Consider the following 231420-nt stretch of genomic DNA (forward strand, 5'->3'; position numbering starts at 1 on the left):
GTGCCCCTGCGTGCCAGAGGAGGGTGCCTTACTACGGAGGTCTTTTTCTCCCCTTAAGTTTGTGAATAGCATCTTCCATTTTCAGAACTGTGGCTCATTGGTAGAGCTCAGAGGTTGTGAGCTTAAAAGGAGCGGAGTTACAATTTCTTGCCATACTCTTTATTTGTAACTATTTACAAATAAGCATTACAAATTTAAGTACAGTAAAACCTGGGATTGCAAGTAATTTCGTATGCAAGTGTTTTGCAAGACAAGCAAAACATTTTATTAAATTTTAACTTGATATACAAGCAAGCTCTTGCAATACAAGTACATACAGTATACACCCTTCACATCATCACAACTGAGCCGATGGTTCTTCTCTCTCTGATGCTGCAGGAGTGTAGTGACTGTTCTAAATGAGCGAGGTCTTGCAATACAACTCGTATTTTGTATTAAAGTTTTTGGGTTGTGAAACGAATCGTCTTGAGTTTCCATTAGTTCATATGGGGAAATTCACTTTGATATACAAGTGTTTTAGATGACAATTATGTTTTTGGAAAGAATATGCTCATAAACCAAAGTTTTACTGTACTCTCCAAGAACATACCTCTGCTTCTTCCCTGTCAGACCTGGCTAGCAGCTAATTTGACCCCAAAAAGCTGAGCTGGGACCAGAGGTTTGGTCCTAATCAGATGGAAGCCAAGTTCTGCCATCACTTGGAAACCCTAGTCCTTCCCCGCCCTCCGAGTACGATTGACCTGATGGAACTAAAGGAGCCTTCTAGGGGATGGGTAGAAGAAAATGGCCACTTAGCTTGATTTCTCCTCCTAAACTCAGCAATAGAGAGTTTTTGTTTTTCTAGGTTTTTTGTGGGGGTTTTTTTAGACTGTGATGACTCTCAAGCCCTTTTTTCTCTCCAGTGCTGGACTTGATATTTGAATTAATTATTTTTGCAGCAAACCTTTCTTTCTATGGTACTCTCTGGAGTGTAAGCATTCTGACGTTAAGGGTTCCCCACTACAGCAACCTTCATTTCTCTAAACTTCCCCGTTCATTGTCGTGTCTTATATTTGTGATGTACCAATTTGGTCGTCCACATTCTGGGTTGGACACCCTTTCTAAAAGGCTGCTCTCAGGAGCGGATTAATCATTGAGACAATAGGGCATTGCCCAAGGGCCCATAGAAATAGGGGGTCCACTCTCTCCTAGCTTTCATCTAGTTTAATCATTTTTGATAGGTAGTTAGGGGCCCAGGTCACTGTCAGTACACCCCCCTAGCCGCTCTATGCTTTCTTTCACGTGGGTATATCTGTCTATTTGAAACAGAAGGAAAACTACATCTAAACATCTCCCCTCCCTCTTCCGGTGAACCAAATTTTAAAAAAAACTCAAGAAGCAGAATGCCTTTTTAACAAGTTTATTGGATTCTGCCAAAATGACTACCTTTACACAGTCACACTTCTTCCTACATACATGTATTAATTTGGAATTAACACACTTCATCCACTATACCACCTATGTTTATCAGATAAATGCAAATTTATACCTGAAATACCAGCTTTCACACTTCTGCTTTCCTTAAGAAGCTTTACCTTCCCCCCTCTCCCCGATCTGTGTAAAGGTTACTTGGCAAAAGCACATGCATATGACATTAAATGGAGACCAATCACCACTAAAGGTAATGCACATAAAACAGAATACAGTACTCATTTCAAATAAATACCCACAAAGATGAAGTAACTTGTAATGTAATAATATATTTTATGATTCAATACTGAAACAGAAGATGACAATATAAAAGACCCACACATCGACAGGAAGCATTATGTGGGTTTAAGTTTTTTCCAGCAAACAGAAATCTTCGTTTTCCCTGCAAAAAATTAATCGTAAATTTACACTTTCTTTTTTAAACAAAATAAGGGTATCCGGGTTTTTTGAAATACCAATTGAATTTTTCCTCCCAGCCTCAACAAACAACACCTTAATAATATGGTGTGGTGACTTTTTGTTGATGCGCTTGTCAGTTTCTGTTTCCTGAAGTTAACAAAGGTTAGATACAACATGCGAGAAAAAAGAAGCAATTTCTTGTCTTTCACATTTGCAAATAATACTATGGTTAAACTGTGTCCACCACCATATGAAGCTAAGAGAACAGCAACATTCCCCATATATCTCCCGCATTTCAACCACAGATGTGTTCATACAGCTTGCTTTTTGTTCAATGAAGATCCAAAGACGTTCCTTTTGGTTCCCAAACTGTATTTGCATTTTTATTTTCTATACCCCTGAATTTGCAAGGATCTGCAGCTTCAAGCATCACTGACCAACAGAATTCTTTACAATTTTAGTATTATATATCTATATATTAAGATTTTTAAAAATGTGCAAAAAGGAGGTGGGCCCCTCTTTGTACTTTATTGCTCCACTTGGGCTCTGTCACTCTTTTTAAACGCCATTTCAAAATCTTTTTGTGTTTGTTCGCCCTCTTCCCTCCCCCTCCCCCCCCCCCCCTACTTGTTCATGCAAACTCAGTCCTCCTAAGAACCTCTGTTAACTTATTAAAGGCACTACTGGTAACAGGTAATAACAGTTAAAAAAAAATAAAAAAAATCAAATAGAGCCACTGGAATTGGACACTAGTGGTTGACATTAGGGTTTTCCTTCCTAAATGTGCCATAAATTTGGCACAACAGACAAAGAAATAACAAAACAATTCCAATTTGGAATTTAAGAGTTCAGTTGCAGAAAATTCTGTTAATCAGCAATGCTTTGCAAGTCTCCTAAAATCCAGACCACTCTGGAATTTCTAGGTAATACTACTTAGTCAATTAATTTTCAAGTGCCTGTTACTATTTTAACCAGAGCAACATCAAGTTTTCTTCTTGTTACATTGAACTATTCCTAAGAATAATAATACAATATGCAAAAAAAAACCCCAGAATTTGAATACCCTGGATTTCTTACCGAACATGGCAGTTAAAAAAATCAGTAATTTAAAACATAAAGCTTAATATTTTAAACGTAACAAAAGCTGCTGATTCACAGCACACGGACATAATGTATTTCAGCAGAGCCCATGGTTTGAGTTGAAACTCTTGTTTCAAAGCAAAGGCGAACAAAAAAAACAAAAAAATATCTCTGCGCTACATGCTGAGATCAATCAAGTACAAACCAAAAGACAATCAAAAACAAAACAAAACTCAACAACAAACACTGTTAAACAAATCTCTGCATTTATATGACAATTTCTAGGTAAGGTATTAGCAGGCTAACAGAGTATCAAAATTTCAAAGTGCACAGGTTTTAACCATCAAATAAGAGAGAGAGAGAGAGAGAAAAAAAGATGAATATCTGAACTGAAAATGCACCAGAAATATCCCCTTTTCTTCCCCCATCTGCACATTGTTGAGTAGATCAAAGCAAGAACTTGGAGTGTAACACGAGTCGCTGGATTCCTCAGCACTTGTAAAGATTTCTTCTTGCAGCAGCACTGCCTGGTAAAAGCCATTCTCTCTTATGCTTCTTGTATAACCCGAGGGAAAGAGGGAAAATTCAGAGAGGCAGCTTTATTTCCGTGAAAAACAGAACCACAGTTGCTGAAACGGCAAGCAGCTTGTTGGGGACCAAGCCCCAGGACCGGAGGGGGGCTAGATAAATGGTTTCCATTTTCTCATGCGCCCTCATCTGGAAATGGATGGGAAGGGATGGGGAGGTTAAGAGCAGCGAGCTGCCACCTGATGGGCAACAGGGGAAGTCCTTCTCCATGTACTACTCTATAGCTGGAAAACGGAAACGAAAAAAGGAAATTAGATAAACCTGCTAATTTTTTTTTTCCAAAAACAAAAACGAAAATCCCACTCATCGCCTTCCCCACCCCCACAATTCTAACACAGTGCATTTCAATACCTTGAAAGCACATTAGTCAGCCAGAAAAGAATATATATTAAAAATAAAAAAATAAAAAAAAAACCCTCAGGCAACTGTTAGTTTCCCAAAGTAAAGAAAAGCAGAGGTGGCCTGTGCAGGTGGCAGGCGCTTTCCAAGCAGTTGGTAGGTGGAAGAGGCAGGCTGTCAATGCTTTTGCACGCAGATTACCAGGAAGTAACAGGTTTCCAAGAAGCAGACATCTTACGAGTGCCGAATAAAGCTCCAGCTGGCGAAGTAGACTAGCAAATGCACCAGAGAGAAGTATTTCTCAGTGAAGCTTGTCCCGAGACATGCAAGCCAGAAGTTCATGCGGGTCAGAGCAGGGAGGAGGGAGCAGCAGCCTGCTTGTGGAGGTAGCTGATGGCTTACATTATTTTCCCATGCTGTAGTCCAAGCACTGACGACAGAATGAAACATGGCTATTAAATAGGACGGAGAAGTTATCATGGAAATGGGGAAAATGTTACAAAGCCCACATTGCCTGCAAATACAAGCATAATCTAAAAGGTCTACCATAATGAATTTAACTTTTTTAATTGCAGTGTCCATCCTTCCCCCAATCTATTAGGGCTTACAACCAAGATAAGCCAGACTGAATGTGAAAGATAGAAAAGCGAGGAACCTTAAGTGGTTTTTTGGATGCCTTCATTTTAAGAGCTTCTACACAAATAACAATAGAAGAACCATTGCTATCTTTATGCTATTATGGAAGAAGCATCATAGGTCTTATCTGTCCAAATCATTATGATTTTAATGGTAATTGTTGCTCTAGAACACTGAAAGCATTCTGTATGTTTTATCTTTTATTATTATTATGAAGGGGGGGGTTGCTATTACAAGATTTCATCATTTTTGCCTCTAGATGGAGAGAAGCTCTTGAAATGTAGCAAGTATTAAAAGAAATAAACTTATAGTTGGGTATTCAAAATCACAAATCTGTGTTGGGCAGGGAGGGTGCAATTTTCAAATAGCCTATGTAGTTACAAAGCATTTGGATTCTCGGACCTAGGTCATTTTTTTTTAAGAGGAGTAGCTCTTTGAAATTAGCTAGAGGAAGGTGTGTACACATTTTCATCTGCTATTTCTGCAGGCAACTTATGGTGTAAAATGCAGCATGCACCTTTGAAAATGCCAAGAAGGCATGGTCTTTTTCTTCCCTTCCCCCCCTCCTACCTAGATACCCTGCTCCCCAGCCACACAAACATCCCTCTTGAACCCAGCTAAAAGGCAGCAAGTTGAGGAAGCCTGCACATACCTTAGCTGGCCATAAGAGGGCACTTTTCAGGCAGGCCAATTCACCCAAAGTAAGTGGCTTTGAAAATTGGCCTGGACGTGCCTGTTTTTCTTCAAGAAGCTTATTAATCAACCACAAGCAAAACATGATAGGCTTAAAAAAAAAGATCGCACAGCGAAGAGAAGAATGATGTGGGTTTTGTTTTTTTTTTTTACGTCCAATCTGTTTCATGGCAATCTTAAAGCTCAAATTCAGCAAGCTGGCTTCAGAAACCAGGATGGCCAGAAGATGGAGCTATGCATCCCGGCAGTACCTTATGGCACTTACTCTACACATAGAAAATCACTTCAAAGAAGTACAAAATTAACAGGGCTTTACATTAAAATAAAGTTTCAATGGTAGGCACTTGCTTTGACAAAGGTACCTACCTCATTGTGCTCTGAACTGATTAATCGCAATTTGTAATGCAACATTTTTAATCACATATTCTTAGCTCAACACTTCTATAGGCACCAATTAGGAAGTACACTTTTTTGTTTGTTTGTTTTTAAAGTTGCTCAACATGCTAAATGCTGAGAGAACAGCTTAAAAATCCAATAAATGGCCAAAAGATGGGGATTAACCCACTAGCTGCTCAGCATCTGAAATGATTAGCCATTCAAGCTGAATGCAGAGTTTTCCGTGCCTCTAATGTACAGCCCTGTAACGGTGTGCCTGCATATGCAACACAATATTCCTTTTTTGCTACGTGATTTGCAGATGGGGGGGGGGGGGGGGTCGATTCTCAACTCTTGAGCAACACTCCTTCGTTAATACTGAGAGCTGAGAACCGCATTGTGCTCAGGACAATACTGGAATCCGTGAATGTGAATGCTTTGTGGATACTTGACATTACCCACTCATTTTTGGAACATTCCGTTTCTGAAAAACATCATGATCTACTCTTCCCTAACCCATGCAGGGGTATGTTTGTTTTTTTTTAAGTGAAATTAATTATCGGCTTGATCCTAATATTGTCAAATTTTACATCAAAATGGTGATAGGATTGCATATATATTTTTTCTTTTTTTTACATGACATGTGCAAGTTTTTGTTTATCTGATGAACCATCTTCCTTGACCCTGAAGCCAAGATGAAAGAGGACCGTCAAGAACTCCTCCTTGTTTTATACTGCAGAGAAGCGTCTTGGGCTTTGGTGAGTGATGCCATGACAAAATCTTTCTGCCCCTGGCCCGAGCAGAGAGCGAGGAAGTTGACTCTTAGTTTTGAAAAATCTTTCCCACGCCCATGTTCCAGGCCTAATTTCAAGTGCGGCAGATCACCATTTCACCAAATCACCTCAAGTAAGGAGGTGACGCCTACCTCTGCTTCTGTATTTGACTTGAAGTGAGCTGCAATCCCGGAGGGAAGGGATTACAGTTGTGCTGTACAAACCACACTTAGCAACACTAGATGTAATACATTGGGGGTCAAAACATCCCCTCTAGAGTTATATATGTGTGACATTTACCCCTTAACAGCAAACCCACATGCGCTAACTGTGGAAGTAGCAAGCTCCCTTCCATTATCAACTAATTAGTCACCCAATACATATGAACTAGTTACTGTTAAAACCCTTTCTAATACATTTTGTATTATCTGGTTTAACATACCAGCACAACCCGACTCATTGTGACTTTTACAGACAGCGAAGCTTTTGGGCCACCTGTCACAGCAGAATAACTAGATAGAAGACGGCTTCCTATGGAGATTCTCTAGTCACAACAGATTTTGTATTTCTCACTGCAGAAGACCTGGTTGTTGAGAACTGTGTCCTCTGATCTGTCTGCACAGGAACGCGCATGACTTACACTGGGATTACTGGTCTTGGCTTTGGAGGTGGATTTTGTGCGCACCCGTTTCGTCTGCTCGTGGTCCAGCTCCAAGTGCTCCAGGCGCTGGGTCAGCGCCAGTTTCTGTTGGATGGCCATGCGGAGCAAAGAGTTCAGGGTCTTCTTTTCGTCTTCGGCCGCCGCCAGCTGTCTCTGCATTTCATCCAGCTGTGTGACGTACTCATCACATCTGCAATTTAATTAAAAAAAAAAAAAAAAAATCAGATTTCCCTAAAGATATTATTTCAAAGAAGGGATTTCATAAGAAATTGCTGTTTGCCAATATAGCAACTCAAAGTAAGATGCTTTCTCATACAATGAGGCAAAACAATGTTATCCAGAATTTGTTCCCTCAGACCTCTGGCTCTGAAAAGGCAGCAGGGAAGGACAGAGCCTTTTATAAACTGGACCATTCCTTCCTACTTAAGTCTTAAGTGTTCCTGATCTGAAACAGATTTTTGCTATGTCTACCTTATGCATAAAAAGAAGGTCTACTAATTAAGCTGTGTACTTGGCCAGAAGAGGAACTGGGGTGATGTCAAAAAGGCAAGACCCAAGATGCTCTTGTTCATTAGCATATTCATGAGTCATGCCAAACAAAGGCAGCATGGGTCGGATGAATGAACCATTTTTCCTAGAGCATGTCAATGGCGATATCCTTGGCAACACTTTAGTGTGTGCAGCTTGGAACATTATGAATTTTAGCCCTTATGCTAAATGCAACTATACTTGTCTAAATTAAGTTTTACAATCAGCATGTACCCCCCCCCCCCCCCACCACACACACACACAGTAAATGAAAGCTGCTGACAAAGATCCTGGGAATGTCTGGGGCCAAAGAAATGCTGACATTTTAGTACTCTGTTCTGTGGAATTAAAATCCCCAAACATCTGCCCATATGAGCCTCCACATCCCACCGGTTGCTTTTCTTTGGATGAAAACTATCAGGAAATTAGGTGCTGCAGGCAGAGAGATACGTACACGCCTGCTTACTCTGCAGAATAAAGATAAACTGATTTTTTATTATTGCTTATGCACCATAAATTTCAGCTCATCCCTTCAAATTTATTTGGCAAACACCATTTTTTATTCCAGTTAAGAGAGCAAGGTAAGCAATTTTAAGAAGCTAAATGAGCATCGACTTAAAAAAACACAGCAGTAAGAACATCCAAGAAAAGTTGTATACAACTAATATCCCATTAAGCAAAGTTTTGTTCTGCCTAGTATTAACTAATTAATCAAATGTATTTTTTTAAAAAAATACTAATATATTATGGGGCCCAGCTGATTGCCTTTCATAGCAGCAGCAGGATTTCTTCAGGGCGAACATTGCTAGGTGGCAGTATCTATCCCACTGTCACTCGGCGGTATGGAAGACCTGGGTTAGCTCTCAGCTCAACCATGGCTGTGACATCCCATCCATTACACAGCAGTGACACCTACTGGCCACTTTAAGCATGCATATACTGAGATGCTATGAATGTTAGGCTCTATGGAAGGGAAAGTGGAATGGGTAAAGGGCCCATTTAATGATTTAGTCTCAGTCCAGTTCTGATTGAGCTAGAAGCACAAAGGGGGAAAAAAACTGCTCCAGCAAAAATTAAGTTCCTCAAGAAAAACTAGAAACTATATCTCCTTCCTTAGTTGCTTCCTACCTGAAGACTTAAAAATCAATAGTCTCTCAGAGAAGTGAAGATCTCATTATTCCAGTTACAAAGGCTGGAAACCTGCTTTGTTTCATCACAGTACATCTCCACCAGGAGATAAGGAAAAGGAAGCAGATAAATAACATGGGGAGACCTTCTCTTCATTCTGCATCAATGTGCTAACAGGTAATAGAAGTCACACAGAAGAATACAGGCATCTTATAGCAGTGGTCTCAAACTCAAACCCTTTGCAGAGCCACATTTTGGATTTGTAGGTACTTGAAGGGCCTCAGAAAAAAATAGTTAATGTCTTATTAAGGAAATGACAATTTTGCATGAGGTAAAACTCTTTATAGTTTATAAATCTTTCCTTTTGGCTAAGTCTTAATAATAATATTGTCATTTATAGCTAAAGAGACATATGATCAAGAAACTTGTTTTATTCTATTTTTGTGATTATGATAAACATACTGAGGGCCTCAAAATAGTGCCTGGCGGGCCGCGACTTTGAGACCACTGCCTTATAGGATGAGTTTAAAGACAGAATGTCAATAAGGCCTCAGCATGGAAGAGAAAAATTGTCCATGAACCAAGCAGCAGACTCTGTCTCCATCATCTTGTCAGGCTGGGCAGTTGCTGAAGTGGCAATCTCTGATCTCTGTATTTCCTCTGAATATCTACTTATTGTATTTCGCTGAATGTCCAGCACTCTTGATTGTAAACCGCCTAGAAGTCGCAAGATTGTGGCGGTATAGAAGAATAAAGTTATTATTATTATATTATTATTATTATTATTACAAAGCAAATGGATCTGTTCCAACAGATAACAACAGAAATCTGGATTGTTAAACTCTCAAAAGGAAAGTAACAAATGCGAGACAAGCCCACAAAGTTAACTGCAGCTGGGCAGAACCTAAACAGCAGAAGGCGGAGCTTTTCTGCTCGTGCGCTGGAAGTAAAGGCTCAGAAAGCTACTCAGCAGAGTGAGAGACTGAATTAATTCTGACTGGTAACAATAAATTAATTATCAATGCAAATGAAAAGTAATTACAGCTTTCACCACGGGGCATCCATAGACATTATCACGGGGCTGTGATGAATCCAGTGCGTGGTTTCTCCCTTCATTAGAAGAGGAAGTGTGTTTAGGAAAGAATGTGCCTGGGGTAGTCCCACAGGTTATAGGGCTAGATTCACGAACCTGCCCGATCAGGATTGACCTGTGCCCGATCCGGGCAGGCCCGATGGATTTTTGAAACTCTAATATGCAGATGGAGACGTTTGGAAGAAAACCCCCATCTGCCAGCACGGATCGCTGGTGTGCGATCCCGATGCATGCACAGACCATTTGTAGATGGTCTGCGCATGCGTCTAGACCCGTCCGAGCCGCAACTTTTTTTTTTTTTTTTAAACTTTTCAGCCCTGCGAGCACGTGGTTTTAACCCGCTTTAAACCCAAGGGTTAAAACCACGGGCTCACAGTGCGGGGAAGGGCAGGAGAGATTCGGGGTGGCAAGCAGGAGAAAACCGGGGACAAGCAGAGTAGTAATTCGGGGCAAGCATGCAGGAGAGATCTGGGGAAGAGCATCAGGGCGGCAAGCAGGAGAGGGTGTGCACAGAGCAGGGCTTCTATGGAGCTGGAGAGTCGGAAAGACGTTTTCGACTGGTCCCCCGCAGTCGCTTCTTGGGTTGATCGGCCAGCCCAGTCGGTTTTATAAATCTGTCTACTTTGCATGCATTTCTCCTCATTTGCATGCACGGATTCGAAGTGGATCGCAGGAGAGGTTAGTGAATCGGGCCAGAGGGAAATCTGGTCGCAAAGGGGTTGCAAACCGATCGGTACACGATCGGCTTGCTTTGTGAATCTAGCCCACAGTGCTGTGGAGCAGTAGACTTTGTGAACCATCAGCAAGGAAGCCTGTTGCACTGCAGCATATGGAGACATACAGTACATAGCCCCATTTTACATAGGACATCAAGAAGAAAGTCACATGTCCAGGTCAGGATGTTCAGAATTTCCTGAACAAGAACACAGAGCCTTTTGTAAAATACATATGTATAAGGATGCCAGAAAATATGTGTACACATGTATTTGTCAGCATGTCCAATGGTGACAGCCATTTCATTAAAAACAAACCAAACATACATTCAAAATACGTCAGCACTCAGAGATTTATACCTGTAAGCACTGAAAACTATACATTAAGTGCCGATTTGTACATGTGCATGTTACTGGATGTACAATGTGCAAAGGGGTTTAGTGCAAAAGTTAACTCATATGGTACACATGAGCACACATAGTAATGAGGACATTAGGTGTTCTGTTGCAGTGCAGTTGGAACCTAAGCACAGTACCGGGTAGAGCTTTGGATTCTTGCCCAGAAATAGCTAAGAAGAAAAAATTAAAAAAATTTAAATTGAATCAGGCTGGGCAGACTGGATGGACCATTCGGGTCTTTATCTGCCGTCATCTACTATGTCAGGCAGAACTGACATTTCAGCCATCATGCTTTAGCTTTCTTCAGGATATGCTGTGAGGTATACTATACAGCAGGGTTGTCCGCATTGGCCGAAAAAAAATTTTCTGGGGCCGCACAAACGCTGTGCAGCAAGACAGAAGAGGGAGCTGGCAAGACGGTAAATATCCGGGGGCAGCAGAGGAAAACACTGCATTGCCCTCGACCGGGGCCGCACAAAATACTTCACGGGGCCACATGCGGCCCTTGGGCCGCAGGTTGGACACCCTTGCTATACAGTGTGTCCTCAAACCCAGTTGGTGGGGGTTTGAAGTGAATGAGGCAGGAAAGTCCATTGGTGATTGATTTGAATTTTGGTGGGAAAATGTATTGATCTCTTTTTTTCCATAGAATGGGAAATTCTCTGGTGAGAGGATGTTATGACTATAACAATTGTCTGCAATTTTAAAAAGACATAGGGTCCCATTTTACAAAGCTATAGTAGTGATTCTCCTGCAGCAAATGCACCAAAGCCCATTCAATTTCTACGGGCTTCGGTGCATTTGCCATGGGAAAATAGCTACCACGGCTTTGTAAAAGGGACCCATAAAAAGAGATAACAGCTCTGTGCACCTAGCAAAAGAAAATAAAATGGCAGCATGTATTTGCAAATGAAGCAGAATTTTCTGTGCATAATTATTAGTTTTGCATGCAAGACATTTTTTGCGAGGTTAATATTTAAGTGTAGGACAACATTCAGATTCATGCATAGATGTATACTGGCTCTTTTCATTTTCTTTGGACCTGCAGAGTGAAGCTTTTACCGCAAAACTTTGTGTCAAGCTTTCCCTAACACGCAAGTTCTGCATTTTTCGAATTTGCATCACATTAGCTTTCTGTGTTGCTGTATAATATTTTCTCAGTCACACAGTCCGTGGCAAAAGGGCAGAGTCGCCCAGCATTCCCGTCCCCACCCGGCGGTAGGAGGATTCTCAAATACATTCTGTCACCACCCCCCCCTCTTCTAGTTGTCACCAGCAGCAAGCAGGGTCTCCTACCCACTGCTCATGCCGGATCTGATGTCACTTCCTTGTCCCACCAACAGGAAGCGATGTCAGAGGGAGGGCCGAGGCTGGTACGAGCAGTGGATAGGAGACTGGTAGTTTTCCCTCAACTGTATCCATGACATCTTGTTTATCTGTCTTGCCTGTTTAGATTGCAAGCTCTTTCGAGCAGGGACTGTTTCTTACTCTTTGTGACTCTGTGCAGTGCTGCGTGCATCTGGTAGTGCTATAGAATTAATTAAGAGCAGGAGTAGTAGTATATGTGCACCAAATTTCAGCATAAAATTTTGGGTACCATATATAGAATCTAGGGGATATTGCATTAAAACAGGAGTCATCTTCTGAGCATTTAATTTTATGGACAAATACGCCGGGGTGATTTTAACTGTTGTTCCGTTGAGGGCCGCAATCCAGTCGGGTTTTCAGGATTTCCCCAATGAATATGCATGAGATCTATGTGCATGCACTGCTTTCAATGCCGAAAAACCGACTGGATTGCGGCCCTCGAGGAGGGACTTTGAGATCCCTGAGTTATGGAAAAGTAGCCTGATGGTTGGTGCAGTGACCCGAGAACCGGGGGGAACTGCGCTAGAGTCCCACCTCTGTTCCTTGTGACTCTGGGCAAAGCCACTTTACCGTCTATTGCCCCAAAACCTGTATGGAATATGCAAACTGCTTTGATTATAACCACAGAAAAGCGGTATATCAAATCTCATCCCCGTTCCTTTAAATGACACCATAAGATGTATTTTCTTAAATACCAGCAACTGTCCTTTCAAAAACACGGTTATTATATTAGCATGCCAGGATACTCTTTACCCAGAGCTGGTTCCTGGCATTATCGCAAGGATGCGCTGAGACTGGAGTCGGTGCAAAGAATGGCCACCCGGATGGTCTCGGGACTCAAGGTTCTACCATACGAAAAACGGCTTGACAAATTGCAGCTATACTCGCTCGAGGAGCGCAGAGAGAGGGGGGACATGATTGAGACGTTCAAGTATCTTACGGGCCGCATCGAGGCGGAGGAAGATATCTTATTTTTCAAGGGTCCCACGACAACAAGAGGGCATCCGTTGAAAATCAGGGGCGGGAAACTACGAGGTGACACCAGGAAATTCTTTTTCACTGAAAGAGTGGTTGATCGCTGGAATAGTCTTCCACTACAGGTGATTGAGGCCAGCAGCGTGCCTGATTTTAAGGCCAAATGGGATCGGCACATGGGATCTATTCACAGGGCAAAGGTAGGGGAGGGACATTAGGGTGGGCAGAATAGATGGGCCGTGGGCCCTTATCTGCCGTCTATTTCTATGTTTCTATGTTACTTAGTAGAACGAAACATAATTTAAAGGGCTTGAAAGTTACCAATTGCAGGAGTGCTGAGCTGCACATAGTCTAGTTTTAAATAATCCAGTTTTAGAGTTTCCCCTTCTCTGTAAATCAATGTTTACTGTATAGTATTTCTATGCAAAACTCCTCCCATCCAAGAGTTGAATTAGCATCACCATCACCCTAATTAAGAGATACTATCAGTGTAACTGAAGTGTATTCGCATGTCAGCCTGTGATTGTTTAAATGGAAATACTGGAAAATGAACCGGCTTCACTAAAAATTAACTAAAGCTGATATCATATCATGGCAATTCAACATTCAGGGTCTTGTTTTAAGATTTCCATTTACTGTAGAACGTGATGTTACCCTTATTACAGAGGACATTAAACATGAACGTGTTTTTATACGGCTCTACAAAGTCTGAATCTTGCTTTTCATTCTAGGAAATAAATTAAAGAGGTAATTACTGTGGACTTCTTGCAAAAATGCGACTGCGCTCCGCTTACAGCCCTGTAATTGAAGACATCTCTACAGTTTGGTAAAATGGATTTTTTTTAATGGAGTCTGCTAATAATGCAATGAGTACTACGGTGTATTCTTCCCTTCTGTCACTACCGGTACTTTCCACCAGAAACATTCTCAGCAAGTGCAACGCAGCTCAACGCACATAATCATGTCATGGAGGTCAGCTGCCTTTTCCGCTATACCTAGAAAGTCCTTGCCGGACACCCTAGACCAGTGGTCCCCAACCCTGTCCTGGAGGACCACTAGGCCTATCGGGTTTTCAGGTTCACCCTAATAAATATGCATGGAGCAGATTTGCATGCCTGTCACTTCCATTATATGCAAATCTCTCTCATGCATATTCATTAGGGCTAGCCTGAAAACCCGATTGGCCTGGTGGTCCTCCAGGACAGGGTTGGGGACCACTGCCCTAGACCACGGGATGATGTCACACGGCACCTGTGCATTTGTGGATTGCCTCCTGACCGACGCGATCGAGAGGAGGCCTTTCAAAACCCTGACAAAGGCAGGACAAGTCCCGGAAAATCTGGACGTCTGGTAACCCCTAGGAATCCTCCCCCAAACCCTCCTCCATGTGCAAAGTGATTTTTTTAAACATACACACTTCACGGGATGTGTTTAGGGCCCAGTGTAGCTTAAACTTCTCTTTAAAAAAAAAAAAAATTGTTATTCAGCTTTGTTTAGCCAGCTGTTTTCCTTTCTAAGCAGGGAGTGTAAAAGAGGAAGACAAGGTGTGGCCACAATTTATTTTCGGGGCCAGCCCTGTCAATGAGTAGATCAGGTATCTACCTAAGCAGACAGCACTCCTTCCACCTCTTTCTGGGCCTGAAGCTTTAAAAAGTGAGTGCATTGTAGACCCCGTATGCACGGGCCCACGCTCAGGCACTGCTTTTTCTTACCCCCTCCCTCCAAGGTAGACTTCCTAGGAGCGAGGGAGGAATACACAATGCTCCTCAATTTTCTCTAAGCTTTGGCCCAGCCCAAAAAAGGTACAGCAGCACTGGCAGCAACCCAGGAGTAGGGGGAAAAAAGGGAGCATGAGATACTGGCCACCTGGTAGGAGAGAAAATAGAGGGGGAAGGAAATAAAGATCAACTCCATTAAAATTCAGCACAACCATGAAGCTCTTAGGAGTTACCCTCGATGACAAACTTTCCTTTGATAAACAGATCAGCTCAGTTGTTAGCAAATGCTTCTTCACGGGTCGGTTAAAAGCATTGCTCTGATATGTTGTAATATCTTGTTTTGCTATATGTTCACATACTTGTTTATTGCACTGTTAATATTTCAAAATCAATAAAGTTTAATAAAAAAAAAAAAAGCAAATGCTTCTTCAAGCTGAAAATGATCCGCTCCCTACAAACCCTCTTACACACAAATTCTCTCACAAGTCTCATTCATTCGTTGGTAATCTCTCAGTTGGATTACTGTAAAGCGCTTTACCAAGGTACATTACACAAAAGGAAATAAGAAGGCTCCAAATCGTGCAAAATACTGCAATTAAAAGCCATCAACAAAGCGAAGAAATATGACCACGTAACACCCCTCTTAAAAAACACACATTGGCCTCCAGTAGCACATAGGATCACTTTCAAAACTCTATTCCTTACATTTAAGGTCCACGCTGTTCAACTGCCCGCATTCATCGACGGGCATTAAAAACCCTATACTACCTCTAGGACGCTCTGATCGACCCAGCAATCTCTTCTGACAATCCCCTCTATGCCCCAAATAGTGTACGACACCACCCGAAACCCCATCACTGTGGAATTCCTTTTCCAACCAATTTAAGGCAAGAACGCTGTATCTCAAAATTTATAAGCGGGCCTCAAAACTTTCCTGTTTTCCAAGATGCGTTTAATATGTACCAACGCATTTCTTGCATCTGCGGTCCATTCTCGCCAGGCTTTTCGCAACCTCCCCTTTTATCTTTTCCTCCTAGTATCCTTCCCACCCTTTTGTTTTGTTCTTTCCCCCATCCTTGAAATTATATGATGTATCCGTTTTCGGTCATTCCTTTTTGTTTCTATTGCCTGTCCTCCTTTTTATGTTTTATTATGGTTTATATGTTATGCCTGAAACATTAAAAAAACAAAAGAAGGAGAAACTGGAGAAAAATATACAAATAAATCAAATGTTGTACCTCCAGTTATAACTTTGTGCTGGTGGCAAAAATGCTCAATGGCTTAACCCCTTATCAACAGTGGACTTAATTTAAAAAATATATATATATATAGCTAAACACAATTTGTATCCAGCCATTCGCTGGCTTTTCAACCATTTTAATGTAACATGTCAAAATTATATTGTAAAAACTCTGGTATGGTTTATGGTTTACCATACCGACTTTCTTTGTAAACTACTTTGACTTGCTGATCACCAAAAGACACAGGAAAGAGAAAGTGGGCACTCCACTTTTAGGACAGATGAAGAAACACACAAGAAATGCAAAGGCCATAGAGAAGCAGAAACAAGAGCAGAATCAGGGTAGAAAAAGCTTGTGCAAACGAATGGGTTTAGGAGCAGTTCTAAACGTCTTAGTAAGAAAGGAAGGTGGTATGCATTCTGTAGAGATGAAATAAAAGAGAATTGCACCGTGTCACGTGGAATCCAACCTTGCACATGATCATAAGTCAAACAGAGTAAACCAAGAGGTATACAGGGGCAAGCAGAGAAGGTGGAACAGATATTTTCATAAGGTTCCACTTTATCTCGTTCTCATTTAACCCTAATAAAGCTGCAACCATTTTGTTCCCCCACCACGCCTGCCTCATGTTTCAGCGTGCATGGACAGGGAAAGACAAAGGGAGAAGAGGACAGTGAGCCAAGCTTCGTCTATGCTGGCTTAGTACAAAAAAAAAAAAAATGTGAAAATGGCTGAGGTTACAGCAAAGCTCAGGCAACTGCTTGAAAGCATAATTGCAGTTTACAAATTGAATGGCCCAGGAATGTTGTTTTTTCCGTGATTGTATTTAATGTGCCACAGAAGAGTTCTTTGCTTGTTAAGCCTAACACCTGTGCTCACACGGCTGGGCCCAAAATATCGCCCTGTGGCACCCGGTCTCCCCTTCTGTGTTCTTGCAATCCTCGTTCCAAAAGTCCATCCTTGAACGCATTATTTTTAAATATGCACGCTGTCTTGTTTAAGTATGGGAAAGGGGTTTCCTTTATTTTTTAAAAAAGGAGCTTTTTAATCATTCTGTGCCTTCAGAAACCTTTACTGAATAAGGTTCACAAACAAAGTGTTAAGGGGGGTGGGGGAGAGGGGAGTCTGTGAGTTCTTCAGTGCAGTTTTTGCTTCTAGAAATACCAGAGCATGAGATTGGATAAGCACTCTGACCTTAAAAGTCAACATTAATATAACAAGGCAAATAAGTCACTGGAGAGACACGATCATTAAACAAACCTTCCATCTCTTTAATGGAGAGAGAAAGACTGTACAATATTCACAGAGGAAGATTTTCACTATGCGTAATCTACAGTCACATTTGTGGCAAAATATGACATTGATGGAGGGGCAGAAAATAAGATTTCTCAAAAGAGAGCTGACCTGGTCCTTCAGGGAAGCCGATAAGAAAATCTTTGGTTCTTAGAATTCTGATAAAATGCAACGCCTCCAGTTTGACCTTCGCCTCCTCTAGGATTCATCACCTTCCAAGCTACCAAATATAGCTGGAAAAGTTCTGGGGGCCTTCCACAAGAGTAAGGAACGCCCCCCCACTGGCCGCATGGATCGCTACTGAGCGATCCCGACGCACGCGCAGACCATCTCTTTGCCTGTCAATGGTCTATGCATGCTCTCTCCACGCAAGGAAGACACTTTTGCGGGCAGGGAGGGAGGGAGGCAGGCAGGGAGAGGGGGGGCAGTCAGTCAGAACACGTGAGCCTTAACCCTCCTCAACTCTCCTACTCTCTGCCGCCTTCCCTGCAGTGCGAGCCCGTGGGCTTAAAGCAGGGCTGCACTGCAGCGTGTTCTGGGGCAGGGAGCAGGGCTGGAAGATCGGGGCCAAGTGCTGGGCGGCAATGGAGCAGGAGAGTCGCTAGGGACGTGTGCAACTGGTCCTCGGCAGTCGCTTCTTCTGTTGATCGGCGAGCGCAGTCGGTGTCCCAGATTTGTTTAGTGAATAGCGTCCCTGCCTATTTTGCATGCCGTTTCCCCTCATTTGCATGCACGGATCGGAGGAGAGGTTAGTGAATCGGTTCGGAGGGAAAACGGGTCACAAAGGGATCGCAAACCGATCAGTATACGATTGGTTTGCTTAGTTCTTTACCCAAAATAATTTTTTTAAAAGTGTGCTGGTTTGCTGGTGTATGCTGCCCTTCTCTGTTAGAAATACTATCTATAGTATGGGTATATATTCAGGTGTTTTTATTTTTTTTGTATGTGGAAATTTTTGCTTCAATGATGTTGTTGAATTTGTTATAGCCCAACACTATAATATTTAATAAAGACCTCTGCAAATTTAAAACAAAACAAAACGGATTACAAGGGGTTGCATTGCATGCAAGGACTTACACTCTTTACTCATCCTGAACTAGAAGTACTAAAAAGTTTGCTTACTGCTCAGATTCAGCTATGATCTAAAGCTAAAATCTCTTAAATTCCCCTATCATGTGTGTGTGTGTGTTCTTTTTAGCATGTGCATGCCTGTCCAGTGTAGCACACGTTCATGCTCCTTTGTGACTAGGCCCAATGTCTAATATGATTTCCTATAGTCATTAAGAACATAAGAAGTTGCCTCCGCTGGGTCAGACCAGGGGGTCCATCGCGCCCATCAGTCCGCTCCCGCGGCGGCCCATCAGGTCCATGTGATCCTTTGTCTAAAACCTTTCAATCCCCGTTTTTCTTCTATCTATACCCTTCCATAATCCTATCTCTACCTCTATCTATATCCCTCAATCCCCTTATCCTTCAGGAACTTGTCCAAACCCTCTTTGAATCCCCTTAATGTACTCTGACCTATCACATCCTCCGGAAGCGCATTCCATTCATTGCTTGAGCCAGAAATGTTGGATCTATGCAAGATTCATTAAATATTTATCTTCTTATGAGTCACTGACTCACGTGTACAATCCAATAGGGGAAATTAAAAAATAATTGCCAAAATAATTGGTTGCCATTTCTCCTTCCAATATTCCTTGTCTGGAAACATTAATGCTGTAGATAATTTAGCATCACTGATTGACTTCAGGGAAACCAAGCTGTTTACATTTCTACTCATGTGTACAAAGCCACATCCCTGCACTCAGGTACCAGGAAATCCTTATCTTTTAAAAGTAATCCCATCTTAATTCTTTATCATTTCTCTAGACTGCTTATTTAGAATTCAATAATGATTAAAAAAAAGAAACATAAGTAATTATCTTGCCACTGATGAGGTTAAGGGAGCAATTCTCATTCATTTGTAAAATAGTTTTATTCCACAGTGAGTAGGAACTGAAAATGAGGTTTACAGATTATGAAGAAGGGCTGAAGCTATAAGTGAATGGGTATTCCCTGGTGGCCTCTAGATGCCTGTGTAGAGATGGGTTTTCTAACCCACAATCTATGGTGATTTGGTTGGGTCTAGACCTACTTTGGACGCTGTTCATTAATTGCATCTCATTGGCTGACAGGACTGATGCCAGAGGCCATCTTCAGGGGAGGAGAAGAGGGAGCAAAATCAAAATGGCTGCCCTAGAGCAGGGGTCTCCAAAGTCCCTCCTTGAGGGCCGAATCCAGTCGGGTTTTCAGGATTTCCCCAATGCATATGCATTGAAAGCAGTGCATGCACATAGATCTCATGCATATTCATTGGGGAAATCCTGAAAACCCGACTGGATTCGGCCCTTAAGGAGGGACTTTGGAGACCCCTGCCCTAGAGACTGCACTGCTGAAGTAGCCCCACTTCTCCCTGGTGTCAGACATTAGTTCCAGGTTAGAAGTTGGTGTGGCCACACAGCAGCAGAAACAAATGCGTAAACCCCCTTCCTATCCTGCTGAAAATGAATCTATGGCCCAAACTTTTGCCCGATTTCCTTTAAGAGAAAATCCATACAGGAGGCTAGGACAGAGTCAACATACGACTGCAATGTGCACTACTGGCTCACAAACCCCCACAATGAAATTTAGGCATCAGCTAAGATACTGTAGCAGCAGAAATGGAGCTACAGCTGTTCGGGGAAAGAAAGCAAGATGAGGCTGCTGAACGAAGGAAGGCAATAAAGAGGGGAAGATGCTACTGAACGAGAAAGGGAGAATGCAGCTGGGCATGTGGTTTGAGACCTCTATGAATGTCACTGACAAGCTACCCTTATAGAACAAATTTCTGATGAATTAGAGAAATGTTTTTCTTGAATTTTTCTTTTTACTTTCATTTTATTTTTTAGTTCATTACAGTTTATTATTCTGACACCTAGTCCTTCCAATTGGGGATTTCAAGCACCAAGTTAAGTATAGAGGTATCTAAAGCCAAATGTATATAAAAACGGCTAGGTGTTAAGTATAAAGACTATGCTTTGAACACAGAGACTATTACTCTAAAACAGTGGTTCCCAACCCTGTCCTGGAGGACCACCAGGCCAGTCGGGTTTTCAGGATAACCCTAATGAATATGCATGAGAGAGATCTGCATATAATGGCGGTGCCAGGCATGCAAATCTGCTCCATGCATATTCATTAGGGCGATCCTGCAAACCCGACTGGCCTGGTGGTCCTCCAGGACAGGGTTGGGAACCACTGCTCTAAAAAACGTTAAAATAAAAAGTAAAATTTAGTTAGAGTATGGTCAGTGTAGGGAGAACAAAAGAACCAATGATAGCTCACAAAGGGCAGTTCTGACAAAGACTAGCTCTTAAAATTACATTGCATTACATTACGTTACAGATTTCTATTCCGCCATTACCTTTCGGTTCAAAGCGGATTACAAAAAGAGTTATGGAAGAAGGGTTACAACGTTAGATCAGAGAAGGTTTCCAAGAGAGGGAAAAGTAGGATCTGGGGTTAGGGAGGGGATGGTAAGAGGGGGGTTAAGCTTTATCATGGTATTAAGTTTTATTAAGGGATTTCTTGAAGAGTATAGTTTTTATTTCCTTTCTGAACATCTTGTAGTCTGGGGTTGTTGTCAATAGGTTGGAGACTTGGTTGTCTATCTTCGCTGCCTGAGTGGCCAGTAGCCAACATGCTGTGAGCCCTTGAGGTCTTTGAATCCCCAATCCATGGTCTATAAACGTTTTCCAACACAAGAGGATGGGACAGACAAAGCCAAGAGGGTGCTGCTGCTGCTGCTCAAGAGTTGGGGGAGAAAGGAGCTATCAGTTCATTAAGAAACCCCTGTACTGAGACCACTGCCATAGTTAAGTTCAGGTGAAGGGCAGAAATCAGAATACCTGCCCTGAATGCAAGATCAATATGGTTCTGCCACTCTCCCTCTACCCAACTGTCTTTGGAGGGGGAAGATGGAAGAGGTGCCCCAAATAATATACTCCAAATCCTGAACTTCTCTACTGATGTTATCCTGTCACCCCATAGCTTACAGGTTTACCTTTCTTACTCCGTGTCAGAGCAGCATCTCTGCCATCCCTTGTATACTCCCCTGCTGCTGCTCTACTCTCTTCATGGGTTACTTCTCATCTAAAACCTTTTCTAAACAATCTCATCTAAAAAAAAATTTAAGTTGTATGCCTAGCATTCACTCTTAAAGCCATCACTGGCACCATCTTTGGCGTCACCCTCTCCCCCACCCCAACAGATCTAAAAAAAAAAAAAAAAAAATAGGTTCATCGTTCTAGAACTCACAATGGGAAACGCTCAAGTATGCCGTAATATTTCTTTGGCTCATTTACTGTTGATATTTATTTTTTGCTTCCTTGACGTGCAGAGTGAGATGTTAAAATATTTTAAGCATGGCTTCTCTATCCATAGTTTGTAAGCAAATGAAAAGGAGATGTAGTTTACCTTGTAGCAAACATGGCTCTGAGCGAAGAAAAGGTAGCAGCATCTTCCTTCAAGGCCTTCAGTTCGTTGCGCAGCTTCATCATGGTCTCCGTGACCATCGCCTTCTCGTTCTCATACTTGCTCTTCAAGTTGGCTAGAGCTACCTCTGCAGTCTGTTACTCAACAGGAGAACATTGATAGGAGTTAAGTGATGCACATCTAAATATAAGGCTTTTTTGTTTTTTTTTTAGTAATACATAGACAAATGGAATGACTGGCAAATGGAATGACTGCTTGACCACCCTCATCTCTCTCGCCCCAACTTATCTATCCTTCAGGAAATCTCTCAAATCACACCTCTTTGATATATTCCTCTAACTACCGCCCTCCCAACCAAACTACTAATCTCAACCTCGCCTCCCTCCCTACCCTTCCTCCCCCTCTTCCCCGGCTATTGTTCCTTTCCCCTTTCTGCACCCTGGATCAATTTGTAATGGCCACTGGTTTATACCATACACTTGATAACTACGGTAACTCTCTGTACCTTCATTGCATAAATACAGTTCTTATCTCCTGTAAACTGCTCTGAACTGTTTTGTGGTATTGCGGTATACAAAAATAAAGTTATTATTATTAACTCAACAGTTTCTTCCTAATACTCTCTGGAATCTTCATTCTCGGCATACTCTAAACGTCTACCTTTTCAGATTTTATAACCAGATGTAATTGTTAGAGATGCATTTTACATTTGGACAGGTAGCCTAAGCTAGACAAAAGGTTTCCTATAGTTATCTGCCTTGAATGTGGAACATTGGCTGGCTGGGTCTGTGTGTAACATAAGCATAGTTTGAGAATCTCATTGGATCAGACTTAAAAGCACAGCCATTCTAAACGACGATGATAACCATAAGGCATCTTTGTTTTGCAATGCAACTGAAAGCATTCATTATATACGCCTTCCTAAATGGCCCGAATTCTACAAAGGACAGAACACTTGTTGCCTAGTTATTTCAGCCTCTAGATCAGTGTCTCTCAAACTGTGTGCCACGGCACAGTGGTGTGCCCCAAAGAGAATCCGGGTGTGCCACGAGAGATTCCAGAATTTTACTTTATTTTTAAAAATTCCCTTCATAAGTATGCAAGAGTCTGTCAATGGTATAAGCATCATTCTTTGACGTGATTGGTCCTTGAAAACTAACGGCAAGTCATTTTAGTTTTATTTTTTTTTTATGCAGTAGTTATTCTAACTTGAGCAACAAAGCAATCAAGTCTTTGTTACCGTTTTGAATCTTATCTTTTTGAACTTGGATTTTCAACTCCGACAGAAATTAAATCGAAACCCCCCCCCCAAAAAAAACAACTGCAGATGGTGGATGATGAAATGTGTGCTTGCTTGTCAACTATCGAGCCACGTTTTGAGTTAATTTGCACTCATAAGCAAGCACATCCATCACATTGATTAGCAATTTTATTCTATCTACTTTAGTTTCACCATTGTTACAATTATCCGTACATAGCTTAAAGAACTTTAAATAAATAACTCTCACATTTAATTTTTTTGTTATTTCTTATTTGTTTTGTTGGAATTTCACCAAACAGAACAATATCTGGACAAAAATAACATTAAGGTTATTTCTGTTTGTACAGTGGTCCAAAACATCAAGAAGAGGATATGTGTTTCCACCCATGGGCAGTGTTAGAGTACCTGCTGTGAATACCAATAGATAGTTCATGATTCCAAGCCAAGGAGGCAAGGAAATTTTGACTTTTGTGGCACTTACAATAAAGGCACAATGAAAAGGCTAAATCTAAAATTCACTCTTGGCTCCTTTTACGAAGCCACGTTAGCGGCTTTATCGCACACAACTTTTTAGCGTGCGCTATTACGGGTGTCAAACCGCTAACGCGGCTTCGTAAAAGGAGGCATGTTGGTGTACCTTGTAGGTCTGCCACTACTTTGAACATAAATTGGAACCTTAGCTCACCTGTTTGTTGGCCTTCAAGACAGTCCTTAGGGTTGCTATTTGCTCTCTCTTGGTGCTGAGCAAAGACTTCAGCTTCAGGATTTCTTCCATGAAAGCCTCCTTGTCCTTGTCCACTGCTGGCCCAAACTCTTGACTAGCCACTTGCTGCCTAGACAACTCAGTCGTTCTATCAACAGCAGCCTGCAGGTGCTTGATTTGATCCCGGATGATAGCAATCAGATTGTATATATTCATGGGCTCCTTTCGAAGATCAGACACTGGCGATGGAAGGGATGACATTGGATATCCACCAACACTATCACCGTTTCCATTCTCTGTGGCCAAAAGCCCTTTAGAAAGCAAAATCGGTGACCTTCGACCTTTTCCCTCTGGGCTATTGCGTCCTCCTTTGCCTTCCTTGTAGTAGTCAAGCATTACTCTGTTAGGTGTTTCATTATTGCAGATGCACACATGGTTGTATAAGTTGGCCAGTTCCTCACTGAATGTAACTAATTCATCTTGGGCCACACTAAGGCTACCCTGCGTTTCTCCAGCCACATCACTTACTTTTCTTAATTCTTTCTCCAGCCTGGCTAATTGGTCCTGATCTTGCCAGCTAGATTTCTCCAACAAGCTGATTTTCTCCGTCAGTGCCTGGGTTTCACTTTCGTATCTACTCTTCTCTTCTTCGTACCTAGACTCACATTCCTCATACTTTGCCTTTAAGCCCTTAAGCTCTTCTTTCAGATCGCCGATTTCTGCCACTGCCACTTTGTATTTGCATTCCAGGATCTCTGGGCCATTGATATCCACCTCGTAATAATCACCATCCTCGTGGCTGTCACGGTCTTTCTCGTTGTCCAGGGCTGACTGACGCTCCTTGCTGGCCTGGAGTTTCTTCATGGCATTAAGATTTTCGGTGAGGCGGTTTACTTTTTCGTGCTGTTCAGATAGTGCGCCTTTGGTGTTATCCAGCTGTTTTTGGGACTCCTGGAGTGTAGACAACAAACCAACCTTTTCCCGTTCCACCTGAAAAGCACATATCCATCTTTAAACACCATTACTTTGCCACAATTACAACCTCCCCCCCCCCCACATTATAGGCTAGGGTGATCTTGAGTAGCCTGCCTACTTGCAAGGTATCCATTTACTTTGTAACTAATTTTCAAGGAGAAATTAGGTAATTTCTCTCTGACCAGTTTATGCCTTAAGTTACATGTATTTAATTTACCATATAGCACTCACTTTTATAATTATTCCACCAGATGTGCACCAGAATCAGTACAAATCTCCAACTCCTCACATCCAATGTATGCTACCCAGCCCCTCGGAGATACCCTAGGCTTTATGCACTACCTCCTTCACTGGAGCCAATATCAAATTTTCTATTAAACTTTAATTTTTTTCTCATTTAACACCCCCCTCTGGCTTACTTTATACTAGAGGGTACTTAGCTTTTAATTGTGGTCTTCCTTTCAGGGAAATAGACTCTCCTATAGTTAAGTAACATGTATACATAGAGATGATTATTTGCAGTTGAATATTGACCTGTACATTTGAAAATATTAATGAGCAAGCACCATTTTACTTCCATGACCTAAACAAGGGCTAGTGGGTACTTCAAGACCTAGAGACTGGACCTGTAAAACAAGTGGAGTCCACTTCTCAAATCACAAGTAAGTGATTTCAAAATAAAATCTTCATGCCTTGTCTGCCAGTTATACCCTTCACTCTCTCCAACCTCTTTTTCCCAAACCATTCACATCACTTTAAATCTGTGCTGCACCTGGTTGGGGGTGGGGGGGTCAAACCCTAATTTTATCCAGCTGTTTAGATAGCTGAGTAAAATCTTTCAAGGAAACAACCACCACTTTTATGGTTTCCAAGGCATAAGTGAAACCGTAAAAGTAGAGCAAGTCCAGAGGTTCCATTTTTGGAAGGGAACAGTTCCACAGAGTCTGAATGTGGTATCTTCTGTGAAATAAGTTCTCCTTCCAAACAGAGCTTGTCTTCATGTATACGCTTTGCAGAAACATCCTCCTTACAAACTTCTCGGAAATACCACATAGTACAGGGAAAAGTTTCAATTCAACAAAATAAAACAAGCACTGTACCTGCATGAGCTGCTGCTTCAGCTTCTGGATTTCCGATATATTTAGCTCACTTAGAAGATCGGAGACCAAGCTTGGTGCGGGGCTGGACGTGTCGTTTTTCTTGGGCGTGGACATCTTGTTGTCGCCGTTCATTTTGTTGAGGCAGTTCTGCTCAAAACCATTCATAATGTCATCGTTGTTGGGCTCTGTGGTTTCATCGCTGAATTTCAGGCCATCCAGGGAGAAGTTCAGGTGGTTGGTGTACATGGAGTCATTGATGTTCATGTAGTGCGAAAGCTCTTTCCGCAGGCTATTCTTCTGCTCTCGTTCTGTCTTCAACGTTTCCAGGGCCTCCTCCAGCTGACGCTCTGAGATCTCTTTTAGCCGAATGGCATCTTCCAGCTGGCTGTTGAGGAATTCTGCTTCTTCCTCAAGCCTTTTGATTTCATGTTTGAGGCCTTCAAATTCCACCTGGGGAAATGATCAAAAGCAGATCTGTAAATAAAACTGGCCTACTGTCTTATAAGATATCAGCCCGCCCCTGCACAACATTCTGCTGCTGTCTTTGAGCCCCGAGACTGGCTCGTCAGATAGGAATATGATATTTACAGCCTAGTACTTGCAGGATGAGAAAAGCTTAGTGCTAGGATCAGTGCTGATCCTTTGTAAAATTTTTAGGAATTTGAACACTGGCACTGAATACACATGATTGCTTGAACTCGTTGTCATTTTCAAAACTTTGGCGGGGGATGGCTAAAATGAAGTGTGCTTGTTCTCCAAAAATGACAGTACACTTCTCCTTCCATATTCGCTGTGTTGGGGATTAACAGAACCGCAAATACAGAAAAACTGTGAATAACTTTTTCATATGTTATTTGCTATTTTCTTCTTTTTTTTCAGTTCAAAGATTTTATTGATTTTAATATACAGCAAGAACAGGAAATGTTAACAAGGAAATATAAGCTGCACAAGATAAGGAATCACAGAATGTTGACGAGCAATATGATTCTATTTAAAACCATCATGAATATTGTGAAACCGCAAATAACACAGTGGGAGACCTGGCCTGTCCCTGAAGGAGAGGCAAAACACGGTGAAGAAAGTGATGGGAATCGGCGATTTTTCTCTGTAAACACTTAGAATCAGCAATTTGTCTATGCAAGCTGATGTCATTTGGGGGAGGAGCAGCCAGCAAGCTAAAAACTGTGAATAATCGAAACCGTGATTGCTGAAACCGCGAATACAGAGGGATTTAAGGGTAAGTTAGATGTACATCTCCTTATGAGTGGCATGAAGTGACATGGGTAGGGGTAGGCTAGATGCACTTCTCTTTACGAGAAGCTTGGAGCGATATGGGGACCAAAACTATGCCAGGGTACACCTGGCAGGGCCTCCGCATATGCGGATCGCCGGACTTGATGGACCTAGGGTCTGTTCCGGAGATGGCGCTTCTTATGTTCTTATGTTATCTACCACACTATGCTATACTAGTTATAGTATGGTCTGTACTCAGACGTCAGTAGTGATATTTTAATGGTTTATGGAACACAAAACATCACCAAAACTTAAAGAGGAGGGCAGCGTTATTGGAAAAGGAAAGAACTAGACAGAAGGGAGGAATAATTGGTGTTAGCACTGTAGCTTGATGTTGGAGTTTTAAAAGCTATAAACATGATTAGTAGCCTTCTGCAGCTGTTCTGCAAAAGAAAAGCCACTCTTGTAGCTTCTCTCTGATAATTAGTCGCTGCAAACGATCTGCACTAGCCCTGCCCAAGTGCTCTGTACCTGCTATTTGGGCAGAGGGACAAAACAGTAAGCAGACATTTGAAAACTAAATGTGTGTGCAGATGTGCTCCCCTAACTTCAGTGCGCCCTTGGGAACGCCTCTATTTAATTTGGCTAAACATATGCTTGTTATGGAGGCTCAGATGGATTTCAACTGTACAGAGGAAGGAAATTTTCTGGATGACTATCTAAGACCCAAGTAAGAGGGGCATAGTTATCAAGTTGCACGCCACAAGCCATGTTACAGCTGGGGTTATTTTACTGTTTGGGAACATCAGGCTGTCAAGATCAGTTCAAGACCCCCAGGTTGCACATTAAAGAAACCGTCACCCTTCATAGCAGTGGGCAGAGCAACCACCCCCCCCCCACCTCCCCAACAACATTTTGAGATCTAATCATCAAAGCTATGAGATCCATAAACTAAAATATTCAGAAGTAACCAAACTCCACACGAACAATGGGTTTCCTGTTACACAAGCACAATGTTGATTTCCGTAGGCGTCCTGGAAAACTGTTCCTTTGGAAGATGTGCTCAGCACTCACCTGGTTTTGCTTGAGAACGGACACTTGCTTCTGGAGGCAGATGTTCTCCTCCTCGAGCTCGGTATAGTCTTGCAGCAAACGGGCTTCTCTGAACTTGTACTCTTTGATGTCATCACGCAGACGGGATCGCTGTACCTCAACATTCTGATTGAGCTGCATTGAAAAGTAAAAAAAAAAATAAATCACAGTACGTTAATTTCTTCCACATTAATGATACACACACACAAAAAAAGAAAGATATTTTGCAGATATATTTTTCAGGGCTCACAGTAAAAACAAGGAAGAGTGAAAAACATTTAACCAATGATGTAATGAGTAAGCTGCTGTAAACTTAAGTCCTAGTTTATTTTGTTTTTATTGTATTTTATTATTTATATTTCTACGAGATGTGGTACACTACTATGAGTATCCTTGTGGCAATTACTGTCTAGGTTCAAGTCAAAAAAAGGAGTGATTTACTAACATATGTCAATTTTGACACTTGAAAATGACCACAACCCTACTGAAAGTATCCTCAATCTGGGAGATGGTGGGTCCATGCTCTACCTTACCATCAAGTTTTAAACTCAGCAAATTTTGAAAAAATTATTGTTACATAAGAACATAAGCATCGCCTCTGCCGAATCAGACCATAGGTCCATCGTGCCCAGCAGTCCACTCCCGCGGCGGCCCCCCAGGTCAGTGACCTGTAAGTGATCCTTTACTTAAGACATTTTGTCCTGTATAGCACCCCTCTAACTATACCCTTCAATCCCCTTTTCCTTCAGGAACTTATCCAACCCCTTTTTGAAACCCAAAATCGTACTCTGCTCTACCACCTCCTCTGGAAGCGCATTCCAGGTGTCCACCACCCTCTGAGTGAAGAAGAACTTCCTAGCATTTGGTCGGAATCTGTCTCCCTTCAATTTTCTTGAGTGCTCTCTTGTTCTTGTTTCCCCCACCAGTCTTAAGAATCTGTCCCTCTCTACCTTCTCTATATCCTTTATGATCTTGTAAGTTTCTATCATGTCCCCTCTAAGTCTCCGTTTTTCCAGGGAAAAGAGCCCCAGTTTCTCCAGCCTCTCAGCATATGGAACGTTTTCCATGCCCTTTATCATCTTTGTTGCTGTTCTCTGGACTCTCTCGAGTGTCGTCATATCCTTCTTAAGGTACGGCGACCAGTATTGAACGCTGTATTCCAGATGCTCTGGTAGTGATCCCTTTTTTGATAATGCCCAACATTCTGTTCGCCTTCTTGGAGGCCGCTGTGCATTGTGCCCCCGGCTTCATTGTTTGGTCCACCAAAACCCCCAGGTCCCTTTCTAGGTGTTGATAGATGGATTAAACGAGCTCCTAATTAATGTCCTTGTGTTTGCCTTGTCCTAAATTAGTCCTTCTGTTTGTTTTGAGCTTAGAATTAAGCACATATTTTAATTTTGATAGCTAACGCACAATGTTTTAATTCAAATGGGAAGAGCACAAGTGGGGAGTGGGACAGAAAATGTCAACCTTGAGACAAACAATCCTTTATTTCTATAAACTCAAAATCAATTACATGTAGAAACACATGAATAAAAAGTCCTATAGGTGTAACATCCTTGTTGTAAAAGGATCCAGTTGATGACCTGACACGATCCGTGTTTCGGCCTCCAACTGGAGGCCTGCCTCAGGGGTGTGTCAATTGGTCCACTAGTTGTCACTCCAGTGCTGGACTGGGAGACTTTTGAGTACCCTGGTTCTTGAGCTTTGGGCTTCTTTACAAGTCATACATACGTTGACAAGCTTTTTCAAGTTCTTATTTCCAGCATTGATGATGAATGGATGACCTTTTCCGAAATGCAAGATAAATGTCAAGTACCATAAAATCAATTTTTTAAATGGATGCAACTCCAACATTAAGATCCTTTCTCAAAATCTCACAGCTCACTAGTAAGACACCAGGGGCTCCTTTTTCTAAGATGCGCTAACTTTTAGCGCATGCAGGATATTACCGCACGCTACACGGCTAGAACTAATGCCAGATTAATGCTGGCATTAGCGTCTAGCGTGCACGGCAATGTAGCACCCTAACGCAGCTTTGTAAAAATAGCCCAAGTTCATCACAATACATTAATAACATTTCTTTCAAGAAAGGGGCTGTATCAGCCTGGTACAAAGTGTTACGGGACAGCACTTTCTAAATTTGAATTATCCATATTAGTTCATAGCATTACCCAATATAGACAGTTTTAAAGTCTTTGAAACATTTTTCGTTTAGTAATTATTACATATAGAATGATTGCTAAGGTCACAGATTATAATTCGTTTAAATTGTGATACTAAGGAAAACTATTTCCCTGTTTTTCAGACTTATTGGTCAGTTTTATATGGAATGATATGTTATAGTTAAATCTTAAATTTGTGGGCTATAATATAAATTAATGGTTAGCGACTAAGAACATAAGCAATGCCTCTGCTGGGTCAGACCTGGGGGTCCATCGTGCCCAGCAGCCCGCTCACGCGGCGGCCCAACAGGTCCACGACCTGTGCAGTAATCCTCTATCTATACCCTTCTATCCCCTTTTCCATCAGGAAATTGTCCAATCCTTTTTTAAACCCCAGTACCATACTCTGCCCTATTACGTCCTCTGGAAGCACATTCCAGGTGTCCACCACACGATGGGTAAAAAAGAACTTCCTAGTATTTGTTTTGAATCTGTCCCCTTTCAACTTTTCCGAATGCCCTCTTGTTCTCTTATTTTTTGAAAGTTTGAAGAATCTGTCCCTCTCCACTTTCTCTATGCCCTTCATGATCTTGTAGGTCTCAATCATATCCCTTCTAAGTCTCCTCTTCTCCAGGGAAAAGAGTCCCAGTTTCTCCAATCTTTCTCTATCTCTCTCTCTCTATTTCTGTCTCTCTCCCTTTCTTTTTCTTTCTTTCTATCTATCTCTTTCTCTCTGTCTCCCTTTCTCTCTCTCTTTCTGTCCCTCTCTACTCTCTCTATGCCCTTCATGATCTTGTAGGTCTCAATCATATACCTTCTAAGTCTCCTCTTCTCCAGGGAAAAGAGTCCCAGTTTCTCCAATCTTTCTCTATCTCTCTCTCTCTATTTCTGTCTCTCTCCCTTTCTTTTTCTTTCTTTCTATCTATCTCTTTCTCTCTCTGTTTCCCTTTCTCTCTCTCTTTCTGTCCCTCTCTACTCTCTCTATGCCCTTCATGATCTTGTAGGTCTCAATCATATACCTTCTAAGTCTCCTCTTCTCCAGGGAAAAGAGTCCCAGTTTCTCCAATCTTTCTCTATCTCTCTCTCTCTATTTCTGTCTCTCTCCCTTTCTTTTTCTTTCTTTCTATCTATCTCTTTCTCTCTCTGTTTCCCTTTCTCTCTCTCTTTCTGTCCCTCTCTACTCTCTCTATGCCCTTCATGATCTTGTAGGTCTCAATCATATCCCTTCTAAGTCTCCTCTTCTCCAGGGAAAAGAGCCCAAGTTTCTCTAATCTCTCAGTGTATGAAAGGTTTTCCATCCCTTTTATCAGATGTGTCGCTCTCCTCTGAACCCTCTCGAGTAACGCCATATCCTTCTTAAAGTACGGCGACCAATATTGGATGCTCTTTTGAATGCATCTTGTTATGTCTGAAATTCAAATATTTATTTTATTAGTTAGTCTGTAAGTGATATATAAATACTAAGTGGTTTATATTCAGTTACTCAAGCATTTTTCCCTATCTGTCCCAGTAGGCTCTCACTCTGTCTAACATACTTGGGGCAATAGTTACCTCTACCTGAATAACTGGATAGAGACAATATTAACAGGACAACCATCCTGATAAAATTAAGACAGTAAAAGGGCCCAGGAATTATTTTTCTTTAACATCGTTCTCATTTTCAAAGCATATGGATATCTCAAAATGTCCATATGGACATCCGTGTGCTTGAAACATCCAAATCCCCATTTTGCAAAGGCAGAAAAGGGACGTCCAACACTGCAACATGTCCTCATAGCAAGGGGGAACGGTGTGTTGTTTTGTGTGGGACTAGGGAGGGCCTAAAATCAGGACATGCAATAGTGATTATTGAAGAGGAAGAAACAGACCTGTTTCAGTCATGTTTAGGTATAAAAAGGTGCTCTGATTCTTCAAGGGGTAAATGAACATGTTGATAAAGGTGAGCTGGTCGATATTGTCGTATTTGGATTTTTAAAAGACATTTGGACAAAGTACCTCATGAAAGATTTCTGAGTAAATTTGAAAAATCATGGGATAAGAGGTAGTGTCCTATTATGAAATAACAACTGGTTGAAAGATAGAAAACAGAGAGTAGGTTTAAATGGTCAATATTCTCAGTGAAGAAGGGTAAATAGTAGGGTTCCTCAGGGGTCTGATCTGGGACCGCTGCTTTTTAACAAATATCAGTGATCTAGAGATGAGAATAACAAATAGGATAATTATGTTTCTAGTGCAATGTGTCTAGTAGTCCTGAACACTAGGGTTATGCATCTGAACCCACAAGTTGCTTTAAGAATATCATCACTTACACTGGTCAACAAAAAAAAAAAAAAAAAAGTTTCTTTGTTACTGAGAACATAAGAAGTAATAATAATAATAATAATAACAGTTTATATACCGCAATACCGTTAAGTTGATAGGGGACAGATTCAAAACAAATACTAGGAAGTTCTTTTTTACCCAACGTGTGGTGGACACCTGGAATGCGCTTCCAGAGGACGTGATTGGGCAGAGTACGGTACTGGGGTTCAAGAAAGGATTGGACAATTTCCTGTTGGAAAAGGGGATAGAGGGGTATAGATAGAAGATTACTGCACAGGTCCTGGACCTGCTGGGCCACCGCGTGAGCGGACTGCTGGGCACGATGGACCTCGGGTCTGACTCAGCAGAGGCATTTCTTATGTTCTTATTCCAGGTGCGGGCGCACCATCACCCGATACAACGGCAGGATAACTTCTTTCGTTCTGGTAGTAATACCCTTCTTGATTATATCTAGCATTCTATTCGCTCTTTTAGCGGCCGCTGCACACTGTGTCGTCGGCTTCGTTGTCATGTCCACCATTACCCCCAAGTCCCTTTCTTGGGTACTCTCATTCAATAACACCCCTCCCATCTAATATATTAGATCTTGTAAACCGTCTTGATTAGTTTCTGGTATAGGCAGGTAGCAAATATGTAATATAATATTTTTGTTTTCATATAAGCCTTTAATTTCCCCAACTTTGGTGGTTATGATCTTTGTTCTTATATTTCATAAATACCAATAAACATTTTGAACTAAAAAAAAAAAAAAAGCTCTCTATAACAAGCAAAGTTAGAATTTTCTGAAAAACTTCAACATTTCTCTGGACCCTTTTTCAAGGGAAGACAGTAAACACTTCCGAAGCTGAAAATCTGTTCTTTGCTTCCTTAAGATGTAAAAATCAATAATCTGTACCTCGCCAAGAGCTGCAGATGAAGTGAAAAAGCAGGTTTGTGACTATACCAGATACTCAGTTTTGCCACAGAACCATCAAGTACAGATAACGCAGAGAGGATAAATGCCGTGTTTGTTGATGCAAAGTTCATGGGCGCTTGAACAGTGACTGAAGCAACTTGCACAGGCCATGGGAAACATACTTGCAGAGATTTGTGCCTGCTTTTTCTGTGATTACTTTATTGAGAACCCACCCCCCCCAAAAAAAAACAAACAAAAAAAAAAACCCAACAACTTATGCCTGTTGTAGCAATTCCTGCTAACCTCGTCCCTAAAAACTCCTACCTGCAAAAATTACTGAATATGGCTATCTAAACAATTATCAAATATTTTTATAGCACTACCTGAAGCATGGCATATATGAGAGATAGCCCCTCTCTGTCCTTGAGGAACTTACAGTCTAATTAAGACACAAACCAACCAAGACCATGTCAACGCCAATGGACAGAAGTGCCACAGAAGACTGCAGACACCTTACAGGACTAGTTTAACGACAGAACATCAATATGACTTCAGCATGGGATAGAGAAATTGCCCGTGTACCAGGCAGCAGACTCTCCATCATCTCGTCAGGCTGGGCGGTTGCTGAAAGGGCAATTATAAAAATGACACGGTACAAAGCAAACAGATCTGTTTCAGCAGATGACACCAGGAATCTGGATTGTTAAAACTCTCAAAAGGAAAGTTAACATATGTGAGACTCAAGCCCATAAAGTTACCTGCAGCTGGGCAGAGCTTAAGACAGCATAACTCAGAGCTTTTCTCCTCTTGTAAAGGCTCAGAGAGCTACCCAGCACAGCGAGAGGCTGAATTAATTCTGACTGGTAACAATAAATTAATTATCAATGCAAATGAAAAAGTAATTACAGCTTTCACTGCGGAGCCTCTATAAATGTAGTCATGGGGCTTTGATGAATCCAGCACATTACTTCTCTTCATTGGGAATGGAAATACATATCGGGAAAAATTTGCCTGGAGTGGTACCACAGGTTGGGGAGGGAGGAGGGGAGAAATAAATTTACGCTCACCCACTATAGCAGGGGTAGGGAACTCCGTATTCCAGTCGGGTTTTCAGGATTTCCCCAATGAATATGCATGCATGCATGCAAATAGATCTCATGTATGCATGCAAATAGATCTCATGCATATTCATTGGGGAAATCCTGAAAACCCGACTGGAATACGGCTCTCGAGGACCGGAGTTCCCTACCCCTGCACTATAGCATACAAAGACATAATACAACTTATATGACCTAAGGGCCACCGCGGGAGCGGACTGCTGGGCACGACAGACCATTGGTCTGACTCAGCAGCGGCAATTTTTATGCTCTTATTTCCAGGAGATGGTGAATCATCACTTCGGCATTACCTCTTGTATAATCCAGTTTTAGAAAGGGACATAATTCAGGAGCTATGCTGTTGGCAGTGATCAATGGGGTCAAGTCTAGGACAGAGCAAGTGTGTTAAACATGCGGCCCATAGGGAAGTTCTGTGTTATAGTATCTAATGGGCTTGCTACGTTTAATATCTTGTTTATTACATAATACAAATTTGGCTCCTAAATAATTGTAATGGGGAGAATAGGGAGGACAAATATTTTAATGAAGCCCATTGGAGAACACAAGTCTGCCATAGTTGCCCATTCTTAATCATGAGTTTGACAAACCTGCCTTAGAGTTATGGGCCTAGATCAGTGGTCTCCAGTTCATGGCCCCTGAAAGTCCTCCACTGCGACTCTCAAATAGGCTGAAATGCTCTTCAAACCTGTACGTGTGTTGATTTAAATTAGAGAATGACACGGTGACAAAATTCATCACCGTTCCCGTCCCCGCGGATAACCGCAGGAAACCATCTTCATGTCATTCTTTAAGGAGAGAGGGAAGAATCAGAGTATGAATGGCCACAACCACTGACCCGCAAGCTTTGCTCTGAAGAATGCTGGTGTAGAAGGACTGAGGTCGAGATAGACACTAAAGAATGACAGTCTCTGGTCTCCAGAGCAGATATTGTGATGTCATAATGCCTCATTCCACCAGTGCCTAAGAGCCAATCATATCAGTGATGTCACAATGGCTTCATTATCCTTGGCTCACATAATAAAGTGAGCTTTTTAAAAAAAAAAATATCCTTGGCGTGTTGTAGAATCAATATTCAAACAATATCTCCACCTGATAGTACAGTTTTCTATCAGCTGTCTTGCATCCCTTCACTTTTTTAACTGTTTTTTGGGACCCTCAGCGCCACCACTCAGAGCTCAATTCGATTTCATTGCTCTAAGCTTTATGTGCCAGCTCCTCATCGGTTCCCTTAATTTAATTATAATCTCATACGATTAAATATTTGCTTTTGTTATATTCTATTCCTTAAAAATTTATAAAAAATTTATAAAGAAACAGTTAAAAAAGTGAAGGGATGCAAGACAGCTGATAGAAAACTGTACTATCAGGTGGAGATATTGTTTGAAAATTAGAGCTCCCTGGAAGTATATAAGTTGTGCATTGGTGGATTTGTAGAATCAATATTGGCATTAATTTTTAATGTTTAATACTCAGTCTGAAAAAGCAGGTCAAAGCGATTTATATGATCGTTAGTATATGCAAGCTTGAAATCTTTTGGCAACATAGTAAATGTAATGTAATGTAATTTATTTCTTATATACCGCTAAATCCGTTAAGTTCTAAGCGGTTTACAGAGAAAAATACATTAAAGGATACAATAAAATAAGATAAATAAAAAAAAATAAATGGACAGCAGATAAAGATCTGAATGGTCCATCCAGTCTGTCCAATAGTCACACTCATATATTCATGGCTAAATTGTCTTTTCTTTAATATTTCTGGGCAATAGACCATAGAATTCTGCCCGGTACTATCTTCAGGTTCCCATTGCTGGAGTTGCCACTGAAGCCCACTCCAGCCTATCCTAACCACCCTGTCACTGGCGCTTCCATCAAAACCTTCTCCAACTCATTACATTACATTAGAGATTTCTATTCCGCCATTGCCTTGCTGTTCAAGGCGGATTACAAAAGAATTACATTACAAAAAACGTATTACACGAAGAAGATATCTGGTCATTTCTAGAAGATATAAAGAGTGGATTAGGTTGCTTTGGGGAATTGGGAAGGTACTGGGAAGTGGTATTGGGAGTCGGAAGGAGCTAGCGGTACTAAGGGCTCATAGACAACGGCGCGAAAGAAAAAGGCGCGCCCGGACAATTGAGCGCAGCGCGGAGGCGCGCGCCGCTCAAAATTACAGTTTTTAGGGGCTCCGACGGGGGGTTTTGTTGGGGAACCCCCCCACTTTACTTAATAGACATTGCGCCGGCGTTATGGGGGGTTGTAACCCTCCACATTTTACTGTAAACTTAACTTTTTCCCTAAAAACAGGGAAAAAGTGAAGTTTTCAGTAAAAGGTGGGGGGTTACAACCCCCCAAACCCCCCACAACGCCCTCACAATGCGGCGCGATGTCTATTAAGTAAAGTGGGGGGTTCCCCCCAACGCCCCCCCATCGGAGCCCTAAAAACAGTAATTTTGAGTGGTGCGCGCCTCCGCGCTGCGCTCAATTGTCTGGGCGCGCCTTTGTCCAGGCGCGCTTTTGACCCGACACCGGTATTAAGTCGTTTGCAGGAATTTCTTGAAAAGTAGGGTCTTTATTTCTTTTCTGAATGTTTTGTAGTCTGGGGTCATAATCAGTAGATTGGAGATCATTCTAAACCAAATCACCATATACGGGACACAGACCGTGCAGGATTGCCCAGTGCCGGCCTTAGCTTGTTTTATACCATTCATTTTTTAATTAGAGATCCTCTGTGTTCATCCCACGCTTTTCTGAATTCTGTCACTGTTTTCATCTCCACCACCACCTCCCTCAAGAGGGCATTCAAGGCATCCACCACCCTCTCCGTGAAAAATAATTTCCTACAATGACTCTTAAGTCTGCCATCCTGCAACCTCAATTCATGCCCTCTAGTTCTACCATTTTCCTTTCTCCTTAGAGCTTTCTCATATTCACATATTTACATGGAAAAGGTTGGAGAACACTGGCCTAGATGGTGCTCTCTTGGCTTGATTTAGATCATTTTAAATGATAAGATGCAACAAATAACATTATAGAGATTAACGTTCAGGTTTTCATCCCCTCTTATGTGGGCAGGGATCCATGCTGTATCCAATTATTTTTTCATATATCAGTATCCTTTAATAGATTTGATTGAAAGTTTTAGGACTCAAAGTTTTGTCTTTGCAGATGCTATTCAGCTAAGCATTGCTTTTAGGGGAGATCAAGTTTTGGCCATCTTGAATTTGAATAATTGTTTGGATAAGCTGAGGGATTGGTCTTATTCATGCTCAAATTAAATTTGAACAAAACAGAAGGCAGACTCCTACAATTATTAAGGGAGTGAAGCTGGAGCAGAGAGAGATAATCAGATCAGTGGGAATCTTAATTGACTCCTTTTTATCTTTTGAACCTCAAATAGCTGAAGTAATGAGGGCTCCCTTTATGCATCTGTGACTGATCAGACAGGCTCAGGTCTATTAGAATAATAATAATAAAAAATCTTTAGCATTTATTTAGCATACTTTAGTTACAAATTAGCTTGATTAATGTAACTCTATATTTCTGGCTTACACACACACAAAAAAAAAATCTTTGGACCGGTTACAAGTTTTCTAAAACCCTGCTGCGAGATTGTTGGCTCTACACCATTCTGGAGACCATATAATGCCAGACTAAAATTGCATAGGGACCCTGTGGATCGCAGATGGAAATGTTAAAATTGTGGCCTATCATTTTTAATTCATTTTATGATCTGGGTCCTGAATATGGAGTGTGCCTGCAGTCACATATTTACCTTCTAGTATTTCGAGATCTTCCCAACAAGCATTACTGGTTATTCAGAAAAGAGTTTGTGTTGGTGGGTCCTCCTCTGCTGCTACCCCACTAGCGGTTGGCGAACACCAGGGTTCTGTCTTGGACCACTTCTCTCTCTACACCTCTTCCTTCAGTGCCCTGATCTCCTCCCATGGCTTCCAGTATCACCTATATGCTGATGACTTCCAGATCTACCTTTCTACACCCGGTATATCATCTAAAGCCCAAGAAAAAGTCTCTTCCCGTTTGGCTGATTTTGCTGCCTGGATGTCCTGCAATCATCTGAAACTAAACATGTCCAAGACTGAGCTGCTTCTCTTTCTTTCTAAACCCCTCTCTGCTCCTCCTCCTCCTCCATCTTGGTAAATAATACTGCCATTGTTCAAGCCTCCTCTGCTCGCAACCTTGGAGTCGTCAGAGTCTAACCTCTCATTTTGTACGCATGTTCAACAAACTGCTAAGGCCTGTCGCTTCTATCTCTACATCACCAAAATTCACCCCTTCCTCTTTGAGCACACCATCCGGACTCTTGTCTACACTCTTGCAACCTCACGCTTAGATTACTGCAATCTACTTCTAACTGGTCTCCAGCAATGCCGCCTCTCCCCCCCTGCAATCTGTGCAAAACTCTGCTCATCTTCTACCAACCTCACTACTCTCCTTTTATTTTATTGTAACCCGTTCTGGGCTCCTGGGGAGGACGGGCTATAAAAATGAACAAATAAATAAATCACGTCACTGGCTCCCTATCCACCATTGCATACAGTTCAAGCTCCTATTGCTGACCTACAAGTGTGTTCATTCTGCTGCCCTCAGTATCTCTCCTCTCTCCTTATACACGTCCCAGAGAACTCCGTTCCTCAGATAAGCCGCTCTTAGCTGTACCCTTCTCTTCCAATGCCAAATCCAGACTTCGTTCCTTTCATCTAGTTGCCCCCTATGCCTGGAATAAATTACCCAAGTTCGTCCACCAAACCCCTTCCCTTGTTTAAAAGCAGACTAAAAAAACCCACCTTTCTGATATATCCTTCAATACATAGCCCTATTTCCTCTACCCTCCAATCCAGCCAGCAGATTAACCATTCTCCTTAACTGTATCCATGACATCCTGTTTGTCTGTCTTGTCTATTTAGATTGTAAGCGCTTTCGAGCAGGGACTGTCTTCTTTGTGAGTCTGTACAGCGCTATTTACATCTTGTAGTGCTATAGAAATAATTCATAGTAGTAGTGTGAAGAGTTTCAGTCTTTGGGAAGCAGAGCTGAGATTGTGATGTCATAATGCCTCATTCCACCAATAAGAGCCTTCCTCATCAGTGATGTCACAATGGCTTGATTGTCCTAGTATACTCCACTCTGCTCTGCAACCCAGCCAGCAGATTAACTATTCCTCTTAACTGTATCCATGAGAACTTGTTTGTCTGTCTTGTCTATTTACATTGTAAGCTCTTTCAAGCAGGGACTGTCTTCTTTGTGACTCTGTACAGCGCTGCATACGTCTGGTAGCGCTACAGAAATAATTAATAGTAGTAGTTCATGATATTTGCTCCAGTATAATGGAACAAAAAGACATAAGAAGTTGCCGCTGCTGGGTCAGACCAGTGGTCCATCGTGCCCAGCATTCCGCTCCCACGGCAGCCCCCAGGTCCTGTGCCCTGAGACCAGCCCTACTTGCATACGTTCCAGTTCAGCAGGAACTTGTCTAACTTTGTCTTGAATCCCTGGAGGGTGTTTTCCCCTATAACAGCCTCCGGAAGAGCGTTCCAGTTTTCCACCACTCTTTGGGTGAAGAAAAATTTCCTTACGTTCGTACGGAATCTATCCCCTTTTAATTTTAGGGAGTGCCCTCTCGTTCTCCCTATCTTGGAGAGGGTGAACAACCTGTTTTTATCTACTAAGTCTATTCCCTTCAGTATCTTGAACGTTTCGATCATGTCCCCTTCTCAGTCTCTTTTCAAGGGAGAAGTGGCCCAGTTTCTCCAATCTCTCACTGTACGGCAACTCCTCCAGCCCCTTAACCATTTTAGTTGCACTTCTCTGGACCTTTTCGAGTAGTACCGTGTCCTTCTTCATGTACGGTGACCAGTGCTGGACGCAGTATTCCAGGTGAGGACATACAGCGGCATGATAACCTTCTCCTATCTGTTTGTGATCCCCTTCTTAATCATTCCTAGCATTCTGTTCGCCCTTTTCACCGCCACCGCACATTGTGTGGACAGCTTCATCGATTTGTCGACCAGTACTCCCAGATCTCTTTCATGGGGGGGTCTCTCCAAGTACCGCCTTGGACATCCTGTATTCATGTACAGTGGTGCCTCGCATAACGAACGCCTCGCACAACGAACGCTGCACACAACGAACTTCATGTCTTGATTCACACAACGAACTTCGTTTCACACAACGAACTTCACACAACGAACTTCGTTTCACACAACGAACTTCGTTTCACACAACGAACTTCACACAACGAACTTCGTTTCACACAACGAACTTCGTTTCACACAACGAACTTCACACAACGAACTTCGTTTCACACAACGAACTTCGTTTCACACAACGAAGTCGCCCGAGCTGCCGATGTATTGCATCCTTCCGCGCAGGCACTGCAGGCAGTCGTTAGTCACTGAGCTTAACTGCCCTCTCTCACTGTATACAGTCGTCCTTTTAAGATAAACTCAATATTTTTTATATATCATGGCTTCTAAAAAAAGCAGGAAGGTGATTTCTGTTGAAATGAAACGGGAAATAATTAGAAGGAGTGAATGTGGGGTAAAACAGTGTGACCTCGTCAAAGAGTTTGGCCTCAGCAAGACCACCATTTTCACCATTTTGACAAATTTATCTTTTTTTATGTCATCTTAGCATATTTTATGCTGCAGAACGAATTATTTTTTTTAACATGTATTGTTATGGGAAAACGCGTTTCACATAACGAACTTTTCGCATAACAAACTTGCTCCTGGAACGAATTAAGTTCGTTGTGTGAGGCACCACTGTATAAGATTTTTGTTACCGACATGCATCACCTTACACTGAACCACGTTGAACCTCATCTGCCATGTCATGGCCCATTTCTCGAGCATGTTTATGTCACGTTGCAGATGTTGGCAATCCTCCCACGTCTTCACTACTCTGAATAACTTCGTATCGTCCGCAAATTTAATCACTTCACTCGTCGTACCAATGTCCAGGTCGTTTATAAATATGTTTTAGAGCACGGGCCCAAGCACCGAACCCTGCGGCACTCCACTGGTGACGCCTTTCCACTCCGAGTATTGTCCATTTACTCCCATTCTCTGTTTCCTATCCACCAGCCAATTTTTAATCCACATGAGTATTTCACCTGTGGAGGTCTCGTTGGAATCTAGTTACTTTTTATTTAGAAAGAAAATCAAAACATTGGTTTTTGCTGAATGTTTTCAGCAATTTCAGATAACCTTACAAGCAAGATTTTGTAAAACAGAAAGGAAGGTATTCAAGCCAGAGCTTGTTAATTCAGGGGGTCCTTTTAATAATAATAATAATAACAGTTTATATACCGCAGGACCGTGAAGTTCTAAACGGTTTACAATGATAAGAAATGTCACAGAATAAACAAAGTACAGACTTAGCGATTGGTGGTTCTTGTGGTCGTTTGTTAAGACTAAGATTGAATAGGTTGGTTTCCTAAGTATTTCAGGAATAGATGTGTTTTTTACTAAGGTGTAGAAACAAATTTATCATGTGCCGAACGCTAAGAAGTCCATTTTATTCCTATGGCCTTCTCAGTGGCGTAGTAAGGGGGGACGCTTTGCCCCAGGTGCCATCTTGGTGGGAGGGGGGGGGGCATTGGCACCCATCCTCCTTTCCACCCCAGCTCCTTCACTCCTACCCCCCCCCACTACCGCATATGCACACGCCCTTTCCTCATACCTCTTTAAACGTTTGCGTGAGCAGCAAACCCCAACCTGCTGTTGCGGCTGCATCGGCTCTTCCTCTGATGTTTATGGATAGAGAATGACACGGTGACAAAATTCATCACCGTTCCCGTCCCCGCGGATAACCACGGGAAATAATCCCATGTCATTTTCTAGTGTCTATTTCAACCACAGTCCTTCTACACCAGCATTCTTCAAAGCAAAGCTTGCGGGTCAGTGGTTGTGGCCATTCCTACTCTGATTCTTATGTGTGCCAAGGATAATGAAGCCATTGTGACATCACTGATGTGATTGGCTCTTAGGCACTGGTGGAATGAGGCATTATGACATCACAATATCTGCTCTGGATACCAGAGACTGTCATTCTATAGTGTCTGTTTCAACCTCAGTCCTTCTACACCAGCATTCTTCAAAGCAAAGCTTGAGAGTCAGTGGTTGTGGCCATTCATACTCTGATTCTTATGGGAGCCAAGTATAATGAAGCCATTGTGACATCACTGATGTGATTGGCTCTTAGGCACTGGTGGAATGAGGCATTATGACATCACAATATCTGCTCTGGAGACCAGAGACTGTCATTCTTTAGTGTCTATCTCAACCTCAGTCCTTCTACACCAGCATTCTTCAAAGCAAAGCTTGCGGGTCAGTGGTTGTGGCCATTCATACTCTGATTCTTCCCTCTCTCCTTAAAAAATGACATGAAGATGGTTTCCCGTGGTTATCCACGGAGATGGGAACGGTGATGAATTTTGTCGCCATGTCATTCTCTATTTGTGGAACCCGCGATATCGGAGGAAGCGCCGATGCTGGCGTGAGCAGCAGGTTGTGGTTGCAGCTTGTGCCGCAAATGTTAAAGAGATACGAGGGAAAGAAAGGAGCACGCAGAGGGGATGGGGGTGGAGAAGAGGGTGGGGGAGGGACACCACCGTCCCGGGCGCCTCTCACCCTCATTACGGCACCGGGCCTTCTTAGCATTTATCATGAGCTAAATCCGTTAGTGCACCTTAGCAAAAGGATCCATTAGTGTAATAATAATAAAATTTACATACCGCAAGGCCGTAAAGTTCTACACGGTTTATAGTAGTTTTAAAAAAAACAACAACAATAAAAGAAGTTGAATAGAACTAAAAAAGTTAAAAGCCAATAATTAGAGACACTAAAATGATCAAAATAGTGCAAAATAAAATTTTTATGAATTAGCTACCTAAATACTTCGAAAAGAGAGATGTTTTTAGATGTCTCCTAAATTCCCCATAAGTGTCAGTAAGCAAAAGCAGTTGTTCTAAATCCTTACCCCGTAGCGCTGCTTGATATGAAAAAAAAGATTTTGATGATGTTTTTAAAGTTTACATCCTCTAACAGGCGGAAAAACATAATTCGGATGCGAGTTTCTCTTATGTCTGCTGGTTGCAAAAGAGAAAAGCTCAATTGGGGGTAAAGAAGCATTTCCATCAGCCTTTTGTGGTATATCTGGAGCTCCCTATTCCAAACGGGACAAATATTGTTCCTGTAAACTTAGTTTTCAAGTAAGCTGGCCATATTTCCCCTCTCTAGGGTCAGTCTATGCTCCCCACTGACAGGATGGGCTGTGAAGTAGAGAATGACACGGTGACAAAATTCATCACCGTTCCCGTCCCCGCGGATAACCGCGAGAGACCATCTTCATGTCATTCTTTAAGGAGAGAGGGAAGAATCAGAGTATGAATGGCCACAACCACTGACCCGCAAGCTTTGCTTTGAAGAATGCCGGTGTAGAAGGACTGAGGTTGAAACAGACACTACAGAATGACAGTCTCTGGTATCCAGAGCAGATATTGTGATGTCATAATGCCTCATCCCACCAGTGCCTAAGAGCCAATCACATCAGTGATGTCACAATGGCTTCATTATCTTTGGCTCCCATAAGAATCAGAGTATGAATGGCCACAACCACTGACCCACAAGCTTTGCTTTGAAGAATGCTGAAGAAGGACTGAGGCTGAAATAGACACTAAAAAAATGACATGGGATTATTTCCTGCGGTTATCCGCGGGGATGGGAACGGTGATGAATTTTGTCACCGTGTCATTCTCTACTGTGAAGAGACAGGAAGTCTCCGAGCTATAAATAGCTTTCATATGAAAGATGTTTCTCTTTTTCAAGATTATGCCAGATCCTGGCAAGGTCCCAAGGAGAAAAATAGATCTTACGCTGCTTACCCTAGGAATAAGCAGTGGATTTCCCCCAAGCCAGTCAATGGTAGCACTGGAAGCCCTGATGCCTTGTTAACACCACAAACATGATCAGGAGTGCTCCACAGAGCTGAGCGCGATTACAGCGCCAGTATCTGCAACTCAAAGCGCTTCTCCCTTATGTTAAAAGTTTTTCACAGCACTCTACAGCAGACTGGACTCCAGATTCCTTCAGCTGGTGGGGCTTGGCGATTTCCGCCAAATACGTTAACAGTATGCCCGGCTGCTGCGTGGACCCGATTCAAAAATGAAAGGGCTCAAACTTACCCAGGGGCCACATGTTGCTATGCCCCGATTCCTCCCTCTCCCCCCCCCCCACACACACACACTTTAGTCCCTGCTGCTTTGCATGTTGAATACTATGCCAAGCTAGGATCCTTAACCCTTTCAGGACCATAAGGATCGTAGGCCAATTTTTGTGGTTTTGACGACATTTTTATGGTAAAAAGGGCTTGCAGATGCCAAAAAATTGATTTTTTTTGTGAAATATCATTATTTTTATTTAAAAAAATCACACTTCTGGCTTATGGACAGTGTGGCAAGTGAATCTTCTCGTCAATCTAGCAACGACGCTAATGAATGAATGTCGGAACCAGTTTGTTTACATAAAGGCAGTATCCTATGGAATCCGTACATATCAAATTTAGAACTGTAGACTATCCCAATCAAAATTTATAGGATTTTAAAGTTATGGGACAAATATGTCCCTTGGTCCTGAAAGGGTTAAGCAGAACATCATACGGATATAAACAGATTCTATGCCCCTTCCCCCTAAACACACATACAATGTTCCAAACCTGGCCCTTCATTTTCTCCCACTTCCTGTTTGGAAACAAAACAGCTGACAAAACAATGTTATCCGAGGTTCACTGGATCAAAGCATTTTCTTTTAAAAAAAATAATCTGTAAAAGGCATTCGTCGTACCGTGCACTAGACATATAGCATGAGAAACATGGATGCTCGCAAAAGCATTTTTTTTTATGTGGGAGGATAATCAGAGCACAAAGGAGATGCAATTTTTGAGAGAGACTTTTAGTGTAACCACCCCTCCCCCTTCCCCTTGAGGAAAACCCAACCTTCAACTTCCCCACTCAGGGAGAGGCTAGGGCAAGATGGCTGCTTAAGGTGCTTCCCAGACACCGTCAGAACTTTTTTCCTTTAACTCTCGATGGTAAAAAGGAAATCAAAGATATAGGGTTTCCTGGAGAACCATGTCTAGGATATAGTTATAGCACAATTGGGGAGTGGGATAGAACATGTTAGCCTTGAGACAAACAATCCTTTATTTCTATAAACTCAAAATCAATTACATGTAGAAACACATGAATAGAAACATGAACAAAAAGTCCTAGTGGACCAATTGACACACCCCTGAGGCAGGCCTCCAGCTGGAGGCCGAAACACGGACCGTGTCAGGTCATCAACTGAATCCTTTTACAACAAGGACGTTACAGCTATAGGACTTTTTATTCATGTGTTTCTCCATGTAATTGATTTTGAGTTTATAGAAATAAAGGATTGCTTGTCTCAAGGTTGATATGTTCTACCCCACTCCCCACTTGTGCTCTTTCTGGTGGTGTTTGTGTTCCCTTTTTTTTTGTTTTACATAGGATATAGTTATACTAGACTATAATCTGTTCAGGAAAGACAGAATAGGAAGAAAAGGAGGGAGAGTGGCTTTATATTAGAGAATGACACGGTGACAAAATTCATCACCGTTCCCGTCCCCGCGGATAACAGCGGGAAATAATCCCATGTCATTTTCTAGTGTCTATTTCAACCTCAGTCCTTCTACACCTGCATTCTTCAAAGCAAAGCTTGCGGGTCAGTGGTTGTGCCCAATTATACTCTGATTCTTCCTTTTCTCCTTAAAGAATGACATGAAGATGGTTTTCCGCGGTTATCCACGGGGATGGGAACGGTGATGAATTTTGTCACCGTGTCATTCTCTACTTTATATGTTAAAGATCATATTAAAGCCGCACAATTAGAAGATCTGTAGGTTAAGGAAGAGGCATTGTGGGTCAATCTGGAAAGAGGGGATGGAAAAAAGTATTTACATTGTATGATATACAGGCCTCCTTCACAGACAAAAGTGGACTGAGATTTAATAGTAGACATTCAAAATATAGCTGTAATTTAGGGGTATTTAGTGATTCACTTACCTGAGGGCTTATACTCACCTGGGGGCTTCTCTTAATGTCATTACATCAACCTTTATTTCTGTCTCTCTGAGTCTGACATGCAGGAGCTGGCTGAGCACTCGTCCACCACCTGCCTTGGCAAACTTCTCCATCAATGATAAGCACCACTGCCTGTTATTTTATACTTAATGAGGGACACGGTGGAAATCATGAAAGCGTGACTTGTAAATGAGAGAGCAGCGTGTAGCCCCTTGAGAAAGGCAACGCAGCAGCCTACCTGGAGAACATTTTAGGGACGCCCAGATTATAAAAGGCCCATGGGTTTAATTTGCACATTGGCAGAACGATCGCTTCAATTTGCTTTTCAAAGGGCCTTGAAGCCCAATTAAGAAATCAAAAGCTTCTGGCTGCCTTAAAACAATTCTTATAGAGCTCCCACACACAGAAAATTAGTACCACAAAATGTGTTAAAAAGAGGTCTAGTCACTTATTTCACCATAAGGACCAAAACAGCAATAAGCTGGGATCACACTGATGTCTGTCAGCGTTGATAGAATGGATATCAACCCTGAGGACAGAAGTAGCTTCAAAGGCTTAAGGCACCCAGATACTTTTCTGTCTGATGATCCAGTTTTGTGTTTCGGCCTGATTCTCTCTCCTTTTTTGTCACGACTGTTTTTCACTGAATTCTCCTGTGGCTTTTATGGCCTTTGTCAGAAATGCATTAATGCGCCGACTCTGCCGCTCTCTGTCCTTCACCGTAAGGAGAGGTGACAGCACAGTTCCTGCCATCCTGCCTCAGACTATCACCTCTCCATTAAGTGCAGAAATAGGGGCTGACATTTCAAGATTGAGTGTACTCAGTTCACTCAGATTAGCCCCTTCCCTGGGCACCATTAAGAAGTTTGCTTATTTCTGGGACTGCTCAGCTGCCCCAACCGACTGATGTGTGCACATGCATTTGGTCACCATTTCTCCTACTAGAGAGACGGCCTTTGTCATAATGGAATGATTACGACAGAAAACAGCTCAACTGAGAAACAAGATGGCGTCTTAGTAGACGGACGCTCGGTTTGTAGCTCCTGCCTGACTTTGTCATAATGGAATAATTACGACAGAAAACAGCTCAACTGAGAAACAAGATGGCGTCTTAGTAGACGGACGCTCGGTTTGTAGCTCCTGCCTGACTTTGTCATAATGGAATGATTACGATAGAAAACAGCTCAACTGAGAAACAAGATGGCGTCTTAGTAGACGGACGCTCGGTTTGTAGCTCCAGCCTGACTTTGTCATAATGGAATGATTACGATAGAAAACAGCTCAACTGAGAAACAAGATGGCGTCTTAGTAGACGGACGCTCGGTTTGTAGCTCCAGCCTGACTTTGTCATAATGGAATGATTACGATAGAAAACAGCTCAACTGAGAAACAAGATGGCGTCTTAGTAGACGGACGCTCGGTTTGTAGCTCCTGCCTGACTTTGTCATAATGGAATGATTACGATAGAAAACAGCTCAACTGAGAAACAAGATGGCGTCTTAGTAGACGGACGCTCGGTTTGTAGCTCCAGCCTGACTTTGTCATAATGGAATGATTACGATAGAAAACAGCTCAACTGAGAAACAAGATGGCGTCTTAGTAGACGGACGCTCGGTTTGTAGCTCCTGCCTGACTTTGTCATAATGGAATGATTACGATAGAAAACAGCTCAACTGAGAAACAAGATGGCGTCTTAGTAGACGGACGCTCGGTTTGTAGCTCCTGCCTGACTTTGTCATAATGGAATGATTACGATAGAAAACAGCTCAACTGAGAAACAAGATGGCATCTTAGTAGACGGACGCTCGGTTTGTAGCTCCTGCCTGACTTTGTCATAATGGAATGATTACGATAGAAAACAGCTCAACTGAGAAACAAGATGGCGTCTTAGTAGACGGACGCTCGGTTTGTAGCTCCTGCCTGACTTTGTCATAATGGAATGATTACGATAGAAAACAGCTCAACTGAGAAACAAGATGGCATCTTAGTAGACGGACGCTCGGTTTGTAGCTCCTGCCTGACTTTGTCATAATGGAATGATTACGATAGAAAACAGCTCAACTGAAAAACAAGATGCAGAAGATATTTTTGTTCACTCTATGAACAGTCAAGCTATGGAGTTCGTTGACAGAGGAAATTATCAAAGACATCTCATACTGGGTTTAAAAGGAATTTGGAAAATTATTTACCAGGTAGAGCTCGAAAGGCTACCCCTCATCACTGGGAGTGAGCTGCAAGGGATGCATCTGCATTTGGGGGGGATCTATCAGGAACTTTCTAGTAATTCATATTGGCTACTTTCAGAAACAGGATACTGGGCTTGATGGAGCTTCTAGTCAGAGCCAACATGGTAAATCATGATCTTCAAAGGATCACTTTGTAAGTTCTCTCCCCTCCAATGTTGCTCTAGTCCAGGGATCTCAAAGTTCCTCCTTGAGGGCCGCAATCCAGTCGGGTTTTCAGGATTTCCCCAATGAATATGCATTGAAAGCAGTGCATGCACATAGATCTCATGCATATTCACTGGAGAAATCTTGAAAACCCGACTGGATTGTGGCCCAGTCAAGGAGGGACTCTGAGACCCCTGCTCTAGTCCTTACTGGGTGCTATCATGAAAGCGGTTGGCCTACCTCAGCAACTGGTAAAGGGTGGCTCCTGGATACATGGCACCTAGCTCTGACCCCTAATTCATTTACCCAAGTTTTTTTTTTAATGAAAAGATGCACGGTGCTATACCAGTGGGCTGCAAAACTAGGGGGGAAGCAGTTCGAATTTAGGTATGTTTGTGCTGAACAGGTTGAGACATTGTTTTATATTAGACTTCTCCAAGTTCAGTCCTTGAGGGCTGCAAACAGGTCAGGTTTTCAGAACATCCCATTTCATATAATACACACGAGACAGATTTCCATACAATAGATGTATGCAAATCAAGACTAAACTTGGATAAATTCATTCTGTGCATAACATACTTGCCTGCTCAGTACAAAGTCACAAAAGGGCTGGGCTCCAGAGGATGAGAAAATGGGTGGGGGAGAGAGAAAAAAACCAACAACTTCTATAAAGGCAGGAAACTCTCTGGAGTTTCTTCACTTATGTCATGCGTAGTAATTGAAAATTACATAGAACATACAGTATGGAAACAAATGCATGCTAACTAAACCACATAAAAGCTTCCTTAACCTGTCACATGTCAACCTTTAAGTATCAAGAAGGCATAAACCAATGTACCAGGATATCTTCATTAACAAGTCTGGGCAGGATAATCACAACTCCTGGATATTAGAAAGAATCATTCTAAACCAGGGGTGTCAAAGTCCCTCCTCGAGAGCCGCCATCCAGTGGGGTTTTCAGGATTTCCACAATGAATATGCATGAGATCTATTTGCATGCACTGCTTTCACTGTACGCCAATAGATCTCATGCATATTCATTGGGGAAATCCTGAAATCCCGACTGGATTGCGGCCCTCAAGGAGGGACTTTGACACCCATGCTCTAGAGGGAGGCACAGATACCTGATTCACTTCTACCTGTTCCACTCCACTCTGTAATTTATAGACCTCTATCATATCTCTCTAGAGCCGCCTCTTCTCCAAACTGAAGATTCTCACAGGGAAGCCATCTCCTTGATCATTTTTGTCGCCCTTCTCTGGTACCTTTTCTAATTCTGCGATATTTTGTTTGAGATGCCATGACCAGAATTGCACATAGTATTCGAGGTGTGATCGCACCACGGATTGATACAAAGATATTGGCGCAGTGGTTAAAGCTACAGCCTCAGCACCCTAGGGTTGTGGGTTCAAATCCATGCTGCTCCTTGTGACCCTGGGCAAGTCACTTAATCCCCCCATTGCCCCAGGTACATTAGATAGATTGTGAGTCCACCGGAACAGACAGGGAAACATGCTTGAGTACCTGAATAAATTCATGTAAACCGTCTGAGCTCCTCTGGGAGAATGGTATAGAAACTTGAATAAATAAAATGAAAATAAATATTTGTTCTCCATTCCTTTCTTTTTATTTACCCTCCTACTGTTTTTCCCTTAAATTGTTATCTTTTATTTTTGAAATTGTAGTTCTTGCCTATATCCTCTTATTTCCACCTGTTATGGTTTTATGTCGCCCTCTGTCTTTTTACATTTGTATTTTAACTATTGTTTTCTTTTATGAAACTTGAAACTTGATAACACTCTCTTTGCCTTCTTAGACACTGCTGCACACACACTGAGCTGAGAGTTTCAACGTATCATCAATGATGACACCTAGATCCTTTTCCTGGGCAGTGACTCCTCACTTGTAAAGTACCCATGCCTAAGAAACTCCTTAACCCCCCCTACTTGTCCTGTCTGTTTGATGAAGTTACAGGGAAATACTTTTAAAGCCAATAGGAGGAAAAAATAAATTTCACTCAGAGAATAGTTAAGCTCTGGAACGCATTGACAGAGGTTGTGGCAAGAGCGGATAGCATAGCTGGTTTTAAGAAAGGTTTGAACATGTTCCTGGAGGAAACGTCCATAGTGTGTTATTGACAAAGACAGGGGGGGAAGCCACTGCTCTGCCCTGGATTGATAGTATGGAATGTTGCTACTCTTTGGGGTTCCAGAATCTTGTTACTCTTAGGGATTCTGGAATGTTGCTACTCTTTGGGGGTTCCAGAATCTTGTTACTCTTAGGGATTCTGGAATGTTGCTACTCTTTGGGGGTTCCAGAATCTTGTTACTCTTAGGGATTCTGGAATGTTGCTACTCTTTGGGGTTCCAGAATCTTGTTACTCTTAGGGATTCTGGAATGTTGCTACTCTTTGGGGTTCCAGAATCTTGTTACTCTTAGGGATTCTGGAATGTTGCTACTCTTTGGGGTTCCAGAATCTTGTTACTCTTAGGGATTCTGGAATGTTGCTACTCTTTGGGGTTCCAGAATCTTGTTACTCTTAGGGATTCTGGAATGTTGCTACTCTTTGGGGTTCCAGAATCTTGTTACTCTTAGGGATTCTGGAATGTTGCTACTCTTTGGGGTTCCAGAATCTTGTTACTCTTAGGGATTCTGGAATGTTGCTACTCTTTGGGGTTCCAGAATCTTGTTACTCTTAGGGATTCTGGAATGTTGCTACTCTTTGGGGTTCCAGAATCTTGTTACTCTTAGGGATTCTGGAATGTTGCTACTCTTTGGGGTACCAGAATCTTGTTACTCTTAGGGATTCTGGAATGTTGCTACTCTTTGGGGTTCCAGAATCTTGTTACTCTTAGGGATTCTGGAATGTTGCTACTCTTTGGGGTTCCAGAATCTTGTTACTCTTAGGGATTCTGGAATGTTGCTACTCCTTGGGTTTTGACCAGGTACTAGTGACCTGGATTGGCCACTGTGAGAACGGGCTACTGGGCTTGATGGACCATTGGTCTGTCTAACCCAGTAAGGCCATTCTTATGTTCTCATGAGTGGCCTAGTTTCAGCACTCTGAGGTTGTGGGTTCGAACCCAGCACTGTTTCTTGTGTCCCCGGGCAAGTCACTTAATCCTCCATTGCCCCAGATACCTTACATAGACTGGGAGCCTGCCAGGCAGATAGGGAAAAATGCTTGAGTACTAGAATGTCATAAATACTTAGACTACCTCCATTGGTGTCAGGTCAAAAGCGCGCCGGGACAAAGGCGCGCGCAGACAATTGAGCGCAGCGCGGGGGGCGTGCGTTGTACAAAATTACTGTTTTTAGGGCTCCGACGGGGGGGGGCGTGGGGGGAACCCACCCCCCACTTTACTTAATAGACATCGCGCCGCGTTGTGGGGGGTTGTAACCCCCCACATTTTACTGAAAACTTCACTTTTTCCCTGTTTTTAGGGAAAAAGTTAAGTTTACAGTAAAATGTGGACGGTTAGAACCCCCCAAACCCCCCATAACGCCGGCACGATCTCTATTAAGTAAACTGGGGGGGCTCCCCAACAAAACCCCCCCGTCGGATCCCCTAATAACTGTAATTTTCTTTGGCGTGCGCCTCCGTCTTGCGCTCAGTTGTCGGCGCGCGCCTTTGTCTTTCGCGGGGTTGTCTATGAACCACCTCCATTGATAGGTGGTATATAAATCATTAAGAAACTTGGACCATCTTTTGAATGTTGTAAGATAAATGATAAGCAGTAGTAGTATAATGTAATACAGAAAAACCAGATAACACCCCACCCCAGTCAACCATCTCAGTCAGCCATCTAAGAGTGTAAAATAACTATAGGCCACAATTTCCAAACACGTTTAAAGCCAAACTAAAATCATTAGGAAAAAGGAGACAAAAAGAACATCTTGAGCTCTTTTTCTAAGCAGTTTACAAAAAATAAAAATAAAAAAACATAGCAGTTGCAAATGCTCCCACTGTTTACTGCTCCTATATGTGTAATGACCATATTTGGAACATCTGCCCAGATTAGCGATCAGAAAAAAAAAAAATTAATCTTGGCATTCTGTATCTAAATATATGCAAAGGAATCTATCTGATTTCCATTATAAGTTGCTTTATTTAAATTAAAAAAAAAAAAAAAACCAACCAAAAACAACAAACTTAAAATCCACTAATCAAAAAGGAATGTGATTTGTAGTCTTTCTAAATAAGCTGCAGATGCAAGCACTTGTTTGCTTCAAAAAATGCAAATTATCCAAAGAAAACAGAATAGAGAAAAACATCCATGGAAAACTCAGCTGATTAGGAATAAAAAGGGGGGGAGGGGGGAGAAAAAAAAAAGGACATCTGCTATCCTTAAGTATGATGTGCTGAGACAGCACTTGGCGGCACGACGACACCATAGCACTGCCATCATGCTGGAAATTTCCAAGATGAACAAAAACCAGGCCTTTACCAAGGCCCCTTTATCTAGGCTTCATTTTCAATGGTCTAAGTAAAAATGGGAATCTGCTGGTGTCGTGCTGCGACTCCCGATGATTTTTGTCAGCGAGATGGAAAACAAAAGATTTCAACTCAAAGCACACCAAGGATAAGGCGCCGTTTGAGAGCTCAAGCTTGTGTCTGGAGTGTTTACAGACGGGAAGCGTGAAAAGCTCCCGGAACAGTCTACAAATAGCAATAGTGGAAGTGCACTGCCAAATGTGGGCAACCAAGGGCTCAGAAACAACTTGCCATATAGTCAAAAGTTTCACTGCACTGCTCTGGGCCCACTGAAATTCCATAGCCTAAACCAGGGGTAGGCAATTCCGGTCCTCGAGAGCCGGAGCCAGGTCAGGTTTTCAGGATATCCACAATAGATATGCATGAGACAGATTTGCATCTCAAGGAGGCAGTGCATGCAGATCCATCTCATACATATTCATGGTGGAGATCCTGAAAACCTGACCTGGCTCCGGCTCTCGGGGACCGGAATTACCTACCCCTGGCCTAAACCTGTGATTTTCAGGGAACAAGAAATTGTTGTCAGAAAAAGGACTACCTGATCCATTCACCTAGTCATTAAGGAGTCATTTTATGAATGTCATTATGCAGATTATTTACTAAACTTCATACTGAATTTGTTGTTATATCTTAATGGCTCTAAGGGCCACCGTATGCAGTGTTCAAGAATTCTTAACAAATTTGTTCTGTTTTACAGGGATAATCACTTTGGGCCTTCCAGAGGATATACACAACATACTGGAAGCCGACAGGTTATACACAGGAAATGAAGACGGGAAACAGACAGGTCAGTCTACAAGAGGTAGGCAGGCAGACTGATAGGCTTAAAAACGATAAATCCCCGGGACCAGAAGGCATCCATTTGAGGGTAATCAAGGAACTGAAAGGGGCTATAGCTGAACTGCTCCGACTAATAGCCAATCTGTCAATCAAATCAGGAAGGATTCTGGAAGACTGGAAAGGTTCAAGGGGAGATCCCGGAAACTACAAACTGGTAAGTCTGACCTGGGTACCGGGAAAGATGGTAAAGGCGCTGATAAAGGACCGCATCATTGATCACCTTGACGGACACAATCTGATGAGGACCAGCCAGCACGGCTTCAGCAAAGGAAGATCTTGCTCGACAAACTTACTGCACTTCTTCGAGGGAGTAAACAGGCAGATAGACAAGGGTGACCCGGTCGACATTGTATATCTGGATTTTCAGAAAGCGTTCGACAAGGTCCCACATGAACGACTACTTCGAAAAATTGCGAGCCATGGAATCGAAGGTGGATTGCATGGATTAAAAACTGGCTGATATTCAATGCCGGGTTTGCAGAGCTGGCTAACACATAGCCAGTTAAGTGCAATATTCAGTGCTTAGGAGGGGGGGGGCTGAAAAGTTCTCAGCCCAACCAAGACCAGTATGACAAGGCTATGGTTCGATCAATGATCTGAAACAATGACAAAACAGAATTTCATTTCTGCAAATTGGCACTTAACAAAAGATAGCACTCTTTTCAGCTCCAGTGGCAAAATAACGCTCAGAATTTAGGAAGTTGGTTGGCTGGGCTGAGAACTTTTCAACACCCCTTCGTAACCAGCTTAGACTGCTGCAAAAAAAAAAAAAAAATCAGTGACGTATATAGTCCTATTTATGCGGTTAACCTGGCGATATAAGTTCTGAATATCAGCACTAGGACTGGGCATGCGATGATGCTACTAAGTAGTAGTTTTAAAACAAACCGGGGAAAAAAAAATACTTCTTCACTCAGCATGTAATTCAACTCTGGAATTCATTGCCGGCGAATATGGCAGTTAGCGCAGCAGGGTTTAAAAAAAGGTTTCGCCGATTTCCTAAAAAGAAAAGTCCATAAGCCATTATTAAGATGGACTTGGGAAAATCCACTGCTTACTCCTAGGATAAGCAGGATAAAATCTTTTTTCACTCCTTGAGATCTTGCCAGGCACCTGTGGCCTGGCTTGGCCACTGTTGAAAACAGGTTACTGGGCTTGAAGGACCTACAGTCTCTTGTCCTAGTATGGAAATCCTTATGTTCTTAGCATTTAACTAGCTAAGTGTGATTCTGCTCCCAGTTTTGAGCTAAGCGCCGCTGAAAATGACCAGTTATCCCCCAAACAGGCAATTTAACTGGCCAGAAGCCATTTCTGGCTGATTAATTTGCACTGAATATTGATCTCTGTTTCTAGAGCATTGCCATGAAGAACTGGGTAATTTCTAATGCAGTGAGATGGATTTATATAAATCGGAGACCTATTGTATGCTAATCCATTTCATGCATATTCATAGTGATAATCTTGAAAACCTGACTAAGCAGAAGAGAGACGAGCAGCATATATTATCAGAAAATATCTTTCAAAGGCAATATATCCTCCTTGCGTAAATTATCTGGCGGAGTTCTCCAGTCTTCCATCCTCTTCCCTGTACTTATCTTGTATATCACACCTTTGAACAGTATAATCAGAAAACAGATTTGGAGCTTGGTCCCCCAGGAGTGAGGCCCTACTGTAATTAGTCTAAGAAAGGTTTCTGATTGACTCCTAGGAGAATTCTGTGCAACTGCAGAGTGCAGAATTTGCATAAAAGTTTAATTTTTCCCCCCCCCCCCCCCCCCCCCCAGAATTTTTCAGTAGAAAATAATATCCAGATCAATCCAAGCTTCTTCAGCAACATGCAGGAGAGAGGAAACAGGCCACACCTGTCAGTTGTGTGGACAGGTGAGCTGAGGCAGGTCGGGAGTATTTATCAGGCAAGCGGGAGGCAGCAAATTGGCCACAACTATATGGCCATTGGTTCAAAAAGAAAAAGCTCTCTGGGTGAGAGGGAGGCTGTAAATGAAACCGAGGAGGCAGATGGCACTTGCACTAGGGGCCGCTGAAAAGTTCTCAGCCCAACCAACAAAGCTGGGGAAGTCTCCATCGAGGGCAATACACCTAGTCTAAGAACATATGAATTGGCGCTGCTGGGTCAGACCAGTGGTCCATCGTGCCCAGCCGTCCGCTCACGCGGCAGCCCTCTGGTCAAAGGCCAGCACCCTAACTGAGACTAGCCCTACCTGCGTACGTTCTGGTTCAGCAGGAACTTGTCTAACCTTGTCTTGAATCCCTGGAGGGTTTTTTTCCCCTATAACAGACTCCAGAAGAGCGTTTCAGTTTTGTACCACTCTCTGGGAGAAGAAGAACTTCCTTACTTTTGTACGGAATCTATCCCCTTTCAACTTTGGAGAGTGCCCTCTCGTGCTCCCTACCTTGGAGAGGGTGAACAACATGTCTTTATCTGCTAAATCTATTCCCTTCAGTATTTTGAATGTTTTGATCATGTCTCCTCTTTTCAAAGGAGAAGAGGCCCAGTTTCTCCAATCTCTCACTGTACGGCAACTCCTCCAGCCCCTTAACCATTTTAGTCGCTCTTCTCTGGACCCTTTCGAGTAGTACTATGTCCTTCTTCATATATGGCTACCAGTGCTGGATGCAGTACTCCAGGTGAGGGCACACCATGGCCCGGTACAGCAGCATGATAACTCCGATCTGTTCGTGATCCCCTTCTTAATTATTCCTAGCATTCTGTTCCCCTTTTCAGCACCACCACGCATTGCGCGGATGGTTTCATTGACTTGTGATTTTCACTTTTTTTTTTTTAGGGGGCGGGGTTCCGTCAGAAAAATAGGGAACAAAAAATAGTGGAAAATCACTGGGCTAAGTGTATAGCCCTCGATGGAGATTACTCCATTTTTGTTGGTTGGGCTGAGAACTTTCCAGCGGCCCCTTATAGGAATCAGGCCTTATGAAAGTGGGAGAGAGAGTGAGTGCTAGGGACAAGACCTTAGGGAATTTGGGGAAGGGAGGGGAGTAGACCATAAGGAATCTGATTTGGATTCGATCCTCCTCCTAGAACACCTCCCCTCCCCCCCCAGGTTCTAGGAGGATGAGGCAAGACACCAGTGTACATTAGGACTGGAGCTAATGAGTGCAGGGAATTGGAGAGCAGGAATCAAGAAGCAGCATAAAAGAGATCAAGAGTAAGTTTAAGTATGGACAAGGTTGGGCCAGAAAGATGTCAAACCCTAGGGAAAAGAGCACCAGAAATAAGGAGTCATGTCTGGAGTGGGGGAGGAGAGAGAAAATTCAAAGCAGATCAGGCCCCAGGAAAGAGAAAGTATGGGGAGTCAGTGTGGAGAGGTTCAGAGCCTATGTTCCCTCTAAGCTGAGCACGTGAGCAATTGCTCACACATTCTAGGAGTGTCAATCACAGATTTGACCTGGTTGCTCTCAAAAATACTGGCAAATCTGGCAAATTGTTGATTTTTAGAACTTATTGCTCCTTAGAGGGATTTTGCATGCCTCTAGCCAATCCTTAGAGGGATTTTGCATGCCTCCAGCCAATCCTTAGAGGGATAAGTAATCCTTAGAGGGATTTTGCATGCCTCCAGCCAATCCTTAGAGGGATTTTGCATGCCTCCAGCCAATCCTTAGAGGGATAAGTAATCCTTAGAGGGATTTTGCATGCCTCCAGCCAATCCTTAGAGGGATAAGTAATCCTTAGAGGGATTTTGCATGCCTCCAGCCAATCCTTAGAGGGATAAGTAATCCTTAGAGGGATTTTGCATGCCTCCAGCCAATCCTTAGAGGGATTTTGCATGCCTCCAGCCAATCCTTAGAGGGATTTTGCATGCCTCCAGCCAATCCTTAGAGGGATTTTGCATGCCTCCAGCCAATCCTTAGAGGGATAAGTAATCCTTAGAGGGATTTTGCATGCCTCCAGCCAATCCTTAGAGGGATAAGTAATCCTTAGAGGGATTTTGCATGCCTCCAGCCAATCCTTAGAGGGATTTTGCATGCCTCCAGCCAATCCTTAGAGGGATTTTGCATGCCTCCAGCCAATCCTTAGAGGGATTTTGCATGCCTCCAGCCAATCCTTAGAGGGATAAGTAATCCTTAGAGGGATTTTGCATGCCTCCAGCCAATCCTTAGAGGGATAAGTAATCCTTAGAGGGATTTTGCATGCCTCCAGCCAATCCTTAGAGGGATAAGTAATCCTTAGAGGGATTTTGCATGCCTCCAGCCAATCCTTAGAGGGATTTTGCATGCCTCCAGCCAATCCTTAGAGGGATAAGTAATCCTTAGAGGGATTTTGCATGCCTCCAGCCAATCCTTAGAGGGATAAGTAATCCTTAGAGGGATTTTGCATGCCTCCAGCCAATCCTTAGAGGGATAAGTAATCCTTAGAGGGATTTTGCATGCCTCCAGCCAATCCTTAGAGGGATTTTGCATGCCTCCAGCCAATCCTTAGAGGGATAAGTAAAGTGGAAAGGAAGGCCCATCAATCTGTCCCAGTATGGCAACTCATGCTCTTATGAATCACTGGTCTGACAAAGCCCAAGGAATTTAAGGTCATTTTCTGTTCCTGTCAAACACACCTTAGGCCATTTTAGAGCAAGAGGACTCGGCAATTTATTAATTTGTCTTATGGTGCTGCCACAAACAAATGTGGTGATATTACAGACTATTATAAATTTAGCCGTCCGATTGCTGTGAAACCATCACCCTTGGGACCATACACATTGGCTGATGCCTCTCAAATTCAGATTTTGCCATTGGGTTCCAGTGGTTTGCCGGGTAAAAGCCATTTATATTCCAAAGTGCCTGCAGTGGTAGAAGTTTAAGGTCTTACCCTTGGCGGAATTCTGTGCTACCGCGAAATGCAGAATTCCCTAGGGACACAATTACCCAAGGTCTGCGCAGAATTTGGTTATCAGTCCGCTCTCCCTCTCCGAATCGCTACCGGCAACTATTTCGGGCAGCCCACATGGACTCTGCAGGCTTCCTTCTACCACGGCCCCACCCTCAATGATGTCACATCCTGTGGTACAGGGAAGCCCGCGGAGCCAAGGGCAGGCTACCCTTGACTGGAATTATCGTCGCTGAGGCAGTGGGCAATGGGGAGCGAGAGAGACGTGTTAATCTTTTAGATTTGTAGTTGTTTTTTTGTTTTTTTTTTCTGTTCAATGTTCGTATTTATTTTATTCACATTTATATTCCGCTTTTCGCGTTTAAATCTTTATTGATTTTCAAACTTTGATAGTGCAATCCCATTGGTAAATCATAAATTCCGCTTTTCGCCAAAGCGGCTCACCATTCAAGACACATAATCTTTGCTATCGGCTTTTCAATGAAGCCTCTAACGGAAGGAAATGCATAACTAGGGCAACTGGGGTAGACCAACGGGAGCACTGCCCCATGGCCCCAGGCACTATACATCTGTGAGCACCAATCCGCGGTGCTTGGAACAGGAAGCAGCGGAGCCCCAGATACCTAAGACCCTGTTTCCAGTGCTGATAAATATAAACGTTCTCTTTAATGGGGGCCAAGTCTCAAATCATGCAGCCGTAATCTTAACTAGAAAATGACAGATAACGAGCAATCGCCTCTTTGTTCTTCTCCGTTACTTTGAATAGATAAGAATACAAAATTCCATACATAAAAAGCTTACATTGGCCCCCTCATCCGCCCTATCTAGCCTCTAAACCTCTGTTCCTACACCTGTCAAAATACATCTATATATCTTTTCTTTGTTTAACTTAACTTTCAAAATGTATTGCAACATAGCATACAAAATGAAATTGCGAAACAAAGAAAACAAAAGACATAAATTGCCTCCGGTCCACATTAGGGGGAGCGTGCGGCGCAGTGGTTAAACCTACAGCCTCAGCACCCTGGGGTTGTGGGTACAAACCCACGCTGCTCCTCGTGACCCTGGGCAAGTCACTTAATCCCCCCCCCATTGCCCCAGGTACGTTAGATAGATTGTGAGCCCACCGGGACAGAGAGGGAAAAATGCTCAAGGACCTAAATAAAATTCATGTAAACCGTTCTGAGCTCCCCTGGGAGAACGGTATAGAAAATTGAATTAATAGTGTAAAAGGTTTCAGCCTCTGATAACCAGAGCTGGTATTGTGACATCATAATGCCTCATTCCACCAATGCCTAAGAGCCAACCCCCTCAGTGATGTCACAATGGCTTGATTGCCTTGTACTTGGCTCATTTTTGCAACATGTTGATTTCTAGAATGGCGCAGTGGTTAACGCTACAGACTCAGCACTCTGAGGTTGTGGGTTCAAACCCACGCTGCTCCTTGTGACCCTGGGCAAGTCACTTAATCCCCCCATTGTCCCAGGTACGTTAGATAGATTGTGAGCCCACCGGGACAGAGAGGGAAAAATGCTCAAGGACCTAAATAAAATTCATGTAAACCGTTCTGAGCTCCCCTGGGAGAAGGGTATTGAAAATTGAATAAATAAATAGTGTGAGAAGTTTCAGCCTCTGACAACCAGAGCTGGTATTGTGACATCACAATGCCTCAGTCCACCAATGCCTAAGAGCCAACCTCATCAGTGATGTCACAATGGCTTCACTGTCCTATACTTGGCTCACTTCTACTACATTTTGATTTCTACAGTGGCGAAGTGGTTAAAGCTACAGACTCAGCACCCTGAGGTTGTGGGTTCAAACCCACGCTGCTCCTTGTGACCCTGGGCAAGTCACTTAATCCCCCCATTGCCCCAGGTACGTTAGATAGATTGTGAGCCCACCCAGACAGAGAGGGAAAACTGCTTGAGGACCTGAATAAAATTCATGTAAACGGTTCTAAGCTCCCCTGGGAGAATGGTATAGAAAACTGAATTAAAAAAAAACCAAAACCTCCCAAAAAAAAACCAAACACTTTAAACGTTAATAACTGAAGATACAAATAACAGGGTCTAAATCAGGGGTGTCCAACCTGCGGCCCCATGAAGTATTTTGTGCGGCCCCGGTCGAAGGCGATGCAGTGTTTTCCTCTGCTGCCCCCTGGTGTTTACCGTCTTGCGCATTTGTGCGGACCCAGGAACATTTTTTTTCGGCCAATGCGGCCCAGGGACGCCAAAAGGTTGGACACCCCCTGGTCTAAATGCAGATGCTTTATCATTAGAAGCCAACATTAACTATACCAATACACGAATTTCAGCTAACACCATCTTTACAGTTCTACATTTGGTGCAACAAACTCATCAACCAGAACGTTCTTCAAATGACTCGGACCTAAGGTGGTGGAAAACTGGAACGCTCTTCCAGAGTCTGTCGTAGGGGAGAGCACCCTCCAGGGATTCAAGACAGGGTTGGACAGGATCCCGCTGAACAAGAAGTGCGCTGGTAGGGCTAGTCTCAGTTAGGGTACTGGTCTTTGACCTGGAGGCTGCCGCGTGAGCGGACGGCTGGGCAAGATAGACCACTGGTCTATTCTTGTGTTCTTATGTACCTGTACCATTTCTTCCCACATAGGACCAGGCATTTTTTTAGGGCGTATGGCTAACCTTTATACTCTTTATTCAGAGCAAAGGTCTTAAGAGCTGATGGAAGCGACATTCCCGTTTCCCTCTCGTTACTCCCCATCCCTCCACCCCATCTGGAATACTGTGCACAATTCTGGAGGCCACATTACCACAAAGATGTGCGGAGAGTTGAGTCGGTTCAGAGAATGGCCACCCGGATGGTCTCAGGACTCACGGATCTCCCGTACAGGGAACGGCTGGATAAGTTGCATCTATATTCACTCGAGGAACGCAGAGAGAGGGGGGGGGGGGACATGATCGAGACGTTCAAATATGTCACGGGCCGTATCAAGGTGGAGGAAGATATCTTTTTTCTTAACCCTTTCAGGACCAAGGGACATATTTGTCCCATAACTTTAAAATCCTATCAATTTTGATTGGGATAGTCTACAGTTCTAAATTTGATATGTACGGATTCCATAGGATACTGCCTTTATGTAAACGAACTGGTTCCGACATTCATTCATTAGCGTCGTTGCCAGATTGACGAGAAGATTCACTTGCCACACTGTCCATAAGCCAGAAGTGTGATTTAAAAAAAAAAAAAAATGATATTTCACAAAAAAAATCAATTTTTTGGCATCTGCAAGCCCTTTTTACCATAAAAATGTCGTCAAAACCACAAAAATTGGCCTACGATCCTTATGGTCCTGAGGTCCCATGGCAACAAGAGGGCATCCGTTGAAACTCAGGGGTGGGAAATTTCATGGTGACACCAGAAAATATTTCTTCACCGAAAGAGTGGTTGATCGCTGGAATAGTCTTCCACTGGAGGTAATTCAGGCCGGCAGCGTGTCAGATTTTAAGAAAAAATGGGATTGGCACGTGGGATCTCTTCAAGGAGGGAGTTAGGGGGTGGGACATTGGTATGGGCAGACTAGATGGGCCTTGGCCCTTTTCTGCCGTCAGTTTCTATGTTATTTATCGTTGTAATTAAAACTTCCCCTATCCCCTAAAACCTCTCGTTCCTAATCGGTCTTAATTCGTCATAGTTTTAGGTTTACCCTCTTTTTTATTTTATCTCACCTCAATCAAAAATTTTTATTAGACCTTTCTAATTTTTTAACATTGTAAACCGCCCAGAAACTTGCGATGGTCGGTATATCAAGCCATGAATAAACTTGAAACCTGGAAAATAACGATTCTCGTGCAGTGCCACTGCCACTACGGTTTGCGTTCTTGAGAAAGGCTGTTCTTTGCAAACAAGCAGTCGGGGGGGGCAAAAAAAGTTGCCTTTTTGCTAATACGTTCTGGAAATTAAATTGACAATTCCCCCCATCAAGAGAATGAGCCGCTACTGTTAATCATGTGAAAATAAGGATGGCAAGTGGGACCCTGCAGTCACTGGGAAAATATATTTGAAAGAATAGCCTGGGGTTCCTCAAGCATTTTTCTTTGCACATAACAGTACAGAAGAGATGATTGATAGGGCAGAACAAAGCACCTTCCTTGCGAGGCAACCTCGGAAAGTAGATGCCGTCTGAAGCGGTGGGGGAAGGGAGGGGGGTTCCACCAGACTTAACCTTTGTGCTTTTACTGCCTCTTCTGATTAATTCAATAAGGGCAGAGTTGGTATTTAAATATTTAATATAAAACCGAATTCAGTGCATACAGTCGCACGCTGTCTTAATGTCAATAACCCAAGATACCGACTGTTATTTACACAAGGCAATGCTTGCAGGAAAGCTCTCTCTCTCTCTCTCTCATTACAGTGCATCTTATTTTATAATACTATTATCTCTTCATATTCACTCTCGCCTTATTCCCTTCATTAAAACACTAATTCCTGAAGTTTCCGATACTGTATTTCCTATTATATGTCAGGGTTTTAGAGCATCTCTGCTAAATTGAATGGTTGGTTTGGAAAAACTATGCTAGGAGCTTCCTCCTATCTTGATTTTAGAAAATTATCGAAGACCCCATTACTTGATAAATTTGTATCCTAATTGTATTCTGTCGTTTTTTAAAAAAATTTTATGCATTTCTTATGTTTTATTATCCGATGTATTTCCATTTTAAATTGTATTCTTCGCTGTATGATCAGTTTTTATCTGCTGTGAACTGCCTAGAACCATTTCTGATTAGGCGGTATATAAAAAAAAAAAAAAAAATACAATTATTATTATTATCATCATGCAAATAAAAATGGCACCGAATACTGGCTGGGCGTTGGTGTTATTTCTCGTAGGTCCTTTGGCTTTGCGTCGTGCACGGGGAGAAAAGAAGAATCTCTTTGCTTCTTCTGTGTCTAGTTAGTGTGGCAGTTCTGCTAAAAGGTGCAAAACCTGCTCGAGGTAAGATGAAAGCAACGAGGAACGGTAATAGAACGTCTCGCTCTCCCCCGACAGCATCCCCAGAATGCTGGATTGGCTGAGAAAGCTAATTGCTGCCATTAAGTATATCAGTAACTGGTAGCCACCCTACCAACCTGTCTCAACAGGCGCAAGTAAAGCACTCGATTCATCTCCTCATTCCTAGGCACGCCGGGTTACTGCAGTTCATTTTGCTAATTATAAAACCTGGAGGCTGTTACGGAATCCAAACCCAGCACTTTCAAAAAGGTCTTCATCTAGACAAGGCTTCTGTTGGTTTCCAAAAGGATGTGCTGATTACATAGCAGTAGTATATTAAGCTGCACCTCTCCCCCGTTTATCGCTCTGGGTGTTTTAATGCCCTTCGTTGCATTCTCAAATTTGGAAGTTTCTATTTCTCAATGACGAGAAAAAACCAAAAACAAAACAATTTTCCTTTTCCAGCTGACTTCTGAAACCCTTTAGGAGGAACTGGATGAGTCAAGGTGATTACCAATGCATATTAAAAAAAAAAAAAAAAAAAAAAATGGAGCATGCACTTATCATATTTATTTATTTTAAAAATAGGTATACCGCCTAAGCTCTAAGCGGTTTTCAAGTAGCAAACAGTCATTAAATTTAAAATGACATCCAGCAAAGAGAGTGTAGAGAAGTGGTTTAATTGTATTTACATTTGGGTTTGTTTTTTGTTTTTTTTTGTTTTGGTTGTGTACTAATATGAAATAAATATAGCATGCATTAAAATGGAAAAAAACAAAAAACAACTGTTAATCCAGAATACAGCTGCCAGAACTAGAAAACAAGATTTAAAGAATAAGAACTTAAATGCCATAAAGAATCAGACCAAAGGTCCATCAAGCCCAGGGCCCTGTTTCCATTAGTGGACAATCCAGGTCAAAAGTAGTCAGCAGCATCCCAAAAAGCAGATCCCATGGGTGGCTCAGACTATATAAACCTTAATCGGGGTGACCTTCTGTCCTCCTACCAGTAGGTGTCAATGTGTTCTACCTGGTTAGTTTGGCCACTACTATACATTCTATGATTATTGCTTTCTCTTGGTAGCCATCTTGTTCTTGGCTGAATATATACATATACCACAAATATACATATACTAAGTTTGTCGGGCTTCCTTGTCAGAGTTTTGTCTTGAGTCGAGTGTTTACATATGCTATTTTACTCCTTGCTAAGATTGAGGGAGTGTGTGATGCAGTGGTTAGAGCTACAGCCTCAGCACTCTGACATTGTGAGATCAAATCCTGCACTGCTCCTTGTGACCCTGGGCAAATCACTTAATCCCCATTTGCTCAGGTACATTAGACAGAGTGGGAGCCCACCGGGACAGTTAGGGAAAAATGCTTGAGTACCTAAATAATTTGTAATCCGCATGGAATTGTAGGATATGCGGAATATAAATTATTTAAAAAAAAAAATAATAATAATAATAATCTAAGGATTTCTTAATTGCACTTCACCAGGATAGGTTCAAAGCAATATATTTATTTTATTTATTCAATTTTTTATACCGTTCTCCCAGGAGAACGGTTTACATGAGTTTATTCAGGTACTCAAGCATTTTTCGCTGTCTGTCCCGGGCGGGCTCACAATCTATCTAATGTACCTGGGGGGATTAAGTGACTTGCCCAAGGTCACAAGAAGCAGTGTGGGTTTGAACCCACAACTCCAGGATGCTGAGGCTGTAGCTTTAACCACTGCGCCACACTCATCATGGGGAAAAGTTACATCACACAGGAGAAGGTAGAACTGTCATAAAAGGGAGAGAGTTACAAAAAAACCAACAACAAAAAACCCCCATTGTAAAGGAGGGTTACATTGTTGCGAGAGGGGATGAAGTCACAATGCATTAAAGAGAAGGCCTATGTAACAACCTAGGGAAAAGTTACATCAAACAGAAGAAAGGGAGGGCGAACTCCTACAATAGGGAGAAGTATCTTACTCTTGAGGGAGGATACATTGTTGCAAGAGCGGGTTAGATTATCAGGAGAGACTGCAAAGGCATCAAGTTAAATGAATTCGTCAAATAAGTAAGTTTTCAGTCTTTTCCTGAAGGCAAGATAGTTCTGTTCAGTCCTCATCCTGATTTTTTTTTGTCTGTGGCATTTTCCTCGGTCCTGAGCCAAGTTCCCTGCCGCCAATCAACTTTGCTCCGGTATTGGGATGTTTTGGTCAACGTGCTCCGTTTCTGTCTTTTTGTCACCAGCACCCCACCGCAGGCTCTGACTTTGTGCAGCTAACGCCACTAGACCGGGACTCAAGCCAAATGGAAGGGAGCTACTACAGGCAAAAGCCCATGCTTCTACCATCCTTGGCCCAAATGTGCTTAGTATGCATAGTAGATGACGGCAGATAAAGACCCGGTCCATCTAGTCTGCCCAACCTGATTCAATCTAAAAATTTTATTGGGGGGGGGGGGGGGTTTCTTTCTCCTTAGCTATTTCTGGGCAAGAATCTAAAGCTCTGCCCGATACTGTTCTTAAGTTCCAACTACTGAAGTCTCCATCAAAGCTCACTCCAGTCTATCTACACCCTCCCAGCCATTGAAGCCCTCCTCAGCCCATCCTTCCCCAAATGGCCACATGCAGACACAGAGCGTGCAAGTCTGCCCAGTACTGGCCTTAGATCTTCAATATTTACTCTTATTTTCTGATTCTAGATCCTCTGTGTTCATCCCACGCTTTTTTGAACTCCGTCACCGTTTTCCTCTCCACCACCTCTCTCGGGAGCGCATTCCAGGCATCCACCACCCTCTCCGTAAAGAAGAATTTCCTTACATTGCTCTTGAGCTTCCCACCCCTCAACCTCAAATTATATCCTCTGGAAAAGATTTTGCTCTACGTTAATACCTTTCAAGTATTTGAACGTCTGAATCATATCTCCCCTGTCCCTCCTTTCCTCTAAGGTATACAAATTCAGGGCAACCAGTCTCTCCACATATGTTTTTTGGTGCAAACGTCCTATCATTTTTGTCGCACTCCTCTGGACTGCTTCAAGCCTTTTTCTGTCCTTTGCCAGATACGGTCTCCAAAACTGAACACATTACTCCGAGCGGGGCTTCACCAATGACCTGTACAGGGGCATCAACACATTCCTTCTTGTACTGGTTACGCCTCTCTTTAAACAGCCCAGCATCCTTCTGGCAGCAGCCACCGCCTTGTCGTACTGTTTTTTCGTCTTTAGATATTTGGACACTATCACCCCAAGAACCCTCTCCCCATCCGTGCATATCAGCCTCTCCCCTCCCAGCATATATGGCTCCTTCTGATTTTTAATCCCCAAATGCATTACTCCGAATTTCTTTGCATTGAATTTTAGTTGCCAGATTTTAGACCATTCCTCTAACTTTTGCAGATCCTTTTTCATGTTTTCCACTCCCTCCTCGGTGTCTACTCTGTTACAAATCTTGGTATCATCTGCAAAAAGGCAAACTTTTCCTTCTAAGCCTTCAGCAATGTCACTCACAAACATATTGAACAGGATCGGCCCCAGCACCGAACCCTGAGGGACTCCAATACTCACCTTTCCTTCTCCGAGCGACTTCCATTAACCACAACTCTCTGGCGTCTGTCCGTCAACCAGTTTCTAATCCAGTTCTCCACTTTGGGTCCTAACTTCAGCCCTTCAAGTTTGTTCCAAGAGCCTCCTATGAGGAGCCGCATCAAAGGCTTTGCTGAAATCTAAGAAAATTACATCTAGCACATGTCCACGATCCAGTTCTCCGGTCACCCAATCCAAAAATTCAATCAGGTTCATTTGGAATGATTTACCTTTAGTAAAGCCTTACCTTCTCACTGTCTTTGGCTCCCTTCTACTCATGAAATCTATCTTAGGTCCATTTCTGCTTACTTATGCCCAGGAATAAGAACTGGCTTCCCAAGTCTACCTGGTTATTAATGGTTTATAGACCTTTCCTCCAGGTAAGAACATAAGACTAGCCTTACTGGATCAGATCAATGGTCCATCGAGCCCAGTAGCCAATCCATTCTCATGGTGGCCAATCCCTAGTACCTGGCCAAAACCCAAAGAGTAGCAGCATTCCATTATCTCAGAGTGAGCAAGATTCCGGAACCCCAAATAGTAGCAACGTTCCATGCAGAATCCCCAAATAGCAGCAAGATTCTAGAATCCCAAGTAGTAACATTCCATGCTACTGCTCCAGGGCAAGCATGTGTCTTTCTCAATAACAGACTATGGACTTTTCCTCCAGGAACTTGTCCAAACTTTTCTTAAAACCAGATACGCCAACCGCTCTTACCACATCCTCTGGCAACGTGTTCCAGAGCTCAGCTATCCTTCTATTGGTTTTAAAAGTATTTCCCTGTAACTTCACGTGTCCCCTTAAAACCTAACCATGTTAATTCTTAGCGTATCTCCTTGGAACAAAAACCCAGAGTTTAATTTAAATGAAAAAACGTAAAAACTTTCTCCTCTTATTAGAACCTTTCAAATTCTCATCTTAACAACCCTGGTAGTTTTCCTTTAAATGCAAACTACTTCTTTAAAGATGGAGTTGGCCCAGATGTTTTCATTTTAATGCTGGATTTTATACAGAAAAAAAAAACTGTGACTAAGCCAATACAGAGCAGAGAAAGAAAGACAGAAGAAACAGAAAAAAAACAACACCCACCCACCCATTATGTTCCACACATCTCAGTATTTGAAACCATGTCAACAGCTGGCCTTAATTTAGATCTTAGGAGAGCAAGGCAAATAAACAAAAATTCTAAAATACAAAGGAGAGGGGGGGAGGAAGAAGAGCAAAATATGTTCTCATGTTTTTCCTATATTTCCCATGCAAGCTTACATTCAGTTAATATGTTGGGCTTTGTCAGCTCTCCAAGAGGATACACTACACCAGTGCATGACTGCCAACTGCAGAAGTGTTTCTACTTTTCCACAGAGAGGAAACACTGATATAACCTCTTGGTTTTCCCCTTTCGAAGCCCTTTCTGGCTATGATAGCAGCTCTCAGTCAAAGATAACAGCATGCAAATACAAACAGGATGCAAAATTAGCACCAAACAGCTTTTAAATAGGATGCCGTGAAAAGGATGCCCGTGGTCATCATTCCTTGGCTACTGGCCAACCAGATAAAGCTGTGCAAGGCTGGAAGACTGAGTATCACAAATGAGTGTTTCTGGCTATTATGTTGCCTACCATTATGTTTCAAGTGCACTGAAACCGGTTTTTAAATTACAAAAAGACAGAATCTAGTGTTTAGTAGAGAGCTGGGAGTTTTAATTGGTCTTTATATTTTAAAACTGCATTATGCTCCCTGAACGCAAGGCAAATCTTTTGGTTCAAACTCTTCATTCCATAGCTCCATGAATACTGGGCTCTTTTCTAAAAGAGAAAGACATGGGGGAAGCCACTGCTTGCCCTGGATCAGCAGCATGGCACGCTACTCTTTGGGGTTCTGGAATCTTTTGTTACTCTTTGGGATTCCAGGATCTTACTCTTGAGATAACAGAATGTTGCTACTCTTTGGGGTTCCGGAATCTTTTGTTACTCTTTGGGATTCCAGGATCTTACTCTTGAGATAACAGAATGTTGCTACTCTTTGGGGTTCCGGAATCTTTTGTTACTCTTTGGGATTCCAGGATCTTACTCTTGAGATAACGGAATGTTGCTACTCTTTGGGGTCCAGAATCTTTTGTTACACTTTGGGATTCCAGGATCTTACTCTTGAGATAACGGAATGTTGCTACTCTTTGGGTTCCAGAATCTTTTGTTACTCTTTGGAATTCCAGGATCTTACTCTTGAGATAACGGAATGTTGCTACTCTTTGGGTTCCAGAATCTTTTGTTACTCTTTGGGATTCAGGATCTTACTCTTGAGATAACGGAATGTTGCTACTCTTTGGGTTCCAGAATCTTTTGTTACTCTTTGGGATTCCAGGATCTTACTCTTGAGATAATGGAATGCTGCTACTCTTTGGAGTTCCAGAATCTTTTGTTACTCTTTGGGATTCCAGGATCTTACTCTTGAGATAATGGAATGCTGCTACTCTTTGGGATTCCAGAATCTTACTCTTGAGATAATGGAATGCTGCTACTCTTTGGGATTCCAGAATCTTACTCTTGAGATAATGGAATGCTGCTACTCTTTGGAGTTCCAGAATCTTTTGTTACTCTTTGGGATTCCAGGATCTTACTCTTGAGATAATGGAATGCTGCTACTCTTTGGGATTCCAGAATCTTACTCTTGAGATAATGGAATGCTGCTACTCTTTGGGATTCCAGAATCTTACTCTTGAGATAATGGAATGTTGCTACTCCTTGGGTTTTGGCCAGGTACTAGGGATCTGGGTTGGCCACTGTGAGAACGGGCTACTGGGCTTGATGGACCATTGGTCTGACCCAGAAAAGCTATTCTTATGTTTTTAAATAAAGCAGCAACTAGCAGGGATGAAATACTCTGCAAAATAGCACTTGGTTCAAAGGCAAGGAGGTAACATTCCAAACAAAGATCAGACTTGCCCATGCACTCATTTTCTCAGTGGTCAGTTATGGATGCGAAAGCTGGAAACATGACAGAAAAAAAGATTGACTCATTTCAGCTTTGGTGCTATGGAGTAGGATTTTATGCGTGCTGTGGATCACCAGAAGGACTAACAAACCAATTCTGGAAGAAATCAAACCAGCATGTCCACTCGAAGCCCAAATGACGAAGTTATGACTTGTCTTGTTTTGGTCACATCATCAGAAGAGAGAGATCACTGGAGGAGGACATCATGTTTGGGAAGATCGAAGGAACGAGGCGAAGTGGGTGACCTGCAATCAGATGGCTGGACATGTTGAAAACCAGGGCTGTGGAGTCGGTAGATAAATGTTCCGACTCAGACTCCTCAGTTTTTTGTACTTCTGACTCCGACTCCGGTAAACAAACGACCCCGCGCGTAAAAAGATGTTGTGCGTATGGTGGGAGAGCTTGGTTGGATGAATTTTTCGAGTCTACACCAGGTGATTTCTACCAACGAGGTATTGAAAACCTTGTTGAACGTTGGAAATAAGTTGTAAACAACAACAAGGGAGAATACATTTACAAGTATTGGTGCTCCGAATTGTGCGTTGCGTGCCATATAGTGAAGCACGTGTTCGTTTTGCGGTTACGTGAGGCACTGCATGCATTGGTCTTTATTCTTACAGTAGAGAAGTCATTAATTATAACTTTTTGTGAATTGGGACATTTTAAACTTGCTTTTTTTTAATTCCAATCTAAATTTAGTCGGAGTATTGTTTGGCAACTCCGACTCCAGGTACCCGAAATATCCTCCGACTCCGACTCCTTGACTCCGACTCCACAGCTCTGTTGAAAACAACCATGGGGATGACGCTGGGAAACCTTTCCGGACTAGCACAAAACCGATTTCTTTTTAGATCCGCAATTCATCAAATTCCTAGCACTCGAACACGAGTCGATGGCACCTAACAAGAACTGCATATACACTAATAAAAACACTGAGGTCCAGATTCTGTAATTGGTGCCTAAAAAAAAAAAAAAGATACATACCCATTGCGTGTCAATCACACTTAGGCGCCCATCGCAGAATTGTGCTTAGTAGCGCCTAGCTTAAAACTTAGGCGCCTATAATGTAGGCCAAGGTTATAAAGGCCTACATTATAGGCGCCTAAATCCTTTAGAGAATTGCACCTAGCGGCATCTAAGTCTTTCTCCGCCCCTAAACATGTCTACTCTGTTAGGTGCCGCTAGGCGTCGTGCAATAGGCGTCATGCAATAGGCGTCATGCAATAGGCGCTTATCTTTTGTAGAATCACTCCTAAGAAGAGAGGCGTCTATCCCCCCCATTAAACTTCATTTTTTTCAAATTATGAGCTTATTAAAAGCTCATTACTGAAACCAATTTGCTAATTAAGTTGGGCACCTAACTTTAGGTGCCTATTTATTCAGGTTCCTAACTTTAAGCACCTCTTATAGAATTTCCCCCTCTGGGTCAGATTGTATAAAGGGCGCCTAACTCGGTGGACACAGCCTGGTTGCCCTGGGTAGGCCTGCTCTTGCCTGGTAGGCCTGGCTAGTACCTGGATGGGGGGACCACTGGGGAATACCAGGTGCTGTAGGCCGCGGGGCCCCCATGTTGGGCAGCAGCAACACGGCGGAGCCACACACTGCCCAGGAGAAGGCAATGGCTCCACGGGGAGGATCACTGTGCGTCAGTCAAGGGTCAGCGGTTGACTCATAAGAACTGCCGCTGTTGGGTCTTATGTTACCAAATAAATAAATAATCTCAGGCACCGATATATATTAAGCCAGGGTTTTCTTGGCCTATCGACTTAGGTGCCTACCAACTAATTAATTCGGTGGGGAGGGGGGGGTATTTAATGGTGCATTCAATTATCAGCACCAATTAAGAAAAATTAAATTAGGCATCCCGATCTAGACATTCTTTCCAGAATCTTTAGACTTTACAAAGTATTCCTTTTGCAGCCAGCTCTAAAGTGTCAAAAACATACAAGATTGTGCTCTATTGCCCAAATCTTAAACCCCAATGGGATGAACTCTTTGTTCACAGAATCAGACGTTTCAGTAATACCACCGTTTTAAAATTTTTCTTCCCAGGATTCAAGTACTTAAAGAATTTTAAAGGGGAAAACAAAATACTAAAGCAAAATGCAATGGTGAGAGGCAGATTTAAGATAGTTAATGCATCACCATCTGCCGGGGGGGGGAGGGGGGGAGAGGGAACAAACTACTTCATTCAATGGGTTGAAAATCACAAAAAAAAAATTTCAGAGGCAACCTTACCATAGTTTTAAAACAAAAAAAAAAAAAAAATATTCTAACAGCACCATCATAAAGGATAAATGCCAAACTTCTCACTGTGTTTGCCACTTAACATACTAATATATTTGTGCACCTTGTTAAACAGTAATTGGTGAAGAAGTGGCCTAGTGATTAGAGCTGCTGTCTCAGCGCCCTGAGGTTGCAAGTTTGATCCCAGTACTGTTTCCTTGTGACTCTGGACAAGTCACTTCATCCTCCATTGAACCAGATAACAGATAGTGAAAAATACTTAAGAGTACCTGATTACATTCAATGTATTGTAAAACCACTTTGGGCAAATCTCTTCATGAAAAGGCAGTTAATTAATTAATTAAAATAATTAAGAGTAACGGAGGACAAATGGAGGCATAGGTACTTCAGGGTATCAGTCACATGATTTAATCATATGATGCATACTTACCTTTTCTGTTTGCTGGTTCAATCTAGTACAGTGGTCTTCATTAATTTTTAAGCTGGGGCCACTTTGGGTTCCAATGAGCTGAAGGAGAGCCGCCAAATATCTTCCTATGCAGAGCTACAAGACTTCTGATAAGGGTGTGTCAATGACATCCATCCCCACCCGCCCATCTTCAAACTTCAATGGTTGGCATTCCCAAGCTTGCCAGCATTTCCAAATGTATTCTCTTTAGGTCTATTGAGAAACGCCTTGTCCTTCATGCATTTGGCTCTCTCCCCCATCCACGTTCCCCTTTCTGCCCTGAGCCTGGGTTGAGAGGCAGAGCAGCAGAAAGAAAACCAGAGAAGACAATGTGGGCCACCCCAGAGGTCTCCGGGGCCGCCACTGGCCCCCTAGCCTTGCACTGAAGAACACTTATCTAGCATTACCCGCTGAGTGCAAGCACTAAAGCCGCATTATTAGGTGAAAATTAGAGAACGACACGGGGACAAATTTTTCCCCCACCCCCGCGGGAACTCATTTTCCTGTCGAGTTCTTTTCCTGTCCCTGCCCCATCCCTACAAGCTCCGTCCTCATCTGCACAAGCCTCAAACACTTTAAAATCATAAGTGTCCGAGGCTCGCGCGGTTAAGGCAGAGCTTGCGGGAATGGGGCAGGGACAGCGACAGCAACGCAACTCGCGGGGACGGGGACGGGGAAATTGAGTTCCTGCGGGGACGGGGAGTAATTTTTCCCCGTTGTCAATCTCTAGTGAAAACACGTTGCCATTTAGCTCTCTAGAGCAACAAAAGTCCGGGAGCGCAAGAACTTCCTGCTTGAGCCGTTGTCTGTCCCTTACCTCTTTCAGTTCCTGTGCCACAGAATTCAGGCGTTCGTTCTCAGACAAAGTGTTGGTAAGGACGTTCCGTGACTGTTTCACCTCGGTCTGCAGTTCCAGCACCTTCTTCATGTAGTATTCTTCCTTGGTGGCAGACTCTTGAATCAGGGTCTCCTCTCGGCTCTCCCCATCAGCTGCAACTTTCTTGTGGTTGGTATGAGCTTGTCCGAAAGCCTAAACATCAGAAATAGATACTTGCATTAAAAAAAAAAAAAAAAAAAAAGCTGGAATCACTACAAGCAGTAGCTATAAATAGAAAGCTTCAATTCCTTCACCCTTCAGAGCAACCTGGCCAATAACAACAACCTGTTGGTGTCAGGTCAAAAGTGCGCCGGGACAAAGGCGCGCCCAGGCAATTGAGCGCAGCGCGGAGGCGCACGCCGCTCAAACTTACTGTTTTTAGGGCTCCGACAGGGGGGGTGGGGGGAATCCCCCCACTTTACTTAATAGACATCGCGCCACGTTGTGGGGGCGTTGTGGGGGGTTGTAACCCCCCACATTTTACTGAAAACTTAACTTTTTCCCTGTTTTTAGGGGAAAAGTTCAGTTTACAGTAAAATGTGGGGGCTTACAACCCCCCATAACGCCGGCGCGATGTCTATTAAGTAAAGTGGGGGGGTTCCCCAACAAAACCCCCCGTCGGAGCCCCTAAAAACGGTAAGTTTGAGCGGCTCGCGCCTCCGCGCTGCGCTCAATTGTCTGGGCACGCCTTTGTCTTTCGCGCCATTGTCCATGAACCTAACCTGTTATACTGTATTTTGCCTCTCTCAAGCACATTTGTTAGGAAATGACCAGGTGGAATAAAATCCAGACATGGCAAATTGAACAGAATTGCAAAAATTCATGTTCACCAGAAATCTGTCAGGATGTAATAAATTAATTACACATTCTGGTGGACAAGTGTTTGTAACACATCTAAATATGAAAGAATGAATGCGGAATGCTTGGATTTTAGTAATGCATTTAATAAAATATGGAGCCCGTTGACTGCATTTGTTAATATGCAATAATAGTAATGTATTTTTCTTTCTTAGATTTCCTTACACATCCAGAGTGGGGGGGGGGAGGGGAGGGAAGGATATTTTGAGGAGTTAATTGAGTATAATGCTATATAAATAATATGATTTAATGTATTCATAATTGAGAGGGGGTGGGGGAAATGGTTGTTTTTTCTATTCTATTTGTGTATTGTGGTTCATTTTATGTAATCTTCTAACGCTATATTATTTGTAATACACTGTTAAAGTTTGGAAAACAATAAAGAATTTATTTAAAAAAAAAAAAAAGGATGTAATAAATTCAGGATTTTCTAACGTAGGAAAGATCCCAGTGTTCTCCCCAGAAATTTTTGCCTTCAAGGTAGCATAAAGGGGTAGATGGGTGGGGATAGGGGGGGTACTGCGCAGTATTAGAAAATATTTTGGTAAGTTAGCTAGGTGGTCAGTAAAATCTACTGGATGGCACGCTCGTTCAAAAGGTCTTGGGGAGAACGCTGGATACCCGGGAGGGAAAAAAAGGACAGAAAGTTACACTAACGCCCTCGTCTACTAAGGTGCGCTAGCTGATTTAGTGCGTTAAACGCTAACGTGTCCATTAGCGCGTGCTAAATCGGCTAGCGCCTTAATAAAAGGACCCGGCAGTGGTCTGTGCTGGAGATATGCGCAGAGCAAAAAAATTATGGGTTTTTTTTTTTTTTTCCTTTGCCTTTCCTCCCAATCTTAAAACCTTTTTATGGCTCTTTTCAAACATTTGTTTAAAAAAAATTTTTTTTTAGCATGAATTGAAAAGCTTTAAGGAATGTTATCAACCTAACATGCTCTAATTTGCAAGTTAGCACGCATTAAAGAACCAAATGTGTGCTAAAGAATATACATTCCTAATATGTGCAATAAATGGTCTTAGTATTTAAAAAAACAAAAAACAAAAATCCCACATGATTTTACAAGACAGCATTCTAATGTGAATGAAAAAAGGACATCTTCATTCAGTACTCATACTCAATGTACTATTTTATATTAATATATCAGAATCTTAAGATGGCTTTGCTAGTACAGTAGACCCCCGTGAATTTGCGGTTCGCGAATCGCAGTATTTTCTGACTGCCTCTTCTGGTCAGAAAAGAGAGAATGATTGAGTCCATGAATCAACCTTCTGCACAGCCAATTCCTCCTCCTCTCTTCCCCCTCCCCCCCCCCCCCCCGGTCAGCCAATCAGCCTTCTACACAGCCGATTCCTCCTCTTCTCCCCGTCAGCCTTCTGCACAGCCAAACCGCCTGCCAGACTAACTATTGTTTTATAAGCACCCGCCATCACCCCTGCAGCCCTCTCCCGCTTCTGATCCGCTCCTAAACTGCCTTTGCGGTTTTTCAAACTTCGCAAGTGCTCCTGGAATGGAACCCCTGCGAATTTTGGGGGAGTACTGTACTGCTATTAATTCTTTCTAGAGCACTACCAGATGTACATAGCACTGTACAGAGTCACGAAGTACACAGTTCTTGCTCGAAGGAGCTTGCAATCTAAACAGACAAGACAGACAAAGAGGATGCATTGGATATAGTTAAGGGGAAAGGTTAATCTGATGGCTAGGTTTGTGGGCAGTGGGGAGTAGGGTATGCCTTGAACATAAGAACATAAGAAATGCCTGCACTGGATCAGACCTTGGGTCCATCTAGTCCAGTGATCCACACACGCGGAGGCCCAGCCAGGCCTACCCTGGCGAATGCCTTAGTTATTCGTATCCCTCAATGTGGCTTTCAAGAAGATGTGCATCCAACTTGCCCTTAAATCCTTGAATGGTGGTTTCCTCCACAACCTCTTCCGGGAGAGCGTTCCAGGCGTTCACCACTCGCTGTGTGAAGCAGAACTTTCTGACATTTGTCCTGGCCCTGTCCCCCCCACAGCTTCAGTCCATGACCTCTTGTCCGAGTCACCTTTGACAATGTGAATAAAGTTGTTTCCTGCTCTATTTTGTCGAATCCTTTCAGTATTTTAAAAGTGTCTATCAGATCCCCTCGCAGTCTCCTCTTCTCGAGGGTGAATAATCCTAGTTTTCTGAGGCGATCCTTGTAGCTCAAGTTCTCCATACCTTTTACAAGCTTCGTCGCTCGCCTCTGCACCCTCTCCAGTAATATTATATCCTTTATTAGGTAGGGAGACCAATGTTGGACACAGTATTCCAAGTGTGGTCTTACCATCGCTCTGTAAAGCGGCATTATGACATCCTCAGATCTACTCGTGATACCCTTCTTGATCATACCCAACATCCTGTTTGCTTTTTTTTTGCCGCCGCTGCGCATTGAGCCAACGGCTTCAGGGTCCTGTCTATCAATACCCCCAGGTCCTTTCCTTATTGAAGGCTATATCAAAAAAAGCCGGGGTTTTAGTCTGCTTTTAAACAAGGTAAGGGAAGCAGCACGGCGGACAAACTCAGATAGTTTATTCCAGATATAAAGGGCAGCTAGATGAAAGGAATGAAGTCTGGAATTGGCAGTGGAGGAGAAAAGGGTACAGCTAAGAGCAGCTTATCTGTACCCTCCTTCTCCTGCTAAGGCTGCAGAAATTTTAGGGCTGTGGAGTCGGAGACAATTTTGGGTACTGGAGTCAGAGGTACCAGAAACTGAGGAGTCAGAGTCGAAGGATTTATCTACCAACTCCATAGCCCTGCCAAGGCTGTGGAGTCATAGACGGAGACAATTTTGGGTACCTAGAGTTGGAGTCATGGATACTAGAAACTGAGGAGTCGTTAGGATTTATCTACCGACTCCACAGTCCTGTGCAGAATTAACTAGCCTTAGGAAGGATTAATTTTTGCAGCCTTGGAAAGCTACATTAAACTGACCTTCCAGGAACTAAAAAGCAAACATACTTATAGTTGAATATAGACTGAGATTTTTGGGTCAAGAAAATAGCCCAAAAATTGGGGTCTCAGTTTATATTTGGGTCAGTGCTGAGCTGCACTCCTCCTGAACCTGTTGCAGGCCTCTGCCGGGCCTGCCGTGAGACCTGGTGGTCCAGTGGTGGCCGGGACAGGAGAGAGGTGGGAGGGAGGTAAAAATTCTTAGAATCAGCTGGAACAGGAAGTGGGAGGGATCCCTCCTAACTTGGCCACTGCTGGATCACCAGGTCTCATGGCAGGCCCGGTGGAGGCCTGTAAGTCATCGGGAGGGAGGGGGGACAGGATACAGAACCTCGCAATGAGGGAGTGGGGCTGGGGGCAAAGCCTGATAGAGCAGCAAGGGAGGGGGAATAGGGTACAGAGTCTGGCCCAACAGGGCAAGGCAAGGCACTGCACTTGAATATTAACCCAAATACACACACACATGGTTTACATTTTTGTCAACCTTTTTGGGGAGGGGGAAGTTACCTCGGTTTATATTCAGCTCAGTTTATATTCGAGCAACAGAAAAAGGCAAGTTGAAACTATGAGCAATCTATAGGCAGCTACTGTTTTATCATTTGATTTGTTTTAGTTTAATGACTAGCAAAATGGCCGGAAGTATTTCTAGGAAAAGAAGTTGCCACTGCTGTGTTTTGTGAAGTAAAGAAGGGGATGGTTAGTGGCTAATGCCATGTTAAAAGCTGTGTCAAGGTCAAACAAGTGCACTGCCAGGTCTCCTCTATCCACTCGGTGTCTGGTGCAGATTTGTTTCAAGAAAGCACAAGGGCCAGGCAAAGGCCATCGTTCCATCTCTACCTTCTGGAAACTCATTTATCTCCCACCGTAGCCCCGATTAGTTTTCATTATTTCTGTCTATTAGACAAGAAACAACCAACAATACTGCAATTACTTGCTACGGTATGACTGACACCTAGGATTGAACATGCCTGTCCCTGTCTGGCTTTAAAGGCAGCCACTTACTGCTCTTATCCGATCGCACTCAATTTCAGATAAGCAAAATCAGACTAACTGAAGACAAATGCCCACAGAGAAAGCCCCGACTATATTCACTAAGCCCACCCCAGGGAAATTAAAAAAGCATCACATTTCAGACAGAAAGGAAAGCACCATCTGTGCAACCAACTCTCCATCGAAGGAGTTTCAACTGAACAAATCAGATTAAATTCCTAACAATACTCAACATCTTCCAAAAAACCCGTAAACTTGACCTCAAGCTTTCATCATTTTGAATGTTTTCAAATCTAAAACGCAGTATTAAAATATAGAGCAGACAACCTGGGAAGATAAGCTTAACCTATGATAAGCACATGGTTAATTCATTCCACAGCCTACATAGAATAAGGGGAATAGGAAGACTTCAACAGGTCAATCAAAACACCAGAATACTGATATTAGGGGAACATATGGGTAGAAGCGGCTTCTAATGAGATTAAGGGCCGATCACCAGGCAATCACTGGTTTTCAATAGTATTTCTAATCTAATCTAATACACAACTTAATAATCGCCCTATATCAAAGAGGTTCAAGGCGATTTACATCCAAAGCAGCCGTAAAATCTAAAGAATAGAAAAGCAACAAGTCATATAAAAAAAGTTTTCAAATTTTTACAAAACCTTAAGTAATTGATATCAGTCCTAATGTAAACAGGTAGGTACACAGGTAGATTATTCCAAATTGTAATAGCAGCGTAAGCAAAAGAAGAGTTTATGCTGTAGTCCTCTAATCTGTGGAAAATGTAGTAACAAAGTACCAGACAATTTGGTGAAAGAATAATGCATGGGAGAAATAAGCAAAATCAGATTATCTAAAGAGTCGGTCTATAATATACGATAAACTATGCAAGCTGATTTAAACTTAATACACCTCTCAACTGATAACCAATGAAGATTCTTATACATTAATGCAACACTATCATATCTTTTTTAGACCAAAAATTAATAACCACAGTATTCTGGAGCAACTGCGATTTTTTGATCAGTTCAAATATAAAGAATTACAGTAATCAAGTTGAGGTAACAGAAACGTTCGAACCAACAGTGCAAAATGGACCTTGGGGTGATAGTGTCCGAAGATCTAAAGGCGAAAAAACAGTGTGACAAGGCAGTGGCGGCTGCCAGAAGGATGCTGGGCTGTATAAAGAGAGGCGTAGTCAGTAGAAGGAAGAAGGTGTTGATGCCCCTGTACAGGTCATTGGTGAGGCCCCACTTGGAGTATTGTGTTCAGTTTTGGAGACCGTATCTGGCGAAAGACGTAAGAAGACTTGAGGCGGTCCAGAGGAGGGCGACAAAAATGATAGGAGGCTTGCGCCAGAAGACGTATGAGGAGAGACTGGAAGCCCTGAATATGTATACCCTAGAGGAAAGAAGAGACAGGGAAGATATGATTCAGACGTTCAAATACTTGAAGGGTATTAACGTAGAACAAAATCTTTTCCAGAGAAAGGAAAATGGTAAAACCAGAGGACATAATTTGAGGTTGAGGGGTGGTAGATTCAGGGGCAATGTTAGGAAATTCTACTTTACGGAGAGGGTAGTGGATGCCTGGAATGCGCTCTCGAGAGAGGTGGTGGAGAGTAAAACTGTGACTGAGTTCAAAGAAGCGTGGGATGAACACAGAAGATTTAGAATCAGAAAATAATATTAAATATTGAACTAGGCCAGTTACTGGGCAGACTTGCACGGTCTGTGTCTGTGTATGGCCGTTTGGTGGAGGATGGGCAGGGGAGGGCTTCAATGGCTGGGAGGGTGTAGATGGGCTGGAGTAAGTCTTAACAGAGATTTCGGCAGGTGGAACCCAAGCATAGTACCGGGTAAAGCTTTGGATTCTTGCCCAGAAATAGCTAAGAAGAAAAATTACAAAAAATAAAAACTAAAAAAAGCATGACTTCACTAGCCTAACCCCCCTCTTTTACTAAGGTGCACTAATCAAATTAGCACGCGCTAAACACTAACTCTCCCCCCCTCCCTCTTACCTTTGTGGCACGTTACAATGTAATTTGTGCAGGCCGCCGGAGCATGCGAGCTTGGTCCCCATCCCGTCCCCACAAACCATCTGATCCCATCTGCACAAACCATCTCGCTTCTGTGTTCCTATTTTCCCCATTTCTAATATCTCCCCTCTGTATCTGGCATTGCCTCCTCTGTGTCCATATAACATCCCCATATATCTCCTCTTTATGTCTGTCCCTATGCCCCCATGCACATAATTTCCCTCTATTTCTGTTACCTTCCTGTGTCCAGATTTCCCCTCTCTTCCTCTTCCACACCAATGTGTTTCTTCTCTCCAACCCCATCTAGCTTCTTTCCCTCTTTCTGCTCCCCTTGCTTCCAGCATCTGCTTGTCCTCCCCTTTCTTTCCTATTGTGGGTTTAATATTTATCTCCTTCTTCATCTCTTTGGCCCAGCATCTCTTTCCCTTTCATTCCCTCCTTCCTAGTGTGAGGAAACACACACAATCATGGATCGTGCGGTCCAGCAGCCCCCTCCCACCCGCCACATCCCGCCATCTTCCTCCCTCCACCTCACCTTAGGTGCTGAATTTAATTCTTCTTCTCCCAGCAGCACGCTTTCAATAAGTCACGCGCACAGCTGCTTGAATTGTTGAATCTTCTCCTCTGATGCAACCAGAAACAGGAAGTTGCATCAGAGGAGAAGATTCAACAACTCAAGCGGCCGCGTGCGACTTATTGAAAGCATGCCGCTCGAAGAATAATTAAATTTGGCACCTAAGGTAAGGTGGAGGGAGGGAGATGGCAGGACGCGGTGATCGGGTGAGGATGCTGGACTGCGTGATCCGTGCTTACTTCACTGCAGAGACAAGACCATTCACCGCTCCACAGGACGGTGAATGGCCTTGCCCTGTCCCCGCAGCGACCACTATTTTTCTGTCTCCGTTTCGACAGATTACCCGCAGGTAACAACCATCGTGTCATTCTCTAGCTGGTACCCATGTAACTATCCCATGCCATTCCACTCAGGATTCTGTAGATCAAAATCATATTTCCCCACTTCAGCCTTTAAGCTTTTCCACAAGAAAGGCATTTCATCACCTTGATCATTTTTGTCTCCCTTCCTTTTACCTTAAGTTGTTTGGAAAGTTAAAACAACTATTCCCTATGTAGTCATCCTACCCTGTTTATGATTAAAAAAAAAAACTATGCCATCTCAATTGTCTTTCTCCATGCTAAAGAGCCCTAACCTGCTCCCCTTTCATCATTAGAGAGGTATTCTATCCTCTTTATCATTTTTGTTACTCTCCTCTGAGTGGAAGAATGGCCTAATGGTTAGAGCAGCAGGCTGAAAACCAGGGGGAGCCAAGTTCAAATCCCACCGCAGCTGCTCCTTATGACTTTGGGCAAGTCGCTTAACTGGTCACTAATTTAGAATTAAGCCTTCTTGAGACAGCAAAGTACCTAGTGATCCCGAACAAAACTCACTTTGAGCTACTACTGAAAAAGGCACAAACAGCTGCAAATCTTTCCCTTTCCCCCTTTTCTAGCATCCTTTTTGAGATAGAGTGACATGAATTGCACACAACAGTTGGGGTGCAGAACATAAGTGCACAGTGGACACAGTCTTTCTTCTGTCAAGTCTTGCAAGCCCCAGATGGCCATGCCAAACCAAACAATTTAAATGATGATAACAGACAATGACAAACGAGAAGTTTTATTCTAATTAAATTGCCATTAAATGGAAAATCTAATTAGCATCTGTGGCTCCAGGGAATTTTTGCTTTGAACTGTGCACAGAAAATTTGCATATACTGGACCAATAATCAAGATGCGTCAAAATAAGGGGCAGTAACATGCATTTCTAGTTTTGCTGCAGCAGGAAAATATAATGAAATACCAAAATCTGCAATACGGTAGACACTCTAGTGTACACTTATGAAGGGAGATTTTAAAAAGTATAATTTTGGTGACTTGATACCTTTCTTCAGTTTTACTGCTTGCATGTTATTGGTCTTGTATTGACATGTGTTCTTGATACTTTTGTAATATTACTGACTCCTGTTTTACTTTGTCACGGTTTGATTGAAATGAATAAAGATGATTTAAAATAATAATAATAATAAAGTAAAATTCTGGAATCTCTTCGGGGCACAAAACTGCTGGCAGTGTGTTTCTCCGAGTGATCGCTCATGCTCTGTGCCAGCCATGCAAATTACCCCATTAATATTCAAATCCCATGCAAACTAGCCCACCAATCGATGCCTAAAAATCCCCAAAATAGCCAACTGGTGCAGACATGTCAGTAGACAGGTCTGCCTGGGTTTTAAATTTTTTTTTCTTTTTAATGACAGATTGTGCGTGTGTTACACACACACACACACACAATCTGCCCCATTAAAAAAAGGTCTTCCCCCTGCACTAATGGCCCTCCCCAATGTGTCCCTCACCAACCAGCACCACAAACAGGCACCATGACACCCCTCACTCACAGCAGCAAAAATGGCAGGAAGAGGAGCCTAAGGCCCTGATTAGCTTGACCAATTGTCCTGACCAATCAGGGCTTTAGGCTCCTCCTTCAGTGACCTGGATACAGAGGGCGGTGCCTAAGGCTGATTGGCTTAGAGGCCTTTGAACCCCTCCCCATGCATCACATGATGCACCAGGGAGGGAAAGGCCCACCATTTTTGAGTGACGGGCCTGAAGCAGGAGCTTGGAACGGGTTTCCTGCTTACAACTTTTCAAAGATATGTGGGGGGAGGTTTGGGGAGTGGTGGTGGTCGTCAAGTGGCAGGAGGAAGTGGGCATTCCTCATGCCATTTTTTTTTTGTTCTGGGAGGGGGGGTTCAGTAGCTCTGGGATGCCTGGTGCAGGGGGGCATGGTGCATGGCAGAAGGGAGTGGGCATCCCTCTTGCTCATTTTGGGGAAGGGGGGATTAGTTCATGGAGGGCCACATTAAATTTCATCTGCCACTTGGATGCCCAGTCTTCCAATTTCCTAAGGCCTGCTTGAAATTTTTCACAATCTGCATGCATTTTAACAACTTTGAACAGTTTAGTGTCATCTGCAAATTTAATCACCTCACTCGTCATTCCAATTTCCAGATCATTTATAAGTAAGTTAAGTAGCACCGGTCCCAGACAAGATCCCTGTGGCACTCCACTGTTTACTCTCCTCCACTGAGAAAAATGACCATTTAACCCTACCCTCTGTTTTCTATCTGATAACCAATTCCTAATCCACAGCTGAACTTTGCCACCTATCACATGACTCTAATTTTCTCAGGAGCCTCTCAAACTTTCCTGCCTGTTGCTAATTTATCCCTTAAGGGAAGATTCACCTTGCCTCCATGGAAAAGGCTACAGTTTGGACAAGGCCTCAGCAGACTACTGAGACATTAGTCAGGATTAGCCTTGCTTCCTTATTCAGGAGAAGCATGTTTTGCAAGCTCTCAACTGCTCTTGGAATTCCTAAAAGCTTGCACATTTAGATAAAAAACTCATATGCAAGCCACTTTTTTTATTCCAGAAGTCACATTACATTTCTTAGTTAATATTTATTGCCGTTCCCATGCAAACAGCCCTGATGGTTACCAGGACACTTGAAAATAGCATTTCAACACAAGCTGGACAGAGGTTTGTCTTCAACTACTCAGCTGTGGGTGGCTGTTGCTATTTTAATGAGTTTTGGCATATTTTGTTTGAAGTATCCTTTTCATACAAAGAAAAGGCAATAGCTTTTCTCAGAATTATAATGTCTTAGAATTGTTTGCCCTTTTGTGGAAGATATCAAAATATGCAACAGGGTAGACAATTTAGAAGGTGTAGAGAGCAAGAGGAAGTATCTAATGAAGCTTGAGGAATGGTCTAGAGTAGTGGTTCTCAAACCTGTCCTGGGGTACCACCAACCAGTTGAGTTTTTATAATATCCCTAATAAATATGAATGAGAGAGATCTGCATATACTGGAGGTGGCAGGCATGCTAGAGTACAGTATTAGTTCAGCCTCTAGTTTCATGTACTTGTACAATGCTCCTTCCAGGGGTGATCCCTTTCAACTATCAACCTCTTCCCCTTCTCCAGTCCCCTTCCACAAACCCCCTCCAATCAAGTTTCAAGTTTAATAATAATTTGATTAATCGCTTAATCTAAATTCTAAGCGATGTACATACTGATAAAATTACAATATAAGGGGGGTAATACAGTAAATAAGACTAACAAGACTATTGACAAATTTAACAAGACTAGGAACATAGGGAAGAGATGGGAAAAAGTTACAATTTGTGTAGAAATTGAAGAAACAAGTAAGGTAAACACGTAAGGAAAGGGGAGAAAAAAAAATAAAAATAAAAATATTAAAATTATTTCAATAAAAATGTAAAAAGAAAAATAAATTAGTTCAAAGACTAAAAGGTTCTTTACACTAAGATCCTTCACGGTCTGAAGATTCTTGAATAAACTTGACAGGTGAAGAAGACCCAAAGTGGTGAACTGGATTAGAAACTGGTTAATGGACAAGATGCCACAGGGTGGTGGTTAATGGAATTCACACTCAGAAGAAGGAAAGGTGAGTAGTGGCCTCAAGGATCAGTGCTGGGGCTGATTCTTTTCAATATATTTGTGAGTGACATTGCAGAGGGTTAGAAAGTAAGGTTTGCCTTTTTGCAGACGATGATACCAAGATTTGTAACAGAGTGGACACCCCAGAGGGAGTGGAAAACATGAAAAAGGATCTGCAAAAGTTACAAGACTGGTCTAATATTTGACAACTGAAATTCAATGCAAAGAAGTGCAGAGTGACGCACTTGGGGAGTAGAAATCCAAGGGTATGTGCTAGGAGGTTGAGAGGCTGATATGCACGGATAGGGAGAGGGATCTTGGGGTGATAAGTGTCTGAAGATCTGAAGGAGATGAAACAGTGTGACAAGGTGGTGCCTGAAGCCAGAAGGATGCTAGCCTGTATAGAGAGAGGCTGAAGGAACAAGTCATTGATGAGGCCCCACTTAGAGTATTGTGTTCAGTTTTGGAGGCCATATGTAGTTAAGGATGTAAAAAGATGAGAAGATGACAAAAATGGAATGAAGCTTGTACCAAAAGATGTACAAGAAGAGACTGGAAGACATGAATATGTCTACTCTAGAATCACTGAGCTCTGGAACAACCTTACCTCCCCCTCTTAAGAATCTGAGCTCCCTCCAACTCTTCCGTAAACATCTGAAAACCTGGTTATTCTCAAAAATGTAACTCTTCCTCCCTCTCTGTTTATTCTAGTCCTCTAAATTTCCTCTTCATCTTTCCCTCCTCTGGAGTTCCTTTTTACCCTAATTCTTGTTAACCGTGTCGAGCTCTGCGAATGTAGAGATGATGCGGTATACAAACCTAAGGTTTAGTTTAGTTTAGTTTAGTTTAGGAGAGGAGGGACAGGGGAGAGATGATACAGACATTTAAATACTTGAAAGGTATTAATATAGAAACAAATCTTTTCCAGAGAAGGGAAAAGGGTAAAACTAGAGGGCATGAATTCAAGTTGCGGGGCTTTTAGACTTAGGATTAATGTTAGGAAATTCTTTTTTCACGGAGAGGGTGGTTGATGCCTGGAATGCCCTCCCAAGGGAGGTGGTGGAGATGAATATGGTGATGAAACTCAAAGAAAGTGTGGGATGAACACAGAGGATCTCTAATTAGAAAATGAATGGTATATAAAATGAAGAACTAAGGCCCAGATTCACTAACCTGCCCGATCGGGCCCAGGTCCGACGAATTCAGGAAAGAAGATGGTCTGCACATGGTCTGTAGATGGTCTGCACATGCCCATTCGAGACGCGACCTTTTTTTTTTTTTAACTTTTTTTTCTTTGCACAAGCTGGCTCTCCTTCTCCCCCCTTCCAGGCAATCTTGCCTCCCAAACTCTCCTGCTCTCTGCCGCCTTCTGTGCAGTGCGAGCCCGCGGGTTTAAAGCGGGGCTGCACTGCGGCGTGCAACCCCGCTTTAAACCCACGGGCTCGCATTGCACAGAAGGCAGCAGTAATGTCCTGCTAATTTGCCAGATGTATGCAGCAAATCAGGGAGCCAACATGCACTGCTCTCCCCCCTGCCCAAGTACTTCTGCAGCCCCTAAAACAGGCAGTGAGATCGTGGCAGCCGAGAGCAGGGCAAAGGAGCAGGAGAGTCGGTAGAGAGGTGTGCGACTGGCCCCCAGCAGTCGCTTTAGGAATTGATTGGCTAGCCCAGTAAACCGAGAATTTTGTGTAGTGAATTGCTGCCTTCCTTACTTTCGAATGTCCCGCCCCTCATTTGCATGCGCGGATCGGAGGATGGTCGGCAGAGAGGTAAGTGAATCGGGCTGGAGGGGAATTTGGTCGCTAAGGGGTCAATAAACGATCGGTACACGATCGGTTTGCTTTGTGAATCTAGCCCTATGGCCATTACTAGGCAGACTTGCACGGTCTGTGTCCCACAAATGACAAGATGGTTTGAATTGACTGGAGTGAGCTTTGATGGCAACTCCGGTAGATGGAACCTAAGGACAGTACTGGGTGGACTTCTATGGTCCCCAGAAATATCAAAGAAGAAAAAAAAAAAAAGAATTCAATCATGAGTTTATAATGCGTGTTGACTCCTGGGCAGACTGCATGGACTGTTCAGGTGTTTATCTGCTGTTATGTTTATATTTATTTAAAATTTGTTATCCCACAGTTTACAACAGATCAATGTGAAGACATATAACATATATGTCTTCTTATTATTGTGTTCATGATTACAATCTTACTGTACAAGATATAATAATGCTTGATAAATTTTTGTAAAATGATAAATAATAAATAAAACAACAACAGATCAATATGGCTTACAAAACAGAATAAAATCAATTAAAAGGAGAAGAAAACACCACTGTCAAATAGGAAAGACCTAAAGTAAATATTAAAAGAAGAAAAAGGGACAAAGGGGATGGGATTTGATGTACCCCTTTAAACTACAGTACATGCTTATTTTGTATCTGAGGCAATTTTGGAAGGTTAAGTGACTTGGCTGGAGTCACAAGGAGCTGACTAGGAATTTAACACAGTTCTCTAGGCCATTCCACTAACAATTAAGCTACACCTCCACTCCAGCAGGACAGCAGCACTGACTAGGACTATATAATTCAGGCCCAGTATATGTTTTGAACCAGGTTTCAGTAGAATGTCCTGTACAGTTCGAAACACAGCACTTAGGCCCTAAACTGCAGAGGAGAGACAGGAGACATGGCATACAGCGGTGGTTCCCAACCCCGTCCAGTCAGGTTTTCAGGATAGCCCAAATAAATATGCATGAGGCAGATTTGCATGCCCGACACCTGCATTGTAATGCAAATCTCTCTCATGCATATTCATTAGGGCTATCCCCAAAACCCTACTGGTTGGTGGTCCTCCAGGACAAGGTTGGGGGACCATTGGCATACAGTAGCTTCGATTATTCAACCATCTAGCATACCCAACAGCCCCTGCCTCACTGATGTCATCGCGTTGTCGATAAAAGTGAGCAGCTTCTCTCCCTGTTTTCCAGCTCCACAAGGTGTACTGTGAAATAAATATGCTGCTCTGTGTTTGTGCTCAAATTGCCCTATACAATTTTCATCATTGCAGATTTATGTTAATAAACACTATTTTAAATAGAGATGCTTTATGCATAAAGATCAGGCATAAGATAAGTTTTCCGTGCATTTATAACATTATTATAGTTTTCCTCAGTTAGTCCTCTGGAGGCATTGCATGACAAAATGCACACAGGGTTGACTCAATCCTTAGGCAAGACCAGGTGGTCACCTAGGGCAGTAGCATCGAAGGGGGAGAACAGAAAGAAGCTGCAGCCAAACTCGAACCACCAGACAGCACTTTTACGCACAGGGAGAGTGGGAATTTCCGCATAGGTAAACGAGTTTTGGAAAACTGAAATTTAAAAGCACAATATCCAGTTCTGCATTTTTACAAAACTGTGGATTTTTTTTTTTAATCTTCATTTATTCACAGAGAAAGATGGCACAAAGAGAATCAAAATGGACAAAGCTAAGAAGTCACTATCAAAACACAAAGAACATGTGAAATGAGGCATCAGCTGACAGAGTTCAGATCTTTTGAAGTTTATTGGGGGGGGGCACCTAGGTACCTTACATTGGCCCCATGTATACATACAATCAAAATGGACAACCTTCTGCTCCAGGGAGTTTGAATTTTTTATTTTTAGGTTTCACGTTATAATGCTATTTTTGGCATGAAACTACACTTCTCCATCCGTATTCGCGGTTTCGATTAGTCACGGTTTTTAGCTTGCTGCTCCTCCCCCCAAATTACATCAGCTTGCATAGAGAAATCGATAATTCCAAGCCTTTATAGAGAAAATCGCTGATTCCCAGCACTTTCTTCACTGTGTTTTGCCTCTCCTTCAGGAACAGACTAGGTCTCCCACCATGTTATTCGTGGTTTCACTATATTCATGATGGTTTTTAATAGAAAACAGTGAACAGCATATGAAAAAGTTATTCACAGTTTTTCTGTATTTGCGGTTCTGTTAATCCCCTATCACAGCGAATATGGAGGGAGAAGTGTAAGAACATAAGAAATGCCTGCATCGGATCAGACCTGGGGTCCATCCAGTTCGGTGATCCGCACACATGGAGGCTCAGCCAGGCGTACCCCGGCGAATACCTTAGTCACTCGTATCCCTCAATGTGTCCTGCAAGAAGATGTGCGTCCAATTTTTCCTTAAATCCTAGAATGGCGTTCACCACTCGCTGTGCGAAGCAGAACTTTCTGACATCTGTCCTGGTCGTGTCCCCTCTCAGCTTCAGTCCATGACCTCTTGTCCGAGTCCAAGTCACATTTGACAATCTGAATAACGTTGTTTTCTTGCTCACCATCCTTTTCCCCTGCTGGCGAGTGAGCTTGCTCCATTTTGTCGATTCCTTTTAGTATTTTAAAAGTCTCTATTAGATCCCCTCTCAGTCTTCTCTTCTCGAGAGTGAATAATCCCAGTTTTCTGAGGCGATCTTTGTAGCTCAAGTTTTCCATACCTTTTACTAGCTTCGTCACTCGCCTCTGCACCCTCTCCAGCAGTGTTATATCCTTCTTCAGGTATGGAGACCAATGTTGGACACAGTATTCCAAGTGTGGTCTGACCATTGCTCTATAAAGCGGCATTATGACCGCCTTCGATCTACTCGTGATTCCCTTCTTTATCATGCCTAACATACTCTTTGCTTTCTTTGTCGCCGCTGCACATTGAGCCGACGGCTTCAGGTTCCTGTCTCTCAGTACCCCCAGGTCCTTTTCTTGTTCACTCTTTCCCAATGTTATACCTAACAGTTTTTTTTTTTGAGAAATATATTTTTTATTTTCAAAAGAGAATAACAAACACTCAAAAGTACATGGTGTACAACAAGATGCATAGGATACCAAATTACAGCTCAAATTCACCATAATCCTATACCACCCCCCCCCCTTCCCCCACCCCACCCCCCTCCCACAGCCCAACCAGAAAAGAAAAACAACAGAAAATCCACTCCAGTGCAGATCCATGCAGGTAATCAAACATTTAACAAGTGACTACGCGCTCGTGGCGTCAAAGTATCCCAGAAAGGCATCCAACATTGACAGAATGACCGGCCCAAAGCAGAGTCCAAGGTAGAGAAGCATAAGCGCTCCATTGATGCTTGGTGTATCATTAAAGTCCTCCAACGAGAAAGCGTTGGAGAGTCAGACGAGATCCAACTGAGTAGAATCGTTTTCTTCCCCAACAACACAGTACGTGCAAGAAAGCTCCGAAACCCCTTTGGCGCTGACAAAGGAACCTGATCCAGTGTAAACAGCATCAACGGGTCCAATGAAAAGTTGTAATTCCACATGGTTCGAATATGTATACACAACTGCTGCCAGAAATCATGAATCCGAGGGCAAGACCAAAACTGATGTCCCAGGGTGGAAGGGGAATGAGAACACTTAAGGCAGGTACCTAACAGTTTATACTCATGCTCCTTGTTTTTCCTGCCCAGGTGAATCACTTTGCATTTTTCTACAGTAAAACTCATCTGCCAATTCTCTGCCCATCTCTCAAGTTGGTTCAAATCTCTCTGGAGTTCCTCGCTGTCTTTTGTGACCTGATTGCCCGGCATAGCTTTGTGTCATCTGCAAACTTGATAAGACTGGTCGTTTCTTCTTTCAGGTCATTTACGAAGATATTGAATGAGATAGGCCCAAGAACCGAGCCCTGAGGCACACCGCTAGTTACTATCTTCCAGTCCGAGTACTTCCCATTTATGCCCACTCTCTGTCTTCTGTTTTCCAGCCATTTTCCTATCCATCTTAGTATATCCCCTTCTATTCCATGACTTTGTAGTTTTCTGAGAAGTCTCTTGTGTGGTACTTTGTTGAACGCTTTCTGGAAGTCCAAGTATATTATGTCCACTGGTTCTCCACTATCAACTTGTTTGTTCACCGTCTTGAAAAACTGAAGTAGGTTCGTCAAGCACGACTTCCCTTTCTTGAATCCATGCTGACTACCTCTCAGCAGGTCATGGGTATCCAGATGCTGGACTATGCTATCTTTAATCAAAGCCTCGACCATTTTCCCAGGGACTGATGCGAGACTCACAGGTCTATAGTTTCCCGGTTCTCCTCTTGATCCTTTTTTTGAAGATTGGGATGACGTTCGCTATCTTCCAGTCCTCTGGTATCCGTCCGGTTCTAAATGACATGTTAGCGAGGGATTGCAGTAGCTCTCCGACTTCTACCTTTAGCTCTTTTAATACTCTCGGGTGAATTCCATCTGGGCCAGGGGATTTGTCACTTTTTAGTTTGTCAATCTGATAGTATATCTGGTCCAGATCCACCTTCACTGTGTGAGGCTCTCCTCTATTTCTCCCTTGAATACTTTCATTGTTTCGGGTATTGATGTGGCGTCTTCTTTGGTAAAGACAGATGCAAAGAAGGAATTGAATCTGTCTGCAATCTGTTTGTCTTCTTTGATGTATCCTTTTCTTCCTTGGTCGTCGAGAGAGCCCACTGTCTCCTTTGCAGGTTTCATCCCTTTAACATTATCTAAAAAAGGGTTTTAAGTTTTTGGCCTCTTGCGCTATCTTTTCCTCATAGTCCCTTTTGGCTTCTCTCACCACCTTGTGGCACTTCTTCTGGTCGTCTTTGTGGCTGTTCCAAGCCTCGGTTGTTTTCTCGCGTTTCCATTTTTTTAAATGAGTCCTTCTTTTCCCTTACTGCATCCTTCACCTCTTTGGTTAGCCAAGCTGGTTCTCTTTTGCCTTTATTTTTCCTTCCTTTGGCTATCTGCGGAATGTATAGATTCTGTGCTTCGGTGATAGTATTTTTTAGTAGGGACCATGCTTGCTCTACCGTTTCGATTTCGGCTATCTTTTTCTTGATCTGTTTTCTCACCATGGCTCTCATGTTATTGTATCTTCCTTTTTTAAAGTTAAAGGTCGTGGTTAGGGTCTTGTTTCGCTTCCCCTTCCCGATGTCGAGTTTAAAGTTGATAATGCTGTGATCGCTCGTCCCCAGCGGGACCGTGACTTCTACTTCTTTTGTTTGCCCAGTTATGCCATTTAGGACCAAGTCCAAGGTGGCGTTTCCTCTCGTCGGTTCTCCTACCATTTGTTCCAGGAAGCAGTCTCCCATCATTTCCAGGAACTTTATTTCTTTGCCGCAGCTTGAGGTTACTAGGTTCCAGTCTATCCCTGGGAAGTTGAAGTCTCCCATGATCGTTACATTGCCCGTCCTACATTCATGCCTTATTTCTTCTATCATTTCAGAGTCTGTTTCATCCGTCTGTCCTGGGAGACAATAGTAAAGACCTATTTTTGTGTTCTACTCCGTTCTGTCTGGGGATCTTTACCCAGAGGGACTCCAGTTTCTTTTTCTCTCCGCCTTCCCTTCTCCGGTAGATTCTACTCCTTCCTGGACATATGAGGCAATACCCCCCCACACACACACACCTTTCTGCCCTATTCTGTCTCTTCTGTAAAGCTTGTATCCCTGCAGTACTGTGTCCCATTCATTTTCCTCGTTCCACCATGTTTCTGTTATGCCAATGATATCTATTTCTTCGCGTCTTGCTAGTATGTAAGAAAAAGCTTTCATCTTCCCTATTTGTAACCCACTGGCCTTGTCCGGCTCTGTCAGACTATATAACATTACCTAAAGCTCTAGCGACATGACCCAGACAGGCTTCTTTACTGCACTGCAAGACCACTGAGCTCTAGGGACTCGGCTGGTTCTCTGTGTCACTGCAGTTTATAGCAAAACTGTCACACTGCTAGACAGACGAGGGGGGGGGGAGGCGAGGGGAGTGGCAGGGAGTGCCAGCAGCGTATAATGCTGTAACAAGATGCCATGATATCTGGCATTCATTCTCCCTGCAGCTGCCTGAAAGCCTGCTTAATTATATCTAGCCATGGGGAATGTCAATTCCGATTTCCTGACAGATTTTTACATTTCCTACTTTAGATCGTGGAGAGAGATTTATAAAAACAGGGGGGCGGGGAGCGGGAAAACCCCACCACACTGTAAGCTTTATATAGTACAGTTTTACTTCAATATGTCCTAGTAATGTGAAACTTATTTATCGAATTCTATCGGAAAACTGATTTCATATAAAGCCAAATGGCTTGTTCTATAGGCGGTATATCAATTAACTGTAACCTTGAAAGCTTAAAAGTGTAGAGATATAATCTTTAAAATTAAGCTATTTGGTTTTCTCTATTTAAACACCAGTTGCCTAAGGCTTTATGCCTAGATGTTCAACGTCAGGCTGTACCCGGATAACAACACTTTATATCCGTACATAAAGCAGTGCCAAAAGACAGGTTACGCTAAAAACCATACATAATATTAGAGATGAACAACCAGCTTTACATGCATTGTCTAATCTCTAAAAATTTTCCACATCATCTGCCAAACGCCTGAACAAATAATTCAATTGCTTTTTAAACCTGTTAAAATCCGAGACCAACCGTCATTTTTCAAGAAACTTATTCCATAGTATAGAGCCTACAATGGAAAAAAAAAATGCTCCCTTCTCATAACCATCTAGGATATCCTCATTATCTTTGACCGTGAAGGTAAAATTGTTTCATTAGATTGCAGCTTCATCATTCTGCATGGACCTGATGAAGGGAATAAAGCAGTGGTCTCAAACTCAAAACCTTTGCAGGGCCACATTTTGGATTTGTAGGTACTTGGAGGGCCTCAGAAAAAAAAAAAATAGTTAGTGTCTTATTAAAGAAATGACTCTTTATATTATATAAATCTTAACTTTTGGCTAAGTCTTAATATTGTCATTTATAGATAAAGAGACATGATCAAGAAACGGTTTTATTTTACTTTTGTGATTATGATAAACATACCCAGGGTCTCAAAATAGTACCTGGTGGGCCATGAGTTTGAGACCACTAAGGGGAACAGTTAATCTGCTGGCTGGGTTGGAGGGCAGAGGGGAGAACAGGACAATCAAGCCATTGTGACATCACTGATGAGGCTGGCTCTTATTGGTGGAATGAGGCATTATGACATCACAATCTCAGCTCTGCTTCCCAAAGGCAAACAGGCTGTCATGGTTACAGTTTAGCCAGTGGTCTCAAACTCCAACCCTTTGCAGGGCCACATTTTGGATCTGTAGGTACTTGGAGGGCCTCAGAAAAAATTATTAATGTCTTATTAAAGAAATGGTCAAGGGTTCCGTGAGTGATTGCAGAACAGAAAAAACACCGATATTCAACACTAACAAAAATTAAAGAAATATTAGTGATAGGTACCATCAGTGCACAGGTTCAGCGACGGGAGCAAGCTCCAATGCTTCATGCGAAAAGGTAGAGGCTAGCAAGCCCCCACCTACACACCATCATAGGGTACCAAGGGTGTGTTTTAAATCAAATAACACTATCATCGAAAACAACAGTACACAATGAACACAGGTGAAATATAGTGAAATCACGAACTGCAATTACTCAGGGAACCCCCCAGCTAACTCCCCAAAAAATCAAAAAAGCAACTTAGCTTCAGTGAGTCTTCAACCGACATCCAAGGGAGCGGGAACAAGACAGATGGAACACCGCAGAACCAGGTTCAACCAAGCCTGGTTTCGGGAACAACGTCCCTTCCTCAGGAACCCATGCTTCAAAAATCAAAAGCGGACCTCAAGACTTGTGTTGCAGTTCGCTGTGTGCAACTGTCCTGAGCTAAATTGTCATGCGCACAATTGTCGCTGCGCTCAAGTGTCATTTCACGCAATTGTCTTGTGCTGAGTTGTCTCCGCGCAATTGTCCGCATGCTTTTGTCTTGCGCGCATTTGACTTGCCAGCACATTAAAACAAGCACATTTCTTCTTTCTATGTAGGAATTAGAGAATGACATGGTGACAAAATTTGTCACCGTTCCCGTCCCCGCGGGAAATAATCCCATGTCATTTTCTAGTGTCTATTTCAGCCTCGGTCCTTCTACACCAGCATTCTTCAAAGCAAAGCTTGCGGGTCAGTGGTTGTGGCCATTCATACTCTGATTCTTATGGGAGCCAAGGATAATGAAGCCATTGTGACATCACTGATGTGATTGGCTCTTAGGCACTGGTGGAATGAGGCATTATGACATCACAATATCTGCTCTGGATACCAGAGACTGTCATTCTGTAGTGTCTGTTTCAACCTCAGTCCTTCTACACCAGCATTCTTCAAAGCAAAGCTTGCGGGTCAGTGGTTGTGGCCATTCATACTCTGATTCTTATGTGAGCAAAGGATAATGAAGCCATTGTGACATCACTGATGTGATTAGCTCTTAAGCACTGGTGGAATGAGGCATTATGACATCACAATCTCAGTTCTGGAATGTTGCTACTCAACCTCAGTCCTTCTACACCAGCATTCTTCAAAGCAAAGCTTGCGGGTCAGTGGTTGTGGCCATTCATACTCTGATTCTTATGTGAGCAAAGGATAATGAAGCCATTGTGACATCACTGATGTGATTAGCTCTTAAGCACTGGTGGAATGAGGCATTATGACATCACAATCTCAGTTCTGGAATGTTGCTACTCAACCTCAGTCCTTCTACACCAGCATTCTTCAAAGCAAAGCTTGCGGGTCAGTGGTTGTGCCCAATTATACTCTGATTCTTTCCTCTCTCCTTAAAGAATGACATGAAGATGGTTTCCCGCGTTTATCCGCGGGGATGGGGACGGTGATGAATTTTGTCACCATGTCATTCTCTAGTAGGAATATGTCACCGATTCGAAACATCACAGAAAACTTTGCCATTCACTATTTTCCCTGAATTATTATGAGCATCGTCTAAGCTTAAATAAAGATGGAATGTAGGAAAAGAAGTACAATAGACCACAGATGCAAAAATGGGAAAGACTTTCCATTCAAAAGATGACTTTTTTAATAGTTTGAGTATCTGAATTTAGGATGACTTCAATGCCTTATTCTTTTTTTAAACAATGCTCCTCTCTCTCTCATTCTCTGTAGCACCCTTTATGCTTCTGCATTTTAATGATCTACTTGGCTCATCAGAGCTACTATATGAATTAGAATGTGATAATAAATGCTGGAAGGTTAATTAGCACTAAACCATACAGAATTTTTATTGCACTTCCAAGATTTAAATAATGTTGGTTTCCCAGATTTAATTAAATTCCATCAATGCATCTTTCTTCTCAGGCTTTCATTTTGTTATGTCTGCACAATTATTTTGTTTTTCAGGTTTGAACACTGGAATTTATTTGTTCCTTGATTGCAATGATTCATGTATTAATCACCTAAGACATCTGCAAACTCTTTACTACTCTATAGGAAACCTTTAAAAATTCATCATGCATCCAAAAGGAGAAGTCGCTATTGTGTCATATTAACATTCACCTCACTAAAAGGACTTTCACTGTGATCACACAAATTAAACAATGTCTTGCTCCTTTTATAAAGGTGCGTTAGGGCCTTAATGCACGGAATAGCGCACTTTAAAATGCCCTGCGTGGTAGCCGCTACTACCTCCTCTTGAGCAGGCGGTAGTTTTTCGGCTAATCCAGTGCGTGCGCTAAAAACGCTAACGCACCTTTGTAAAAGGAGCCCTAAGGCCTAGATTCTTTTTTAAAAATGTGTTAAAAATTCAAAGGGCTGCTATCGCAGTCATTCTTGGTAGCGAATTTAAAAAAAGCGAGTCATTCTCCAAAAAAACGCTCCTGCAAATGAGGTTGGCAGAGAGTAGCGAAGACTTGCTGGTGATCGCAATGGGCACATGCACAGAATAAACGCAAAAAAAAAACCAAACAAGAGCAGGAGAGATGTTCAATCTTTCCCGCTGCCAATCAACACCCTCCCCCCTGCAGCGGGAGAGATACCCACTCTCTCCCGTCACAACAGCCCCCACCTCAGCAGCAGGGTGATGAAGTAGTGTTCATTCGCGAATTCACGGTTTGCAAATCGTGGATTTGCTCATTCGCTGTCTGCTCCGAATGCTTCTTCCTGTAGGAAAGGGCTACACCAATCAGGAGCTGCGTGTCGAAGTAGCTCCTGATTGGTGTAGCCCGACTTTACTACAGGAAGAGGTGGTTGGAGCAGACCGCGAGTGATTTTCTTCACCGGCCGGCGCTCCAGCTGCCTTCTCCTGCCTCCCCTACCTTTTGACAGGCGAAAGTGGTTTTTCAAAATTCGTGGGGGTTCCTAGAACGGAACCCTTGCGAATTTCAGGGGATTACTGTATGTTACAAACAGGGCTGTGGAGTCGGAGTCGAGGAGTCTGAGTCGGAGGAAATTTCGGGTACCTGGAGTCGGAGTCAGAAGTACAAAAAACTGAGGAGTCGGAGTCGGAACATTTATCTACCGACTCCATTTTTGAACTTGGCCTACCAATCACGAGCGATTCTTTCAGCTATAGCACCCACTATATACACAGCACAAATGTTGCGAGCAGCTTCTGCGGCCTTAGAACCTTGATTAAAAGCAAAAAGAAGGTGGTGTCGAAAATGCTCATTTTTCTCAACTTGACATTCCATTTTAACGATCTGAAAATGAACCAGTGCTGTGGAGTCGGAGTCGGAGGAAATTTCGGGTACCTGGAGTCGGAGTCGGAGTCTGAAGTACAAAAAACTGAGGAGTCGGAGTCGGAACATTTATCTACCGACTCCACAGCCCTGGTTACAAAGTACTGTCCAGTTGTTCATTAAACATTGTATTCCTCTGCTCCCACTTGTTTTCATAACTTGTGGGAAGTTTATCAACCTGCAAGAAGCTTCAGGAAGATAGTATTCGTTATGTGAAATCTAAAATATCTGTCTTTTCCGTTGCTGGTAAAAACCTCTGGAATTCCATCCCGGGAACAATGAGATTATACAAAGATCGTACGTCGTTTAAGAAATTATTAAAAACACAACTATTCATAGATGCCTTTCTCTAAACAGTGGGTTTTACTTTTTCTGGATTTCAGTAAACTTTGGTATGAAGGGGAAATTGGAAAGATTAAGTTGATTCAATTATAGTATTTTATGATGTTTTGTGTGTGTGTATAATTTGTGTATGTATGATATTTTGTATACCGCGTAAAGCGGTATATAAATTTTGAAAATAAATAAGCAGTGTTGTGTAAATTGACTAAATATGAATTAAATAACTGGTGCTAGGGTGATGCGTAAAGGTACCAAACCCAAGTAAAGGAACATCAGATCAGAAGAGGGGGATCCAGAACAAACTGACCTGAATTTAGCACATCGGTGTCTAAAACAATTGGTGAGACACTACATATATCCATGGAATGTGTTAGGTGTATAAATCCATGAGCAGCTGAGTATGCAGAAGCCCTCAGCCAAATGGGTGCCCCAAGGTTCGAAAGCCGATGAGAAATAACGTCGAGTGAACACTCCCAAGTTGTTTCTGCAGCATTTTCAGCAAGCGGGTGCCAACATTTTGGAACAACTAGTTACCGAGACAAAACCATTCCACGCAACTGTGAAACTCAGCTTTTTCCATGGCCAAGGAAATTCAAAGATGCAAAACGTCAGCAGGAAAAGGTCGTGGCCACAGTGTTTTTAGGATCAGGAAGGTGTTGTAGCGACTATTTTCCAAGGAGGCAAACAGTTAATGCAGAATACTGCTGTAACTTGTTGTGCCGATTAAAGGAGGCATTGAAAGAAAAGAAAAGGAGAGGGAAGCTGCGGAAAGGGGTTCTCTTTTTGCAAGACAATGCAGCCGCTCACAAGGCTGGCAAAACAAAGGCTGTTTTGATGCAGTTGGGGTTTCAGTGCATAGCCAATCCACCCTACTTACCAGATCTTGCTCTATTTCCTGTTTCCAAACCTTCAAAAAAAGAGTTTCAAAGGGTGACAATTTTCGAGTGATTCAGAGTAGAGAATGACACGGTGACAAAATTCATCACCGTTCCCGTCCCCGCGGATAACCGCGGGAAATAATCCCATGTCATTTTCTAGTGTCTTATTTCAACCTCGGTCCTTCTACACCAGCTTACTTCAAAGCAAAGCTTGAGGGTCAGTGGTTGTGGCCATTCATACTCTGATTCTTATGTGAACCAAGGATAATGAAGCCATTGTGACATCACTGATGTGATTGGTTCTTAGGCACTGGTGGAATGAGGCATTATGACATCACAATATCTGCTCTGGATACCACAGACTGTCATTCTGTAGTGTCTGTTTCAACCTCAGTCCTTCTACACCAGCATTCTTCAAAGCAAAGCTTGAGGGTCAGTGGTTGTGGCCATTCATACTCTGATTCTTATGTGAACCAAGGATAATGAAGCCATTGTGACATCACTGATGTGATTGGTTCTTAGGCACTGGTGGAATGAGGCATTATGACATCACAATATCTGCTCTGGATACCACAGACTGTCATTCTGTAGTGTCTGTTTCAACCTCAGTCCTTCTACACCAGCATTCTTCAAAGCAAAGCTTGAGGGTCAGTGGTTGTGGCCATTCATACTCTGATTCTTCCCTCTCTCCTTAAAGAATGACATGAAGATGGTTTCCCGCGGTTATCCGCGGGGACGGGAACGGTGATGAATTTTGTCACCGTGTCATTCTCTAATTCAGAGATGACTGCAGCAGTGGAGTAGTATATCACTGACCAGATATCAGAGCATTTCTTGAAAGGGCTACAGAAACATCAGGCACGATGTGCCAAGTGAATATGTGGAATAACTTGTAAGTTTCATGGTTCCATGTCAATTCCTGTCTTGCTCGGGTCGAGAACCTTTCAGCACCCCTTCATTACTTCCTTATCCTGGGCTAAATATATGTACTGCAGAATGCTATTGGCCAAAGACAAAAAAAAAAAAAAAAGGGGGGGGGTGGAGGTTCCAGAGAATATCCAGTTAGGAGCTCAGCTGCTTACATCAGAGACCTAGGATCTGACCGAGAGCTAAGCGAGCAGTGGTGCAGGTGACATGCAGGCAGTCAAGTCATATGTTTACCCAACATGTAAGAGAGGAAAAACAAGAGGAAGTCAGAAAACCCATCTCCCAACCACAAGCAAACTGTGCACCACACACCTTACATCTTTAAAAACAGAAGATGTTTGTTAGAGAATGACACGGTGACAAAATTCATCACCGTTCCCGTCCCCGCGGTAAACCATCTTCATGTCATTCTTTAAGGAGAGAGGGAAGAATCAGAGTATGAATGGCCAATACCACTGACCCGCAAGCTTTGCTTTGAAGAATGCTGGTGTAGAAGGACCGAGGTTGAGATAGACACTAAAGAATGACAGTCTCTGGTATCCAGAGCAGATATTGTGATGTCATAATGCCTCATTCCACCAGTGCTTAAGAGCCAATCACATCAGTGATGTCACAATGGCTTCATTATCCTTGGCTCACATAAGAATCAGAGTATGAATGGACTCAACCACTGACCCGCAAGCTTTGCTTTGAAGAATGCTGGTGTAGAAGGACCGAGGTTGAAATAGACACTAGAAAATGACATGGGATTATTTCCTGCCGTTATCCACAGGGACGGGAACGGTGATGAATTTTGTCACCGTGTCATTCTCTAATGTTTGTTTATAAATTGGAGGAAAACAGCAGGTCAATAATTTTTTTCTGTTACTTTTTGGCATTTCTCAAGTGTGCACCACCTGTCTGTAAATATTTCCCAGGGATTTCAGTTTAAAAACCTTTAGAAAACCATGGAAAAGACATTCCATATCTTTCAGCAATTTTATTGGTCTAAACTGTGTGAAAAACCCATCATCCAAAGCCATATGTTCCTTGAACAGATCCGATTAATGCTGTAAAACTATTTTGCAAATTCAGATACAGACATCGTTCGGGCATTTCATCTCGTACACAGCAGCTCCACGGGACATGAACCTTCACGACCATCACTAGTTCTTTACACTTTATTCTCCAAACAGGTCTGGTTTCCAGGGAATATAAACTGATCAGAATATAAACCAAAGTGACTCTTTCTCCCACCCCCCCAACCCTCCCCAAAAAAGGAGGAAAAATGATTCACTCGAATGTAAACTGAGATTAGAAACTTGGGTGAGCCAGTCTACAAAGGCCATACATCCTTGCCACAAATTTTAACACTTTTTTTTTAACATTAAATATTTTTATTAGTGAAAAACCCCCGAGGAAGGGGATTTTGATCTCCAAAAGTTACTAAAAAAATGTATTAAAATTAGTCCAATAAAAAGATTACCTTATTTCCATTTTCTATTTACCAGTATAAATGTTTATCAATACAGCTACAATGCTACTTTATTCTAAAGCAACAAAAAGCTTTTCTCTACCTTTTGTAAGCTGTTTTCTGCTTTCCTCATCTTCTCTTCGCTCCCCATTTTATCCAATGTCCGCCCTTTTTCTCTGTTCCTTCCATTTTTCTCTGTCTCCACTCCCTCACCTTGCTCTGTTACATCTCCCTTTCTCCTTTCCTTCCCACCCCAACTCATCCCATGGTTTGGCATCTGCTTCCCTTCCTACATACCCTGGGATCTCTCTCCTCTCTTCTTCGTCCATCTCTCGCCTCTCACTCCATGTTCTGGCATCTCCTTTCTATCCTTCCCTCCCTCCCTGATGGTTTGGCATTGCAGTCTCCTTCCTTCCCCCCATGCCCTGGCATCTCCTCTCCTTCCATCTCTCCCTCCCCTCCATGTTTTGGTGTCTCATCTCTTTCTTTTCCTTCTCTCCCTTTCTCTCTGGTCTGGCATCTCTGTCTCCCTCCCTTCCCTACCCCCATGCCCTGGCATCTCCTTCCCTTCCTTCTTTTCTCCATGGTATGGCATCTCTCTTTTGTCTCCTCTCCCTTCCATGGTCTTCCTTCTCCCTCCCCAATTGGGTGCAGAATTTCTCTCCCTCTCCCCTCTCTCTCTATGTCACCCTCCAGTCTGCAGCACATCTTTCACAATTTGATGCTCTTGTCGAATTGGGCCTTTCTCTCTGCCAGATTCCATTAGCTTCCTTTTTCCACAAAGGTAGGATCCAGCTGAGAGGAAGGCCAGACGCCAAGAGCAGTGAATTGGAAACACTGCTGCTGCTGCCTGGAAGAGGTTCTTGAAACCAACGCCAGTCGTCAGAGCACCCACCACCACCACCACTAACACGATACACTACTGGTCACTATCTTGCATCTATGTGTTTGGGGGGGGGGGGGGCACCGCTATCCACAATGCACACACCAGAGTCGCTATTCACAATACGTACCCCCTCCCTGAGTCACTGACCTCCAAATATCTGTGTTGGTGCTGCTTCCGCTGCAGATTCACTAACCTCTATGTACCCCCCAGAGCTGCTGACCTCCAAACACTCATGGATTGTGCTGCTGCCGATTTGCTGTATGTTGAACCAGGTGGAGCCTTGAGCATCTGCGCCTGGTCAAGGTCTGCTGGCTCCTAGTCCCTCCAAGATTCTCAATGAAGGCGGGAGCCAGCAGGCTTTGAGCATGCGCAGATGCTCAAGGCCCGGCCTGGTTCAACATATAGCGAATCGGCGGCAGCATAATTCATGAGTATATGGAGGACAGTGGCTCTGGGGGAGTGTATAGAGGTCAGCGAACCTGCGGCTGTGGCACCACCAATGAATTTATGGGGTTCAGTGACTAGGGAGGTGTGAGCACGCATGTGGATGGCGGATCCGGGGTGGGTGAGTGTATTGGGGATTGGAGCTCGGAGGGGAGGACACTCCTGTAGTTCAGAAGGAAGAGGACAGCTGTAACAAGTGGTCAAGTGGTGACTTGAATATAAACCGAGACCTTCATTTTTTGGCCATTTTTGTGACCCCAAAATCTTGGTTTATATTTGAGTATATATGGTAATCAAGAACATACAAACTTGCTTATTCTTCATTCAAATGCATGTAAATGGGTTCCATGAATATTCATTCCAGCTATTCTGAAAATCTAGGGCTGGTCAAGCATCCCAGGCACAGATTTTGGGAGCCACTGTACTTCACGCTGTAAAACCAACTCTACAATTAAAATCTGAAGAAACCAGAGGGGAGGGAGGGGGGGGAAAAAGCATTTTAATGGCCTTCAAAACAGAGAATGACATGAGGACAGGTACCCGCAGTTAACCACGGAACAGGGGTGGGGAAAGAGCCCATGGGAACAAGGACAAACTCTGGCCCCGTGTGATTCTCTAAACACTTGAGACTAGTATCAATATGTAAAAATCTTAACACATCTTAGACAACTGTCAACTGAATTCTTATAAAAATAAACTGCAGAAGCTGCTTTTGGATTTAAATGAACCAATGTTAAATGACATCATTTGTATCCTGCCTGGCTTTAATGTGGCGACAAGAGTCTTGTCTGCCGATCAGACTCCCACCACTGCAACGTCCTCCCATCGTGTGCCCAGCTTCTCAGGCATCTTTCTGTTACTGCAACAGATTCATCCATCGTTGCTGGCATTAACCCTTTCAGGACCAAGGGACCTATTTGTCCCATAACTTTAAAATCCTATCAATTTTGATTGGGATAGTCTACAGTTCTAAATTTGATATGTACGGATTCCATAGGATACTGCCTTTATGTAAACAAACTGGTTCCGACATTCATTCATTAGCGTCGTTGCCAGATTGACGAGAAGATTCACTTGCCACACTGTCCATAAGCCAGAAGTGTGATTTTTTTTTAAAAAAAAAATAATGATATTTCACAAAAAAAATCAATTTTTTGGCATCTGCAAGCCCTTTTTACCATAAAAATGTCGTCAAAACCACAAAAATTGGCCTACGATCCTTATGGTCCTGAAAGGGTTAAGGACCATTTCCAGCATTTAATAGACACTTATTTTCCTGCTCATCCATTACAGAGTTTAGGTTATCTTCTACACCCATGTCCGAGAGACAATTCAATTACCCTCCCAGATGATGTAAAAACATTTTGTGATTGATAAAGAGCTATACAGAATATTTATTAATTTAGATTTATGTCCCTTCCTCCCCAAAGAGCTCAGAATAGGTTATAGTTTACATTCACCGTGTTACAAGGGTTTACATACAGCGTGTGGCTATATATCTTTATATAGGATTACTTAACCGATGCTGGTGAAAGGTTGAGGGAGTGACTAGACAAAAAGGAAGGTTTTTACGGCTTTTCAAAACTTAAGAAGCCCTCTTTATACTTTAAAATATTTAAATGTAAAATAAGTGTTCGAGACTTGTGCAGACGAGACCAAGCCTTAGTAGAGTCTAATACAGATTTTAATTACTCCGAAAACCAATATAGCTTAATATGACCTCTGCAAATTAAAACTGCGGGGCCAGAATAAATGAAGGAAAGAGAAATCGCATTTGTTGCCAGCCTACTCAGTGAGCATCATCCCAAAATAAAAAGGTAATGTCATACTCAAACTAGGCTGTAGGGAATTCTGCCAAGCCTGACTTCAGTGCTTTTAGCAACTCGTTGGCATTCTCGACCGCACCAAACATTAGTGAGACCGTGTAGGGGGGGTAGTTGAGCCATTCACGAGTACAGCAGGCCTTTCAGCTGCCCAGAAGCAGCCCCATAGACAGCATGTGACCTGCCTATACATCCAGAACAGATCTGCTTGCAAATGGGTCTGTCTGACATCCATAATTCATAGGCACTTCACTCTGACTTGTTGAGACTGACGCCACATGCTGTCAGCAAGTAACGTTCAGATGGTGTCATTGACAATAATTAAAAAAAAAAAAAATGTTGCTTGCTACTAATTTACAGCCTCTCTGCACCGCTGCAAAAAAAATAAAATAAAATAAAACAAAAAGGAAATATCTTCCTCCGCCTGCATATTTCAGATGTTTAGGAAAAAAACAGGGCTCGACCCAGTGAAATCTGAGCTACTCTCCAGACAGGCTTTTGGAATTAAAGGTCATCGTTCTGAATCCCAGGACTAAGGGACTCTTTTGCTAAGCAGAACACCAGCAGAGGTTTCATTGCATGGTAAAGACGGTGTGAACCCATGCTAATGGATACAGTATGTAAAAAAACAAAAAACCAAAAACAGCGAGCGCAGTTAAAAAACAAAACCCTGACAGGGGCAGAGTGTACTGGCTGTGACAACTAGCATGCTAATTGATGCCACATGCTAGCTCTCAGTACATACAAACACAAGAACTGCCGCTGCTGGATCAGACCAGTGGTCCATCGCGCCTAGCGGTCCGCTTACGCGGCAGCCCCCAGATCAAAGACCTGTGCCCTAACTGCGTTCGTTCTGGTTCAGCAGGAACTTGTCTAACTTTGTCTTGAATCCCTGGAGACTGTTCTCCCCTACGACAGCCTCCGGAAGAGCGTTCCAGTTTTCTACCACTCTCTGGGTGAAGAAGAACTTCCTTATGTTCGTACGGAATCTGTCCCCTTTTAACTTCAGAGAGTGCCCTCTCGTTCTCCCTACCTTGCAGAGGGTGAACAACCTGTCCTTATCTACTAAGTCTATTCCCTTCAGTACCTTGAATGTTTTGATCATGTCCCCTCTCAGTCTCCTCTTTTCAAGGGAGAAGAGGCCCAGTTTCTCTAATCTCTCGCTGTACGGCAATTCCTCCAACCCCTTAACCATTTTAGTCACTCTTCTCTGGACCCTTTCGCGTTGTACCGGGTCCTTCTTCATGTACGGTGACCAGTGCTGGACGCAGTATTCCAGGTGAGGGCGTACCATGGTCCGGTACAGCCTGATAATGTAGCTAGATGCCGTTAATAGATTTCTTCTATTACTATTTATTATTTCTATAGCGCTGCAAGGCGTACGCAGTGCTGTACATTTAACAATCTAATTTGATAGACAGGACATCTCAGGGTTGGGGAGATTCTGGTAGAGGAAATGATACAGTAGGTATGGGTATCCGACAGCAGCGAGTGGGAGTTAAGAGTTGAAAGCAGTTTCAAAAAAAAGCGGGCTTTTAGCTTGGATTTGAATCAGGCAGCCTGTTGAAGGCATACGGCGAAGCAAGAAAGAAGGAACCGAGTCTGGAGTTGGCAGAGGAGGAGAAGGGTACAGATAAGAGGGGCTTTCCCCTCCCCGTGTGCTTAGCACGCTCAAATGCAAAAATTAAAGAAGGCCGCTTTTGTGCATCCTGCGTTAAGCCATTTCTTCCTGCATTAAGAACGCTTAACGAACTTTAGTAAAAGGGCCCCTTAATTTGCTACTAGTACAGGAAGAAGGTTAAGACACATTCTCAGATAAAAGTTATACGTGTGGCATACTACCTTGGCTGACTAAAACAAGATTCTAATCTAATCTAATTCTCCGACATATAGGACTCCTTTGTGTTTTTAGCGCACGCAGGATTTTAGCGCGCGCTGAACCCGCACTGCGCTTCTAGAACTAACGCCAGCTCAATGCTGGCGTTAAGGTCTAGCGCACGCGGCTATTCCGCGCATTAAAGCCCTAACGCACCTTTGTAAAAGGAGTCCATAAATATTTACTAGATTCAAAGCTTGGTCCCGTTTACCACTGTCAGCTGACCAACAAGTTTCCAGATTTTTCCGAGAATACTTCTGTTTTTGTTTTTTATTTTGATATAAGTGGTTTTGCACAACCTCTGATATAATTTTTGTTAAACACAAACCAAGGTTTTGGCAAAGTTTGGTTTTTTTTTAGCCCATGAAGTCATTACCCAAGGAAGTCTAAATGATAACATATTTATAGAGAAGGATAAAGCCTCAGAACCAGTTTAGATGCAAGATAGAGAATGACACGGTGACAAAATTCATCACCGTTCCCGTCCCCGCGGATAACCGCGGGAAATAATCCCATTTCATTTTCTAGTGTCTATTTCAACCTCGGTCCTTCTACACCAGCATTCTTCAAAGCAAAGCTTGCGGGTCAGTGGTTGTGGCCATTCATACTCTGATTCTTATGTGAGCCAAGGATAATGAAGCCATTGTGACATCACTGATGTGATTGGCTCTTAGGCACTGGTGGAAAGAGGCATTATGACATCATAATATCTGCTCTGGATACCAGAGACTGTCATTCTGTAGTGTCTATCTCGACCTCAGTCCTTCTACACCAGCATTCTTCAAAGCAAAGCTTGCAGGTCAGTGGTTGTGTCCAATTATACTCTGATTCTTTCCTCTCTCCTTAAAGAATGACATGAAGATGGTTTTCCACGGTTATCCGCGGGGACGGGAACGGTGATGAATTTTGTCACCGTGTCATTCTCTAATGCAAGATAATAAGGTTGCAAACTGTCCTTTGTTCAATATACAAATGAACATTGATTGTTTGTAGTGGAAATTGGTAGTTGAGAAAAACAGACCCAGCCAATCCACAGACTTTTCGGGTTTTTATGTTTATTATAACAGGAGTTGCGTGGCATGCACAGAATAACTTCCAGGACCTGTGCTTTGCAACACCTTTTTAGCTAAATGAATTACTGATTATGTGGATAAGTGAGTAATAAAGATTAAAAGAAAATTCTTTTTTAATCTGGTGCCGTCTGAGATGGCTTTTTTCCTCACACTGCACCAAATGTGCGTCGGCCAGCTCTATACTAAGAAGATTCATTCGTGCACATGATAATTTATAGAACTAAAAATTTCTATAGAAGGAAGGTCCTGTTTACAAAAAGTTCCTTCTCTAAAGAGCAAACGAATCTAAGCATGGGATGGTTAAACAACTCGTTGAAGGTTACAAAGGAATTGTATACAGGGTGAACTGGCCCATTTCCTTCTGCTATTAAAAAATTTATTTAAAATAAAGTTTGTACACCGCATGCTTGCAGTAGACTTTTGAATCTTTAAGATTTTATTCCCACTTTTAGCTGTTGGACTGGCCATGGATTCTTGGGGAGGGGAGGGGAGGGGAGGGGGAGATGAGAGGGGAACTGATTATATTGTTGAAAAAGCACAGTTACTTACCGTAACAGGTGTTATCCAGGGACAGCAGGCATATATTCTCACATGTGGGTGACGTCATCTACGGAGCCCCAGCGCGAACGCCTAAAAGATCGGTGCCAGAATCGCACCTCCGTAGGTGCTTTAGGTTTCAGGTTTATTAAAAATTTGATATACAGTACTCCCCCGATATTCGCGGGGGTTCCGTTCTAGGAACCCCCGCAAATGTTGAAAAACCGCAAATGCGGTTTTTAGCGGGGAGAGGCATGAGAGGGCAGCCGGAGAGGCAGGAGAGAGCAGCCGGAGCGCCGGCGAGTGAAGGAAATCACTCGCGGTATGCTCCGACCGCCTCTTCCTGTACTGAAGTCAGGCCTCACCAATCAGGAGCTGCGTGTCAAAGCAGACGCACTGACAAACAATGACTTACTGATACCAGAGGTAACTCGGCAGAAATGCAATAATTGGATAGAAAAAAAGATGGGAAGAGGGTAAAAACAAGAGGAAGGGAAAAATCTAAAATATGAGGCTAATGGAAGGGAACAGATTACCATTACCGTCCTTAAAAGGACTACCATACATCGTATGCATCTTTAAAAAGAAAGGCCTTTAGGCTGCTTTTAAATATAGGCCGCCTAATGCCACTGTGGGCGTGGCTAAGACCAGAAGCGTAATTCACATCGTAGGTAGGCGCCGATAAACGTAGGTCAGGAAAACCCTGACGTACCTTTCCCGCGCCTACCTTTGCCAGGACAGCGATTCTGTACCCGACGCCATCGCGTGACTGACACGGCGATTGAAAGCAGCCACCAACGGTGCTGGTTACAGAATCCAGGCCCTAATGTTTTCCTCTGAAGTTCAGCAAATTTTCAGTAAGAAAGGATCTGAGAAACACAGCTGCACTGTCGTTTAAAAACCACTTATGGATCTTTCAGTGACCTCCAGTTCCGAAAATGTCAAGGACAAGGAGGGAGGGCAGTCTTAATAAATGCCACGCTGCCCTTTTCGTCACTGTGTAGAAAGATCTATGAATCTAATTGTGGCCAGCAGACGAACCGGGGAGGCATGTACAGGAGTTCTTCCCCATTCCAGATCCAGGACCTTTAGGTAGCATGAAAAGATCATCAGATACCACAGATGAGCAGCTGGTATAGATGGGTAGACTGGAGAGGCCATATGGTCTTTATCTGCCGACTGTTTCTACGTTTCTGTGTAATCTGCAAAAGCTGATAAAGAATAAACAAATTCCCAAAGGATGGCCATGATATACGAGAGAAACTCCAGTCTTTGATTTACCTTATTGCATGCATGCAGAATTATACTGCCTTTCTTGGGAAATCCAGAAAAAAGGTGGGTTTTTATTTTTTTTATCATTTGGAAATGGCATATGAATTGAGCTCCGCGTCTTGGTTAGACAAAAGAGTGGAAGCAGAGCTGTGTAAGGGTCATGAACTTGAGCACCCTTCCTGTGAGACCTGGTTTTGTCAGCAGTACACTGCCGACAGAACTGGGCCTGCCGCCACAGACCACAGGGAACACATTCACTGCTGCCGACGGTTTTTGTCCTCTGTGGCAAAACGACTCTTCCCCCTCCTCTTACACGTATTCTGGCTAGTCCCCTGCCCTTTAGAAAAAATGGGAGCGCACAAGTGAAACCTATTTGTGAGCTGCCGCCCGTCACTAGCTTTTCATTTTATCAGATCAACCCTCTGTATCGGGGAGACAAAAGCTTTTCCCACATCAAGCTGTTCACGCCATTTGCAGAGAGCACACTCGGCCGACATCATTTTAGCGTGTCGTTGAAAGTTACATTCATTTTTAACAGCTGCACATAAAATTGGCATGGAAGAGGAGTCTAGACTTTCTGTCGTGATGTTTTCCTTTCGCATCAGGATGGTTTTTGAACTATTTGCACTGCGAAAAGAGCAGCGAGTTCATCCTATTTGCTGGAATATTGCTACTATTTTTTTGGAGGGGGGGGGGGGTTTCTGCCAGGTACTTTGTCCAGGACTGGTCGCTGATGGAAATGGGATACGGGGCTAGATAGACTATTAGTCTGCCCTAGTATGACTATTCTTATGTTCTTATCTCTGCCTAATATAGAGAGAGCGCAAAGTCGCTTCCATCTGCTTTTTCAGCTGGAAATCTACTGTATATGTAAAACTAAGGGGCCCTTTTACTAAGGCGCACTAACTGATTTAGCACATGCTAAGGCACCCATAGAATATGAACGCCATAGCATTTAACGTGTGCTAAATTGGTTAACACGCCTTAGTAAAAGGACCCCCCTAAGATTTTAAAGTGCCTAAGGTCGCCAGCAGCCACAGTTCTAAGGGGGACAACCCAAAACCAGAGCGTCACTGTACTCTAAACGACGGCGTGGTCAGCGGCTGCCAATTGCGCGATGGCGTCATTTAGAGAATCACGCCTCCGGCAAAGGTAGGTGGCCAGAAACGTAGGGCCGGGGCTTTCAAGGCCTACGTTTACAGCGCCTAGCTGCGATGTAAAATCATGCCGCCAGAGGTGCCTACCGACGCCTAACACCACCTCCGGCATTAGTCGGGTACCAGCAGGTACCTCCGGAGACACGATTCCGGTGCTGTTTTTTTTTTTAGGTGCCGGTAAGCACTTTGAAATTTCATTCAAAATACCATTTTAAACGGCGTTTTGCACTTAACTTAGGTGCCGGTAAGCGCTTTGGACATAAGCAGTGCCTCTGCTGGGTCAGACCAGAGGTCCATTCCGCCCAGCAGTCCGCTCGCGCGGCAGCCCATTCTGGTCAAGGACCTGCGTAGTAATTCTCTATCAGTACCCCTCAACCCCCTTTTCCTTCAGGAAATCGTCCAGTCCTCTATCTATACCCTTCAATCCCCTTATCCTTCAGAAATTCATCCAAACCCTTCTTGAAATTCTGTCGTATCACACCCTCTGGAAGCGCATTCCAGTTGTCCACCACCCTCTGGGTGAAGAAGAACTTCCCAGTACTGGTTCTGAATCTATCCCCTCTTAACTTTTCCGAAAGCCCCCTCGTTCTTATATTTTTCGAAATTTTGAAAAACCTGTCCCTCTCCACTTTCTCCACGCCTTTCATGATCTTGTAGGTCTCTATCATAATAATAATAACAGTTTATATACCACAGGACCGTGAAGTTCTATGCGGTTTACAAAGATTAAAAGATGGCACAAATTGATTGGACTTAATAGAGGTGAAAGAAAGTAGTTAATAGGTCAAGAGAACCGTTATTGAAGAGAGAGAGAGTTGTACGGGTCATGTCCCCTCTAAGTCTCCGTTTCTCCAAGGAAAAGAGGCCCAGTTTCTCCAATCTTTCGGCATATGTAAGGTTTTCCATACCCTTTATCAGTCGTGTCGCTCTCCTCTGAACCCTCTCGAGTATCGCCATATTCTTCTTAAGGTACGGCGACCATTTTGTGTTTTGGACCTAACTTAGGTGCTGGTAGGCGCTTTTAAATTTCTTTCAAAATACCATTTTAAGTGGTGTTTTGGACTTAACTTAGGCACTGGTAGAGCGCCTACTAGCATCTAAGTTAAGGTGCAGCTTAGAGACTAAGGGCCTAAGTGCACTTTCCTTTTTGAACTACTCGCCTTACAACAAAAGGACCCTTTAAGATTATAACGCACACTGTTATTTGTTTGAAGATTCTTGCCATGATGGAAAAACATAGAATTTTTCTAAGTGTGTTTTCACTTTGTTTCATTGTACAACAATTTGATCAACCTGTGGACTTGAAGGTAGTACATAAGATAATGATATAAGACCTATTACATCCCCTTGCTTTGGAAGCACCTCATTACTACAAGCCTATACGAAAACCAAAGCAAAATTTTTTTTTAAACCAGTAGTCGTATTATTGGGAAGAAGACCTATGTTATTTAAAATGCATGACTTTAAAAACATTTAAATATACCTTGCTTGCTAACCTGTCTTGCACCTTTATCTAGAGCTCCTTCCAGAGAGATCAACTTCTTAAGATTAGAAACCAGGTTCTTCTACAACTTCAGAACAGTCAATGGGATAGCCATGCAGATGATGGCTCGCAAATTGGAAAAATTGTGATCGACTTAATTTTTCTTTTTGGTGGGCAAGCTTATGTTTAAGCTATAGGTATGAGAAAATGAATGCCGACGTACTAGGAAATTCTAAGATATTTAACTTAGTTTGGGGTCCATTGACGTATTTTGTACAATTGTTATAGTTCTTTTATCCTTCTTTTTGTTGGTATAATTCAAACACATCCGGGGGGGGGGAGAGAGGGGAGGGATATATCTTTAGTGTGGTTCCTTGATGTAATTGTGGGGTGGGGAAGGGCTTATATTGTTGCATTGCTACTGATCAAATTTAAGTGCTTAGTTGTTATTGTTACTGATATGAATATTGCGTTGCACTTTTTGTTAGTAATGGAAAATCAATAAAGACTTAATAAAAAAAAAAAAGAACAGTCAATGTGACTCAGCAGTATTCCAAATAAACGGATGAATGAGGAAGTAATTCCATGTCAAAAGAGAGATGCATTATTAATATGGAAAAACTCCCGGAAAGCTTCATTCTCTTAATATTCAGCTGGGTGTTATAAGCAAGCTCTATCATGCTTCACTTCTGCACCACTTCTATAAAATTGGAGGCAGACAGGTGTCAAGCACCTTTCCATCAGCTGACAGATGTTGAAAAAAAAATGGACTTGATTGTTTGATATGGAGCCATTATATCCGTCACTCAGTGGGGTAAGATCTTCACCTGATTCCGAGTTCCCTGCTCTCCCTTTCAGTGTTTTATTAAAGTTTAATAGACTAGGCCACAAATCAATTCAGTTACTCCAGTTGCACATGTAAGAGTTAGCAGGCTTCCTTTTCAGCTTCTCTAGCCAGGGCATCACCCTACCAGCTCAGCTGTGGCTTTGTTAACTGTAAGAAGGACAAGATGTATACTTTAGAGGAAAAGCGGGAGAAGGGAGATATGATAGAGACGTTTAAATATCTATGTGGCATACATGCACATGAGTCGAGTCTCATTTGAAAGGAAACTCTGAAATGAGAGGGCATAGGATAAAGTTAAGAAGTGATAGGCTCAGGAGTAATCTAAGGAAATACTTTTTTACAGAAAGGGTGGTAGATGCGTGGAACAGTCTCCCAGAAGGGGTGGCGGAGACAGAGACTGCGTCTGAATTCAAGAAAGCCTGGGATAGGCACATGGGATTTCTTAGAAAGAGGAAGAGATAATGGTTACTGCGGATGGGCCGACTGGATGGGCCATTTGGCCTTTATCTGCCATCATGTTTCTATGTTTTTAATCCGCCTAGATAGCTGATATGCAGGCTACAAGTGTTTTAATTAAATAAATAAAAGCATGAGAGAGATTTGCATATAATGGAAGTGACAGGCATGCAAATCTGCCCCATGAATATTCATTAGGGTTATCCTGAAAACCCAATTGGCCTGGTGGTCCTCCAGGACAGGGTTGGTAGCCACTGGCTTAGATGATATTAAGAGTCTCCAAAACAGGGCATGCGCCTACAGTTCACAGTTAAGTGTTTATGTGTGTGGGGGAGGGGAGGCACAGATCTGCCAAATCTCCCACATGAAAATGGAAAATGCTTGACAGATGACCCGAGGCCCGAGCAGGATTGCCAACCAGTGGTTTTAATTAAGGGAGGTCAGCAATCTGCAGAACATTTTCATTCCTAGCACAGACATGCTCTACTCTCTTCCTTAGGGGTCCTATGCAAATAGTGGGGCCCTGTGAATATTTAGATCTGTATTCAAATTATCGTATATACTCGAATATAAATCGAGAATTCACGAGAGCCAATCAGGAAGCCACTCAGCGCCCAAGTGCGCTCCTGCTTGGTGCCACTCAGCGGCTGAAGAAACCAGAACTCATGGCAGCCACCAACCAACCGGGTTAGCAGCGGGGCAGGGGCATGGAAAGCTCGCTCCTGCCCGCCGCACCTCTGGACCACCAGGGATAGGCAGAGAAGGTACGGCAGACAGAGCAGGGAGGGAGGACAGGGTGCAGAGCCCAGGAGGGAGTGGGGATGGGTGCAGAGCCTGACAGGGGAGGGAGTGGGGCTGGGCAAAGAGCCTGGCAGGAGAGTGAAGGAAGGAAGAGGGCTGGGTGCAGAGCCTGACAGGACGGGGCACTTGAATATTAATCCGCCCAACTTATATTCGAGTCAACCATTTTTCCTCCTTTTTGGGGGGAAAATGGGGGGGGTCTCAACTTATATTCAAGTATATACGGCACTTGCCTTTTCAAATATTCAAGCCTAGTAACACATTCAGCTAAGGTTGGCAAGCGTATTCCCCAGAGGGCTTACAACCTAAGTTTTTAGTAGTAATGGATGAAAAATAAGTCGCCCAAGGTCACAAGAAGTGGCATTGGAGCTTGACTTCCCTATGTTAAGCTGTTTCTCTAACCACAAGACTCTTCCCTCCAATCCAAGTCACTTCAAGAGAGATTAACGTACAGAGGAAGTCAGTCAGGACAGAAAGGCCACCAATGACGGGTTCTGAAAGTTGGCAGTGGCAAGAAGACAGTGGATGTAGCTCTGCAGGGTGTAGGGGAAGAGGAGTGAATGGGAGCTCATGGTAGGCTTCCTAGAACCCATGTGTTATTCCTGCCCGGCCTCGAAAGATGAGGAAAACCCAGAAGCAAGGCTACTATGCAGCAGGAATTTCTATTCTACCATTTTGTGAGTTTTGGGCATATGTGTTTTAATGGAAATTCTATACTGGTACCAGTATAGAAGAGCTTTTTAATAAATAAGGGGTGACCCAAACTTAGCTCTTTCGCTCTTATATAACCAGCCTCAGGGAGACAAACAGGTGACAAAAACGTAGGAGATGTGAAGAACTTATATTTTGAACAGTTCATAATGACGTACAGTATTCCCAAAGAAAAAGGGAAATAAGTCAGGCCGCAAAAACAGGGGGGGGGGGGGGTGAAAGAGGGAAAAAGCCAAAATACTTCATGCTGATTTTACATTTCCTTTTGCTTTCAGTTTTAAGGGAAATATGCCAGGCTGAAAAAGGGGTAAAGTATCCCATCAAGTAAGGGGGCTGGAGAGAGGGGAGGGGTGTTGTCCCTCACTAGCTCTCAACATCGATATCCCTTGCACCCAACTGCTAGCAACTCAATGAAGCATGACCACTGCCAATCTTTCGGGACAAGTTCTGGCTAAGAAAGAACTCAGAACACACATTTCAGGCATTACAATTTCGTCGTCATAGGGTAAGCAAGGTTTCTTTCCCTTCCTCCTCCTTCTCTTGCTAGGTTTTCACCACAAATCATTCATGCAGAGGGAAGCAGGCAGAAGCACATGACTCTACACACAAGCTGTCGGCTATTTTTACCGCTTCTGAGGAAGATTTCCTCCCCCCCCCCCCTAGATAAATGGCTGCCTGCATAAATCAAGCTAACCTAAGAAATATTTCAGGCGAGAACGGGCAATATGGCAAGCATGTTTTTCCTACTTTCATTTAATACTTTTAATAGGGGGGGAGGGGGGGAGAGGGGAAACTCACCAGAGCCTGGAAAGTTTAAGGCTGCTTTAACCCTTTCAGGACCAAGGGGCATATTTGTCCCATAACTTTAAAATCCTATAAATTTTGATTGGGATAGTCTACAGTTCTAAATTTGATATGTACGGATTCCATAGGATACTGCCTTTATGTAAACAAACTGGTTCCGACATTCATTCATTAGCGTCGTTGCCAGATTGACGAGAAGATTCACTTGCCACACTGTCCATAAGCCAGAAGTGTGATTTTTTAAATAAAAATAATGATATTTCACAAAAAAAAAATCAATTTTTTGGCATCTGCAAGCCCTTTTTACCATAAAAATGTCGTCAAAACCACAAAAATTGGCCTACGATCCTTATGGTCCTGAAAGGGTTAATAGCTATCAAAAGATGTTCTTGCATGTGAGCTTTCATAAGAACACAGAGTCTTCTTCAGAGGTCTCGACTGCTCACATACAAGAACATGAACATCTGCAAAATTGGATCACAGAAAAAGGACAGCAGATAAAGACCATGTGGTCTATCCAGTCTGTCTCACCATAACCACTAAAAAAAAAAAAAAAAAAAAAAAAGCTCTACCATCCCTCCCTCTCTCTTATAGGTCCCTCTGTGCTTGTCCTGGGCTTTGTTGAATTCAGATATAGACCTCGTTGCCACAAACTCCTCTGGGAGGTTGTTCCATGCACTTACCTGCCCTTTCAGTAAAGAAATATTTCCTTTGATTACTCCCGAGTCTACCTCATTTCAAGTTCACCCTATGGCAGTGGTCTTCACTGATTTTTTAAGTTGGAGCCACTTTGGATCCAATGAGCTAAAGGAGAGCCGCCAAATATCTTCCCATATGAGGTCACGACAATTCTGACCAGTGTATGTCAATGGCATACCCCACCTTCAGACTATTTATTGGGCAAATCCTTAGGAGGCAGACATTTCCAAATGAATTCTCTTCACCTACTCAGAAAAACCTTGTCCTTCAAGCATGTGGTTAGAGAATGACACGGTGACAAAATTCATCACCGTTCCCGTCTCCGCGGATAACCGCAGGAAACCATCTTCATGTCATTCTTTAAGGAAAGAGAGAAGAATCAGAGTATAAATGGCCACAACCACTGACCGGCAAGCTTTGCTTTGAAGAATGCTGGTGTAGAAGGACTGAGGTTGAGATAGACACTACAGAATGACAGTCTCTGGTATCCAGAGCAGATATTGTGATGTCATAATGCCTCTTTCCACCAGTGCCTAAGAGCCAATCACATCAGTGATGTCACAATGGCTTCATTATCCTTGGCTCCCATAAGAATCAGAGTATGAATGGCCACAATCACTGACCTCAAGCTTTGCTTTGAAGAATGCTGGTGTAGAAGGACTGAGGTTGAAATAGATACTAGAAAATGACATGGGATTATTTCCCGCGGTTATCCGCGGGGACGGGAACGGTGATGAATTTTGTCACCGTGTCATTCTCTACATGTGGGCTCTTCTTCCCATCTATTTCCCCCTTTTTGGTCATGAACTTGTTAGAGAGGCAGAAAGTATTTAAAAAAAACAAACAAAAAAGTCAGAATGATAAAGGCCACCATTGGTCCCTAACATTGATGAACACTGCCCTATGACCTCTTGCTCCAGATTGGCCCACTCAAACACTGTCGCAATGTGCAAAGCATCCAGTCACCTTCAGGCCCAACACAGCATGGTGAAATCCAGGTGCAGCATCTCCAGATTTTTGCCCGTAAAATAAAAGTCATGCAGAATCAAAGAGATAAAGAAAACCCAATCTGCCAGGAAGAAAAAAAAAACCCAACAGCTGTGCCTTGAGTCACTGGATCTAACCTATCGAGTCTTTGCTTCCATTCTGTACCTTAGGGAAAGCCTTTAGCTGACCTGAGCCACTCAAGCTGTTTTCTACTTTTGGACAAGCTTCTTTTCCTTGTGTCTAAATTTAGACACACACACATACACAACAAGGGCTTCTAAACTCATGTTAATTTAAGGACGTTTAAAATAAAGATATCACAATGTATGTTTGGATTATGCAGCTGACTAAAGAGCCCTGTAATTACATGAACAGAGCATCAAAGTCTTTGATTTTAAAATGACAAAAAAAAAAAGCAAAGCCTCACTAGGGTTTCCCTTGTTTGATAAAAGCACAGGATGTCTGGCGCTGAACTTGGTTTTGTCCTTATGAATCTAGGATTAGACAGCTAAAAAATAATCTCAATATATAACATTTTAACTGGAATGCACCCTTCACAGTTTTGCTACATTATTTTCAATGTTTTACTATAAATATTACTTGTGTTATTCCATTTTTTGTGCTCTTAAATCATCCACTAATTTTTATGTGGTAACAGTCTCTCTTTTTATATATTACCTCATCATTTCTGTATATGTTTCTAATGACTGCATTTGAATTCAAGATAGCACGGGACAGGCATGTGGGATCTCTTAACCCTTTCAGGACCAAGGGACATATTTGTCCCATAACTTTAAAATCCTATAAATTTTGATTGGGATCGTCTACAGTTCTAAATGTGATATGTACGGATTCCATATGATACTGCCTTTATGTAAACAAACTGGTTCCGACATTCATTCATTAGCGTCGTTGCCAGATTGACGAGAAGATTCACTTGCCACACTGTCCATAAGCCAGAAGTGTGATTTAAAAAAAAAAAATAATGATATTTCACAAAAAAAAATCAATTTTTTGGCATCTGCAAGCCCTTTTTACCATAAAAATGTCGTCAAAACCACAAAAATTGGCCTACGATCCTTATGGTCCTGAAAGGGTTAAGGAGAGGAAATAGCGGATGTTGTGGATGGACCTTTTGGACTTTTTCTGCCGTCATATTTCTATGTTTGTTCTAATTGTCTGAAAACAGACAAAAGTGGATTGGAACAATGTGTTAATTTATATTAGAATACAATTTCTGGAAAGGTTCATAAATAAATACACAAGTAGCCTAATTAATTACAAAATAACACAAGTAATATTTATAGTAAAACATTGAAAATAATGTAGCAAAACTGTGAAGGGTGCATTGCAGAAACATATACAGAAATGATGAGGTAATATATAAAAAGAGAGACTGTTGCCACATAAAAATTAGTGGATGATTTGGCAACCCTATCCCTTTATATTAAGAGCACAAAAAAATGGAATCCTTAACCTACTTTAGAGCTACAGTAGACTCTCAGTTAACCGTCACCCATGGGGATTGATAGATGCCGGATAAATGTAGTTTCTAGTTGTTCGAGAGTTTGGACAAATTCTTGGAGGAAAAGTCTATAGTCTGTTATTAAGAGATGGGGGGAGCCTCTGCTTGCCCTGGATCAGTAGCATGGAATGTTGCTACTCTTTGGGTGTTGGCCAGGTACTAGGGATCTGGATTGGCCACCGTGAGAACGGGCTACTGGGCTTGATGGACCATTGGTCTGACCCAGTATGGCTGTTCTTAAGTGTGCCAAGTATAGGACATTCAAGCCATTGTAACATCAAAGATGAGGTTGGCTCTGAGGCACTGTGGAATGAGGTGTTATGACATCACAATCTCAGCTCTGGAATGTTGATCTCATTGGGGTTCCGGAATCTTGCTATTCTTTGAGATGCTGAAATGTTGCTACTCTTTGGGTTTTGGCCAAGTACTAGTGACCTGGATTGGCCAACGTAAGAACGGGCTACTGGGCTTGATTGACCATTGGTCTGACCCAGTGTGGCTGTTCTTATGCTCTTATGTGTGCCAAGTATAGAACAATCAAGCCATTATAACATCACAAGATTGGCTCTGAGGCACTGTGGAATGAGGCATTATGACATCACAATCTCAGCTCTGGAATGTTGATCTCATTGGGGTTCCAGAATCTTGCTAGTCTTTGAGATGCTGAAATGTTGCTACTCCTTGGGTTTTGGCCAGGTACTAGGGACCTGGATTGGCCACCGTGAGAACGGGCTACTGGGCTTGATGGACCATTGGTCTGACCCAGTGTGGCTGTTCTTATGCTCTTATGTGTGCCAAGTATAGGACAATCAAGCCATTGTAACATCACAAGGTTGGCTCTGAGGCAATGTGGAATGAGGCATTATGACATCACAATCTCACCTCTGGAATGTTGCTCTCATTGGGGTTCCGGACTCTTGCTAGTCTTTGAGATGCTGGAATGTTGCTACTCCTTGGGTTTTGGCCAGGTACTAGGGATCTGGATTGGCCACCGTGAGAACGGGCTACTGGGCTTGATGGACCATTGGTCTGACCCAGTATGGCTATTCTTATGTTCTTATTAAAAAACAGGCCTAACTAATACTATACCCCATACTATGCCATACCATAAACTGTTCCAGACAAACTACCGGACACGTGGTAGGCAAAGCATGGGCGTACTCGGGTGTGGCATGCAAGTTTCCAAGTTTATGAAAAATCTGATATACCACCTAATCAGGCTTCTAGGTGGTGTACATTATGGGCTCCTTTTACGAAGGCGCGCTAGCATTTTTAGCACGTGCTAGCCGAAAAACTACCGCCTGCTCAAGAGGAGGCGGTAGGGGCTAGCGCGCAAGGCGTTTTAGCGCGCCATTCCGCGCATTAAGGCCCCCAACGCACCTTCGCAAAAGGAGCCCTATGTGTAGTATTACTAAATTGATAAATTCAAACGTACATAAAATACATATAGACACACTAAATTAATAAAACTAGACCTTACTGGAATAATAAGTTCAGCCGGCAGACAAATTTCTGCCAGAAATGGATTTTATTTTCATTTTTATTTAGAGCACCCCTGCGGCAGGTTCAGGAACGATGCATGGTCGCATTAAGAACAGCGTGTGGTTGTGCATGCTGTACCTTAGAAGGAACACTGGTAGGGACGGCTGACCCTTTTGTCAGCTGGGAGCAGCGGTTTAGCAGCAATAATCTTAAAACCTACACGTCCGAGTTGCATACAAATCTGACTTAAGAACTGGAAGCCCTGAATATGTCTACCCTAGAGGAAAGGAGAGACAGGGGAGTTATGATTCAGACGTTCAAATACTTGAAGGGTATTAACGTAGAACAAAATCTTTTCCAGAGAAAGGAAAATGGTAAAACCAGAGGACATAATTTGAGGTTGAGGGGTGGTAGATTCAGGGGCAATGTTAGGAAATTCTACTTTACGGAGAGGGTGGTGGATGCCTGGAATGCGCTCCCGAGAGAGGTGGTGGAGAGTAAAACTGTGACTGAGTTCAAAGAAGCGTGGGATGAACACAGAAGATTTAGAATCAGAAAATAATATTAAATATTGAACTAGGCCAGTTACTGGGCAGACTTGTACGGTCTGTGTCTGTGCATGGCCGTTTGGAGGAGGATGGGCAGGGGAGGGCTTCAATGGCTGGGAGGGTGTAGATGGGCTGGAGTAAGTCTTAACAGAGATTTTAGCAGTTGGAACCCAAGCACAGTACCGGGTAAAGCTTTGGATTCTCGCCCAGAAATAGCTAAGAAGAAAAAAAAAATAAAAAAAAAATTTAAATTGAATCAGGTTGGGCAGACTGGATGGACCATTCGGGTCTTTATCTGCCGTCATCTACTATGTTACTATGTTACTAAGAACAGCTTCAAAAACGTGACTCGTTCTTAACCCGGGGACTGCCTGCATTACAGTATATTTCTTTGATTTTGTTTGCTGGCTGCTTTGAGAGTTCTGTTTGCTTGACAGTGCACACTTTCTCATAAGAAGTATTGCCAATATGCCCTTGAATGACCCTTTCCCTACATGAGTCCGTTTCACTGGAAAGACAGTACCTTCTGCGCAGATTAAAAGCACCAAGCTGTGTAAACACACAGGTTTTTGGGGCATATATTCAGTAGGCGCAGACCTTGAAATACACTCTTCTAGGCAGAAATCTGAATTTGCTCATGCTGAAGAAAAATGCCTGGAAACTGGCTTTGTCCCACGTCATCACTGGTTCTGCCACTATTCAGGTCTTATGCTCTTGGGTACGTGGGATCAGACTGCAAATGCGGTGTGCAGGGTGGTGCGGTAAGCATGCCAGAGCGCTTCAGTCACCACAAGAAAAAAAGTGGGTGGTCTCCATCCAGTTTGCAGTGGACAAGTGTTTACGTTCTCTGAAGCAATTGTCACAGTATTCACAGATTCGTTTTAAACAACGGAGTCTGTAGGAAAAGGGCCCTTTGTACACTGGGATTTTATGACGAGGGGAAGAGAGCTGGATTCCTTCCAAAACTGTTAACTGTATGCAGACTGAAATCGGAGCCTAATGGGCACGGTCTAGAAAAGAAACCTACAGAAATACAATATAAAAACCCATGCTCAATCGAAGATGGACAATGCGCTCATGGCAGGGTTTAATCTCTTTACGTCCACGTGCAAAAGATTCATTTTCTCATAACCATAAGCAGAAACGAATGCAAGCTTTGTCGATAGTAAAAAAACTGTAAAAACATCCAACCACTTGGAGAGAAATTCCACTGATGATGACAAAGATAACTGACGAAACAACGCCAGACCCTCATACTTGCTACAAAACTGAAAATGGACACACTGGTTTTTAATCATCAATATTTAAAGCGAGGGTGTCCAACCTTTTGGCTTCCCTGGGCCGCGTTGGCTGGAAAAAAAGTTGACGGGGGCCGCACAAAGGCGCAAACGCTGCAGCAAGACACAGTAGGGAGCTGGCAAGACGGTAAACACCGAGGCAGCAGAGGAAAACACTGCATCGCCCTCGACCGGGGCCGCACAAAATACTTCACAGGGCCGCAGGTTGGACACCCCTGATTTAAAGCATGCATAGGTCTCTAAAGCAGAGTCTCATCCAACTATTCTCTACAGTTTGGTCAACATCAAGGAGAATCCTTAACAGAGTTCAGCTAAACCTGCCATCCACAAAATACCTCCACTACAAGCAAATTTTCCACTCTATGCTAACTTGTCTGCGTGTAAAAACCTGGAATGACCTACCAGAAGCAATCAGAAAAAAAGACAAACCACACCGCATTCAGGAAAAACCTGAAGACCCACCTCTTTGACAATTAACTGTTTCAGTTTCTGTATAGCACCCCTTGCTTCTCCATGCCCCCCCCCCCCCCTTACGACCTTACCACTTCCTCTTTGATCCATCGCCTTGAGCTTGTATAGGTTTGTGAGACTCACAAATGGAAGATTAGATTAGACTTCAGTGGCCATGAGGGGGTGCTCTACACATTACAAAGCCACAGGGTTGCAAGAAATACACACAGAGGAATAAAGCAATTGGCCGCCTTTCACCCCCCAGTATGTAGGAAGGAAAAGGGAGCTGTGAAGTCAGATCTGCCTGAGCAGATGTTGGGAATAGTCTAATAAAGCAATATTAGTTCCTATTTTGTGGACAATAATGTTGGAGAAGTCTTCCTAATCTTTATATTTTGCTTTGGTTATTTTTATATGTATTTATCAGTTTTTTAAGATGTCATTTTATTGTAAACTGCTTTGAATGCTTACTGGAATGAGGAAGTGGTAGATATTTTTAATGAATAAATGGGGGGAGAGGCGAACGGACGAATGAGCACGCTGGTTCAGTCTGGTACCAAGAAGAGTGATGGAGTGAAACTGAGGAGGAGAATGAAAAAGCTGCCTCTAAGTCAGGGGATTCTTAACTCAGTCCTCAGGACACTCCATGCCAGTCAAAGTTTCAGGATGTCTACAATGAATATTTCATGGGAAAAATTTGCATGCAGTGGTTTCACTGAAACCCCAACTGGTCAGGTGGTCCCCCAAGGACTAGGTTAAAAATCACTGATCTATAGGATAAGCCAAGGTTCTTTAAGTTAATATGACTTACGGTCAGTCCTCATTTCACCCCATCGCATCTTCAGAAAGTTGGAGTTGTAATTTCTCCGCTGGCATAGCTTTTCCAGCTTTGAGCTATCTTAATCTAATATGTATTAGTAGCTACGAAACTTGTTGTGTATACAGTGGTGCCTCGCATAACGAACGCCTCGCACAACGAACGCTGCACACAACGAACTTCATGTCTTGATTCACACAACGAACTTCGTTTCACACAACGAACTTCACACAACGAACTTCGTTTCACACAACGAACTTCGTTTCACACAACGAAGTCGCCCGAGCTGCCGATGTATTGCATCCTTCCGCGCAGGCACTGCAGGCAGTCGTTAGTCACTGCGCTTAACTGCCCTCTCTCACTGTATACAGTCGTCCTTTTAAGATAAACTCAATATTTTTTATATATCATGGCTTCTAAAAAAAGCAGGAAGGTGATTTCTGTTGAAATGAAACGGGAAATAATTAGAAGGAGTGAATGTGGGGTAAAACAGTGTGACCTCGTCAAAGAGTTTGGCCTCAGCAAGACCACCATTTTCACCATTTTGACAAATTTATCTTTTTTTTATGTCATCTTAGCATATTTTATGCTGCAGAACGAATTATTTTTTTTAACATGTATTGTTATGGGAAAACGCGTTTCACATAACGAACTTTTCGCATAACAAACTTGCTCCTGGAACGAATTAAGTTCGTTGTGTGAGGCACCACTGTATTTGTAATTTTAATCATTATTATATATCAGTAGCTATGATACATTTCTTTTAAGTTTGTCTCCCCTTATTTTGTATTTTTGTACATCGCTTAGAATTCGGAATAAGCGATTAATCAAATGTTATAATAAACTTGAAACTTTGAGTCTAGAAGTCTCAAGCCCATAAAAGGTTCATTTTTCTCTTCCCTCCTCCCTCCCTTTTCCAGGTCAGGTTGTCAAGATATCTGCACCACATATACATGCCTTGCCTCTAAAGCTTCTTGACCAGTGATGCCAATTCCTCTTGGGGGTGCAAGAAGAGATCAAAGACAGTGCGAAGAAGGGTCTTGAAATCTAAGGCAATTTACCGAAACTTTCTAGACAGAGTGAAGACTATTATTAGGACAGTTTTCACAGGGGTTTACCCAAGTAATGTAATAAGACTGAAAACTTCACTTAGTATTAACTACACAGATAAATTGTGTATAATGTTGAAAGACGTTCGACAGCATTGTAGCTTTAATTGTGACGTCTTTGGTAGTACGAGCGTGCTATTAACAGCAACATATGTTAATTGTCAGTATTCACTAGTGGTCACAAGGATTTCAACAATTGGTTAAAGTGGTAAAGAAACCAAAAAAAGGTTAAGAACCCCTGCTTTAATGTACGTTATTAACATCAATGTACAAATAACATGACGCGCTCAACCATCTTTTCTGTAACCGCTCCACAACTTTGGAATTCTATACCAATTTATTTAAGCGAATAAACCTCACTAGATCGTTTTAAATCTAATTTTTTAAAAATACCTATTTAAAGATGCCTTCAATCTACAGACCTCAATTTCTACATCTTCGTGCAGATGAGACACCCCTACCACGTGTTAACCCTAAATGGTTTTTTTTCTGACCTATCAATTAATGGAGTTCTCCCCTCTTTCTCCTCATTTGTTTCAGTTCGTCTGTATCATGCTATTATGTTCAGCCTAGTTTTTAATTTATGTACTCTGCTTAGAAACCTGATAAGTGGATTAACAAATTTTAAATAAACTTGATTTGAAAAGGTTAAAAATAATAAAAACTTAAGAGGGGCATAATCAAGATACGTCTAAATCCAATTTGGACATAAGAACATAAGCTGTGCCTCCGCCGGGTCAGACCATAGGTCCATCCTGCCCGGCAGTCCGCTCCCGCGGCGGCCCAAACAGGTCACGACCTGTCTGAATCACCAGAAGGGGCTCCCTTGCCACCTTGGTTTCTCATTGAAGTTCTATCTTCCCATCGTAGTCCTAACCCTCCGGTCTTGCACATGCACGACCTGTTGGGTTTCTATACTTATTACCTGGTTAGCTTTCTATACCTGTGTTACATCCCAGCACCATCCCAGACATAGGGCGCCAGTCATGCAAAGTCAACAGCAATAAAATGTCCATTCTCGAAAAGTACATCCAAAAGATTTTTTTTTTTTAAATCTATCACCAAGACCGCCAGTACGTCTATTTTTATACCACATTCTCGACCAAAAATTCATCCAAGTCTGAAACATCCAGAAGAAGACCTTTTGGACATGGGAGTGGCCAACAGTGTGATAGACTGGCCACCCAGACATGGCAAGAGAGCAGTGGGCCACCTTACAGCTGGGACAACCCCTGTGGAGTCCCACAAGGCTCCCCCCTATCCCCCACCCTATTTAACATCTACCTTGTCTCCCTAGGAAATCTCCTACAAAGCTTAAAGCTCAAATTTTTCATCTACGCAGACGACATCACAATAATCATTCCGCTCTCTTACTTTACCTCAGAGTTTCTAAATTCGCTATCTTTCACCCTAAATCAGATCGAACTTTGGATGTCAGCGTTTAGACTAAAGCTAAACCCAGAAAAAACCAAACTCTTCTTAGCATCCCCAAATGACAAAATTAAGGAAACCACGATACACATCAATGGTCTTGACTATTCTATTGAGCAATCACTAAAATACTAGGTGTCACTTTAGACAAGCATCTCACACTGGAGAAACACACCGACCTAGTATTTAAGAAAAGCATCTCGGTGCTCTGGAAACTCCGCACCATTAAAAAATACTTTGATGACGCCTCCTTTCGTCTGCTGGTCCAATCTTCCATTCTTAGTGTCCTGGACTACTGTAACATCATTTATCTAGGCGCCTTCAAGAAAATCACCAGAAAGCTGAGACTGGTCCAAAATACCGCCATCCGCCTTATCTTTGGCCTGAAGAAATGGGATCACATATCCCCTTTCTACCACAAGCTGCACTGGCTGCCATTCGAATCCAGAGTCCTATTTAAGTTCTCTTGCATCTGCTACAAAACCGTTTCTGGTATGTCACCAGCCTATCTTTACCCCCACTTCAACCTGAACTATAATAAGAAGAGCCCCCGCAGAACAACTCTATTCGCTTTTCCCTCACTGAAATCGTGTCACCTTAAAAGATTCCTCGAACGAACTTTCTCTTTCCAAGCGGCCAAACTAAACTCATGGCTCGCCCAAATCATACTTGACAGCTATTCATACCTCCCCTTCAGAAAAAAGCTCAAAACTCTACTTTTTAACGGACCAAATCCCTAACGCCGTAACGTTACCCCCTCTCCACCTTAAAAAACTGATGAAACCCCTCCTTTGCAACAGACCTATCCCTTAGCCCACCCTTCCCCCATCTAAACCCTCCTCTTCCCTCCCCCCCCCTTACTTTCCCCCCCCCCCTCCAAGTTGGTTGCCCCCCCCCCCCTGTTTCCAACTAATATGCTCTTATCTAATTTCCTCTCTTAAACTCTATTGTATCCTACTGCAGCACTCTGTATGTATCCCGTATTGTATCCTACTGCAGCACACTGTATGTATCCCGTATTTAGCCCTTCCCCCTCCTAAATCGTCTATGTAAACGAGTTCGTCCCCACGATTGCCTTGTTATGTTCTTATTTTTTCGAACCGCACTGTATGTAATTCATCTACCTGTTGTGAACCGCCTTGAACTCCCTGGGTATGGCGGTATACAAAATAAAATATTATTATTATTATTATTATTACAGGGCACTGCTGTGAACTTCACAAAAAGGGTGCAACATAAACATTTTACCACAACTCCCTTATAGGTCATGGTGAGCCTCCCCAAAACACCCCAAAACCCACTATACCTACCTGTCTACAATCCCAAAAGCCCCTATGGCTGCAGGTGGCACCTATATGGCAGTACAGTAGGATTTTGGTGGGCTCACATTTTCCACCATTGATGCAGTGATTAGAGTGGCTTATGGGCCTGGGTCCTCCCCCTATGATTCACTAGTCCACCCCCCAGACCACTTAAGCCACCTCTGTACAACTCTACTAGGTTTTCCTATGCCAGGTGTTGATGCTTTGGAGGCAGGTATGTATGTTTTTATTCCAAATTTTGTGTGTGTGTGGGGGGGGGGATTGGGTCGGTGAACACGTGGGGAGGGGGAGGGGTGAATTTACTTTGTCCCTGGAGTGGTTCTCTGGTCACTTTGGATACCTCTTGAGCACTTATATGTGTCTTTACATCATCTAAGTCACAACATATAAATTTCACCTAGGCAGTCTCGTCAAACCTTCGATTATCCCTGCAGGATGACTAAATCTAGGTCAGCCCACATCCCGCCCTAACCACTCCTCCAAATAATCCCCTTTCAACTATGGGCACAAAGCAGCATTCAAAGGCCTAAAAAGTCCCTGGATATGTCTAAAAAGCTGTTTCAATTATAATTATCGTCACTTGGATGACCAGCCTTTAAGATTGTCCAAGTGCCGACTTGGGGCAGGTTTTTAGTCATATTTCACTTTTGATTATGAGCCCCTTAACATAGGACAGCTCACACATATTCATTAGGAATTTCCAACCTGACTGGCTTTTGGAGAAGGGGCATACACTGGAGTACCAACGAAGCACTTCTGCATTTACTCAAGGAGCAAACTACAAAAGAATCGAGCTTAAAACCTACAGCATTGCACAATACTCTGACTTGGTCTTTGAGGTCTTTTTATTATGTGGTAGGTCCCGGCTTGCAGAAACTTGAAAGTAGATCAGAAAAAGGAAAATATTTGAGAATCGCACACAGAATTCTGGAATCCATATCCTCCCAGTAAAGACCTGTTCTATGTCCAGCTTTTACCACAAACACAGTCTTTTCGTTGCATTACTGAAGCAATTTCTTTCCGCAAACCCTGAGAATTCTTTTTTCTGCACAAAAGTCTAGATGTTAAGGCAACACTGATGTAACCTGGGGTTATCCAACCATAAAAATATCCAACCTCACTGCATACAGGAAGAAGCCACAGCATGTACAGTGAGCTCAACTTCCAGATTTAGCTCAGAGGCTGCACTGTTAACTGTACATCTTCCTCCAGAAAACACAATGAAATGGCCGACATCCAAAAGAACGACAGTAACGCTCCACAGACTAATAAATTCACGCTCTAAGACAGCAGAACAATCCAACCGACACTGGTAGGTGCCTTCACCCAATATACGTAGAATGTCCCATTTAAAACATTTGCAATCACTTTGATCTTGCAGAACGGTCGGTCAGGCATCTTTTCCCACGTTACAAACTAAATTGGCTAGAATATCTTAGATCACTACCCATGTACAAGCAGCAAATGGCAAATGCAAGAAATGCTCCGACAGCAGAGGCTAATTGTTTCATATCTACATCTATCCAAGCCCACAGACTTCCACCAAGTTGACGTGTCTTCGAGGCTTCGGTAAATTCATTTATTTGGTTTTATATCCCGTCCTCTTAGGAGAGCTCAGAACGGGTTACAAGTTTACTACACACATAACAAAAGCATGGTATGACAAACAAATGTCTACACAAAGTTTAATTCAATTTGGAGGAGGTTGAGCTTGGATGATTTTCACTTAACATAGAATGACCCAACTTTCATGTTCCATCCACACTGAAAAGGTGGCACTAGGCCATTGTCCACATTCCAGTAGGGAATGACGAACACAGACACAATCAGAGCTCTGCTGCTCTTGGTGTTACTTTGAATCAACAGCAGAAGTCTCTGGTTTAAAAGCTATAGGGGGGGAGAGGGGAGGACAAGAGAAATTCTATGAGGCTAGTGGAAGGAGGCTGGAGGGGGAAAGGAGTAAGAGCAGCATTTAAGCCAATCTGGTTTTCAGAATAACTACAATGAATCCAAATATATGTGCTATGTACTCTAGTCTTAATTATATGTGAACCGAGTCGAGCTCCACTGCGAGATGACCCGGTATATAAACCAAAGATTAGATTAGAGAAATATTTACATGTAACGGCATTATTGCATATAGATCTTTTATGCACATTCATTGTGGTCATCCTGAAAATCAGGACTGGCTTAACAATGGAATAGAGGACCTAATTGAAACCACAAATTGAGAGTGTAGAAAATGGGCAGGAAGGAAGAATGTATGACTCGGAGTTTGAGCTGATCCAATGGACTCGGCAGAAATCACAAATAAATGCAAAACTTGGAACTCATTTTAACGGTGACTCAGGGACAAACTAACAAAATGAACACTACTCATTGGCCACTAGCCAGTACTCAGGTCAATTTTTTATTTAATGGGATTTATTAACTGCCTGAAGAGACTCACCTAAAGCAGTTTACAATACACTGAATAGTAAATCAGGCATTTTCCCTATTTATTTATCATAGTAATATCAAATATACTCCTAAGCCCATCTATAGAACACAGAGAAGAAAGCAATATAGAAAACTTCACAGCAATATATCGACTGGTCAATAAACATCATCCCACAGTAGAGATTCTCAACTCAGTCCTCAGGGCACACCATACCAGTCAGGTTTTCAGGATACCCACAATGAATATGCATGAGATACATTTGCATGCAGTAATCTCCTTTGCAGCATTGCTGTTCCTTGCAATCATGCTTTTTAGAAACTGCAGTTCTATTGCCTACAGTATTTTACGAGGCTGGCATTTGTTATTACAGAGGATATTGCTCCATAGGCTCCCTCCCGGACTCTCCCGAACACTCCGATCCAATGATCAAAACCTGCTTACGATCTCTTCTACACGTGAATTATTTTGACACAACTCGTATAGCCATCATTTCGGTTACTGCCCTCTCTCTGTGGCCATTGGATCTACTTTTAGAAAACTCTTTGGAAAAATTCAAGTCCAAACTTAAGACCTTTCTTTTCAAGGATGCTTTCCAATAGAATCCACGTAGCCCCTCCATGGGCCTCTCCAAAAACGCTTCTCTTGAAAGTGAGCCCCACCTCATTGTATTTTTCCCCTCTCCCTTTTTTTGTATTTCTATTTCAATGTATTTATTAACTTACCACGTACCACCTCCTTCCCTTTGTTTCCAGTATGTCAGTGTGTCTTATTTCCCTCTTATATTTGGTATATTTTAATTTTTAGTAGTCTCCCATTGTAAACTGTTTAGGTGCCTGTTGATAAACGTATAACTTGGTTCAGACCTCTTGTAAAGTGTCCGCATGAAATATTGTGCACCGATATCCATCTGGTTTGATTTGCTGACTCCTGAGGTAGGTGCCTAAAAGTGGTTTTCACCTCGAGTTGAAATGACTTTGGTCCTCCTCCGCTTTCTTCTTTTTTTTTTTTGCTCTATATATTGATTTGTTTGAGGTTTTCTCCTCTTTGCATTTTTATTTCTGTAAAATATTCATATCACACAGACAGAAGCAGAGGAGGGGATCCCAGATGAATAAAACAAACTTTATTGAGCCCAAAATATCCGACACGGGTCACGTTTCACCCCAAACTAGGGCTGCATCAGGAGTTTGTATCTAAAACATACATTAAAGACATAAATAATGGATCCATACATACAACAATAATATACATTAATAAACATTTTCTTAAGTGTGAGGTGGTATTTGAGGACTATTGTTTTGAGATATATGATTTGAATTTAGATCACTGTTAACATAATATTTAATTTTTATGGCTATTTTACACTTTTAAATATGTCCGATTGAGTACAAGTATATGAGTGTAAGCTTTTAACACTCCACTCATTGGTATGTGCATTTTTTTACAAACCACTTAAGGCATGTTGCACTTTGGTTTGCTCACGTGATGTGTACTCAAATACCAACTCACGCTTAAGAAAATGTTTATTAATGTACAGTATATTATTATTGTATGTATGGATCCCTTATTTATGTTTTTAATGTATGTTTTAGATACATTTAGATACAAACATAGTGAATGACATAGGGACAAGTTTTTCCCTGTCCCTGCGGGAACTAATGTTCTCATCCCCACAAATTCTCTTCCTGTCTCTGCCCCATTCCTGCAAGCTCCAACCTCATCTGCACAAGCCTCAAATGCTTTAAAATTCTAAGTAGCAACATTCTAGAGCTCAGATTGTGATGTCATAATGCCTCATTCTACCAATGCCTAAGCTCTGTCCTCATCTGCACAAGCCTCAAACACTTTAAAATCACAAGTAGCAACATTCTAGAGCTCAGATTGTGATGTCATAATGCCTCATTCCACCAATGCCTAAGCTCCGTCCTCATCTGCACAAGCCTCAAACACTTTAAAATCAAAGTGTTCGAGGCTTGTGTGGGTAAGGCAGAGCTTACAGGAATGGGACAGGAAAAAAAAACTCATGGGGATGGGACGGGGAAACTGAGTTCTGACAGGGACATAAGAACATAAGAATAGCCTTACTGGGTCAAACCAACGGTCCATCAAGCCCAGTAGCCCGTTCTCACGGTGGCCAATCCAGGTCACTAGTGCCTGGCCAAAACCCAAGGTGCAGCAACACTCCATACTACCGATCCAGGGCAAGCAGTGGCTTCCCCCGTGTCTTTCTCAAGAACAGACTATGGACTTTTCCTCCGGGAACTTGCCCAAACCTGTCTTAAAACCAGCTACGCTATCCGCTCTTACCCCATCCTCTGGCAACACATTCCAGAGCTTAACCATTCGCCGAGTGAAAAAAAAATTCCTCCTATTGGTTTTAAAAGTATTTCCCTGTAACTTCATCGAGTGTCCCCCCCTAGTCTTCGTAATTTTTGACAGAGTGAAAAATCGATCCACGGGTACCCGTTCTACTCCACTCGGGATTTTGTAGACTTCAATCCTATCTGTCCCCGTGTCATTCTCTAATGCAAACCCCTGATGCAGCCCAAGTTTGGAGAGAAACGTGGCCCACGTCGGGTATTTTGGACTCAATAAAGTTTACATTTTATTCAACTGGGATCCACTCCTCTGCTTCTATTTGTTTATCATTTTGTGGATTATTATACATCTATTTTGGACCTTTATCACACAGACTGTACATGTGTACATTTACACCTGCTCTCGGGCAAACACAATGTCTGTGTATTCAATGTAAGCACAAGTGCTATAGGACAAGTGCTATGTACATACAATAGGTGCCTTACAGCCCCATTAGCCTAGACATCTCGTTCTAAACTTATCCTCTTGTCTTGATGGCCAACTACAGAACATGTTTGCCAAACCACTGCACTATAATATTGCTGGTTTGGGCACTGCCTCAAAACAGGGATTCATCTTATGTGGACTGAAGAAGGTATTTAAATTTAATTTAGCACAATTCAGAAATAAATTTACCCCCCCAACTTGCAAAGAAGACTGCAAACTTGGGGGAGAGAGCAAGCTTTTGTCCTGCAAAAGCTCAGGATAACCAGAGAAACAACTGCGCAGAGCAGAAATGCAAAGACAACAACTTATTATTATTATTATTAGGAATTTTTTTACATACCGCCTATCAAGGTTACCTAAGCGGTTTTTACAATCAGATACTCAAGCATTTTCCCTCTGTGTCCCGGTGGGCTCACAATCTATCTAACGTACCTGGAGCTATGGAGGATTAAGTGACTTGCCCAGGGTCACAAGGAGCAGCGCGGGGTTTGAACCCACAACCCCAGGGTGCTGAGGCTGTAGATCCAACCACTGCGCCACACGCTCTGAACTGAACTCGGAACCAGACAGCTGAAAACAGATGCTTTGATGGACCTCCACATGCAACAGCCCTTCTCGTGTGTGAACTACAAAAACAAGGGAGGGAGGGGGGGGTTAAAGAAAAAGCAAATGCAGGCTCAGCTGCTGGCTCCTTTGAATATCCAGCAGCACATCAACGAAAGACACAGATGCCTCATTCATTAGAATGCAAATCAGATAATGCAGGCAAGAGAAGTAGTCAAAATGATGATACCAAGTCTTTACCTTCTACAAGGTTCTTACGGAAATGGAAGGCAGGGTCTTTGCTGACTTTTGATATCTTTTATGGGAGCAACTTAAGGACTATTCAGAGATAGACTACAGGATCTTTTGAGAGCACAAAACCCTACATGATCTAAAAAAAAACCAACAACCTCTGTACAGTTCTGTTTTCATAGCCTCTGCGGCTACCATCCTTTTTCTAAGGCTCCTTAATTGCAAGGCCTCATTCGAAACAGCATCTCACCTACTTTTAATCCTTTCAATGGATGGGATCTAGTCCATGTGCTCATTGAACAATTTCAGTGCAGGATGATAGTCAAAACTTAGAATCAATATAGATTGTAGAAAAATAAACATACCGGTAATAGATTCAGTGGCTTTGCTCTGTTTTCCTAGAAAGCAGTGGACTTGGTTCATTTCCTGGGTCTCGGGCCAGAGATACTGCAGAGGCAGCATTTACAGACCTGTAGGGCCATTGCTTAATGGCAACATTCCGTGGTCAGACTTAGGGTCAACCTTAGCCAGGTTCTAGAGGGAGCCACTATTTGGAGCCAGAAACTATGCTAAGTTGAGGAAGGGGTATTAGAAAACGAGGAGAACAAAACCTTGGTAGCTGTGAACATAAGAATAGCCTTACTGGGTCAAGCCAAGTAGACTGTTCTCACGGTGGCTAATCCAGATCCCTAGTGCCTAGCCAAAACCCAAAGAATAGCAACATTCCAGCATCTCAAAGAGTAAGCAAGATTCTAGAACCCCCAAATAGTAGCTACATTCCATGCGGAATCCAACTTAGTAGCAACATTCTAGACCCCCAAAGAGTAGCAACATTCCAGCATCTCAAAGAGTAAGCAAGATTCTAGAACCCCAAAGAGTAGCAACATTCCAGCATCTCAAAGAGTAAGCAAGATTCTAGAACCCCCAAATAGTAGCAACATTCCAGCATCTCAAAGAGTAAGCAAGATTCTAGAACCCCCAAATAGTAGCTACATTCCATGCGGAATCCAACTTAGTAGCAACATTCCAGCATCTCAAAGAGTAAGCAAGATTCTAGAACCCCAAAGAGTAGCAACATTCCAGCATCTCAAAGAGTAAGCAAGATTCTAGAACCCCAAAGAGTAGCAACATTCCAGCATCTCAAAGAGTAAGCAAGATTCTAGAACCCCAAAGAGTAGCAACATTCCAGCATCTCAAAGAGTAAGCAAGATTCTAGAACCCCAAAGAGTAGCAACATTCCATGCTACCGATCCAGGGCAAGCAGTGGCTTCCCCCATGTCTTTCTCAATAACAGACTATGGACTTTTTCTCCAGGAAATTGCCCAAACCTTTCTTAAAATCACAGTTTGAAGGACATAAAGTCAGGTTTTGAAGATTTTCACAATGAACATGCATGAGTATCTGGACACAAGAGAAGTAGCACATGCAAATCAATCTCATTCATATTCGTTTTGGAAATCTTGAAAACCAGACTGGGGGTGTTGCCCTCAAGGACTGTGGTTGTACACACCTGATGTAACCTTTGGTTCTGACCAGTTAGAGCAGGGGTGCCCACACTTTCTTGGCTTGCGAGCTACTTTTAAAATATCCAAGTCAAAATGATCTACCAATAATAAAATTTAAAAAAAACACAAAGCACGCTGCACACTGCGCTAAAAACTGCTATTGCGGTTTAGTAAAAGGTGCAATAGTGCAAAATATAGACAGCCGATATAAATTCGGACACATTTTGATCACTAAATTAAAAATAAAATCAATTTTTCTACCTTTGCTGTCTGGTGATTTCATGAGTCTCTGGTTGCACTTCCTTCTTCTGACTGTAAATCCAATATTTCTTTCTTTCTGCCTTCTGCATGTTTCCTCTCCTCCAGACCTCATTCCATTCCCCAACCAGCATCTCTCTCTGTCCCTCCATGAATCCAACTTATTCTTCCTCTCTCCCTGCCCCCTCCCCTTTCTTTATTCTCTCTTCCTGCCCCCCTTTCTTTCTTTTTTACAAGTTTTATTGAATTTTCACAGTGGCAAATACAGCACAAAACAATACAACCAATACAGATAGCCAAATCCCCACCACAAAACATAAACAGTCATACTGGTACTCTTCAGTATAAGGCAATATAAGGCAATACTATCCAACCCCAAATTTCCCCCCCCTCTTTCTCTTTCCCTGCCCCCCCCTTTCTGTCTGTCTCTCTCCCTGCCCCCCCCCCCTCAAGCCACCGCTGCCGATTTCTCCCTGCTTCCGCAAGGCCAGGTGTGTACAAATGCCAGGCCCACAAGCCTTCTCCTCCAACGTCAATTCTAACGTCAGAGAGTAAGTTCTGGGCCAGCCAGGCAGTGATTGCCTAGCCCAGAACTTCCTCTCCGACTTCAGAATTGACAATGGGGGAAGGGGGAAGGCTATGGGCCCAGCGCTTGTATGCGCCTGGCCTGGCGTCGGGAAAGCAGAGATGGGCTCCGCGATCAACTCGCGTTGCCTTTGCGATCTACTGGTCGATCGCGATTGACCTTTTGGGCACCCCTGAGCTAGAGTATAACAGAGAAAGAGGAAACTGCAAGCTGCCAAAAAGACCACTATTTCACCAGAAATTCGCTGGCGCTGAGCTGATCTTTTATAGATCATATGGATGAAAAAATGTTATTTATCTGCTTTTCATAATGTTCATTGTACAGGCATCTATTTCATAAATTCCCCAAAAGAAAAAGCTTATTTCTTTCCCATACAATGGCAAAATGGTGCCTAGGGGCCCCCACTAACCAGGATGAACCTAATCTATTAAAGACAGTGTTCTTCATGGCAAGGCCCAGGAGCTAGTGGCAGACCCCACCAACTTTAAGTGAAGCCCCCTGATTCTCCCTCATTACCCCCTCACCCAAGTCTTGCTACCAGTATTACAGGTAAAGGATGAAGATCACCATACAAGTTGTTTCATTTTCACCATTCAGCTCTCCGTACGCTTGAGTCACGTGTTGCCCAAATTCCCCCGCTATCTTCACAAGACTGACAGCGGTGTGGGTGATTGGGCACCGAGAGGTTCAAGCTTGCATTATATAAGTGATAAATAGTAGTACAGTGTGTTAAAATGTACAGCGCTGCGTATGCCTTTCAGCGCTATAGAAATAATAAATAGTAGTCGGAGGCTGTTCACGCTGAAGATTTTTGCCCACATGGCCCCTGCTAGAAAAACAGTGAAGATCGTTGCACTAGAAACTTGCAACAAAATCTCTAAATTTAATGTCCATGGTCAGGATCTGTATCGTCCTATGGGCAGGAGTTCGGCATGTGAACAGATGGAGACAATCACGGAACCTGGCTGTGGGGAAAAAGCTGCCCCGGGTGGCTATTTATGGACCGCGTGCACGGTTCACAGCTGGAATTTTCAGCACAATTCTTTTCATTACGGTTAGCAGCTGCCGTTCTCTGGTCCTTCTAAAAATACATTCAAGCAAACATGCAGGAAGACCCAGCATCCTCCTTCCTTGAATCCAGCTCTACCCCTGATCTCAAAAACTAATCTGGTTTCCCATTCTACATTGTTAAAAATGTAAAAGGTATCAGAAAGGGTAGCAGGAATAAAAAAACCAACCAAATCCTGCTTCACAATACAATTCAATACACCTGTACTATACAGAACAGTAGACAAAAGGCAGCAGATAACAAGCCACTGTGATTTTTTCCTATTGCTGTTACCGACATCTAGTTCCTTTCTTGGAGTACAGCTTCTGAAAACAAGCGACACAGAGGATAAGAGAGAATTCCTGACTAGTCAACACCTCAACCCACATATTTTGTTCAAATATTTGTTATTGCTCCTCAACAATAACATCAGATATGATGTTATGATAGATTCTAATCTAATCTAATCCTTAGGTTTGTATACCGCATCATCTCCACGTTCGTAGAGCTCGACGCGGTTTACAATAGGAGAAATAGGAAGGAACTACAACAGAGGGTTAGAGGTAGAAGTGTGAAGAAAATTTAGAGGACTTGAGATGCCAAGATAGAAGAGTTTCCTTGATTCCTAAGTTGGAGGGAGACTTACATTTTTTGAAAAAAGCCAGGTTTTTTAGATGTTTGCGGAAAACTTGGAGAGAGCTCAAGTTCCGAAGAGGGGAGATTCTAATACCATGAGGCAAGAAACAGAAACATGGAAGAATAATAATAATAACTGCCATAGTCAAGCGACTTCTATGCGGTTCACATTGAAAGAAGGCTGGAGAGTCAGCGAATAACAGGAAGCATAAAATAGAAAAGTTACATTCTAATTGGAGTTCCATGGGTAAAGAACACATGAAAATTGGAGTTTCCTGAGAGATTGAAATAGCGTTTACAGAGGGGAATATCATAGTGAGAGGCAGATAAATAGGAATAGGAAGGCAAATAAAAGCCATATGGCCCATCCAGTCTGCCCATCTGCAGCATCCATTATCTCCTCCTCTCTCTCCAACATCCCACGTGCCTGTCCCATGCTTTCTTGAAATCAGACACAGTCTGTGTCTCCACCATCTCTTCCGGGAGACTGTTCCACGCGTCTACCACCCTTTCTGTAAAAAAAAAAGTACTTCCTTAGATTACTAAGAACATGGGGGGACATGAGAGGGGGGACATGATCTTATGGGCCGCATCGAGGCGGAGGAAGATATCTTCTTTTTCAAGGGTCCCACGACAACAAGAGGGCATCCGTTGAAAATCAGGGGCGGGAAACTACGAGGTGACACCAGGAAATTCTTTTTCACTGAAAGAGTGGTTGATCGCTGGAATAGTCTTCCACTACAGGTGATTGAGGCCAGCAGCGTGCCTGATTTTAAGGCCAAATGGAATCGGCACATGGGATCTCTTCACAGGGCAAAGGTAGGGGAGGGACATTAGGGTGGGCAGACTAGATGGGCCGTGGGCCCTTATCTGCCGTCTATTTCTATGTTTCTATGTTTCTATAAGAATTGCCGCTGCTGGGTCAGACCAGTGGTCCATGGTGCCCAGCAGTCCGCTCCCGCGGTGGCCCCTAGGTCAAAGACCAGTGCCCTAACTGAGACCAGCCCTACCTGCATACGTTCCAGTTCAGTCCAGTCTTGAATCCCGGGAGTGTGTTTTCCCCTATAACAGCCTTCGGAAGAGCGTTCCGGTTTTCTACCACTCTGTGGGTGAAGCATAACTTCCTTACGTTTGTACGTAATCTATCCCCTTTTAACTTTAGAGAGTGCCCTCTCGTTCTCTCTATCTTGGAGAGGGTGAACAACCTGTCTTTATCCACTAAGTCTATTCCCTTCAGTATCTTGAATGTTTCGATCACGTCCCCTTCTCAGTCTCCTCTTTTCAAGGGAGAAGAGGCTCAGTTTCTCTAATCTCTCGCCCATCACCTCTTAACTCCACCCTACGACTTCTTATTCCAGAGCTTCCTTTCAAATGAAACAGATTTGCCTCATGCACATTTACGCCACCTAGGTATTATTTATTTATTTTATTTAAAATATTTCTATACCATTTAAAACTAAACGGTTTACATAATTTACATACATAATTTTAAAACAAAAAAACATGATAGAATAAACATACAAACAATCCTCAGAAATCATGACCACAAAATAATACCGTAGCTTTGTATAATAAAGATCATGAATAGTTCATCAACTCTGCCAGAGAGGAAAATTATTGGCTAGAGCAGGAGTAGGGAACTCCGGTCCTCGAGAGCCATATTCCAGTCGGGTTTTCAGGATTTCCCCCAATGAATATGCATTGAAAGCAGTGCGTGCAAATAGATCTCATGCGTATTCATTGGGGGAAATTCTGAAAACCCGACTGGAATACGGCTCTCGAGGACCGGAGTTCCCTACCCCTGGGCCTTAAGTCATTTTCTAAACATGCCCCTTTCACGACAATTTCGTACCTGACCCACCGTATCTTAACTCCTGCACAACAGAAAGTCATTTTCCCAGCAATGCGGTAGGAGTGAGGGGAGTTCACTTCTTCACCCTCTAGGAATTTATACTCCTTTAAGGAGGTAAGCTGAGGCTCAAAGTGAGAGCGGGAGCAGAATCCACTACCTTAAATTTTAAAGGCAGTAAGAGAGGACTGACAAGAGGACAATTTTTTTTTTTTAATTCATTCAGCCCTAAAGTGAGTCTGGAGAAGGGTTTCAGGACAACACTACAGGCTCCTTTTAACTAAGCTGCAGTAGCGTTTTTAGTGCACGCTAACCCCCCCCGCGCTATGCGGAAAAACTAACGCCAACTCAACAGAGGCGTCGGCGTCTAGCGCACGTGCTAAAAACCGCTAGCGCAGCTTTATAAAAGGAGCCCTAAGCCACCGAGATTTTGGTGTCTTCATTCCCCGCTAGGGGTGGGGAGATTTCACAGGGCAAAAGAGTTGACCACAAGGCTAAAGAGGGGCCCTCGGACATCATCCAGGATGATTTTTTTTAGGTCTGTTATCAGAACCCTCTTCCCTATCCCCGTGGGAAGCCTCAAGTCAAGGTCAGTTATACTGTACCTTCCAAAGTGATGCGACCCTTTTTCATATGTTTATTTATTTTTTTGATTCTTTAGCCCATCCTCCCAAAGGAGCTCAGTACGGGTTACAAATCAGCTACTCCAGCATTTTTCCTATCTGTCCTGGTGGGTTCACAATCTAATGTACCTGGGCAGTGGAGGATTAGGCAACTTGCCCACGGTCACAAGATAGCCGCATGGGGTTTGAGCCCACAACCTGAGGGTGCCGAGGCTGTAGCTCTATCCACTAACGTCACACTCTTCCTTCCTCCTATAGCGATGGCCAGAGTCAGGAATGTGCAAGAGGTGGGTGGCACAGTGGTTAAAAGCTACAGCCTCAGCACCCTGAGGTTGTGGGTTGAAATCCTATGCTGCTCCTTGTGACTCTGGGCAAAAGTCACTTAACCCTCCCCCCCCCCCCCCCACATTGCCCCAGGTACATTAGCTAGATTGAGAGCCTGCCGGGACAGACATACTTGAATAAATTCATGTAAAACCGTTCTGAGCTCCCCTGGAAGAATGGCATAGAAAACTGAAAAAAATAAAGAAATTCCATGACAAAAAACCCCCTAGCTAAGTCTTATTGATTGGCACATATCTGCCACAAAACCCATTTTATTCCTATGGGTCCAGTGGCAGATAGGAGATCTTTTACAAAAGATGTTCTCCTTAGTGACAGACAAGCCAGAAGCTCATCTGTATCCCAATATATATGTAAATGCATATTTATGTATCTGCACTGAATTACATGCCTCTAAAAAGAAAAAAAAGATAATGGAGGCGAGGTGCAAAATATCTAAAAATATATAATTAGACAATTTCAGAACATCCAACATACTGATCATCTCTTGACACGCTCACCATCTTCTTAAATGAGAGAGAATCAAAACTACATCAGCTCTAAAATTAACCATGAAACCAAATTCCAAATACTATTCTCTCAAATCCCAAAAGCTGATAGGAAAATACATTTTCTTATTATCCATAATAGTAACAGATATCCGTCTACCTACTCTAGTCATATTTTTTTCTTTTGCAATGAAAGTTCCTGAAATTAAACCAAATATTAGAAAAAAATCAGAAACAGTCCATCCTCTGCTCTTCCCTTATCTCAATATAGCGGACGGTGGAGGATAGGGGGGGTGGGGGGAAGGGAGTTATCCTATTCCCAGAAAACATTGCTAGAGATAAATGGAGGTTCGCTGCCTTCCTTTACCCTCTCCATGCAATGTACAAAGCCACATGTTTATGTTTATTAAGGTACTTGTATACTGCCCTTCACAAGCCCGTCAAGGTAGTTTTTACATTCAGGTACTCTAAGGGTTCCTTTTACTAAGCTGCGCTAGCGGTTTTAAAAACGCTAACACCTTCATAGAGCTTGCGTTAGTATTTTTCATTTAGCATAGAAACATAGAAACATAGAAAAAAGCGGCAGAAAAGGGCTATAGCCCACCGAGTCTGCCCATTCCAAGTATCCTCCCCCCCTGAGTTTACTCCATTAAAGATCCCACGTGAGTATCCCATTTTCTCTTAAAATCCGTCACGCTGCTGGCCTTTATCACCTGGAGTGGGAGTCTGTTCCAATGATCCACCACTCTCTCGGTGAAGAAATACTTCCTGAAGTCGCCATGAAACTTCCCTCCCTTGATTTTTAGCGGATGCCCTCTGGTGGTCGAGGGTCCCATGAGCCGGAAGATATCATCTTCTGACTCGATGTGCCCCGTGATATACTTATACGTTTCAATCATATCTCCCCGTTCCCTTCTTTCCTCAAGTGAGTACATCCGCAATTTCTCTAGTCTTTCTTCATACGTGAGATCCTTGAGCCCCTAAAAACCTCTAAAACTTGGGGCGATGGAGGGTTAAGTGACTTGTCCAGGTTCACAAGGAGCGACATTCTATCCATTAGGCCACTCTTCCACTGTAGCATCAGTGGCATTACAGAGAACACAATATTCTAACTTCATCCCTACCCGAAAGCAGACTAGACCAGTGGTTCCCAACCCTGTCCTGGAAGACCACCAGGCCAGTCGGGTTTTTAGGATAACCCTAATGAATATGCATGAGAGGGATCTGCATATAACGGAGGTGCCAGGCATGCAAATCTGCGCCATGCATATTCATTAGGGCTATCCTGAAAACCCGACTGGCCTGGTGGTCCTCCAGGACAGGGTTGGGAACCACTGGACTAGAGAGTTGCCTAGAGCAGCAGCTTTAGGAAGGGTAAAAGAGCAGCAACAAAAAAGGGTCCCAACAACCATCAGACACTATTCCCTGTAAGATGAGCAGGAGTCGCCACCTACAGTCCTGCCAGTAGGGGGTGCTGTTTCATTATCACATTTTCAATAATGAGGGACAAGCAAGTTCTGCCAGAGCCCATGTAACCTGCCTGACTCTAGCAATTGAAAACAAAATTGAAGCACCGCCCCCCCCCCCCCAAGCAGAAATGTAGATGGAGGACTCCCCTCTGCTCTGAGGAAGTGTCATCAGGGCCTACTTTCCTCTACTGAGAGGTTGGGTAATTATCAAATAGGCCATTCACCTAGAAAATTTGTTTTTGAAAATGTATGAGATTGTATTACTCATTTGTAATCATTGTTCTATGTTTCTATGATTGTTCTGGGAGGGGTGGAATAGAGGTATTTATGACTGTTAAGTTGAATTAGCATAATCTTAGGGGGGGGGGAAGAAGGTCCTAGTGACCTGAAAGTTAACTGAAGGAGCAAAATACTGACCATTCACCTATGAGGGTGTCCAGCCCTGCATGTTCAAGAATCATGTTCTCCAACAGTATTAAACCAATATTTTTAACTGGTTCTGGTGGCTTCAAAAATTGCCTTTACGTGGCATAGGAAGAAAGCCTTACATTGAAATTATGCATCCGATATCAAAGAACAGCTCAACAAAACTGCAGGTCTCTCTGACATTGTATCATTACTGAAATACAGGACGCATCAATCCCGAAATAGCACAGAAAACCATTCGAGGAGATGCCTTTTGAAACCGAATCCTTAAGTTTTTAATTTATTCATATGTTAATCCAATTAAAAAAAGGTATCATCTACTGACCTTTATTTTTTTAATCTGGAATTTGCAAATTCCACGCAGCCTGAAAATTGATTTTGCTATAGACCAAGTACAAATCAAAACAGAGTAAAAAAAAAAAAAGACATTTATTGGAGAAACACAGAAATTGAATGGCAATCCTAACAGTAAGGTAAGATGGAGATGGTGGCAAAAAAAAAAACAAACCAAGTTGCCACCTCTTACGCAGGCTTATTATCTACCTATTAAAAGAGAGGAACAGCAGCGTTTACAAGAAAAGGACCAGCAACCGTTAGATGTTACCGCAATATTGGAGCGTTCTGATATAGAAATGGTTTCTCCAGCGACACTGTTGATTACAGTAGCCTTAGCACCAGATAAAAACTGGTTGCTTAGGCTTTTCTTCAAAAATAGACTTAAGAAATTTATGGGACTTAAAATATTGATTTTTCCAGATCTGGCTCGAGAAACACAAAAAAGGAGACGTGAATTTCTTCTCTTAAAACCAGGGGTTATAGCTTTGGGGGCGACTTTTTATCTTCGACACCCTTGTAAATGTGTTATACAATATAGTATGAAAAAATATGTTTTCTTTGATCCAAGCCAGTTGACAACATTTTTGTCTACAGCACCTCAGGTTTAAGGGGGAATAAGAGGATAATTGATTTTTGTTGACCTGTCTCTGCCTAAAGGGCCTATTTTCTTTTATATAACAATTTAGTTTGTTTAAATTACTTTAATCATCCGCTTTCCATGACTTGGATCCATATAGTGGACTAGAGTTGAAGTTAAGCTATAATGATTTTTCTTGTAAAAAGTCTGGGAGTAGAAATGTTTATATTAGTACTTTATTGGCTTACCTTTATTTTTCTGTACAAGTGATACTTGAATTGTAAATTGAAAATATAAATAAAAATAAAAATAAAAAAAAAACCAAACAAACCAAAATGGACTTTGTCCATGCTACAATTGAACAGCATGTCACAGGGTCAATACGTAATTCGCATTTGAGTTTGTGTCGATAATGTATGTAGGCATTTTACCAAGAGTGAAAGCCCCTTTGGATTGGCACGATCCCAATCTCCATTCTCCAGCTGCAGCTGGATGGGCTGACGGCGATGGAAGGAATGAATGCTTTCACTATGCTTCCAGCTAAGACTAACAATAGCAAGGTCAGGAGAATGCCAGACCCATCTCTACGGTCACAGGCTTTTTGTCACAGCAACACAAAGTGCATTTGCTGGAGACTCCAATAAATCATTTGTATGTTAGAACATCTGGCCTGGGGCAGAGGGCCTAAGCAACTTCCTACCTCCAAATGGTACTTTTCGTTATTGTACACTGAGTTAATCTCTTGCTGGATATAAACAAAGTGGCCTTGAAAATCCACTAAGTGAAACTAAGAAGGAGATGAAAAAAGGACAGGTGATCGTTCTAAGTTGTTCTTTGCAACCTGGTTTGGATCGCCCCTGGTAGGCTGACAACAGCCATAAACCTCAGCAACTTGCAAAATGCAATGTTTAATATTATCCAGATGTGTAGTCACACCGACGCCAACAGTTTTAATGTTTCCTCAGGCCCCAAGGAAACATCAAAAAGGTACCTTAACAGCCAGTATCTGCCTCTCTTATTCTATAGGGAGTCCTTCTGTTCAATTTATTTATTTAATTTTTCTATACTGTTCTCCCAGGGGCTAAACAGATTGGCAGAACACAGCTGTCCACTTTGCTGAAAGAGGGAGAGCCCTAAGGGTAAGGACAAAAAAAGTAGCAGAAGCAATACAAGGCAACAAGGACAGAGTAGGAAAGAGACAGAAGGATAGAAGCTCTTTTAGCCCTTCATTTTAGGGCAGGCCTTTCCGTCTAAGCCAGTGTCTCTCAAACTGTGTGCCCTGAAGAGATTCTAGGTGTGCCACGAGAAATTCCAAAATTTTGCTTTATTTTTAAAAATTCCATTCATAAGTATACACTAGAATGGACGACTCAGTTTAATCTGCAAGCATGCATCTCCTACTGATTCTACTAATCTATCTAATATGCAATAACATTAAGGATGTTACACTCAGCCCATTATCCTGATCTTCCCATCAGGCTTATAATTACCCAACAGGAAGACAGAACAAACCATATCAAGGTAATCTCAAGCAACGGAAGACATCAACATACCCCAAAAAATAAAAGGATAAGGGAAATAAAACCTATCAGAACCACTACATCCACCAAACCTATCACATCTACTTCCGTTCCCTGTGCATATCTCAACACCAGATCTGTTAGGAACAAAGCATTTTTAATTAAAGATTGATCATCAACAAGCAAATAGCTTGTCTTTTCCTAACGGAAACGTGGCTACTGTCTGAAGATGACCCAATAATAAATGAACTTCTACCAGATAATTTTAAAATTCACATGCTAAATCGTGATGGAAGAAGAGGGGGAGGATTTGCAATTGTTGCCAAGGAAGGATTTGTAATTGAACTACTGGATTCCAAAATGACCAATCAACTAGAAATATTAGCCTGTAAAATTAACAATAAGGAACTAGAAGATTCCCTTTCTTGTATACTATTCTATGTTCCACCAAAAAGCTGGCCAAAAGCTAGAGAGGACTTCTGTGAATTTGTCCTACATAACTCAATCACTTCATCACATAATCTAATTGCAGGAGACATAAACTTACATCTAGATGAAATAGACAACCCAGAAGCGAAATACTTTAAAAACTTTCTTTCTTTACTCAATTACAATCTCCCTTCACCCACTCAAACACATGAAAAAGGTCATCATTTAGATGTGGTAGCGAAGTCCGTAAAGGAGATTATAACCCCTCCCATCTCTCTTTCGGACGGTACTTGGTGTCATGATATCTGGACTGACCATTTCACTTATTATTTCAATCTAATCTGGACTCGGCTAAAATCTAAGACACACCCATGGACAAAAAGAGAACACCTCACAAGGGGCCATATCAACCCAGAGGAATATTGGTCACAATACAAGCGAAGATAGAAGAAGGAGTTGACTTCTATGATCACTGGACGATAACTAGCACATCCATTTTAGATAAAATTGCCTCTAAATGGAATAGTAAAAGCTGCTCAAACAAATACAACAAATGGTTTGACATCGAACTCCTAACAATGAAACAATCAGTAAGACGATTAGAAAGAATCTGGAAAAAACGGGAAAACTGTCAGACCGAAACAACTGGAGATCCACAACTCTACAAACAACAGATAAAAGAAAAACGTAAAATGTTTTACTCATCCAAAATTAACTCATCTAATACTAATTGAAAAGGAGCCAATACAAAAGAACTGTTCAGCATAGTGACAAATTTATTTCGACACCACACGCTACACTCAACCCATGCATAATACCAAGCTACCCTCAAGCAAATGATCTAGCACAACATTTCAATTCAAAAATCTAAAACCTAAGAAATAACTACTCAACAATTGTTGCATACGAACATCAGTCAATTGATATGAACAGAAATGAAATACCAGCGGACATGATCTGGAACTCCTTCCACAAGTTAGAATGGAATAACTACATCAAGTTATATAACAAATACTCAAAATCATCCTGTGTCCTGGACTCATGTCCCCCAGAAATTATGAAAGCAGCTCCATTAGACTAAATTATCTCTATTAAATTATCTAACCAATAACCTAAACAATGGAAAATTCCTCACTAACAATGGTCATATTATAATAACCCCAATCCCAAAAAATCGTAAACAATCATCAACATCAGTAACCAACTACAGACCAGTAGCATCTATTCCATTTATGGTAAAAATCATGGAAAGATTGGTACACACTCAGCTAATAGAATATCTCGACCAATTCTCCCTTCTGCACGAAACTCAATCTGGTTTTAGGCCTATGTTTAGCACTGAGACAGTAATTGCGGCTATCCTGGACAATTTGTGTTACTTGCTTAGTAAGGACCTCAACGCCCTAATCATACAATTTGACATGAGCTCTGCCTTCGACTTGGTGGACCATGGAAAACAGTTACAATTCCTAGACACCATCGGAATCAGAGGAGAGGTACTAAACTGGTTTTGAGGTTTCCTTATATCACGCACCTAACAAGTCCATTTTAATCACGATCTCTCTGACACCTGGAGCAATCCATCTGGCGTGCCACAGAGATCACCACTATTCCCTTTGCTCTTCAATGTTTACATGTCCTCACTGGGTGCACAATTGTCCCAGCTGAGGATAAAACTATATAGCTACGCTGACGACTTCACGATAATTATCCCATTCACTAACTTTGTCTCAGAAGTCACACCCCAAAGCAACAGAAGTACTAAATCGGATGGAGCAAAGGATGCTGAATTCAGACTAAAACTAAACTCAAGAGAAAACAAAATTTTTCATAGCATCACCACACCCACTTGACACTACAGCATCATTGTGCATCAATAACCTTAGTTATCCCATTCAACCCACTATGAAGGTATTGGGAGTAACACTGGACCAGAGCCTGACCATGAAAGACCAGGTAAACTCCTTGATTAGAAAAATCTTTCTCACCCTCTGGAAGCTTCGGTCCATCAAAGCTTACTTCGATGTCTCATCATTTCGAATTCTGGTACAATCCCTTATACTGAGTCAACTCGATTATTGTAACATCGTCTACTTGACACTCCCCCAGAAGAATATGCGGTGATTGCAACTGGTACAAAATGCAGTGGTTAGACTGCAAGATTGTTAGATTGAAGAAGTTTGTTCACGTAACATCTTCCTATCAACTTCTACACTGGCTGCTGATGAAGGCACGTGTGAAATTCAAGTTTGGTTGTTTTTGCTTCAAGGTACTTTATGGCTTAGCTCCTAAATATATAACAGACCTTTTCTCTTTCACAACCAACAGACATAGGCGAAGTTCACAACCGAACTTTTGTTTCTCCACCAGTTAGAGGTTGTAAATTTAAAAGTCATTACCAACATCTTTTCTCACATCAAGCAGCACTGTGGGGTAAAAACCTAGAACAATTACTCGTGCCTACTACCTATAGGGAATTCAGGAAACATCTAAAAACACATCTGTTCCTGAAATACTTAGGAAACCAACCTATACAGTCTTAGTCCTCAACAAATGATCTCTAGAACTGTCAATCACCAAGTCTATACTTTGTTGATTGCACCCAATCTGTAAAATCTTTAATCATTGTAAACCGCATAAAACTTCACGGTCCTACGGTATATTCAAAATTGTTATTGTTATTAAAAGCAATCGTTGCTAAAGCTGTGAAAAAAGGTGTAGCAATGATCGCTGACTTTAGTTCATCTAGCCCTAAATTCTTCTCTCAAGATATCCATAACCACACTCTCTCCAAAAGAAATAATGCCATGTGATACCCACCAATGAACTTTGTCTAAAGTAGACTCCACACTAGAGAATGACACGGTGAAAAAATTGGTCCCCGTCACCGCCCCGTCCCCGTCTCACCATCCCCGTCACCGCCCCGTCCCCGTCTCACCATCCCCGTCACCGCCACTGCCACCCCATTCACCGCCCCGTCACCGCCACTGCAATCCCATTCACTTTTCTTTATTTACGTATAAAGGAAACATTCTTTAAAACTTTAAAACTTAGTTAAATATTAGTTAATAACTATACAAAAACAAAACACGCAGAGAAAAAATTAATTAATAAAAATTCTCAAAACTGACACATTTTGATCACTAAATTTAAAATAGTTATTTTTCATACAGTTTTTCAATCACTAATCTTCCACCACCCCTGGGGCTAGCAATGCAAAAACAAACACGACATGTACTTTAAATGCTGCCGTGATTAGCATAGTGACCGCGGCTACGGCTGCAAGTCTCCCCTCCCCCCAGCGATCACGGCAGGAGGGCACCCAACCCCTCCTGTAGACCCCCCCCAACGGCCCTCCCGACAATCGCAGCAGAAGGGTACCCAACCCCTCCTGCCGGTCCTCCCAATGGCCTCCCCTAAGATTGCCGGCAGGAGGGTACCCAACCCCTCCTGCTGGACCCCCCCCCCCAACGAACCCTCCCACCCCGGAACCCCCTTAGTCTTACTTTCCAAGTTGGACCGGACGGCTCCTCACACGTATGGCCAGCAGGCTTGCCTCCGTCCAAATGAGGCGGGCCCGCCCCTACCCTGCCCAACCCACAGGATCCTAGGGCCTGATTGGTCTAGGCACCTAAAGCCACTCCCGCTATAGGAGGGGCCTTAGGTGCTTGGGCCAATCAGGCCCTAGGATCCTGTGGGTTAGGCAGGGGAGGGGAGGGGCGGGCCCGCCTCATTTGGACGGAGGCAGGCCTGCTGGCCAGACGAGCGAGGAGCTGTCCGGTCCAACTTGGAAAGTAAGACTAAGGGGGTTCCGGGGTGGGAGGGTTCGTTGGGGGGGGTCCAGCAGGAGGGGTTGGGTACCCTCCTGCCGGCGATCTTAGGGGAGGCCATTGGGAGGACCGGCAGGAGGGGTTGGGTACCCTTCTGCTGCGATTGGCAGGAAGGGTTGATCTGACAAATGAGGAGCACGGTGAAACACAGGTAAATAGCGGTTCCTAGAAGGGGGTACATTGGCCCGCGGGGACAAACCTGTTCACCGTTTCCGCAGTCGGTGAATGGCCTTGTCCCCGTCACCGCAGCGACTGCTAGTTTTCTTCCCCGTTTTCGGCGGTGACCCGCGGCTTAAATGCGGTGGCCGCGGGTAAACCGTCACCGTGTCATTCTCTACTCCACACTCTAAAGCAGGGATCTCAAGGTCCCTCCTTGAGGGTCGCAATCCAGTCGGGTTTTCAGGATTTCCCCAATGAATATACATATCTCATGTATATTCATTGGGGAAATCCTGAAAACCCGACTGGATTGCGGCCCTCAAGGAGGGACTTTGAGATCCCTGCTCTAAAGGAACTCCCAGAAAGGCTTACATTAATGCAAGATAATCTCTATTTCAGAAAACGAGACGAGCCATGCTTTGGAAGAAGCAACTAACGAGTTACAGACACAAGGACCAACACCAACTGCACATACGGTAGGAGCACTTCCTTATCCACTCTTACCTTAGCTAAGATCATTTTCACATACCTTTTCTAGTTCCTTATGCAATTTCTCCTTATGTTACTCTATTTAACTCTCGTTACTCTATCTTATGCATCTATATGCTCTACATATACCCTTTTGTTATCAAGATGTTTTAATAAAAGTAGTTAATAAAGCCTAAGAAATACATCAATGTGTATAGTGTTGATATACTTTGCAAGAAAGTAAATTATTTGAATATGTTTACAGCTGTAATTGTCTATGGCCCATGACTAAACTTATTCTTAATGACCACCACCTTGGATTAATTTCTTAAAAAAAACCCAACCCCCCCCCCAGTGAATTCTAATAAATTAATCAAAAATGAAACTCCTACATTGAAGCCTCCCCATGCCATGCCTTTGGGGTGGAGTGACCTATCAATACTCAATTTATTTATTACAAAAGTCAAGTTTCAGTTCTGTTGTCCTATAACTTCCAAACCTGGAGCATGAAGGTTCACAGGTCACTTCCAATATTAGAGAATGACACTGGGACAAATTTTCCCTGTCGCCACAGGAAATCAATTTCCCTGTCCTGTCCCCGTGAATTTTGTCGCTGTCCCTGCCCCATTCCTGTAAGCTCTGCCTTAACCGCACAAAAGCCTTGAACACTTATGATTTAAAAGTGTTTGAAGTGTGTGCAGATGAGGACAGGGCTTGCAGGAATGGGGAAGGGACAGGAAAAGAATTTGCGGCAACGAGAAAATGAGTTCCCATAGGGACGGGGAAAATTTTGTCCTCATGTCATTCTCTACTTGGGAGAACAGTATAGACAACTGAATAGTGTGAAAGGCTTCAACCAGAGCTAGTATTGTGACATCATAATGCCTAATTCCACCAATGGCTAAGAGCCAACCTCATCAGTGATGTCACAATGGCTTGATTGTCCTATACTTGGCTCACTTTTACTACATTTTGATTTCTAGCGTTGTACAGAGTAGCGAATGACACGGGGACAAATTTGTCCCTATCCCTGCAGCTGTGCCTTAACCTCACAAACCTCGAACACTTATGATTTTAAAAGTGTTTGAGGCTTGTGCAGATGAGGACAGAGCTTGCAGGAATGGGGCAAGGACAGCAAAAGAACTCGCCGGGATGGGACGGGAAAAAATTTGTCCCCGTGTCATTCTCTACACACTATCCCTACAAGGCACCATAATAAAATAAGCACCACTTAGAAACAGGAACCACAAACACTCAAACCAACTTAAGGGCTATAGAATTGCACATACAAACATATTTGTCATTATGAAAGTGTAACCAAACATCAGAATTCTGATCATCTTACTTGTGATATAGTCAAAGTCTTTTAAAAAAATTTGGGCAGCAAATTTGGTTATCTGTGGCCTCCAAACTTGGAGAAGAGGGTGGGAGTGGTTCCCCATCTGCAAATGAAGAGTGAAATGGTAGCTAACTTTCAGAAATAAATTTCACTTTTCCAACTGAGAAATTGAGAATTATTTTTCTAAGGATTATATTATGCATAAAACAAAAATAAAACACACCTGGGTTTAGGAACCAAACACCTGGTTGCTCAAGATTATTCAACCCAGAGAATTTAGAAGGCAGAAGAATGAAAACTCTTCATCCATGCCATTCACTTCTCCACAACTCTAGTAAGATATAAGATTATGTAAATACCTTTGGTATGTACATCACTACAGCAGCCCTCGCCACCAGGGTCTCAAAGTCCCTCCTTGAGGGCCGCAATCCAGTCGGGTTTTCAGGATTTCCCCAATGAATATGCATGAGATCTATGTGCATGCACTGCTTTCGGTGCATATTCATTGGGGAAATCCTGAAAACCCGACTGGATTGCGGCCCTCAAGGAGGGACTTTGAGATCCCTGGATCCGAAGTACAATAGTCCTTATGTCCTTCCTTTTACTCCACGCTACACTGTAAAGAGAAATACAAGGGCGTCCTCAAAATTGGTATCTAATTTCTGGCAGAGTTTCCTACACACAAAGGACTTGAGATCATGTTTGACTCAACCTCAGAAGTGAGCCAAGATGAGAAGGATAATGACGGGAAACTAATCTAGAGCAATTGTTGCCAAGGATGGTGGCAAAATTTCTCCCTTTTAGTTCAAAGGTATCCAAGCATACCCTGATACTGTGAGTACATAAGAAATCAAAGCCTTTGTTTATATCCAACAAATTAACCAATGCCTTCAGATTCAGAATAAGCTCAAAGATGGAAGCCAACAATTCAAGAGACAGGAACCTGAAATACTGCACTTTCCAGTAAGATTCTCGGAGTACAATTAGTGCCACCATCTTTAATTTTATGGGGAGTTGAGCAACTTGCCCTTAAGAAGATACATATCCAGCTTCTGACATCAAATGTTTATAAGTGACCGAGCAAAGAAATGACCTAGCCTTTTCCATAGGCAATTAAATTCTACTTTGCACTTACTCCTAATTACTGTAGATTTTAGTATATAAAGCTTTGCTGAACCACTCCCAATAACCCGAGTCTAATCCGAGGATCTCAGTCCTAAGTGAGCATCCAAGTAAGCCATGGCAATGCAAATACATACAGCGTGAACAGTTGCAGAACACTGCTGAGGACACACACACACACACACCTGTAGGACTCAGAAGACCAGCATGAAATGTGACAGTGGTAGCTAGCACACCCCAATCAAACCAAAGTCTAAAGTTCCTACCTCCTGTGGTTTTGCCTATGATACAAGATTACAGACAGATAAGATATGAGCTTCTCATTTTGTCCAGAGATAACATCTACTATAATAAAACGTTAAGCGTCAATGCGCACACTTACCTGTGTGATCCCTGATCCATAGGTCCGTGGCCAGCAAGAGTGCACATGTGCGCATAGCTGTGCCAGTGGCTGACAGAGACTGGACAGAGACTGGACTCCCTGCTCTCCACCTCTTCAAGCCAGAAAATATGACCGTACCTGCTCTCCACCTCCTCAAGCCAGGAAATACGGCCCTACCGGCCTAAATTTTATTTTTAAATTAAAAAACGCTGCCACGGCTCCTCTCACAAGCCGCACCTGCTTTGGAGAAGGAGCCGCCGCGGCACCTTTAAACTTAAAAATAAACTCTGACAAGGGAATAACGGAGCAGGCCAGACCCCGGGAAAGGAAAGGGGGGGCCGACAAGGGAATACCGGAGCAGGCCAGACCGTGGGAAAGGAAGGGGGGGCCAACAAGGGAATACCGGAGCAGGCCAGACCGCGGGAAGAGAAGGGGGGGTGGGGGAAATGCTGCTGCTGCACAGGGACCTGGAGGGGAAGGAAAATACTGCTGCTGCACAGAGAAGTGGAGGGGGAGGGAATGATGCTGCACAGGGAAGTGGGGGGGAGGGAAATGCTGTTGCTGCTGCACAGGGAAGTGGGGTGGGGAGGGAAATACTGCTGCACAGGGAAATGGAGGCGGAGGGAATGCTGCATGGGGGCAGGGAGAGAGACAGATAGAAAGAAAGACAGCGGGAGGGAAGGAGAAAGAAAGAAAGGAAGAAAGACACAGGGGCAGGGAAGAAGACAGAAAGAGACAGAGAAAGGGGGCCAGGGAGAGAGAAAGACAGCGGGAGGGAGAGAGACAGAAAAAAAGACAGACATATATTCTAGCACCCGTAATGTAACGGGCTAAAAGACTAGTAAGAACATAAGCACTACCATACTGGAACAGCCTGAAGGGCCGTCAAGCCCAGTATCCTGTTCCCAACAGCGGCCAATCCAGGTCAGAAGTACTTGGCAAGATCCCAAAAGAGTAGAACAGATTTTACCTTGGTTATCCTAGAAATAAACTGTGGATTTTCTCACACCCACCTTAATAATGGCTTAGACTTTTACCAAGTTCTCTGGCAACAAATTCCAGAGTTTAATTACACAATGAGTGAAGAAATATTTTCTCCAATTTCTTTTAAATGTACTACTTAGCCTGGGGGGGTCCCCTCTGATGTCATAAGGTGCGTCTCCTTGCTTGCAAAATGTATATTACGTTGGACCACTTCTGAACCTCCGTCTTTCTGGGGATGGCGATCTATGGTGCATACTTTGGCTTCTCGAGAGGCCCGAGAGGCAGTGGGTCACCCTTGTTGATGTTTTCTACTTGTCTGGGGGGCTTATTTGGCTTTGCGATCACCTCGAGGTCATAGCTTGATCTTGAATACACTGACTTAAGGAATTTTATGGTTACTGTGTTGTTGCTTGGGATCAGATACTACAGGGTTTTTTTTGGGAGGGGTTGTTATTTTTGGGGGGAGAGGTTTGTTGTTGCCCGGGGGCCACAAGAGTACAGGCCTCTGGAGTGTATGAGATTTTGGTTGCCTAATGTTTTGCTCTCATCTGGGGGTTGGGGGTTCTGGGTGGTGGGGTTTGGGGATGGGTGGGGACGGGAGGGATGTATTTGCTAAACTGATCATTTGGTTCCTAGTTGGACTGTATTGTGTTTGTTTTTCTTAAGTCTTTATATCACAATAAAACAGATTTGAATATAAATGTACTACTTAGTAGCTTCATTGCGTGCCCCCTAGTCCTAGCATTTTTTGAAAAATTTAAACAAATGATTCAAGTCTACCCATTCCACTCCATTCAATATTTTATTGACCTCTCTCGTATCTTCTCTCAGCTGTCTTCTCCAAGGTGAAGAGCTCTAGCCTTTAATTTTTTTTTTTAACCTTTCTTCATAGGAAACTCATCCTCTTCTCGGTACCTTTTCTAATTCCGCTGTATCTTTTCTGAGACACAGTGACCAGAATTTTAACATTCTGGTTTTTGTTTTCCATTCCTTTTCTAATAATTCCTAACATTCTATTTGCTTCCTTATGACCCTGGGCAAGTCACTTAATCCTCCATTGCAAAATACAAAATACGTACCTGTATATATGTAAACCACTTTAAATGTGTAACCACAAAAAGGTGGTATGGAAGTCCCCGTTTCTTAGCCACTGCTGCACACTGAACAGAGGGTTCCACGTATCATCAACGATGACACCTAGAGCCTTCTTCCTGGGCGATACCTCCTAATGTGGAACCTTGCCTCACATAAATCAATTTGCATGCATCAGAGACTCGGTATATACAAACTGATTTCATGCATATTCATTAAAGGCATCCTGAAAACAAGACTAGCTGCAAGGTCCCCAGGAGAAGTTTGGGGAACCCTGCCATATGTGATTCTTGCTATACAGGCAATCCCCGGGTTAAGAACAAGTTACATTTTTAAAGCTGTTCGTAAGTCGGATTTGTATGCAACTCAAAACTTGTAGATGCTAAGATTCTTGCTGCTTACCTCTGCTCCCAGCAGACAAAAAGGTCAACTGTCCCTACCAATGTTCCCTCTCTAAGGTACAGCATGCACAACCACACTGTTCTTAATGTGGCCATGCATCATTCCTGGATCTGCTACAGGAGAAATGTAGGAGTCTATGCCACTGGAAATACTACTCGGTGAAATCAAATGAAGCCGTGACCGCGTTCTTAAGTACGAGTTGTACTTAAGTCGATGTCTGTAACTTGGGGACTGCCTGTACTTTGTACAAGAATGCTTGAAAAGGTGACCAAGGAATAAGACTTGAAAAGGCAAGAAATTGGCAAGCTGATATTTGAAGGAATAAAACAGCTAGCACAGCAGTTTTATAAGGAAAATAAAACTGCACACCCATCTACACGTTAACAGCAAAAAGCTAATAGCAGCATATCAAATATAGGAGATGACATCAGGTCATGCTGTGCTGGCACAGACAGGAAAACACCACACAAATACAGGAAGCGGTAACTAGCTAAAATACAACTTTTGGTCTATACATATTCCAGCATTCTGCACACAAGACTAGGAGTACGATTTCAAATTTATGGTACATTTCATATTTAAATATATGTTTTTAGTTTATTTTTCTTGCTTTTACCTTGCTATATTTGTGTTACATTTACAAGCCTCTGAGCCTGTTATTGGATGGCTATTTACCGTATTTTTCGCTCCATAAGATGCACTTTTTCCCCCAAAAAAGTGGGTGGAAATAAGGGTGCGTCTTATGGAGTGAAAAATACGGTAAGTCAGAGGGGAGGGGGGAGAGAAAGGTGGGAAAAGGCAGGATCCTTCAGTGCACTTACCCCTGATGCATTCAACCAGAGTGCCGCCTGATCAAGCTAATTAGTTAAGCACTGAATAGATGGGCTTAATCACCAACACTGTAACACAAATACAAATTAATTAAGCAGGGTGGATTTTATGATTACAAAAGGACAAAATTTTATGGCACTAGGCAAAGGTTCAATGGATGTATGCTTTGAATGTGGAGGTTTTGGATCCTTCAAATAGATTATCCTTTTATAGATTTAGTATTCACAGCCTCTGAACAGAACTATATTGATAGATGTTTAATAAACTGAAGTAGATGCAGAATAGACTTTCAATATGAGCAGCAAATATCTCTCTCTCCAAATATATGCACACGCCTGCTAGTGTGATAATGGCACTGGCCGAATTAATCACTCTCCTACCCACTGCTGTTCTCTTTGCTCTGGTTTGTGAGCAAGGGACAATGGAGGAGGTTCTCAATATCTTCTATGAAAGGAAAGGAACTTCAGGATTCATTGATATTGTGGTACGTATTACAAGACAGGGATATATTATGGGGACATGGAGGGAATCTACCTGCAAGATAATCTGTATTACCCAATTGTGTTTTACCAATAACTATTTTTATTTTAATGCCCTGTAAGTAGCCTAATGGTTAAGTGCAGTGGGCTAAGAACTGAAACTTAGAAACATGGTGGCAGATAAAGGCCAAATGGCCCAGCCAGTCTGCCCATCCCACATGCTTATCCCAGGCTTTCTTGAATTCAGACAAGTCTCTGCCTCCACCACCTCTTCCAAGAGACTATTCCATGCATCTACCACCCTTTCTGTAAAAAAAAGTATCTCTTAACTTTATCCTATGCCCTCTCATTCCAGAGCTTCCTTTCAAATGAGACTCGACTCATGCGCATTTACATTACGTAGGTATTTCAACATCTCTAGCACAGATTGAGATCTTTAAGTCTGTCCCCATACGCCTTATGACAAAGGCCACACACCGTTTTAGTAGGTTCAATTCCTAATGCGACTCCTTGCGACCCTGGTTCTCAGTTTGCTTCTCTAACCACTAGACCAGTGGTTCTCAATCCAGTTTTTTGGGGGGCACTCAAAAGTGAACACCAGAAAAGTCCTGCACAAAAGCACTAACTCTATAAAAAGGAGAGCGTGTGCCCTTTAATAGAATAGAGCCGAGCGCTGGTTTTTCAGCTCTGGGTGCCAGGCCTACACCTGGCTGAAACCTTGTGCAAATCCTGGCACCCAAGTTGGATGTGGAGATCAATTGTTCTGCAACACTGCGCGCAACCTTTTGGAATGCCTATAACTCACCCATGCCCCCTTTTGGATTGCGTGTTATGGGATTTGGGCACTCAGCATTACAGAATAGCACGTGGCCAGATGCATGCGTAAATTCTAGTTGGTGGCTGGAATCCAATTATTGATGGTTAACAGCTTGTTAGCCAATTAACACTCATCTCAGCAGCACACCCAAATTTGGGCACCATATACGGGGGAGGGGAGGAGTGTGCTTATTACCTCCTGCTTTAAATGCACAATGGGCAGACCCAGTAGCCCAGGTGCTTAGGTGTTGTGAGGAATGTCCAGTCACATTTTCTGCTCCCCAGATCAGGCAAGACCCCTTACGGACCCCGGCCCAATTCACTTACCTGTCTTCCAACCATCCTCCGATCCACGCATGCAAATGAGGGCAAGGCCATGCAAATGTAGGCAGGGACGCGATTCACTAAACTTTTTTTCCTATCCGACTGTGCTCGCAAAAAGTGACTGCTCAGGACCAGTCGCTGAAGACCTTTGCGACTGCCCTGCCTTCTGCAGCCCCGAACGTGCCTGCTTGCCTGCCCCGAACACACCTGCCTTCCAGCCCCGAACCTGAACACGCCCGCCTGCCTGCCCCAACTCTCCCACCCTTCCCCGCACTGCAAGCCCATGGTTTTAACCTGCGGGCTTAAGCGGGTTAAAACAACGGGCTCCCAAAAGTTCCTCAATCACCAAAAAAAAAAAAAAATTAAAAAATCTATTGCCGGCCCTGAGGTCCAGCAATAGCATTTTTGTAGGCTTTCTTGCGGCCCTGGCTGCGCTAAGAAAAAAAAAAAACACAAAAAAAACCCCTCCAATGGCACGGAGGTCCCACATATGCTCAGACCATCTACAGATGGTCTGTGCATGCGCAGGGATCGCTATAGCGCGATCGGTGCCTGCAGATGGAGGTGTTCTTCCAACCGCCCTCATCTGCATGTTAAAGTTTACTGAATTAGTGGGACCTGCCCAGATCGGGCCCGATCTGGCAGATTAGTGAATCCTGCCCTAAATGTGCTACAGAGATACGCTTTCAGAACCAAGAAGTCATGGTCATTACTCAAGCGCGATTCCTGGTGACCAAATTCAGAATTCGTGATTTCAGGAGGTCTCTGCATGGCCCCAGACCAGATATAATCACCACAGTCAGCAGTCTAGGCGGATTTGGGGCAAGAGAAAGGGATTAATATACAGTATATTTTTTTTTAAGGCCGTGAAGCATCCCAGGATAGGTGTGAATGAAGGCTTATCATGGCAAATTCTAGCATTGGTTCTGAGAAAACTGGAAATATAAAGTAGAGAATGACAAGGTGACAAAATTCATCACCGTTCCTGTCCCCGTGGGAAACCATCTTCATGTCATTCTTTAAGGAGAGAGGGAAGAATCAGAGTATGAATGGCGACAACCACTGACCCGCAAGCTTTGCTTTGAAGAATGCCGGTGTAGAAGGACTGAGGTTGAGATAGACACTACAGAATGACAGTCTCTGGTATCCAGAGCAGATATTGTGATGTCATAATGCCTCATTCCACCAGTGCCTAAGAGCCAATCACATCAGTGATGTCACAATGGCTTCATTATCCTTGGCTCACATAAGAATCAGAGTATGAATGGCCACAACCACTGACTCTCAAGCTTTGCTTTGAAGAATGCTGGTGTAGAAGGACCGAGGTTGAAATAGACACTAGAAAATGACATGGGATTATTTCCCGCGGTTATCCGCGGGGACGGGAACGGTGATGAATTTTGTCACCGTGTCATTCTCTAAGGGAGCAGGAAGAAATGGTCAGATCCAATACAAGCGGGGGCGGGGGGACAAATCCTTGAATTACAATCCTGTCATTACAGAAGCTGACAGACTGGAGAAGGAATTTGGGGGGGAAATGAACAAAATAACTTTTAGACAGAAACAAATATGCATTCCCAGTAAATCAAGTGGCTCAGTGAGATGCTAATAACAATAAGGCAGTTTTGATTCCTTATGGCCCTAGTCAGAGAGTGCTGTGGAAAGGGAAGAACTTTCCACATAAAGAAAGCATCACACACACATCACCTTCTGGAAAGTTAACATTATGCATTCTTTGGAGCAAGCAGAATGCTTATTTGGGTTTCTTGCCGTAATGAAATGTTTCAGGCATCCCACTGCTCCGTTCTAGATCACTTTTGTTGCTTAGTTACAAGCATCGGGGGACACATTTCTGGAGAGGCTGCCAAAAGGAGAGTTGCATATATGCCTGGGAAATAAATCACACACCAAAAAGGGGGGGGGGGTGGAATGACGACCCTATGGCGTAGTGTTAAAGGAAATTCTGAATACATTATCCAGAGCTTTTCAAAATATAAAATGCTCTCCGATGAGTTCAATACCCCAGGACCAGTGTAATATCATGTGTCCTAAACCAGTGGTTCCCAACCCTGTCCTGGAGGACCACCAGGCCAATCGGGTTTTCAGGCTAGCCCTAATGAATATGCATGAGAGAGATTTGCATATAATGGAAGTGAGAGGCATGCAAATCTGCTCCATGCGCATTCATTAGGGCTAGCCTGAAAACCCGATTGGCCTGGTGGTCCTCCAGGGCAGGGTTGGGAACCACTGTCCTAAACAAATCTTCATCCCTGCAACTCCGATCAACTAACTCAACTCCCCTCCCACCCACCCCCACCCCCAGGTTTTACTAACAAAAAAAGTCATGATCACCCGGACACCACCCCTCCAAGAACTCTACAAAAAACAAATAATACTTAGCCACTACTTAATCTATACACACACCCATACATGAAAGCAGTTTTCAGAAGTTATTTACCAAGATAATGGACTATGTGTGAACTGTCCACCCTCCCTGCAGGTAAAACTATGTAAAGATGGTTCTTTTGAGTTTGTATGGTTGTCATTATCTACTTTGCTGGGATTGCACCCGCTCTTTACCTAGTCTTAGGCAGGGCTTCCAAAATATGTCTAGGGTGTTCACAATACCCACGCATGAAATCAGGACCATCTTGAGCCAGAAATGCGCCATGTGCGGCATACCTCCTAAAGCTCCTATCCTGCCCACTGCATCTTAGCCAAGCATTGAAGGCCATGGACAGAACAAAATTTGGGGGGGGGGGTCTCGCACATAGTTCGCTACGGCTCTGCATGAAATAAACACATAGGGCAGAGGCTGGGCGTATTCATTGTAGATTTCCTAAAACCTAACTGGATGTGCAATCTTCCAGATAGACAAAGCCATTTCCTTTCGGAGGAAATGTAGACCTGTAAAACCCTGCCTGACGAGACGCGAACAGTGAATTAAGAATAAAGTCAGTGGGGGATCGCTCCTGAAGAAGTCAAAATCTGCAAAATTCGAGTAAGGGAGAGTCCTTGACTGTGTATTGCATGTCAAATAGGGTGTTAATGTCCAGGTGGCAATGCAAGCCATGGAATGGAAGAACTGCCAGTCACACTATAAAAATAAGTACATTGGAGATTTATAGTATATATATATTTATATATACAGTATATAAATAAGAGATGATGATAAAAATATTGTTAAAGTGTGACAAGATGTGGGCAGTTGGGATACTGATGTGGCTATGATGGTCCTGTGGTAACCATTGCCTATCCTGTGGCATTTTGGTTATGGGTCCGAGCTACAGAATGACAAGGGGGACAAATTTTTCCCCGTCCCTGTGGGAACTCATTTTCCCGTCCCGTTGAATTCTTTTCCTGTCCCTGCCCCATTCCTGCAAGCTCCGTCCTCATCTGCACAAGCCTCAAACACTTTAAAATCATAAGTAGAAACATTCTAGAGCTCAGATTGTGATGTCATAATGCCTCATTCCACCAATGCCTAAGCTCCGTCCTCATCTGCACAAGCCTCAAACACTTTAAAATCATAAGTAGAAACATTCTAGAGCTCAGATTGTGATGTCATAATGCCTCATTCCACCAATGCCTAAGCTCCGTCCTCATCTGCACAAGCCTCAACCCCTTTAAAATCACAAGTAGCAACATTCTAGAGCTCAGATTGTGATGTCATAATGCCTCATTCCACCAATGCCTAAGCTCCGTCCTCATCTGCACAAGCCTCAAACCCTTTCAAATCCTAAGTAGCAACATTCTAGAGCTCAGATTGTGATGTCATAATGCCTCATTCCACCAATGCCTAAGCTCCGTCCTCATCTGCACAAGCCTCAACCCCTTTAAAATCACAAGTAGCAACATTCTAGAGCTCAGATTGTGATGTCATAATGCCTCATTCCACCAATGCCTAAGCTCCGTCCTCATCGGCACAAGCCTCAACCACTTTAAAATCCTAAGTAGCAACATTCTAGAGCTCAGATTGTGATGTCATAATGCCTCATTCCACCAATGCCTAAGCTCCGTCCTCATCTGCACAAGCCTCAACCCCTTTAAAATCACAAGTAGCAACATTCTAGAGCTCAGATTGTTATGTCATAATGCCTCATTCCACCAATGCCTAAGCTCCGTCCTCATCTGCACAAGCCTCAAACCCTTTCAAATCCTAAGTAGCAACATTCTAGAGCTCAGATTGTGATGTCATAATGCCTCATTCCACCAATGCCTAAGCTCCGTCCTCATCTGCACAAGCCTCAACCCCTTTAAAATCACAAGTAGCAACATTCTAGAGCTCAGATTGTGATGTCATAATGCCTCATTCCACCAATGCCTAAGCTCCGTCCTCATCTGCACAAGCCTCAAACCCTTTCAAATCCTAAGTAGCAACATTCTGGAGCTCAGATTGTGATGTCATAATGCCTCATTCCACCAATGCCTAAGCTCCGTCCTCATCTGCACAAGCCTCAAACACTTTAACATCATAAGTAGAAACATTCTAGAGCTCAGATTGTGATGTCATAATGCCTCATTCCACCAATGCCTAAGCTCCATCCTCATCTGCACAAGCCTCCAACACTTTAAAATCACAAGTAGCAACATTCTAGAGCTCAGATTGTGATGTCATAATGCCTCATTCTACCAATGCCTAAGCTCCGTCCTCATCTGCACAAGCCTCAAACCCTTTAAAATCACAAGTAGCAACATTCTAGAGCTCAGACTGTGATGTCATAATGCCTCATTCCACCAATGCCTAAGCTCCGTCCTCATCTGCACAAGCCTCAAATACTTTAAAATCACAAGTAGCAACATTCTAGAGCTCAGATTGTGATGTCATAATGCCTCATTCCACCAATGCCTAAGCTCCGTCCTCATCTGCACAAGCCTCAAACACTTTAAAATCACAAGTAGCAACATTCTAGAGCTCAGATTGTGATGTCATAATGCCTCATTCCACCAATGCCTAAGCTCCGTCCTCATCTGCACAAGCCTCAAACACTTTAAAATCATAAGTAGAAACATTCTAGAGATCAGATTGTGATGTCATAATGCCTCATTCCACCAATGCCTAAGCTCCGTCCTCATCTGCACAAGCCTCAAACACTTTAAAATCCTAAGTAGCAACATTCTAGAGCTCAGATTGTGATGTCATAATGCCTCATTCCACCAATGCCTAAGCTCCGTCCTCATCTGCACAAGCCTCAACCCCTTTAAAATCACAAGTAGCAACATTCTAGAGCTCAGATTGTGATGTCATAATGCCTCATTCCACCAATGCCTAAGCTCCGTCCTCATCTGCACAAGCCTCAAACCCTTTCAAATCCTAAGTAGCAACATTCTAGAGCTCAGATTGTGATGTCATAATGCCTCATTCCACCAATGCCTAAGCTCCGTCCTCATCTGCACAAGCCTCAACCCCTTTAAAATCACAAGTAGCAACATTCTAGAGCTCAGATTGTGATGTCATAATGCCTCATTCCACCAATGCCTAAGCTCCGTCCTCATCGGCACAAGCCTCAAACACTTTAAAATCCTAAGTAGCAACATTCTAGAGCTCAGATTGTGATGTCATAATGCCTCATTCCACCAATGCCTAAGCTCCGTCCTCATCTGCACAAGCCTCAACCCCTTTAAAATCACAAGTAGCAACATTCTAGAGCTCAGATTGTTATGTCATAATGCCTCATTCCACCAATGCCTAAGCTCCGTCCTCATCTGCACAAGCCTCAAACCCTTTCAAATCCTAAGTAGCAACATTCTAGAGCTCAGATTGTGATGTCATAATGCCTCATTCCACCAATGCCTAAGCTCCGTCCTCATCTGCACAAGCCTCAACCCCTTTAAAATCACAAGTAGCAACATTCTAGAGCTCAGATTGTGATGTCATAATGCCTCATTCCACCAATGCCTAAGCTCCGTCCTCATCTGCACAAGCCTCAAACCCTTTCAAATCCTAAGTAGCAACATTCTGGAGCTCAGATTGTGATGTCATAATGCCTCATTCCACCAATGCCTAAGCTCCGTCCTCATCTGCACAAGCCTCAAACACTTTAAAATCATAAGTAGAAACATTCTAGAGCTCAGATTGTGATGTCATAATGCCTCATTCCACCAATGCCTAAGCTCCATCCTCATCTGCACAAGCCTCCAACACTTTAAAATCACAAGTAGCAACATTCTAGAGCTCAGATTGTGATGTCATAATGCCTCATTCTACCAATGCCTAAGCTCCGTCCTCATCTGCACAAGCCTCAAACCCTTTAAAATCACAAGTAGCAACATTCTAGAGCTCAGACTGTGATGTCATAATGCCTCATTCCACCAATGCCTAAGCTCCGTCCTCATCTGCACAAGCCTCAAATACTTTAAAATCACAAGTAGCAACATTCTAGAGCTCAGATTGTGATGTCATAATGCCTCATTCCACCAATGCCTAAGCTCCGTCCTCATCTGCACAAGCCTCAAACACTTTAAAATCACAAGTAGCAACATTCTAGAGCTCAGATTGTGATGTCATAATGCCTCATTCCACCAATGCCTAAGCTCCGTCCTCATCTGCACAAGCCTCAAACACTTTAAAATCATAAGTAGAAACATTCTAGAGATCAGATTGTGATGTCATAATGCCTCATTCCACCAATGCCTAAGCTCCGTCCTCATCTGCACAAGCCTCAAACACTTTAAAATCCTAAGTAGCAACATTCTAGAGCTCAGATTGTGATGTCATAATGCCTCATTCCACCAATGCCTAAGCTCCGTCCTCATCTGCACAAGCCTCAAACACTTTAAAATCATAAGTAGAAACATTCTAGAGCTCAGATTGTGATGTCATAATGCCTCATTCCACCAATGCCTAAGCTCTGTCCTCATCTGCACAAGCCTCAAACGCTTTAAAATGATAAGTGTTTGAGGCTTGTGCAGCTACAGCAGAGCTTACAGGAATGGGGCAGAGGCAGCGATAAAACTCGAGGGGATGGGGCAGGGAAATCGAGTTTGCAAGGATGAGGACAAATTTGTCCCTGTGTCATTCTCTAGTCTGAGCATATCATATTTTTACAAAAATTACTCTATTTTTCACTCTATAATAACACCTGACCATAAGTCCTCCTGTGCCACCTGTAGAGGAGGAAAAACCAAGAAAAAAACAAAATTCTGAACCAAATGATGTGCCCTGTCCCCTGTCCCCCCTCTGGTGGTAGGCCAGTACAGGGTAAGCACATCTAATGGCAGGCAGGCAGGCATGCAGCCAGCCACCCCATCCCCCCAACAAGGCAGTCAGGCTGCCTTCGCTGGATGGCTGCCTCCATCTGTTGCAGCAGACTGGGAGCGGCGCAGAAGGCAGGTGCGAGCTTTTAGCGGTTCTGCCTGGTCCAGCGCCGTTGCCTGAATGGCTGCCGTCAGTTCTCGCGAGTCGCAAGAACTGATGGCAGCCATTCAGGGAGCGGCGCAGGACCCCGAAAAGCTTGCGCCTGCCTTCTGCACCGCTCTGAATCTGCCGCAACAGATGGAGGCAGCCGTCCAACGAGGGAGGGGCAGAAGCTTTCAGCGCAGGACCAACAGATTTTTTTAAAAGGTACCAGGGATATATTCGCTCCATAAGACGCACCTACATTTCCACCCAATTTTTGGGGGAAAAAAGTGCATCTTATGGAGCGAAAAATATGGTAATTTTTTCCAAGATATTTTGAATGAGGAGTAGACTTATTTCAAAGTGGACTTCTGTTTTTTGATGGAAACATTTTTGCACACAAGCAGTGATTTTCAGGTGTGCTCCAAGTGAAAATAACCTGGACCAGAAATAAAGCTGAACAAGCCTTTCTACATCTGAACCTGCTTTCATTCTCTATATATGACCTTGTCTCAAGTAACAATAAACTACTTCACCACATTGCTCAAGCCTTTGGCACCAAGCATGCATGAAGAAAATGGTTTTCACACTGCCTCTTTATTTGTCCCCTCAAGGTAAACTGTTAAACATTCCTGGAATACCAAAAGGCTACAGCCTGTCCACATCTCAAGGTTACTCTGCAGAATCGGCCCAGGTATCTGAAGATGTCCAATAGAGAATGACACGGTGACAAAATTCATCACCGTTCCCGTCCCCGCGGATAACCGCGGGAAATAATCTCATGTCATTTTCTAGTGTCTATTTCGAACTCGGTCCTTCTACACCATCATTCTTCAAAGCAAAGCTTGTGGGTCAGTGGTTGTGGCCATTCATACTCTGATTCTTCCCTCTCTCCTTAAAGAATTACATGAAGATGGTTTCCCGCGGTTATCCGCGGGGACGGGGACGGTGATGAATTTTGTCACCGTGTCATTCTCTAATGTCCAACTCCATTATGCTGAATTAGAACTGCAGTAAAAGCCCAGAGAGATATACAAGAGCACAGAACTTGTCAAATGGAACAGAATCACACAGGTCATCTCGAAACTAAAAGTCACCTTTCTGAGGGAGTTTCCACTGTGACTCATTTCAGTTCTTTTGATAAAAAGAACTTGTTTGTATGGCACGGCTGGATATACTCTGTACTTTGCAATGATGTTAACAATATAAAAAGAAGGGAATGTGAGACAGAGGAGTAGTGCTAACAGAGATCTAACAGTACTCAAATTTGTCAGTGTATCAAAAAAGTAAATCTAGCTTTCTTTATACACAGTAAATGCATTTTCAAACAATGGATTCCGGAGGACATAAAGGTCTTTGTTGTCAGCATTTAGTAATTTTCTATGTTCTGGATTTCTTACTAGGACAAAGTGAAGATGAGATGTAATTAAATTAGTTGCCAAAGAATATGGTGACAGTGGCTAGTTTGGAGCAAGGTAGGAGTACATGACACAGGGAGATAAGGATTGAAAGAGATAGCTGCAGTCTGTGTGCCATAGGGGTAGGAGGTTGCTGAAGCAAGCTCAGAATGTCTGTACAACAGGGGTGGGGGGCACTCGAGAAACCTGGAGGGCGTCCAAGTTGGTGGAAGGGTTGGGGTATGAGATGGGGAGAGAAGGAAGGTGAGGTAAGGGTATGTGCTGGGGGGGGGGAGAAGATAGTGATGGGGGATATACATATATGCCTGAGTTGGAAGGGGAGAGTGAAAGGTGTGAGGTATATGCATTGGATGAGAAATTTAGAAACATACAGGATTGGAAGTCAGAAAGGAAAAGAACTGAACGGGGTTCATCAAAAGTGGGAAGAGAGAACTGTAGCTGAAGCAAGAGAGAGTGTTGAGGAGGACAAAGCCTGAGGAGGAAAAAGGTGTGTGGTGCAGGGGAACGTTAAGCCTTATGATGGGAGAATTCTTTACAAAATTTTTATTTATTTAATTTTTTATTTTTTTACAGGTAGCATGCAGCATTTTCCTGAATTTTAAAATACCTTGCAAAGAACTTTCAAGATTTTTATGCGAATTTCCCTAGGATTATTTTCCTGAATTTAAAAATGCCGTGCAAAGAACTTTCAAGATTTTTATGCGAATTTCCCTAGGATTATTTTCCTGATTTTAAAAATACCGTGCAAAGAACTTTCAAGATTTTTATGCAAATTTCCCTAGGATTATTTTCCTGAATTTAAAAATACCGTGCAAAGAACATTCAAGATTTTTATGCGAATTTCCCTAGGATTAGTTTCCTGAATTTAAAAATACCGTGCAAAGAACTTTCAAGATTTTTATGCAAATTTCCCTAGGATTAGTTTCCTGAATTTAAAAATACCGTGCAAAGAACTTTCAAGATTTTTATGCAAATTTCCCTACAAAAAGCAAGCATTTCTGATTATGAGCAATGACTTCTCTGGTCCATTTGCTCCTACATAACCCCAAGTTAAGCAGCCTTAACTTTAAAATTTTCCAATTAAAGTTTCATCATGCCGCTGCCTTCTACTTCAGCAGCCATGAAGTTTTATATTAATCATCTAATCAGTCTCCAGACAGTCAACTTGCTCCTGAGATTCTGAAACAAAAGCACCAGGGAGTCTCGCGGCATGCCCTTCTTAGCACTAAAGCACACTGCCAAGTGAAACATTCAAAACAAAGTACTTTACTGAAGTGGCACTCTGTTCAGCAGATATTCTAAAGATATTTTTTTTTAGAATGTGCAACAACAGAACAAGATATGAGCTGAACATCAGTGAGCATGCAGCAAGGCTGGCATACATAAATGAAATTCAATACTGACAAGGGACTGCTGATCTAGCAAATTCGGGGACCACAGTGGGAATATCCCTGGTTTGTTTTCCATTTCATTCCCAGAAGGAAACTATTTTCGCCTTCCATGGCATTCTTTATAACGCAAAAATTGTTCTTGTTACCGTCACTCTCCATCCAGCTATACTCGAACTGCAGCTATACTCGCTCGAGGAACGTAGAGAGAGGGGGGACATGATTGAGACTTTTAAATATATCACGGGCCGCAACGAGGTGGAAGACGATATCTTCTTTCTTAAAGGACCTTCGACCACAAGAGGTCATCCGCTGAAAATCAAAGGCGGGCAATTTCATGGCGACGCCAGGAAGTATTTCTTCACCGAAAGGGTGGTCGATCATTGGAATGAACTTCCATTGCAGGTGATTAACGCCAGCAGCGTGCTCGATTTTAAAAAGAAATGGGATATGTATGTGGGATCTTTAGCGGGGTGAAGTCTGGGGGTGGGTCATTAGCGTGGGCAGACTTGATGGGCTACAGCCCTTTTCTGCTGTCATATTCTATGTTTCTATGTTTCTATCCTTTATAACTCCAGGTTCAGGTTATCTTCTCTTAAGAATGAACTTGGCTGAACTGTGCTAGAAAGACTCTCAGAAAGGTGCCAGTATATCTGCCAAATTCTGACAAAATGTGTCCTAATAGATATGCCCAGGCAGCAGGATCTTTCCCGAACCAATAAGAATCAGGGGTGGCCCTATTACTAGGTAGTCTGAGCCTGGATTGGCAGGCTTTGGAAATAGCAGTACAGTGCCAACAGAGCAAACCAGAAAGAAGCATGGTGCAGACTGCTTGTGTGGCCACTGAAAGGCCTGACATCAGAGTAGGCAGAGCCCAGCCAAGTCATGTGTGGGGCTCAGAGGCCTGCTGCCACACTTATTTTTTTCTGAGTCAGTTAACATAAGAACATAAGCAATGCCTCCACTGGGTCAGTCCCGAGGTCCATCGTGCCCAGCAGTCCGCTCACGCGGCGGCCCAACAGGTCCAGGACCTGTGCAGTAGCCCTCTATCTATACCCCTCTATCCCTTTTTCCAGCAGGAAATTGTCCATCCTTTCTTGAAATCCAGTACCGTACTCTGTCCTAGTACATCCTCTGGAAGTGCATTCCAGGTGTCCACCACACGCTGGGTAAAGAAAAACTTCCTAGCATTTGTTTTGAATCTGTCCCCTTCCAATTTTTCCGAGTGCCCTTTTGTTCTTATATGTTTTGAAAGTTTGAAGAGGGTCAGGAGGGTCATGAGGGTAGGGAGGGAGTCTCAAGAAAAGACCCTTCCTAATCCCTACTCCATAGAAAGCTCTGTTGGGTACAGCAAAAATTAGTTTACCCCCCTCCTCCAGAGAAATTTCTCCATATACTACGTGCTATGGCGACAACTGGAGATTGTTGGGGGAAAAAGAAAGGTGATAGGCAAGATGGTGGTGCAGTAGGGCCTTGAGCCACCCTGGAGGAAAGGGGGTCATTAGGGCTTTGAGCTTCACAAGGGGGAGAGGGTGGAAAGTGGGGTTTACAAGGCTTTAGATTTACCTAAGGCATCGGATTATCCCCCCAAAAGAAGGGGTGAAGCCAGGACTTAACACACAGCTGCAAAATACACCAGCATTTTGTCATGCTGAAAATGCACACTTCTCCAAACTGTTTTTGGAATGGAGGCAGTCTAAATCATCTATACCTGAACTTGCCTGCTGCAACCTACCCCAGTCTGAACGGCTATTTAAGATAGGCGATTTCAAAGCCCAAACAGTATACCCCAATATTGCCCAACCAACACAGTTCACATCGTGGTGTTCTCCACTGATAAGGGCAAGACCACCACCATGGGATCCTGCCATGATTTCCCAATCTGTAATCAACTGGGAGTAATGCCAAAGTTGCAAAATACCACACAGTTAGACATTCTTGAGAGATGGCAAGAAATGTGTTTTTGCAACAGGAGAGGTATTGTGTTACAATGCAATATATCCCTTATTCATGAGACACCAAGAACAAATGAGGTTTAAACGTATTAAAATAGTTTTCTGGATCAACGATTAGTCTCAAGTTCCTACATCCACCACTGGTGATCCAACTATTTTCCGATAATACCGAAGTGATGAGCACACTGAATTAACATTATTACAGAAGGTGCTTGCTTCAGCAGCACCTAAAATTAAATAAAAGCACTTTACGTAGAAGCAGGAAGAGATAAACCATATGCAAGAAAGACGCAGCAAGTTCTTTTGCAAGACAAAGCTCTCATTAGAAAAGAATCTTCTTAGTTTCTTAAATCACTCATTTGAATCTTGGATCACATACATTAAGGACTTGAGATTTGTTTAAGTTATTATTATGTTGTCGGTCCAATTTCCAGATCATTTAACTTATTTATAAATGATCTGGAAATTGGAACAACGAGGGAGGTGATTAAATTTGCAGATGACACTAAACTGTTCAAACTGATGGTTATTATTAAAACCCATGTGGATTGTGAAAAATTGCAGGCAGACCTTAGGAAATTGGAAGACTGGGCGTCCAAGTGGCAGATGAAATTTAATGTGGACAAACGCAAAGTGATTCACATTGGGAAGAATAACCTGAATCACAGTTACCGGATGCTAGGGTCCACCTTGGGGGTTAGCGCTCCCAAGAAAAGAATCTGAGTATCATTGTAGACAATACAATGAAACCTTCTGTCCAATGTGTGGCGGCAGCCAAAAAAGCAAACAGGATGCTGGGAATTATTAAAAAAGAGATGGTTAACAAAACTAAGAATGTCATAATGCCCCTGTATCGCTCCATGGTGCGACCTCATTTGGAGTACTGCGTTCAATTTTGCTCTCCTTATCTCAAAAAAGATAGACTGGCGCTAGAAAAGGTTCAAAGAAGAGCGACCAAGATGATAAAGGGGATGGAACTCCTCTCGTATGAGGAAAGACTAAAATGGTTAGGGCTCTTCAGCTTGGAAAAGAGACGGCTGAGGGGAGATAGGATTGAAGTCTACAAAATACTGAGTGGAGTAGAACGAGTACAAGTGGATCGATTTTTCACTCCGTCAAAAAGTACAAAGACTAGGGGACACTCGAAGTTACACAGAAATACTTTTAAAACCAATAGGAGGAAATTTTTTTTCATTCAGAGAATATTTAAGCTCTGGAACGCATTGCCAGAGGATGTGGTAAGAGCGAATAGAGTAGCTGGTTTTAAGAAAGGTTTGGACAAGTTCCTGGAGGAAAAGCCCATAGACTGTTATTGAGAATGACAAGGGGGAAGCCACTGCTTGCCCTGTATTGGTAGCATGGAATATTGCTACTCCTTGGGTTTTGACCAGGTACTAGTGACCTGAATTGGCCACCGTGAGAACGGGCTACTGGGCTTGAAGGACCATTGGTCTGACCCATTAAGGCTATTCTTATGGTCTTAATTTCTTGTATAATTACACTTACTAAAACCTTTACGTATAAGATGATTTAATGCTTGATAAAATGTTAGAATTTATAAATAAATAAAAGAAAACAATCTTCAATAAAAAATTCTAGGATTAGCAAGGCCAAATGTAACTTATTCAAGTCTGACAATATGTCTGCAAGGAGTACCTATCCATCCCATAATGCCATGGGTGCATCTTCATAGCAAGCAACATAAATATAGCAAAGGCATAAAATATGCGAGGAATTTAATTTGTCAGTCTACTCACTTTGGGAGGGTGAAAAAAAAAATCTGTTTTCTTATTTGGACATGATTCACAAGCAGGAGAAAAGTCAAATTAGTGAGGAACTGGATGGGGACTATGCCCTAGGGCAGCGGTGGGCAATTCCGGTCCTCGAAAGACAAAGCCAAGTCTTCAGGATCTGCGTAATAAATATGCACGAGATAGATTTGCATCTCAAGGAGGCAGTGCATGCAAATCCATCTCATACATATTCATGGTGGAGATCCTGAAAACCTGACCTGGCTCCGGATCTCGAGAACCGGAATTGCCTACTCCTGCCCTAGGGGAAATTCTTTAAATGGTGCCTATCTCTTGTCAATCACACTTTAGGCACCTATTACCGAATCGCACCTAACTTAAAACTTATGCATCTGTAATGTAGGCCAGAATTTTAAAGGCCTACATTATAGGCGCCTATACAAATGCTTTAGAGCAGGGGTAGGGAACTCCAGTCCTCGAGAGCCGCATTCCAGTCGGGTTTTCAGGATTTCCCCAGTGAACATGCATTGAAAGCAGTGCCTGCAAATAGAGCTCATGCATATTCATTGGGGGAAATCCTGAAAACCCGGCTGGAATACGGCTCTCAAGGACCGGAGTTCCCTACCCCTGCTTTAGAGAATCACGCCTAGCAGCATCCACCCCTAAACACACCTAATTTGGGGGTCCTTTTACTAAGACATGCTAATCGATTTAAAACATGCTAAATGCTAAGGCGTCCATAGAATATAATAGTTGCCTTAGCATTTATCACATGCTAAATCAGTTAGTACGCTTTAGTAAAAGTACCTCCTTGGACAGGGGTGTCCAATGTCGGTCCTCGAGGGCCGCAGTCCAGTCAGGTTTTCAGGATTTCCCCAATGAATATGCATGAGATCTATTTGCATGCACTGCTTTCAATGCATATTCATTGGGGAAATCCTGAACACCCGACTGGACTGCGGCCCTCGAGGACCGACATTGGACACCCCTGTCCTTGGAGTTAAGTGCCATTAGACACCATATAATAGGTGCCTATCTTTTGTAGAATCACACTTAAGAAGACAGGAGTCTAGCATCCAAATAATTTTTATTTTTTTCAATTGAAGCCAATTTACTATAGACTATTTATTTAGGTCCTATCTTTAGTCACCTCTTATAGAATTTCCCCCTAAACCAGGGGTAGGGAATTCCGGTCCTTGAGAGCCGTATTCCAGTCGGGTTTTCAGGATTCCCCAATGAATATGCATTGAAAGCAGTGCATGCAAATAGATCTCATGCATATTCATTGGGGAAATCCTGAAAATCCGACTGGAATACGGCTCTCGAGGACCTGAGTTCCCTATCACTGCCCTAAACAGTTTCCCATAGACACAAAATTTAGACTATCCTTTAGAACAGTGGTTCCCAAACCTGTCCTGGGGGATCCCCCAGCCAGTCAGGTTTTCAAGATATCCCTAGTGAATATGCCTGAGAGAGATTTGCATACCTGTCACTTCCATTATATGCAAATCTCTCTCATGCATATTCATTAGGGATATCTTGAAAATCTGACTGGCTGGGGGTCCCCCAGGACAGGTTTGGGAACCACTGCTTTAGAACCTCAGATTCATGTAAGCATAGAAAAATGGAGGCAAATAAAGACCACATGGCCTATCTAGTCTGCCTAACCATGCTACCTTTCCATCCTCACCCTTACAGATCCAACACATTTGATTATCAAATGTTACTTGCGCCAGACACTCTGGACTCTGTTTATGAACAGCTTCCAGACTTAAAATAGGACAAAACATTTTTTATAGGTACCAAAATGCAAGCAGTCTTCTTTATCATTATTATAATAAAGATGATTTTCATGTAAGTTTTAAATTTATATTGCATGGATTTTTTTTTTTATAGACAGGTAAAGTGCAGAACATCTAAGGAAATAAAGAGATTATTTTTACATTTAATTACTGGTTATATCTATTCAGGTGACACTAAAAATATGCATGGAGCTTCATGGTGTTTGCACCTTTAGTTGGATTAAGGGAAAACATTCCCAGAAACATGTTTTGGATTTATCAAAAAAAAATTATAACCACAACTTTGCTTAGCAATCTGTACAAAGAAAACTGCTCTCAGAAAATGCAGGTGGAAAAGTTTACTGGTGCTTTGCATTTGAACAGTTTTCATAAGGAAAATTAGTATGAACTTTTCCTTTGATTGTGTTACCTACAGACTATGCAACAAGGCAAACCCTTAGAAAAAGGCTCTGCTTAATGTATCTCCAGAGTATCCTGCCAGGTGCTTGTGACTTGGGTTGGCCACTGTTAGAAACAGGACACTGGACTTGATGGACCTTCGGTTTTTTCCAGTATGGCAACTCTTATGTTCTTATTCTTGTTAGGATGTTTCTAATCTTATTTTACCACTATCTTTATTTTTAATTCTCTACTATTTACTAATTGTTCTTCTCAGGTACTTTAGTTAGATTGTGAGCCTTCGGGACAGTAAGGGAATTTCTAAGTACCTATCTTACTTATTTTATTTTCTTGTATTCCTTAATGTATATTTTCTGTAAACCGCTTCGAAACTTCACGGTTATTAGCGGTATATAAGAATTAAATTAAATTAAATTAAATTAAAAAAAACTTATGTAAAGCAGGCTGGCCATGACTGGAGTTTCTCCTTAATCCTTCAGCTCACACACATTTAGAAGGTCTCATTTCAATAAGAATATTCTGCCAGAAATATTTTATCACATGCCTGGAACCAAGACCAACACTGGAGTGGAAACCTAGTGGCAAATTGCACTGAGCCCCCACATTTCGGGGCTCCAAACCTGCTGAGGTTGAAGGCTTAGAACCCCTTGGGCTTCAGTTCATAGTAACCCTGGTTCTGGTACAACCAGAAAGCTGAAGTTGCAACCTGCAGGGGGGTTTGAGACCCCCCCTTCTCAATGTGTGGCCCGAGTATCAGCACGGCCTAACTCCAGCCCAACCTAATGAATTTGCTGCCTCTCACCACTTCAGCTGAAGACCTCAAATTCCCACTTTTCTCTTCTCCAGAACTGTGCTGCCCCTCTATAATTATGACTGTTTTTAAACACTGTTCATGTAAATCAGTTTTAAACGATGTAATCTAAATTTTTAAAATAAATAAATAAATATGACCTTTAGACACCACAACACCCTTCAGAGCGATAACGTTAAGGGACCTCCAGCCAGGGCGGGGGGGAGTGAAGGCGCGAGCGCAGCCTCGTTCAAGCAGCCGGCTACTGCGCAAGCGCGGGCCGTCCAGCCGAAGCCGTTCTCGAGCGCGCTTCAGTTCAGTCGGGAGCCCAGCGGTTGCAGTTTCCGGGGGAGAGGGGGGGTGGGAGAAGATGCCTTGCAGACTGCATCGGGGGAGGGGCCGCTAGCGTGCAACATGCAAACATCCTTCGCTAGAAACTCTTTAGTTAACCCCCCAAAACACCTCCGAAACACTTAACAGCATTAAAGTCACCGTGTCCAAAATGTGCATCATCAAGTTACTCGAAATGCTGCCCGCGCGCGGCCAAGGGCGCCCACTGGGAAGAGCTGTCAGACATTCTGCTAAGGCTAGACACTTTCAGAGCGGCGCCGACTTGACTTCCTGACGGCAGAGCTAACAGATTACTGCAATGCGCTGCCGTGCAACGCTCCCCTGAGCGATCGGCGGCGGAGGGAGGGGGGGGGGGGCTACCCACGACCGGAGCTGCTGTTTATTGCAGCTGCTTCTTCTTACCTCTTTGAGCTGCTCCAGCTCCTGCCGGACGCTCTCGTACTCCAGCTCCAGCTCGTCGTACTGCTGCTTCAGCTGCTGCTTCTCGTCCAGTACCACCAGCCCGTACTCGGCCGCCTGGATCTTCTCCCGGGTGGTCTCGCCCAGCTCCTGGAACAGCCTTTTGATCTCGCCCCGGAGCCACTCCGACCCCGACCGCATCACCAGCCTGTGGTACTCCTCCTCCTCCATCGCCAGGGACATCTCGGCGGCGCGGTCCGTCCTTCTCTCGCAGCCTGGAGGGCAGGAGCGGGGCAGCGGTGCCGGCACGAACCCTTTCCCCCACCCTTAAAGCCGGCTGAGCTGCCGAAGTTGCATTCTCCACAGGCCTGCTGCCGCGACTTTTCTACTTCCCCTGAAATCCGGAGATCCCCGTCCCTCTCCTCACCATCATCGCTCCTCACTGTCAGCCGCAGCTCGAAGGAGAAAAAAAAAAAAAAGCTGGCTGGGAATGCAGACCGCAGAGAAAATCCTGCAAGGGCTGTGACAATCCGCTCCGAGGGCACCCTGGGAGTTGTAGTTTACTCGAGGGAATTGGCCAGGGTTGCCTGCCGGAAGACGTACTACAAATCCCAACGTGCGTCGGGCCGGGGCGGGCCTAGCCTGGCCTCCTGCAGGAATTCAAAGCAGAGTCTGGCAGTCTGCTCTGGGGGGGCTGATACCGTGTTTCGTTCGTTTGCAACTTTAACTTCGTATACTGACTCCTGCAGGAAAAGTTAAACAGTGAATCCTTTCCGGATCGTGCAAGCAGGAGGTTTTGGTTTTAGAGACGGCTTTTCCAAACGGAAATGTTAATAGGTCCGCGATAATGCTCCACTGAATTCAGTGACTCAAACCAAAAATGTATTCCCCATAGTATGTGTAATAGAGTTAAATTGTTTGCTGCTGTTTTGTAAGTTTAAAATATCCAAACATTCCTTCTGGTCAAATTCAAAAATCTAAACACAGAAGTCGGAATAATAAAATAACCCTAAATCTCTAATTAAAAAGGACACTTTGTTTTTGGAAATGAGTTGCTTCTACACTCTAATCTTTGGAGAATTTTTATTATACTTTTTATAAAAGGTTAAGGAGCCCTTTTACTAAACTCTATTAGGTGCTCACCCAAGCCTAATGTGGTTTAGAACGGCGTACTTTTTTTGAGAGGGCATGCCTGTGCAGCACAGTTACCTTCAGTGGCGTAGTGAGGGTGACCCCACTTCTGCCCCCTGACATGCGCCCCTGCCCCATACCTTTAAAACTTCAGTGCGAGCAGCGACAAACTTGCCGCCCGCGTCTGCTTCAGAGCTCTCTCTGACGTCATTTCCTCTCAGAAGTGACGTCAGAGAAAGCACCAAAGCTGACGCAGGCGGCAAATTCGTCACTGATTGTGCCAAAGTTTAAAAGGTAAGGGGAAGGAGCGCATGTGTGCGTAGCATGGGGAAGAGTGGGAAGGGGGGCGGACAGGAGGAGGGGTGCCAGCAGGGCAGGATTAATTTGTCGAGGGCCCCTAGGCACACAAGTACACTGGGCCCCCCTGCCCCACCCCACCATGCGCCCAGGCAGAAACAGGAAGCTACATCAGAAGGAAGCTTTGGCCAAGCAGCATCACTTGCAAAATTACAGTTCCCGTAGCCTTTCTTACCCATGTTGCTTGCTTGTCTTACTTTCCGTCGAGAGGGGGGCTGCGTAGCTGATCGGGGGGCCTGCTTTGCCAATCGGGGGGGGGGTGGGGGCCGCGTTGCCGATCGATGCTGGAGGGGCCCATCACCGTTTGGAAAAAACAATGTTGACGCTCTCCTTTTTCGGGTCCCCCTGACCATTTCGGGCCCTAGGCCTATTGGTTAATCCTGCCCTGGGTGCCAGTGCCTCAAGGAAGACTGAGCCCAGGGCAGACTACCCCCCTTATCAAGTAAATGTAGCTGTGCTGATTAGTGCAGGAATAGAGCATGAGCCCTTACCACTTACAAAATGGGTCATGGTAACTGCTAGTGCTGCCCGATTCAGGGAAAACGTTTTCGATTCAATTTGGCCTATTGAATTGATTTTTCAATTCGATTCATTTTTCCTGTCCAATTAGGCTTTATTTTTCAAACAGCCTGACAGATTTATTTTTTTAGCTTCTTCACCACCCCACCCCCCTTTGCTCTCCAACCCCATACTGGTGCTGTGGTGTAAACAAAACAAAAAAGACTTTTCACCGGTTAGGTCCTAGCTCACGCTCGCTGTCCAACACCAGCTCTGGCAGGATACACATTTCAAATCTGACAAAAAAGAAAATAACATTTTCATTTCCTACCTTTTGTTGTCTGTTCATTTTATTATTCAAATCCTGTTGGTCCCAGGCTCTGGTTTCTGTTTGTCTTCGGTTAACTCACTCCTAGCCATTTGACGTTTTCTGCTTTCTCCTTGCTTACCATTCATCTTCCGTCTCTTCCACTGCCATATACAACATTTCTGGTTTTTTCCTACTGTCTACCATCTCTCGCTCTCTCCCATCCCTCAATGCAGCAGCTTTCCATCCCCCTATCCCCCCCTGTGCATCAGCCTTCCAACCCTCCTATTCTGTGCAGTACTTCCCAATTGACCCCCCATGAGATCTCAACATTTGGGCCTCCTAAAGCAGCAGAGGCAGAGACAAGCGGTGAACAGGCTGCTCATGGCCTACCCACAAGGGCTTCCCTCTGCCACATCATCAGTGATGTCATCGGTGGCACAGCAGAGGGAAGGCCCTGATGGAGCAGGCCAGGAGTAGCCTGTTCAATTCCTGTCTCTGCCCTCCGCAACTGCCTCTGCAGCTACTTTAGGAGACCCGGACATGTCAGGAGACTGAAAGACTCATTAAATCAGTGAGTCTGATTTATTTCAAAAGTGAATTGATTTGAATTGGTGAATCGGGCAGCACTAGGAACTGCACATGTGCTCATTTCTTTCATTAACCACATTGCTAGTGGTAACAGCACATGGCCAATAATACAAAAGCATAGCAAAAGGCCATTTTCACAGCTGTGGGAATATTGTGGTGGCCATGTTAGTCCACTTTCCAAGATAGTATGAATAAACTCTTTGATAGGCTGTATCCTAATGCATTCTGCTTTATTTTTTCAATCAAGTTCCTTATATTCAACTTGATGTATTTTATCTGTTCTATATATTACTTCTTTCCCTGCCATGCCGGTATTTTCTGCATTATATTGTAAATGCTTTCTGTCTATCTGTTTTTAAGTCCATTATTCTAATTTGTATTTTATTTGTATCCCATGCATCAGCTCACTTTGTTGTGAACCGCCTAGAACTTTTTCGATATGGCGGTATATAAGAATAAAATTATTATTATTAATAAATAAAACAAAAAACAAAGGAAATAAGGTAATACCTTTTTTAATTGGATTAGCTCAATGCATTTTATGATGAGTTTTCAAAGGTAACTCTTCTTTAGATCAGAAATAAACAAATGTTAATAAATATCAGTATATATATAAAGAAAACATGAAAGCATTTTAGGGATAGGATAGAGGGGGGGGGGGGCAGGAGATAGGGAGGTGGCAGAGTGGTTTTAAATCTCTTTGTAATGAGAAAGGAAGCCCAGAGGGGAAGGGGTAAAACGTGGACCTCACGGACCTGACAAACCTCGTGGATCTAAACCCGCACATCCTTAAAAATCTGAGGTCCATGCCACTTGTAGTTAGTTTCTGGCTCTGACAGATCTCGATGACAATTTAGCTCTGATGGATCCATCTCAGCATAGGGAGGGAAAAGTATTAGGATCCATCAGCGCTAAAATGTCACCGAGGTCTGTCGGAGCCAGAGACTAAAACCATTCCCCTTAATGAAGTTTTGCAGAAAATCTCTCCTGCAAAAGATACCAGTGGCGAGGACCCAGCTCAACCGTCTGGGCTCTATAAACATTCAATTATTGCCAGCAAAGTAGCCGCGCCACTTTTAGTCTCTGGCTCTGACAGACTTCGGTGACATTTTAGCGCTGACGGATCCTAATACTTTTCCCTCCCTATGCTGAGACGGATCCGTCAGCGCTAAATTGTCATAGAGGTCTGTCAGAGCCAGAGACTAACTACAAGTGGCACGGACCTCAGATTTTTAAGGATGTGCGGGTTTAGATCTGGGAGGTCCGTCAGGTCCGCGTTTTACCCCTTCCCAGCCCAGAGCTCTGTTAAAATATTTTATCATTTTGATTTCAAAGGTTTTACATTTTGGATCGTCTTAAAGTTCCCTTTTACTCCCCCTTCTTTACAAAGCCACACTAGGCTTTTTAGCACCGGATGCTCGGATGCTCCTAGGAATTCTGTGAGCATCACAGCTGTTACCATGGTGACTGGAGCTAAAAATGCTAGTGTGGCTTTGTAAAGGAGGGGGTTAGTAAAATCATTGGTGCAGTGGTCAGTTTTTTCAAAGTGTTGTCCAAGTAGGAGCTGAGAGAGGATCTGCTAAGGGGAAGAAAAACTCCATTGGAACGTCTTACTTGCTAAGGGGAAGAAAAACTCCATTGGAACGTCTTACTTGCTAAGGGGAAGAAAAACTCCATTGGAACGTCTTACTTGCTAAGGGGAAGAAAAACTCCATTGGAACGTCTTACTTGCTAAGGGAAAGAAAAACTCCATTGGAATGTCTTACGTGTTAAGGGGAAGAAAAACTCCATTGGAACGTCTTACGTGCTAAGGGGAAGAAAAACTCCATTGGAACATCGTACCTACTAGCATTTAAACTTGGGGGAAAGGTAAATCTTGGGCTTCAGGAGGTTATTTCATTGTCCTTCTCTTTTTTTAGTTCAGTACTCTGCTTTTACAGCAAAGTCAGTTTAGGCAATAGTGTAGCCCAGGGGTCTCCAAAGTCAGGTTTTTGGGATTTCCCCAATGAATAAGCATGAGATCTATGTGCATGTACTGCTTTCAATGCATATTCATTGGGGAAATCCCGAAAACCTGACTGGATTCGGCCCTCGAGGAGGGACTTTGGAGACCCCTGGTGTACCCTTTAGTCTCTGTTAGAGTTTATGTATAAAAAGTGTTTTAGACTAGATTAGTATTTTAGGTTGCATTTCAGAGCATTAGATCAAATTAGGGCACAGATAGCAGTTGAGGAAAGTCTTTAGTGTTTAACATGTGGATAAAGGTGAACTGGTTGATATTGTGTATTTGGATTTTCAAAAGGCATTTGGCAAAGTACCTCATAAAAGACTTCCGAGGAAATTAGAAAGTCATGGGATAACAGGTAATGTCCTTTTATAGATTGAGAACTGGTTGAAAGATAGAAAAGAGAGTGGGTTTAAATGGTCGGTATTCTCAATGGAGAAGGGTAAATAGTGGGGTTCCCCAGGAGTCTATGCTGAGACAACTGCTTTTTAACATATTTATCAATAATCTAATAAAATTAATTGTAATCCACACTGAGGGACAGATTCTGTATAGGACACCGGTCTCAGCAGCAGCCTAAGAAGCAGCTGAGAATCGCACACCGGCATCCTATTCAGAATCACGTCTAATGGACAGATGCCTAACCCCACCTAGCCCCCAATCAGCTGAGCCAGCAGGCCTCCCCGAAGCCATAGCGTCAGGAAGGCCTGCTGGCTCAGCTGATCGAGGTGGGGAATAACCCTGCTGTGATCAGCTGAGTGGCTGTGGCAGGGGACCCCACATACATACCACAAAATCATCAGGAGGAATGCCCACTTCCTTCTGCCACTGCCCCCCCCCCCCCAAAAGCAGCCTGGCAGTTGAGATGCTTACTCCCTCCTGCTGCCACCCATCACCGCATTGAAGACCAGAAGGAGGGATGCCTACTCCCTCCTGCCGCAGTTAATGTAGCTGGTTTTAAAAAAGATTTGGACAAGTTCCTGGAGGAAAAGTCCGTAGACTGCTGTTGAGACAAACATGGGATGGTAGCATGGAATGCTGCTACTATTGGGTTTTTACCAGGTACTTGTGACTTGGATTGGCCTCCGTGAAGACAGGATACTGGGCTAGATGGACCATTGGTCTGACCCAGTAAGGCTGTTCATATGTTCGTATCTAAGGGACCCTTTTACAAAGCTGCAGTAGTGATTCCGCATGAAAAATACAATGCAACTCATTCAGTTCCTATAGGCTGAATTGTATTTGCCACGCAGGGACTTGCTACTGCGGCTTTGTAAAAGGGGCACTGCATTTTTTCCCCCAAAATGTTAGTATTCTTTCAGTTGATGACCTCATGGACTATCATACACAGTGTAAAGTGATGCATGTAGGTAACAAAAATCTCATGCATGAATACAGGATGTCCGGGGGGTACTTGGAGAAACCTCCCAGGAAAGAGACTTGGAAGTTATGATCGACAAGCCAATGAAGCCATCCACGCAATGTGCGGCGGCGGCAAAAAATGGTGAACAGAATGCTAGGAATGATAAAGAAGGGGATCACGAACAGATCGGAGAAGGTTATCATGCTGCTGTACCGGGCCATGGTGCTCCCTCACCTGGAGTACTGCATCCAGCACTGGTCGCCGTACATGAAGAAGGACACGGCACTACTCGAAAGGGTCCAGAGAAGAGCGACTAAGATGGTTAAGGGACTGGAAGAATTGCCGTACAGCGAAACATTAGAGAAACTGGGCCTCTTCTTCCTTGAACAGAGGAGATTGAGAGGGGACATGATCGAAACATTCAAGGTACTGAAGGGGATAGACTTAGTAGATAAGGGCAAGTTGTTTACCCTCTCCAAGGTAAGGAGAACGAGAGGGCACTCTCTAAAGTTAAAAGGGGACAGATTCCGTACGAACATAAGGAAGTTCTTCTTCACCCAGAGAGTGGTGGATAGCTGGAACGCTCTTCCGGAGTCTTTTATAGGGGAAAACACCCTCCAGGGATTCAAGATAAAGTTAGACAAGTTCCTGCTGAACCGGAACGTACGCAGGTAAGGCTAGTCTCAGTTAGGGCGCTGGTCTTTGACCAAGGGCCACCGCGTGATCGGACTGCTGGGCACGATGGACCACTGGTCTGACCCAGTGGTGTCAATTCTTATGTTCTTAAGAGGTCACATTTCATTCAAGTGAACTAAAAAAAAAACTAATCATTGGCCCATTCATTTGTTTTATCTTCCCATATTTCATTATTTGAACTTCACTGACAAACCTATCATTCAGCAAAAAACGTAACTGCAATGTCAATAATCCACTTCTTAAATACTGAGACAAAAAAAAAAAAAGTGCCAAATGCATTTTTTATTAAACTCAGTCATGGTAATAATATTTTGTGAGTGTTGGAGTATCAGCACTTTTCTTCACCACAGGAAGGGACCGACACCATTTTCTGCCCGAACAGTTACGAAGTGGATTATTGACACTGCAATGATATTTTTGCTGAATGGCATTTTGTCAGGGGAGTTTTATATAATGAAATATGGGAAGATAAATCAAGTTAATGGACCAGGGATTAGATTTGTGAGTTCATTTGAGTGAAATGTGATTTCTGGTATACGAGGGGCCGCTGAAAAGTTCCCAGCCCAACCAACAAAGTTGCAGCAGACTCCATCGAGGGTTGTACACATAGTCCTGTGATTTTCCACTTTTTTTTTTCGTTCCATATTTTTCTAATGGTCCATGAGTTCAGAGATTAACCTCCCCTTTTACAAAACCATGCAAGAGGTTTTTAGCGCTGGCCGGCTGGATGGGGTAAGAGCGGATAGCGTAGCTGGTTTTAAGAAAGGTTTGGACAAGTTCCTGGAGGAAAAGTCCATAGTCTGTTATTGAGAAAGACACAGGGGAAGCCATTGCTTGCCCTGTAACGGTAGCATGGAATATTGCTACACCTTGGGTTTTGGCCAGGTACTAGTGACCTGGCTTGGCCAACGTGAGAACGAGTTACTGGACTTGATGGACCATTGGTCTGACCCAGTAAGATATTCTTATACTGAATGCTTTGCTCTTCTCTGACGCTCATAGAAACTCTATGACCATCGGAGCAGCGCAGCACACCATATGGTACTAAAAACATCTTGCACGGGGGGGGGGGGGGGGGGGTAAAAGAATACTAAGAAGTCTCCAAGTGTATTCAGTGCTTGATATTCTGCAAATCAAACAAATTATTTGAGTGGTTTATAATTCTATTTGGGGGATAAAGGGGGAAATAGGGTAGAAAGGGCAGTTGTGGTGGGGAAGGATAAGGAATTTCAATATATGATAGGATAGACTAGAAATGAAAAGATGACAGGAGAGGAGAGCTGGTATGTCTGGAACATAATATTTTTAGATATTCTGTATATGGGAAGTTATTTTAATGGTGTCTTGGCAATGTGCCTCACTTCATTTTGGTCTATTCTTGTCGTGTGTTGCTTACAAATAATACAGGATTTATCCTGTCCAACAAAGCCATTCTGGTATGATGACCTTTACAGGATGGAACAAATCTAAATTGCCAGAGACCTGCCCGTTTTAAAAATAAAACATTCAAATAATGTTGAAGAAATCTATTAATGCCAAATTTAGCATTAATAGATATTTATGCATATATGAAACATGTAAATGTTTAGAAAGGTAGCACTTACACATAAGTGCTAGCAGAGTGCCTCGGTACCATTCTTCAAATGTCCACATAAGAACAGCCATATTGGGTTAAGTCAATGGTCCATCTAGTGCAGGGGTAGGTGATTCCGGTCCTCGAGAGTCGGAGCCAGGTCAGGTTTTCAGGATATCCCCAATGAATAGGTATGAGGTGGATTTGCATGCACTGCCTCCTTGAGATGCAAATCTATCTCGTGCATATTTATTGTGGATATCCTGAAAACCTGACCTGGCTCTGGCTTTTTGAGGGCCAGAATTGCCTACCCCTGATCTAGCCTGTTTCTAATAGTGGCCAATTCAGGTCACAAGGAGCTGGCAGAATCCCAAATAGCAGCAGGATTCCAAAGGGTAGCAAGATTCCATGCTACCTATTCCAGAGCAAGCAGTGGCTTATAAGGGGACGGATACACAGAGGCGGAGAATGGGAAGGATATTGGCGGGGCATCCACTTATATGTGTTACAGAATACTGTAAGTTGTAAGGAGTCTTCCTGTAGGACTCCTAATCAGCAGAAGTTTATGCAGCAGGTCTAAAGTTAACACTAATAGAAACATGATGGCAGATAAAGGCCAAATGGCCCATCCGGTCTGCCTTCCACAGCATCCACAGTCTCCTCCTCTCCCTATTGGCCAAGGCTCTTTACACCTGCATTGTGATCTCATAGAGTTTTAAGGCTGTAGAAACATGAGGGCAGATAAAGGCCAAATGGCCCATCCAGTTTGCCCATCCGCAGCATCCACTATCTCCTCCTCTCCCTATTGGCTAAGGCTCTTAACATTTGCATCTCCTCTTCCCATAGGCTAAGGCTTGTGAGGTTAGAGAGCTTTATGGTTATAGAAACAGAGGGACATGAAGGCAAATAAAGGCCAAATGGTCCATCTAGTCTGCCCATCTGCAGTAAGCATTATCTCTTCCTCCCTCTGAGAAATCCCACGTGCCTATCCCAGGCCCTTTTGCATTTAGACACAGTCTCTTTCTCCACCACCTCTTCCAGGAGACTGTTCCATGCATCTACCACCCTTTCTGTAGAAAAGTATTTCCTTAGATTACTCCGGAGCCTATCACCTCTTAACTTCATCCTATACCCTCTCATTCCAGAGCTTCCTTTCAAATGCAAGAGACTCGACTCATGCGCATTTACGTCATGTAGGTATTTAAACACCTCTATTATATCTTCTCTCTCTCGCCTTTTCTCCTACAGATTGAGATCTTTAAGTTTGTCCTCATATGCCTTATGATGAAGATCACACACCATTTTAATAGACTTCCTCTGGACAGACTCCATCCTTTTTATATCTTTTTGAAGGTTATCTATATTGGAGCCAAATATCACTGCTCTATGGATGATATATGGTTCCCACCTTCACTGCTCCCCAGACATATATGAATACAGTTACAGCAACTAGACAAAAATTATTCCTTTCATATTTTTCCTGTAATCTAAATCTGACATTAACTTAACGTTCACCCACTTTGACTGCTCCAAGCATCTCTCTCCCTTACCCTCAATATCAAACTGAATTGTTTATTTTATTTTTATTTTTCCTCTAACTCTACTTTTCACTTCTCTATTACCCTCCAGGTACTTTAGTTAGATTGTGAGCCTTCGGGACAGTAAGGGAATTTTTCAAGTACCATTTTTATTTCTAATCTTAATGTATATTTTCTGTAAACCGCTTAGAACCTAACGGATGTAGCGGTATATAAGAAATAAATTACATTACATTACATTACATTACAAATTGTATAACTGTATGGTTGATACCACTCTGCTGGTAGGCTCCATCAAGAATTTTTCCACTCAGTTTCTACAAACATAGTAAATATTTATTAATTAAAGCCCTTAATTGACATGGCTCTGATGTATCATGTGAAATGTGTAGCTACACCCTGTTTCTCATCTTTACCCAAGCTTGCCCTGGGCTGAGAAATAGAAAACAACGTCGACAATATTTGATAGATAATTACTGGTGTATAATTTCTAAATGTCTTAAGATCTCGTATAAATCATTTATACATTTCTGGCCTTAATGCAGCAATGCTCCCACGCCCTACAAAGATGGCAAGTTCAGCATTTCCCGAGAGCACCTTGGAAAACATGGGGAGGGATTTAGTGAAACTTGAAGAATGGTTTAGATAGAATATAGCAGCTAAAATTTAGTGCTAAAAGGTCACACATTTAGCATGTAAACATCCAAGGGAGACGTACAGTATAGGGCAGTGGTCTCAAACTCAAACCCTTTGCAGGGCCACATTGTAGGTAGTTGGAGGGCCTCAGAAAAAAAAAAAAGGTTAATGTCTTATTAAAGAAATAACAATTTTGCATGAGGTAAAACTTTATAGTTTATAAATCTTTCCTTTTGGCTAAGTCTTAATAATATTGTTGCAATTTATAGCTAAAGAGACACATGATCAAGAAACGGTTTTATTTTACTTTTCTGATTACGATAAACATACTGTGGCCCCCCGGGCTGCGAGTTTGAGACCACCGGTATAGGGGGGTATAGTACTTCTTAGCACAAAAGGATCCGGGGGTGGTGATCTTAACGAAGCTAAATAGGTAGAAAAGGTAATGAAAATATCCAGAACAAGGCTTGGTACATAGAGAGAGGAATGGCCATCAGGAAAGGAGTTGATTATGCCTCTACATATAAGTCTCTGGTAAGGCCTCATTTGAAGTACTGTGTTCAAATCTGGACACCATACCTTCAAAATAGGATGGAGTCAAAAGGAGTAGGGCTAGATAACTGGTCTTCCAAAAGCAGGCCAGTAGACGTTCAGACACCAGTTTTATTGCATAACCGGTAGAAAATAACTCTCAATGTCCACCAAAAGGATATGACTCGCCACAGGGCTGTGCAGAACGCCATTAGACCGGAGAAGCAGCGACCGATCCTGTAGCCATAAAGACCTGCGATTGTTTGCGCTCTCAACTGATATCGTTTACTACAAGATCACGACTCCCGATTTAGGCTTTTGAGTGCCGAAACACGGTCCCGTGATGACTTGTATGTCCCATGTTGTGTCACCTTCAACCAAGGCCCTCTGTTACAAAGGGGCGCTAAGCGTTTTAGCGCGCGCGTTTAGCACACGCTAAATCAACACGTGCGCTAACCGATAACGCGTCCATAGGATAACACGCACCTTGTTAGCGTGTAGCACGTGTTTAGCGTGCGCTAACATTTAGAGCATGCTAAAAACCATAGCGCTCCTTTGTAAAAGGGGCAAGTTTCACAGGAGCTCTTCTTCCACCTTAGCCCCACAACTTCTATACATTATTACATTACATTAGAGATTTCTATTCCGCCATTACCTTGCGGTTCAAGGCGGATTACAAAAGATTTATGAATGGGGGTTACAATGGAAGAACAATTGTCATTTCTAGAGTTGTAAAGAGTAGGTCATTTGTCAGTTCTTGAGTGGTAAAAAGTGGTGACGAGTAGATATTTATGAATGATCATTTGTCATTTCTCAGGTTGTACAGAAAAGGTCAGGTAGTTTCAGTGTGGCAGGAGGAGGGAGGGAGGAAGTGAAGTTAGGACTGTTTCAGGAATTTCTTTTTTTTTTTTTTTTAATATTTTTTATTCTTTTTAAATTCTTACATCAAGTGAAATACATGTATTACATTCAATTATGAAAAAACACTTGAAATTATTAATAAATGTTCTTACAGTGTAAATTAAAGAAACCCTTTATCAGAATTTTATATCATATTAATATTACAATAGTTTTCCCTCCCTTCCCCCTCTATATGTTTTATACATGTGTTATGATATCTGATCAATAGAATAATTTGTCAATGGTCCCCATATTTTATTAAATTTTTTTATATAACCTTGTTGTAATGCCATTGCTTTTTCCATTTTATATATATGACAAATTGAATTCCACCAAAAAGTGTAATTTAGTTTAGTGTAATCTTTCCAGTTCTGAGTAATTTGCTGTATGGCGACCCCTGTTAAAATTAATAAAAGTTTATTATTGTTAGCTGAAATCGGACTCTGTGTTCTCATTGCTGTTCCAAATAATATTGTATCATATGATAGTCCAACATGATTTTCTAATAAATTATTAATTTGGGGCCAAATTAATTTCCAAAAGGAATTAATGCAGGGACAAAAGAATAGTAAATGGTCCAATGTCCCCACTTCTATCTTACAATGCCAGCATCTATTAGATCTACTACTATCTAATTTTTGTAATCTCTTAGGGGTCCACAAAACTCTATGTTTCAGGAATTTCTTGAAGAGTATCGTTTTTATTTCTTTTCTGAATATCTTATAGTCTGGGGTGGTTATCAGTAGGTTGGAGATCTGGTTATCTAGTTTTGCGGCTTGAATGGCTAGGAGGCCATTATGCTGGTTTCTATAGGACAACAAATACGTGTGCCTAGAATCAAGATGTTTCATGTTCCCCTCATCATACCCCCCTCATCATCCACCCTGAAATTACACAGAGAGAGCAGGGTGGGGTTTAACTGAACCTACAAAGAGATGCTAAGTGTGAACCATCCCACACAGTGAAACTGAAGGAGATGGGATTTTGAAATGGGCTTCGATAGATGGCCTTTCTTTCCCTGGTTATAATCAAAACTGTTTGCACATCATATATTTATCACAATCATATTTTGTACCAGAGAGTGGTAGAAAACCGGAACGCTCTTCCGGAGTCTGTTATGGGGGAAAACACCCTCCGCGGATTCAAGACAAAGTTGGACGAGTTCCTGCTAAACTGGAACGTACGCAGGGGAGGCTGGACTCATTTGGAGCGCTGGTCTTTGACCTGGGGGCCGCGGCGGCAATTCTTACGTTCTTATGACAGTTAAGTGACTTGCCTGGAGTCACAAGAAGCTGAAGTGGGAACTGGACTCGGTTCTCAAGACTGAAGGCCAAGGAGTGAGATGTTTCAAATGGAGCATCAAGAGTATAAGTGTGGAAAGGTATATAGTATAGTATTGCTTTGTAAATTACAACAAACAGAACAGCATAAAAATGATACTTTGGGACTGTGACTTGTATACTGCCATTTTGTAGTTATAAAGCCACACTCAAAGTGGTTTTACATCCAGGTACTTCGAGCATTTTCCCTATCTGTCTTGGTGGGCTCACAATCCATCTAATGTACTGGGGCAGTAGAGGATTAAGTGACGCCGAGGATCACAAGGAGCAGCTTGGGGTTTGAACCCATAACCTCTGGGTGCTGAGGTTGCAGCTCTCGCCACCGTGCCACCCTCCTCCTCCTCCTCCCTGCTCTCTTTAGGAGTATTTGAGGTATATAGGCAGAGTGGAGGCAATGTGGGTAACTTCTGCAAGCTGAAAATTTCTCTCCACTCTGGCTAAATGTATACAAAAAAAATTTCAGAGCATGTGTACTTGTGGGTGCAGGAAAAAGAGGGAGGAAGTGCATAAGAACAGAAGAACTGCCATACTGGGACGGACCAAAGGTCCATCAAGCTCAGTATCCTGTTTCCAACAACGGCCAACCCAGATCCTCAGTACCTGGCAAAAAGCTAAATAGTACCAACATTCCAGAGCTCCTATTGGGATGTCATAATGCCTCATTCCACCAATGCCTAAGAACCAACCTCATCAGTGATGTCACAATGGCTTCCTTATCTTATACTTGGCTCACATAAGAACATAAGAGTTTCCATACTGGGAAAGTCCAAAGGTCCGTCAAGCCCAGTATCCTGTTTCCATCGGTGGCCAACCCAGGTACCTGGCAAGATCCCAGGGAGTAAAACAGATTTTATATTGCTTATCCTAGGAATAAGCAGTGGATTTCCCAAAGTCTATCCTAATAATGGCTTCCAGATTGAGTGAAGATATATTTTCTCCAGTTTGTTTTAAATCTACCACTTAGTAGCTTCATCGCATGCCCCCTTGTCCTAGTATTTTTTGGAAAGAGTGAAACAAGCAATTCACATCTACCCTTTCCACTCCACTTAGCATTTTATAGACCTCTATCATATCACTCCTGAGCCGTGTTTTCTCCAAGCTGAAGAGCCCTAGCCATTTTAACCTTTCCTCATAGGGAAGTCATCCCATCCATTTTATCATTTTTGTCACCCTTCTCTGTACCTTTTCTAATTCTGTGCTGTACCCTTTTTGAGATGCGACAACCAGAATTTGAGATGCAGCCACACCATTGAGTGATACAAGGACATTATCTAATCTAATCTAATCCTTAGGTTTGTATATCGCATCATTTCCACGTTCGTAGAGCTCGACGCGGTTTACAGTAGGAGAAATAGGAAGGAACTACAACAGAGGGCTAGAGGTAGAAGTGTGAAGAAAATTTAGAGGACTTGGGATGCCAAGATAAGAGTTTCCTTGATTCCTAAATTGGAGGGAGACTTACATTTTTTGAGAAAAGCCTGGTTTTCAGATGTTTGCGGAAAACTTGGAGAGAGCTCAAGTTCTGAAGAGGGGAGGTAAGGTTGTTCCAGAGCTCAGTGATTTTGAAGTGGAGGGAGGTCCCTAGCTTTCCTGTGTGGGAAATGCCTTCTAGCGAGGGGAAGGATAGTTTTAATTTGTGGGAGGATCTGGTGGTATTAGGGTTTGAGGAATTCCAAGAAGGAGGGATAAAGGGAGGGAGGATACCATATAGGATTTTGAAAGCTAAACAGGCGTATGTATAGTGGACCCTGGCGATTATCGGAAGCCAGTGGAGCTTGGCCAGGAGCGGGGAGACTATTTTCCTCTTTGTTTTCCATTCCTTTCCTGATATTTCCACTCTATTTGCTTTCTTAGCCACAATCACACACCGAGCTGATGGCTTCAACCTATACTCAACCATGATACCTACATCCTTTTTTTGGGTGGCGACTCAGATCTCTTATTACGGGTTGGGCCACTTGGCTTCTCTTAGGCTTACCTTTCGTGAACGCAGTGCTCAGGATCAGTGCATTGGCACTAAACTCTAATAAGGGGCTCATACAGAGTGAGAGTGAGACAGTCTTCATATAAATGTGACACATTTCTTATGAACCACAATAGAAACTCAGAGAAGTGGAAAGCCTTCAAAAGAGTGACATGCTCCTCATAAGTGAGAGAAGGGACTCAGAGAGTGAGACAGTGCTCAAATGAATGTAAATATGGAGGGAGGAGTGACCTATTGGTTAGAGCTACAGCCTCAGCACCCTCAGGTTGTGGGTTCAAATCCCGCATTGCTCCTTGTGACCCTGGGCAAGTCACTCGAGCCTCCATTGCTCCAGGTACATTAGATAGACTGTGAGCCCACCGGGACAGATAAGGAAAATGCTTGAGTACCTGATTGTGAACCGCTTTGATAGGCGGTATATAAATTCCTTAAATTAAAAAAAAAAATGTGTGAGGGAAGGGGCTCAGAGCGTGAGAGGGAAAAATAATAGTATGTGATTAGCACATGCTGACAGGCAAATTAAACAAAATGCTATAATATGTTTTGTGGTAAGCTTTTTTGTCAAGTTGAGGTTGAGGGGTGGTAGACTCAAGAGTAATGTTAGGAAATTCTTCTTTACGAAGAGGGTGGTGGATGCCTGGAATGCGCTCTCGAGGGAGGTGGTGGAGAGGAAAACGGTGACAGAGTTCAAAAGGGCAAGGGATGAACACAGAGGATCTCTAATCAGAAAATGATGGCACATATTGAAGAACTAAGCCAGTACTGGGCAGACTCGCACAGTCTGTGTCCCTTATATGGCCACTCAGATGAGGATGGGCTGGGATGGCATCCAGTAGATGCACAATACCGGGCAAAGCTCTGGGTTTTCTGGCCCAGAAATATCTAAGAAAAGAACAATTTAAATTAAATCATTATAGAGAGTGTATGTTTGGGCAGACTGGGTGGACCATTCGGGTCTTTTTCTGCCGTCATTTACTACGCTACTAGTTTAGTAAAAGGGCCTCTACAATTTTACCTGTTCAATAGAGTTAAGTGACTTGCCCAAGGTCACAGGAAGGGTCAGCTGGAACCGAATCCTGGTTTATGCTCATTTTTAGTCTGCTGTTCTAATCAGTAGGCATCGTCTTCACTTTCTGAAAATTCAGGGAGTCTATGGGTAGCTGAGGAGTACGAGCCGGAGTGATAAAGCTGCCACGATCCCCTTAGCAGATCCAAGGACACGCATCCGGCATGCTACAGAAGGAGGCCATCAAGCGTTCGTATCATGCTAGGCCTGGCAACCCGTTCAAGCCTCCAGTTGTTTCATATTTCCTCATTGCGGAGATGAGCCAGGTCATTATCGGTTTGCTGTTCTTCCAGGGGGGTAGCCATGTGTGGAGGAGAACCAGTGCTTTTGATAAATCAATCCACATTATTGAGGTACAGCAACACTGGTCCTCTTTCTTTTCTTAAGCTCAGATAACAGGATTATGTTTTCCCACTAAAGAGATTTTTGGGTGGTGGCAGTCATCATCTCTTTTTTTTTTTTTTTTTTAAATAATTCTTTATTGATTTTTAATCAAAAACAGTGTCATACAAATGAAAGAACAGTAGATATTACATACATTACACTAATATCTGTACAGGTAACATAGATATCATTCAATAATTTCAGTTTCTTGCATATAATAATAGCACAATATAACCTAATATATAATACTAATGAAGAATAAAGTTACCCAAATGTCGCTATCAATATTTACTCCCCTCCTTCCAACCCCCCCCCCCCCCAACCCCCGGATGTGTAAAGATAAATGAACCAAAGGAAAAATATATTTTTACAAATTTAGTCATCATCTCTTATCTTCAGATTGCCGTTTTCTGTAGAAAATAATGTTTTAGGCCAGTACAGGGAACAATTTTCTGTTGTGTTTTAATATAACATAACAGTCAGCTTATATACCACAGGACCATGAAGTTCTATGCGGTTAACAAAAGATTATAATAGTGTATACGATTGAATAGATTAGAAATTATGTAACTTAAAATAATAAAACTAACAGAATCAATTACTAAAAGTATGATGTCCGTAAGCATGGAAATTAATTACCCCCATATTTAAGAAACAAGTATGTCTTTAGGTTTCTTCTAAATTTCACATAAGAACTCGAAGGCCCAGTCAGATTTTCCAAATCCTTGCCCCATAACGCTGCCGGACAGGGCAAAAGGTGCCGATGATGGTTTTTTTTTAAGTTTGCAACCTTTGACGGGCAGAAAGACGAAGTTCAGGTGCGAACGTCTCCTGCATTTCTTATTTGCAAGAGCAAAGAGGTCAATCAGATATTTGGGAGAAAGTCCGAACAGAACTTTGAAACAGAAACAACCGAATTTAAAACTTCAAACGCGCCTCCACTGGCAACCAGTGCAACGTCCGGTAAAATGGCGTTATGGGATCCCACGTCTTCAGCCCAAAGATCACTCTAGCAGCCGCATTCTGAACCATCCGCAGACGCTGCATATTTCTCTGAGATATTCCTAGATAAGCGATATTACAGTAATCGAGCTGACTGAGCACAAGAGACTGTACCAAAATCCTAAATGATTCTACAACAAAATAGGCCCTAATAGATCGCAATTTCCAAAGGGTGAAAAGACTTTTTCTAACCAACTGGTTCTTCATAGTTAAACCCTGATCCGATATTACACCCAGAATCTTTATAGTTGTTTGAACAGGGTAGCTGTGATTGTTTAATATCAAAGGTGTATCAGTATCATATGGGCGTGGAGAGGCCACGAAAGAACTTAGTTTTTTCTCAACTTAGTTTTAATTTAAATTCTGTCATCCACTGTTCCATTAGTCCTAATGCTTTTGTTGCCATATCTCCCTTTATAAACTAACGGCCCCGAAGCCCTTTAAATCTCTATGGGCTTTGGGGCCGTTGGCGTGGCTTTCTAAAAGAGGCCGTAAATTACAGGGGCATACCACAACATAACTACTATTACAGTCAGTGTTACTTTTAGAGACACTCCTCCTACAATCCTGGGAATGATAAATCTGGGAATGATAGGCCTCAAGGGATGCAAGGCAGTCATGGATGTTGTGGGGCGTGCCAATGGTGTGAGCAGAGTATACAGGGGTCTGCTTGGAGAGTGTGGTGGTCTGATCTAAATGGTGAGAATATGTATTTATGGTTCTATATTGCTGGGTTGTTTAACTTTTCTTGTTAGTTTTGTTAGATTTTTTTTTTCTAGTAGTGCTTCATATTTATTACAGGGGACTTTCCTCGACACAGCTAATAGCGAAACGCAAATTCCCATCGGAGTCCCTACTTGCTGCTAAATAAGATAAGTGCTTACTGGCATGATATTACTATTTATAATATGAATGAATAAATTTTGACCAATGAGGAGGCTTGCTGTAATATACTCGAATCTTACATGAAATAGAAAATTTGAGTGCAGCCCTGAGGTCATGATTGAAGAATAGAAGAAAATTGCAAGATTTGAATAAGCAATTAAGTTATCTGATGAAGTGTATTAGAAGTTTGGAGTAAAACTGAAAAATTTCTACAATCTAATTTGGGACTCTAATTTGCTATTTTTGGGACACGGTTATTTGCTTCACTCAATGGTTATCCACCTTTCCTTATGACCAGGAAAGCCATGCAGATGGTAACCCAAAATTGGAAGAATTATGGTCGTCGAAATTTCCGTTTCTGGTGGGCAAATCTTTGAAAGGATGAATGCCGATAGTTTGGGGCCTGTTGACATCTTATATTACCTCACTATAATAGGTCTTTGATTGTGAGTCGTTTTTTGTTTATTTTCGTACACATCCAAGGAAGGGTGGGAGGGGGGGGGGCTATTTCTGTCCTAATTTGGTCTTTGAATATTTACATTTGGGGTGGGTGGGAGGATATTATTAATTCAAATAGGATATGGTTATTGGGAAAATCTATGCTTCTGTGTTTTATTGAATAATCATTGGGTGCGTGGGAGAAAATGGTTGGTTATGTATATTTGTAAGCTGAATGTGCTTTATTGACTTATTATATGTGATATATTTGTGTATTGCACTATTGAAGTTTGGAAAATCAATAAAGAATTAAAAAAAATAGTTATCCACTTTATATAGCAGGCTAAGTATTTAGTATAACAAGAAAAGCATTTTAGTTTTTATTTCTCCATGTTGTGGTACATGCCTTTTTTGACTTTCTAATTTATAACTCCTTGTTCTGCATTTGATGAAAATCTGTTTTGCCATTGACTTGAGGTATGGTATTCTGTGAGTGTGTAGCTTCTATGTAGAGAGCTGTAGCTATCCCACCTGTTCTGTTTTACTAATAGTAGAAGGTATATAGGTGTTCTAGGTTCCAGTGCAATATGAATAGTTCTGTCTATTCATAAGTAGGGGTTTTCTAGTTGGATCATAGGATTAGTGCTATTAGTCTTTTATTCAGGTTTTATATTATTTCACAATGTGCTTGGTAGTAGAGGGAATTATTTTGTTATTGCTCAGGAGAGGGTAACATAGTAGATGACGGCAGATAAAGACCTGAATGGTCCATCCAGTCTGCCCAACCTGATTCAATTTAATATTTTTTTCTTCTTCTTCTTAGTTATTTCTGGGCAAGAATCCAAAGCTCTGCCCTGTACTGTGCTTAGGTTCCGATTACTGAAGTCTCCGTCACAGCTCACTCCAGCCCATCTACACCATCCCAGCCATTGAAGCTCTCCCCCAGCCCATCCTCAACCAAACGGCCATACACAGACACAGACCGTGCAAATCTGCCCAGTAGAGCGGCAGGAGAAAGATTCTGCAGACTCCAGGTGGGGGAAGGGGGAGGAGGGACAGAAATGCTATAGATCATGATGGGGAAAGGAGAGAAAGATGCTTCAGATTTTTTTTTTTTGGGGGGGGGGGAGGGAGGAGAGAGATGTTAGAGACCAGTGAGGGCAGAGGGCGTAAGGAAGGAGAGAAATTCTAGACCCCCCTGGCTAGGAGAAGAGGGTGGAAGGAGAGATACACTAGAGACCATGGAAGGGGGGAAGGAAGATAGGGATGGAGAAGATAAATGGATGGGGGGAGGTTGGGAAGGAGAGAGAAGATGGGGGTGGAGAAGACTATGGGATAGTAGGGAAGATAAATTGAGATGCCAGATCCAGGGACAAAGCTGGGGGTAGGGTTGAGGTAGAATAGAGTTTCCAGAAAAAGGAGGACAGACTGAGACATCCGGGTTTTACTTCCATTGAAAGTAATGGAAGTAAAACCTGGATATCTCAATCTCTCTTCCTTTTTCTGGAGCCATATAGTAACCCTAGGGTAGGGTTGAGCTTGGACACCCCCAACCAAAATTCCACTGCCCCTGCCATAGGTTATAAAATGATTTATGATGTATCAAATCTTTTTTGAAAGCCAACACCCAACAGAATTCTTACACAGTTAAAAGCAATGGCACATGGGGTCTCTTAGAGAGAGGAAGAGATAATGGTTACTGCAGATGGGCAGACTGGATGGGCCATTTGGCCTTTATCTGCCATCATGTTTCTATGATGTATGCCAATATTCAACAATGGGTCCTGCTTGCTTCCAGGTCTGTATCTTCACACTCCGAAACTGGGTTGCAACACTTGAGGCAGTGCCAAGGACGACAGAACAGATCTTGATGTGGCAGAAATTCTGGGTCCTGAGCAGATCGTCAGTTGTGTTGCCTTAAGGGGAAATTGGCAGACACGATGTTACGAGCAGCTGCAGTAATTCACTAGCATCATGGCATGCATGATAACTAAACTGTGTCGAACTTGCATGAAAACCAAAGCATTTTCCAGTCTAGGTGAAGCAAGGTAAATTAAGAGTAACATCTGACTGGTTTTGCTCATTATATCTGATTATATTTACTTGTCATACCATGAAATATCAAAATCACTGCTGGGAGTGTATTCAAGAAGGGCAGGGCTTTTATTGATAGTTAATGCCAAGCGGAAGGTTCCTAAGGCAGGTTGGAGGCAGGGCATTAACCGACAATACATATCCTGTGCAGAGGAGATAATTGCTACTTTAAATTAAAATGTACTCATTTTATGCATGATGTGAAGAATAGACAAGAAAAATAAGTCACATTTGTCGCATGAATTTGTTTTTGTAAGTTCTTGTTGTAATACTTCCTTGATAATTTTTTTGTAATCCGCCTTGAACTGCAAGGTAATGGCGGAATGAAGTAAGGACAATGGATTAATTCTAAAGGATTTCCAAGCTCGTGAAAATTATTTTCTTTTTTTTTTTTTTAATTTTGGCTGGATGTTTCTTCTTTTGACCCTACCAAGTTTATTATCAAGGTAACTAAAATATGCCAATGAACCTAAATTATAGGTATCTCCATGTCTGATTTCCGAGAGTCATCGGTAAGGGGCGAATGTTCCTACTGAGATCCTTTTAAGTTGTTTCAAGTGACCTGGGCTGGCCACCTTTGGAAAAAGGATTACTGGGCTTTGATGGACCGTTGGTCTGACCCAAATTGTGTATGTTCTTAAATATTTTATGCATCTTACTAGAGAATCTTAATTGATGAAACAATCACTTATTGATCCAGGGGTAGCTCTCATATGGATAGTTTCAAATAAATTCAACTGATCCTCAGAAAGGCCACCTCGGACTCCTATAATTCATAGTCCTAGGCTTTAAGTGTTAAATCCGCACTGGATCATAACGATTTCATGATTGTTCAATTAAATATATATATCAAGTTTCAAGTTTATTAGTTTTTAATATACCGACCATCAATAAATATCTGGCCGGTTAACAATAAAATTTAAAAAGGTAAGAAAGATAAAAAAAATAAAATAATAGGCATTTAAAAATAAGTGGTGTTAACATAAATGACATCAACTAGACAAACTTGAAAGTGGGGGTAAAAGGGAAGGGAGGGGAAAAAGTTACATATTTGAGAAGAAAAGGAGAAAGTGGGAAATGGGATAAAACATATAGGATAGGGTCGCTTAAGAGAGAAGAGGAAGACAGAAGGTAGGTCTAGACACAGCTGAATGCGTCACGAAATAAAAAAGTCTTTAGGCCTATCTTAAATTTGTCTAGATGTTGTTCATCGCGGAGTTGCTGTGGCAGAGAATTCCATAATGTTGGGGCAGCTACTGCAAAATTTATTTTCCGAGTGTAATAAAAGTCTTTTATGGAGGGAATAAAGAGAAGCTTTTGATCAGTTGACCTTAGAGTGCGTGGGGAACATTGGGGGATGAGAAGCTTATCAAGAAATGAGGGCTGGTGAGAGAGTTTTATTTTGAAGGAGAGTAAGATGATTTTGTAGGTGATACGGTGAGTGTTTAGTTTAGCTACGTTATCCCATTAATGAAGACCACGTTTGAGATAAGTTCATATTATTAATTAAAGCTAAAGCTAAACTATTTATATATATATTTAATTGAACTATCATGAAATCGTTATGATCCAGTGCGGATTTAACACTTAAAGCCTAGGACTATGAATTATAGGAGTCCGAGGTGGCCTTTCTGAGGATCAGTTGAATTTATTTGAAACTATCCATATGAGAGCTACCCCTGGATCAATAAGTGATTGTTTCATCAGGGGAGGGCCATTAGGGTGGGCAGACTGGATGGGCCGTGGCCCTTATCTGCCGTCTATTTCTATGTTTCTATGTTAATTAAGGTTCTTGATAAAGGCTCCCATATAAGTTGGACCAGTGAAGAAAGGTGCTATAATCCTACTAGAGAATGACATGGGGACTTGACTTCCCTGTTGTTTAGTTGTTTTAATTATTATGTACTAGTCTTTAAGCCCGTTACATTAACAGGTGCTAGAATAGATGTGTCTTTCTCTCTTTCTCTCTCCTTGGCTGCTTTCTGTCTGTCTTTCTTTCTTTCTTTCTGTCTCTTCCTCCGCTGTCCACAACCACCCCTTGCCAGCTCCCCCTGTCCAGCAGTAGCCCTTCTCTCTTCCTTTTATGTCCCCTGTGTCCAGCAGCACCTCTTCTGTGCTCCCCCTGTCCCTCTTCACTGCTCCCCGGTCCATCAGCGCCCCTTACCTGCTCCCTCTGTCCAGCATGTTCGTTTGCAGCCTCTTTCCTGTTTCCCCATCCATCAGCACCTCTTCCATGCTCCCCCTGTCCCTCTTCCCTGCTCCCCAGTCCATCAGCACTCTTTTGTGCTCCCCCTGTCCCTCTTCCCTTCCCCCCGGTCCATCAGCACTCCTTCCGTGCTCCCCCTGTCCCTCTTCCCTGCTCCCCAGTCCATCAGCACTCTTTTGTGCTCCCCCTGTCCCTCTTCCCTTCCCCCCGGTCCATCAGCACTCCTTCCGTGCTCCCCCTGTCCCTCTTCCCTGCTCCCTGGCCCATCAGCACCTCTTTCATGCTCCCCCTGTCCCTCTTTCCTGTTCCCCCGTCCATCAGCACCTCTTCCGTGCTCCCTCTGTCCCTCTTCCCTGCTCCCCGGCCCATCAGCGCCCCTTACCTGCTCCCCCTGTCCAGCATGTTCGTTTGCAGCCTGGTGAGGATAGCGGCCAGCTGTAGCGAACCTCACAGGCCGCTATTCACCTCAGTAGCAAGTTCCTTCTGACGCGATCGCGTACGTCAGAGGAAACGTGCTACTGAGGTGCTGAGCGGCCTGCGAAGTTTGTTACAGGCGGCCGCTATTCTCACCAGGCTCCTTTGAAGAGCGGCGTCAGCAGCGGTACTGGGCAGCGATGATGCGGCTCTGGCGCCGCTGGGAGAGAGCTTGCCTGCAGCTTCCTCCAGCAGCAGCGATTGGTGAGTGAGGGCGGGAGGAGGGGAGTGGCCAGAGTGTTCCCTGCCGCCGGGTGGAACATGGCCACAGATCACACATCACGGCGGCATGGAACACGAAACCCTTAGGGTTTTATTATATAGGATGTACTTTGGAATAAAAGTGGTATATATTTGAAACAAATAATCAAACAGCATCCTCTCCTACATAACACGACATTGGGATAAAAATGTGCCTTTTTATTGCCAAGATGCAATTGTAAACCTATGAGACACTACAGTAACCCTCTTTCTCTCATTCCCATCTGCATCCCAGCTCTCCATCATTTCTACTCCGTTAATCCCCTCACCCAACATGCCAGTTTTTCTCTTAACCCCTTCTTGGCACTGCACATCTCCTTTTCACATTCCTCAATCCTTCAACTCTCTCCCTTTTCCAATCCTTGGCACAGGAGGACTCCTGATGTAAACAGTAAGAGAACTGAAATAGCTCCTACTCAGGGCTCGATAATCTGTTACCTCAGTTGAACACTGCTGCCAGCACCCAGCTGTCTAGACGTTGTCCACATCCCTGTTCTCCTTTTCCATTGCCAGGATTCCTCTCCCATTCAGTTCCCTGAACTCATCCTTCTGCCTCCACACCAGCATCCTATGTGGCCACAGAACAGGTTGAGTGCAGGTGTGAATGTTACTCTGACTGGATCTCTTTATTTTGTTCATTTGAGTCCTTTAGAATCTGGGGAAACATATGAGATATGATTGAAGTCTACAAAATCTTGAGTGGAGTAGAACGGGTACAAGTGGATTGATTTTTCACACCATCAAGAATTACAAAGACCAGGGGGGACGGACACTTGATGAAGTTACAGGGAAATACTTTTAAAACCAATAGGAGAAAATATGTTTTTTTTCACTCAGAGAATAGTTAAGCTCTGGAACGCGTTGCCAAAGGATGTGGTAAGAGCGGATAGCGTAGCTGGTTTTATGAAAGGTTTAGACAAGTTCCTGGAGGAAAAGTCCATAGTAGGTTATTGAGACAGACATGGGGGAAGCCACTGCTTGCCCTGGATTGGTAACATGGAATCTTGCTACTGTTTGGGGTTTTGCCAAGTACTAGTGACCTGGACGGACTCCTAGCCTAGATGGATCATTAGTCTGACCCAGTAAGGCTGTTCTTATGTTCTTATGTTCATACAACATTTTAAATCTAATATGTAGTATTACTCAGGATTATTTATTGTGGTTTTACAATACACTTCTCTTATCTTCAAGTCTTGGATCCTAAATTTGAAGACTAGTGTGTGATTAAGTTAAGATAGTTTGATTTATTTTCAGGATTGAAAGTAAATTTAAATATTATGTTTTCTTGATAACACTTTCTGTACAAGCTGATACGCTTGATATGTAATGTGAAACCTTATAAATAAATAAATAAAAACCCAATACACTTCTCCCTCTGTATTCGCAGGGGATGCGGGCAGACCATAGGCATGATTACGGTAAAACCCACAAATAACTTTTTATATGTTATTCGCGGTTTTTTTTGTAACGGCCAGTGTTTTTGCTATTGAAACCGCGAATAACTAGAGACTCCGCAGCTGAAGGTACCTGGTACGTGAGCAGCTCTCTCTCTCTCAATCATGCCGGTTGGGCTGGCTGGGCTTCGTGCAGGCTTTGCTTCCGCTCCGTGTTGGGGGCAGGGACCTGCACGAAGGACGCGTCAGTTTTCAAAGCACGCGGCACTGGCGTTTCCTGCGCTGTCTTCTTCAGTTCCGTACTGTGAGAGGCGAGAGAGGTTGGTGGAGGAGATGACGTGCTTATTGCTGTCAGGTGCGCCCTCCAAAAGGCACTGTTTTTTTCTTTAATTGCTCTCTGATTAAGAAAAAGAACAAATCATGATGTGATTTGGGGGGAGCGGAGTCAACATTGAAAAAAATCGCAAATAAGCGAATCCGCAGATACGGAAACCGCGGATCACGAAGGGAGAAGTGTAGTTCAAACAATACAAATTAATACACTAAGGTGCTTATTTTAGAAACACCATTTGTATTGTGGGTGTCTGTAAACCAGCACATAGACATGGAGGGGCATAATCAAAAAATACATATAAGTCAGTTTTGGGACTAGGGCACTAGTTGCCCAAAGATGGCAGCGTCTAAAGTCCATTCTCAAAAAATACATTCCCCCAAAAATCATCTACGTCTACATCCAGATCGCCAAGTCATCTATCTTTATACCGTATTCTCGTCCACAAAATCGTCCAAGCCTAGAACAAGACCTTTTCGACATGGGAGGGGGCCAGCAAAGTGATGGACTGGCACCTTAAAGGGCACTGCTGTGAACTTCACAAATAGGGTGCCACATAAACATCTCACCACAACTCCCTTGCAGGTTATGGTGAGCCCCCCCCAAACCTACTATACCCACCTGCCTACTACCCCTATAGCCCTTATGGCTTCAGGCAGCAATTACATGGCAGTACAGTAGGGTTTGGTGTGGGGGGTTTTTGGTGGACTCACATTTTTCACCATGAATATAGTGGTTAGAGTGGCTTATGGGCCTGGGTCCTTCTCTCTATGGTTTACTAGCCCTCCCCTCCCCCTGACTACTTAAGCCACCTCTGTGCAGCTCTACTAGGCTTTCCTATGCCAGGTGCTGATATTCTGGAGGCAGGTAAATACGTTTTTATTCTGATTTGTATGGCGGTGTGTGTAGGGGGGGTCAGTGATCACTGGGGAAGTGGGGGGGGGGGTCTGTACTTTGTGTCTACAGTGGTTATCTGGTCACTTTGGATACCTTCTGGGCACTTAGACCTGTTTTTAGATCACCTAAGTCACAACGTATAGGTTCCGTCCAGAAGTCTCATCAAACCTTCGATTATCGCTGCAGGACAACTAAGTTTGGTTGGCCCACATCCCGCCCACCCTAACCACTCCTCAAAAAACACCCCTTTTTGCTCTGGACGCACAACGGCAGTCAGAGGCCTAAAATGCCTCTAGATACTTTTAAAATCCCGTTTTGATTATCGGCACTTGGATGACCTGTCTTTTAGGTTGTCCAAGTGCCGATTTGTGCTGGTTTTTAGACGTATTTCTGTTTCGATTATGAACCCCATAGCTATCAAGTTCCAATTTTACGAAGCTGGGATATGGATATCTAAAACAGAAGACCATCCGAATGGCAAAGTGGCATGGTCTACGTGTGTTTCGGACTGAACTAAGGTGAGTGCAAAAAAAACCAACATTTATTCCCCATTTCAAAAGGGGAGAGAATGTATCTGTCCAAAAAGATGAATGTTGAAGAGTGAGACTTGCTACCTGGCATGTCCAGGTTTCAAAAAAAAAAAAAAAAGAAATGCTCCTATTGAGCAGATTTGCACTGGAGGGATTAGAGTTTGCCTCTTCCTTCATCCTCCTGCGGTGCTGTGTCCCCCAAAAGCAATACTGTTAAGGCCTTTGTGACAGCTCTGGGAGAAGAGATATCTATGGGCTGTTTTACTAACATTTATTAAATGGCTTTGCATATTTTAATGCAGGACATTCCCATATGCTAAGCAAATTAACTCTCCTCAAAACTAGGGCTTTTTTTTTTTTTTTTAAGGTCCAACACTAATTTTTCCATTAATGCACGAGACCTGCAAAAATATTAGGGCTGCTTTTATTTAACCATGGTAGAACTATTTACTGTGGGCCGGCGAGATAAATGCTCTAGTGCTCGTTCAATTCCTATGAGTGTTGGAGCATTTACTGCGAGAGCATGGAGGTGCTAGGTCAGGGGTGGGCAACTCCGGTCCTCAAGGGCCGGAATTCAGTCGGGTTTTCAGGATTTCCCCAACGAATATGCATTGAAAGCAGTGCATGCAAATAGATCTCATGCATATTTATTGGGGGGGGGGGGGGGAAATCCTGAAAACCCGACTAGATTCCGGCCCTCGAGGACCGGAGTTGCCCGTGTCTGTGTCATCTGGTTAGCATGCACCAATGCAAACACGCTAGCTAGACAACACTTTCATGCCTATCCCCCTCTCCTGACATCGCCTGAAAATTAAAAAGCACATACTGGCAGGCAAATGACCACAAAATGCTTTAGCTTCTTTTGCACACGTTAAGTCAGGGGTCTCCAAGTCCCTCCTTGAGGGCCGCGATCCAGTCGGGTTTTCAGGATTTCCCCAGTGAATATGCATGAGCTCTATGGGCATGCACTGCTTTCAATGCATATTCATTGGGGAAATCCTGAAAACCCGACTGGATTGCGGCCCTCAAGGAGGGACTTTGAGATCCCTGCGTTAAGGGCTCCTTTTACTAAGCCACGGTAAAGGTTTTTATAGTGGCCCGACATGCTAAATGCTTTGATACTGTTCTGATACTCATAAGAATTCTATGAGCGTTGAAACAGCATCGGCGCATTTAGTTCTCCAGGCTTCAGTAGAAACCTCTGCCACAGTTTAGTAAGGCCCCGTGAAAGTGGTTTATGTATTGGATGGGACTTAAGAACATAAGAATAGCCACACTGGGTCAGACCAATGGTCCATCAAGCCCAGAAGCCCGTTCTCACAGTGGCCAATCCAGATCCCTAGTACCTGGCCAAAACCCAAGGAGTAGCAACATTCCAGCATCTCAAAGACTAGCAAGATTCCGGAACCCCAATGAGAGCAACATTCCAGAGGTGAGATTGTGATGTCATAATGCCTCATTCCACATTGCCTCAGAGCTAACCTTGTGATGTTACAATGGCTTGATTGTCCTATACTTGGCACACATAAGAGCATAAGAACAGCCACACTGGGTCAGACCAATGGTCCATCAAGCCCAGAAGCCCGTTCTCACGGTGGCCAATCCAGGTCCCTAGTACCTGGCCAAAACCCAAAGAGCAGCAACATTCCATGCTACCGATCCAGGGCAAGCAGAGGCTTCCCCCCCACCCATGTCTTTCTCAGTAACAGACTATGGACTTTTCTTCCAGGAACTTGTCCAAACCTTTCTTAAAACCAGCTACGCTATCCGCTCTTACCACATCCTCTGGCAACGCGTTCCAGAGCTTACCTGTTCTCCGAGTGAAAAAAGAATTTCCTCCTATTGGTTTTAAAAGTATTTCCCTGTAAATTTATCGAGTGTCCACTAGCCTTTGTAATTTTTGACGGAGTGAAAATAAGAACTTGGGGCAATGAAGGGTTAAGTGACTTGCCCTGGTTCTCAGGCTACTGCACCAACCAATAAGCTACTCCTATAAACCAAAATGGCCGACACAAACATTTACTTTAATGATTTTTTTAAAAAATTTCCAAAATGCACAGGACCCACAAATGCTGCGCAGTGAACGCAACAGAATAATTATACGCAAAAGTGCCATTTCATAATGATACACATTAATTTAAAAAAAAAATTTTTTACATTTATCATATTACATGAATATAACACGATAATCCAAGAAATTTAGATTCAAGTCCACATCAATGGAAACCAAAAATATACTAATGCAGACATTTATATGCTGCCACAGAGATGTTTATGTTACTGTGCTGCCCCAGTGATATTTTAGACCTCAATGTTTCTAAAATGGATGTTCATGCTGCATATCACTGGCTAATGAACGTCTATTTCCTCGTTTGTTTTAGAACTGGGTCTATGTCATCTAATCCTAACTTGGATACCCTTGCTAAAATGACTCTCTATACCAGGGGTCTCCAAAGTCCCTCCTCGAGGGCCGAATCCAGTCAAGTTTTTGGGATTTCTTCAATGAATATGCATGAGATCTATGTGCATGTACTGCTTCCGATGCATATTCTAATCTAATCTAATCTAATCCTTAGGTTTGTATACCGCATCATCTCCACGTTCGTAGAGCTCGACGCGGTTTACAGTAGGAGAAATAGGAAGGAACTACAACAGAGGGTTAGAGGTAGAAGTGTGAAGAAAATTTACAGGACTTGGGATGCCAAGATAGAAGAGTTTCCTTGATTCCTAAGTTGGAGGGAGACTTACATTTTTTGAGAAAAGCCAGGTTTACAGATGTTTGCGGAAAACTTGGAGAGAGCTCAAGTTCCGAAGAGGGGAGGTAAGGTTGTTCCAGAGCTCAGTGATTTTGAAGTGGAGGGAAGTCCCTAGCTTTCCTGTATGGGAAATGCCTTTTAGCGAGGGGAAGGATAGTTTTAATTTGTGGGAGGATCTGGTGGTATTAGGGTTTGAGGAATTCCAAGAAAGAGGGATAAAGGGAGGGAGGATACCATATGGGATTTTGAAAGTTAAACAGGCGCATTTATAGTGGACCCTGGCGATTATCAGAAGCCAGTGGAGCTTGGCCAGGAGCGGGGGGAAATCCCAAAAACCTGACTGGATTCGGCCCTCGAGGAGGGACTTTGCTCTATACATAAAAAATATAACAACAGTAACATAATTCCTGGGCCAGCAGTGAAGGTCAGATGCACTCTGCACATCTACTCCTTTTGTATAGGCATGCGAGCCAGGCGACAATCCTAACATTGTGTTCATACAAAATACCAGATTTATTATTAGTACGGTGCATTATAGTCCATTGCTACTTCAGAGGTCAGCTCGGAAGAAATATTAACCAGAACATGAGTTATCAAGTCATGCGCAACGCCAAAGGCTCAGCCAAACTAATTACTCAGAATACACCCATGATGTCTATTGCAAGCATGAACATAGGCCTGCTTAATCAGTTAATTATATTGTCTGCAAGAAGACAGGGTGGCTGGTAGGTTTTCTTTTTCTGTCAGAAAACAACCCTAGTAAAATTGACTATACTCCAAACTGTCAATGTTGATCTTACCAGCCAGGAAAGTAGGGCGAACAAGTGTTTTTTTGAGTTTGCGACACGACATTTCCTCATGAAACTCGACAAGGCCACCTCGATTCTACGGTGACCTGTCAAATGAGGGCAGGACAATTGTGCTCTGACATATGCGCCCCCGACATTTGCGGGCACGGACCAGTGCGCGCATGGACAATTGCGGCGGTGGCTACTATTTTTGAGGGTTACAAAGTAACCCTCTTTTTTGAGAAGGGGGGGGATGCTCATAGGAATTCTGACTGTCGGAGCATTTAGCTTTCCGGGCTGCGGTAAAAACCTACTAGTACTACTATTAAATATTTTTATAGCGCTACCAGACACACGCGGTGCTGCGCAGAGTCACAAAGAGTAAGAAAACGGTCCCTGCTCGAAAGAGCTTACAATCTAAACAGGCATGACAGCCAAACAGGGTGACATGGATACAGTTAAGGGGAACGGTTAATCAGCAGGCTGGGTTGGAGGGCAGAGGGGAGTACAGGACAATCAAGCCATTGTGACATCACTGATGAGGTTGGCTCTTATTGGTGGACTGAGACATTATGACATCACAATCTCAGCTCTGCTTCCCCAAGACTGAAACTCTTCACACCCCCTAACCATTTTAGTCACTCTTCTCTGGACCGTTTTGAGTAGTACCGTGTCCTTCTTCAAGTACGGCCAACAACTTTGTGTCATCAGCAAATTGAATTATCTCCCTAGTTATTCCCATCTCTAGGTCACTGATAAATATGTTAAAAAGCAGCGGTCCCAGCACAGACCCCTGGAGAACCCCACTATTTACCCTTCTTCATTGAGAATAATGATCGTTTAAACCCAGCCTCTGTTTTCTTTCAACCAGTTTTCAATCCATAAAAAGAGATCCCATGTGCCCTGTAGATATTCTAAGAACCAGAATGGCTGTAAAGTCACCAGAGCAGGTGTGGGAAGCCCTGTTACAGAGACAAGCTCCATTCACAGTTCACTGGGCCAATGAAATAAGATGGATATACAAATATAAAGAGAATTTAATTACTATGGAAAACAGTGATATTAAAAGAGTTGCCTCCGTCGCCAAAGAAAGAAGCATCTAAAAAACTATCAAAGATGTCACATCAAATCTATTTGATCATCCCTGATTGGGTCACTGAACTTATTACCAAATTAATTGTTTCAGCAACAGCATTATAATTAAATATTCTCAATTCTGTGTCAGATTTAATAGTGAGAAGTCTGACCCAGATTGGGAAGAAAATTCATACCATTCTGATGATGCCCTAATTTCCTTTGCAGAATGACCAATGTTAACAGAAAAGTAATTTGAGATGGAACTATGTGGTGTGCTTACCCCAAGAGTCCACTCTGAAGGCTAATAAATAAGATATTGGATTAACCTTTTTTTTTTTTTTAATCATAAAGATTAACATGGTACAAGCAATAATATAACATAAAATCCAGAAAAAAATATACTAAGGGGTGCTGAAAGGTTCTCAGGCCAACCATGAAGTGAATGATCTGGATATGGTTCAATCAATGATCTGAAATAATGTCAAAAGCATAGAATTTCACTTCTGCAAATTGGCACTTAACAACCCCCCCCCCCCCCCCATTTTAGAAAACCATGGAAGTGGATTTTAGCGCAGGCCGGAGCGCTGAAGGCTCTTGTCGAGAGCAGGGCAGAACATTCAGCGCACCGGCTTGCGCTAAAAACCACTTCATCTGCAAATTTAATCACTTCACTCATCGTTCCAATTTCCAGATCAGTTATAAATAAGTTAAATAGCACCTGTCCCAGTACAGATCCCTGCGGCACTCCACTGTTTACTCTGCTTCACTGAGAAAAATGACCATTTAACCTTACCCTCAGCTTTCTATCCAATAAACTGAACTTTGCCACCTATCCCACGACTCCTTAATTTTCTCAGGAGTCTCTCATGAGGAACTTTTATCAAATGCTTTCTGAAAATCTAGATACACTATATCAACCGGCTCACCTTTATCCACATGTGTGAATAATCACACCTTCAAAGAAGTCAAGCAAATTGGTGAGGCGAGATCTCCCTCGGCTGAACCCATGCTTACTCTGTCTCATTAAACCATGTTTGTCTACGTATTCCACAATTTTATTTTTTATAATTGTTTCCACCATTTTGCCCAGCACTAAAGTCAGGCGTATCAGTCTGTAATTTCCCAGATCTCCTCTGGAACCCTTTTAAAAAATTGACGTAACATTGGCTACCCTCCAATCTTCAGATACTACAGACAATTTTAGTGACAGGTTACAGATCACAAACAACAGGTCAGCAATTTCATGTTTGAGTTCTTTTAGTTCCCTGGGATGTACAGTGTTCCCCTGAGAATTTGCGGTTTGCGAATTGCGGACTCATTCATTTGAGGTCTGCTCCGACTGCCACTTCCTGTAGTAAAGTCGGGCTACACCAATCAGGAGCTTCGTGTTAAAGCAGCTCCTGATTAGTGAAGCCCGACTACTACAGGAAGAGGCGGTTGGAGCAGACTGCGAGTGATTTTCTTCACCCACCAGTGCTCCAGCTGCCCTCTCCTGCCTCTCTAGCTGCCCTCTCCTGCCTTCCCTGCCTTTTGACAGGCAAAAAACTGCATTTGCATTTTTTTTTTAATTCGCGGGGGATCCTGGAACGGAACCCCTGTGAATTTCGGAGGAGTACTGTATACCATCCGGTCCAGGTGATTTGTCAGTTTTTAACTTGATTTGGCTTAGTACGTCTTCCAGATTCACCAATATTTCTTTCAGTTCCTCCGTATCATCACCCTGGGAAATCATTTCCGGTTCAGGTAGATCTTTTACATCTTCTTCTGTAAAGACCGAAGCAAAGAATTCGTTCAGTCTCTCCGCTATGGCCTTATCCTTCCTGAGCATCCCTTTTGCTCCTTGATCATCCAACGGTCCCACGGATTTCCTCACAGCTTTTCTGCTTCTGATGTGCCTAAAAAATACTGTTATGAGTTTTTGCCTCTTTTGCAAGTTTCTCTTCATATTCTTTCTTACCTTTCTTTATCAATGATTTGAATCTAACTTGCCAATGCTTATGTTTCTTCTTATTTTCTTCATTTGGATCTTTTTTCCATTCTTTAAAGGATGGTTGGTTTGTTTTTTTGGCTCTAATAGTCTCTTTCACTAACCACTAGGCTATTCCTCATGATCAAATAGTCATCTTATAATCCAACCATGAATAAATCAGTGGTCTCAGATAACCTCCAAGTCCACCCCAACTCCACCTGGCACTAACCAGTGATCACTAAGGCAGTCTGCATTGATATTCAATGGCACTTTCAGGTGCCTGGGACGAACAGAGTGATCTAACTGGGTGGGAACTTTTTTGCCTGGTTAAATCATTTTAAATAGTGGCCAAATGTTTTATAATATGATGGAAAACAGATATTTGTTACATCTTTTGTTTTTTAGTCTTGAAGTATCAGAAGGAAAGCATTTTTTCAGTAGAAAAGAGTTTGTAGAAAAAAAAAGATTATTTGAGGCTTAGAGAAGGCAGACGCAGGACTGGACCATGCAACTCTGTAAATCAATTAAGTTGCAGCTGGACAGGACGTTTCCTGTTGATCAGGGATTACCCGTGTTATTTGTTTTTCAATAAGGGTTCTCCAGTTTTGTGTACCAAAACATCCTGGACCCCTGAGGAAGGAGGGTTTTTTCGAAACATGGACCATGTCGGATCCTGTGTTCTTTACATATGATGACTATTATTTGGATTGCTACATTGCATTTTCTCCAATAAAGATTTTTCACCTTGTACATCATATCTGCAGGGTTGGTTTGTTTTTTTTTCCTTGTTTTCATCGTTTCACTCTTCACTGCAGATTCGCTGGATTGTCTTTTTGTTTTGTTTCAAGTCATGACCCTAGCATAGGTTTCATGACCCCATTTGGGGGTCATACCCCCACAGTATGAGAAGTTCTGTATTATGTTGCATTTTTAGGTTTGTTTTAGCATTTTTATGAATGCCTGTTTTTAATTACGCATGTGATCTGCTGAGGTGGAATACAAATTAATAAACCATTAAACATTAAACCCAGGATTATAGGAAATGTTTAAATGAGTCAGATTTGCTCCTTAGTTCATGAAAGCGAACCATAAAGCCGAGTAGAAACCAGACCGTGTATGTATAACACATCATTAAAATGTTTTAGTAGACAGTCATGTAAGGATGTGCTATGAAACCCAGATTTCTGTCTTAAATACTATAGAGCACAGTTTGAATGACTGGAGCAGTGAATGTCTACAAGGAATAGCAATTAGTGTATTAAAACGGACTCGCCTTTGTTACACATGGTTAATCCAGGGAGTTCTAATCAGATCACATATATAGTAACATTTGAAGCAGGATGTCATGCTCAAAATAAGGGGTCAAATATTTTAAAAATGGGATGAGTTTTAAAGTAAATATGAGGACTAATATTTTAGCGATGGACATATTTGAAATGTTACTGATACGTGGTAACGATTCAGTTGTTACCGGGAGCATTGCCGCAATCACTGATTTTCAGAGCTGAAGCTCGGTTTCACGGTGCCTTCGTACCTCCTGTAAAATGCCGGGGAATAATCTGGACGTTATAATGTTTTATACTAGACTCAGAAGGTTAATTTCCAGCTCAGATATAGTACAGGCACACTAAGGAACGTTACTCCGAACTGCAAAGTTGTCTTTATAATTAGGGTCTTCCATTTAATAATAATAATAATAGCAGTTTATATACCGCAGTACCGTTAAGTTCTATGTGGTTTACAAAAGATTAGTGAAGTACAAGTTGAGAGAACTTAGGGGAAGTGGGTACAGTAGGGGGAAAGGGCAAGAGAACCGTTAAAGAAGGGAACGAGAGGAACGGGTCAACTGTCTAGGTATTTCAGGAACAGGTGAGTTTTGAGGCGTTTCCTGAATACCTCGTATGTGGTGGGCGATTGGAGTTGTTCTAGGTCTTTACCCTATAGAGCTGCTTGATGTGAGAGAAGGTGCTCATGGTGTTTTTTTTTAGTTTGCAACCTTTAACCGGGGGAGAAACGAAGTGGAAGTGGGAGCTTCTCTTGTGTCTGTTGACTGAGAAGGAGAAGAGGTCAGTTATGTATTTTAGGGGTTAGACCGAAAAAGAACTTTAAAGCAGAGGCACAAAGGCCAAAACATTTGGGTTACATGACATTATCGTTTGTATACCGCATTACCTAATATAGTTCAATGCGGTTCACAAGTTTAAGAATCTGCGACCATCTCAGGAACTACAAAAAGCAAATTAATATGTCATAATTACGTATTACAAAAAAAATGATCAAGAGTTTCCTGAAATGTTTATATGATGTACCGACTAAATTCCTCGGGAGTGAAAAGCCCCATTCGGAGCTCCTGAATCACAACCGTTCTCAACCCCTAAATGAATAAATTCTCAATGAAATTCCTTTACGCCCCTGTGAGCAGTGTCTTTCCTTGAGTGCTCTGCTCTGAAGAGACTAATGGCAGACGAGATTAATCTAGACTGACTCCATGTGGAAGCAATCGTTATTGTGCAGAAAAATTGACATAGCTGCCTTTGCACACCTGATTCGCTCATTTTATTAAAGCATCCTCCATCTGCTGTTGCTAGATTGGAGTTTGGCAGTGATACTGTTGGGGTTCAGAACAGGATCGGTAAGACCGCGTGGGTCCACTCCGAGCCAATTTGGGGCCATTTCTAAAAGAGCGATGGATGCACAATAAAATCTGCATGCAAATAATTCACGCGCAGGTTCATCGTAATCTCTGTGTCTCCCATCTGACCAAACGCTGTGAGAGTCTCCTGAACCATCCCCTACCTTCCCCTTTCCCCCTCTCAAAAAAGGCAGGAGGGAGCCCACTTCCTCCTGTCACTGGATGCTCCCCAGAACCTCCCCCCCCCCCATATCTTTCTCAGATGATGGGAGCCTGTGGCCTCCTCGGTGCATCATGTGATGCACGGGGAGGGGCCTAAGGTTCTGATTGGCTTAGACGCCTAAGGCCCCTCGCAAGTGTTAAGAAAAGTGTGGAATAACTTGTAAGTTTCATGGCTCCACGTCATTCTCTTCTTGGGTGGGGGAGGCTGACGTACACAGACTTGAAAAGGGGACCTTGGGGTAATAGTGTCTGAGGATGTCAAGTTAGTGAAACAATTTGATGAGGTGACGGCCAGAAAGGTAGAGAAGGCGATAATGCCCCTTGATGAGACACTGATAAGGCCTCACTTTGTTCAGTTTTGGAGGCAGGGCAATTCTATAAAGTACAGATGTCATTAGAAGAATGGCTAAAACACTACCTAAATGCTATTCTGTAAATATGTATACATTTTGCATAGTATGTATTTTATAGATAGGTGTAAATATAGGTGGAGTCTGGGCAGAGTGTGTTTTGCACATTGTTTCTGGCACTAGGATACACGTCAGCTCTATAGCTGGGGCTCACACCGACATTACAGGTTCATGTTTTCACAATTATTGGAAGTGCTAAATATATGCAAAGGGGTGCTGTAAAGATCTCACCCCAAACAACCAACTTCCTACATTCTGAGCACTATTTTGCCACTGTAGCGGAAAAGAGTGTTATCTTATTGCATTAAGTGCCAATCTGCAGAAACAAAATTCAATGTTTTGACATTGTTTCAGATCATTGAACCATATCAGGTTTATCAAAAATTTGTTTGATCGCTTTACATAGAATTCTAAGCGATTTACAACAAAACGGGGGAAGCAAGTAATCTTTAAAACCATAACAGAGGTCATGAAACACGAATCACGCACTGGAACAGGAGGAAAAAAGGGAGAACTACAATCTAAAAGGAAAGGAAACAAATAAGGATAACGTGAACATGTAGGAAAGGAGAGAGAGGATTAATGAGTCAGTGTTATGAGCAATAGGTCGAGTTTAGGAATTGAAGGCATCCACGTTATTCTTTTTTTGGTTGGGCTGAGAACTTTTCAGCACTCCCTTGTAGATTGTAGAGCAGGGGTGGGCAACTCCGGTCCTCGAGGGACGGAATCCAGTCGGGTTTTCAGGATTCCCCCAGTGAATATGCATTGAAAGCAGTGCATGCAAATAGATCTCAAGCGGATTCATTGGGGAAATCCTGAAAGCCCGACTGGATTCCGGCCCTCGAGGACCGGAGTTGTCATGCCGTAAATTCCTCCAGTGGACAGCTGCTCCATCAGAGCACCTTTTTTGTTCTTCAACCACCGGTCCATGGACTGGTGCTGGTCCACAGGGCCAGCACGTGCATCAGGCCCAAAACAGTGTTCTTCAACTGCCGGTCCACGGTGCGATCGATGCGGCGTTATCTTCGAGCCAGCTCCCTCTTCCTCACTGATTCAGTGCACAAAGCCACGGGCAGCGGCTCCTATGCACATCCTGCGCCTGAACCGGAAGCCTTCTCTCTGACGTTGCTTTACATTATTTTTAAAGAGACAAGAGACATATTTAATGGACTATAAACAACTGAGGTCAGATAATACATCTAAGGGTTTTTTTCTCCTGTGTTTGCTACAAATTACTTACTACTCCATTGCCCCAGGTACAGAATAATTCCCTTCATAAATAGACACTAGAATAGATGGCATGTACATTGCGTACGCAAGAGTCTGTCAATTTTATGAGCATCTGTGTGCGTAAGGATACAACCGCCCAGACAAGCATCATTCTTTGACGTGATTTGGTCCTTGAAAACTAACGGCAAGAAATTTTGGTTTTATTTTTCTATGCAGTCGTTATCTTAACTTGAGCAACAAAGCAATCAAGGCTTTGCTACCGTTTGGATCTTCTTATCTTTGCAAACTTGGGGTTTTCAGCTCCGACAGAAAATAAATTGGGGAAAAAAAAAACAAAACCCCGAACGACTGCCATTGGTGAATGATGAAATGTGTGTTTGCTTGTCAACTATCGAGTCACGTTTTGAGTTAATTTGCACTCAGAAACAAGCACATCCATTGCATTGATTAGCAATTCTATATACAGTACTTTAGTTTTATTATTGTTACAATTACCCATACATAATCTAATGTAATCTTCAATTTGTGCGTCGTTCATACCTATACAAGCTCAAGGTGACTGTAAAGAGAGATAAGAGGGGAGAGAGAGAGGAGGTGGATAAGTAAGAGGGAGAGGAAGGGGAGAGAAAAAGAGGGGGGAGAGGAGGAAGGGAAAGGGAGAGAAGAGAGGGTAAAGGAGATTAAGTATCGAACAGGTGGGTTTTCAGTTTTCTTCAGAAAATGATGTGGCAAGGTTCAGTTCTGGTCTTTTCTGTAAGGCCATTCCAAATTTTGACTCCTAGGAAGGTATAACTTAACTTTAAATAAATAACTCTCAAATTTAATTGTTGTTGGTTTTGCAATTTTACAATTTCAATTATAATGTGCCGCAAAAACACCACATTTGCATCGTTTAGTGTGCCGGAACTAAAAATGTTTGAGAGACACTTGGCTAGAGGTTGGAAACCACGAAGGGAGCATCTCAACTCAAATCAGTTGCGAAATGACTATCGAGTCTACGCAAAGAAACTATGGGAAACATAACTTACACTGAGCGGCAGGTCGCCTCCCCCTCAAAATTAAAAACAGGCCTCGCAGGTATGACATCTTAGCACATTCTGATGTGCAGTGTATTATATGTTATAACCTATTTTATTTATCTTGGCGAGGAGCAATATAAACATACAAAATAAGCAAATGACAAACATATCATCAGATAATACATCTGAATTTCCCATTGTAGTTTATCATTTGAGAAAGATTTTTAAGGACCCCTGAGAAAGTCCTTTGGCCGAAACACGGACCATGTAAGGTCCTGGGTCATTCTGTAGTTGTGGACTTTCATGATTGTGGAAGATATTGGACTTTGTTAAACTTGTAATAAAGATCTTTTCATCCGGGCCATCAGTTCCACTCTGCTGTTGTTTTGGGCTTCTCCGTATCCAGTGGAATCCAGTGGCTCTTTTGGGGGGTTTTGTTCTGCAAAAAACAAACATGGGGATAGTAATTTGTACCATGCAACAGGTACTTAGGAACTTAGTAGTGAAGCACAGCAAATAAAGACCAGTACAGACGGAGGGCTGGGGTTGTACCTGCCACTTTGTACAGGTCCCCTCTCCTTTCCCTTTTGGGTTTTTTTTTTAAAATGGTCGTAGCTGCTGCTCAGTGAAGGATACCCCCCTCCCCAAGCCTTTTTCTAAAAGCGTGAAAGTCATTTACGTTTTTGTTTTGACTGAAATTGCTCTATACTTTTACTCCGTCCTGTTGCCATAACGAAATCCTGTGGGTGAAGGAGTTAGCCCAGTGATTAGTGCAGCGGCCTGGAGAACCAGGAGAACAGGGTTCAATTCCCACCGCCGCTCCTTGTGATTCTGGGCAAATTACTTACTACAGAGAAGGTAAAAAGACAGCAAAGGTGACCATGGTACGCCCTCACCTGGAATACTGCGTCCAGCACTGGTGGCCATACATGAAGAAGGACACGGTACTACTCGAAAGGGTCCAGAGAAGAGCGACTAAGATGGTTAGGGGACTGGAGGAGTTGCCGTACAGCGAGAGATTAGAGAAACTGGGCCTCTTCTCCCTCGAACAGAGGAGATTGAGAGGGAACATGATCAAAACATTCAAGATACTGAAAGGAATAGACTTAGTAGATAAGGACAGGTTGTTCACCCTCTCCAAGGTAGAGAGAATAAGAGGGCACTCTCTAAAGTTGAAAGGGGATAGATTCCGTACAAACATAAGAAAGTTCTTCTTCACCTAGAGAGTGCTAGAAATGTGGAATGCTCTTCCGGAAGCTATTTTAGGGGAAAGCACCCTCCAGGGATTCAAGACAAGGTTAGACAAGTCCCTGCTGAACCGGAATGTATGCAGGTAAGGCTAGTCTCAGTTAGGGCACTGGTCTTTGACCTAAGGGCCGCCGCGTGAGCGGACTGCTGGGCACGATGGACCTCAGGTCTGACCCAGCAGCAACAATTTTTATGTTCTCTCGGTTCCACACAGCAGTCTACACATTGAAAACCACTTCCTGAGTTTCATTCGTGCAGACCGCTGTGTGTGCCAATCTGTTTGAGACTATCTGGCTTTTTATGTCTACTGTATTTATAATCTCGGTACAGAGAGAGCACACAAGACAATAGAGAGTTGCTTCTCAAGTCCCTCATCATAAGACAAGATTTCTGATGCAGAGGCCAGTGTGGCCGAAACATGGACGTGTCGAGTCTACATTTGAATCAATAAAAACCCTTTGGAATCGAGAAGTCGCTTTTGCTGTCTTTTCGCCTGTGTTTGCTACAAATTACTTACTACCGTATTCCATTGTCCCAGGTACAGAATAAATACCTATATATATAATATGAAAACCACTTTGATTGTAACCATAGAAAGGTGGTATATTTGTTGATTTAAAAGATTTCTAACCCCCTTAAACCTAAGCGTTTTACAAAATACAAACATAATTATCATATAACATACAAATAAACAAAACAAACTTGTCTAAAAGGCACATACTTAGTATCCCAGCCTACTCAAGTCCCATTCCCTTTTTGAATTCTGGCACTGGTTTTGTCCTCAAGCACAAAAAAAGGGGGAGACTGCAGAAAAGATGTATGAGAAGCAGGCTTTTATTCAGTTATTAAAACAGTACAATGGCGCCATCTACTGGGCTTGTCTGATTTTATTCTAAATTTGTTTTGTTTGATTTGCTTTCTGCAGTACTTCTGTTTGGTAACTTGTGGTATATATTGTTTTATTTTAGATATGTATGCTATATGTTTGCTAGATTATCTTTGATTATGTTTTAAAATATGCATGTTTTCTGAGAGGCCTTAGGCACCTGGGCCAACTGGGATCTTAGGCCCCATTCACAGTGCATTCTGGGAGTGGCCTAAGATTCCGATTGGTCAGATCCCTTAAGCCACTCCAATGGCAAGCACAGGGAGCAGAATTCTGAGTGGGTAGATGCGTTAGTTCTTTCGTGGCCTCCACAAAGTCTAATGTATGTTTTTACCCTGGCTAATGATAGGCAGCATTGCTCGCTTCCCAGGGACAGTAGTCTTGGTTGCTCCAGACTGGCCACGCCGTCCATGGTATGTGGATCTGATGGGGCTAATGATGGATGATCAATTATGGTTTCCAGTAATGTCAGACTTACACAGGGTAAAATACAGATGGAAGATTCCTTCCATTTTGGTCTTACACTGGCTATTGAATGTGGCTTTACAGGGCCACATTTTGGATGTGTAGGTACTTGGAGGGCCTCAGAAAAAAATAGTTAATGTCTTATTAAAGAAATGACAATTTTGCATGAGGTAAAACTCTTTATAGTTTATAGATCTTTCCTTTTGGCTAAGTCTTAATAATAATATTGTCATTTATAGCTAAAGAGACATATGATCAAGAAACTGTTTTATTCTACTTTTGTGATTATGATAAACCTACCGAGGGCCTCAAAATAGTACTTGGCGGGCTGCATGTGGACCCTGGGCCCCGAGTTTGAGACCACTGCTTTAGATGCAGCAGATGAATCCAGAGCCCTACCCCTTATTACTATCTGCTGTTGATTCCCTCGAGAGGCATTCATGTTTCGCGTAGTTGGTTTCATTTCTGGTGTTTTCCATTCGACATTGTTTCTGGTAAAGAGGTTTGGTTATTCCTGATGCTTTGGCAAAGAGCGATACTAATTGGCCAGGAGAAGTTCCATCCAAGAGGAGCACCTGCAAATCAGTACTCTCTAGCCCCAATCTTTGCAACAAAGACTCCTAACTAACCAGCCCATAGCATGTGAAAGAAGCCTTCTCCAGTCCATACAGTAATATAAACATCGCAGTAGTCCACAGTTTACAGAAAAGACGGCAGTCAGCCTTATGACTGGCTGCTATAAAATCATAGTGGTATTATTTTGGCTATTTGGAGGGGCCTAGGAACTGGCCTACATAATCTAATCCTGTATCAATCTCTAGTTCCTCCTTGGTGGTCCATCTTGCACCGATGCAAGATCACCGTCTGCAGGTGGAGGAACAGGATTCGTGGCCACAGCCTGACACGCTTGCTAAAGAGCAGTGGTCATGAAGTCATTGGTATTTCACGGAACCCCGGCCCTGGTCGCATCACATGGGTAAGAAAGAGGGTGCCAGGACAGCTAAACCCTTCTTGTGTTTAGCGCTGGCCACAGTGGTAACAGCTCTGACCCAAATAGGAATTCCATTAGCATCAAGTGTTTGGGTAGGACTGATCTGTACTAATCCAACTTGTTTAGTTTTCCAATAAGTATATTGATGTTCCGACCACTGCAATGTTTATGATGGTTTTGTTTTCCCAGGAAGGACCTTGTGTGACCCCTGGAAGTTAATGTTATGGCATGGTAGGATTACTTTATTGGTCCCATGTGATTTTGTAGGATATTAGTTCACAGTATGCTTGGTACTGGATTTTGGTCTTAGTCTGTGTCTTCTCTTGTAACTCCCTGGAATCGCCTATATAATCTCTGTTCACTGGGACTACCCTTACTGACAGACTGACATCACTCAATTTATCCCTCTTGGGGAACCTCCCTATCCTAGAATCTTATACTATACCTGTAGCCACAATCCTTGGGAGAAACCGATGGGGCTTTAATACCATGTATAGCAATATCCAAGAGCCTCGACACACTTTCCTACATATGCAGAATCATTCTTCTCAAGCATTAAGATATGGAATGGGATTTAGTAAGCGCCTGAAGCATGCTTTTGCTGTGATGCCAATGCAAAATAAGAGCAAGAAGCGCTCACAAATTCAGTCTACATGCTGTTTCACTTAAATATCTTCAATCCTTTAGAATATTGTGTGCAATTCTGGAGAACACCCTTTCAAAAAAATATAAACAGGATGGAGTTGGTACAGGGGAAGGCTACTAAAATGGTCAGTGGTCTTTGTCATAAGGCGTATGGGGACAGACTTAAAGATCTCAATATGTATACTTAGAGGAAAGGCGAGAGAGGGGAGATATGATAGAGACATTTAAATAAAATCAGCAAAAAATTGTTATTAGCCTAGTGGTGGGGATACCCCATGAAAATACATTTATAATAGGACCTATTCTAAATGTATTTCATGGGGTATCACCCACCACTAGGCTAATAACAATTTTTTTCTGATTGTATTTATACTTTGTTATTGCGATTTGGTTTCTTGAGAGTGTGAACTCCTCCCCCTGCAGTCCATTGGAGAGATCAATCTGCCTGCTTTTAAATATCAGCAGCAGCGGAGATCAACTGCTTTTACACCTAAGCAGCAACGAGACCAGCCACAACCACCGAGAGCACACAGACCCGATCCTACCAAGAGTGTGAACTCTTCCCCCCATGCAATCCGCTAAGAAGATCGACTGTCGGCTCCGGGCGGCTTTCCCGCAGAGGAGAGAATCCTGCATTCACCGTGGGCCTCATCTGGAACAGCCTCCTTGGAGCGGCTGGGGCACGGGCAGTGTGTCTGGGAGGGAATGCATGGATGGGAGAACATCGCAGGGGAGGAGACATAGGCATCCTGGGACTGTCTGCCAAGTCTCTTCCCTGAAGAAGCCCTTTCTGGAAACGTCAATCGCTCCTCCTAAACTTACTTGCTTCACTTCATCACTGACGCTGAAACCGTGGATTGAAAACAAAGTTTTATTTTATTTTTCTTTCCAGCTTATGATTTATCTTTAATCTTATCTATTGTTTTGCCTTTTGTCTTTGTTTTGTTCTATTTCTATCATTTAAATTTCTCCAGAATTCTACTGTTCAACGGCTCCCCCTTCTGCTTCTATTCCTTTCTCTCCTCTCTTCTACCTTCCAAAGTATTTAGATCAATGCTGTCTTGTTAAAATGTTTATTTTATTTTTATTTTTCCTCTAACTCTACTTTTCACTTCTCTATTACCCTCCAGGTACTTTAGTTAGATTGTGAGCCTTCGGGACAGTAAGGGAATTTTTCAAGTACCTTTCTTATTTCTAATCTTAATGTATATTTTCTGTAAACCGCTTAGAACCTAACGGATGTAGCGGTATATAAGAAATAAATTACATTACATTTAAATACCTACGTGGCATAAATGAGGTGAGTCTCATTTGAAAGCAAGCTCCAGAATGAGAGGGCATAGGATGGAGTTAAGAGGTTATAGGCTCAGGAGTAATCTAAGGAAATTCTTTTTTTACAGAAAGGATGGTAGATGCATGGAATAGGCTCCCAGTAGAGGTGGTGGAGACATACTCTGTCTGAATTCAAGAAAGTATGGGACAGGTACATGGGATCTCTTAGGGAGAAGAGGTGATAGTGGATACTGTGGATGGGTTATCCGTCTTCATATGTCTATGTTTCTTAGCATTCTAGAGAGGAAAGAGGGAAATGAGAAAGTGTGTGGAATGCAAGGGTGGGAATGACAGAATAATTATGTTACAGAACACCGATGTAGGGTCAAGAGATGGCGTTTGCCATTAAGGTTAACAAATTAAATCTTGGATTTCAAAATTGCCCTTTGCTGTACCATATGGCTCCAGAAAAAAGGAAGACGGATAGAGACATTTGGGTTTTACTTCCATTGAATGCGATGGAAGCAAACCTGAAAGTCTCAATCAGTCTTTCTTTTTCTGGAGCCATATGGTAACCCTACCTTTGGTTCCCCAGTTTTAGAGGGCTGGTAAACAAGTTGTAATTTCCCTGCATCTCTCTTTTTTTGTTGTTTAAAAGTTTTTATTAGTTATAATGTGCTTCATCAGACCAATAGATGGCGCCATTCTTCTTAACTATCTATATCCATGCTGCCAGATATGAAGGGAGATCTTCTTTGACAGAAAATCTGGTCATGCTCATTCTGAAAGTTCAGTTTGCCTTATTTGATAATCTTGTAACTCCCAAATGTTCCGAAAGAGGGGCCCTTTTACCAAACTGCAGTAAATAGTGGCAATAGTGTATCCTTATGTGAGTTGTTCTGACACACTAAGGCCATTTTTACTGCTGGCGAAAAATGGCCGGATTCCCTATATTTGTAGTAATGGTTATCCACTTAATTTTTCCATTAGCACATGACCATTACAAAAGATTAGTGTGTGAGATGTGCTGCCACCCATTAGGTGGTTGGGGCTGACATGCTAAGCACTCATAAGAACATAAGAATTGCCGCTGCTGGGTCCATCGTGCCCTAGGTTAAAGACCAGTGCCCTGAGCTTAGCCTCACCTACGTACTTTCCAGTTGAGCAGGAACTTGTCTAACTTGGAGGGTGTTTTCCCCTATGACAGACTCCAGAAGAGCGTTCCTGTTTTCTACCACTATCTGGGTGAAGAAGAACTTCCTTACGTTTGTACGGAATCTATCCCCTTTTAACTTTAGAGAGTGCCCTCTCGTTCTCCCTTCCTTGGAGAGGGTGAACAACCTGTCCTTATCTACTAAGTCTATTCCCTTCAGTATCTTGAATGTTTCGATCGTGTCCCCTCTCAATCGCCTCTTTTCGATGGAGAAGAGGCCCAGTTTCTCTAATCTCTCGCTGTACGGCAGCTCCTCCAACCCCTTTACCATCTTAGTCGCTCTTCTCTGGACCCTTTCGACTAGTACCATGTCCTTCTTCATGTACGGTGACCAGTGCTGGAAGCAGTACTCCAGGTGAGGGTGCACCATGGCCCGGTACAGCGGCATGATAACCTTCTCCGATCTGTTTGGTTAGCTCACGGCAATGTAGCTTTGCTAACTGATTAGTGCAGAGCATGCCCACTCTCTGCCCCAAACGCCCCCCTTGCACCAAAAAATAATATGTATTTTTAGCACATGGGTAGCATATGCACATCATGAAATTACCGTGGGACTCCTCAGAGTACCCTGTGGTATACCATTTTTATGCTATGGTAAGCACACGTTAGTGCTTACCATAGCATTGTAAAAGGGTATTTTCATGAATTAGAACATAGTACATGACAGCACATAAAGACCTGAATGGTCCAGCTAGTCTGCCCACCAGTCATACCCATCAAAAATTCATGATTAAATTAACTTGTCTCTTCTTTGATACGCCTGGAAAACAGACTGCAAAATCCACCTGGCATTGTCCTAGGATCCAACTGCTGAAGTTGCCATCTAATCAAGCCATTGTGACATCACTGCTGAGGTTGGTTCTTAGGCATTGGTGGAATGAGACATTATGACATCACAATCTCAGCTCTGGAATTTTGCTACTCTCTGGGTTTCTGCCAGGTAACATAGTAAATGACGGCAGATAAATGGCCTGAACGGTCCATCCAGTCTGACCATTAGTTAGACCCATTAAAAATACATGATTAAATTAACATGTCTCTTCTTTGATATTTCTGGGTCATAGACTGTAAAGTCCACCTGGTATTGTCTTACGTTCCAAATGCTGAAGTTGCCATCCAAGCTCACGTCAGCCTATCCAACCATCCTGTTTTCAGGAGATCTACCATAAAGTCTTGCCAGTAACATCCTTATCTTCCAAGCAGTGGCGTACCTAGGGGGGGGGGGGGGGGGGGGGGGGGGGGGGGGGGCGGGCCGCCCCGGGTACCAGCCCTGAGGGGGTGTTCCCGGCCTTGCCGCTCAGTCCCCCCCCACGCCCGAAGGACCGCTCGCCCCACTGACCTTCCAGCACACCTATGAAGCAGCCCGCAGCAGGATCGCGACGTCAGCAATCCCTCAGCTGCTTGGGCGCTGCTTCCTGCGCCGCGGTCCAGTCCCTCCTCTGACGTCAGAGGAGGGGGCGGGACCGCGACGCAGGAAGCAGCTCCTAAGTAGCGCAAATATAGCTGACGTCGCGATCCTGCTGCGGCTGCTTCATAGGTAGTGCGGGGAGGCCAGGGGGGCGAATGGTCCTTCGGGGTGGGTCGGGGATCTGACCCAGTTCTAATACCTCTCCGTCTCCGTGCCGACCGACCCCCTCAAGGACCGACCCTTGGAAACATGTTTTCAGGCTTGGAATCCAGTTAAAAGGCAATAGACGCTCTGTCTATACCTGGGACCAAACTGAAAGAAATTTGTCCAGCCCTGGCAAGTTCAAACCCAACTCAAACCAAATTCTGCACTCCTGGGGAAGGGGGAGGTTTTGCTTCTGAGAAAGTGCTCCTTAGTACATCAGAATCTCTGTCTGCTTCTTGGCACCAGCACTGGAGAAATAATGAGACGCCCTACTTTCTTTCTGCATGTGAAGCCATCTGGAGGGGGGGGGGGGTGTTTGTGAGTACCAGAAGGCACTGCGAGGAAGGAACGGGGTATATTAGTAGATCTGTGTGTGATGGAGGGCACTAGGGCCAGCAGGAGTGAGGTACATAGTTAGAGCTGTAGAGGGGGGGGGGGGGGGGGGGGGGGGGAGAAGGAGGGTGTCCCTATTGCAAGGGAGGAGTGAGGTTTTCCCTCGCCTTTTCTTCAGTCCTAAAGTTCACATTTTCTGGCTTTGGCTGCCTTCAGCAGTCATGCGACCGGGTAACAAAGCCCCCCTGACCCTGCACGCTGTCTGATTCGGCTGCTGTTGAACAGTTTGCGTGCCGGAACCCTTCTCAGGCTGAGTGGAATTTGGGTTATGAGCTGCAGGGAGTGGTTGTGAATTTCTCCGTGAGAACCTTGTGCATCCTCCTCCAGCTTGAGTCCGCACTAGACGCCCGCACTAGACGTCCCCACGTAGACGTCCGCACTAGACGTCCCCACTAGACGTCCGCACTAGACGCCCGCACTAGACGTCCCCACTAGACGTCCGCAATAGACGTCCGCAATAGACGTCCGCACTAGACCCCGCACTAGACGTCCCCACTAGACGCCCGCACTAGACGTCCCCCACTAGACGTCCGCAATAGACGTCCCCACTAGACGTCCGCAATAGACGTCCGCAATAGACGTCCCCACTAGACGTCCGCAATAGACGTCCCCACTAGACGTCCGCACTAGACGTCCCCACTAGACGTCCGCACTAGACGTCCGCACTAGACGTCCCCACGTAGACGTCCGCACTAGACGCCCGCACTAGACGTCCCCACTAGACGTCCCCACTAGACGTCCCCACGTAGACGCCCGCACTAGACGTCCGAACTAGACGTCCGAACTAGACGTCCCCACGTAGACGTCCGCACTAGACGCCCGCACTAGACGTCTAGTGCGGACGTCTACGTGGGGACGTCTAGTGCGGACGTCTACGTGGAGACGTCTAGTGCGGACGTCTAGTGCGGACGTCTACGTGGGGACGTCTAGTGCGGACGTCTACGCGTGCGCGTCCTCGTGCGCGCGTCTTACATTCAGCACCAAGTGGCAGAAACCTAAACCCCAAACTCAGATAAATGCATTCCCAGGCCTTGTTCTCCCCTCCGCCAGGTCAGATTGCTGTTGAAAGCTGAGGCAACAGGAAATACGTCAGCCTCGGGGAGGATCTGAACTCAAGCTGGAGGAGGATGCACAAGGTTCTCACGGAGAAATTCACAACCACTCCCTGCAGCTCATAACCCAAATTCCACTCAGCCTGAGAAGGGTTCCGGCACGCAAACTGTTCAACAGCAGCCGAATCAGACAGCGTGCAGGGTCAGGGGGGCTTTGTTACCCGGTCGCATGACTGCTGAAGGCAGCCAAAGCCAGAAAATGTGAACTTTAGGACTGAAGAAAAGGCGAGGGAAACCTCACTCCTCCCTTGCAATAGGGACACCCTCCTTCTCCCCCCCCCCCCTCTACAGCTCTAACTATGTACCTCACTCCTGCTGGCCCTAGTGCCCTCCATCACACACAGATCTACTAATATACCCCGTTCCTTCCTCGCAGTGCCTTCTGGTACTCACAAACACACCCCCCCCCCCTCCAGATGGCTTCACATGCAGAAAGAAAGTAGGGCGTCTCATTATTTCTCCAGTGCTGGTGCCAAGAAGCAGACAGAGATTCTGATGTACTAAGGAGCACTTTCTCAGAAGCAAAACCTCCCCCTTCCCCAGGAGTGCAGAATTTGGTTTGAGTTGGGTTTGAACTTGCCAGGGCTGGACAAATTTCTTTCAGTTTGGTCCCAGGTATAGACAGAGCGTCTATTGCCTTTTAACTGGATTCCAAGCCTGAAAACATGTTTCCAAGGGTCGGTCCTTGAGGGGGTCGGTCGGCACGGAGACGGAGAGGTATTAGAACTGGGTCAGATCCCTGAAGAAGCTCATTCTCCTTCTATCAGTTTGGTTCGGTGCAGTGGCGTACCTAGGGGGGTGCGGGGGGGCGGGCCGCCCCGGGTACCAGCCCTGAGGGGTGTTCCCGGCCTTGCCGCTCAGTCCCCCCCCACGCCCGAAGGACCGCTCGCCCCACTGACCTTCCAGCACACCTATGAAGCAGCCCGCAGCAGGATCGCGACGTCAGCAATCCCTCAGCTGCTTGGGCACTGCTTCCTGCGCCGCGGTCCCGTCCCTCCTCTGATGTCAGAGGAGGGGGCGGGACCGCGACGCAGGAAGCAGCTCCTAAGTAGCGCAAATATAGCTGACGTCGCGATCCTGCTGCGGCTGCTTCATAGGTAGTGCGGGGAGGCCAGGGGGGCGAATGGTCCTTCGGGGTGGGTCGGGGCATCAGGCCTTCAGGGTGGGGCGGGCGGGGCGGGGCAGGCAGACTTTCAAGGGGGAGGGGGGTGACAGGCAGGCAGGCAGGCCTTCAAGGGGGGGTGCAGGTCTTCGGGGGGGGGTGCAGACCTTCAAGGGGGTGCAGGCCTTCAAGGGGGGGGCAGGCAGGCAGGCCTTCAAGGGGGGGACAGGCCTACAAGGGGGGGGGGCCAGGCCTACAAGGGGGGGCAGGCCTACAAGGGGGGGGGACAGGCCTTCAAGGGGGGACAGGCCTTCAGGGGGGGTGCATGCCTTCAGGGGGGGTGCCGACCTTCAAGGGGGTGCAGGCCTTCAAGGGGGTGCAGGCCTTTGGGGGGGTGCCAACCTTCAAGGGGGGATGCAGGCCTTCAAGGGGGGGGGACAGGCCTTCAAGGGGGGACAAGCAGGCAGGCCTTCAAGGGGGGGACAGGCCTACAAGGGGGTGCAGGCCTTTGGGGGGGTGCCAACCTTCAAGGGGGGGGACAGGCCTTCAAGGGGGGACAAGCAGGCAGGCCTTCAAGGGGGGGGCAGGCCTTCAAGGGGGGGACAGGCCTACAAGGGGGTGGGACAGGCAGACCTTTAAGGGGGGACAGGCCTACAAGGGGGTGGGACAGGCAGACCTTTAAGGGGGGATAGGCCTTCAAGGGGGGACAAGCAGGCAGGCCTTCAAGGGGGGGGTCAGGCCTTCAAGGGGGGGGGACAGGCCTTCGGGGGTGCAGGCCTTCGGGGTGGGTGCAGGCCTTCGGGGTGGGTGCAGGCATTCGGGGTGGGTGCAGGCCTTCGGGATGGGTGCAGGCCTTCAGGGAGGGACAGACCTTCGGGTGGGGGGGTACAATCCCTCGGGGAGGGTGCAGGCCTTCAGGGGTGGGGTTTAGGCCTTCAGAGGGGGACAGACCTTCGGGTGGGAGGTAAAGTCCTTCGGGGGGTGCAGGTCTTCAGGGGTGGGGTGTAGCCCTTCGGAGGGGGGACAGACCTTCGGGGGAGGGGGGTCCTGGTGTAAAAGTACACAGAGGGAGAGAGGGAAGGGGGGGTTCAAAGATACGTGCATATGCCAGACTTTGGGGGTTAGAAATAATGGGTCTAAAAACAGAGGAGTGGGAGAGAGATGGTGCATAATGGGATTTAGGGAGGGAAGGAACAGAAAGGGAGAGAACTTGGAAACAGGGGAGGGTGTGGAGGGGGGATAGAGATACTGGATAGGAGGATAGTTGGGAACAGAAAGGGAGAGATGGTGGATCCTGGGGTGGTGGGGAGTTGAGAAAAGGTGAATCTGTGGATGGAGACAAAAAAAAGGAAAGATGCCAGATCTCCGGGAGAGGGAAGGGAAACGGAAGGGGAGAACAGAGATGGCAGACGGATGGTTAGCACGGAGAAAGGAGACCCTGGCAAGCAAGACAACAAGAGCCTGGGACCAACAAGATTTGAATATTGATCAGAGAACAAAAGGTAGAAAAAATAATTTTATTTTCTGTTTTGTGATTACAATATGTTAGATTTGAAAAGTGTACATGAGACAGCTTGAAATGGGAACTTTTCTATTTTTGTGAATGGCAAGGCTGAGTTCAGTTAAAATATATGCTTTATAAGAAAATATAATAATGTGTTTTATAAAGTTTATAAGCATTGCTGGCATACTCGGTGAGGTGTTCCTAGTGTTGGTGGTGGTGGTAGCATGTCAGTGTGTTGAGAGGAAGAGGTAGTCTGGGAAATTCTGCTGAGCAAACTCTGGGCCCATTTCCACCCCCAGTTAGTCCACTCCACTCAACTGGTTCACACACTGAGTGGGTCTTTGGGTGTTATTTCTGGGTAGTTGTTTTAGAATCTCTTCCAGTGGTTTGTCAGTATCTCCTTCTGGTCCAAGGAAGGAAACTTTGTCAACCTTAGCATTGACCTTCAGAATATGTTTGTAACAGCGCTGCTTGTGTGGCATTAGGCTATGTAGTGATCGAAAGAAAAAAACAGACCTTTGCACATTTTTGCACTATATGGTGGGTGTATGAGGAGATTCATTTCCTGCACAGTTAAGTCCATGTGAAGTTACCTTGTGCTGTATTTGACATCTAGCAAGGTCTCTGTTTGGAAGGAAAGATCTAAGCTTAAAAATGAAGTGGCCAGAAGTTATGTTAAAAGTAGATAGCGTAGCTGGTTTTAAGAAAGGTTTGGACAAATTCCTGGAGGAAAAGTCCATTGTCTGTTATTAAGACATGGGGGAAGTGTCTGCTTGCCCTGGATTGGTGCACTCAGTTGTTCCCACTTGGAGAACCTATTGACTTTTACTGCTTTTCTATGTGGCTTTAACATTTTTGCTATTCAGTATACCTAAACTATTATTCAGTAGAAAAAATTTGTTTGTTCAATCAAATCCTGTGTGGACATTGGACTTCTATGAGTGAATGTTCTGCTTGATTGAACAAACTAAATTTTTTCTACTGAATAATAGTCTAGGTACAATGAAAGTAAATAGCAAAAATGTTTGAGTAGATAATTAAGGAAATCTTTTTCATATTGCTTGCTTATGGACTGGGAAAAAAGACTGTTCAAGCAAATGTCTCCAGAACTGCTTTAATGGAAAAATGTGATTTTTTTTTTTTAAAGTACTTTGTGAAATTTATTGTTGTTGTGAAATTTATTGTTATACTTTGTTTAAACTTAAAAAGCGGTGTCATTAACAGTGAATCTAATCGAAAAATCGATTCAACAGGGTGAATCGGATCGAATGAAATATTTTTCTCTGAATCGGGCAGCACTATTGGCTACCATGAGAATGGGCTACTGGGCATGATGGACCATTGGTGTGACCCAGTTAGGCTATTCTTATGTTATGTTCTCATCTGTAGGGGCCTTTGTTTTCACTTCTTATTTTAATGTATTTTTTTCCTGGGAACTTATCAGTGTTTTTTTATAATGGGAACAAAAATGGAAGAGAATTAATGTGTGTGGAATGGGGGGGGGTAACTAATTTCTTCAGCTAAATAATTCAATCCACTTCAAACAGACATAGGAGAACTCACGCACCATTCACACACCCTCCAACCAAAAACGTCAAAAGAAAAAAACTGTTCGACAACCTCCTAGCCATTCGAGCTGCAACACTTGACCCCCAACTCTACAACCTATTGACCTCGACCACAAACTACAAAACCTTAAAAAAAGAAATAAAAACCCTTCTATTAAAAAAACACATAAAACCAAACTAACCTAATCAGAACTGTCCCAAGCATCACCTGCAACTACTCCATATGTACTTCTGATGTCATGACAATTCAGACATAATTTATGTTATGTTATGTTTGGAATAATGGTTACATAAATGAGGTTCAATAAAAGAAAATTTTCTGTGGGAGCATTTGTTGGAACTTCTGTTATCCTGATTTCTTCTATCTGTGGGCTTTCTTTAGCTAACCTACTTATCTGGGGCTTTCCACTTCTGCAGCTGCCCTTTTCACGGTCCACTTTGCGCTTGCACTCTCTGGGGAGGGGGGGTTGGGTCTGGGCTTGGTGGGGTAGGTGTGTCTGGTAGTTTTGTCTGGGTGGTGGCTGGGTGTTTCTTGGGTGCTTGTTGTGCGGATTGGTGTGTCTGGTGAGCGGTCTGGGTGTTGTTGCTTGTGGGGGTTTTTTTCATTATAAAATATGGCTGAGGGTCTAGTCCGGCTTATTATTCTTGTGGGTTCTGGGGTGGGATTTGTTTGCTTGCCCCAAGTTTTGGCCTTTTGTTGTGTATTGCTATGCCTCTCATTGGCAATTTTCTCTTGGGAGAGGCTTGTTCATGCTTGTTGTTGCTGTTACTCTCATTCTGTGTTCTTTTTGATAATGTATAAGTTTCTGTACAGACCATGGTTGCTTGTCTGGACCTTTTGCCATTCTCAATAAAAATACTTTGAAAAAAAAAAAAAGAAAATTTTCACTGCCTGTTTCTATTCTGACCATTTATTCCATTTCATGGTTATTGCAAAAAAAAAAAAAAATTTTACATGAGGGGGGGGGGGTGTCAAAAAATGATGGGCCCCGGGTGCCACATACCCTAGGTACGCCACTGGTTCCAAGTTAGTGGAGTTGCCATTGATGCCCTCCCCAGCCCATCCTACACCAAATCACCACATATGGGACACAGACCATGTAAGTCTGTCCAGTACCGGCATTAGCTCTTTAATTTACATTCTTCATTTTCTAATTAGAGATCCTCTGTTTATCCCACGCTTTTTTGAATTCCATCACCGTTTTCCTCTCCACCCCTTCCCTCGGGAGGGCATTCCGGGCATCTACCACCCTCTCCGTGAAGAAGAATTTCCTAACATTGCTCCTGAGTCTTACAAGATATATTCTTTTCTTCTTAAAAGTCGATGCTTTCATAAACTTTATTTTGAAAATCCTGACACAGTAACACAGTAAATGATGGCAGATAAAGACCCACCGAGTCCATCCAGTTTGCCCAACAAGCTGGCCAAGAGCCATGCCCACCACAGATGCGTCTTATAGTGCAAAAAATACGGTAAGTGCCATCTGAGGGTTCCTTTTACTAAAGTGTGTTGGGTTTTGCACTTGACATGTTAAAGCAAAAATGAATATGCAGTAAATGCAAGGAGTGTGCCCCACCGATATGTACTTCACAGGGCAAGATGGTTAGTGCTCCGACACTGTGTTACATGCTCTTGCTGGCAAATATTTTCTGCGAGTTAACTGGCCAGAAACAGCCACGACCGGTTAACTAGCATCTCGGCGGCTACCTGGCCATTTCCAGAGGCATTTAACCGGTTATTGCTACTGAAAATGCCTGCAATGTTGAGTGTTCTGGAGACATGACCTCTTCAATCCCAATATTCGGAACCTAAGTGGCCAGGGTAAAAGCAGGCCTTTCTTTGCCTGCAAAGCCATGGTTAGTTGCGTCTGAATATCACTTTAACAAGCCATGCGGAGAGTGTGGTGCAGTGGTTAAAGCTACAGCCTCGTGGATTCAAGCCCACGCTGTTCC

At 43.1% G+C, this 231420-nt stretch overlaps 1 protein-coding gene across 2 annotated transcripts; it reads right to left on the reverse strand.

The window, feature by feature from the left end:
- Positions 1 to 1385: 1385 nt before the first annotated feature.
- On the reverse strand, positions 1386 to 176407 carry BICD2 (BICD cargo adaptor 2). Of its 2 annotated transcripts, XM_033926299.1 has the most exons (8): positions 175945 to 176406; positions 74599 to 74811; positions 28332 to 28484; positions 26025 to 26474; positions 23932 to 24939; positions 21968 to 22119; positions 6994 to 7204; positions 1386 to 3761 (listed from the first exon to the last, which is right to left on the reverse strand). In XM_033926299.1, exons 1-8 carry the CDS (start codon positions 176182 to 176184, stop codon positions 3756 to 3758), a joined length of 2433 nt encoding a protein of 810 aa, XP_033782190.1. In that variant the 5' UTR covers positions 176185 to 176406; the 3' UTR covers positions 1386 to 3755. The 2 variants fall into 2 exon arrangements, with proteins under 2 accessions (XP_033782190.1, XP_033782189.1); XM_033926298.1 differs by lacking the exon at positions 1386 to 3761 and having other exon boundaries at positions 5892 to 7204; positions 175945 to 176407.
- Between the last annotated feature and the right edge of the window lie 55013 nt (positions 176408 to 231420).

The sequence above is a fragment of the Geotrypetes seraphini genome, chromosome 17 (assembly GCF_902459505.1).
Source record: "Geotrypetes seraphini chromosome 17, aGeoSer1.1, whole genome shotgun sequence".
NCBI lineage: Eukaryota > Metazoa > Chordata > Amphibia > Gymnophiona > Dermophiidae > Geotrypetes > Geotrypetes seraphini.

What these genes read in the sequence shown, in the direction of transcription:
- BICD2 (XM_033926298.1), bottom strand. Translation starts at nt 176,184, where the DNA reads ATGTCCCTGGCGATGGAGGAGGAGGAGTACCACAGGCTGGTGATGCGG. An exon ending in TGGCACAGGAACTGAAAGAG is followed by an intron (nt 28,485 to 74,598) that starts GTAAGGGACAGA and finishes TTTTCAATGCAG; the next exon opens with CTCAATCAGAATGTTGAGGT. An exon ending in AGAGCCATGTTTGCTACAAG is followed by an intron (nt 7,205 to 21,967) that starts GTAAACTACATC and finishes ATTAAATTGCAG; the next exon opens with ATGTGATGAGTACGTCACAC.